This window comes from Sus scrofa, chromosome 1, assembly GCF_000003025.6.
Source record: "Sus scrofa isolate TJ Tabasco breed Duroc chromosome 1, Sscrofa11.1, whole genome shotgun sequence".
Classification (NCBI taxonomy): domain Eukaryota; kingdom Metazoa; phylum Chordata; class Mammalia; order Artiodactyla; family Suidae; genus Sus; species Sus scrofa.
Window position 1 is genome coordinate 147,554,383 of NC_010443.5, and position 288,358 is coordinate 147,842,740.

Here is a 288,358-nt window from a genome sequence, read left to right on the forward strand (position 1 = left end):
GAATCGGAGCTGTAGCTGCCTGCCTACGCCAGAGCCACAGCCACGCGGGATCTGAGCCGCGTCTGCAACCTACACCACAGCTCACAGCAACACCGGATCGTTAACCCACTGAGCAAGGGCAGGGATCGAACCCGCAACCTCATGGTTCCTAGTCAGATTCGTTAACCACTGTGCCACAACGGGAACTCCAGTGTCATAGCTTTTTGAATATTACATAATCTCCCTGGGTGACTTCAAAGGTGACAGCTATCATTTTTACCTTTTAAAATTGCTCATGTTACTTTAATCTCCACACCATATCAATACATAAGTCACTGACATGGAGAAAGTCGACTTTTCCATTGTTTGTTTGTCTTTTAATCATCAGTAGAAGCAATGACTACGGTACTATCTTTCCATTTAGTTCCCATTGTAATAGAATGGACCTCAAAATGATTAGAAATTATAACCACTAAACATGACGTCATGCTTTTTAAGTTATACTCAAAAATTCAGAGATCTTTTATTTGATGCACCTTTTTTTTTGAGATTCCAACTTTTTATGATTTTTCTGTCTCTATTCCAAATTCAGTACTGTAGGCAATACATTCTTACAAATCCTTTTCCAAATATAAAATTACTAAAGTTTTACTCAAATGTTTTATTATTTTAGTCAACGAACATTTATGGAGTGTTTGCAAAATGTTACACAAAATGAACATTCTCATAGCTACTCTCAAAAATAACAATGAAGAAAGAGAAATGTAAATAAGACTAACAAAAAATTCTAAATAATAACGCAAACTTTTTATGGTCTTGGTTATGTAAACACTCTCCCATTCTTTTTTTTTAGGGCTTCTCCCACAGCATAGGGAGGTTCCCAGGCTAGGAGTCAAATCGGACCTACAGCTGCCAGCCTGCACCACAGCCAGAGCAAAAGGAGGATCCAGGCCAAGTCTGTTACCTATACCATAGCTCATGGCAACGTCGGATCCTTAGCCCATCAAGCAAGGCCAGGGGTTGAATCCGTGTCCTCACAGACACTAGTCAGGTTGGTTAACCACTGAGCCACAACGGGAACTCCTCTGTTTTTTTGTTTTTTTTTTTTTTCTTTTTTTTAAATTTCCCTATTTCGCATGCAATGGGTCTCCAAGCAATTTCTGACTACTTAAGGTTCCTGGGTGCAAGGAATCAGAAAGCCACACAAATCTGTTCAAATAAAACTGAACTTTTTGGCATTCCCATCGTGGCTCAGCAGAAGCAAATCTGACTAGCATCCATGAGGACACAGTTTTGATCCCTGACTTGGCTCAGTGGGTTAAGGATCTGGCATTGCCATGAGCTGTGGTATAGGTTGAAGATGTGGCCCGGAACCTGTGCTGCTGTGGCTGTAGTAGAGGCCAGTGGCTACAGCTCAGATTCAACCCCTAGCCTGGGAACCTCCATGTGCCTCGGGAGTGGCCCTAAAAAACAAACAAAAAAACCCCCTGAATTCTCTGAGCAGGCAGGAAGGAATTACCCAGAAACAAAGTCTAATACAGCTGGACCCCTGGCAAATGGATATTTCTTGAAAATGGGTCTCCCTTCTCTTTCACTCTGCATCAGGATATCCAGAAGGGTTACTCCAGAAATTGATGTGTATCTGTCATTAATGTAAATATTTAAAAGGTAGTCCATATTTCCCTTGGAGTATGACCTCATACTGCCTCACTTGCAGCTTCTCAGTAGCTAGCTAGCTGCTATCTTCAGTATAAATCTGACTCCTAAACTTTTTTTTTTTTTCTTTTGGTCTTCTTAAGGACGTACCTGCAGCATATGGAGGTTCCCAGGCTAGGGGTCTAACTGGAGCTACAGCTGCTGGTCTACACCACAGCCACAGCAACACCAAGTCCAAGCTGCATCTGTGACCTATACCACAGCTCACGGCAATGCCGGATACTTAACCCACTGAGCAAGGCCAGGGATCGAACTTGCATCCTCATGGATCCTAGTCAGATTCGTTTCTGCTGGGCCACGACAGGAACTCCACTAAACTTAAACTTTAATAATCTTCCCTCTCCTCATCTATCATCCTTATTTCATAACACTCCCCCAGCCCCCTCCTTACCCGCCCTCAATTTCCAGACCTTTCTACCTCTTGTCATTAAACTGCTAGCACTTTAATGTCCTATACATTATATTGAACTGCTTACTTTTGGTTCCATAAGTGTAGTCAGGTCTATTCTGGATATAACTGGGAAGAAGGAAAAAGATGGCAAGTAGTGCAATTCTCTCGCTGAACGCCTGCCTGCAGGCCTAGCCGCTCACTGAGAGCTGGTTCACCCCTGAGCTTTCCTCCATCCCCATGAAATCAGATCAGGGAAGATCTGAAACCCATTCATCCCAAATGAAAATACTCCATAGCTTCCATTTCATCTACCTCTCCTAAAGACATTTGCATTTTTTCATGAATCAAAGTTGTAATAATTTTTAAATAAAGTAATGATGCTAGAATTTCCATCATCGGCCAGTAGAAAACTGCTATTATTGGGAAGGCAGGTGAAGACCTTTCAAATGCCTCCTACTGCAAACCATATTCAGCCCTCGTAAAAGGCTGACCTTGGCTGCACTCTGGTTGTCATGAAAGTGTATATTGCACTGATGAATAAACTGAATTTTTCATAAAGCTGGCTCTTATTGCAGCTGCCAAGGCAGGGCTGCAAAGCTACCCACCAACACACATCTCAGAATGAATTTCCACAAGAGGCCGGAGATGATTAAATAATTTTTGTCGAACAGCATTTGAAATTGTGCTTTTATCTATCTTCTTTATCATAGTCGACAGAGAACTGATTCCACCCTCTGAGAAAAGAATCATGTGGCATTTGAAGGAAGTTGAGAGGCATACATTAGCACAAAAAACCCATCCTGCCCCATGTGTCAGGCACACTCATCTTAGAAGCCTCAGCAAGTGCTTTGTCTTTCAGCTCTTCCAAGTGCTATTTTTTTAAAAGCATCCAGATGTCTATCCTAAAGGCAGTTATTTCCTTAAAGTTCATAAAGAATTGGAGATGAAGGAAAAATACATTTTAACATTTGGATGTTTGTCCCCTGGCAATAGAAGTTAAAAGTTAAATTGCACTAAACTCTAAAATCTATCTGGGGACGGCACTGTGTATAGCTTTAGTCAGTGACATTAGGAAACCCATGTTAGTCCAAAAAATCTGCACAAATCCTTACGTTTTCTTCTGAGACTTAGTCAATGCCTCCGTAATGGGTGAATATATGTCTCCTTGGCTAGACTAGAGTGTCCAGTTCTATCAAACATGAGCCTAGATGTTTCTACAAAGATATTGATTCATATCTTCAATCAACTGACTTTGAGATCACCCTGGATGATGTGAGTGGGAGTCATCCAACCGGCTAGAAGCCAACAAAGCAAAAACTGAGGTTTACTAGAGAAAAACGGAATTCTGCCTCCTGATGGCAGCATCACGCTGCCTGGGTCTCCAGTCTGCCAGCCTGCCGTGCAAATTTCAGACTCTCCAGCTCCCACAATCTTGTGACCAGTCCTTGAAGGAAACCTTTTTACAGGTGACAGCTAGATGGGCAGACCATCTCCTACTGGTTCCGTTTCTCTGGAAAAGCCTGAGCAATCCACCATCCTGTGCCAGAATAGTGATGAATGTACGTCCCACATCAGATAGTTTTTGCAAGGGTCAGTGCTCTGGGAATATATTTAGGTATGCTATTTTAGTGAAGAGATTATATACTGCCTTAAATCAGCGTTTTCAAGCCATCATCCCAGAGTCCTAAACAAACTGCCTAAGAGACTCAAGTGGCCAGAAGAAGCAGGAAGCTGCTTCCACAGGTTCCTTTGTCATTTTCAGATGATCTTGAAAGATCTGGTTCATCACTGCTGATGCTGCATGCTTTGATCAGAGAAATTAGAATCAGGCAGATGGAGTTTATGTACCACAAACCTGACACAAAGGCGCCGGTTAATTTTTACATGCTTTCTGCAGTGTTTATAAGAGGAGTGTGCGCCTCCACTCCACTGGCTTTAGCTTTGCTTTTCTGCCATCATGATTATAACAGACTTGTCTCCTTCGCCCCATTTAGATCATCGCAGTCAGACATACCAGTGAAAGAGCCTCGTTTACCCTTCCAAAGAGCATACTTAAGTGGTTACATTCCACGCAGTAGTTTCTCTCTAGCTGATAACGCCTGTGAACATTCTACATGAAAACTGGGAGTTGTAGATGCCTCCGAGGAGAGCAACCCCCATTTCCTAGAAGACAGAGCCACCACCTATCCTCATGTAAAGATAAACTGACACATCCAACAAGTGTTTTCTCTGTCAGCCCCTCACACCTCACTGAGTTCTCACCTTGCTACCTTGTACGATGTGCCATGTTTCGGGGTACCATGATTTCTGGGCCTAAATCCACATCTATGGTTTTATAAAGCCAGGCTGGGACTCTAGATAATTCACTTGAAGTGAATGAAGGGACTTTTCGCTTCAAAAGAATCTGATGTTTTATATTCTCTTTGTAAATGTAGACTTTTGCTGGCTTTGCTCAAAGCTGGGGACAGGTGTGTTTTAATAAACTATGACCTCAGCTTACACTGTGAGCCCCCTGATACCTAATTGATCATTCTAGCAATATTCATTCCATAACCAGCACCACAATCACCACAAGTGCACTGATGTCTTTTCGGAGTGAGCGTTTCACCCAGGACTCCTGGGAAGATTAAGCAGCACAGCCCCTGCCATGCTGTTATTATTATGTCACAAGCAGGAGGCCATGAGGCCAGCACTTCTTCCAATTTTTTCTTGTGCTTTCACACACATTTTTTTTTCTCTTTCTTTCTTTCTTGCTTGCTTTCCAGGGCCACACCCGCAGTACACGGAGGCTCAGCTAGGGTTCCAATCCAAGCTACAGCCACTGGCCTGCACTATAGCCACAGCAACATCAGCTCCAAGTCAAGTCTGCAACCCACACCACAGCTCATGGCAACACCAGATCCTCAACCCACTGAGTGAGGCCAAGGATCAAACCCGCAACCTCACAGTTCCCAGTTGGATTCGTTTCCACTGCTCAACTGTGGGAACTCCCATTATCTTATTTAATACTCACCACATCCTATCCTTTTAGCTTACAGCTGAGGATCTGGTCCCCTAAAGAGAATCTGTGACTCGTCTGCCAGGACCTAATTGACCAGAGGAGTCAGGGCATCACATGACTCCTGGGCAGGGTCTTCCTGGTGTGACCATCCCTCACTCCACAGCCCTGATGCTTATCCAGGCTCTGCCCGGGTGCCTCACCTATTCACGCCCCACTCGAGGGCTCTCTGGAAAGGGGTCTCCTGCCCCGAGGCCTCTTTCCTCCCTGTGGGCAGTGGAGGGGGTTCTGCACAGCCATGTCTTTATTCTATCAGCTCTAAGGTGTTATTCTAAGAACCAGCTCTATGCCAGCAACACCTGGGAGACAAGCCAGAATAAAGACGGACTGACTAAAGGCAAACAACAGGGACTTTTCAGTCACAGACTCACATAGAAGAAACTAACCCCACAGCAAGGCCACCAGCAGGTTCCCAAAGAGCACAGAGAACAATATAGAGACTGAGACCTACTGGTGTGGAGAGATCCGCTTAGGACACTCTGCTAAGTGGAAAGAGCAAAATACAAAGTGGCAGTTACAGCACAATTGGTTTTATAAATAGAGTAAAAATGTCTGAAAGAGAGAATGGGAGTTCCCATTGTGGCACAGCAGAAACAAATGTGACTAGGAACCATGAGATTGAAGGTTCAATGTCTGGCCTAGCTCAGTGAGTTAAGGATACGGCGTCACCGTGAGCTGTGGCATATGTCACAGATGGGGCTCAGATCTGGCGTTGCTGTGGCTGTGGTGTAGGCCAGCAGCTGTAGCTCCCATTAGACCCCTAGCCTGGGAACCTCCATATGCTGCGGGTGCAGCCCTCAAAAGCAAAAAAATTTTTTTAAATTTAAAAAAAGAGAGAATGCATGAGCATGCACTCTTTGTCCAAGCAATTATTTCTCAGTAGTATAATCTGGAACTTTTTTTAAAAATGTATTTAAAAAATGTATTTCTCTACTATATAATAAAATATGTATAATCATATACATGTATATAAGATAACCAACAGGGACCTACTTATATAGCACAGGGAACGCTACTCAATAATCTGTAATAACCCATATGGGAAAGGATTTTGAAAAAGTATGTATATAAGTATGTGCTGTGCTATACACTTGAAACTAACACATTGCAAATCAATTATACCCCAATATAATTTTTAAAAAGTGTATTTCTGCATTTTCTAACTTTCGACAGTAAATAAGTAGTGCTGAGTGACGCAGTATTGAAAGGCAGTCCATAGTTAATCAGTTCTAATCAGTTGTGGGCAGGTTACTGTTTTATCAACCAATTTCAGGCCAAGGCCCCAGGGGGTCAGGGTGTGAGCCTGCAGGGTCCACACTGGGCGCCTGGGGATAAGTGAACCGATTCTCGTTTGCTATCAAGCTTCTCTTCTCCAGTTGTAAAGCTGCTCCTAGTTTGCAAGGTAATTGTTTTCTGACCTCCTCAGGATGGGCGTCCACCTTCTCCTAAGCTGAGAGCCTACAGAGGCATTGCCACCACCAAGAACTGCCACCAACTCCCAGGCGTGGCACCAGCACTCAGGCCCATTCGTAAGGTAGCATTCGTGGCTATGCAGGTATGGAGAGAAGCAGTCATGGCTATGCAGAGAGAGAGGTACATGAAGAGAGAGAGGGGGGAAGGGCCAGAAAAGATTTGGAAAGGTAGGCTGGAGCCAGCTAAATTCCCTCACAGAGTGTAAAAAAACATGGCTTCTTTTTAACCAGTGACTGGTCTTGTACTGACCTTCCAGGTTTGTGTGACCTTGGAGAAAGTCTGCATAGCAAAAGGGAGGAAGTGCTGTGAGGCTTTCTGCTATTTGGTCCGCAGGTATCAGCAGCATCCTGCCCAGGTGCACCTGGCCAGCCTGAGGGTGCTGTCAGCCCAGCAGAGGCGCCCTCAGCTTACAGAGCAAGGTTTACGAGGCTCGTGCTATTTCACTGGAAAACCACACAATTTCAAAATCCTCAGCTCTGAATTCACCTGCAAAAAGTATGCAAAATTTCAATGAGAATGCTCTACCTGCTTTAGGGCATAAACCCTTTAAATACTCTCCAGTGTTCATTCACATGGACCCTAGGTATTAAGACTAAGCTACTCTCTTTATCACTCATCTGTATTCATGTTTAACAAGGCCCTTCCCTCAGGGCCTCTCGCAGGCTATGATCTTAATCTGGTGGTGATTAGTCCAGGCCTATAAAATAATAGTATTTACTTCCTTTTACATATGAAAAATAACAGAGACACACAGCAAACACTTAGTCTTTTCTATGCACCAGGCCCTGTTGAGCCATCTCACCATAGCATCTCATTTAATCCTCAGGTCAGCCATAGGGGCAAGGACAGAACCAGTTCACAGATGGAGAAACAAGGCCCGTGGAAACTAAACAACTCACCAGGGTCACAGACGTGCCCACAGAGCAGAGCAACGGCTAAACCGAGGCTGCCTGGTCCCTATGACCATGCTTTTACTATGAAAAGCCTCCATTCCTTGGGTCATGGTGACAAAAATCAGCTTCACGTGAGTGTCTGTAAACATGAGCCCCATCTTCCCAAGAAGCCTCTCCCTGATCCTGGAGAAGCCTGACCAGAGTGATTCCAATTCCCTTACAAATATTGCCATTGTCTGAGATGATCACACAACCTCAGTCCCCACCATACTAAAGGCCCAGGCTTTGGTTTGAGGACTGAATTTAAATGAGAGAGCATGAGCTGCCCACGGCCCTTGGAGAAATGAGCCAGTCCTGCCAGGTATGAAATTGCTCTGAAGAAGCAGAGCTGCAAAAGTGGAGAGACCCTCCTCATGTCACTTGAGCTGCCAAATCAAGCCACACCTGAAGGTGGCTTCCTTCTAAACTGTCTAGAAATGCTGTGGAATCCTCTAATTATTTAAGTCAATGTTTATCCTGGTTTTTTTCTTCTTGTGTCCCTAAGCAATTTGGTCCAAGGCTAGGATGTTTACTACAAACAACCTTTTAAAGATGGAGTTGGCTGAGTTGAAGACAAAGGAGTGATGGGCTGTTCTTGGCATTTTAAATGTCAGCATATGGCTGAGTTACCCCAGCTGGAGGATGCCCGGCTGTAGGATTAAAGGATGGTAGGAAAACTCCAGATGTGGGAGAGTGTGAAAAGAGATAAGCTTGCATTGGAACTGGCCACCTTGTGAAAGCGGGGAAGAAACAAACCATGGCTTGTTGGACAGAGAACTTTCTTCCTATGGCATAGAATCCAATTTGTAGGATAGTCTGGCCACCAGGTGGCTTGCAGGTGTCTCAACCCCCACCCCAGGCAGGGGCAGGGAAGTAGGGATTTCAATAAGGGAAGATGGAGGCGGAGAAGTCTGGTGGCTGAGCCATTCCCAGGCAGCTCTTTCTCAGCATTCAGCTTTGTTGTTTTAAAAACCCCTCTTTTGAGGCTATAGGGTCTCAGGAAAATTTAACTTTTTCTCACATCTGAAGTAGAACAGATTGCTTTTTTGTCATGCAAAGCCGATCACATATTATGCCACCAGAGAGATAAAAATCCCTGATAATACCATATAATCCACTCTCAGTTAGATTTATTTTAACAGCCTGGGGCACTGATCTTTCTGCAAATGCAGAAGCAAATTCTATTTTCCCAACCAAATGAACCCTTGACGTCTCTGCTCTTGGTTGCCATAAGAACAGTTATATTTAAACATTCAGTCCCAGGAGCAGATCCCTGGACCAGCCTGTCTTCTCCCACTTCCACCAATCAGCAGCAAGTCCTTGAGGCAGCACAGTCAAGAGCTGGAAACAACCTTCATTCAATGAAAACTCCTGGCGTCCACTTGCCTTGCACAGCTTAGCCAGAAGCTTCAAACACAAAATCCTTCTCTCCTAACTGGTGGTGGTGAGTGTTTTATAAAACATACTTGCAAGTGGCGGCATCACCTGGAGGCTGATGGGGTTTGTAAAGTGTCACATAACCCCTAGTCTCACTTCACCTGGACTGTGAGGAGTGAAGTCACAGGAACACTAGATGTGGGGTCTCAGGAGAGACGTACTCGTGCTGCTGAGGAGGGGCCACCTGGAGGGTTTGGGGCCCTAGATTTTCATCAGTGCTTTACCTGCCACAGAGTTGTCAGAAGTGGCTGGTGGGAGCCAATGGAGCCGAAACATTGAGGTCTCTCCGGTACCTGCACCTCACTGCATGTTCATAGTGTTGGGGACATGGTTCAGATCATCAGTGTCAAAAAATGAGACACATGAACACGGGGAGATCTCAACAAGGCTCTTTACTTCTGCAGAAAGGCGCAGGTGCTCAAAAAGCACGAGCAAAGAAGAAAAGACCCTCCCTATTTATCCCTAATGCAGGTGATGTACTTGTCCCCTTCCCATTGGTCAGGTCAGGGTGCACATTCTTCCCAGGTGGCTAATTTGAAACGAATTGTTACTGGGAGAAAAGGGAAGGGGGGGTGGGGCGGTCACAGGAAGACATTTCAGCCGAAACTGGAGCAAAGATTTCCTTTGATATAAAAGACATTATGTTACTTTCCACAATAGTCCCACGTTCTGCTTCTTTAAAATGGCTCCCAGGATCTCCCATCGTGGCTCAGTGGTTAACGAACATAACTAGCATCCATGAGGACTCAAGTTTGATCCCTGGCCTCGATCAGTGCGTTAAGGATCCAGCATTGCCAGTGAGCTGTGGTGTAGGCTGCAGACGCTGCTTGGATCTGGCGTTGCTATAGCTGTGGTGTAGGCTGGTGGCTACAGCTTCACTTAGACCCCTAGCCTGGGATCCTCCATATGCTGCAGGTGTGGCCCTAAAAACACAAACACACACACACACACACACACACACACACACACACAAAATAGCTCCCAAATGGTATAGGTTTTGGGACCCACCAAACTAGGATGCACCCATGTACCCACAAGCACAAAAGAAGGTTCCAAGGAGTCTCTTATGGCCCCGGAGCTGGAGTCTGAAATCCAGCAGAGCAGGGCCTTCCTGCTGCTTCCTGGTTCCAGTGGCCGGGGCTCCCTGATGGTAGCCACAACATTCTGATCCCTGCCTCTGTGCCCTCCCCCCAGCTTCCCCTGTCTCCTTGCTGTGGGGACTCCTGGGGCTTTGGATCAGCCCCTCCACCCCCACAGCATCATCTTGACATGATCTCACCTGCAAAGACCTAATTTCTGAAAATGGTCCCCTTCACAGGCAGCTGGTGGGGGGGTAGGATATAGTTTTCTGGAAACATAGTCCAAGGCCCAGCAGTGAGTTGTTCTCAGTAGACAGGATGTTTCTTTACCCCCGCAGAAAAGTGGGCAGGTGGAGGCAGGCAGGCCCGAGGCTTGGGCATTGGGAGAGGAGACACCAGGGATTAGTGGCTGCCCTGCCTCACTTCCCAGCACAGCCCTGTTCGACCAGCATTGGCTCCGGGTGCAGCGTGTGTGGTCACCATGGTCTGCCTGCCTCCCACCACACAAGCACCTCCTTGGCACATGCTGCCCACTGCCAGCTACCCCTTCCTAACCCCTGCACATGGCCATGTCCTGTAGTCCCCAATCCCCTCCCTTGAGAAAGCCTCCTTGCCCATCACCCTCAGGGGCTGCCCCCTCACCACCACCAAGCTGCCCTCTAGGTGCTGGGTGCAGGCTCCTTGCTTATCTGGATTTTAAGGACACAGCTTATTTAAGTGCATCATGAATGGTTAAAAGAGTGACAAAGGAATGAAATGTTTGGTAAATAAAACTGTTGGTTAGTAAAATGCTGTCCCTCCTGGGGCCTAACACGTGGTCATTTACTAGGAGTGTGACAAGTTATGTATGCAGTGGTGCCCACCTCTTACCCCCCAACACCCCGAGGACCCCACCTTTCATTTGTCACTCTGACCAACCTTTCAGCCTCCAGTGAGGCACTGCGAACATCCCAGACCTGGTGGACTGCAGCAACCATGTACCTGTAAACAGAAATTTGGGCAGCTGCCTCCTGCTCCATTTGGCCTGAGGGCTCAGCTGGGGGACCCGCAGGCAAGGATCTCTTCTGAAGGCTGCTGGTGTCTCCTCCAGCTGTCAGAGGCCACTCCTCAGAGGATGGTGGCCAGGAGCCGAAGGTGATGGCCCAGGAGAGAAAAGCACACATTCTCAGCTTCCTTACAACCAGGCCCCAGAGGTGCAGGCCTGACACTGCAGCTGGGCAGCCACAGCAGTGCAGGTTCAAGTTCAGGGACACAGAAACCCCCCGCCAGACACTCAAAGTCACAAAGCAAGAAGGACATGGGTACTTGTGGGATGGGAGTGCGCTGGGGCCCCGGTGGGAAATGCAACTACCACACAGACTCATAGAGTCTTAGAGAATCTGCTTGTTAGTGCAGAAGACCCCTAAGAGTCAACAGGGATGTTTTCACAAGACATTCATGGTTGAGATCTCACTGGAAAACAGAAACCCAAAAGCAGTTAGAAGGTGGTTATCTATTGAGTACATTTCCATGTCAGATACACTGAACTGAGAATATATTTCTGTAATTCAGGAGTGACTGTGAGCTTATGGAAAGCTGTTTGCTTTTATTTTTATTAACAAAGTCAGGGAGCTGTCATTAAAGAAAAATATTTTATATATGTGGTACACTTTGTAGAACAGTTTGTATATAAACAATAACAACCAATTTATGGTAGAAAAATGTGTAAAAGATTCTGATTTTTCCCACACAATCAAGTCCTACAGATCTGTTTTCCTTTCTCTTTTTTCCCAAATAAAAAGAAGTGAAGTGACAAGTGGCTTGTGTGTGTGTGTGTGTGTGTGTGTGTGTGTGTGTGTGAATCTGTGTGGGGGGGAGGTTGTGGTCTAGAGTCCTCCCTCAAATATTTTCCTTGTTTACATAATTTTTATGTTGTACATTGTGGAGTTCATGAACCTAATTTCCTTGTAATCATGACCAGTGGAGTCTGTCTAGTTATTAAATGGAATTTTTGGTGAAACAATTAACCCTTAAGAGTGTACAAGTGGGTTGCCTACTTTGCAGCTACCACCAGGGAAAAATTAATGGCAAGGCAAAGATGAAAATGAAGTTCAGATCTTCTCTGAGCAAAACTATAATAACAAAGGTAAATCTCTTGATGAAGAAAAGTTTTAAAAAACTCAAAATGTGTGCAGTCTGGTCTCCTGAAAAGTATTTAAATTAATTTTCTTACTTCCTTTTAGTTTGGGTAATTTGGAGCATAACGAACTGAACCAAAATTTACTGAGTCTGTACCATGCATGAAACTTTGTGATCCTTGCTAGAATATGAAACGCTAAAGGCTGCTGCTTCAGTATTGGAAAGGCAGTGAGAGAGAAGGGAAAGGCCATGTGACTTTCTGAGAAATATCAGAGACAATGAGGCTTGGGTCATTTATTGTTTATTTGTCAAAAGACACCGTTCAATTTTATTCAACAAAATGAGTCTGTCATTTTGCCCATCTTCATGTGAAGTATGACACCACCACCCCCTGCCATGAGAAGCGCCCAGTACTGCTTCCTCTACCCTGGGTCCTGTCCCTGGCCTGGGAGAACTTTCAAAAGCCCACCCATCACTTTATTACATTGTGTTCCTTACTATCGCACATACATTTTCCTTGAAATTCTTATGAATTGAAGGCCATTATATCCCCAAAATATATGCATGGGGGAATTTTATACATACATTAAAAAGAGTCTTAGCTGGAGCTTGGCAAGCCTGACTTTGCAGAGATGGCTCTTGGCAACCGTGAAGCCTCTGCACAGCACAAAGCAGGACAGTCTCTGTAGTTGCTTGGAGCCTGGACTCTCCAGCCTTCCCTAACATCTGCAAGGTAGGAGCCCCAGTTACCCCTGGACAAAGCAAAGTGGCATTTGTGGGGAGGAGAAGCAGTTTGTGATGCTAAAACCAGAATCTACATGGGACCAGTTGTTGGCCTGAGCTTTAAGAAATATGGGGGAGGGGGGCAGGTAAGAGTGACTTGGGTCAGGAGCCTTGGAACTTCCCTGTCAGAGTCACTACCCTACTCATCCTGGGGTTCTTCTGAGTCCCTCACTTCCACCTGTCCAGCCTTGGCTGCAAGTGAGCTGAAGGCTCCCAGCAAAAAAGTGGAAACACAAACTTCATCTTCAGCAGCCATCCTCCCTCCTGACCCCCCACCTCCAACTCCAGAACCCCCCAGGCCAATCTTCTTAGAGGAAAGGATCAAATAGTGATGTGACAGTGAAGTGAGGTGGACACACTTCTCTTGAATCTCCAGCACCTGAACTTGAACGATAAACCCCCTGGGGTCTGTGAGGGTGTCAGCCCTGAAACCACACTGGGAGGTGGCTCTACTGGCCCCTAAAGCCGGCCCAGGGGACAAGGCTGGGTCTCAAGGGCACCAGACTCCCCCTCCCCCAATGAACAGTGTGGATTCCCAGGGGCTCCTTGGAAAGCTCAGATTCAATCCCCTGACCCCGAATCTAAATTGGTGGTCGCGTCTCTCCCTCCACCTCCTACTTTTCCACCATCAGGATGAGGCCGAAAGTCCAGGGGGAAACGACTCTGTGTAGGTGACTAATGTCCAACACCAGGATCCCTTGGACCAAGAGGATGACACCGACCCCAAGCCGAGGGAGAGATCATTCAGGCCGCAGGACCCAGGTTCGCCCGCTCCTTCTGTGCGTTTTCTGGTCTACTTTGAGCCCTCCTCGCCAGCCTCCTTCGGGAAGCATGCGCTCTCCAGAGGAACCCTACCTGTGAGCGGTGCTGCACCAACGCCACCCTGGTGTTCCCAAGGGGCCAGGTTTTGCGGAGTGCCCTGCACCCCGAGGCGGGGAAGTAGATTCTGGCCAGCGGCCACGGCGGCCGTGGTATGGGGCGTGGAGCCTAAACTACCGCAGTCCCTCCCAGCACGGTCGGGCGGGGTGGTTCGTAGGCTCCGCCACGCGCGGAGGCGCAAAGAGCCCGAGTTCAGTCCCGGGCAAACTCCGAGCCCGCCTCCCGCGTGTGCCCGGAGCCCTCGTGGCGGAGGCGTCGGGACGTGGACCTGGCCAGCGGGCGGCAGGTGGGCGGCTGGGCCCGGGGCGGCGTGTTTACCTGGCTCGCAGGCAGCCCGGGAGGCGGGGGAGGGAGGCGGGGCGCTCGGCCCCCGAGCAGCCGCCGTCAGTCGCCTCTGCAGCGCGCCAGCGAGGACGAGCCTTTGGCCCCGGCGGCCCGCGTCCCTGACCCGGAAGGCGGAGCCCTGGGACCCCGCGCTCCTGGCGCCTGGGGCCGGGGCGGCGGGAAGGCGGCCTGGATCCCGCGGCGCCCTCGGCCTAGGAGCACCAAGCTTAGCGCGGTGGGTGACTCTTGGGTGGGCAAGCGCCTTTATCAGCGCCCTCGGAGCGGGGACCCGGGCCCGGAGTTCCCCTGGGCGGCGGCGCAGGTGGCGGCAGGTGGCAGCCCAGGGGCCGCCGGGGCGGGGGGTGGGTGCGGGTGTAGACGCGCTCCAGAGCAGCGGGGCTGTCCCGGATGAGTGTCCAGATGTGGGCTCCCGTGGCTGGGGTCTCAAGAGTGTGGGAGGGGGTGGGGGTGGAGTTTCGGAGGGAGGTGACGAAGGTCAAAGAGGCCGCCCTGGGCGTTGCGGGGATGGGTGCTGGTGGCGAGCTTTCGAGCAGGCGGGGGATCCCCACAGGCTTAAAGTGCTTCTTAAAGACACACCTGGAGCCGGGCAGACGACCTCACCCTCCCGCCGTTTCCAGACGAAAACCAGTTTCCCTTTGAGCGTGGAGGGCGGTGACAGGCAACTCGCCTTGCTTCCGCCTTCGGGAGGCCTGGCCTGGCTGAGCTGCCTGAGCCCACCTGCGCCGGCCGGTACCCCACCTGCGCGCACCTGCGCGCACCTGCGCGCGGCGCGGTCCCCCTGTCCCGCGTGAAGCCCCTCTGGGCCCGTCGCTGGGTGAGCTGGCTCTGAGGGTGCTGTGTGTGCTGCAAGGTTCTACTGACGCCTAGGTGATTCTAGGTCCTGCGGGATACCGGTGACACCAGCTGCTTTCTCTTAGGGGCTACTCTCTCTCTCCCGTTTGGAAGGCGGAGTGAGATTTGGGAAACCCTTTCAGTTTCTTTGGGACTCAGTGGGACTCCGGCAGGAAATAGGCGTGTTTCGGTTCCCCATCCTCTGTTTTCCAATTGCGGCAATGTGAGAATCAACAGCATGTGTGCAGTTTTTCTCTGCCTCCGTGGAGGGCACGTGCAGCAGCTGGGATGTGTTGGGAGGGGTATAAACATGGTGGCGGGGGGGCGCTGGCTGTTCTGACATGGACATGAACACCTGGCCTAGAAAGAGAGTTTTTCCTAGGAAGGGGATTTTAGGATGCATCCTATTTAAGACCTATGGCTTTTGGAGAAGATTTTTAGCCCACCGAGGTCAGGGGGATGTTTTACAGAGTGGCCTGCAAGTTAGGGACCTCCCTATATTGGGCTCAGGCCTGTACCTCTGCTCCCTGGTAGGCCACATGAGAGTGCTGAGGGCCTCCTGGGACATGGGGACCCAGGTGTGGAGCCAGCAGGAGTCAAAGCAGATCTTCAGGAAAGGATGGGCCAAATGACCTGCAAGGGGCAGAAGCCTTATGAACCCGCGGCGTTCCTCCCAGGCCACGGGTGCTCGTCGGTAGCTGAATTTTTTTTTAAGTGGGATAGATCAAAACCTGAAGGGAGGAAATCCAGTTAAAAATTGCCATAAAATGTCGGTTAACAGTAACTCCCTAGGATTTAACTGAGTACCTTTATTAACCAGGGTTGAACAAAAACTGTTTGGTTCAAATGCACCTTAAAAATCTTTCTAAAGTATCGTATTTCTGTCCAAAGAGAAGAGCATTTAGAAAAGTTATTTGATCTGTGATTGACATGGAATCACTTCAGCCTAGCTTTGGTGGGGGATGGCCTCGACCATGTGCCCTGATGAAAGGCACTTGCTGAAGGTGGAAAAGAGTAGAGACCAGTCTTTTTGGTGATTTTTTTCTATTTCCTTCTGAATTTCTAAATGCTAATTGGAGGTATGTTGAACTTTTAGTTTTCTAGGTTCTTTAAAAAATTGACAACCATTTCTGTACCCAGGTAGCATTTTTGACCACTTACAAATTGCCAGCTGTCTTCTGAAAATGCTATTTCACCTGATGAATCGTCCTGATGCCAGGGGATACCCTCCTTTGATATAACTACCCTATTATTATCTTCATTTGGGGGGGCAATGCCCATGGCATGTGGAAGTTCTTGGGCCAGGGATTGAACCCATGCCGCATCAGTGACAATGCCAAGTCCTAAGCAGCTAAGTCACCAGGGAACTCCTACTCTCATTTTCACTGACTAGGAAACCAAGGCACAGAGACTCACAGGTGCCTACAGGATTAAGTTCCAGGATCCTGCCACCAGCCCCTCTTTGCTGCCCTGCAGACTGACAGGACACCTTGCAAACCTCACAGAGCTGCCTTTGGTTTCTGTCTCTTTAAAATTCCACTGCTCCTGAGTGGCCACACCCAACAAAATATGCTTCCTCTACAGGATGATTGGACTGTCACATCTCTTTTAGTCACCCTGTCCTAACTTCCTCAGTGAAGTTGTCAGTAAGGAGAGTCAGTTTCCTAATTCCTTGGTACGATTTTTAGTAAGTAGTCATTAAGCACTACATAAAGGAGGACACTTCTATTGGTCCCTTGGAGCCACGGAAGGAAGCTTAAATCAGCCTGAGTTGGGGGCCCTAGGAGCTGGATTTAATGCACAGTAATTGTCAGCAGAGACCCTGATGGTCCTGCTGAGCAGAGAGGCTGGATGAGCAGGTTTCCAGTCTCTACCTTAACATGCAGCCACCAGGCTTTAGCCAGAGAGACAGAGCCAGTGGGAGATACACATGAGAGATGGATCGTGAGGAATTAGGGCTGGAGAGGCTGCCCAGGTAGGAGGCTGGAGCTCTCAGGTGTGAGCTGAGGCCTTGTCCAAAGGCAGAACCACCCTCATGTCAATAATTTAAAAATTCATAACTATACATCTGGACTCTGTGAATACCAGAGTAAATGTGAAGCTCTGTTATTTAAAAAAAAAAAATAGATGGATGCCTAGAGAATGAAGGTAAACAGACTTAGGTGAGGTATCTGGGATGTATAAAACATTCTCAAATTCAGCAAAACACAACAAACCACCTAGAAGAAAAAGATGTGAGTGACTAGGCTGGTCTAGTAAGACATGAAAAGATGCTTAACCCACTAGTTCTCAGGAAATTGAAAATCACAACATCGATGAGATAATTGTTCATATCCCTCGTGCTGGTGAAAAAAATTAAGTTCTGACTATATTGAGGGTTGGGGAAGATTTAGAGAAGTGAGAACTCACTTGATCATGAGTAGAATGCAAACAGGACCAGACACCTTAGAGAATAAGCCATAAAAGCTGAAGATGGATATTCCCTATGACCTCATTGTTTCACTCCTAAGTGTAGCCTCCAAAGAGAGCCTGGTCTGAGTGCCTAAGGCATATGCAAAGGTTGCTCACAGAAGCAATTAACATTTTTTTAAAATTTTGAGATAAATGTAGATTCACATGCAATTGTGAAAAATAATACTGAATGATCCATATAGTAACGTCTTGCAAAACTCTAGTCCGAATCACAACCGGGAAATTAACACTGAGAGCCCATCAACCATGTTGGGATTTCAGATTTCACCAGCTTACGTGCTCCCACGTGTCTGTGTGTAGTTTTATGTAATTTTCTCACGTGTGTAGAATTGTGTGACTACCCACAGGTAGGACAGTTCCATTACAGGCTGCCCTTTATGGCCACAGACAACTTCCCCCTTCCCCCTCCCTACGCCCTTGGCAACCACTGATCTGTTCCTCATTTTCTATAATTTCATCACTTTTTGAATGCTATATAAAGGGACCCATGCAATATGCACCCTTTTTTGATTAGCTTTTTTCTCTAAATGAAATTCTCCAAGTTCTTGAGTGTACTAGCAGCTCATTCTTTTGTGTTGCTGAGTAATATTCCTTGGAGTCGATGCTCTGCCCTCCATAGTTTTTTGGTTTTAACCATTCACCCTTTGAGTGAATGTTTGGGGCTATTTGAGTAAAGCTGTTGTGATCATCCTTATACATGGTTTCTTGTGAACATAGTTTTCATTTCTCTGGGATAAATGCCCAGGAGTTCCACTGCTGAGTCATATCCTGAAAGCATGTTCCATTTTATAAGAAAGTGCCCCACTCTTTTCCGGAATGGCTGGACCATTTTACATCCCCCCAGCAGGTGCGAGTGATCTGGGATCTCCAGGATAGCATCTGGCATTGTCATTGCTTCATTTGAGCTGTTCTAGCAGGTGTGCAAAGATGCTTCAGTGTGATTTTCATCTGCTTTTCCCTCGCGGGCAAAGATGCCAGTCTTTTCACATGTGCGTTTGCCATCTGTATATCCACAGGTGAGCGGCTTGATCTTGTCTTTGCCCGTTTCCTAATTGGATTATTTGGTCTTGTTAATTCCTTGTATGTTCAAGATAACAGTCCCAGTGGTTTGCCGTTAATCTGTCAGTTTAGCTTGTCTTCAGCTTCTCCACAGGGTCTTTTGCAGAGAGAATATTTTTTATTTCAATGAGATCCAGTTTACTAATTTTTTTCCTTTTATGGTCTGTGAGTGGGTGTAAAAATACAAGAACCCTTCACCTAGCCTGAGTCTGGAAGATTTTCTCCTGTTTTTTTTTTCCCCCGTACAAGTTTTATATTTTTATGCTTTACGCTGAAGTCTGTTCTCCATTTTGTGTTAATTTTTGTACAAGGGGAGAGGTTTGGGTAGAGGATTTTGGTTTTGTTTGGGTTTTGTTCCTACTTAGGAGTGTGACATTGTTCCATGGCTGTTTGGTGTAGGCCAGCAGCTGTACCTCCAACTCAACACCTCTGTATGCTGTGCATGAGGCCCTAAAAAGACAAAAAAGGAAAAAATAATTAAAAAATTAAAAGGATAGAGATTGGAAAGGAAGAAACAATACTTTCCCATTTACAGATGCACGAGTGTCTGCAAGAGGTTAGACTTCCTGTCACAAGAAGTCTAACCCCAACATCTCCTGGACTTGTGAGGAAGTTCACCAAGGCCTCAGGACACACATCAACACACAAAAGTCTTCTACATTGGTATCTGCCAACAACAAACATGTAGAAACTGAAGCTAAAATATGACGCCATTTAAAATGACTCCAAAGCAAAGGACATACTTAGGTATACCCTAAAAACACCCCGCTGAGTCAGAATCTGTGTGCTTAAAAAGACAAAACACCGATGAAAGAAACAAAAGATTAACCTGTGATCATGGCATGGAAGATCCCACACAGTAAAACTGTTCATTCTCCCCAAGTATGTCTATAGATCTGATGAAATTCCTATCAAAATTCCACCAAGGGTTTTGTAGACATAGACAAGCTTATTCTCAAATGTATGGATTGACGTGGGAGCTCGAACAGCTAACAGGACTTTGACAGGGAAGAAAGAAGTGGGGGGAATTGCTGTCCCTGGTGGTAAGGTTTACCCTCTGGCCACAGTAACGAGGACAGGGTGTCCTGGTGGAGAGACAGACACCTCCGTCAAGGGGACGGACCAGGGAACCCAGAGATAGACGCACATACATATATGGACACAATCTTTGACAAAGAATCTAAAGCAATTCTAGAGAGGAAGGATTATCTTTTCTGTTGTTCTCCTGCTTTTGGTTTCACTGGTTTCTGTTCTTTACTAGTTCCTTCCTTCTACTTTCTTCAGATATATTTAGCCTTTTTTATAAAAGTTTAATAGGTTAAACCTCAGATTATTGAGTTGAGACCTTTCTTCCTTTCCATGTCAGCATTTTAGCCCTATAAATTTCCCTCTTGGCACTACCCTGGCTTTGCCCATGTATTTTTTTTTTCCCCAAACTGTTTTAATGTTTATTAAATCGAGATTGAATGTGTCTAAGATCAGGTGAAAAAATGAACAAAATATGGTTAAGGTTCGATGGTTGATGGCTCCTAGTGAGTGAGAGAGCTGAGATTCAAGCCTGAGCTCTGCTCAGGCTCTGCATGGTGTTGGTCAGGTGGCAGCACAGGTCAAAATCAAAGCAATAGCATTGAGTGGAAAACAGCCAAGCTGCACATGAATAAATATAGCATCATTCTGTTTATTGAAAACTTTTAAATACACAAAAGAACACTACATGCTGTGATTACATGCAGATGTAATAAATACAGAAATCATGCAAATCGGGCTGTCTGCCAGCCCCGGGAAGCTGCTTACCTGTGTCAAGGGAGGGAGGGGTTTGTACGAAAGGGAGTTTGCTTTAATTTGAAACATATTTTAGGATTTTAGACAAAGAAGAGAATGTGTCACTTTTTTCAAAGGAAACTAAACCAGCCATGAATCATTTTCTGTACCATTTGTCATAATCAATCATTTATATTACAAATAAGTAAGCTGATGCTTATTTGGGGGCGGGGGAATGACACTAAAGATAATGAAATGATGGGAAAGCTGGGCAGGTGAATAGCCTCAAAGAAGAACCTGGAAATAGGTTGGGGTGAAGTTACTAAAATTAGGTAAAGGCAAGAGAAAGGAAGAAGACAGTCATGTGTAAAAGGAGTACAAGTAGGAAAACTGGAAGTGAAGATAAGCAGACTGACCTCAGCAGAGGCAGTGCTAAGGCTAAGACTGGGGGCGGGGAACAACACTCAGCCTGGGAATTCAGCATGGAGTCTGCTCCCTTTCTTCCAAGAACCCTTTACATCTGCATAAACTTGGAGGATGGGAGGGAAATCATGCTTTGGGATCCAGCTGTTTTTCCTTCTTTGCTGCCTGGATTTTTCCCGAGTCCCCCAAGTGGATAAGCATGGCCATCAGGCCTGGGTTTTTGTGGGGGTTCTTTGTTTTGTTTTGTTTTGCTTTGCTTTTTAGGGCCACACCCGCAACATATGGAGGTTCCCAGGTAGGGGTCCAGGGTTTCTGATTAGTCCTCAGTACTTGGTTCAGCCAGCATGGGGACGAGGCCTGGGGCTGTCTGGGGGCCTGGAGGGTGGCCTGCCGTCTACCAGGAGACAGTGACTCAAAAAAGTGAGGTCTGAGACAGATGTGGGGACGACTAGGCTTGGAAATGTGTTCTGGGACCTCGGGGTACAGGGCGAGCACTACTGGCCATCGTACGTGTCGCAGAGGGAATGGAGGACGAACTGGGCTTCCACGACCCCAGAGGTCTGCCGAGCCCTGGAACTCACATTACCCTGCCGGTAACAGGATGAGGACGTTGCACGATTTGGAGGGTGACTGGGGAGCTGGGGGGACGGACATCACCAGGATCCCCATGGAGCGGGAGGGCCTCCACCTCTTGGGGAAGTGTCTTACCAGGGGCTTTTGGTTTTTTTGGGTTTTTTTTAAAGCCCATTTTAAAAGGGAAGAATAGACATGAGACAATGCGAGGACATAAGCATTTCTCTTAATGGTGATGCGACACATCACATCAGATGCTGGTTTTGAAAAGTGTCAGTCGGTAGCTGGTGAGGGGGTGACACCCTCCAGGGTGTGAGGGAGTTTCTTGGAGGCCCGAAGCTGCGGCTTGTTACAGGAAATGAGTTTCTGTTCAGAGTCCCTTGGCAGCTTTTCTTAAGGATGTGAGGCTTCTCCTTAGTATGTGTTCTAAATTTTAAAACCCAAAAATAGTTGCAAGAGCCATTCAGTATGTGTTACTGAAAGCACAGGTTTTTAATATCAGTTACGTAAATGGAGCTTTTCTTTGGTTTATATCTCCCCCATTGTTAAGACCATCTAGAAAATAGTGACTGGTGTCGATGATGCTTCTTTTGAAAGAGAGTTGACTTTATTGCATTGTACATCAGGTTTCGTTTTGATCGTTGGCCAGCGTTGGTCAACCCTGACAGGCCCTCAAGCGACACGGAGGAGTGCCAGGCCCAGCCCCGCTCCTGCAGGCTCTGCAGGCAATACCCAAGCATGGGGGTTCCCAGCTAGTGAGGACTGAGGCTCAGGGGACCCTGAGGTCTTCCAGCCCCACCACCAGCAGCTCTGGCTGGAGTGAGACGTCCCTAAGGTTGTGGCTAGAAAGGCAGGCAGAGCCCCTGGTAGGACATGCCTCCCTGCCATTTGGTTTTCTGAAGTGTGTATTTCAGAGAAGGACCTCGGCAGCAAACTTCCTCTTGTCTCTTGGGAGACGGGACAGGGGTTGGGGAGGGTTTGACTTCCGTCAGAGAGGGTGGGGGGCCCAGTGGCCCCATCCTTGCCCTTGATGTTTTAAGTAACAGAGGGCTCCTGCTGGTCTTGTGCTGATTGCAGAGCTTGCAAGTGTTGGCCCCGCCTTTTGGGGTGTCAGGCAACAGAGGATCTCCCTCAGGCCACATCCTGCCCACCCCTGCTGTCATGGCAGCCCTGTGGTCAGAAGCAAAAAGCCAGGTGCAAGGGCAGCCCCTCCGGCAAAGACTGGGTGGAGTCCCAGTCCCCCCATATCAGCCACCAGCCCAACCGAGATGAAGTGGGGGGCGGGATACCCAACGCCGGGTCCGGGAAGAAGATGATGACTGATGATCCCCCTGGGGTTCTGTCAGCCACCAACATGCATGTCGTCCAGGATTCTCATGAAATGCAGAGCCCTAGGCCCCGGTCTCTGGACCCCACACTGAAGTCTTGGGGTCCCTGCCCAGGAATGTATATTGTAACAAGCCCCAAGTGATAAGGCCCAATGCTCAGTAAGCGAAGAAAATGGGCTTGAGTCCCCAGGGTGTGTGGTGACCTATTTTTACCTAATTGTACCTGCGCACTTACAGCACAGCTCTCACCCCGTCAAGAAATTCTTCGTATTTCATGATAAACTGACTTTACATTAGAAAGAATGACTCATGGGAAATAACGTTCTATACTGACAATATGTTCTTATTTCTGTGGTTTATTTTTGACACTCTCTCCATTTAGAGGATTACGTTCCCTCTCTTGCTTTTCCTGGGTGCTGGCATATCTGACAAGGAATATTTCTGGATATTCATCTTCATCCAGTTTCTTGTATAGTCGGAGCCTAACATTTTTGCTAAACTTACTATGAAAGGAGAAAATCTAGAGCTGTGCTGCCAGCTTCCCAGATAGAGCCAATGTGCAATTGATTTTTTTAAAATTCCCCGATTCTCCAGGATGTGCAGAAGACATGCCTTTCCAGGCACCACATAAAACAGATGCAGCTCTTGCCCCAAAGTACTGCTTCATGTCACTAGGGAACTGGGGGGGGGGGGGGCACAGATAGGTTTCCCAAGACACAGCGTTTGCTAAACACCCTATAGTATGTGCAAGCAAAATGCAGGATCCTGGCGAGGGCGGTGCCTGGCAGAGGGGAGGGGACGCAAAAGCTATTAATTTCTTTTTTTTAAATTTGATTTTATTGAAGTGTAGTTGATTTATAATGTTGTACTTGTTTCAGGTGTACAGCAAAATGAATCAGTCATAAATACATCCATTCTTTTTTCCATATAGCTTATTACAAACTATAGGTTTGCCTGTGCTGTATAGTAAGTTCTCCTTAATCATCTCTCCTCGCAGTGCTGGATCGTTCTCTCTGCCCTCCACCAGTTCACTGTCCAGGTCTCCCAGCAGCCCCACACCTCCCTCCCGCAGTGGCCTGTCTGGGAATTCTCTTGGCTCTTGCTGGAATTTCTGGCTCCATATCACCACCAGTAGTTCCTGGAATTCCTGTTCCCTCACCTTGATTCCAGGATGTCACCTCCCCCACCTGCAGGCCCCCCCCCCCGCCCCGTCCAACACACAGCTTTTCACAGTAGTGGCTCTGGTCTCGGGTTCTGATCCCGTGTAGTTGCAAGGGGTTAAGTGTTCTGTTCCACACTCAGATTCTGGGAAACCTAAAATAGGTTTTCCCTGTCTCACGTCTCAGTGCAGAGGGGTGGTATTTGCTGCATCCACAGAGGGCAGGTTCCACTAACCCTAATCATCACCATCTAACTGACTTGCACAGCAGAGCCTGAATTTTGCAGAAGTCACTTGCCCCAGTCTGTGCTTCACAATCAGAAGAACATGGGCCTGACTAATTCCACTCACTGTATTGCCTTAAAAGACCAGCTAAAACAGGAACTTAATGAAATAACGAAAAATGATTCTCATATTTCAGGAGCTAGATTTCTCTTACTTGGGGTTTGGGGGGGGCGGCACAGGATGTACTTTGGTTGTTTTTATTTTGTTTTTTTCAGACGTCTGAAAATGTTAATAGCCTTGGAATAGCTGAGACAAGGGATTTATGAAGTGGAATCACAAGTTGCAATCATCTGCCTAGAAACATGAACAAGATAAATTATATTTCAGAGCCAGGCTTAATGCATCTCTAGCTTCCACGCATCAATTTATGCTGCTGTATGGAAGATGCTGTGGTTTTAAAAGGGAGACAGTGATTCTCTTATTCTGTTATTATTGCTGGATGTCAAGACATTTGTGAAGAGAGAAGGAGTTAAACTAGATATGGAAAATTTGTCTTGTTCATTTCAGACAGTGTATGGAGATTGTTATGTGAAGGGGAAGTAGGACATAAAGGTGCCAGCCTGACAGACAGCCATTCTGAAAATGTGGTAAGATGTCGTGTTTACAGCCACATTATATAATAGTCCCAACACCAATGTGTGTGTGTGTGTGTGTGTGTGTGTGTGTGTAATATATACATATAAAATATATTTAACTAGACCTTTTTTACATAGCATGAGCAACACCAAAATAAAGCGTGTGATGGGAACTTTAAGTACATTTTAGGAGTTCCCGTCGTGGCTCAGTGGTTAACGAATCCGACTAGGAACCATGAGGTGGCGGGTTCCATCCCTGGCCTTGCTCGGTGGGTTAAGGATCCAGCGTTGCGATGAGCTGTGGTGTGGGTCGCAGACATGGCTCGGATCCCGAGTTGCTGTGGCTCTGGCGTAGGCTGGTGGCTACAGCTCCGATTCGACCCCTAGCCTGGGAACCTCCATATGCCACGGGAGCGGCCCTAGAAAAGGCAAAAAGACAAAAATAATAATAATTTTTTAAAAATGCATTTAATGTAAAGGTAGATAAAAATCTGGACAAAGTTTCACACCATTTTTTTAAGAAACCACATATGTTGGTGAAGGTAGAAAAGTCCCAGGTGTCATTCTGTTGGGTTGACGTGATACAGTCATCAGAGAGCCCTAAATCTCTGAGCCTTAAATTCCTTTGCTTTCATGACCCGTGATGAAGAAGCACTTGGAAAACGTACTGAATCCAGAGCTGTGAGCCTGAGCTCTGCCAGTGGAACTGGTTACTTACCACCAGGCCCGTGACCTGAAGCGATTCTGAAGAGTGATAAGTCCAAACTTGGCCACTTCCCCATCCTTCTCTTAGATGAATCTCCATCTGATGCAGGCTTCGTGACTCACCGCAGACGTCCTGGTGACGGAGGCCTCAGGAAGTGGCTGTAAACATGCAGGGAGGAAGGAGAGTGTACGTGTTCATTCACCCCTCAAAGCAGGTGCAGCCCAGATCCAAATCGCGCTGTGGGCTTCACGAGAGGAAGAAAAACATCAAGCTGAGGCCTCTGTACAGCGCTCAGCCTGGCGGTCTATTGAGACCCTGGTACATGCAGCACATCTGCACTAATAACCAGGTCGGTAACCAGGTAACCAGGCTGCTGCTCTCCAAGAAGCCAGGCGCTGCATTAGATGCTGCGTGGACTGCCCTGGGTCCAGAGGTTTCTAGTCTGACATTTGGACACAGTAAATCAGTGCTTTGCAAAGGTACTTAATTCATGAAGAGCCCTACCTCCGCCTCCCCGGTTCTATCTATCTGTCGGTGCCGTGTTTCTCAGGCTTGTTGTAACTAGTCATCTGTGTGCTGAGTGCAGACGCCAGCTTATCTGATCACAAGTCTTCCTACATCCAGGATGTGTGCCCTGGCTGCCCTGGAGGGCTGCGTTTGTCCCGAACACTGGGGGCCCACAGGCAAGGCCAAGTGCAGGCCAGACTGCTGGGCCAGCCTCTGTGGACAGGCGATGTCCTGGTGTCTGGTGCCCTATGTCGGGTGCTCAGGCCTCCCCTCTGCATGCTGATCCTTGGGCTCTGCACCTTTGATGCCTCAGTCCCAAGTGAGGGACTGCCCACTACCTCTGTTCTTGGCACCCACCGTCGGCACCCACTTCCTCAGGGGCAGCAGCAGGGGTGCAACCACACTTCCCCTCTGTGGGGTCCTTGGTTCTTTCTGAGAACAGGGGCTTTTGTTTCCAGGAACCCTGCCCCTAGAGGAGCCCTCCACCCTCCTGGCTCCTAAGCTCTGCTCTTGGGAGCCTGGGCCACTCCACCGGTCCCTTATAATCCTCAGGGCCATGCTGGCCATACCATCCTTCCCAGGTTCACACTCACTCTGGGCAGAGGTGATGTCGAGATCCAGGGACAGAGCTGGTGGTCTCAAAGCCCACCTGTGCTCTGTTTGTGCCTGTATGCACATCTGTGCATGGGTGTGAGTGTGCACCTGTGTGTGCATGTGTCCACACATGCATACGTATGAGTATATGCCTGTATGTCCATGCATTCTGGATCCAGCTTCTCTGTCCTGCTCCCCTGCTCACTCCGACACCCAGCAGACACCCAGGTAGTGAGATTTGTCCTGTCTCCTTTGGACCAGGCCCCCAGCTTCAGGCCCCCAGCCATCTGCATGTCTAACACAGTACAGCAGCTTCTCTAAACCTTGTCAGGAAAGGCTTGATTTTTAAAGATCTGGGGTGCTATGGGGCAGACGTAGGGGGTCCACACCATCCCTGTGGGAATCAGTGCAGCCCCCCAGGTCCAACCCCTCATTCACCCTGAAGGGCAGCACATGGGCCTTGGGGAGACCAGGTGACCTGTCCGAGGCCACCAGCTGCTTATGGCAGATGAGAGGAGGAAGTCAGTCTTCCTGACCCAGGCTGCCCCTCTCCATCCCTCTCTTTGGTCCTTTAAGTCCATCCTGTGCCGTCTTTGTATGTTCCACACCTCATTTGAATCCTATGATAGGTGTCAAATTAGAAATTATTTCACCACAGATGCTATGCTTTGGAGAATGTGGATGACTCAGACACATCATTACAGTTTCAGCGTGGTCCTGGTATATCAGATAAGCAAGATATTGTGAATAGTCTCTGCCAGGATGTTTTCATTTTTCATTTATTTCCCATAAAAGGTACTTTGGATCATCTTGATTTTGATGGAGAAATAAAATTATAAGGCTTCCACCTCGTGGTAATAAATCACTGCCTTCTGAAAGACACTGACCTTCTTTAGGCCTTAAACATACCATTTAGAAACTAAAGGCCTGCAGACACCATGTGAAAAATTCAGGTTCAAACTGCAAGTGTGTTAGCAGTCTCAGTTCATCAGCCTCAGGCTGTCCTATTTCTTAGGCATCTTCGTGGGGGGTGTGGTCCTGTTTGCCTCTCACACCCCCTTGTTGGGCGCAGGGCTCGGGGGCAGGGGGGTTGTTCCCACTTCACAAGGAGAGGCCAGGGGCTGAGTTGAGGCAAATGCTCAAGGTTGATCGTCCTGTGAGTTGGCCCCTGCACTGCAGCTTCTAGACTGCAGAAAGCCCCCCACTCCCCATGCTGGGCCTGTGGGGTCACTCAGAGCCCCACCCTCAGAAGCAGCCCAGGCCCCCATTGCTTTCCTAGAACAGTGATCAGGTCTGTGAGGTCCAGGGGGTGGGGCAGTAAAGCAGACTCGCTCTTCCGGTTCAGTGTAGCATTTGTTGTTTAGACCTTCAAGGGACCGGCGATGTGACAGGGTGGTCCATGTGGGGCACATGTGAGAGTGGGCAGGGGCCTGCTGTCACCTGTATTCCTTAAATGAAGTGTGATTTCTAAATGTGCCTCCCCCATTCCAGTCATAAAATGGTCCTGCTTTTCACCTGTGACATGTGCGTGTGTGTATATCTGGGCGGTTGTCGTTTTGGTGGTGCTGGTAGCTGTTTACTGTGTTCTGAACACAGGCTGTTAACAAGAATGTTTTTGGCCTGAGAAATAAAAATGAATTTCTACAGAATCCAGGCATAAACGCTCTGGTCCTGGTGGAGAGAGGAGGCAGATGGGGGATGTGGCTGGGGGCGGGGGTGGGGAGCAGAACAACATACTGAGGGGGTGCCCTTCCTTCTGTCCTGTTCCCTCTTTCGGGCTCTTCTGTCTAATTTCGTGGGTGTGTTCGTTGCTGTCTCGTGTCCGCACTCGGGGTTTTCTTTTAAAGGTCAAAGGAGCAGAGTTACACTGCTTGTCATTCCAAGTCTGTGCCACCACTGCCCAGCTTTTGGGGAGGTGGGGTGGGTCTGATGTCTGCAGGGAGGAGGGGCAGGGTCCAACCCCCCAGGGGGGAACAGGGCTGAGGGTGGCTCTGAGGAAGCCATCCCATCAACAGCTGGGGTTGCAGGGTGCTGCAGGGTAACTGGCAGGTCGCTCCTTTTCTGGGGGGAAGTGGGGCGCTCCTGGGGATCAGCCTGCAGCTCTGATTTCATGTCACATTTAGTGTCCTCAAAGAGGAAATGAGGGTCCTCCTCCGCGTGCTCACATCTCCTCTTCTCTTACCTCGTTCAGTTCTTCCATTCCTGGGACCCCGCCTCGCTCCCTCCATCCACCTACATTCTCCTTCCCCTCTGTTCAGGGCACAGAGCAGCCCCTTCTGGCTGGTGCAGATCCACAAGCATCTCTCCCTGACCGTTCATTCTTCTAGAAGGTAGCGTTACGCCACCTGCAAACGCAAACTGTGCTCTTAAGGGCCTGCTGGCTCCTCAGCCAGCACTGGTGGTTGGCACATTCCATTCCAACAGCCCACGAGGCCTCTTTGGCATGTAGCTCACCAGGAACTAGAGGCTGAGGGCCATTTGATCCAGCTAAAGATTAAGTCCAAATTTCGACAGTAATAATAATAGTCAAGTGAAATGACCTTTAAAGCCTGGGAAAAAAGTGATGACTCCATTAATGGTTAATGACAAAGTACATGGACTTTTGAACATATTGCTTTAGTGATTTTTAAAAAGCAGAGAAAGCAAAAGTTACTATCCTGGTGGGATTTTTAAATTCTGCTGCCTTAAGTACATATTAATACTTCTCTTGGCTGGGTTGACTGTGCATGGATTCCAGTGGGTAGGATTTATTTATTTATTTGCTTTTTAGGGCTGTACTTGCGACATATGGAAGTTCCCAGGCTAGGGGTCGAATCGGAGCTGTAGCTGCCAGCCTATGCCACAGCCACAGCAATAGGGGTCCAAGTCACATCTGTGACCTACACCACAGGTCACATCAACACCGGATCCTTAACCCACTGAGCAAGGCCAGGGATTGAACTCAGCATCCTCATGGATACTAGTCGGGCTGGTAACCCGCTGAGCCATGATGAGAACTCCCAGTGGGTAGATTTTTAAATGTTAACTGTGGCTCAGAGCTTCTGAGGTTTGTCACTTGACCTTCCTCTGTGACCCAGGGGGGGCTCGGCCCCTCCACAGAGATGACAGCCCACTGGTGTGTTTACTGTCCATATTCACACCTACACAGCTGCAAACTGGACAGAGAAAAAATGACTCTGAACCACTGCACATGAATAATTGTGCCCAAGACAGATGAGAAAGACAGATCACCTCTGGCTCTCTGCTGAGTATGAAGCAATATATTAATTGAACAGCTTTATTACAAGAGTGTTGAACTTTGACAGTTAAGATGTATGTGGATGATTAGCCTTTCAGGGTCATAATTCACCCCTTATTTGTCTCATTCTGCAGCTGGCACCATATGCAACATTTCATACCATTCTCTAAGGAAGGGAAGAGGAGGTTAGGCTGACCTGTGTTGTTAGGGGCCAGGGCATTTTAGGTCTAATACCTTACTGAACCTGCTACAGCCACACTGCAGGTACTATGACCTCTGATTTTACAGACGAGAAATCAGAAGCCTGGAAAATACATTTGCTAAGCTCTGTAGTGAGCAATTATTGGCAGGTATGGATTTAAAATTCAAATAATTCATTGCCTACACTTTTCACCAGACATTGTTGCAAGATATTGGTTAGGAAATTCAGAAAGTCACTGCCATTTTCCCTGTTAAACTGGTATATCCATGTGAGGTGTTTATAAAGAATGAGAGTGTAATTCAGCTGTTTTCTCAAGGCTGCTTCTTAAAGTCCTCTCTTTATTGTGTTGGTTAATGATCTAGAAACAGATGATATCTCAGACCTAACCAGAACACTTTTTTTCCACATAAGACATATTCAGAATGCATATACTATCCAGCTGATCTTTATTTTTACCTAAGATGTATTCTTTTTTTTTTTTTCGGTCTTTTCTAGGGCCTCACCTGCGGCATATGGAGGTTCCCAGGCTAGGGGTCTAATTGTAGCTGTTGCCACTGGCCTACACCACAGCTACAGCAATGCCAGATCCGAGCTGCATCTGCGACCTACACCACAGTTCATGACAACGCCAGACCCGTAACCCCCTGAGTGAGGCCAGGGATTGAACCCGCAACCCCATGGTTCCTAATCAGATTTGTTAACCACTGAGCCACGATGGGAACTCTCAAAAATATATTCTTAAATGTGGTATTACACTCATAGCTACATGAGTCTTCTAAACTTGAGTTTCTCAACTGTAAAATGGGAGTAGTGTGCAGGGTTGTTCCTATAATGCCATAACTTAGGAGATAAATCACTGTAAAATTAATCTTGTATCTCCACAGAAACGTTAATTTTAGGGTTGCTTTCAGGGAACATGGGCCCCAGGGGAGAAAAAAGCCCTACTGTACAGTCAACAAGATCTCATGATACCAAAGCCAAAAAGAACTCTAAATCTGTGAGATTAATACACCCATAACCTTTTCCTAGAGCTCGGGTGGAAATACAACCAGACAGGTTGATTCCTAATGAGCCTAGTGTACCGTGAGTTCCCGTGATGAACTCTGCACATCATGCGTGTGACCTTGCGTTAGCGCCCTGACTTTCCTGCAGGCCGCTGCTCAACACTGCCCACAGTGATGGCCTCGTGCTTCAGATGGTTTTGGGGGGCACATAGGATGCTCTGAGTGATCACAGCTACAGAGCAGCCACCCTGGAGTCTAGAATGCAGGCTTTCTCTCTCTGTTGCAACAGAGGATTTCACAGTAATCCCATTGCTGTGAAAAGTGCACATTCAGACCTAGCCAAGGTAGCCTGTTAGTGTCTGCAGCCTCCCCTGTGCCTTGAATCTTCCTGTGTTTTCTCTTCTCGTGCCCACACGGTCTAGTCTGGAGCAGCAGGAGTCTCTGCTTCCTGTGAGGGCGGCTGTGATGGGGCGGGAGGGAGTGTTGCTTCTGGGCTGTGGGTGTCACTGCTGGGCCCCTCAGGCACTGATGTTCTTTCCCCTTCCTCCTTGGCCTTGGCAGTTTAAGATGGAGTCCACATTGGGAACTCACGTAAAAGTCTCTGTGATATGCCTGCGATAGGTGAGAGCTAGCTGGCCAGAAGATGTTCTCAACTGATCACCACCAACCCTGGGACCTGGTGTGAGGCACAGGCAAGACAAAAGCCACCAGCCCTAGAGCCCACCCTGACCCCATCCCTGATGCCAACCCTGACCCCGACCTTGACCAGCCCCTATTTCATTCTCACCACAGCACAGTGAGGGGGTTTTATTGCTTCCATTTGGTGGGAAACTGAGGTTCAGAAAGGTGGAGTAACTTGCCCTGGGTCACCCAGCAGGAGTCTGGAAGGGGCCCCAAGTCTCCCCTCCAGATTACACTCTAAGAGGTAGGGCTTGCAGTAGAAAGGGGTTGGTTGAGTGCCTTCCCCATTCACACACACTCCTGTCCACCCAAGGGGGGTTTTATCTGTGATTCCTTCCCAGTCTCCACACTGAGCTATCTCAGCTGCAGTGCTAGCCTGTTGAAAACAGGGCCAAACCATTGAGTTGCTCTTCAGCAACTCCGGTTCACTACCTTTCACTCATGGGCTTTACTTTCCCCCCTTTGATAACACGAAGTATGGATGATCGTGAAGACTGTGTGGAAATTTTCAGTAATCCCAATGGCTGTTTAGAAATCTCATCTGGGGTTGAATTTGGACCTAAGAGGTAAGCAGCAGCCCCATATAACCTACAGTCTTGGGAATTCCCGTCGTGGTGCAGTGGTTAACGAATCTGACTAGGAACTATGAGGTTGCGGGTTCAGTCCCTGGCCTTGCTCAGTGCGTTAAGGATCCTGCGTTGCCATGAGCTGTGGTGTAGATTACAGGCGCGGCTCGGATCCCACATAGCTGTGGCTGTGGTGTAGTCCGGCAGCTACAGCTTTGATTAGACCCCCTAGCCTGGGAACCTCCATGTGCTGCGGGAAGCAGCCCTAGAAAAGGCAAAAAGACAAAAAAACAAAACAAAAAACAAACCTAAAGTCTTTCCTGCTCCCGCCCCGCCCTCCACTTCCTCTCCCATCCCATTCCTTTTCTATTATTCCACAAGAAGCTTCTTAATTTCCCGGAGGTGCTTCCGGGTCAGCCTGGCTCCCAGGCGCCTTCCACATGTTTGCTGGCTGTTCTTCGTCCCTCTCAATTTGATTAATTTCAAAAGTGAAATGAAATCAGGATGACTTCCAAAGTCCAGCTCCTCTGTCTGCAGATGGTTCTTTTCAGCTGATTACGCAGACCAGCTGTCAGGGCAGCCTTCTGTCACCAACCCCTCTCTCTTCCTGGAGCGGGGACAGAGTCAAGACCACTGTCTGTCGTTCACTGCTGGGCTACACCATGCACCTCAAATACTGGCAGTCCCACTCGTGAGGCGTCCTAACCTGAGAACTGTCACTTTGTTTTTCTGGCCTGTCTTTTCCTGCCAGTACATAATTGTGCATTTAAGGCTAGAATCTGCCTTCTGGAAATGATGCATATAAAATAGATTCTCTTTCTGTTTATTTGAAACAAGAAGGAAAAGTTTGAATCCCCTCAAAAGTTGGACTTGGACTTTTGTTGTTTCTATCTATTCTGTGTCCAGTAGATGGACACAGAGTATTTAATTTTTTATGTGATAACATTTTTTATCTGATACTGATTGAAATATTTCACAGACAGTCCTTCTAAGTATAACCTAAGCTTATGCTTTGAGGCATAACAAAGTTCTGGTCAGGGCACACTGGGTTGGAAAAACATCTCCTCTTCCAGGAGCAGTGCAAACATCGTGTGTTAGGTCAGCTATGCTTCAAAGTCCTGGGTCCAAAAATAGGTCTCCTTTTATCTACAGGCAACCCCTGCCCCCGCCAATATTTACACTTCCCATGCTATTCTGATTTAGGTAACTCCTGAGAGATTTGTTTTCTGGATGGAGGGAACATTGTATTGGGATTTTCCTAATATCTGCAACAGTGATGACTGAGAGGGTGAGGGGGAGATGGAGAAGGGGTTGGAGGATGCTGAGCTTGAGGGACTGCCCAGGTGAGATCAGCGATGGTAGAACATAGATGGTTCTTCATGTCAGGACTGGAAAAACCCCAAAAGTCCAAACCGTCAACTTGAAAAGAAGTTAACCACTTTGCCTGTGTTTAGCTTTGAATATGCCAATTCTTTTTGTGTGTGTGTAGGTAACTATTTAATTACAGATATATTATATATATATAAATTATGTATACTGTATATAAATATTGAAATATAGATAATTTATAAAGTTTGTTAGTTTCAGGTATACAACCCAGTGATTCAGTTATATATATTTATCTTTTTTTAATTTTGCTTTTTAGGGCCCCACCCGCAGCATATGGAAGTTCCCATGCTAGGGGTCTAATCAGAGCTACAGCTGCCAGCCACAGCCACAGCAACTTCAGATCCAATATATGTATATACAATAGCATGTATCTGTTAATCCCAACCTCCTACTTTACCCCCCACCATCGACTACACCAATTCTTTTTTTTTTTTTTTTTTTTGTCTTTTGTCTTTATAGGGCCACACTTGGAGGTTCCCAGGCTAGGGGTCTAATTGGAGCTATAGCCATAAGAACACCAGATCCAAGCCACGTCTGCAACCTACACCACAGCTCCCAGCAATACTGGATCCTTAACCCACTCGGCGAGGCCAGGGATCACACCCACAACCTCATGGTTCCCAGTCAGATCCATTAAACACTAAGCCATGACGGGAACTCCTCATTTCTTATTTCTTAAACAGGGAGGTGGATCCAGGAATGTTTGATGTGCCGTTACTCTGTGTTACATTTGTAGTGCCATTTACCAATACTTCTTAGAACCCAGAATAGGATCACAGAGAGGTGGAACTTCAGAATGACCCCCACTCCACTCCCACTGTTCAGACCAACGTCCTGTCTTTGTCTTTTTTTGTGCATTCTTACAAACAAACTACCAATATGCCCCAAGCCTGCATTTTCCCTGAGAGGTTAACCCCCCAGAGGTGTTTTCAGGATAGTTCAGGCAAATAAGTCAGAAAGGTGGATGATAGAATTGCATCAAAGGCTAATGTTAGCTGCAAAGATCATCTTGGATTTTTATTCTTTTTTTTCTTTTTTATTAAAGTATAGTTGATTTACAATGTTGTTGCCAATTTCTGCTGTACAGCAGAGTGACCCATTCATACATATATGTACATTCCCTTTCTTGTGTAAGTTTCCATCATGGTCTATCCCAAGAGATTGGATATTGTTCCCTGTGCTGTACAGCAGGACCTCGCTGCTTATCCATTCTAAATGTCAGTGCGCATCTACCAACCCCGAACTCCCCATCCCTCACCTTGCATTTTTTTTTTTTTTTTTGTCTTTTTGCTATTTCTTGGGCCGCTCCCGCAGCATATGGAGGTTCCCAGGCTAGGGGTCCAATTGGAGCTGTAGCCACCGGCCTATGCCAGAGCCACAACAACGCGGGATCCGAGCCGCGTCTGCAACCTACACCACAGCTCACGGCAACGCTGGATCGTTAACCCACTGAGCAAGGCCAGGGACCGAACCTGCAACCTCATGGTTCCTAGTCGGATTCGTTAACCACTGCGCCACGACGGGAACTCCTCACCTTGCATTTTTAAATGCGTACATCTTAAAATACCGGTTTCTTCCTTCTGATGTCGTGACACAGGAGGTGTGCACATGGTTCTTCTCAGTCAGCAATGTTTTTGGCGCCGCTAGAACCATGTCTTGGATCTGCCAGAGCACATCACCCCACCTTGACCTAAGTCCTTTGAAGCACAACACTTTTTGAGGTCTCTCTCCCCTTGGGGTTCTTGCAGCCCCATTACCACCTGCCCTGGCTCCTACTTAAGAAAACACGGAGGCAGGAAGGGTTTGCACTCCTCAGGTGCTTGGGAGTGTGCTCTCCACCCAGTGACAACTCGCCATACCCCACATCCTGGGAGGTGATGCTATAAGACGCCACTTCCTTTCTCGCCGTGCTGCCTGGGGGAGGGCTGTCGCATCCTTCATAGTCACTAAGGAGATACCCGGTGATACTGGAGACTTTGGGAAGATTCAGATACCAGGCAGCTCCCTCTTTGCCAGAGAGTGTCTATGTGGGAACAAAGCTTGCCTTTCACTCAGGCATATGTGATATTTTAGAAATCCTTCCCATTTTTTGAAGGCAATTCATTTTCTTACCACTCGTTCAAGCAAAGCTGTTCCCTGTTCAACAGGGAACTGGTCCTAACACATTCTTTTGAAAAGAATAGATCATGGATGATTACATTTTGCAACTGTCCTTAAAGATTAGTCACCTGCGGCCAGGCAGCTGGTCTAAGTGATGGTGGAGGTGGCCCTGGTGGATCATGCAGGTCCAGGGATGCAAGTGGGAATGGGGGTCTGGGTGGAGTGGGTTTGGCTAAATTCTTGTTTTATGTCTTTCTGGGGAAAACAAGTAATGAATTTGCTGCTAAAGTTTGGGTTAGAAAATACAGATAAGGAACGTGTCTTTTTTATCCAACTTTATCTTCCCACAAATTCTGCAGATTCTTGGGATGCCTGTCTGATAAGCAGCTGGTGGTTGGGTCTTGCTGTTTCTGTGCTCACACAATTCTGGAAGCAGTGAGCCTGTTATCTTTATTTTTAGGCATGTCCACACTTTTCCACATCTCTCTTCCTCTCATGATGTTACCTGGACGTGAGGTGTAACCCCTTATTCATCCAGACTTGTGTAGAGTCTGTGAGGTCTCAGGAGATGCGCTGACCTTCATTATAGATGAGGAAACACGGACAGGACTCGAGGTTGGGCCGCCGTCCTGCTTTCTGGCCTTTTGCCGGGGATCAGAAGACACCGGCGCTCACTGGTGAGGCCGTGGGCGCCTCCTGAGATCGGGGTCCTTCGTTTTCTTTTCTCAGAAATGTGTAGAGTATGTATGTGGAACAGGATTGCTGCTCTGATGGAAAACCCATGTAGAAAACTCTGAAAGCCCCCGTTTTAAGACTAATGCTCTGTCTTTCTCTTTCAGTGTCTGAAGACCCTGTCGGCTCAGGATGGGGAACCATGCAGCGAAGCGAGAGTTAAGTGCAGAGAAGGGAAATAAGGTAAGAAAATCTTCAAAAGCACAAGCCCTCCTCATGTATCCTGTGGCTGCCGGGTTCTGGCTGCAGCTATTGGCTTGTTATCCTCCCATCTTAGAAACTTCTAGGGCTTAGAACATGCGTCCTCAGCACACAGACCAAGACCCGAATTCCTCAGCCAGGACCCCAGACCTCCTGTAGTCTCACTGTGAGTGGCCTGTCCAGAAGCATCTGCCCCCACATCCTTTCTACACCTTTACCATAGGGTGTTTGGAAAATACAGGTGAGCAAACAGGAAAAGTGCAAATGATCCGAGTCCCTCCAGCTATTCAGATGCATCTTCTGCGTGTTTCTGGCTTCAAATTTGCCATTTTCCACAGACATCGTCTCCCCGTGTGCTCATGGCTCTGCATCACCTCTCACTGCCCCCAGGGGACAAGGCTCTCAGCTGTGTCCCCCAGGCCACTCAAACAGATGGCGCATCCCAAGGGCCACCTGCTGGCCCCCCCCTCTGTCCACCAAGAAGTCATTTCAGATCATGAGGAAATAAGCCTGATCTGTGTGCAAATACACCCCAGTTTGTAGGAGGAAAGTTTGATTATTCCATTTCTTTGGTTAACTCATGATAAATGACAGTTCACTGGAATGTCTTGATGCTGAAGCTAGAAGCCCCCACCACCCCATCCTCACACAGAAGTGCTGGAGTGAATTACAATAAATCGGAGCCCCAGGACCTCTTTGCCAAGGTTCTGTAGTACAGGTTTTATTTATAATCATGAACTTTGCAGTTCATGATCCTTCTCTGATCTCTACTTAGACTCAATTTCTGTATCAGCCAAGTGGGCAATTTTCCATAATTTGTTTTCAAGCCATCCGTGTAAAGTAAATAAGTGATTGCTTGCTGTTTTTGTTCACATTTTATCTTAAAAGTGTTTTAAACACTTGAGAGAAAACATTGTTTTATCTAAAATAGTGTCATGTTGTTTCTGTGCTAATGATTCCAGACTCAAGGTCAACCAGAAGGGATTTACATGTTTGTAATGTTGTTATTGATTTGGAATTCTCCCCTCCCTTTGAAAGGGGGGTGAATTTTATAAATGTGTAAATGATTCTGGTGAACACTGAATGGGAAATCGCATGTCATTTTGCATAGCTCACACATGAGCTGTAGTTCTGATCATCTCCTTGTTAAGATAAATGTAATTCTGAATGTGTTTGGTGACATAAAGACCGTGGGTCTGGGCAGTGTCTGCACCAGGAGGAAATCGTCTCAGCTGAAAATGAAAGTGGAAAAGAGCGCCATCCTGTTAGGACGGGGTGTTTTAAGGCACAGGGTGACTGATTTGCAACTCCACTTCGCTTCTAAAAACCTCTCTGTGGCTTTCAGGCTCTTTCCTGTCGATGAACATCGTAAAACACCTAAACCTATTTCTCGTTTGTTTATTTTTACCCAAGTTAGGTTGTTGAGCAACAGTAAAGCCCATACTTAGGCTTTTGTGTTCTGAAATCCAATTCTAACTTCCTGATGATTTAAAACAAATAAATGGAGCGTTTAAGACCAGTTGTTCCTATAGGCAGATGTACACGTAAGGGCTCTTTCCTTCCTTCCTTCCTTTCTTTTTCTTTCTTTCTTTCTTTCTTTCTTTCTTTCTTTCTTCCTTTCTCTCTGTCTCTCTCTCTCTCTCTCTCTCTCTCTTTCTTTCTTTCAATTTATTGAAGTATAGTTGACTGGCAATGTTGTGTTAGTTTCTGGTGTCTGGCTCTTTAAATTTTTTGTAACTTGATAGAAACTGTCTGAAGCCTTCTAGAGGGAGAGCTCTGTGGTGTTACAAAGAGTTTAAACTTAAACCAAAAAAAGAGTCACATGGTCTTCCCCTGCTGTTTACCAATCTGGGTGTTTCTATTGTCATTCTAGGAGTTTTTGGTTTTTGTTTTTTGTTTCACTTAGGAGAGAGTTGACAGAAAGTGTTTGTCTCTTCCTGGGAGCTGGTTGTTGACCTGTTAGCAGGGAGGGAAGGTGCAGGAGCAGTCATCCACATAGCCCCCCAGCTCTGGTCTCTTTCCTGCCCCCTCTGCTCCCCACTCACATCTCCTCCACCATCAGCCCTTCCTTTGCTGCCTTCCTGGGACCTGGAGCCCCGCGGCGGGTGTGGAAGGCAGTGGTCCTAAGTCCCGACTTCTTGCTCGGCCAGTGCCCCCTTCTCAGCCAGGCTGGGGGAGGAGCTGCGGTCACTCCCCACCAGGAATACAGGGCCCCAGCTCAGGTCTTTCCCCATGACACCCACTGTTTGCCCCCTGGCTCTCTGTCCTCTTGAAGAAGAGGCTTTAGGAGGGAAGAGGGATCACATGGCAGAAGAGGTGGCCCTGCAGTTTCCCTGAGGGGTGAAAAAACCGAGTTCCTGCTCCAGCCTCTCATGTTGATACATAACAGGCCCAGGGGGCAGGGTGGTCCAGGCGGCTATGTGGTTGCAAGCCCATCCTGGTGGCCCTGTCAGAGAGCAGAGTGTGTACAGCGAATCTGGTCCACGAGGGAGACAGAAAGCATCCGGGGAGGTTCTTTTGCTCAGAGATGAAGAGACCTCTCAGCCTTTGATCCGTGTCCTGGCGGATTTGGTTCCAGAAAGCCCCAGGTCACTGATTCTCCAGCCCTTGGTCAGGTGATACATTTCCACGAGGTCCTTTGGAAGAACTGGGGAAGGACATGTCCCTGCTGCCGTGTCCAGAGGAACACATGGTTCTCAGTAGCCCCGCCTGCAGAGGCTCCAGCAGGAGAACCGGTTCCACGAGCTAGAAATAGAGCCCCCGCCCCAGGTGAGCTGTGCCCGCGCAGTCCTTGGAACAGGTGGCCACAGTGCAGGTGGACCAGACAGACGCCTGGCTCCACTGGCCCCTGGGGGGCAGTGGTCATTCCCTCTTGTCTGCTCAGGAAAGGAGCTGGACCAGCCAAACCTAGGACGGGGACCACCAGTGACGGAGGCTGCTCTGGCCCTTTATTTCTAGCCTCGCTCTGACTGCTAGCAGCCTCCGTCCTGTGGGTTTGCTCTTTGTGGTTTTCTGATGATTCCATGTCAGATAAACCAGCTGCTCTGTGGATACTGACGTTCTCACTGCCGTGCCCCAGGTGTCCCCGCCGAGGCTGTGTGGCTGCTGTGACCATGTACCACAGCCCAAGTGGCTTGACGATAGACACTTTTTCTCTCTCCATCCTGGAGCCTGGATGTCTGAGGTCAAGGTGTCAGCAGGGTGGGTCCCTCCGGAGGCGTCTCTCCTGGGTGTACAGATGGCCGTCTCCTCCCGTGTCCTCACAGGGTCGCCCCTCTGTGTGTGTCTGTGTCCTGCTCTCAGTCCTTATTACAATGTTTGAAAATCTAACAATCATAATTTGGACAGCCTGCTTCTCACCTGTGGGTGGTGCAGAAAAAGCTCACCTCTGTACCCATCTCGGAACATCTGGCTCACGGATATTCTCCAAAGGTGCCCAATTTCTAGAGTTTTCTATTTAATTAGCATAAGAAAAGATACCACGCTGAAAAACCAAGTCTGAGAGCTTTTGCAGAACTTAGATTCATGTCTGAATTTCACAATAATTTGTTAGTCTGTTTGGCATCTCCAGTTAAACACATGAGCTACTTAAGCTGCTCTTCAAAGCCCAATGCCTGCTGGCTGCCTCTGCCTCTCCTGGGGCAATCACACCCCTGGGGAAGCCATTCTCGAATTTAATCATCAAACCCACTGTCTGATGAGACTGGAGACGCCATGCGAATGTCACTGGGAGAAGTGAGAGTTTGCTTTGCAGATACACACAGAGGCACGGAGCAGCTCAGCCCTTCCCACCATGGAGATGAGACATGTAGATTTGATGGGAAAATACATTTCCTTCTGAACAAATGCCATCCAGCCATGGAGCGGGCTTCTCCCCCCACCAGGGTTAATCTTCATTTTTGTTCCCCATCATCCCATCCCTGGTGTGGAGTGTTCAGGAAGCCCTGTTCCTGCCACACCAGCCTCAGGAATAAGAAATCCTTCTACCTAAAGCATCAGTAGCTGCCAGTTCTTTTCCACGTGGAAATTAAATGCCTGGAGGGCTCTGCTCACAGACACATGTGTCCTCCACCCCCACCAGGGCCCAGGGCTGCTGCTGGGGTCCTGAGTGCACAGCCCATGGGGGTGTCCAGTGCGCCCCATACACAGCCAGCTCCAGACCAGGTGCTTGGGTTCCCCTGAGGGCCCCAGCCCAGGGCAGGTGTGGTCCATTCCCGAGCTCAGGAGAACTGCACAGGTGGGCCCTGCTCCCTCCTGTGGTTCCTTATTAGAACCCACTGCTGTCAGCATGGCTACTTCACAGGACGGGAAGAGGGTTTGCTAAGAAACCACTTCCATCCGGTCACCCAGACCCATGAGATGGAGCTGCGGTGCCTCTGAGGTGGGAATTCAACTGAAACAATACTGATGTGATATGGGGTGTTGGCGGTTGCTAGACCCACACACACATAATTCTACTGTCTTGGGCACATCACATAAACAGTTTTTTTCTGGAGAATTCAAGGAGTTCTTAAGTTAATCAAATAGTATATGTTTAACAGTTTAGGGGGCTGAAAAGTAGAAGGAATTTCCCTTCAGACACTTACCAAGTTAGTCTGACCCTCAGATACACAGAAAAACTTAAGGCATCATCTAGTAAAGTCTTAGATTTCAAGGTGCAGGCACACTTTCTCTTGTACCTGTCTCCAGCAATCTCAGAGGCCTTTCCCACTCTTCTCTCTCTCCCCATCTCTCTCTCTCTCTCTCTCCCATCTCCCTCTCCCTCCCTCCGTCTCTGTTTCCATCTCTCACACACCCCCACAGAGAATTCCTCTACACCTCAATTGCAGAACTTTAAGCTGTCTTCAGGTGGTAGGTGGTAGCTGTACCAATAGCTGCCACCTTGTTTCCTCGCTCTGCAGACCCCCTGCCACCACAGCTCCTCTGGCAGGACCACCTGCCCTGTGTCCCTGCCATCCAATGGGACAGTCACAGACACAGATGGCTGAGAAGCATGTGAAATGTGGTTGGTACGACTGAAGGATCAAACCTGTAACATAGCTTATTTGTAAATAATTTAAAGAGCTCTGTGTTTCGGGGGTGTCAGTGAATTCCTGCTGGATGCTTGAGGTGTCTCCAGACCCTGCCAAGTAGGCACCAGCTCCTTTTTGTCAATGGCAAAAATTGGGGTCTTCACCTCAAAGTCACACGAGTTCCTACAAAAGCGAACATCAATGTCAGAGGGTAAAGTCCTGTGAAAATACCAGAGGCAGGTGGACAGCACGGTGGGCTGTGGGCTCAGCAGACTGAGGGGCTGCTCACAGGCCCTCCTCAGCCCGGGGGATCTCACAGCACCTGTTGACTAACCTCTCCCTCCGACGTGGGCCACCTGCTCACAGCACCTGCCACAGAAGGTCAGAAACACGCAGTGAAAGCAGCAGCCACTTCTGTAACCACTTCTGCATTTCATGCGGGCATCCTGACTTGCCTCCAGAATGTCAGTGAGCTCCTGAAAAGACAAATAAAAGAGTGTAGAAAATGCCTGCTTTTCAAGATGCTTTCGGAGATCTGTGAGGTGTCAACCACCTCTGGTCACAGGTGTGGGATCTCAAGATGGGATCTTCATCTGAATTCAGGATGAGCCGCAAGAACATAAAGTTATACACCCCCTTCCGGGTTGGTTTGTAAAACCGAGGGGTTTGAGAACCCAGGGCTGCCTCTGAAGCGGGGGTGTGTGGGGGGGGTGCAGGCTCCGTCCTGCCAGCCGGCATCTGTGCCCCACAGGAGCGCTGCAGTCCCGGGGGGGGGATGGTGACGAATTCCAGTTCGAGATGTAGCCCTTCTCAGGGACACAAGAGCACAGCCCTGCTAAGCTTTTCCTTGACAGCAGGTCCTTGAATGTGTTGAATCAGCCAGGACTTTGCTCTTGACATTCAGGGACTAAAGAGAAAAACTCTCATTACAATTTTCTGCAGAAAACATGACCCTAGAGGTTGATTCTGATTTTTAAGGAGTGTGAGTGGGCATCTTTTTCCCTCTGATAAACTGAGAACATTCACACCTTTGTCAGCAAGGCGGCAGTAGGCCTCCCAAGCCCAGATGTGACTGTTAGACCTAAGGTGTAATTAGCAAGCAAACCACCCCCTCACCAACCCTTAATAAAAATAATGGGGCAATTATGCAGTGATGCCCCAGGCAACATAAAAGTAGCTGGCAGGCAGCACACCAGCCCATGACTTATGAACTTGGCCACTCCCTCCTCCCCGGCTTTACTGCACCCCGTCCCTGGCCCCAGGTCCAGCCCCCAGTCAGTGCCCGGGGCCCCTTCCTGGCTCACACCTGTTTCCTTAACATTCAGGGACAGCCAGGCCAAGGCCTAGAGACCTTGGGGCTGAGGCTGAGGTTGGGAGGAACCCCCAGCCATCTCCGGGGACCCGGAGGCCTCCGGCTTAGAGGTTAGGACTTCTGTGAGATGTACATCTTCTGGGTTTTTCACCCAATTATAGAGCTTATTCGGGTTGGGACTTAGTTTGCAAACTTTGTTTTTATCAGAAACTGACCAAATCTGCAAGCAGCTGACTCTGGACCATAGAAGTCATTAAATATAAGTGAACTGTTTAGCACTGGTCGTTACGTATAAATGACACGACAGTAAAGTCATTCCCTGGGTAACACTACAGCAACAGCAGAATATGTCCCCGAGCGGATGCCTTTTGGATGTTCAGCTGCCCACAAACAAACCTCCATCCTCTCCATCATGTTCTTGCGCCTCAGGCAGCTGATCACGTGAAATCAGAAGCTGCTGTCCTGGGGACGGACCTGTTCATCATCATGTTTTCAGCTGGACTCATAAATCCTTCCTTCCTTGTTCCTCCTCCATCCCTGTAATAGCCCCTAATACCTCTGTCCCGGCATCTGTAATGCTAAACCATCTTATGAGAGTTGACAGGCCGGGGCGGGGGGGGGGGGGGTCAGAGAGGTTGGCCGTCCATCCAAAACCTGCACAGAACTAGCAGAGGCAGCGCTGATGTCATTGAATAGGGTGTGTGGGTGTGTGGTGTGGTTTTTTGGTTTGTTTGTTTGTTTGTTTGTTTTAAAAGTTGTGACAATATTTGAGCTTGCGATGGATATACTCGGGGAAATGGTTTTCAGGCTCAGTTTGGGATTTACCCTGGGCTGAGAATATAATTCCACCAGCGGCATGCATCACAGATGTGCTTTTGTAAATTCTTAGTGACTGGGATGAAGTGTTAGATGGCACCTCTCCTTTCGAGAGGGTGGCTGAGTTCGACCTCCTCGCAGCACCGTCGGAGGTCCGGGTTGAGGGCTAGGGGAAAGTTTGGATGGAAGATAGTTTTCATCTCCAAACAGTGGTTTTTAGGGCTCCTGCTCACTGTGCTCTCAGGAGGCTCCCTGAGCTGACATTTCTTATCCGTGCCAGGTAATTTCAGAAAGGCCACTGTGTAATTTTATCTTTGAAGACAGGTTTATTTCAGACTCTGGCAGTGAAAAGCATGTCCTTTCATGTGAAAACTCTGTTTGCTTTGTTGTTAAGGAAGAACTAGTTTCATATTTAATAAAACCCTTAAATGACATGAAACCTAAAAATTCAGGCTTCAAAATGATACTTCCTTTCTTTTCTCATTACTTTGGCCGTGTGGCAATAAAACTGTTTCAATTTGGAAGTGAGACATTTTGTGAGCTGGAATACACTCGTGAACGTTTTCTTTCTGTGTTGGTGAGTGTGTGTTTGTGTGTGCGTGGCATTTCCCTCGCCTGCCAGCCCCCCATACTGCAAAGTGCCCAGGACAGCTGTGTGAACACCTCAGCCTCAGCCCAGGCTCCAAGTTTTAGTAGTTCTACCAGCCCACCCTCCTAACTGAGATCTGGTGCCTTCGTTAGTTTCATTATACAGGTAAACAAAAGTCTACACCAAATAGGTAATTGTTTCTGTGGCTTTTGGTCCTTGCAAAACAGACTGTTATTTAATGTCCTAAGTTGTGCTTTAGCAAAGTCATATATGACCAAACACAAGTTCCTGTCGTGGCTCAGCTATAACAAACCGGTCATAGTATCCTTGAGGATGTGGGTTCGATCCCTGGCCTTGCTCAGTGGGTTAAGGATCCGCCATTGCTGGGAACTGTGGTGTAGGTCACAGATGCGGCTCGGATCCCACATTGCTATGGCTGTGGCTGTGATGTAGGCCGGCAGCTGTAGCTCTGATTCGACCCCTGGCCTGGGAACTTCCACATGCCACAGGTGAGGCCCTAGAAGCCAAAACAAACAACAAACAAACACAAGCCATACAGCCATGAATAAGGCAACTTGGTAATTACATTAATTACCCCATGATGACTGAGGGTGACTGCAAGACAGGCTGTCACATGGGCTGTTCACACTGTCCTTCTCAGACTTGTGTTTAAGTCACGTAACAAAATACCAACATCTTGAAATTTAAAAGTCAAGGGCAAGTTTAAACATTGTTTTCAAGTGTGTCGGTAGGAATGTACCTCTTTGGGAACTCAGTCTGAGGCCTAACCTTGCTGGGACAGTCCGACACTGCCCCACCCACCCTGCACGGCCCAGCCTAGCCACTGTCCTCCTGCCCACTTCCTCTGCCTGCGCCGCCTGGCCCATCTTCCAGCTGCACTGTGTTACTCTCCTGGAGCTGCACTCCTGCCCCAGCTGTCAGGCTCATTTTATGTCTCTGGCTGGCTTTGCCTCCCCAACCTAGAAGGCAATCCCTGTGGGATCCAGGACCACCCACCGATGCCTACACCACAGGGGGCTGCAGGGTCCAACGCAGCCATAGGGTCAGCAGATACCACCAGGTGTTTGCTCAGTGCATGGCGTCCAAGTTGGTCTGGGTAGCAAACTTCAGTCCACACTGGGGCCGTTACCTCTGCTGGAAATACCTGTAGGGGAGGAGGCTGCTTCTTCACATGCATCCCCCGCAAATCGCCTCCTTTAAGTAAAAACCAAAGCTACCCAGAGCCAACTTGTTAATGTACAGTCACATCCCATTGCACCTCCTTCTCCAGGATGCAGGTGTCTCCCAGGAACCAGAAGCCCAGGAAAACGGCTTAGTAAGGAAGTCAAAGCCAGTTCCACAGGTCATGTCTGCTCACCAGGGCCCTTTGGCAGTGACTCTGCCCACGCCAAGCTCATGTTTGAAGTGGAGAGACAGATAATAGACGAATCAGCATGCACGTAGGTGATTCAGATGGTGGTTGGGCTTAGAAGACATTCGCAGGGTTGGGGGCAGGGGTGAGGGCAGGGCAGGGGTAAGGGCCATCATATTGAAGCGACATCGAGCAAAGGCCAGGAAAGTGAAGACAGGCTCTCTGGGGGCAGAACATCCCGGGAAGGCATCCTTGGTGCGTTGGGAGATGGTAGGAGGCCACATGCGGTGCCAGAGGGGCAGGGAAAGGCCTAGAGCCGTTATGAAGTCAGGAACTATCCTTCTGAGAAATGACCGTACCTGGCCCAGGTACATGGTAGGTGCCTTGAGGAAGGTCACATAACAGTTACCTGTGAAGCGAGAGCCAATAGGATTTACTCTTGAACCAGATGTCAGAGAGAGAAAGGGAGTGAAGGGCAAGTGGGGGGTTGGGGCCTGGCCACCAGGGTGCACCTGTGTACAGGTGAATGCACCTGTGTACAGGTGAGGACGCAAGGTGAGGGACGCCTGGGCAGAGGAATGGGTGAAAATCACTGTGAGTTTGAGATGCCCCTTGGGTGTGCACCTCACAAAGAAACGCCAACACGTTCCTTTCAGATCAGTTAAGGAAACAGGTTTAGAGAAGTGTCCAAGGCTGAGCCCCGGACCCAAACATTTGGGACCTGGAAGGTGACGGGCACTTGCCAGCGAGACCAAGATGCTGCAGCTGTGAGGTGGGAGGATGGACGTGAGTTATCAGGTCTGGGAGGGAGTGTTAGAAGCATTTCATGGGTCCAATGGCATGGAGTCCCAGTCAGGAAAGGACAGAGGCTGGTCCACTGGATGGATCAGCCTGGGGGTCATTGCTGCCCTGAGCTAGAGATGCTCTGGCGGCCTGGTGGCAGCGAAACCCGACTGGTACAAGTTCCAGAGAGAATGGGACGAGGGCACGAACCTCCTTGAAAAACTGTGTGGTAACGAGGAGCTGGGGAGGGAGCATGGCTGGCAGGGGCGTGGAATCCAATCGCAGCTGTTCTGCTTTTTTAGGGGAGGATGTTTATTTTTATTTTAAATTTTATTGGGGTATGGTTTGTTTACAATGTTGTATTAGGTCAGGTTCTGCTTTTGACCTTGGAGCACATTGGTCAACTGACGCCAATGGTACCATGACAGGGACCAGTCACCAAGGGTAGGGGGAGCTGCCTGCTCTGCTAAATGTGGTTTTGCTTGGAAAAGGCGGAAAGTGGCTCATCTCAGCCTCAAGCTTTAAGATCTGATGCCCAGGTTTGCACCCTCGCTTCCAGCAGCAAAGGCCCCCTGGCCAGTGGAGACAGACAGTAGGACAGCCAGACTCCCGCCTAGGAAGCCCTGCTTTGGGTTCAACTACTGCAGGAAAGTCGCAGCTCATGTTTCAGGTCACTTGCTGAGGCCTGGAAGTGCGGGCCGTGCTGTTGTGTCTAGAAGGAAACTCCTGGCTGTAAAGTGGACGCCAGAGACCCAGCCAAGGCAGCCGCCCCAGCAATGTGAGACTGACCCTGAGCTGCAGGCGGATGTGTCCAGGGTTGGGTATAAGGGCTGGGGGCCTGGACTGATCTTACCATTATCAGCTGCTGGTGTGTTTCAGGCAGGTGCTGCAGCCAAACTCTAGAAGCTGCATCCATGCTCTCAGGCCATGAGGAAATTATTCCTGGGAGGCACAGTGAGGTGGTAATGTCCACCCTAAAAATAGTGCAGCTTCCAAGAGCATCACACATGGGGTGGCCTAAAGCAACACGAACTCATTTTCTCACAGTTCTGAGGGCTGGAAGTCCAAAATCAGGTGTTGGCTGGGCCGGGCTCCCTCCGAAAACTCCAGAGAAGGGTTCTTCTTGCCTCTTCCAGCTGGTGGTGGGGACCTTCCCATAGAACTTCTTCTTTTGGCCATTCTGTTCTACTCTGAGACAAATTAATCTTTTTTTTTTTTTTTTTTTAAGGGCCACACCTGTGGCATATGGAAGTTCCCCTGGCTAGGGGTCAAGTCAAAGCTGCAGCTGCCGGCCTACACCACAGATCACGGCAATGCTAGACCCTTTAACCCACTGATCAAGGCCAGGGATCCAGCCCGCATTCTCGTGGATACTAGTCAGGTTCGTTACCACTGAGCCACAATGGGAACTCCCAAGTTTAATCTTTTTAAAAGAGGTTTATTGCATTGTTTTGCAAAGTGAAATATGACATGGTATTTGTAGTATATTCCAGGAGTTTGTAACACTGTTTTTTGATGAGCCGTTTTTTTTTTTTTTTTTTTTTTTGGTTGCCCCTGTGGCATATGGAAGTTCTCAGGCCCAGGATCGAATCCAAGCCAAAGCTGCGACCTACGCTGCAGCTGTGGCAACGCCAGATCCTTAACCCACTGCCCTGGGTTGGGGATCGAACCCATGCCTCAGCAGTGACCAAGAGGCTGCAGGATCCTTAACCTGCTGCACCATAGCGGGATCTCCTGATGAGCCATTCTTAATACAGAGACTCTTCTCATTCCGTTGTTGGAATACAGAATATTTAGTTACTCTCTTTAGGAACAATATGTCTTTTGCCTTTCCTGCCAACTCTTCAGTGTTTAAAAGAAAATCAATCTTTGGTTTTGTTTTCGTTCTTGAGCATGTGATCATGCCCTAAAAACTAGGAAACCGAGTGTGATTGTTTCATGTCGTGGTTCCTATGGTGCTTAAAGTAAAAGCATTGTTGCCTGAATAACACAGAGAAATCGTTTGATCTGCATCTTTCCCGGACAACTTAGTTACCACGTAACCCGTAAGAATGAGTTACTTACTCAATAAGGAGAATTTTCAAAAATACTTTTTCTTTTTCTTTCTTTCTTTGCTTTTTAGGGCCACACCTGCACCATAGGGAGGTTCCCAGGCTAGGGGTCGAATTGGAGCCACAGCTGCCAGCCTACACCACAGCTGCAACAACACAGGATCTGAGCCACGTCTGCAACCTACACCACATCTCACTGCAATGCCGGATCCTTAACCCACTGAGTGAGGCTAGGGATGGAACCTGAAACCTCATGGCTCCTAGTTGGATTTGTTTCAGCTGCACCATGATGGGAACTCCTCAGAATGCTTTTGTTATCCTCCTGTATAGCACAGGGAACTATATCTAGTCACTTGTGATGGAACATGATGGAGGATAATGTGAGAAAAAGAATATGTATATATATGACTGCGTCAAAAAAAACCAATTCAAATGTCGTCTATAAATAAGGGTTAAAAAATTTTCCCTGGCCTAACCTCAAAGATCAAGACTAAACAAAAGTCAACATAGCTTTCCCGTGATGTGAGTCTGTTTCTACAATAAAATTCCTAGATTAATTGAAATAAACTACTTCTGTCTTCTCCTAACTATACTCTGACTTGATTTTATTTTAAATTATGAAACAAGAGAAAGTCTGCAGGAGTTCCTATTGCAGCTCAGTGGGTTAAGAACCCAAAATAGTCTCAGTAAGAATGCAGGTTCCATAAGGATCCAGGGTTGCTGCGAGCTGTGGTGTAGGTCACAGATGTGACTCGGATCCCGAGCTGCTGTGACTGTGGCCTAGGTCAGCAGCTGCAGCTTTATTTCGACCCCTAGTCCAGGAGCTTCCACATGTGGCAGGTGCAGCTGTATAAAGAAAAAAAAAGACAGTCTGTGGCCTGAAAAACAACATTTCCCCTATTGGGCCTTTGCAGAGAATGTCACGTCCACACTCTTGACAGAGTGAGGAATTGTTCGTGTTGATCTTGATGATTGGCATCTGTCAGCACTGTATGTATGAAATTCTTGAGAATCACTTCATTTCTCAGTCAAGTTCAGGTGACTCATCCTGGTGTTGAATGGGTGGAAACCAGCTTTGGCCTGATTGTTTCTCCAGGTCTTGGAGCGAATTTGAGCAGGTTTTCTGTTCTGGTGGTTCACCCCAGTGGTCATAGGGATACAGAACTCAGCTTTGAAGAAGGGCACCTGCAGAGGCAAGAAGTTATTCTCTTTTGTGTTATGAGTTTGTTCCTTTAGAACAAGGGAACCAGAATGCAGGTACATAAACCTGCGTGGTGTCCATCAGTGACCAGGGCAGCTGAGACCCAGATGCTGGGACAGTCATTACAGTCATTATGAACTGATTCTGTTTTCAGAATAAGCCCATGAGACAGACGGAATCCTTATGCCCACCTTACAGTGAAGGAGGAAACAAAGAACGTGAAAGAGATTGGCAGAGCCAAGGTATATGTTCAGAACAACGGTCACAGTCTGATCTATCAATGTGTTTGTCCTTTGAGCTAAGATATATTTTCAAATATTAGACTTTCGCCCTTGACCCTGTCCACACCACAGGAAGCAATTAAATACCCATGTGTAGGCATACGGTGATAACGCTCAGAGAAATTAAGTAGGAGACGTTTTTATTATATAATATTATAGAAAATGTATTCACCTTCAAATAGGAAAAGCAGAGTTTTCCATTGCCTTATTCTGTTTTCAGCAATGTAGAATATCCTTTCGAACTGAGTCGATGCCCTTCTGTGAATTAGCTTGAAGTGCATTTTAATTAAACTTTCAATTTGCTCAACCATCAGACGCTTTCAGTAAAAGGGCTACACTGAATAAAGCCTTTCTTGCTCTCTCCCCCATCCCTGCAGCCATCCTTCTGCCCTGACCTGCTTATTCCACGTAACCAGCTGACAGAGCAATAGCTTCGAGGAATGAATAGCAGGATATCTGTGTCCCTAAAATAGCAGTTAGAATATCCACTTACATAACAGGCCTCCATAAACAGTTTCACTGTGACACTAGTTAATACTTACTTTGCTGTGACTTCTACAAGCCGGTGTTTAAATAAAGTTGTGAGCGTGTTTCTTTGCATTCATTATTTAAAGAACACTGCAATCTGTTTTTTATATTTTTATTTTATTTTATTTTATTTTATTTTATTGTCTTTTTGCCATTTCTTGGGCCGCTCCATGGCATATGGAGGTTCCCAGGCTAGGGGTCGAATCGGAGCTGTAGCCACCGGCCTACACCACAGCCACACCAATGCGGGATCCAAGCTGCGTCTTCGACCTACACCACAGCTCATGGCAACAACGGATCCTTAACCCACTGAGCAAGGCCAGAGATGGAACCCACAACCTCGTGGTTCCTAGTCGGATTCGTTAAGCACTGCGCCACGACGGGAACTCCCAAAAGAACACTGCAATCTTAATTACACTACAAAATGGTCTTCCAGGGAGTGTGGCTTTGAAACTTAAGTAGTCAGAGGACCATCTCCTAATCCAAGATAATGACTTCATAGGTACCACAAACATCTAGTTCCAGATACCTTTTAGTAAAGCTATGTCACTTCCTCTTGGCTATCTGCAAAGTAAGCATTTATGATTGTTTAGATATCTTTATTCAGATGTGATTCATATACCATATTATTCACCCACATAACAGATACAATTCGGGGCTTTTTAAAGTGTAGTCATAGCTATGTGGCAACAACACGACATTTGACTTTCTGCATTTCATTCAGAACATTTCATCCCCTCAGAAAGGAACTTAAACTTTTGACCTGTCCCCTCCCTTCCCAGGTTCCCAGCCCCCACCCCCAAGCAACCTTCAATTTGCTTTCTGTCTCTGGATCTCCCAATTCTGGACATTCCCTATATGAATGTAATCATATCATATGTGGCCTTTTCTTTTCTTTTTTTTTTAATTTTTATTTTTTTGTCTTATTGTCTTTTTAGGGCTGCACCCACTACATAGTGAGGCTCCCAGGCTAGGGGTCTAATTGGAGCTATAGCCGCCAGCCCACACCACAGTCACAGCAACGGCAGATGCGAACTTCGTCTGCCACCTACACCACAGCTCACGGCAGCACCGGATCCTTAACCCACTGAGCGAGGCCCGGGATCAAACCCGCAACCTCACGGTTCCTAGTTGGATTCATTTCCGCTGCACTACGATGGGAACTCCTTCTTTTCTTTATTTTTGTCTTTTTAGGGCCGCACCCGCTGCATATGGAAGTTCCCAGGCTAGGGATGGAATCGAAGCTGCAGCTGTTGGCCTACACCACAGCTGCAACAATGCCAGATCCTAGCCGAATTTTTGACCTATGCTAGAGCTCACAGCAATGCCGAATCTTTAACCCATTGAGCGAGGCTAGGGTTCGAACCCCATCCTCATGCGTACTAGTTGGGTTATAGCTGAGCCACAATGGGAACTCCGTATGTGGCCTTTTCTGTCCAGTTTCTTTCACGTACTATGTTTTCAATGTTTGTCCATGTTGAGCCTGTGTCAGTGCACCATTCCTTTTCAAGACCAAATAACCCTTTGCATGATGTACCACATTTTGTGTATCCATTTATTCACTGATGGGTAGTTGGGTTATTTCCATCATTGGGCTATTATAAATAATACTGCTGTAAAGAAAAACTCATGGAGTTCCCATCATGGTGCAGCGGAAACGAATCTGATTAGGAACCATGAGGTTGCGGGTTCGATCCTTGTCCTCGATCAGTGGGTTGAGGATCTGGTGTTGCCGTGAGCTGTGGTGTAGGCTGCAGATTCAGCTCAGATCTGATGTGGCTGTGACTGTGGCTGATGGCTACAGCTCCGATTAGACCCCTAGCCTGGGAACCTCCATATGCTGGGTGTGGCCCTAAAATAAAAGACAAAAAGAAAAAAACCTCACGGACAAGTTTTTATGTGAGCATATGTTATCATTCCTCTTAGCAGATGAGGATCATCTGCTAAGTCAAATGGTGACTTAGTGTTTGAGGGACCATCAAACTCTTTTCCACAGTGGTTGTAACATTTTATTAACATGTAGGAGGGTTTTGATATCTCCACATCCTCACCTGCAATTACCGTTGTCAGTCTTTTTGATTGTATTCATTCTAGTGGGTGTGAAGCCATATCATGTGGTTTTGATTTGCACTTCCTTAGTGGATAGTGATGTTGAGCATCTTTTTATGTGCTTCTCGGCCATTTGTATGCCTTCTTTCTAGAAATGTCTATTCAGATCCTTTACCCATTTTTTAAAATTGGGTGGTTTCTCTTTTTGTTGTTGAGTTCTAGGAACTCTTTGTATATTCCAGACACTAGACTCTTTTTTTTTTTTTTTTTTGTCTTTTTGCCATTTCTTGGGCTGCTCCCACGGCATATGGAGGTTCCTAGGCTAGGGGTCTAATCAGAGCTGTAGCTGCCAGCCTATGCCAGAGCCACAGCAACTCGGGATCAGAACCACGTCTGCAACCTACACCACAGCTTACGGCAATGCCAGATCATTAACCCACTGAGCAAGGGCAGGGATCAAATCCGCAACCTCATGGTTCCTAGTCCGATTCATTAACCACTGTGCCACGATAAATGATTTCCAAAAATTTACTCTTCAGATAAATGATTTCCAAAAATTTGCTCCCATTCTTTGGATTGTTGTTTCACTCTCTTGATGGTACTGTTTGCAGCACAGAAGTTTTAAACTTTGACAAAGTCTGGTTTATCCATTATTTCTTTCATTGCTTGTGCTTTTAATGTCACATCTAAGAAACCATCACTTAGGCAACATTTGCTTTGATGACTAAACTGAATCTACTTCTCACCTTTGGTCTCTAATCCTTGTCATGTGGTCTCTGCTCTCAGATTTCCCTTTAAAAGTAGGATTTTGATGATTCAAAATGTAGCTTTATGAAAAACTTATCACCATGATTTTAGGAAATAGATTCATGGTTTCTACTCCCTCTGTTTTTTCTCTTCATCTAGACCAGAGGTTCTCAACCATGGGCCCCCTCTCCCTCAGGACACTGGGCAATGTCTGGAAACACTTCTTGTTGTCACAGCTGCAGAGGCTCCTTGCATCTCATGGGTAGAAGCCAAAGAGGCAGCTAAACACCCCCCCCCCCCAAGGAGGCTTATCCAGCTCCCAATACCAGGAATGCCTCCCCAGAAACCCTGGTCTAGACGGTCTAAAGTCACCCTTTGCATGAATACCCCCATCCAGCTTTGATTCTGCATAAAAAGAGTCATGCCTTTGAGATGAGCCAGTTTATATGACACTGGTTTTTATTTTTCTTCATATTCTTTACTTTGATCCCATCAGCTTTCAGTGTTTTGCTAGTATCTTGTATTACTTGTCCAAATCCAGCCTTGAGCAAGAATAAGACTGTGAGTCTTGTTTATTTTAAGAAACAAACCCCAATTGTGGGATGGAAATCCTATAAAATTGGATTGTGATGATCATTGTACAACTATAAATGTAATAAATTCATTGAGTAATGAAAAAAATTAAGAAACGAACCCCAAACACTGAGTAATAAGTGCCAAGTAATAAGAAGTATTTTATTACACAATACACACTTACCCACACATACACAGGCACATACACACAAGCACACACGGGTACACGTACACACGCTTGATTTTTCTGGTGCTGATACTTTTAATACTATAATGGTTTCAAACAAAGTTTATCAACAGATTTAAATAACAAGAACACATAGGAGGATTTTTTTTTTCCTGTTTTATTTATGTATTTGTTTTTCGGGTGCACCCATAGCATGTGGAAGTTCCTGGGCCAGAGATGGAATCTGTGCCACAGGAGTGACCACACCCGGTCTTTAACCACTGGGCCACCAGGGAACACCAGGGAGGATTTCCCCCCACATAAAACACCAGTAGGATGCATGCTCACTCCACACAAAGTGGCTGCACTCTAGGCTGAGCTGTCTGGCTGGCCAGGGTTCTCTCATCGCTTCTCCTCTTCTATTTCGGTGGCGGCTGAGATTTACTTGGGGAACGATGCCGTAGGAATGTAAGCTAAATGTGTACACGGCGGGCCTGTACACACCCAAATTGATTCTGGTGTGAAAGGAATGTTTTGCTTCTCTTCTTCTTTTTTTTTAATGGCCACACCCACCACATATAGGGCCAGGAATGGAATCCAAGCCGCAACTGTGGCAACACCAGATCTGCCAGATCCTTTAACCCACTGTGCAGGGCCAGGGATCCAACCTGCACCTCTGCAACCATCCAAGCCTCTGTAGTAGGGTTCTTAACCCACTGCTCCACAGCAGGAGCTCCAGGAAGGTTTTGCTTCTTAAAAGAAAGAGAGAGAGTTCCCCGTAGAGAGATTCCACAGTTCTTGAGAACGCAGTGTTGCTGGAAGGTCCGATCTCCCAGTGGCTCATCTCTCTGCTGGCAGAGCCACGTTCCCTAAAGGCCGATAAACAAGGGCCCTGACAACCCCAGCGGCTGAGTACATGCTGCTGCAGGAAGTCCCGGGTGGGGCCAGGAGCTCAGGGGCGACCGAGGGCGGCCCTCCTGGAACCCAGCCACCCAGGATGCCATGCAGCGGGTTCCCGTCAGGGCGCCCTGCCTCCGCAAGACAACCCACCTTCTGATGCTGGCACTGGGTTGACATCTCCAGGGAGAAATGAGTGGGAAGGAGGCCCGTGTCACAAAGTGTGTGTCACCTCAGCGGCTCCAGCAGAAGCTGCATGAAGATGCTTGCTTGTTGCCATCACTTTCTGTCACTTGCTCAGAATCATCACCCCAGCATTACACGAAATCTCTTTACCTTTCCTCTGATGAAACCAGAATATTAAAAATATCCTCAATTCACAGGAATTGCCTGATCAGGCAGTGAGAAAACTCTGAGTTCTGACATTCATTTCATTCTCAAGCAGACAAAGCAGAGGGAATTTCAGTTGTTTTCCCAAAGTTACCTGTCTTGCAAGTGGGAGAGCTGGATTGCAGTCTGGGAAATGGGCCTCAGAGACCCAATCTTCAGCTTTTGTGCAAATAGCGACTTGGGGAATTCCCATCATGGCTCAATGTTAGGGAACCCAACTAGTGTCCCCAAGGACTTGGGTTCGATCCCTGGTCTCACTCAGTGGGTTAAGGATCTGGCGTTGTTGTGGCTGTGGTGTAGGCAGGCAGCTGCAGATCCAATTTTACTCCTAGCCTGGGAACTTCCATATGCCTCAGGTGCAGCCCTAAAAGTAAAAAAAAAAAGAAAGAAAAAAGGAGTTCTCGCGGCGCAATAGAAACGAATCCGACTAGGAACTATGAGGTTGCAGGTTCGATCCCTGGCCTCGTTCAGTGGGTTAAGAAACCAATGTTGCCGCGAGCTGTGCTGTAGGTCGCAGATGTGGCTTGAATCCTGTGTTGCTATGGCTGTGGTGTAGGCCAGCAGCTGTAGCTCCGATTCAACCCCTCGCCTGGGAACCTCCATATGCTGCGGGGTGCGGCCCTAAAAAGCAAAAAAAAAAAAAAAGTCAAATAGCAACTTGGTACAACAGCCTATGTACGTCACTAATTCTATGCCCTCAAACTGTTTTCAGCAAATGTCTGTGTGGATTAAATCTATCGGCTAAAGTGAATATGGCAAAAGGTAAAGGAAAACCAATGTCTGTCCTTTAGTAACGTCTCCTCCATGGTGACCTAAGGTCAAAGATACGAGTGTTCCCTGAGAAGCACAGGCCAGACTCACATAGGACCTAGATGAGGGTTATAGGGCTGGGCGGGGACTGGTACCCACATCACTGTGCATCCAGTCAGCCTGTGTTCTGTAAGGCGAGGCCATGAGGCTGAAATGTGTGTGCAAAGTGTGATGAAGGAGCGTGGTCCTGGAGAAACTGTGATGAAATCCCCGCTGCATCTCTCTTTTTCTCCTTTCAAGATAACACCGGTCAAGCATAAGATGCAGAAGGAACATGTGCCAACCCTTGCCATTTAGCTTGCTAAATAGCCTAGGAATTAAACAATGTGACTTGCTCTGTACTGTTCCTCTTCTCATCCTCAGCTCCTGCTCCAAGGTTCACATGGGACTCGGTGAGGGAGTGGAAACAGACCTGAGGACATAGACCCAGACCCTCCCTGTGTCTACATCTGTGATGCTCTGCTTGTTTTATGGCATCTCATGAAATTTCTTTTTTGGGCTGCACCTGTGGCATATGAGGGTTCCCAGGCTAGGGGTTCTCTAATCAGAGCTATAGACACTGGCGTACACCACAGCCACAGCATGCAAGATCCAAGCCATGGATGTGACTTACACCACAGCTCAAGGCTATACTGGATCCTTAACCCACTGAGCGAGGCCCGGGATCGAACCCGTGTCCTCACAGATGCTAGTCAGATTTGTTTCCGCTGAGCCACGAAGGGAACTCCTCTTTCTTTTTTTTTTTTTTTTTTTTTTTTTAAGTGTTGCAAATTTCTCAGAATCAATTCTCACTTCTTTTTTTAGGCAGACAGTGCTGAACTGTGTCTCAAAGTCTAGCATGTAACTGGGTTTTCAGTTTAAAAACTTGTGCTACTTTGTAAATGTTTCAACACCTTTCCTCTCCTGAGATGTATTTTTCAATTTGAATCAGAACTTTTGTAACCTTTTTAGATTTTTTTTAAAAAATGTGACTGTGGTGGTTTTTTGTTTGTTTTTTTAACTCTCCCAGAGCTTTCTTGTTATTTTTCAGAAATTTCTACAGTGAGTAGAAACTTCTCCTCTGGGTCATTCCTCCTAAAATTGCTACCTCAAGTCTTTTAAAAAAGCAAAGCTGATTAAAAGCATTTTCAGGAGTTTCCGCTGTGGCTCAGCTCAGCGGGTTAAGAACCCAACACAGTGTCTGTGAGGATGCGGGTTCAATCCCTGGCCTCACTCAGTGGGTCGGGTATCCAGCGTTGCTGTGAGCTGTGGTGTAGGTCACAGATGTGGCTCAGATCTGAGTTTCTATGACTGTGACATAGGCTGGCAGCTGCAGCTCCAATTCAACCCCTAGCCTGGGAACCTCCATATGCCACAGATACAGGTGTAAAAAGAAAAAACAATTCACCTGTAATCGTGTGTGACTATATATGCGTGTAAATAGCTATACTAAGTAGAAGAAAATCTCTAAAAATGGCAGCACTGCACCTGAATGGCGGGTCTGATGCCAGATGATTGACAAGATGGTTAGAAAACACCTCCTAGCTGCTCAGGTGAGACCTTGAAGATAAACGCCGATGCTACAGCTGTGTCCTGGCAGGTGGACAAAGGCTTGGCTGGTTTCACCTCGCTTTCATCCTTTGCTTCTCCAGCTTGGTCTGGCGGTGGCCTCACTGAATTGCTCTTCCTGGTGGTTGAGAAGGTCGCTCACGTGTTCCCAGGGTCCCTTCTCCCCTCCCCCGCCTGGCACACGGTCTGGCACAGCCCCGCACTGACCCCCAGGAAAGCTTCGCTGTGTAAAGTTTAGAAGCCAAGGCCAGTTGAGGTGTTTTTCCCCAGGTTTTATTCACAGAACAAGTGAAACCTTTGTGGTTTCTAATAGATCAGGAGACTGGAAAGTCCTTGGTACCAAAATACACATTTTTTTTCTTTCTCCATTTTTCACTGGATGTGTTATACCCACAGCTGTTTGTACCACACACCCACACACAATGGGGCATGTCATTATTTCCTGTAGCCTCTGCTACAAAGTTCCCCAAACTGGTACTAAAAACCGCAGGAGTCTACTGTCATGCTGTCTGCCGGCTAGGAGTCCAGAATGAGGGCGTCGGCAGGGGTGGATCCTTCTGAGGGTGGGGGGTGGGGAGAATCTGTGCAACCTCCCCCGCCACCACCCCACCCCCCCGAACCTGGAGCTTCCTGCAGTCTTGGGCCTTCCTGGCTTGTCACCCCAGCCTCCGTTCCCGTTGTCACCTGGCCTCTCGTGTGTATCTGAGTCCCTATGTCTCACTTTCCTCTTCTTCCAAGAGGGTCATACACCCACTGTCAAAGGAAGTGGACCCCTGCTGGTCTTAACTAGTTACATCTGCACTGACCCTCATTTCCAAATAAGATCAGCATTCCCAGGTACCAGGGGTAGGGCGTGGTCCAAGCTTTGAAGGAACTCAATTTCACCCATGTCAGGGAGTGGAGTTTGGTGTGAACTGCAGAGTTTGAGGCCACTGAGGAATAAGAAGTTTCCTTCCACGGGCTGCTCAGCCACTATGGTGAAGTCATCCAATCAGGAGACAGAGGCCCTAGAAACAAATGAGTTTTGTTTAAAAAACCAAAAACTCGGAGTTTCCACTGTGGTGCTGTGGGTTAAGAATCCTGCTGAAGAGGTGTGGGTTCAATCCCTGGCCCAGCACAGTGGGTTAAAGGATTTGGCTTTGCAGCTTGGACTCAATCCTTGGCCCAGGAACTTCCTTATGCCATGGGCACATCCATTAAAAACAACAACAACAATAAAAGAAAAAATAAACCTCTCCCCAAGGCTATTTTAAGTCTAGTTTGGGAATCTTGGTTTTGGCCTAATTAGACCTCTTTCAAATCTAACAGAAGCATCTCCTCACTCAGAACGAGAACTTTTCTGATGCAGCAGGCGCTCCCTCTGGCTTTGACGGATCTAAACCTGAGCAGTGACTGGATATGCTGCCCGCTGTTGGGGGCGCTCTGAGCACCTGTGCTTGCATGACAGGTGTGACCCCTAACCCTGTCAGGAGGAGAAGTTTGAAAGCCCATGTTCCCTTAGGAACTGCAAGAAACATCCAGTCCTTCATTTAAAGACTTTTATAAGCCATCCCAACAGTGGAGACCAGGAAATCCCATCCCCTGCTTTCCCATTGAAGTCAGCGCCTTGGTCGGCTCAGCTGCCTGGAGACCAAGCAGGAGACAAGACTCCTTCTCACTGCAAAGGAGTGGACGGGGCCAGGGCTTCCCTCCACTTCCAGAAAATGACAGGGAACACCAGACTCTAGGGGCTTCGCCCATTTCACAGACAATGCATTGTCCAAAAGATGTTTTAATGACACAGAAATGGACTTTTCTTACCCAAAAAATTAAGTGTTAGAAGTGTGACAAATGCCTTAAATTATGAGTGCTGTGCTGATGTTGTTGACAGAGGAATCTCACTTCTACTTAGAAATATTTTAAAATTGACATGGAGTTTGGCTTGTATTTTCTCCTAAAACTCACTGGGAAAAGTAAGTGGATTCTTACATATTCAGGCTGGGGGGAGGGAAAACTGGCCCAAACATTATGAAGAAATCACAGTGGCTTGAAAGGTATGGAGACACTTGCAGTGCAGCACAATTTGCCAGGACGCACAGGGACAAGGCCACCCTGGGAGGTTCCAGGTTATGGGCCTGACCCCCTTGTGTGTCTGAGCATTCTAGGACCTTTTATCATTTACAGGAAGCTCTTATTTCTTTCTCATGAAAATTCCATTATCTCTGACACACATCACCTCGATTGTGTTTGTGTTGCTTGCGGACATTTTGCTTATCGAAATCGTGTTACTCATAAGGATAATTTTTATATTCGTGGATTAGTGACAGTGTCAGATCTCAGAAACAAGCTTTTCATTTGGGCAGAAATTAGTCAGTAAACTTCCCAGGGCAACATGTACTTTCCACACACCCATGTGTGCACCACAGTATGGAAGAGAGATGTTTACTCCTGCAGAGGTTGGTACTGAGAGGAGAAGATGGGAGGAGGTGGGGTGTGCGGTTCTGCCTGTATCTCTGCTCGGGGCTGCAGCTGTGACCGCTTTCATGACAGGCTGTTCTGTTGCTAGAGCACAGAAGGCTGCATAAGGCATGGGTGTGAGAGCAGCGTCTCCTCACCACGCGGCCACCCAGCCTCAGCAACGGAAAGGGGAAAGCTGTGGGACCACGTTAGCCACCTCCACTCACTGGGAGCCAAGCGATTTGCTTTAAAAATCAAACTTTTAGTCTGAACCTGAAACACTATCATCTCTGACATTCAACATTATTTCACTGCCAGTTCTAATAGGAAGGGGCTGTGGATCTATAAGAGATGTTAAAACATGAAAAACATCCACAGTGCCTTACCAGGGTAGCTAACTTGTATTTAATTAATTACTTCAGTAATACTTATTATTCTATAAAGGATATGATGTTGATGTCAGCATAGAAGGGAGATGGGAAATGTATAGTTGATGAAAGGCTCTATCAAGAGATCTTTTCAGTTCCAAGCTCTAGTCTCCTCTAAAATTAGAGAGACATGGAAAAATATATGTTAAGCCACCTTTGGCTCCCTCTGCTGAAACAGAAATTAGCCATTTTAAACTGGGTTTTTGTTTGGTTGGTTGGTTTTGGTTTTTTGCTTTTTTTGCTTTCGTGGCAATGCCAGATTCTTAACCCACTGATTGAGGCCAGGGATAGAACCCGAATTCTCGTGGATACTAGTCGGGTTTGCTTCCGCTGAGCCACAACGAGAACTCCCTAAACTATTCTTAAACAACATAAAATTGAAGTTGTCTTTCCAGCCCTTGCTGGGTGCCAAGCACTGTGCTAGGTTTGGGGATAGAAAGATTTATCAGGCAAGGACCCCTTTCTTGAAAAGTTTGCAGTATAGTGGGGAAACAAAGGGAGAAACAGACAGGGCTTTGTGACCGAATCTGCAGCAGAGGCCAGCTGAGGTCTACAGGAAGGGTGCACACAGGAAGGGGGCTGGGATCAGGGAAGCCACGGGGATGGAGTGACATCAGGGTTTCCAGAGGCTCTGCCCTCTGCCTGTACCCCCAGGTCAGGAGAAGGTGTGCCATCCAGGCTGAGAGATGGGTCTGAAAAGAAGTGATGCAAAGTAAGTTTGGAGGCCAGCGTGTGAGGTGGGGCAAGTGTGTCAAAGAGGCAGCCCCTCCTGTGCCATTCGGCCCAAGGCCATGTTGGGCACCGGCTTTAAAAGATTAAGGCTTGGGAGTTCCTGTCGTGGCGCAGTGGTTAACGAATCCGACTAGGAACCATGAGGTTGCGGGTTCGGTCCCTGCCCTTGCTCAGTGGGTTAATGATCCGGCGTTGCCGTGAGCTGTGGTGTAGGTTGCAGACGCGGCTCGGATCCCACGTTGCTGTGGCTCTGGTGTAGGCTGGTGGCTACAGCTCCAATTAGACCCCTAGCCTGGGAACCTCCATATGCCGCGGGAGCGGCCCAAGAAATAGCAACAACAACAACAAAAAGATAAAAGACAAAAAAAAAAAAAAAAAGATTAAGGCTTGATTCATTCACCTTCCGAGATGCATCTTGTCTGACCTGAGTAAGCAAACAAGAATGAAAAGCAGCGCGTCAGTCATGCTGAAAACGAGTCAGCAGGTCCCAGGCCCTTGGCCGAGCCCAGTCCCCTCGGACAATGGCCAAGGCCTAGGTCTCTGCAGGCTAGTGGTGGCGAGGGCAGTGCGGTGTGTATGGGTGGACGTAATCCCCAGGACCCCTGGGGAAGGGACAAACAGAACAGAGTCCAGAGTATGATGGCATTTCTCTAAAGACCAAAAGGAGGAAGAAGGCTATGAACTGGGGCAGGTGCCCAAATGCACCCGTGTCCTGAAAGGACACAGATCCTGGAAGCACTTTCACAGGGAGGTGGTCAGGCAGGGGGTGCCTGGGGAGCCCCGTTATTTGCACCATGACCCATTCGGCACCTTTGAATTTGGGGTCAAGTGCAAGCAATCCATGTGAAAATAATGAAAGAAAATTGGTTTAAAAATAGGAAGAAACTGGAGTTCTCATCATGGCACAGCAGAAACGAATCCGACTAAGAACCTTGAGGTTGCAGGTTTGATTCCTGGCCTCACTCAGTGGGATGAGGATCCGGCGTTGCCATGAGCTGTGGTGTAGGTCGCCGATGCAGCTCGGATCTGGCATTGCTGTGGCTGTGGCTAAGACTGGCAGCTGTAGCTCTGATTAGACCCCAGGCTGGGAACCTCCATATGCCATGGGTGTGGCCCTAAAAAGACAAAAAAAAAAAAAAGAAACGAATGACATATACACTCTGCACTTAAAATTTTAAACTCAGAATGCACACCCTGGGCCTCTGTAAAAGAGCAAAAAGGAGTTAGGATGGAGTGAAAGAACTCGGCATCTAAGGGCACAGATTCCTCAAGAGCCGACGGAGGTGGGTGCCTGGTCCAGGGCTGTGGCCAAGGGCGATAGCACCCTCCCTGCCCCTGAAGACCAGCTCTCCCTCTGCTGTCCTGCCCAGCCGGGCTGTTGGCAGCAGAGTTGGAATTCGGGGTGAGGGGCAGGTTCAGTGTCAGCTCCATCGAAGGTTTTCACTCAAAGCCCCAAATGATCACCAAGTGGGCACACTTCTGAAATTCGGGGCTGATATTTACCCTGTTTGTTTTAATGGTTTCAATGTCTTTTGTATGAAAATACATCCAGGGAGCAGGAGAATGCTTGTGGGTTCAGGCAGAGAAACCAAGCCAGCATTCAGAAGCCTCCGAAGAAAACCTGCCTGCATCGAGATCCATCTCGTACCTTGAGGACAATATGAGGATGTGATTATCAGCTTTGAATTTTGTCAGGAGAGAACTACATTAAAGTACTTTGTGGGTAAAACACTAGGTTAAAAAAGGGCTTTGTGTTGTTTTTTCCAGGATAGTGAAGGCTACAGAGGAGAATCTGAAAAAAAGAAAAGCCTGCGTGACCTTTCCCAGGAGGCCTCAGAGGACAGTGACGTGTTTGGTATGTAACATAACAAATCAGAAGCGTGATTTCCCTTGAGAATCATGTGCAGACACACTCCCATTCGAAGAAAGCCTTGACTGTTTAACTGCACGAGTGATCTAGGAACCTGTTCTCAGTATAAAACGCAGATGGTCTAGGAACATGAACGTGGGGCCAGGCCCCCTCCGTCAGCCTCTTGAGAACATCTGTCCATTCTCCCACCACTGACCACCGCGGCCACCCCTGGTATCTTTCCCCATTTAGTTTTCGTTTTTGTTTTCCATGCCTTTTTGTACACAGAGACAGGAGATTTTGCAGATTTTTCCTGGCTTTCTGCTATTTCTGTAATCATCTATTTGATCATTTAAATGCGGGCATTGGAAGACCCTGTGGTGCCTGTAAAAAATCACCAATAAGGAAGGAAACGGTCCCAGAGCCTAGATACTGTGATTGTTTCATTACAAGAGGTGACTCAGGAGGTGTTGGGAAATAAGTGCTTTTTGTAAAAGTTTACTTTTCGTTGTCCTGGGGACAGAAGTTGCTTCCCACTCTGGAGTGAATGGGCCACTCCCACTGATTCTGCGTCAGTGCCATTGGGTCCCACCTCTGCCACCTAACAGGGACCCTGGATGACTAGCCCACAGCCCAGGCCAGACAGGGACTCGGGGTCTGCCCATGCGCTCTGTGCACCACGTATTTCTGGGGTGCAAGGCCTGGAGGCCAGCCCTGAGCACTAGTAAGTTTATCAGAGGAGAGGGACCAGTTCTCTGGCTGCTAAGATAAGCCCAGCCTGCCAGTCTGTCCCTCCAGGAAACAGGCCTCTGCACCACCTGCCCAGCCTGGTCTCTACTTGGTTCTGGAAAGGGTTTCTTTTTTTTTTTTTTTTTTTTTTTTTTTTTTTTTGTCTTTTGTCTTTTGTTGTTGTTGTTGTTGTTGTTGCTATTTCTTGGGCCGCTCCCGAGGCATATGGAGGTTCCCAGGCTAGGGGATGAATCGGAGCTGCAGCCACCGGCCTACGCCAGAGCCACAGCAACGCAGGATCCGAGCCGCGTCTGCAACCTACACCACAGCTCACGGCAACGCCGGATCGTTAACCCACTGAGCAAGGGCAGGGACCGAACCCGCAACCTCATGGTTCCTAGTCGGATTCGTTAACCACTGCGCCACAACAGGAACTCCTGGAAAGGGTTTCTTTACACTTCATGTTTCAGGTGGGAAAACCCACCCCAGTGTTTTGTTCCTGATTTACCTGCTCTTTCTGAAAACACCTTGCCTTCTCTATTCATCCATCCCACTTAGGCAGGTATGCTCGGTTACAGGAGTTCCGCTGCTCACTTTTTCAGTATCTTAAGCTTCCATGAAAATCAGTGTAAGCCAAAGGCCCACAGAGGAGACGTAGAAGCTCAGCGGATGAAAATCAGATGGGCGAGCACGAAAGGAACTCACGACTCTTTCCCTCTTTCTACCTGCTTCCCGTGGATTTCCATAGGGATTTTCTTGGGGCCGGAACACAGTCCAGTGCCTCTGGGTAGTGGGCCTTCCACGCCTTAGGAAGAGAGGAAGAAGGAGAGGGCAGCGCCCTGGCTCAGAGAACACATGTGGTCTTCAGAATAGAGAGGGAGGCCCAGTCTGTGAATTTGAATGGAAGGCCTGAGTGTCTATGACTTTAAGATTAAATCTGCCCCAGAGTTCCCATTGTGGCTCAGCAGATTAAGAATGCAATTTGGAGTTCCCGCAATGGCTCAGTGGTTAACAAATCTGACTAGGAACCATGAGGTTTCGGGTTCGATCCCTGGCCTTGCTCAGTGGGTTAAGGATCCAGCATTGCCGTGAGCTGTGGCGTAGGTTGCAGACGCGGCTCGGATCCCATGTTGCTGTGGCTCTGGCGTAGGCCAGCAGCTACAGCTCCGATTAGACCCCTAGCCTGAGAACCTCCATATGCCACAGAAGTAGCCCTAGAAATGACAAAAAGACGAAAAAAAAAAAAAAAAAAGAATGCAACTAATATCTATGAGGACGAGGGGTCGATCCCTGCGCTCGCTCAGTGGGTTCGAATATCCAGCATTTGCCATGAGCTGACACTGCTGAGTCACAGCACAGGGGAAGTGTGACCATGAGTGGGGGTGGCCAGGATGCCTTCTGGATGCCATTGATCTGTGCTCTGCAATGAGCTTTAGTGTAGGATTTGGTGTTGCTGTGGCTGTGGTGTTGGCTGGCCGCTGCAGCTGTGATTCAGCTCCTAACCTGGGAACTTCTGTATGTTGCAGGTGCAACCATAAAAATTTTTTTAAAAAAAGAAAGATTAAATCTGCCTCTAAACTTCTAAAAGAAAGGTGTCTTTAGTCCCATGTTCCAAGTACACTTGTATATAAACATGTAAAAGAAAATGACAAAATAGAAATGTCCACTTTTAGGTTCTATATATGAATAGAAGTAAGTTTTAGATTTTTTTTTACTAAACTTACTTGTTTTTAAAGCAAGCATCATCTTTATGATTATTCTCCAGGTTAACTGCCTTTAGGATTATTCATAACAATGTCAGCCATTCTTTCACCATCAGATACACACACACACTATATATGTGTGTGTGTGTGTGTGTATGTGTATATATATGCGTGTATATAACACTTCTATGATATAACATGAAAAAGATCTATTGTAAGCTTTTTCCTTAAATTATCAACATTGTATAATTCCTGAAGTACTTTCAAAGGCAGCCCTCTTTAACCTTCTCAATCAGATATTCAATTTGGAGAATTTTTTTTATTAGCTAGAGTTGAATTCAAAAACCAATGGAAATGCAAAATTTCAATCATGTCACAGAGTTAGATTTGTCTTTTATGCCACGAGCCAACTTCTGCCTGTCGAGTCTTTGTGTCTTCACAGGGCCTTGATCATTAAGAGAGGCTCAGATACCTGCTGAGCGAAGGTACCTCTCACGTGCCAAGCTCTCAGCCCATCAGCGTGAACAGGGGGCAGTTCCCTAGTCGGCACCTTCAGGGCGTGTCCAGCTGACACTGCTGAGTCACAGCACAGGGGAAGTGTGACCATGAGTGAGGGTGGCCAGGACGCCTCCTGGATGTCACTGATCTGTGCTCTGTAATCCTGACTCATACAGACACAGGGCCATGAGCCGTCAGGCATCTGCCTTTGAACTTCATAACCTCGCACTCCTCGTGCTTTCCTGGGGCCCAGAGCCACCCGGTCTAGAGGTGCGGAGTGATGAGGAGAAATGAAGGGAACATAATCTTGGCTATCAAACTAGACTGTGTAATCTTGGAGGAAATATATGAGAATTCTTTTAAAATTCTCAAGTGTTACAGGAATGTCACTCTAGTAAAATCAGCAGCCCCCTCCCTCTTTACAAAAAAGTCTTTTCCTGGCTGGACAGAAATTTCCCAAGTATAAGAAGAAACCACGCTTTCGTGATTAAGTCATCAGCGGCCATTTGATGATGCTCCTCGTGTCATTTTGTCCCTGTGTTGGGAGAATCGGGGTATGTGAGGGATGTGGGCCATCAGTCCTTCCCTGACCCATGTCTGTAGGACACATGGACCCAGGGTCTTGGTGGTAGTCAGAGAGCTGCTTTGTGAGAGTTCTGCTGGGGGTCCCGAGTGGGGACTGAACTGGAACATTCGGGGAGCTCAAGATCACCCTGACCGCAGCACAGGTGCCCGGGTCTCTGACTCACTCACTGCCTGCCTGAAACCCTGAGTTGCACAACTCAAACCAGGGAAGTCTCCCCATGTCTGGTGGAGGCCAGAGGCAGTTGCTTAGCAACACACTCAGATGTTTTATTTACTTTTTCATTTCATGGGAAGTTTTCACAGAAGGAGGATTCATTAGAGCACACTTGTAAATCTCTTTCTATCTTTTCTTTTCTGGCTGCAGGCAATCATACTCCAGACTGGCTACCCAGTTAGCCAAAGAGGAAAAAAATATTTTAGGCCTCGGGCTTTGGGAAACCAGGGTGTTTGGCAACTGGATAGTTACTGAGCTTCTTTTGAGCTTCACACCCACACCCACACCCTCGGCACAAGGTATCCTTGTCACTGGAAATCCAGTCAGGATAGAGGGCGAAGTTCACCCACCACCCTGCAGAGCTGGTCACAGGGCTGAAACAAGGGCAGGTAATTCAGCTGAGGTGAGCGGAAGCCTTAGGTCTTCCTAATTATACCCACAAAGGAGGGAGTCTCCAAAAGAGGGCACCCCACTCTTTCCAGAGCAGCTGTGCTTCCTTCCAGGTGTGACCCACATCTCAAAAGTCAGGACAGAGGTACAAGGACCTGTCACCTTGGATGAACACTGGTACAACTCCACGGGGTCATAGGGTCATGGGAACGTGACCTTGATGCTTCATGTCACAACACTTTACATGCCTAAGCCATTGAAGGGAAGGGCAAAATCTTATGGAAAATTACTAGTTCATTGCTCAAACAGTGGAGCTAGAATTGGCCATGGTTCATGTTAAAGGGGAAAGTATTCATAGTAGGAACATTTAAGTATACGTATAACACTTAAAGTGTAATATATGTTAGATACACAATGCATATTATATAATATATATTTGAGTAGATAGAAATATATATATGTATATATGTATGCCTTGCTCATAAGGCTTGAGTTAGCTTACAATAAGACACACAGGAAACAAAATATAAAACAACATCAAGTGTAGATGAGGTAAAGTAAGGCTGCACGTACATCTGTCAACATTTCAACAATGGCTGTAGGTGAACTTGACCTTTAACTGGAGCCTCCCAGCAGCCTGGTGGAAAATGAACTCTCTTCAGCTTCTCTTTTACATGGGCTGGGGGAGCACAGCCACTCCCTCCATGTCAGCTGTGTGGTTTAGGGATGTACTTGCTTATCTTTCTGTGATGTGGTTTGCTCTCAAGCATGAAGGGCTGATGGCAGACCTGCCCGTGAGTAACATACGAGCTGACACACGTGGGTTCACAGGACCCTGCCATCGGCCACAGTGAGTGTTGGCTGTTGCCGTCAGACACCTGTCTGCGTGCTCCTCCAGGGAAGCAAAGCCACAGTTAACAAACTGCAAGAACTTTTCCCTGTTCCGATTTTTATCACAGATGATCACATGGTGGCCAGTGACCTCGAGATATTTTTTTAGCAAATTAGTGATTTATTCCACATGCAAATGGTAATAAACTGGATAATAAGCTTCCTTACAGCTCAGCCCATTCAAGGCCCACATCCCCACCTATGACCTTGTGTGCCTTTCCCGCCACAGCCAAGGCAGCATGGTGTCCTGTGGCTCCAGCTTCAGGGCAGGCACCCCTTCGTGGTGGGAGGGCCTCTGAGAACGCATGCAGCCTCAGATAACGCGGCCAAGTCAGAAGGAGACTCTCTGCCAGGACAGATATTTCCCCTGAGAATTCTCACATTAGCCTTTAAAAAAAAAAAAAAAAAAAAAAAGTTGGATTTTTTTGTTTCCAAGACACTTCCTGGAGGGAGTCTCTTTGAGATCTATTTCAGGTAATATTTAAAATATTCCAGGAGTTCCCGTTGTGGCGCAGTGGTTAACAAATCTGACTAGGAACCATGAGGTTGCGGGTTCGGTCCCTGCCCTTGCTCAGTGGGTTAAGGATCGAGCGTTGCTGTGAGCTGTGGTGTAGGTTGCAGACGCGGCTCGGATCCTGCGTTGCTGTGGCTCTGGCGTAGGCCGGCCGCTACAGCTCCGGTTAGACCCCTAGCCTGGGAACCTCCATATGCCGCGGGAGCGGCCCAAAGAAATGGCAAAAAGACAAAAAGATTAAAAAAATGAAAAAATAAAATAAAATAAAATAAAATATTCCGATACCTGGATTGAGTTACAAAATGCAAAATGCTGTTTCCACTCAGTAAGGACCACAGGCAACTTCGTCTTTCCTTGCAGACCCCTCTTTAACTGTCCCTCCCAAATATAATCAGCTTCCTTCAAAAAGGATTGTTGCACAACTTTTCCTGAGAATATTTGACGGCTGCCTTAATTTATTGCTAATTATTACTCAATTGCTGCCTGAGGCCTGTTATTCACATCTAGACATGTGAAAGGATCAACACTGTGTGAGTGGGGTGGAGAAAAAAGCCACAGAGTCAAAACCACAAGTCGAGGAGTTCCTGTTGTGGCTCAGTGATAACGAACCCAACTAGGATCTGTGAGGACGCAAGGTTCAATCCCTGGCCTCATTCAGTGGGTTAAGGACCCGATGTTGCCAGGAGCTGTGGTGTAGGTCACAGACACAGCTTGGTCCCACGTTGCTGTGGCTGTGGTGTAGGCTGGCAGCTACAGCTCCGATTGGACCCCTAGCCTGGGAACCTCCATATGCTGCAGGTGGGGTTCCCCCCCAAAAAAAAAACACAGGTCGAAAGCTTTAAGGAATATTAGAAATCATCTTGTCCTCCCCCTCATTATGTAGGAGAGGGTTTGACTGCCAGGACAGTTAAGACGAGTCCCCAGACACAAAGGCAAGATTGCAGCCTGGGGCCCCTGGCCCTCCTCTGAGCCCCCTCCCCATCCCAGGAGAACAGTGGCTTGTCCTGGATGGTCCTTGGAGAACAGAAGAAGCTCTCATTTGCTAAATATGTCAAAACAGTAAAGCCTCATAACATATCATTACTTCTCTGTGTATTTGAGTGAATATTAGCAAGATTTTGTGTCTTTAAAGTGTGTATCTGCCTGTTTGCACGGCCTGGTTGTAGTTCCCAAGCAGTCCTCCGGGGGCGCACTCTTCCCACTTGCAGAATGTATGGGTTTCTCAGAGGTGCTCCCACGGTGAGGGAGCCGTGTTTAGTGTCAGTGGGATTCCCGTTCTGCTCCGCAGCCTCTACCAGCATCTGCTGGACAGGTGTCTTGGCATCTAGATTATTTTGTTTCTTGAATTAGGCCATATCATCTAGTAGCTGGTGTGTGGACCCAGACCTCTGGGCCAGGTACTCAGCCTTTCCCTGCTTCCTGGCCCCCCATGTGGATGGATTTTGGGGATCCTGAACTGCTGAGCCCTGCACCCTCCTCAGAAATAAACTGAGTTAGATGAGGGCAGAGGCCAGAGGCAGTGCTGCTGAGCAGAGGCAGGAGTCACTCTCTGCCCCCTAGGCAGGGAGGCAGGGGAGGCTGCCCAGGATGCTGCCTCCCCGACCCCCCACAGGTCAGCCCCTCAAATGAAGCCCATTGTGACCTCTAATTGTGTGCATATATAAATGACATTTGATTACATGTGCAGTATTTAAATTGTATGTGTGTGTGCATGCGTGTGTTTGCGCACATGTGTGTTGGTTTCCTCGTTTTCTAGATTTTCTGCTCTGAGGCTCATTTTCCTAAAGATGAAATCCATCATCACAGGAAAATAGTGGAAGAGCAGGGAGCACCTGGTGGTAACTTGCCAATGTCTCCAGGGATCTGAGTACTAAGTGTCTCCCTTGAGGACATGGTGGAGCATGTGGCCAGGGTGTTTCTCTGCCAGGAGGGCTGGTTACCACCGCCCAGCACCTGAACATGTCATGTCATGTGGTCCCAGCCACCATCAAGGTTCACCCAGATTCCTTCAGGAGCCCCTGCTTCCATCCCTACCCCTCTGTTCTCAATGCCCCACTCAGAGCCCTCCCAGCCTCCCCACACCCCTACAGTCTGTGGGGCCTGCAGGCCAGCGCCTCTCTGATGCATACCCCCTCAGCCCTCCCTACCTGCTTGCTGTCCCTGGAGCACAGGTCCTGGGCATGCTGTGCACTCCCAGGACACTCCTCCCCAGACACTTGCACCCTGGTGACCTTAGAAGAGAGCTGCCTTAGGACAGGTGGGCTGCTCCATCCTCTCAGACAAACTCCCAGCTCTCAGAGCTCCTTGTCATAACTTTACCCATGTCACAGCCCAGCTGGGGCGGGCAGGAGTCTCCTTGTCAGCAGTGACTCAGAGGCCTGGGCTGCTGCCATTTGGGGGCAGAGAGCCAGTAGCACATCCCCCAGGGGGACAGCGTTCATCACTTCCACTGAGGTTCCACCAGCCAGAAGTAGCCCTGGGATCCTGTCACATGACCGGGTCTGGCTATGAGGGGCCCAGAGGAGGGGAGCAGAGGTGGGGTAAGCACCACCACCTGCTGTGGCTCTCGGCTCACTTGCATCTTGGGTTCTATCTGCCACCCCCACCCCCCCTCACCATGGAGGGCGAGCTCCAGGAGGTGAGCAGGGATCCCTGCCTGCTGCTCACTGGGGGCCTGGGCCTTCCTCATGGGCTCGGTCCACATCTGCCGATGACAGAGTGGTCAGTGGGATCCCACCCTGCTGCAGCCCTCCCCCTCCTCTCACTAAGACACCTTTGCAGACTGCTAATTGCCACCAAAAATGCCCCCCAGATGGAGTGTCCTGAATCCTGAGGCTCTTTACTCCAGCCTCTGCTCTGGGCTGCTGAGCAAGTCATGAACCTATATGGGCCTGGATATGCCGAAGAGCCTGGGGCCTGAGGGGCTGCCCCGTGTTTCTTGGGGTAACTGAGCACATCCCAGGGGACTGGGAATTTCCAAGACCGGAATGAGGGCTGTGGTCCAGCGAGGCTCAGCCCAGGAGGAAGTGATGCTCCCAGCGTTCAGTGGGCTGGTGGGGGCGTCCAGCAGGGTCGGCACTGGGAGTCGGGGCTCCAGAGGCCTGCAGGGGCCACCTGGGTGCTTCCCCCAATGGGTCCTGGCCTTCAAAATAGAATGTGCTGCTAAGAGTCACTTGAGGCCAACAGAGTCACAATAGGACAACGGAACAATTTCCAGAACAAAAGGGGAACACAGGCCATACAAGGGCACAAAGAACCGCTGTGATAGGCTTGGCGGGTGGACGGCCCCATGTCCTAGCTGAAACCGGGCACTCAGACCTCCCTTTGCACCCCTTGTGGACCTTCCCCTTACCCACTGCTGTGTTGTTGATAACCCAGCCTGGGGGTCTCAGCCCCCAGCCACAAAGCACCCATATTTGGTTTCCATCAGGAAAGTTACCAGCTCCAGTGTCCACTTCATGCCATCCTGAACTTGTAATGTGACCTTGGGAGCTATGGTGTATGGCCAGATCACTGCCTTCTCCAATGCCCGGGCCAGTGGTCTCTGCGCCACCCCCCCCGCCCCTGGAAACCTGAGGACGCTCCCCATGGAGGAGACAGGGCCAGTAGGCCTCTCCTAGCCCCTGCCTCTCGGCACTGAAAGGATTAAGTGAAAATCCGGCCCTTGGTTCAGCCAGGCTCCATATCCTGTGTCACCAACCCAGGGGTCTGACACAGCCCCACAGCTGATCCTGCAGGTGACCTCATGGTCCCTGAGCTGTGGTGATGGTAGCAGGTGGGCTTTTAAAATGGGCCCTGGGTGTGACACAGTGCTGGCAGGTACAGTGTTGTCACTAGAGGTGTTCACTTCATCTGCCTGCATGTGAACACTAAGTAAACTGGTATAATTTAGGTGCATGAAAATTGGAATGTTTTCTTACTAGACTTTTTGCATCGAGGCCATTTTTATTTCAGAGCTACGATATGATCATTTTCCAAATGATATAAATTTACACAGGAAGGCTCTCCTCTACCTTCATTCCTATCTGTCTGACAGCAGGGACCCCATCTAGATAGTTGAATTTTATATGCCATCTTAATTAATTTGAAAATTACATCTAGCTGACATATTGTATTTAAGTTCCTTTTAAAAAAAAAAAAAAAAACAAAAACATGTCAATGTTTTTTTCTCTTTTTCTGGAGTCTTTTTAAGAACCAAGAAGCTATAGGCCAGTGTTAAAACCAGAGGTCCCATGACTGTATGAAGTTATGGGACCTGTATGAACATATGATTTGTCACAGTGGGGGGCAGGGTGCCAAGTGCCTCCCTACAGGGGATAACTCAATGTGGCCACTGCCCTGATGCTTTATGGTCTCTAGCAGGATCCTGGCAAGTGGCATCTGTCCTTCTGAACACAAATGCAGCTCCGTCACAGAGAATTGGAATCAGACTCACACACTTACCCTCATTCACATAAACACACTCAGTGTCTCCCACAGTCAGTCATGCACACGAAGGATAGGACAGAAGGAGGGGGGGGGTAGTACCACCTCCGAGTCAGGTGGGGGTGGGGGTCCCTGCCTGGCTGCAGACTCAGGGTGGGAACCTGGGACCACTCATCTATGAAGAAGCTCAACGGCAGCTGTGCCCAGGGAGTGTCCTTGGCAGCATCTTCCTGATAGTTTCCTTGCCGGAAGCTGTTTGCAGAAGGAGGAGAGGGCTGTGCCCTTTCAGGAAATGAGGAGGAGAGCTGTCTTCCAAGACTGGGCTTTGGGGAGCCTGTAAAAGGGACCGGGAGCCCCTTCTCTGGAATGGAGGGTTTGGGGACCCCACCAGGACTCCTTTCTTGGCCTCATTTCCCATCCTTGCTCTTCTAGTCCCTGGGGGTCTGCCTTGTGGTTTGGGGGAATGCTGTTGAGTCCTCAGCATCATTCTCACTCACCTTCACTGACACTGAATTGAAGACATAAACACCTGAAATTATGAAGGGTGGGAAGCTGGGCTCGGGCAGCAGGAGAATAAAATGAGACCTTTCCCTCCCAGGAGGGAGTGGGGCATAGGTCTGATTCTGACCTTGATGTCAGAGACAGGGGTGCTCAGGCCCTCTGCAGTAAAGGGTGTGACCTGGCCCCAGAGGCCCTTTTGCCAAATCCCATAGTCTTCCACACTTGCTCTTTAAAGGTTTAGACACCTGGCACTTTGACTCAGAGCTGGCCCTTGAAATGCTGTATAAAACTCGTGTAAATTCTTCACAGGTGGGAATTTCTAAGCCATTCAAATAGGAGCTTTAAGTTCTAGAGGAGCTGGGGTCCAGGACCAAGAAGGCTGCTTGTGAACAGACACTAAAACAACAGCAGCTGCTGGGCTCCAGCAAAGCTCAGAGAGGGGACCATCTGGAGGTTGACATTTAATGTAAAAGAGAATGTAATTTTTGTGTTTCAGACCCTACCTAGTATCTTCAGAATCATTTTAAAAATAGCTACACTTTTCAAGTCTCTCTAATTTTTGTAAATGCTCCTCTGTGCAGCGCAGTCCTTGAGGTGGGAGAGTGTTCTCTGCCAGATCCGTCTCCATGAGTCAGGAACTCAAGGTCTGGAAATGTCTCCTTGGAACGATGGTGACTTTAGACGTGTTGCTTCTTTATTTTTTAATTCTTATTTTTGTCTTTTTAGGGCTGCACCCACAGCATATGGAAGTTCCCAGGCTAGGGGTCAGATCAGAGCTACAGCTGCCGGCCTACGCCACAGCCACAGCAACATGGGATCTGAGCCACAACTGCATCCTACACCACAGCTCATGGCAACGCTGGATCCTTAACCCACTGAGCAAGGCCAGGGATCCAACCCGCATCCTATGGATACTATTGGATTCATTTCTGCTGAGCCACAACAGGAACTCCTAGGACGTGTAACTTCTGGAGCTCAGGGAGGAGCAGGAAGATAGGGAGATGGTTGCTCAGTGAAAACCTGTTGTTGTTGCTGTTACTCCACTAAGAACATCAACAATGACAAACCCGGTAGTTAGCAAAAGAGTAAAAGAGCCCTTGTTTCCATGGCTACACGAACGGCTCCTTTGGTCGCTAGGTAACCAGCAACCGTACCTTTCTTACATCCCAGGCCCCGTTAGAGCCACCTCAGATGGCTTTTCCTGTAAACTTGTAGGATCTTCAGGAGACAGAAATCGAAGCCATTGCTTAGGGTTTGAACAGAGGCCAGACTACTGCACTCTCACCACAGTCTTCAGCTTCGTAACACATAGTACAGGGGCTGCTTTATTATTTTGAAATAAGAATTGCTCGTTCTGCATCTTTCAGCCTCACCCACAGTATATGGAAGTTCCCAGGCCAGGGATCAAATCCAAGCCACAGCTTCGACTTGCAGCACAGCTGCAGCAATGCCAGATCCTTAGCGTACTGTGCCACAGTGGGAACTCTGTGCAGATGTTTATTGAGCCATGTCTGTGCACCAGGCATGGTCTCAGCGCACAACGGCAGCAGTGAACAAAACAGAAAACTCACCTTCGTGGACATGACTTTGAGCCAGCTTCAAATCCTGACTCTACTGCTTAACGTGTGTGTGGGTTTTGCTTTGCTCCCTTGAGGCTCGGTATTTACAGCTGTAAAATGGGGATCATGATGCCTATGGTCCAGTGATGGGGAGATGGAGTCAGATATGAGTGAGAGACCTCACGCAGGCACACATAAGGATGAAGGTCCCTTTTCCCCCTTTCCTTCTTCTCCCCGCTATTGCGCCCTCACTTCCTTAAACGTGAACCAGACAGTTTCCCAGGATACTGTTCCTGTCTTTTCTTTGCCACTGTATCTTCCCAGACTCTGTGGAGGCGGGAAGAACAAAGGACTCTTCCAGGTGAACGAAGCTGTGAAGCAGTTGGAGGAGCCTAGGGTGTGGCTTCCATCAGCATCTTATCCAGGGACCAAGTCCCCTGGGGAATTTATATGAATAGAAGGAGCACTTGTGCAAGTGCAGAGTTAGAGGCTCTCAAAGGAGAAGAGAAGGTCTTTAATTCTGAACTTAACGGCTGGCATATTTCTTACCGACATTTCTTCATGGTCACATTTTAGGAAATGAATGTTTAGACTTCTAGCTTTTCAGCTAATTGTTTTCATTAGCACTATAATTTCAATTTTTGCATGGAATTTTCCTCTAAGGAGTGATAGATCTAATTCTTCTAGAACGTTAAAACATGCAGTGTTAATGGTGATGCTCTGATAGGTACATGATCACCGATTAATTCTATGGCATACGTCTTTGCTTCTCCCAACTGCCTTAAAAATAGGGTCCTATATATCCCCACCTTTTGACTTCTGCTTGGTTGAAAACTTCCAGTGAAGCAACAAAACAACAAAATGAAGCCTTCCTTGATCACAGCTTTATTGAAATATGATTTACACCCTATAAAGTTCACTGGTCCTAAGGGTACAAATTCATGGCTTTTAGTATTTTCAGAGTTGTGTGGCCCTCACTATAATCTAATTTTAGAGCATTTTTTTCACCCCAACAGGAAAACTTATCCCACCGTTAGTGCTGCTCCATCCACCCCAAGTCCACCCACCTCCAGCCCCCACCAGCCACCAATGTATGTGCTGGTTCCACAGTCACACGTGGCCCTCAGTGGCTAGCGTCTCTGACTGACTACAGTGCTTTCGGTCCACCTGTGTTGTAGTCTGTCAGCACTTCATTCCTTCATACGGAAGGGCCACGTCGTCTTTGTCTAGCCATCGGCTGCTGGATGTGTGCATTGCTTTCACACCCTGGCCACTGCAAGTGGCACTGCCAGGACCCTGGGGGTCAGGGCTTCTTTGGGCAGATGCCGGCCAGGGTGACAGTATTTTGCCTGTTTTGTTGAGCTCCGGGGAGCAAAGCTATTTGTTTAGACTTACATTTTCTGTCTGTTCTTTGCATTGGGGTGATAAACACCATCCCCCGGAGTTGGAATCCACTCTAGTGCTTGATTCACTAGATCCATGGCGTGGTCAGGCATGCAGGCAGCTAGGTTATGGGAGAGCCTTGGTATTTCATTGCATTGGAGATTTCTTTTCCTGCCTCCCAAACCGTTACAGTCACTGGGTTATCATCACTCAAACCCTTGCCCACTTTCCAATTTAATTTCCTCAAGCCCACACTCACCTACGCTAAAACAACCCTCCCTCCACCTTCCAGAAGCTGCCTCTCCCGAAACAGACGGGAGGGCAGGAGTGCTAAAAAGAGGCCCCCCATCTGGAAGGGGCCCTGGAATAAGACCAATGTCACTGAAAGTCTTGGGGGACAGTGGTCTGTGGCCCCCAGCCTTCCCGGGCATGTGTGGAGGGTCTGCCCCAGCCTCATAACCACTCTGCTCAGATTCCTTACACTGAGGACGGCTGGGTGTTAGGGAGGACGCAAAGGCAAGGGTTTGATGGGGTGACCTGCTCTCCAGGCCCAGCTCATGCTCCTCTGACCTTCATCCTGAGTCGTCTGTGCACCAGGATGCACTTAAATTCGTGGCAGAAGGGGGCCAGTGAGCTAAAGTGCTCTAACAGAATTGCCTCTTTGCCTGTGCGGAAGTAAGTTTCCATTTCTGTGAATGTCCCCAAAAAGCTGTAATGCCAGCCTCCCTGGCAAACATCTCCCACGTTCCTAAGACATGAAGGGACCTGGGTTTTCATGTTACCACTACAGAGCGTGATGGTTAACAGACTCGCGCCCGCACGCGTGCACGCGCGTGCACACACACACACACACACACATTATCATGTATAGTTAACTTGCAGTGAGGTCTAGCAGTTTGAATGTGTAAATCATTAAGTATCTTGTATCCTCAGTTATTACTTTACATCCATGAAGCCCTCTCCCCCCTGCATCCCCTAACACAAATGTCAGACCACTTACGGGCTGGCCACCGACCCACACTACAAGTTCACGGCTGAATTTTTCAAACAGTGCTTACTGCCCCATATGCCCTTAGTGATTTAGAGAGGTCGCTTTTATTTCTTGCCCTTGGGGGCTGGGAGTGGTTCTCCTTTTTCCTTTGTGTTGCCTACTTGCTGTTATTCAAGCAATTTCACTGTTAACTAGCACTTTTTCTAATAGAAAGAAAAAGAGATTAAACTCATAATAGTAATTTTTAAACTTTGAAATTGGCTTTGCTACAGAAGGTGAAATGTACTGAATAGTGTGGGATTTGGGGATGGTTTATCCCAACGATCCCAGCCCCTGCCGGTAACATCCTAATCTGGTTTCCAGAATTGACTCTGGAGGTCGACTGCGGTGACAAAGGTGCTTTCCTTAGGAAACCTGTCATTTAAATGTCTCTGCCGGTGGCTGTTCTCAAGCAAAGCTGCTGATTTGCTTTATTCAGATATTGTTGAAACTGATCAATGAATTCAGTAATCAGAGTTGCATTGTCAGTGTCTGTAATATTTACGTGGAGATTAGAGGGGCCAGGGCAGTGCCTTCTACCTATTTGATGCTCTCAAAGGCTGCTTTGTTACCCATTGTCATCATTGTTGTCCAGCCAATGCAGTGTTTCTAACGGGAGTATTAAGGGGAAAGAATCAGATTAACTCCAGACACAGGACCTGATTACTTAGAAAGTAAATCTCGATCATGGTAGATCAAGATCATATTCATCCATTTCTCAGCATATCTGGAGGTATCCTGTTAAAAAGGGCAATCTTTAACCATGGATGCCTATGGGCCCATTACACACACACACACACACACACACACACACACACACACACACACACTAACAGTAACCAAGAACACTACCACCATCCTTAACCATTGTTGTTAAGGAAATAGATATTTCCACTTCCTAGAAGTAAATTTATTTAAAAAGAAAATTACAACTTTTTTTTTTTTTAAACTAATGTTTCTCTTCTAAGTTAGGTTGAACTTGATTTTCGGGTTTCAGATCTGATTTTGTCTATTCACACAGCAGATAGTCCCCGGGTGCCCTCAGGTATAAATAACAAGGACCTGGGGTGCTGCAGGCTGATGGGGAGGTGGGCGCAACCTGGGACTGTCCTGAGCAAGGGGACACAGCCTCCGAGCTGACCCTGGAATGCAGACCAGCCTGACTGTTGCCAGGTGTCTCCCCAGGGCAGCTGGGGCCGGTAGGCAGGGGCCAGTGGGTTGGGGGCTGCACTGCTGGGTTGCACAGGTGCAAGGTGGACCTGCCAGTTGGGGTTCCATAGAGAGGGGAATTTGAATGCAATTTTAGTTTGGTCTCTGGCCCGTTAGCAGTGGGCAAACGCCAAGGGTCCTGGGCACGGCTCACTGTGCCTCCCCTGGAGGAGCTAAGAAGCCTGGAGGAGCAGTACATCCCAGGCATGGGGGTGCCGTGATGGCCCTCAGCCTCAGCTCCCAAACCTACCTTTCCTAAGGCCCTCTGGCCGCGGCCCAGCCCATGCGATGTCAGGTGACTCAGGACCACCACCCAAGACCTTCCTTCCTCCCTGCATCCTCCAGCCACCCGTGTGCCTGGACATCAGCCCAGCTCAGGAAGGCAGTGGTCCCGCAGCTTCTGCAGGGCCCTGGGTAGGCAGCAGGTCCTGAGGCCATCATGGGCAGGTAGACAAGGTGCGCACCCTAAAACCCTTCAGTCACCTCGACTTGAGACTGGTTGGCATAGCCAGCAAAGTCAGCATTTAAAGGTCAGCCTGGGGAGGTCCCATCATGGCGCAGTGGGAAATGAATCCAACCATAAGGTGCAGGTTCGATCCCTCGCCTCGTTGAGTGGGTTGAGGATCCAGCATTGCCATGAGCTGTGGTGTAGGTTGCAGATGTGGCTTGAATCTGGTGTTGTGGCTATAGCTCCGAATAGACCCCCAGCCTGGGAACCTCCACATCCCGCAGGTGTGGCCCTAAAAAAGTAAATAAATAAATAAATAAATATCAGCCTGGGCTGCCAGCATCCAGGGAGTGGACTCACCTCCTGAAGAATGTGGGATTTGCAGGGGCGGAGGTCAAAAGCAAGTCAGATTCAGAGGTAGGGACACACTTGTTGTGAGCAGGCTGCCAAGTCCAGAGCAGGTGTTAGGGTTTAGAAAGGTCACGTGTGGTTGCTGGGACAGGATGGAGCTGGGAGACCTTGGGAGCTGGGCTGGTTAACACATGAGATTCTCGCCCCCAATGCTTGGGTGTAAGGGCGGTCCCCGTGAATCAGGGGCTGAGACAAACGTGGACACGTCAGCCTCCATGGCATCTCCATCCCTTCACTCCACTCCGAATCCTCTAGGGAAGTGTTCAGATAAATAATAGCCCTCACATCTCAACACAAGCCGTGCCCATGAGTTACAGAGTAGCCATAGGGATTAAAAGCTTTGTTCCCAGAGTTCCTATTGTGGCTCAGTGGAAACGAATCCATGAGGACACAGGTTCGATCCCTGGCCTCGATCAGTGGGTTAAGGATTCGGCGTTGCTGTGAGCTGTGGTGTAGACCGGCAGCTGCAGCTCTGATTTGACCCCTAGCCTGGAAACCTTCATATGCTGCAGGTGCAGCCCTAAAAAAAAAAAAAAGCTTTGTCCCCAATCACTGCTTTCTAAGGATGCACATCATGTGCTGCATTTGGACATTTGTAGAGATTCAGGCCAGAAGGGCCTTTGGAACCCACTCCAGATGCTGCCTGGGATCCCAGGTCTGGGCCAGGCCAAGACCACCTCCAGCAGGGGTGAGAGGCCAGCTCCAGCCCTTGGCAGGTTCCATCATGCCCCTCAGGTTCCTCAGGACCCACAACCCCTCGGAATAGCCCAGGACTAACTGTGCCAAATTATCTCTCTGATAAAAATTCAAATTGTTACAGTGAGATTTAAGATCAGGTTTTTAACTTTGCAGAACTCTGTAATACTCACACATCCATACATGTGTGTGTGCATTTATTTTCATGATATTGAAATGTTGACTTTCTACATACGATCATTTCCTTGTGAAATTATCAGTTTAATTGATGTTCATGCAATAAACACAAAAGTGGATTATTATAAGCACCCATTGTGATTCGGTTAGAAATTTTACAAATCAGTCTTTTAACATATCTACCTCCGCTGCATGAGTAAATAAGGAATATTTTTCATTTCTTCAGTTAGAAACCTTATAAAGTGGAAATGGTGTCTGATTATATGATCATGATAAATTGTCCCAAAACAATCTCTGAAATAGAAAATAAACCGAAAAACCATTAAAATATTAGCATGCCTTTACTAAAACAATATATATCTTGGAACAGTAAAAGCAGCAGATAGAATTTACCTGACACCATTTTTATAACTGATATCTTGGAATGTTTCCTGTATTGCCATCTATCTAATTGTTATGTTGCCTTTTCTTAATCTGAAAAAAGTCATGTTTTATGGCCCGAGGGTTTTTTAAGTATTTCACTGAATATTTCTTCACTTGCAGAGACGTCAAGTTATTTTTATCCTTAAAAAAGAGCAGTGGCTAACACTGGCTGGTACGGGACTGGCACTGTGTGGGCACTTTCTCAGTGCTGGGAGGCCGCTTGTGTGAAAAGCAGACATTGTGTGAAGAGTCCTGTCCTGCCGCTAGACATTTGACACCATTGTTCCTGCGGCTTCCAGGGACAGAAAGTGCTGCGGGACAGATCTATCTGCCACTGTGCCCAAGAAAGGTCTAAAAATAACACCCTCGTTTAGGAAAATGCCCCACAGCAAACGGATCGATCATTTGTTACCTTGTGAGCTATGGACTATGCGGGTCCCACAAAAAGAGTCAATATCAAAGGTGACTGTTGCAAGTTTTCCCAGGTAAATGGTGAAAGCGTTCTCATTCTCTGAATACTCATAAAATGGTGTAAATGTTTTTAGCAGTGTGTGGGTTAAACATGGGGTTCTCTCTCAGCTTAGAGGAGACGCCAGTCAAAGCTGGATGGTCGTGGATCCTTTTCATTAATGACAGCAAATACCCAAGCAAAGCAACCCATGTCAAATGTCAGAACTTATCCGAGGACTGAGGTTTCTAGAACATGTGCCTTTGGCTGAAAGAATAAGAAAACACATCACTTTCTGCACATGTACCTCTCTTCCTCTCTTTAATTCCTGACAATTGCAGGTAAATATTGGCTATTCATATTCAAAAGAAATTCCAGAAATGTCACAGAAAATGACAATCCTGTCTGTTTGATTGTGAACTCGCAGCATTTTTTGTCTTTGCATCTGCAGGCTGACTTGTTTGTTGTAGTGCCATGGTTAGTAGAAATTTCGCATTATTTACTGATTACAAATAGATAACCAGTAAATAATGTGGGATCTGTTGCACTAATGTCCGGCTTTCTGCAAGTCTTTCATTGGTCATTCTTCCAAAAGAAACAATCTTAGATCATCTGATTATTTAGCAAGCAAACCTCCGAATTGAAAGAGAAGAAGAAAGAAAGATAATCTGAGAAAATTCTAAAGTTTAATCCCGAATAATGTTCAGGACAATTGTGAAGGGTGGGATGGATGTATATCCATAAGGCAACTGGTTTTATCCTTTATAAGTAATTTTGCATAAACAAATAAACTCAGTGATCAGCGCTCTTCCCTGTTCTGAGAGTGAAAGTCAAGTGCAAGAGCAGTTTGTACACGTGCAAACAAAAGATTGTGAGTGACAGGTGTTCTCAGACATCAGAAATTCTGGGTAAGGAAGTGTCATGTGAGGCCTTTATTTGGTGGCTATGAAGGTGCTGCCAGTTCACCTGCAAGTTTCCTTCTGGCCTTTTTTTGGCTCTGGCTCCTTAATGATGAAGAATAGCTCTTCCCATTACATGTTCATGCTCCTGCCTGCTTTGAGAGTTTCTTTGTCTAAGAAACAGCTCTCATCTCCCACCCGGTCCATTCAGATTACACCAAGCTCTTCGCTCTATTCACAGTTACCTTCTGAGTTGGGATTCTTGCTTCTCAGCCCCTGGGTCCTTGCAGAGGTTCTTGAATGAACTGGGGTGTCAACTAAATGTAAATTATCCCAGAGGGCTGCCTCCCTTTAGGCCAGCAGATAGACCCATCTTCTCATTTGAAAACAATTCTCATTAATCTCATTCATGAAATGAAAACTAAATGTGTTTTTGAAAACTACCTTACATGTCAAGCCACAGAGCTTCAAAGCCACAAAGCACTGTAGGTACAAAAATGAGTTATGTAATCCCTGTCAGCCCTCAAAACTCTTCTTCTCCTGCGGTTGTGTTGCACTGACCATCAGGTCTGCATCCTGTTAAGCCTGCACTGACTAGTTACTCTTGTTCTTGGAGCTTAAACCTGCTTCATAGCTCACAGAGGTCAACACACGTTTCTTGTAAAGGGGCAAATGGTTAGTGTTTCAAGTCTTGCAGGCCCTATAGTCTCTGTCAGGCTTACTCAGCTCTGCCTTTGGAGCCCTAAAGGAGCCCGGGAGCACCCAGGATGGGGCTCGGGACAGCAAAGGGCACCCACAGGTGCTGCTTCCTCCTCGCTGCCCACTGTCTCTGGGCGTGATTGTCTTTCCTGAAATCTTCCAGTGAGGAAACTCCAGGCTGATCATGGGCCCCTTCTCCAAGGCTCCCTCCACAAGCACACTGCCGCTCTCTCTCCTGCTGACTATGGCCCTGGGCTTCTGTCCCACCCCCAGCCTGCCCCAGATTTCCGAGCAGTTGATCTGGGGGGTGGAGGCTGTGAAAGTACCCCAATTATTAATGTGCAGCCAAGACGGGAGGCCACTGTCCCAGCCCTCATGGGCTCCCTTTACCCAGCAGACATTTCTGGGCACCTGTCACGTGCTGGTGCAGCTTCTAGAACTCGAGGTGCCCTGTGACCCAAGTTCCCAAGACAGCTGTTAACACACCGGCCGCTGCCTGGCCGCGAGGTCCCTGTCAGTGGGTCTGACACACAGGCCACTGTCCAGCCCCCAGGGGATGTGCACTTCTGGCAGGTTCCCAGGTGATGCTGCTGCTGTTCTTCGAAGCCTCACGGGACCTCCAGCCCTGTCACGCTGACCCCAGCCCAAGCCTTTCTGCTGGCACCCCTTCTTCTCAGCAGAACTTTCTGTAAATGTAAATTGGAGTATTCTGCTTCTGGATTTAAAAAGCCCCTCTGTGGCATCTCGTGCTTTTAGGATAAAGTATGCGAAGGGCCACTCATTTGGAGGCCTATCCAAATGGTGGGTGGAGACTCACTCTTGTCCCCCAGCCCTGCCTACCCAGACCCTCACATTCCCTTTCACTATGTGGTGCTGCTGGACCCCATGGAGCTCAATAAAAGCAAATGCACACTTCACGTGACCTTCAGCCCCCAGTGAGCCCGCACCCGCCCTGCTCACACCAGCATCCAGCCCTGGATCGGCTCTCTCCCTGGAGCCCCAGCCCCTCCCAGTGGGCAAACCCCTTCCCGCCCCAGGGACGGGAAGCTTCCCAGCTGAGGCCCCTAGGGACATCCTTCCTTCCTGCAGAACTACATGTGAGGATTGTGGGCTCTTCTTTTCATTTCCATCCTCCTGTCTGCAGGCCAGGGGTGGCGGGGGGCGGGGGGGAGGCGGATGCGGCAGGACTGTGTCTGTGTGTCCACCATCTACCCCACGTCCTCCCCAGACACACAGTGGGTATGTGCTCACTTCCGTGACTGTGGAACCAATTACCACACATTTAGCAGCTTGAAACCAAGCCTACCCACGAGCCCTAGTCAGTGGTAAGAAGTCTGGGCAGGCCTCCCAGTTTTCTGCACCCACATCAAGGTGTCAGCCAGGCCGGGCCCTTACCTGGAGGCTCCAGGAAGATCCACCTCTAGGCTCACACAGGTTGTTGGCAGAATTCAATTCTGAGCCATTCTGGGGCTCAGCCAGGGTCACCTCAGGTCCTAGAGATGACCCTCCAGGCCCTGCATGGAGTCCTGTTTTTGAAACAACGGTGCCCTCATCCTTCCCCCGCATGGATGACAGTCTCCCTGACCTTGGCTTCTGCTGCCAGTTGGAGAAAACTCTGCCTTCTAGAGGCCCCTGTGGTTGGTTAAACCTCCCCAGTTGACTTCCCTTTTGCCATGAGACAGAACATAACTACCAATGATACCTCATCATATTCACAGGTTCCTCACACTCAGAGAGGTGGGCATTGTACAGGGCTGAGTTCTGGGGGCCCATTCTTAGAATTCTTCCCACGTAGGTATGAAGTGAGTGTCGGCCGGGTAAATGGATAGAGGTATGGATGGGTGGGCTGATGTGTTGGTGGGTAGGTGGATGGGTGGGTGGATGGATAGATGGATGGGTGGCTAGGTGGATGGGTGGGCAAAAGGATGAATGGGTGAGTGGATGGCTGGGTGGATAGATGAATGGGTGGGTAGGTGGGTAGATGGGTGAATGAGTGGGTAGATGAACTTATGGGTGGATAGGTGGGTTGATGGGTGGATGGGAAATGTGTGGGATCTTACGCAAGGTATTCCCAGACTAGTTTTATAAACGTCAGAATAACAGCAACCATAGCAAAAGCCCGCACTTAGCATTCACTGTGTGCCCCACTTAAGAGCGTCTTATTACATGCACCTCCAGTGCTCAGCAGAACAATGACATAAAGGAACTCCTCAAATTTGCTCAGTGTTGCAGATGAGGCACCCAAGGCATTAAGAGATTGAATCACATGTTCAAGGGCACATGGTTGGCGTAGAACCAAGAACCGAAGTCTGTGGGTTCTGACTCACAGGCTCTGGTCCTGCAGCCCAAATTCAGCTTTCCTCCTCCAGCGTGTTGAGCACCACTGTGTAAAACTGGCTTAGAGGTAGGCGCACATTTTTCAGCCTATTTACTCCCCACTGAAAAGCAATTTGCAGTGGCACCTGAGATGTAGTACCTGGGATGTGGTACCTGAGATGTGGTACCTGGGATGCCACTTTTTCTGGGAGCCCTGTGGCCTCTCTGGGTCTGCAGCAAGTTTCTCTGAGAATCAGAGGCTGCAGGAGCAGCAAAGCCATGAGAATGTTGGGCTGGCTTTAAAATCTCACTATCCTGACACCAATGTGTAGGGGAGGCCAGGCGTGTGGCCTGTCACCACGGTGGTGCCGGGGAGAAATGCAGCCCCGCGAGGCAGATGCACAGCCTGTCCTGCACCTGCTCTGGCTCTGCACAGGGCTGCCTTGCCCAGGACCCCATCCCACTGTGGGAGGGTTTGAGGGGTGAGCTATTTAGAGCAAATACAAACTCTATGTTCTGGGGACACAAAGGAGGCATTCGTGTGTGATGGGCGGGTGGGTAGGACCTATTTGTGGAGAGGTTTTAAAGAAAGCTCTGCGCAGAGCCTGCGGGCGGCCGCATGCCTCTCATAGATGCTGAATTTCTGCCCCAGCAAACCCGCAGGCCACAACCATGGGCCTTTTTGTTTCTTTGCCCTCCATGGTGACCCCAGGCCAGCGTGCCAGGGGTAGAAGCATTCCACTGACAAGGAGGGGGCTCTTAGCACAGGCCCACACTGGCAAATTCCAGGCTCCCCGGGTCAGTTCCTCTGCAGAGAGCAGCCAGGACACAGCAGAGACTTTCAGGTGCCACCCTGCTCAGGGGGGTGGCCCAGGGAGCCATGTGCTCGTAAGAAGCGCTTCCTTTTGCCCTTCACCCCTCTGCACCACATGCCTGTCCTCGTCATTTTAACTTGAGGTTCTGTCCAAGGCCCCAGGCTCACATCCTGGTTGAAGGCAGCCCCTTGAGGACAGGAGCTGAGCACTTGGGCACAAGCCCTGGTCCCCAGCCCGACTGTGAATAGACAGAGCCCTCAGGCCACTCTCTGCAGCCAACTCCTGGCTTCCTCCGAAGGCCATTTCAGGGAGAAAGGATGCCAGACTGGGGTTTAATCCCAGCCCAGCAGACCACATACCTGGCAGCCAGTGGGGTGCCATGGAAGGAGCTGACAGTCCACAGTCAAGCAGGTGCCTCCTTGTGTCACATGAGACGGGACAAGACCTTCTTTTGTGGGATAACATAGCAGCATGCCCAGCATTAAGAACCTCACTTCGAGGAAAGTAACCTGGAAATGTGACCCTTTTCATACCATCAACCCAAAATGAGAATCTGGCCAGGACTCAGGTCTATCAGAAGAAACAACATCTGCCTTCTTTTTCCATGGCTTCCCTGGAATCGCAGAAGGAGGCTGAGGTCCTGGGTAGTCACTGATGGGTTGGGAGGGGACGAGCGGATGGGCAGGCGAGGGTGGACAGGAGGCTATGCGCAGTTACTGCTGGTCCGCAAAGCCACCTCTGGTGAAAATCCTGTGACAGCGGGTCCAAAGCATCTTCCCACCAGCAGAAGCCAGTGGAGAATCTATTCTCTTCAGTGTTGTCTATTTCAGTTTCGAGATCTGAACTTCTGCCTGTTTTTTTCCGGCTTTAGGAAACTGAATCACCTTCTCTTGTTTTTTGGTGTTTTTTGTTTTTGTCTTGGAAATGGGATCTCTTCTACAGTGGGCTGGAGCTTTGGACAACTTTTCTGCAGTTCTTCCAAGCATGTCTGTATATCCGTTAAGGTGCCCTTGACCCTAAAGAACAGCATGTGACTTCAGATTTCTTCTCTCCTCACCTGCCCCAAAGGACTTGACCTTGTCCCATCCACTTGTCTCAGTGAGAGAGGGCCTGAAACGGCATCAATTGTGTGAATCTACATTGTACCATGGCTTTGATGGTCTCAATAATCTGTAAGATAGTATTTGATGGAGAAAATATGGAAGTATGAAGAAAGCATTAGTCGAAAAACAGCAAATTGAAGATCAAATAACTAACAATTTGCTCTGTTTTGCAGATTCCACAGTGATAGTTCCTTTCCTCTATTCCATGCAGCTGCTTTAAGTCAGAAATGAAGGCTTCATCCAAACGGTTGTGAAAGCAGTGCATTTTGGTGCCTTTGGGTCTATGAGTATATTTTTGGATGATACATCCTAAAGGGACAGTAGGCTGGGAAACCAGATTGCAAATCACTTTAGGCGAAAATCGTCAACGGGCCTGACCATAGAGCTCTCAGCTGCTCTGAACTCTGCCTTTTCTGTGTTCAGACCAAAGTACGCAAGGTCCGCAGAGCCTGGCTCTGGACGGAGACCGCCCCAGGCAGAGCCCTTCCTGCAGGGTCACTGTGGGCTCTATCTCTGGGTGACTGCTGCCTTGGGCACCACAGGACTTTACAACAGGGAACGTGGAAGATAAAGGCTGAGACAGCGGGTCCCCATGACCTTGGTGGGGCTCCTGACCATGGCCTGAGCTTCTAGGAGTCCTGGTGCCAGCAGCTTGGACGTTGACTGTATGACCCCAACACTTCTTGGACAATCGTCTACACTGTAAAGGAGAACCAGGGGAAGATTCGGGGCTCCCACGGGGTGTCACAGGAGATTGCGTCCGGGTGCACTGTGTGTGTCAGACCCACCAGGAGGAGGGGGTGGGGACAGTAACGTGGCAATCCGTGACTTTGAGCCAGGAGAAAATCCGTGATGGGGGCAGACATCGCACATCAGCTCAATTGTGACTTTGGTTTGGGGGTGGCTTTTTTTTTTTTTTTTCTGTAATTTCATGGGAACTTAAAACACTCAACTGAAATTGTAGTCTGGTCTGTAGACCGAATTAGATATGCCACCAAAAACAGCTATTTTTAACACCCAGGTTAAAATGTAGGTAAAAACAATGAGTCTGATCCCATAAAATGAGTAAACGTGTTATTTTCTATCAAAATACCTGATGGATGTCATGTGAGGGGGAAAAGCATGTATATTATAAATACTAAAGCCCTTCAGTGGGAGATTTTTAGAAGTCACTGGCAACATGAGAGCTGTGGGTTCAGAGTCTAGGCAGCATCGTGTTCAGGGTTTGGGACCTCGGCACAGGGCGGGAGAGTCTGTTGGAACCATGGGGCTTCCTCCTGTGTGACAGCCCTGCCCTCCCCAGGAGGCCACTGGCGGGGAACCCACAGCCTCCAGCAGGTGGGCCTGGAAGGCTGTGGATAGAGGTGGCCTCTTGGCAGGAGGGTCTAAAGTGACCTAAGTGCTCTCTACAGCCCTTCATTCTGGGACAGTGCCCCTGTTCTCTGGGCAAAAGTCCCCCTGCCCTCAGTGAACATGGGCTGGTACACAATCATTCCTTGTCCCCCCTTAGTGTCTCAGCAGCCCAAACAAAAACTTCCAGAGATGCCTAGATAAATGAAATCCCACCCCTCATTTTTGCTCTTTCTGGTCCCAAGTCTGGGAATGATGTGTATAAATAAAATAAACCGACCGAGGTGATTGGTGGTGAGCTGAGCCACCACTGCACATTTTTAAAGTTTAATTCTTGGCAAACCCTCTAATTAGCTGAGTGATGAACATTTTTATGGTTTCCAGTCTCCTTAAAGATCTGATCGCCATGAATATGAAATTTGATTAAACTTCCCTGATGAAATTACACTTGGGTGATCCCTCAGGTCTTATGTTTCAGGTTCTCCTCATAGGAAAAAACATTAAGTGAATTGTGGTGAAAAGAAGCCACTATGGCTTCCATGGTGCTCATGGAAGGTTTTCATTTTGTATTTAAATGTAATTAATAGAGTGACTCGCGCTCACAGGGGTGATTTCTGTATTATGTGTTATCCGGTTTGAGGGCTGCTCTGAGGAACCGCATAAATACTTTCTATTCGCGTTGACCTGAGATCCTGTGGCCATTGGATTAAGGTGCCAACTCAGAGGATGAAGCCCATGCCCTCACTGACTGCTGACCGCCCCACTGGACCCAGGATGTCATGAGCCCGGCTCCCACGTGGTGGGAACAGAGCCACCCACCCAGGTCAGCCCAAGGCTGGGAATGGCCCTGGGCTCAAGCTAGACAAGCACTGTCCCAGGAGAGGAGACCAGTGCCACCTCGGACAAGAGCTGGGGCTCCAGTAACACCGAGGGTGGGAAACGCCCGAGCACCACAGGGTCAAGGCCTTTGGCACCTTTGAGGCTGAGCTTCCCTCGTAGTTACTGCGCACTTGAGCTTGGCCAGGAGTGTCACGGAGCATGTACCCTGCTGTGTTAAAGGGCAGACCTAGTCATTTGGAGAATGAATAACTCGCTGCCCACTCCACCCTGCCTGTTTTTTTGTTTTTGTTTTGTTTTGTTTTTTTAAGCAGAATCGGGGGCCATCCTATGCATTCTAACTTTTTGGTTCCGGGCTGTGCCTGGGCATGTGTATTTTTTCTCATGAGTGTGCGCGTGCATGCACACATACACACACGTGGTTTTGATGAAAATTAGGGATGGAAGATGATTTCCATGGAGGTGACGGAAAAGAGCATATGATATACGATCTAGGTAAAAATGTCATATTTCAGTAGAGAACAGCATTCAATTTGTCATCATCATTTATCCTAGATGATCTTGTATGAATGTGTGTCATTTTCTGGTTATAGCACAATGCTAGGTACGTGGCAGTTTTCTCTACAAGCATGAAGTCACTGTACTCAGAGCTTTTACATCATTACATAAAAGGTTGACATTATGGTTGATTCTTTGTCGGAATTTCAAAGGCTTTTCAGGATTCCTGGCTCAGCCTTTTGGGGTGTTTAACAGTCATTAACACATTCTGCCAAGGACAGCGGATGTAGTGAATTGGGACGAGCTAGTTCTGTGGGCAGGAGTACGGGGGCCGGGGTGGTGGTGGTGGTGGTGGGGTCGCGGTGGGGGCAAGGTAGCCCCTCCCACCCTTTGGCATGAGGGTGCAGCCAGGGCTCTGCTGCAGGTGGGGGACTGGCTTTCCAGAAAGTCGCTCCATCTCCCCTGTTCAGTCCCTGTCTGTTAAACCGAAGTGTTTCAGCCATCAATTATCTGCAGTTACATGTGACCACGAGAGGCAAAACCTAGTGAGAGTCAAAGCCAGGTGGGGCTGGCGCAGGCCCACGTGAGGCGCCCGGAGCTGAGGATGACCTGAGGGTTGCAGAAGGTGGACCAGCAGCTTGGGACCTGGAATGAACATCGCTTCCTCCACTCTTGTATCACTTTTCTATGTCTGAGTTTCCTCAGAGTAAAAGGACGCATGAAATCACCAGCTTCATGAGGTTGCTGGTAATGCACACAGAACATGCAGTCAGCACTCAGCAGGGGCTCTTCCCTCCTGGACTGTCCCTGAAAGCTGCCTTTATGGGAGGGGTGGCCCCCGGGGAGATACCTGGCATGCCAGGTCCCAGCATGTGCTGCGGAAGGGACCCCAAGGTACCGAGGACAAGCGTGTGACTGCACCCTCCCACTCATAACCACAGACACCACGGGCAGCTGGGCCGTGGGCCAGGGCAGTGGCGGGTGGAGGTCAAGGTCAGCCTCCAGGGCCCTGCTAGGTGATGCCCTACCAGCCACTGGCCCTTGCGAGCCTGGACCCTGGGCACGTTGCAACCACAGTACTTTCTCTGCCATCCTCCTGGTCTGATTTACTCCAAGCACCAAGAGAGCTCAGGTGGACCTAACAGCCTGTGAAGTCAGCCTCGCTCACGGCTGTGTGCAGCGTGAGCCCGTTGCCCCAGTATCTAGTGTCCGAGCTCGGTTTTGGACTTGGTGAAAGGCAGGGCAGGAATGATGAGTTCTTTAATCTGGAACCTCAGAGCCATGCTGACTGGTTATATTTAGAATATTACTGAACCTCTGCATTGCTGGAAAGAATTCCATTATGCAAACAAACCTGTTTCTGAGCCGGGGCTCTTTAGACACTGGGTCCAGAGCCTTTCAGGATTGAAGGGGACTCTCTCTTAAGGATGAGAACATGACAAACAGCAGCTACACTGCCAGCAGTAAGTTCCAGCAGAGATGAGTGTGGGATTCGGTTTCTGCTGTTTCCTCATTGAGTCAACAGTCCAGGAAACATCAGTGCATCTGGAGTGAAACTGAGCTCCCAGTGTTGGCCAGCGCCCTGGGGAAGGCAGGGGACAAATCCGTCACGGTCCCTGCCTTTGGGAACAACATGCCAGCTAGGGAGAGAAATTTAGGGAGACCTGAGGTGGTCACTCAGGTTCCCTAGAAGCAGCTGACCACACAGAAGCTACATCCAGAGAATCATGGTCCAGGCGCCCCAGTGCATATCCCACCTAAGTTCTCTGGGATCATCTCTCCATCATGGATGGAGGTGGGGATTTTTAAAGAAGGTTTCTTGCAATTTCCTGAAGGATGGGAACAATCATAGAGTATTGCAAGTGCTTCAACTGGTGGAACCAGCTCAAGGCCTCTCAAACTGTGTACTAATTGCCCTGCTCCAGAATTAGAGTCTAAATAAAAACTGCACTGGGCTTTAATTTGAGTAAAGCTGGTATTAATTGACACATTAAAACTGCACTTGTCCTTACCCCAAATGCTGCAGAGCCACAGATTTTCCCTTCTCCCTCGGCTCCTTGTGTCTTGGGAGAAGCTACTTTCAAGACACAAACGGCCTTCTCTGTGCATCACAAATAACCATATTCAGGGACACAAAGGCCAACTGTTGTAAAAATATTAGTATTCAGATGCGCCTGCATTTTGTTAATGCATTTAATCATGTACAATACAGCGATTGTTTCCCCTTCATATTTGCATGAATTCATACTAGCCACAGCATCTAAGGCACAGCTAGAAAATCAGACTCTTTCTGCTGCAACCTGTAAATTAACGTTACATCCCTGCAAACATCTACAGCTCTGCACCGGTCGCAGCATTGCCCATGCTGCTTCTGCACCTTGCCACGATGCACTGAGAGATCTGACATGTGATAAATATTGGAGTTCTCATGTGGTTGACTTGATCAGTGGTCGTCAAATTGTGCTGGACTCTAAAGGCCTGTGGCGTGGCTGGTGTTAGGTACCCCCACTTAGGAGCAGGATTGAGACCCCAGGATCCTAGGGTCTGGCTCTTTGCCTGGTGCTTGGTCTCCAGCAAACATTTATGCTAGCCACTGGGAGTAAGTTATTCTTCTATGGAAACATAGGCCAGTGTATTGACTGCATGATGCGTGTCATTCCTGGACAGTCTCTGGACTCCTGCGATTTTGCTGAAAGAGTGAAAAACCATTTGGCTTTTGTTATCTATGTATTTGTGAAAGTAGGTGCACTATGAAAACGTCCACAGAGACATACAAACAAGGAAACAAAGCTCCTTGCAGTCATCCCCCATGCTGGCTGTCCCTTCCTGCCACCTCAGGACGGACCTTGGCTCTGCACCCTCTCTCTCCTTTGGACCACAGCCCCTCCCATCAAGGTCTCCTGCACCTTGCCCATCTGCAAGCTGAGCCTTATTCTAACTCTAGTCCCACCCACACCTCCTTCCTTGGCTGGCTGAGGCCACTTTCTGAAAAAAGGCCATCTCTCCCCCTGGAAGCTCTTGCAGTCTGGCTGGCCTGTCTCTTTTACCATCCCCCCCACGTACCCTTCCCCATCACCCCCTCCCTTCCCCCATCACTCCCCTCACCTCTACCCCAACCTACCCCCTCACCCTTACCCCCTCCTCCCCATCTGCTCCCCTCCCCCATCATCCCCACCCCTACTTCCCATCATTCTTCCTCCCCCTCCCCATCCCCTCCTCCCTGCTCCTGCCCCTCACCATCCCCCACTAGCCATCTCCCTCTCACCCTAGGCCTTGCACCAGCTCCCTCAGGCTCCAGGCCTTTCTGCCTCTCCCTGGGGAACCAGCCAGGGTTCTTCGGGAGGATCCTTGTCCTGGGTGTCCCACTCCTCAGAGCACGCCCACCACCCCTCCCCAGTCCACACATGGCCCACACTCTCCTGTCACCCAGATGTCCCCTCAAAGGACTTTCCTGATGCCCCTCATTCTGCTTTCCTTTCTTAACATTACCTGACATGAAATTACACATTGTGTCTATTTCCTATGGCTGCCACAATGAATGACCACAAACTGGGGGACTTAAAACAACAAGATATCTTTTCTCACAGTTCTAGGGGCCAGAGTCCACACTCAGGAGTGGGCAGGGCCGTGTCCTCCCAAAGGCTCTGGGGCAGGGTCTGCCCAGGTCTCCCCACCCCTGCCTCGAGGTCCCAGCAACCCCTGTCTTGTAGACACATCAGGCCACCGTTAGCTTCCATCAACACATGGCCTTTTTTCTGTGTGTCTCTGTCTGCGTCCAGAACCCCTCTTCTTACAAGGACACTGGTCATTGGGTTAGGGACCACCCTACCAGTGTGACCCCTTCTTAACTTGATTACATCTGCAAAAGACCTAATCTCCAAATAAGTCCACATTCATAGGGACTGGGGCTTAGGATGTGGACACATCATTTGGGGGGACACTATTCATAAGTGAATATTCATTATGACCCATAATGTTTGTTTTTACCTGTGTTCATGCGACAAAGACTACATCTTATTCACCCAGCACAGCACATTACACTTGCTAGGTGTCGGTAAGGATGCGTGGCTGGAGGGCAGGGGTGGATGGAGGGTGGGTAGATAAGTGGCTGGAGGAGTGGATGGATGGATGGATGGATAAGTGGATGGATAAGTGGATGGCTGGGAGGATGGATGGATGGATGGATGAATGGATGGATGTTGGTAAATGTCAGTGAACAGACTGTTGGGTGGTTAGATGGATGGATGATATTATAGGACAGTGTGAGGAAACCCACATTTTCCATAGACAGGTAATAAACTTTGGAGAGGAAACTATGACATTCATTTATACCTACCTTGTAACTGAGAGCAAGATGGATGCATTGCCATTCTTGAGAGCAATGCTGCATATTGTTGTAAAAAGCTAAGGGATGGAGGTATGTAACATGAAATACCCCATTCCCACTTAAACTTTCTGATTGCCGCTGCTTACAGAGGAGAGGCCAAATCAAAATGTCCTGAATAAGCAGTTCTTTCATGCAAGAGGCCTCTTGTGAAATCTGGAAACCAAAGAATTCGAAACGCCCCACTTCTTTAAGGCATGAATTGCAAAAGTCGTGGGAAGTCGCATTTTTACCAAGAATGCTAAAAATACCTGTTGTCAAATAAATGCTCCCAACACACTTAGCTTTTGCACCATTAGCCATTTAGATGATAAATGTCCCACAAAGGTGCCTGCGAGGCTCCCAGGGCAGCAAAGGGAGATTGTGTGCACAGCTGTGCTGGCTCAGGAAGGCTGGTGCCAAATCTGAGCACCTGAGGCAATTCCCAGGGCCTCTGAGAGCAGAGCCGCCCCAGGATGCTCAGGCCAGGGTGGGGTCCACCCAAGGCAGTGGGGAGCTGCATGGAGCACCATGGCGCCTGCTCATTCTGTGGATTTTGTAGGAGACGGCCGGTCCACCGGCCTGGGAAGAAAGCGGCATTGTCCGCGCCCCGCTTTGCACAGCCGTATTCATATCTCACTGTTGTTTGCAGGAGAGGCAGATGTGGAGCAGAACAATGGGACCCCCTTGCAGGACACAGCGGTGACAGACTCCAAGTGCACAGCGAACCCAAAGAATGCCTGGCCGGACGCCAACCCAGCTGACCCCGGGGGCCGCCCCCACTTGATCCGCCTCTTTTCCCGAGATGCCCCGGGGAGGGAGGACAACACCTTCAAAGACAGGCCCTCAGAGTCAGACGAGCTGCAGACCATCCAAGAAGACAGTGCAGCTGCTCCCGAGGGCCTGGATGTGATGGCGTCACAGAAGAGACCCTCCCAGAGGCACGGATCAAAGTACCTGGCCTCCGCGAGCACCATGGACCACGCCAGGCACGGCTTCCTCCCAGGCACAGAGACACTGGCATCCTCGACTCCCTCGGCCGCTTCTTTGGCGCTGACAGGGGTGCGCCCAAGCGGGGCTCGGGCAAGGTGAGCTCTGAGGAATAGAGAGCGTACAGGTGGTGCGTCCCCTGCGGTGTAAATGGAAAATGAAGGGAGTCCGCAGGTGAACCAGCCATTACAGGAGGTGCTGGCGCAGCATCTCTGCTGTCTGGGGAAATGTGCTGTCCTTACTGGGGATGCTTATGGCCTCTGGGAGGGGCCCAGGGCTCTGCCTGTGATGCTTCCACGTAGCTCACCCCCTTTCCCCTGCTTGCAAGGGAGGTGGTTGGAATGTGGCTCGGGAAGTGATGTGGGCGCTGCAGAAAGAGCACCGTGGGCTGGGGTCTTCTGTGTCTTCTGCTTGGGGGCTCTATGGCTGATTTCGCTTCTTTGGGGTTCAGTGTTGGGATATGCCCATTTTCTCTTGGACCCAGTGCTGCTGGCTTCATGTTCCATTACAACAATAATGTGATTGAGGACTTTGGAACAAACCCGAAATTTTAATGCGCCTGAAGCAGGCGTTCTCTTGTCTGAGTTGTTTAGGGGAAGCGGATGGGGGGATGAATGGGTGTGTCTATGAATCAAAACTGTATTATTTTGTTCTGTCATTAATTTGAATATAGAATTTGTGAAGTCCCATTATTTAAATGTTCTGTAGATAAAAACATACTGGTAGAGAAAAATGCTCCTATTGTGGTCTGGTTTGCAGCAGTGGCTTCTGGACTTGACTGTGAATAGACCATCTGTGGCTGATGTTTCACTGGAAGGCTAATCCCCAAGTGGCTATCCCGTAGCAAGTACATAGTATGCATGGCATCTGCTTTGTCGTGCATTGGATAGCTGGGTAATCTGGGAAGGGCTGAGGTTTTTCCAAAAAGCCCCTGGCTTTTTGTGTGTGCTTACAAAAGCCCTGAGATGAAGCTTTGCTTCTGGCTGCCCCAGTGCTTCTTCTGAAGAGGCTTCGGAACGAAAAAGCCTTTTGAGTGAAGGATGGGGCAGAGCACGTTGTGGTGGGAGTTGGGGAGTTTCTGGAATTTGCTTTGGTCTCTAACTACTATTCCTGAAATGATTGATGATCCTGAAGTTGTTGAAGATAAACCAAGACTTAAGCTCCACCTTTGGGACCGTGTTAAGGCGAGTTGAGGTTTTGGCAGGGCAAGTCGCTGATACCTGCTGGGGTCACATGATGCTTGGAGGCCTTCTTGGGAATAACACTCAGTGTTCCTTCTATGCTTATACAACCCATGTTCCGACTGGTTCCTTTGGCATCCTGTACTTTGGAGCAGTCTTGCCTCACCTTGAAATGTGGATCATCTGACCTGCTTCTAATGCTACTTTCAATCCAGATGCTTTTTAAAGCACAGCTATCAAAGCACATGATATTCTGGCTGCTGAATCACGTCTTGCCATGATGCAAAGCACCCCGTGTGCATGCACTGTTGCTAGTTTTGAAACCTGAAACTATTCTGCATATCTCAAAGAGCAGGAAAATATATATTTAAACTCTACAGGAGAGACTAAATAGCTGGATAGCACATGTTATAAAACAGGGTTCATTTCAGTGGTAATGGTGTAAGTTCAAATAAAATTGTGAAAGCATTTATGTCAGTCATTGTGAACTTATCTCAGGATGAATATATATTCTACCTACATGTTTTTCTTCCTTTAGGTGAAATTACAGCCTTTATTGCATTAAGTCTTATGTTTTTCAACATTTTCAAGGAAAAGAGTCCAGCCTCAGAGATAGGCATCCACTTTGTGAAAATGTTGCTAGATAATTAAGGATCCAGGGAAATCAAAATACTGTCATGGGATTTTAAAAAATAAAAACCAGGTTTAAATAATTGTTTTAGGGCTTTCAAAGGATCAGTTCTGTTCAGTACTGATTGCTGAATAAAGACGACTTAATAATGAACAGCCTTGCCCTTTGATGCCGAAGAAATTCATTGGTGTTTGAATGTAAAATCATAGGCAGAGCTGCTTATTGCAAACACAGAGGACGGATACATTTCTGTGGAAATTCTTTGCTGGAAATATACAGTGCAGACTTCTGGCAACATTTGTTCAGCTCATCTGTATTTCACTGTGGACTCTTTGCTTTCAAACACTGGAGGTGTGAGAGTAATACACTCTACACCCAGTGATACACCCACATGGCCTAGAAGTCTGGGGTATCTGTTGGTATGGGTTTGTTTTTCGGTTTCGATTTTATCTTCGCTTTGCTCTGTTTATAAAGGAGGAGAGCCCTCGGTTTATTAGATGCTAGGAAGATCCTTTGCATATAAGCTGGAGAAAATAAGTGAACTGAAAGGCCTGCTTATTGTCCAGAAAAGCTCATTTCCAGGTTTTCCACTTCTACGATTATTTCTAAGATGCCCAGGATGCTAAAGGCCACCCAGGCCTGAGTGGTGGCCCCCTCAGGCCAGCTGGCCTGTGTTCTGGGGCAGCAGTTACTCTGCTCAGCTGTCCAGACAAGGTTTCTCAGGGTCTAATCATGTGAGAACGAACGAAGCCCTTGTCTCCTGGAAAGGGGGCTGTTTGTAGCCTGTTCCTCCCACCCCCACCACAGGGCCTATGGGCCCAGCCCAGGGCTCAGCAGCGCCCCCACCCCACCCCACTCCACTCCGCCCTCTGAATGTACCACCACTCCTACCCTTGGTGTGGCCAAGCATTGACATTCAAGGAAAGCACATATAAATTCCTTGAGGAGGCATATTCTTTCGAGAGCCATGAATGAAAAGTGCATTCACAGAGACCACGCGCCTTTGTTGCCAGAGGAAAGAAAGACAGTGTTGTTGCCTTTAAGGAACAGGTTTCTAAGCCCTTGGACAGTGCAGCCCTGTGAGGGCTAAGACCCCGCTGCCCTGGTCAGTGGTAAAAGGGGGGAGGTGTCTTCAGCTCCCCTCCTCCTCCTCCCACCGTCAGACCTGCCCTGCCAGCTGCCTTCCTGGGCAACTGTATCCTCAGGCTTGACCCCAAACCATGACAGATTAGCTTGGAAAACAACTCCAGTGGACTCAGGGGCATGACCAACACCCAGATAGAGCCCAGGTAGGGATGTGAGGAGAAGGGCCTGCATCACCTTCCTCCACATCAGCCCCCTTTTCTAGAGGTGTTTTAAAGCAAGTTCCTGTACTGATGATTATGCCTGTTTTTCTCTATTGACTTCACAGTCAAAGCCGCATTTATAACCTGCTCGTCTCGGCACCCGCCGTCAGCATTCAGTATTGCTTCTGTGTCTCTAATTTTGATTGTGTGGGATAAGAACCATTTATGTTATTTAGTGCTATGGGGTAGAAGCCGTCTTGGAAATTAATCACAAGGTTCTGTGTCCTGACGTTTTTCCATTGCGTTTTAATTTCGCGTAACACATTTCAGTTCTACAGTAACTTAACTCATTGTTAACGTGATAGCCTAATTTTACAGATATATTCTGTAAGCCCCTGGGGAGGGTGACATTTGGAGGTGACAAGGAGGACACAGTAGGAATCGTCTAAGTGGGGCGCCCCGCTCCGCATGAGTCTATCCTCGAAGTCGGGGGACTGCAGAGCCACACTCGCTTGTTTCAGCTAAGAGTGTACCCGCTCGCAACAGTGCAGCGATGCACACAGAACCAAGGTGGATCTACGAAGCAATGGCCCCGCCACTCGGTACATCACTTTGCCTGGAGAAAATCCCAGTGTGCTGGGCATGTTTGCTTCTGCACCCAAACAAACATTCATTGAAATTTCCTCCAGGAATTCCTTCTGAAGTATCATTACCGTGATCAGTTATTGATCAGTGATCCCCCTGGCTCAGCTCCCGGCGCTTGGCTGTGTCCTCCTGTGGTCTCCACGCCTTCAGTGTCCGCTGTTTTCAAGTCAGGCAGGATTCAATGAGAACGTTATGCCCTGTGCTGGTGGCGATTTTGCTGCGCCTCTGTATAAGTGAAACATTTGTAAATTATGTCGATGTATTTAATGGTGTTTGCCTTCTGGTGATTGTATTCCAATTTGATTTTGTGATGAACTTTTGCTTTTTATATATTTCTTCCTTTGGATTACTTTATTAAACATTTTAACAGACTGAGGGTGGCGTACTAATTGCACGTGAGTTTTGTAAGTTGTCTTCTTTGGTGTCCCTCCCTTACTAAGCACAGTGTGTAATGGGTATTTTCGTGGCCTCCCGAAAGAGCAATCAACAGGTGAGTCTGTGGGCCAGAGCGCCCCACTTCTGCACAGCTTCTCATGCACCCGCCTTTATCCACAGACATTTTAGTCTTTTCTCTCCACTGGCTGTTGGGGATCCTGGTCTTTCTGTTGGGACTGTTCTCGTTCTGCCTGATGTTTTTAGTGTTTCTCACAAAGTACTGTCCTGCACCTGTTGGTGGAAATAATGCTGTTCTCCTCTGTGTCTGGGACACAGGACTCCCAGGAGCATTTATTGAGTGACTGAGCACAGAAAAGATGCCCCCCCCCCCAGGGATCCCTGGGATGGTAGATACCGGGGGGTCATAGAAACACTGGAGAATCTGAAAGTAGAGGCAGATTAGACTGGCTCTCCTAAGGGTGACAGTGAGTATGTAAGGTTGAGGGTAAGCTCGGGGTCCTTGGAAACTAGAAATTAGTGCAAAGACATGGAATGAGTTTTGAGTTGTCTTCCATTCGTCTGCCACCAGGCCCTGGTCCTAACTCATCGCCTTTCAACCTCACTTCCATTTTATGATGTTTCTTTCCTTCATCATTGATTTTCCTTTTGGTAAAAGGAATAAGCAATGCTTACTGGTAGATGGAGCTCAGCTTGTCAGCCAAGGGGCTATCACATCATCAGGGGAAAAGCACTGGCTAGATCTCTGGTGGAACCACTAAGGCATGGATTTAGCATTCCAGAACTGGAGACTTTCTTCTTGCACTCTGGTTTAACACAGTATCTTAGGGCTTTTCCATTACATGCACCACCACACTCTTAATGCTCGAAAGTCATCCTACTTCATTAGAGATAGTGAAAGGCGGGAGGAGGGGGACATGATTTCCACAAGAGGCCTTCCTGCCTTTTCTCCTCCAGCTGTGCTGATGCTCCCCTTTCTTCTCCTGGAGCAGGTCTCCTACCTGAACAGAGTGGAGAACCTCCCTCTGCTCGCACACAGTCAGAGAGAGCTGTCCTCCCTCCTCCTGGCCCCGGGGGAGGGGCCGGCTGCCAGGCAGGTGTCTGGTAAGCCAGTCACGGCCCAGGGGGCTCCCCATCCCCGTGCAAGCTGCGTGGCCAGCACCCAGAAAGCTGGTGTGGGGGTAAAGGGAGCTTGATGCCAGCCCCCAGAGCTGCCTGAACATATTGCAAAGAGATGACCTCTTCATTAAGAAGGGATGCTGGCTTAAGTAGGGGGCAAATAACTAGAAAAGTCTTCTTGGCCTTTTGACCAAGTGTACGTGTGGACTTGCCCACTCGCCACTTTTGAGGGGATTCCCCCTCCACAGGGTCAGCAGGGTTCAGGCAGAGAATCCACAGGCTTATCTACTGAGACACACTTCTGAGTAAATACCCGGGTGTCTTAGTGATTTAAGGGCCCAGTATCATGTGTCAAAGTCACCAGTTCTCCTTGCTAGTGTAAGTACCGAGGCACACGGTCACCACAGATTTGCCTCTGGAAACCCTAGTGTGTTCCCTTTACAGTATTTTTAGAATCATTACTGTTTTCTATATCACAACTCCTACTTATTCCCATGCCTAACTGGCTGTTAACCTGTTTTTTCAAAATCCATTTCCTTTGTAGCCAATGTAAGACATCTCTTAAAACCTATTAAAACCTATTACACTGATTTCATCTCTTGACTACAATGAAGGGCTCTCTCTCTCTCTCTTTTTCTCCCTCTCATTTTGCTGTGGACAGTCAGAAGAAGGGGACTCCCTGCAGGCCCATTACCTTGGGCCTATAATAATATTCCCTCCAGCACATTACTCAAATTTGGTTGATTCGGCAGGTACTGTCTCAGAGCTAACAGCATAGCAAACACACTCAATTAGGAGCAAATACTAGAATGTTAAGCTCCTAAATGTCACCAAAAGCAAACAGGAGTGTCCATGAGAAATTGTAACTCCATACAACTATAAATGTAATAAATTCATTGAGTAATAAAAATAAATAAATAGGGAGTTCCCGTCGTGGCTCAGTGGTTAACGAATCCGACTAGGAACCATGAGGTTGTGGGTTCGGTCCCTGCCCTTGCTCAGTGGGTTAAGGATCCGGCGTTGCTGTGTGAGCTGTGGTGTAGGTCACAGAAGCAGCTCGGATCCTGCATTGCTGTGGCTGTGGCGTAGGCCAGCGGCTGCAGCTCCAATTAGACCCCTAGCCTGGGAACCTCCATATGCCACAGGTGTGGCCCTAAAAAGCAAAAAAATAAATAAATAAAATGTTCAGCGCTAACAGCAAAAAAAAAAAAAAAGAAAGAAAGAAAGAAATTGTAACTCCAAGTGGCTGGCTGGCGTGACTTTGAACACTGTTGCTCTCAAATGATGCCTTTTACTCTGGAGCAAACCACGGGGGCCCAGCTGTGACCACGCAGTCAGCCCCTCAGAGCAGGAATGGTTTCTACTTGGAAACCCAGTGCAGATGCCAACACACTTGCTCTACAAGAAAAAAGCAAAATAAAAATCCACAGATAAAACATTTTCTGCTGTGGACTTGAGACTTCTGTCCTTTTCCGTGGGCTAGGAAGATGCTGTTTTTCCCTGCTGTCTTGGGAATCCTACATTTTTAAGAAAATTCGGTTACATCATTAGCCACATTTCCCCAGAATAGACCCTAAAGGGAAGCCATGTTCTCTAGACTTTTCTTCTTGTTCCTTCATCCTGACATCCTTCCTTTCATCCTCAGGGTTGTCCTTGGGGGGCCATCCCTGCTGTCTTCTCTCTCCTTGCTCTCTCTCTCTCTCCCCTCTCTCTCTCAACCCCACGGCCTCTGGCTGGTCCACCTCCCTGGGAGGCACTGCCCTCATCCTCTAATCTTCATCCCTGCTCACCCTCCTCACTGCCCAGCCTGGCTGGAGGACGTGGGGGTCCTGCCCACACTGCCCGCATGGACTCATGGCCACTCTGTCCCTCTGGCAGGTCCCGTGGCTCAAGCAGAGCAGGAGCCCTCTGCCCCCTCATGCCCGCAGCCGGCCAGGGCTGTGCAACATGTATCAGGTAAGACCAGCACCGGCCCTGCCCAGCTCCTCCTCAAGGCCCCGGCTACAGCTCAGCCCACCTGCCACCCCGGTCAGTGCAGGTGCCACCAGGGTCTTCACTCTCAAGCCAGGAGGCTTTAAAAGTCATGTTTGTCAAACAGCCAGGGCAGCTCCTGAGCAGAAGCAAGAAAAGGAACCATGCAAAGATAGAGAGCAGGATCCTCACCAGGGATGAGGGGGCCTCAATTCTCCAGGTGGGGGTCCTGTATGGATGGGGCAGGGGCCCAGGCAGGGGCAAGGCCACAGGAGCAAACCTGGCTCTGGAGAGGTGGCCTGCGACCCAGGCCTTGACCTGCCTGGCGTCCTGTCTCCTTTGCAAACCAGTACCTAACAGACAGGAGCACTCACCAAATACTAGTTGAAATAAGTCTTCTGGATATGAGTCCAACTGAGCTTCCTGGGGTGGAGGTTGTGTCCCAGGATCTGCCCTCTGACCCTACTGCTAGGAGCTTGTAGGGACTGTTGGCGACCAGGTGCACAACAGGAAGTGGGGGATGACCCTAGGGGTTTGAGGGTGTGATCCAGCCGGAGACAGATTCTGCTCTCGGGAGTGGGGGCCGCCCTGTATGGACTCCCATCTGTGACTCCCGCTATAGGCGCTGGGCTCGGGCCTCACCCTCCTAACCCAGGGACCCCTGTGCTGAACATGAAGTAGGAGGGCCGTCCTGATGCCTGACTGAGCCCCGAGGGTCAGTGGAAGGGGCCCGGGAATCCTGACTGGGGGAGGGGTTGGGGAGCAGGGGACAAGGCAGGCAGGAGGGGTACCCCCCACTGAGACCTGGGAACCCGGGCAGGACTAGCTGTCACCCCCATGTGATGGTGACTGCAGGACCCCAGGACTTTGGCTTTTCCCAGAGGAGGAGCTGGTCTGTAAGAAATAAAGGGTGTGCTGTCAGCTCCCGGATGCCAGTCCAGGGGACGCCGGCCAGCCGATACAGGGCACTGTCATGGGGCCCGGACTTGTGGGCGGGGCCTGGGCTGCTGTCTGTATGGGAAGGACTTGTTCGCCAAGCCGCCTGGGAGTCGGGGGCGGGGGTGGCACATCCCCCCATGGAGGACAGAAGAGGTTGGAGGAATGCTGTCCCAGAGTCCATGTTTGTCTGTGACCGTGTCTCAGCTTGGTCTTTGTGCTCACCCTGTGTCCTTCTTATAGCAGCAAACGCTCCTGACCCCAGAAACTGGGGAGGACACTGTCCCCCTGGGGCCCAGCCTGGCCTCGGCTGGTGGGAAGAAGCCAGGGCTGGCCAAATGCCTTCCCAGGAGTGCAAGGAGGGCAGGGTGCAGACTGGCTGACATCCCACGGGGGGAACAAGGGTGGGGGCAGAGGCCCCAAAGGGACCCACATGCTCCCTCCACCCGAAGCACTCTTGGACCCACATTCCCTCCACCACGGGGACATGTTGCTGTCAGAAAGCAGACCCGATTCACTGAGACGCAGAGAATTTGCCAAAAGTCCCTTTGTGGCACAGAGGGAGCAGGCAGGGGGAGAGGCCAGGGTTTGGTGTTCAGGGATATTAAGAAACTTGCAACGGAAAGTCTTTTGGTGGGAAAAAAGCAGGAGCCCTGTCCTCCACATCTCCATCCCAGACAGACACGGCCTACTTTTACAGACCAGCCAAAAAGGCACAAGTGTTCCGTACGCAGCCGCCACGTGGGGCAAGTCCCAAGAGGGGGACACCTGTGTCCTCCAGGAACAGGCCTTTGCCTCTGTTGTTTGTTCACTTACAGACACCCTGGTCTGGTGTTTGGGTGGGCTTGCCAGAACACACACTGCAGGAGACCAAATATGTAATGGTTCTAGGTGCGTGTGTGTGTGGACAGTATTTACATGTCTCTCCAGTGCAGAGAAGACAAAGGTGGACGGAGTTGACATCAAAGGGTCCCCTCGTACCCAGCTTCTCACAGCCCCTGCACAGGTGCACAGTGCTTCCAGGAGGCAGGGCGGGGGAGGGGGGTTGGGACACACTGAGGGGGCACAGAGGAGGCAGCCAGTCTGAGAGCTGGGCTTCCCTCCTGCCGATGGAGCACCACCAGCTGCAGCCTAGGCTCCCACGCGGAGTAGAGAATAAGCTGCTCTTCCCTCTCTGAGAAGAGCCCTCTCCATTATTTTCGGTGTCTTCCTCCAGCATGTCGGCTGTTTATTATTTCAAGAAAGAGGCTGTGTTTACTAGGCAATGGAGGTAATGGCACCAGCCACAGGGAAAGGACTCAGGGGTCAGGCTGCCCTGAATGGTTTTAAAATACACCCATCCTACAGAGGTCCTGCAGCAAAGGCCCCTTGAAATAGGCATGTGGAGGAGACAGAGCCACTGGGTGAGGCCACGGCTAAACAACTGACTCAGGGCTGGGGATGGTGGGGTTGGGCCGAGTAACTCAGGACCTAAAACCTCCACCTTCCTTCCCTGGGTGTGGAAACTCAAAGTCGAGGAGCAGTGCCAGGCCAGCATGCTGCTCCTGGACCTTCTTGGACCCTCCTCCTCCTTCTGTCTGTGTCTTTGCATAAACACACCATGAAAGGAGGAGAAAGCCCCCCGCCATGAGTCCAGGTAACAGGCCACAGAACAAACAGGCTCAGCACTGGGGTGGCTCTTCAGAACCTGGCTCCCTGCAAGGAATCCTGATTCCAGGCCCTTCTTAGTTCTGATGCAGGATTGACTTCGAGGGCTGTTACAAGACTGTGGGATCAGGCAGAGGGGAGCCCAAGTACACAAATGAAATTGTATCTGAGGACTCAAAGCAAGTTGGAGCAGCTTGAGTTCCAAGGGAGAAACCAAGAGCAAAATAAACAGAGATGGCAGCTCCGTGGGAAGACAGACAGAGCTGTCTCCATTGGCTCTGCACGGCTGGGCCTCTGGAAACGGCCATCACCCAGAGCACGTGGTGCCTGCGAATGGAAGGGGCTGGAAAGGCATCCAGAGCCAGGGAGCAAATGCTTTGCCCAGGTACCCAAGACCCCGCACCTGCACGCCGGGGCCTGGAGATTCAGGGAGAATGGCAGGGGAAAAGCCCCTGATGCCGTTCCCATCAGTTCCCGTACCGGATTCCTTTAAAGCCCCTCTGCCGGCACCTTGCAGCCCCTGCCCAGGAGTGGTCCTGGCAGCCTGGAGAGGACCCTGTCCAGCCACCTGGCTGCACGGTGCACCCAGAGGCTTGCCCGGAGCTGTCCTCCCTGCTCTGAACCCGCCACCAACCAGCATTCCCAGGGCACTGGAAGGTTACCAAGTCAGAGCCTCAGCTCCTAGAAAAGCACCGAGTAAGAATGGAAACAAATGTGGATCTGATTCTGCCGCTCAGCGCCCTGTATCTGCTCTGAGCCTCCTTCCTTCCTGCAAAGCCACAGCAACAGCTAAAGGAACCCTTTGTCTGGCTGAGGCCCCAGGGCCCATGGTGCTGAAGAGAACCAGGAGGCAGAGCCCCAGCCCTGGCCAGCAGGGCGCCTCAAGCCCACCTCCCACAGAGCCCAGGAGCCGCAGAGCACAGGCCCTGGGAGGCCACATCCTGCCCGTAGCTGCGGCCTTGGGACTGAGGGTTTCTGCTCTCTGGCCTGTTTCTTGGCCAGAAAGTACAAGTGTCAGAGTCTGACTGCATGTGTCTCCACTGGCCTTTTCTTCAAATCTCAGGAACTTTCGTAACCGTGCAGATGGCCGACGTGCTGGGGTGACCCTCATGCCTCAGGCTGTAGGATCTTGTTCTGCTCATGAGAAGCACAGCCCCAGCCCCCAGGAATCCCTCACACAAGGGTCGGGGGGCAGCTTCCAGAGGCTTTCTTCCTGCTTCATCGTCAGGTTTTCTGCATCCATGTCCTTCTGATTTCCAAGTATATGGCTGTGGCCAGAACTGGGTGATCCTGATGGGCCCTGGAGGTCTAGCTGTGGGGACACAGAACAGATCAAGTTCTGGCCTCCCCTGGGGCCAGGCCGGTGTTCTATTCTGCCGGCAGAAGGGCTGCTTCCCATGGCAGCAGCACGAGGCCCTCAGCCTTCACTTGCTGGAAAGCCTGTGGCTGCTTGGCTTTTCCTTCCAAAACAGATATTCCTGACTGTGCATCCCTTAACTATGCACCGTCATCCTGCACAAGGAGACATGGAACTCCAAGACAGCAAAGTCGTCCTGGGTGTTGTTTGCTTTGCACCTCTGTTGAGGTCTTAGCTTGATTTTCTTGCTGGGAAGTCTTTCACATACTTTGGACACATTGAGGTCTTTAAAAATGGGTGCCTGGGAGCCAGGAAAGAAGTGGAGAGGTTAAGGCCAACATCCAACCCTGCCTCCCGCCATTGCAGAAGGTGATAGACAGAAACTTCCAGACCCACATTCAAGAGCCTCGCTCTCGGCACCAGCCCTGAGCTTGGGAAACAGAGGTAAGCCCTTTCTGCAGTAAAGATGTGCCTGTGTGTCTTTGTGAGCTCTCCCAGGCTTCCCAGGCCAAGGAAGGAGGGGTTGCCTCAGACAAGTGAGGGCTGCCTGGCCATGGAAATTGTGGATGGATCTTCACAGAGGCCACTGGGCAGGTTGGCCTGGGCGGGTGCATCAGCCGGAGGGCGGGCTGCCAAGAGGAAAAGGCATCCTCACCACCCTGACAGAAGCTTCCAGCTCCGGCCTCACTACCAGGCCTCAGAGGCCCCCCCATCGGGAGTTCAAGCCCCTTCGAAAAACACACAGCCTTCCTTCAGTGTTCACTGAAGGAGCAGACCCAAGGGCTGTGACATGTGACACTGACTTCCTGTCTTCCTGTGCCCGGGGTGATCTCATGCCTGCATCCCAGGAGATTGCAGTTGGTCCTTGCCAGGAGGCCTCTGACACCAAGCCGAGGGCATCAAACCCATTTGTCTGAGAAGGCCGGGATCCTGGGTCTCCTCGTTTCAGATGAAACATGGCAAAGGAAAGCAGAAGCCAACCTGCCCCTGGCCGCCCACAGCCTTCAGCTGGACAATTTGCTCAGGGAGGAAACTCTCCAACTTGAAAACCTGTCCAGGCTGAAACGAGCACCAGAAACAGCCCTGACACACAGGCTGCCCCGCCAGCCACCACTATGCCCACCAGCCTTCTCCATTTCCGGTAGCTGAGAAGAAATGCATTGCGAGAACAGTCACCAGGTCACCTAAAATCTCCACCCAAGTCAAAGGTCTGCCTGCGAATCGCTCCCGTGATTGAGAAAATCCTGCTGCTGACATTGCACAGCTTTCTCTAAAGAAGGGAAAGGCCTCGGGCTTTAATTAAAATCATTCGAGTCAATGATTCAGAAGCAAACATAGTCTTCGACTTGCCAAGGGCAAAAACACAGAGCAGATTGCATATACCATTCAGACACAAGGCAGTTCTCTCCAGATTGTGAAATCCAAATGCCGGGACCTTGCCAGAAAAACTCTAGCATTAACTCCCAAGGCACATTAGAAGCTGTTTGACCAGAAACAGAGCAACTACTTCCTCTGAAAAACAAATAAGCAAACCTAGGAGCGTGGCCAAAAGACCCAAGAGAATCTCCTCGTCCAGCGATTTCTGGGAATGGCCAGAGGTTGGGGGTCGCACGCCGTGTTATCAGCACCAGCTCTGCAAGGGAGAAGCAGCATAGCTCCGACAGTTTCCAGCCAGGCGTACCACTTCTGCTGCAAGCTGGTGACATCTGGGACACCTGTTGTAGTCCGTAACATTAATTTTATTGGCATCTAGTTCAGTACCTGGGCCAGAGTTGCCACCAAGGTGGGGAGGAAAGCTCCCAACCTTTCTTTCCAAAGCCTGGCTCTTCAGCACAAGCTCTGCTACTGCCTCTGTCAGGAAGCCCATCAGGAGGCCAAATCACTTCCACAAGATTTCTAAGGATGGAAAGGATCTTTATAAGCCATGAAAGAAGCGTGAAGCAAGGGGAAAAGGGCAGAAAACGTCTATCCGTTTCCTAGTGAACTGCGTTTCATCATTCTTAAATACCAAGAAAACAATATAGAAGCCCATTTAGTTTTATAACCACTTTCACAAGAAAAAAACCATTTTCCTGATCCAGGTCTTACTCTGTTGAGGGTACCTTATCACCGGCAATTCAGTAAAAGGGAGACCGTTTTACAGTCTTTAACCAAATAGGTTAAAGGGATGAACCGCTTAGCTGCCTGGATCCAACTTTCCTGAGAATCCCACAAAATCAAAGATTTCTCAGGGGGCGGGGCAGGGCACGTGGGGGAGGAAAAATGCAAATTGCTTTACTCCACCTCTCTCTAGACCGCTGGGAAAACCATCTAATGAAGGCGCTTTGTGGATGTGTGCACAGTTCTGTGGTGTCAAACCTGCAAACTGGAGAATTAAGTATTGGAGATGCATGTGCTTGTGGGAAGGCTGGTGGGCTGGTGGTTGGGGGCTTTTAATCACATGAACAAAAGGGAACATTTTAGCGGGTACAATGTGCCTGGGTTGAGGAAAACCTCTTCCACTAAAAGGGGGAGCAGACTGGCTTCCCCCATTCCTCTGTCTTAATTACATGGAACCACATCCTTCAAAGGAACAGAGAAACTGAAAAATCTCCTCTCTAACTAGCCTTGCTTTTGTCCTTTCCAACTATTGTTGTTTTCAAGAGAAATCGAAGCTCATTTTCTAGTGAAGAGCAGCTCTGCAGCTTTCCCTGTTCTCCAGGTATTGACATCTCTACCTGACGCCACCTACAGACGTTTTAATACTATCTTCTTTCATCTGAGCACATTGTGACTTCTAGGACATCACACCTTCACAACTCAACGGGAAGTAAGTCTGCAATCTCCAAAAGAGAGAAACAGCTTCTTAAGTCCATGCCTCTCCTTCCCTTCTATCACGTGGGTGGCCCATGGTCTCTCCAGCGGCTGCGAGTTTCAGGTTCAGAGCCTCCCTACTCATCCATGTCAAATCCACCAGTGGACACACTGAGCAACATTTCTGGTCTAGGATCAGGGTGAGAATAACAATGTGTCCGCCCTGTGTTTTCAAAGCAAGTTGAATCACTTTCTTTGCTCCTTTGTCCATTGGATCCTGCTGGGCCCAGGGAGAAAGGTGCTTTCCAGCTGTGGGCCAGGCCCAGAGCACCGCAGCGTGGGGTTGCCTGAAGCTCCAGGCCCAGGGTGGACAGAGGGTTAAGATGAAAAGAATCTTGCGTGAGGACACCTGCATTGGTGACCTCCATGAAAACATGATGTTCAAAAGGACAGAGGTTTCCAAATAGCAGCTCCACCCAGAGTTCATGTCTGTTCACATCACGTGGAAAAGATGGCACAGATGTTACCAACACTAGTTGTCAGATACACCCTGTATGGGAAGGACAAGTTTCCTAGCACACAGTCAGACAGAGCAAAAGTGGAGAACAGGACAGGCTTCTTGTCGAAGAGAGTTGGTCCTATAACAGGCCTGGGGTCTGCTGTGTAATCACTATAAGCCATGAGTCTACCCCTGGGTGGGCCTATTGCATTTACTCACACGTGTGTACCTAATGGTTTAGTATTATTTTCTTGGCTCCTCCTTTGCACCCACCCAACATCATTCATCCAGAGGAGAGAGGCAAGCTAACTAACGCCTGAACAGAGAAAGGGGAGGAGCCCAGCCTTGTTGGGTCCAAGAGGGAGCACACAGGTGCGTCTCAGGTGCAGCCCCAGGAGTGGTGGATAGAGTGGGGATGCACCCCAGAGCCATGGATTCACTCTGATTTCTGTCATTGCCATTCTGACAGTGGATTCAGGAAAGAGTTTAAATTCCTCTCTCTCATACGAGAAATAATAAAGCAAGGGCTAGAAATCTTTTTTCCCTCGATAACCACAAACCCCCAGGCACGGTGAATATTAATTATTTCAAGATGCAGCATTTTCTCCTGCGAGGGAATGACTCCATCAATTTGTCTCTAATCAAATACAAATGCAAATAATGGTGCAGACAAATGCTTCATCCCTATTTTCATAAAGCAGCCGCCGCAGTCAAGGGAATGAATCTTTACCCAATCTGATGACCATTGATCTTCAGAGGTGCCGGGCGGAAATTCATCTCCTGTTATTACTTGCAAGTGCAAGAACTCCCAGCTCTCCAACAAATTGGAAAACCATTAAAAATCCTCCCTGGTATCCGGAGCAAGGCTGTGAAAGCCAAGTGCGTGAGCTCCCCATGCTGGTGAAGGACATTATCGCAAGTGGAGGGAAAATAAACTAATAATTTTTCAAAAAAAGTACAATGAAGCAGGCTAAAGGAAAAGCAGTTCACGTTAGAAATTACTGGAGTGGATGTCCTTTCTCACGTGGCCTTCCTCCCATGGTGTTTAATTTTTTAGCATAATGTTTTGTCATCAAGAAGTTTGTTATTGTTTCGTTAACCGTGACGCAAAAAAAAAAAAAAAGAAAAGAAAACGAGCAGCGTGTCGGTTCCAGGTTACTGAGCCTTCTGTGATTGCATTCCCAGGCTGCGTGCAGAAAGCCGGGCCTCCAGGTGGTGCATCAGGTAGGAGCAAAAGTCATCCTTAAGGGGTGGGATTTCTTCTGGAATCCCTAAATAATAAGTACTATTTTTCTAAACAACTGAAAAGTTTTCCTTTTTAAAAAACTGGACCATTTTTTCTAATTTGTCCCAAGTATTCAGCTCCCTGTATTTTAGAGACACTGTGATAAAATTCCTGACCTCGTTGTGTGATGGGTGGGGGTCCCCGTCTCCGGACCCTTTGTCTCATCTGACTCCTCCTGGTCAGAGGGGTGACCACCACCTGCCCCTCTTGTTTCTTAGCTCTTATTTCACAGTTTGAGGAACCTTGGGCCTCCTCCTGTGCCTTTTATTTACCTACAAAGTAAATGAGCTACTTTGAACAGGACTGACATGGACAAAGACACCAGTCTCGGCGAATAATGGAAAGGTTGAGAGTTCTGGCTTTTCCATCCCTGGTAAGCACATCAGGGTGCTTCCTTGGAGAATTACTGACTCTTTCTGTTTAGGGATCTGGGGCTGGGGCTGGGCTGGGAGGGGGATCGTTCAAGGGAAGCTTATGTGTCACAGACTCTGGGGACAGAGGCTAGGGATGCAGAGAGGCTGAGGAGGGCGACAGAGGCAGGGGACTGGCTGAGGCTCCAAGGGTTCCAGTAGCTCCCTTCCCCACTGGACTGTGAGGCCCACAGGTCACTTTACTGCCTGAGGGCCTCGGCCTCCATGTCTTCCCACTTCCCCTGCCTCCTGCTCCCTCCCCAGCCCCGGAAGATTTCCTCCAGGAAATTTGTGGCCCACTCCCCACAAATTGTGACATAGAACAAATAAACAGAACCTCACCAGGCCTGCCAGGGGCTGCCCCGCTGCCTGGGTGACAAAGGTTGGCCCTGCTCTGACTGTGAACGAGCATCCAGGGCAGAGACTGAGGTATGGCCAGAGCAGGGCCTCTTTCCCAGAGCAGGGCCAGGCCCTCTACCCGGCTCCCCACAAGCAGGGTGTGGACCCCTTTCCTCCATGCAGACTGGCCTTCAAATTGGCCTTAGAGTCATGGCTGCCCCTGTTCGTTCAAAGAAAAAGGGATGCTCCTCACGCTGTGGGAGGAGGAAGCTGGGAGCCTGGTGCTTCCCATGCTGCCTGCCCAAGGCCAGACCAGTCAGCATGGCAGGGCCTCGTCAGACCAGGTGATGCGGCACAAGAGCTAAGGGTCGAAACGGCCCATATCCATCAATGGATGAACAAGACGTGCTTTAAGCAGGCTCTGCCCTTTTAAAAAAGAAGGAAACTCTGACACCAGCCACAGCCTGGGTGTGTGAAGAGTGTCCATTTGGCGCCCAATGTCAGTTTGGGAAGATGGAGAAGTTCAGGAGACAGATGCTGCCATGCACAGCAGTGTGTGTGCTTAGGGCCACTGGGCTATGCCCTTAAAAGCGGTTGAAATGGGGACTTCCTGTCGTGGCTCAGTGGTAACAAGCCCAGCTTGTATCCATGAGGGTGCAGGTTCGATTCCTGGTCTCACTCAGTGGGTTAAGTATCCAGTGTTGCCGTGAGCGGTGGTGTTGGTGGCAGATGTGGCTCAGATCTGGTGTTGCTGTGGCCGTGGCGTAGGCCGGCAGCTACAGCTCCAATTGGACCCCTAGTTTGGGAACTTCCATACGGCACCTACGGCCCTAAAAAGATTTAAAAAAAAAAAAAAAAGTGGATGAAATGGTAAATTTCACCTAGGTATGTTTTACTACAAAAAAAGAAAAGAAAATTAAGGGTGACTCTGATACAGCGCTCCCATCCCTCGCCATTGTGTAAGGCAGTTGTCGCCATTACAACCACCACAGAACTTTCTGGTGATACATAGATAAACAGACTAAATACCTGCCCCGAAGTCTTAGGATATGACTTACACCCTGATATGGAAACCTCACTAGAGAACTATCTTTCTTTCCTTGAGGCCACTCAGACATGGCCTCTCAGTAAAAGTTTAAAGCTAAGGATTTTCTCTGTGGATCTGTTTCAACACTGTGGTTTTACACGTGAGGATCAGAAGCCCCAGAGCTTGGCTGGCTCAGCCCACAGGGGTTTTGGAGTCTGGACCGGAGCTCCCACGATCTTCCTAGGAAACCACAGCAGAAAGAGGGTTTCTTCGTTTTTTTGTCCACTTATATTTGCTGAGCCAAACTGCCAGAAACTTTAGGGATCATGTCGAAGTTTTTCTATTTTCCTCCAAAAGATGAAGACATGGAGACCTAAGATGCTCACAGAAAACAGGGAAGGACCATCTGATGCCAAATGAGGTATTACAGCCAAAGCACCATATTGTGCAGAACCCTTAGCCAGGGTAACTCCGAAAGCAAAAGTCAGAGGTGGAAATGAGATACATGCCCTTAGGGAGATGGCCGGACTCAGTACACACCGTCTCCAACTGGGAAATTTGTTGAATGACCTAATGTTTCCATTACCAACTTTTAGCCAAATAATGATAGAACACATTAAATGGCCTTATTTTATTTTATAAATTGACACACAGTAAAATTGGCTTGTTTGTGGTGTGCAGTTCTGTGAATTTTCACACGTATAGTTTCATGTGGCTGCTACACCTTAAGGCTACATCACCCCCAAATCTCCCTCTCTCTTCACCCCACATTCTCCCCCCCCCCATTTCTGCCCCTGACACCCACTGCTCTGGTCACCCTCCCAACAATTTAGTCTTTTGAAGAAAGTCATGTGTATGAGATATAGGATGAAATCTTTTTGGAAGAGCTTCTTTCACTCAGTACAATGCCTTGGAGATGCTTTTCATTTGTTTAGGGTATCAAAATTCTGTTCCCTTTCACTGTTGTGTAGTATTCCACCATATGGATGTACCACAGACCATCTATCCCTTCACTTAGTGACAAATATTTGTGTTGTTTGCAGAGTTAGTGATTATGAGTTGAGCTGCTATAAACATTGATGTACAGGCTTTTGTGTGATCATAAGTTTTCAATGAAAATTTGATGACTTCCATCAAAAGACTGGAGACAAATATACTTATTATAAAAATCACTTCCAAAAGTATGTAATTTTTCTTTTATCATTCAAAGCAGGGGGTGGGATTGCTGGGTCATATGTGAAGCACATGGTTAACTTTATGAGAAACCGTCAAATTGCTTTACACAGTGAGTGTACCATTTTGTCTTCTTAGCTGCAATGCATGAGATTTCCAGGTGCTCCACAGCCTAGTCAGCACTTAGTATTGTCAGTATTCTTTATTTTAGCCATTCCAATAGTTGTGAAGTGGTGTCTCCTGATGGTTTTGATTTGCATCATACTAGTGGATAATGATGTTGGGCATCTTTTCATGTGCTTATTTGCCTTCTGCTCATCTTCTGCAATGAAGTTTTTAGTCAAGTGTTTTGTACAGTTTTTAACTGGGTTTTTTTAACCATTGATTTTTGAGAGTTTTTTGCATATTATGGCTTCAAGTCCTTTGTCATATATGTGATTGCTACTATTTTCTCAGTCTATAACTTGTTTTTTCATTCCCTTAAAAGTGTCTTTTGAGAGTCCCTGTTGTGGCTCAGCAGATTAAGAACCCAACTAGTATCCATGAGGATGCAGGTTCAATCCCTGGCCTCAGCCATCGGCTATGGTTCCACTTTGACCCCTAGCCTGGGAACTTCCATATGCCACCAGAGCAGCACTAAAAAGACCAAAAAAAAAAAAAGAAAGAAAGAAAGAAAATAGTGTTTTTTGAAAAAAAAAAAAAAAGTTTAAATATTGATTAAGTCCAACTTATCAATTTTTCTGGATTATGCTTTTGGTGTCAGGTCTATAAATGTATTGGCTACCCCAAGTCATGAAGATTGTCTCCTATATTATCTTCTAAAATGTTTTGGTTTTGTATGGTAAACAGAGATCTATGAGCCACTTGGGGTTAATTTTTGTGTGGGGTGTGACTTTGGATTGAGGTTCATGTTTTTTGATATGGATTCCAATTGTTCCAATACTATCTGTTGAAAAGACCCTTCCTTCACTGAATTGTCAAAAACCACTTGGTTCTATTTATGCATGTCTAGTTTTGGACTCTATCATGTTCCACTGAACCATGTAGCTACCCCTCCTCCATTAGCACACTGCCTTGATTCCTGCAGCTACCTAGGAAATCCTAAATTCCACTGATATAATTCCTCTGGCTTTATTTGTCTTTTTTTACTGTTGTCTGTTTTAGTTCCATATAGTTTTAGGGTTAGTTTTTTTATAGTTAAACAAAATCCTGCTGGGATTTTGTTTGGAGGTACATTAAATCTGTGGGTTAGTCTGGGCACAGTTGCCATCTTTACCATGTTGAGTCTGCTGACCATGAATATAGTATGTCTGTCTCTCCACTTATTTAAGTCTTTGATTTTCTTCCATCAGTGTCTTCTGGTATTTAGCATAAATATCCTCTTCATGCTTTGCTTCATCTATAATTAATGTTTTATTTATCTCATGCTATTATATGTGGCAATGCTTTTTAAATTTGGAGTTTTTAAACTGTTCTTTGCTCATATATAGAAATATGATTGACTAAATGTCCTTTCAGCAGCAGATGGTTACAACTCCAACAATATATTTATAACTATGCAACCACATCAAACCCTCTGTGACAATTTATGGCCAAAATTCTAAGTCAAACCCCTAATTCAGTCACCCTTCAATGCACATATTACAAAATAATTGTATGATTCCATGATGATTGTTCTGTTTACTTAAGATCTATTCCATGTCTGGGGCCCTGTATTAGAAATTATCCAAACAGTCTATATGTTAATTCAACAGTTAATGCTTATTGCACGCCCAGGTCTGTGCTGAGGGCCATAAATACACCAATAGCCTTTTTCATGAACAGTTCTGACCCCAGATTTCGAAGAGGTACCAAGTTCATGTGTTCCTTTAAAAATTTAAATGACCTCTCCCTCGAAAGATTGGTGAGCAATGTAGTCATTAATAAAAAGCACCGAAATATATACTTTTCCTTTAGCATTCAAAGCTGGTACCCGTGATTCACGTATGAAACATTATCATCTACACAATACTTCATTAACTATGTCACAGCATAAATAAGTTTACTACTATGAGGTTCACATGATATGACTGGACACTCATTTATTTAAAAACCTCTTCTAAAGTTTAAGAAACTTTTCTAGTTTAATCACAGAATGGGTCAATTAAAGTAATGATGTTTCTGTGATTCAAAATCCAACACAGCATGCAGAAAAAGGGTAAACACCAAAGTAAGAGTAAGTTGTACTAAATTCTGAGCTGTTTTAATTATTTTTGTCCATCGGATGGTATATGATAACTTCACATAGCAGATACGTTGGACACGTAAAGATATTTTTCTTAAAGTACATAACTTAAACAGCTTCCCAGCTCATCTGTTTGCTTTTTTAATGCTTAATTTACACTCTCCTTCATTGGAGAAGAATGTGTACATTCGGCCAGTGGAGACTGAATCTGACTGGTCAGTGAATTCAGAAAGGTGCTGGGTGAGAGACAAGGGACACAAGGAGAACCAGAGTATTAACGTTCTTGCAACCTCATCAGAGAGAACAGGTTTGAGTGAGAAGGATGGTTGCTTCAATACTCACTGAAATGCTCTGGCTCTTGCACCTGTGGCTGACATCTTCAAGTTCAAATGCCCATGGAGTCTGCTTCTGCCCATGCCATTTGCCCGCAGCATAACTTAATTCCCCGTGCTTCACTGCCTATTATTTATCAGATGGTATCTGATAAATAACTTCACTTCTCCCAGCCCAGTGGAGAAGGATGTGCAGCATGAGGCTGTGATGGCGGCGGGTGGGGGTGGGGGACAGGGGGGTGCACAGCAGGGAGAAGGCTGGGAGGGGCAGGGAGCAAAAGAGAGGAGGATCAGGTAGCCTTGGCTCCAGTGGTGACCCCCAGAAGGAAGGACTTTGAACTGGAAGGGTGAGCAGGGTACTGAAAGTCACAGGGAAGTAGGAGGCCACGAGGGCAGGTGGACACCTCACATGGACACCTCATTCAAAGGACTTCGAGGGGCCAAGACAAGGTCTCAGAAAGTGGGGAAAACCTGGACAGGCCATGCATGGTGTCAGACCTGGGGGGCCTCCCAGCCAGAGGAAAGAGGTTCTGTTTCGTGAAGTGGAGGTGGGAGTGGCTGTGACAGGAAGGAGAGAACAAAAGCACAATTTGCCTATGAACCAGGGCTGGAAGGGAGGAACCAGAACTTCACTGTCAGAGTGTGGGGCAGGGGACAAATGCAAGGACTAAAGAAAAACCCACAAGGTTTGTGAACTGAGTCAATATGGAAATAGAGCAGATGAAAAGTCCAGGGTGACTACAGGGTTTCAGACCTTGTGGTTGGATAGCATGTCCATCAGCTAGGGACAGTCATAGGCATTAGCAGTAACTAGTATGGGGACAAGGCGCCTGTAATTAGTGCAAGGACAGTGCACCTATAACTAGAACCAAGGACACTGTACCTGTAACTAGTACCAGGAACTATGCACCTCTAACTAGTACCAGGGACACTGTACCTATAAATAACTCCAACGAAAACCCAGTTGGGGGGGGGGGTGCAAGTACCACCCGTGAAACTAAGCCCATTAAATACATTCAATTCCTGAGCAGCAACAGTGTCTTCTGAATGAGTGGGGTCCTTTGGAACCAAAGACACCAAGCTGGTGACAGAGGCTGTGTTCACTGGACTTCTTGCTTTTAACTGATGGGGTTTCACAGAATTCACATAGACAGGGCCTTCCAGACGTATCCTGCTCCCCTCACTGCGCATGCTTGCTCTGCCCACACTCTAGGCGGTAGGTGGGGATGCAGGGAGCATGCGGCGTTGCTCTGCAAGGGCTCAGGTGCTTGCCTCTCCTTCTGAGCCACTTGCTGCTCACAGGCTCTGTTGGTGCCTCTGCAGGTAGAACCTGCATCCGGGGCAGTGGGATGCTCCCTCCCAGGCTTGGCCTTGCTGATGGGCAGGCTCCTTCAGGGGCACTTGAGTTGGCTGGTCAGCCGAGGACACAATGGGACTGTGGGGACGGCACTCCCTGGTCCCCCACCCACCTCAGTGCATCTCAGGAAAGCAGCCTCTTGTACCAGGTTTGTCCTGGTTCCAAACGAGTCCAGATCCAGGCTGAGGGCGGGGGGAGGTGGCCTGGCCTGAGAACACCATGCCCTTTCTTTCAGGATGGACACCACGCGGCCAGGACCACCCACTACGGCTCCCTGCCCCAGAAGGCACAGCACGGCCGGCCCCAGGATGAAAACCCTGTAGTGCATTTCTTCAAGAACATCGTGAGTGTGCCTTTCCCGCGGTGCCTGGCAGGCCGGGGGGTCAAGGTGGTGGGGTGAGAGGGCCCCCGGCCCTGCCCCCAGGTCACAGCTCTGAGTCTGTCTCTAAGTGACACTGAGTTCTGATCCATGGGGCTCTGAGTCTGTCCCCAGGTGATGCCTCCCTCCTTCCCAGGGCAAGGCTGGCTTCAAAGCTCAGACCAGCCCTTGGTCCCAAGGTGGGAAGTGACCTTTGTGTGTTACCGGAGAAGTCACTCCTCTGAGACTGAACTACTGTGAGATGCATGGTTTAAGAGTACAAGTTTACACTCTGGAGACAGGACGCAGGTCGGGGGCGTGGGGCACTTGAACTTGGAGGCAGTGAAGCTCTCTGGAGGACACTGCGATGGCTGATACACTCGTACATTTGTCAGAATCCATAGATGTATAGCACAGGGTGAAGCCCTATGTTAACCGTGGGCTTTAGTGGATAATGGCGCATCAGCCACAAACAGACCACAAGAAAGCCAGGGTGGTAACAGGGGAACCGAGCTCAAGCAGAGGGGTCATGAGGATTATCTGCAGTTTCTGCACAATTTTTTCTAGAGACCTGAAATGCCTCTAAAAAACAAAGTCTTTTTTTTTTTTTCTTTTTGTCTTTTTGCCTTTTCTAGGGCTGCTCCCACAGCATGTAGAGGTTCCCAGGCTAGGGGTGGAATCGGAGCTGTAGCCACCGGCCTACACCGGAGCCACAGCAACGCGGGATCCGAGCCAAGTCTGCGACCTACAACACAGCTCACGGCAACGCTGGATCCTTAACCCACTGAGCAAGGGCCAGGGATCGAACCGCAACCTCATGGTTCCTAGTCGGATTCGTTAACCACTGCGCCACGACGGGAACTCCTAAAAAACAAAGTCTTAAAGACAAAAGCAAAACCAAAGGCTCTAATTATAAACTTTCTGTGCAGCCAGCATTAAATTTGATATGGTCACGGTGATGAGGGAGTTTTAGGAGTCACACCCTGAGAGCATTCCTTTCGAGGCTCCGAGTCTCAGACACTTTACTGCCAACTCCAGAAAGGACCGAGGTAACCGTCACAGTCTCCATCCATGTGGGATGGGCGTGTCACAGGCGGCCTCCCTGGCTGTAGAGTGTGTTTGCCATCCTCTCACACACTTTCTGCATGTTCCCGAAGACCTGAGTGGCTCTGGAGACTTTCAACTTCTCAAATCCTCTATTTCTCACTCACCTAGGACAGGATGGGGAGCCAGGCAGGGACTGAGTGGGTGACTTCTTACAGCGATAGATCCTAGACGCTCTCGGCAAACAGGAGCTAGCTGGGACCTAGCAACAAGGGGGGGGTCTCACCAGGAGGGTCAGGGCTGCTCTCAAGGAGGGGACCCCCCCCACCAGTTCACCAGGCTCACCACTCTCCTGTGTCTTTGCAGGTGACGCCTCGCACACCTCCCCCATCTCAAGGGAAGGTAAGACCTCTGAATGCTTCGAGTCAGTGTCACTTTATTTATAGACCTTCCCAGAAACCCCTAAATGTACCAAAAAGGGCTGGACTCATCCCAAATGACGAAATGACTTCCTCCCCCAGTGTTTTCCACGTGGATCTCACAAGAACAGGCTGACATGTGCATGGCATCCCTTCCCACCGGCAGGTGCAGAGACAGCATGCATCATTCCTGCTCTTTCCCCTCAAACCTGATCAGCAATCTCTGGGCAGCTCCAGGTGGCCACGGCCACCCACAGGGACATGGTACACGTGACAAAAGCTCTTTGCATCTCAGCACTGTGTTGTTTTGATTGTGTCTCCTGTTTTATTGAAAGAAGATGTTTCCCTGCACTGGCCTCCATGTCACTCTTTCTTTCTTTTCCTCACACAGGGGCGAGGACTGTCCCTCAGCAGATTTAGCTGGGTAGGTGACAAACGCATGTCCATCCCGCTGCCTCTGCTTCCCTCCTCACAGGCACTCGACTTTTCTGTTCTGCTCTGTTTCAGTTGCTCATGGGCCCACTTTCTTCCCCATCTCACCAGCTGGCCCGCGGCTGGTGCTCCCTCCTGCACTGTCCCCTCTCTGCTTCCCAGCCCCCACCCCCCGCCCCCGCCCCAGGCAACACCAAAAGCTCCTCCCAGGAGATGGGGTGACTCCACGTTTGAGGAAATGCCTGGTTTCCTGTCAAAGCAACAGATGAGAAAAGCTAGTCATGTGGTCCCCAACAGCCAGCCCTCCCCTCAGAGGCTGACATTTCCTTGAGGAAAAATGAGGCCACAGACAAGGGCAAAAGACACTAAATGAAGTTATTTGGTTTACAATAACCCACGTTACCTGAAAGAGTTCTGTGTCGATTTAGTAAAACTGAAAGCTTAGCTACCAAGCCAGCTAGGAAAACTTTTCTAGGAATTTCTGAGAACAACGTGTCCATGAAGACTTTAAACAGCCGATTTGTTGAATTTCCAGTAAAATTTGGTGTCTGAGCCACCTTAAACTGCCTACCTGTACTTTAACCAATTCTATTGCCCATAGTTACTAGTAAGTATCAGATATGGTTCTTACTTTATAAAATTTCCAGAATAAAAATAGAACCACTAACGTGTAGGCCAGGAACTGTGTCTGTCATAGAGACACAGCATCTTTATAGAGATGCACCCTCCAGTATCCTTGGAATCACAAGGTCCTTACTCTCTGGAACAGAGCCTATGTGTACTTGATGGTCAATTAATAATCATTAAAAATAGGAGTACCCATCTTGGCTTAGTGGTTAATGAACCCAACTAGTATCCATCAGGTTGTGGGTTCAATCCCTGGGCTCGCTCAGTGGGTTAAGGATCCAGCATTGCTGTGAGCGATGGTGTGGGTCACAGACATGGCTTGGATCCCCCGTTGCTGTGGCTGTGGTGTAGGCCAGCAGTTACAGCTCCGACTCAACCCCTAGCCTGGGAACCTCTATATGCCACAGGTGCGGCCCTAAAAAGAAAAAAAAAAATCATTAAAAATATATTTTAAAAAAATTTTAATATAAAAAAGATTCATAGAATGAATGAATTTAGAAAAAAAGAAAAAGAAAGAAGGAAGGAAGGGAAGGAGGCGGTGGGCGGGGGGAGAAGGGGGAGGACAGGGTAGGGGAAAGGGAAGGGGGAGGGAGAGGGAGGAGAGAGGAAGGGAGAGGAAGAGAGCTGCCCCCAGAGAAAAGGCAGAAGAAAGATTCCATGAACTGCTCCAACACATCATTACACTGGATTACGTACTGAGATATTTGCTGGAACATTTTGTCCAAATATTCCTGAGCCTTTTTCTGATCTAATGGGTTTGCTAAAAGGTGACAAACCTGTGGGACATTGACACAGTCCAGCACTCACAGCCAATTAATTACTGACTTTCTTTGCCAGCAGGTAACAAAGATGATATTGAAGAATGAAATCCATTTTTGACCCAGAAATCTTATTTTCATAATCGCCTGACCAAGCCTTCTAGGCATGGACCCAGGGCACAGTCATCACAGACTGGGCAGCGAGGGGAGGGTTGAGAGACGCTTTTCCTCCTGTCCTTAAAGGCCACCTCAGCCTCAGCAGCTAACAGCCCGGCCTTTGCCTGCTTCTCCTTCGTTTCTCCACTTGGGGTCCCACTAATCCGTCTGAAATTTCTCTTTTTCCCAAAGCAAAATCCTTCTCTGTGTCCCGAGAGCTAGTTAGTGTCTGTTTCCTAGAACTGCAGGACCGTCTGCCCGTTTGGAGTTTCTGAAACTGCCACCAGTTTTCTAAACTATGGTGTATGTTTTCTGGTAAATTCTAGGTTGCTCAAAGATAGAAGTGACCGAGAATTTGAAAGGAGAACAGTTAAACAGATTACTAATCTGAAAGCCAATCTTTGAATTTAATTCTCAGAAGCTCTTTACTTTTGGAGAAAAACAACGGAGTTAGAGAATGGCTTAGCACTTGCTCGGGAAAGCATGGATTTCCACCATCTCACGTCTGTCCTTTGGCACAGCCCTCTTTACCTGTCACCTGTCCCTCCATGTACCACCACGGAGGGACCATGTCCGTGGGAGCCCCTAGGGTTCAAGGGCAGCTCTGGGTTCATCTCATATGCAGTCCTGCATCTTCCCTGCTCTGTCCCTTATGCACGTGATAACCCCTGAAACAAAACCTTCACATGACAGTAGCTGCCTCTGAGTGGCCAGTGTCTGGGGGTTGGGGTGATGGAGGGGCAGTGTCTTGACAGATGGCCCTGGTCCAGCCTCAGTCCAAACCTGAGATAGGTGAACTAGTGAACCAGAAGAATTTTGAAACTTCTTCGCTTTCTTTTTAGGGCCACACCCACAGCATAAGGAAGTTCCCAGGCTAGAGGTTGAATCAGAGCTGTAACTGCTGGCCTACGCAGGATCTGAGCCACATCTACGACCTACACCACAGCTCACGGCAATGCTGGATCCTTAACTCACTGAGTGAGCCCAGGGATTGAACTTGCATCCTCATGGTTGCTACTCAGGTTCGTAACCCACTTGAGCCACGGTGGGAACTCTGAATCCTGAACCTTCTAGAACCCATTTCCAACACCTCTAAACTAGAGCGATGGGTTCGATGGTTTCTTGAACCCTAAAACACACTCGGGAAACTTAAAAGGACTGTGGGCTGAGGCAAAGGGGTCTGGGGTTTGGATCAGGAGATGGTTTTACTTTGTTTCTAAAATTCTCAGGAGCGGCACATGTAAAGAGCCTCCCACCTCTTGCTGGCAAAATGTAAAATGAGTCTCGGAGCATAGAGATCCATGAGGTCCTGTGCTGATGCCTTGAGCTGCCTGTTTGGCCCCTGACGGACATGGCACCCACAGCTGGACACGTTTTACCCCCAATGCTGACATCCGTCATGACTGAACACCTGGACTTTCCCCTGTTCCTCTCTCTTGTTCACAGTACAAGCTCCCCTCTGAAGCTAAAGGATATTAGAACGCAAGCTGGTCCTAGAGACACATAGGTTTTTACATTTCGGTGATCACTGCCATTGCCATGTGCCGTAAAGGCAGCTCTCTTCATCTTCCCTGAAGTGAGCGGGGGCTTCTGGCGTAGCTGGAGGCAGGGGTGGGGGCTGCCGGTCTGTCTGGGAGGCCATCTTCCTTAATCCTGGCAAGCTCGGAAGTTCAGAGCTACAAGCTCCATCCTCAGAGCAGAGCATCCATTATCCCCATTTTATGCAAGAGGAGGCTGAAACTCAGAGAGGTTCTGACACTTGTCTGAGGTCACACAGCCTGGGAGTGGTGGAGACCTGCCAAGTTGCTGGCTCTGGGGCTACGCTTTGGTGCGCAGCCTGGGAGACATGGCTTCTCAGCTGGGACCTGCCCCCTTCCCTCTATCACGACTGGCTCCCAGCCCAGGCTCCAGGAAGAACCCTGGCCCCAGGCTACCATCCACATTCAGGACTCCCACACCAAGGCCAGGGGAGCTGGTCCTGTCTGTCCTCAGGAGAGGCTCCAGGCCAAGGAACTGGGAGGTTGGTCTTTGCATGTTGGAAGGTATGAGCCTCACATTTCACCAAGTGCAAAGGCTGCTGGTGTCTCCAGGCAGCAGGTGAGAGCCAACGGTTCGAAGGGCCAAAGGAGACCCAGGGCGGGGCACTTGGCTTCCCTTGGGGACCAGGCTTTGCACACACTCTCCCAGCATGTCTAGGGCTCCCCTTCCTCTGGGCATGTTTTGGGCCAAAGTTCTTGACCTTGTTTTGAGAGATGTTGGCTAATCTGCTGTTGAAACCCACACAGCATGGAGAGGGGAAGTGGCTGCTGCAGGGGAGGTTTGATCTTCCAGAGGCAGCTGCCCAGGTTGGGCCAGCATGATGGGCATGGGGCATCACTTGGGCACTGACTGAGAGGTGCCCTCTTTTCTTGCAGGGCGCCGAGGGCCAGAAGCCGGGATTCGGCTACGGAGGCAGAGCTCCTGACTACAAACCGGCTCACAAGGGACTCAAGGGGGCCCAGGACGCCCAGGGCACACTTTCCAAAATCTTCAAGCTGGTAATGTACCTTCCCGATGGGGGAGGGTCCAGGGCAGCCTCTAGTTTGTCCACCAGCTGCTTCTTAGCCGGTCCTCCTCCAAGTTGTTCAGAGCAAGCATTTCTCCAGGCACTGCCAGAGCAGTCACTGTGCCAGGTCACAGGCCCAGGCCCCCTCAGGGAGCTTGAGGACAAGGGGGCTACAGCTGGGCCCTGGCAGGGGCAAGATCAGGAGGCTTCATTGTCCAGGGAACCAGCAGGGGCTAAGGTGACATGAGGGTGGTTGTCAGGTGAGAGACCCCCGGAACCACAGTCAGTTAACACAGATGTTGGAGCCACACAGAACCAGGTCTGCCACCTTTCAGCCAAGTGACCTTGGCCACTGACCTCCCGGAAGCTCGGTAGCTTATGGACAGACATCACTGTGATGGTGGAGGGCCTACAGGGCAATTTGCAAGGCGCCCCATGCAGTTACCCACGGCACAGGCCATCACTGCTACTAATAAGACAGCCTCTTTCAGAAAACCCTGAAACTCAGAAGGTGGCTCTGATCCACGACAGGGCCCACATCACCCCCAGCCTGAGCTGGAATGGAAGAGAGAAGGGAAGGTTCTGGACTCAGAGTGGGGCAGATGGCTGCTTACTCCCAGCCCCCCACGCAGAGCTCAGAGGGGTCAGCAGTGACCACACCAGGTCTCCCAGGCCCCTCCCTCCCAGGAGCCTCGGGGATGGGTCTTTCCAGGGAGAAGCGGGTGAGGGGGGGTGGATCTCCATGATCCAGAGGTTTCTTCTAACAGAGGCCAAGCTTCCCTGTAGGAAAGGGAACATCTGCAGATGGATGGGCCTGGAGCCAGGGTGGCTGAGGGCTGGCCAGGTCCTTGCCTCCTGGCTGCACGATAGCAGGGCCCAGGCACCGGGACGGGACTTGAGAAGACATGGCAGGGATCCCGAGGGTCTGCGGTGGCTCCATGTCTGCCTCAGGCTGACATTCAGGGCCAACCCACTTCTGCCCCTTCTGGGCCATAACTAATTCCAGATCGGCCCTCATGTCTGAGGGGCCTGTTTGACCTCCATTCATTCTAGAGCTTTCCCTGAACTGCAGGGGTCCCAGATAGGTCCTGGGCTGGTGGCAGCTCCTTGTAGGAAGGAAAGACCCCGGTCCTGGAGGCCAGATGCACCCAGGGCTCAGGGAAAGGGCTTTGGGGCTGTGCAAAGGCCTCCAACGAACACAGGGACCCATGTGCTCCCGGCCATCCTTGAGCAGCTCCCCTCAACCCCCGCACTGGGGCTGCATGTTCAGGTGTCCCCAGCACAGCCTGCCTGGGGCCCTGCCATCAGCGGTTCTGCAGTACTGCTCACAGGGCTTGCTGGGTACCTGCCCACTGAAAGAGCTGCTGTTGTTGTTGCCGTGAGGGTGACAAAAAGCGTGAATGCAGTGGGGCAGGCGGGGGACAGGCTGCACGTGAACATGCCCCTCTGTGTCCCAGGGGCAAGTACAACCCCAGGGAGGTAGCCAGACAAGACCTGGCTGAGCCGGTGGCAGGTGGCAAAGATGCAAAGAGGTGAGGGGCTGGCCTGGCCCAGTCTCCCGCCTGACAGAAGACGGGGCGGCCTGGCTGGGTTCCAGGAGGAGGGAGACACTGTGGGGAGCAGGGCCAGGAGGGGCTGGAAAGGGTCCCCGTGCCCTTCCTGAGGGCTCTGACCTGGCCCTAAATGGGACGTCACCAAAGCCTAGAACATGTGTGATGTATAGTTTAATGCTGGAAGACCATCTGGCAGAAATGACTGGATTTTGCATTCCCTGGACCAGATAGTAAGAAAGAGGTGCCTGGATTTCTGGAGGGTCCCCCCACCTCCTGGGGACTAGATGGCTGAGCTGAATATCCAGACACAGAGCTGGAAGAGCTTGGGAGCTGGGAGGACCTCGAGGAGCCACAGTGAGCTTCTGCATGGCTGGGGCCCTCCCCAGGAAGATTCACGGCTCCGGGAAGTCACGTCCATCCCTGCGTCCATCCCCACACAGCCCCACGGGACAAACGTCACTAAATCCATGTCCTCAGTTACCTTCTCCTTAGAGTAACAGCCCAGCTGCCACCTTCACCGACTCCTCATCCAAACAAGGCCATCGCTTCCTGCTGATGTCTGGCTATGGCCACAGTCATAAGTAGGTACAAGGGCTCCGGTCAGGTCCTTTTCAGCCAGAAGAAATGTCCTAGAGAAGACAGATGCTAACGAGGAAAGACAGAGTTCCGGAGCAGCATTTGGGAGAACAAACCATGGGAGATTTCATTTTTATCTTTCCTGCGTGAAAGACGAGCATTCCTGCAGGATGCTGCCACAGATAAAAGAAAGCCCTGGGCAGCAGGACAGGAGTTATCTGCTCAGCTCCCCACCATTGGACGTCCTGCATCCACAAATACCGCTGGGATTGGCATCACAGGCCAACATCCAGGTTCTGCCCCATGTCCTCAGGCAAGGCCTCACTGGTAGAGGAGTGAGTGTCCACGGCCTCCTGCTCTAGGTGTCTCTAGACAGGTGTGTCCCCTGGGAACACGGCCAATGGCACAGCGGGAGGCTTGACTTAACGTGAGATGGCCCTGCTGTACCAGGCAAGGCTGAGTCCCCTGGAGACTGGACACCCTGTGTGCCCTGTGGGCAGGGCTCAGTCTCCACCAGCAAAAGGTTATGACCCCTCCGCCCTGGTCACCTCTGACCTCTGACCTGAGGGAAGGTGCTTCCTACTGGGCTCACTAATACACTGAGATTTTACAACTGATGATGGAACCATTTGGTTGGTAACCCAAATACTCATGGATTCGGTCACCTAGTCTTTCACTCCATGTTGAATCCCATGTGTGGTGTGAGCAGCTAGGACAGACCTGGAAGGTGCTGGACGCTCACGGGAGACTCAGCTTTGAGGAACTCAGTCTCTTCAGGAAAAACTTAAACATGTGAAAGGAGTGGTGAGCAACCCATTGCAAAGTTGGTTTATGTCAAGTAAATGGGAGCAGGACCCACTCTTCAAAATGTCCCTTCTGAGGCAACCTGGGGAAGGAAATAAACTCTACCCCAAATGACACCCATGTGGCAGAGAGCACCAGGACACATCGCCTCGAGACACGAGGCCACAGATTCTGGAGGGGCCCAAACCCTGAATGGTATCCAAACAGCAGTGTCTTCACCGGGGACCCCAGATCTGGCCAGGAGGTTGCTTGTGATGCCCAGATCATTTCTGGGCCCCCAAGACTTCCAGATCAGACTGTCCAGGGTGGAACCCAGATGTCTGCCGTCATGACGACTTCCCACCTCATCAGAGGGGCCAGATCCTATCCCGGCTCCCATCCCAGCTCCCCTTCAGCTGACTGACTTCAGGGAAATCACTCAACCTCTCTGAGCTTCGGCTCCTTTGACTTGGAATTGGGGAAGCAAAGAGTACCTCCCTCCAGGTTGCCTTCCTCTTTCATCAGAGGAAAAGGATGTCAGGGATTCAGCTCACAGATTGAGATTCGAAATACACTGTAGGTGCAATAATGGAAATCCACCCCACAAGTCAAAGGAGCCCCAGGAAGTTAAATGGCATCTCACGTGAGCTGTCAGCCAAGGACATGGGGAAACTAATCCATTGCAGCACAGATGCACTTTATTCAGTGAAGCAGTAGTTCTGTTCCTGTCAGGAAAAAAATCACGCTGTCAGAGGAGCCCTAAAAGGCCTCACGGGAGCCCTAAATTTCCTGAATTAACTTGGAAATTCCAGGAAAAGGTGAGGCCAGTGCAGATTTGCTCGGGGCTTCTCCCGACTGCTGCTCTGAGGGCTGAGTGAGCCAGGACCAGCCAGAAGTTCCTGCTGTGTCGAATCGGGTCAAGATCCTGAATTGTCTCTGTGACAGCTCGGGTCCCATCCCCAGCCCAGCATAGTGCGTTGAGGATCTGGCATTGCCACAGCTGAGGCGTAGGTTGCAGCTATGACTCGGATTCTATCCCTGGCCTGGGAACTTCCAAACAGAAAAAGAAATCAAGACAGCCCGAGTCCCCACGGAAGGGCTTAGCCCCGAGCCAGGGTGCGGAAGTCCCTTTCCTGGGAGGTAGTGGCTCTGGGTGATTCCTGGTACCTTCCAAGGCTAGAATTCCATAAACGTTCTCATTTGTGAAATGAAGTTCCTGGAGTCAGTTGTTTAGCAACATAGAGATTTTTTTTGGCAAAAGCAAAACGCCAAGAAATCACACCGTCATCTCTCTGTGTGGACTGTGTTAGCTGTAAGGCCCTGGGGTCTTATTCCTGGGTAGTGGGGGCCGGAGGGTAGCAGAGGGCAGTCAGGGCCCATCCGTTACCTGGTAAAGAGCCTGATTCATATCCGTCTTGCTTTCTGGGGCTCAAGGTCTCCAGGGAATCTTTCAGAGGTGAATTTTTCATTCATAACCTAAGGAAAAAGGGAAATCCGAAAAGAAATACACTAAAATTTGAATGAGAATTTGAATGCAATTTTTTTTTAAGTGTCCTTCTCTTGAGTTAATACAAATGACATCTGGAGTGACAAATGCACTCTTCTCGGCACCAACACCCAGCCACACCCCTTGATGTGTCCACCTCCACCACTGCCAACTCTTTTTTAAATTTCAAATTGTGTTTGTCCCGAAGACGTCACTTGATGTTTTTTGTTTGTTTTGTTTTGCTTTGCTTTTTAGGGTTGCACCTGTGGCATATGGAGTTTCCCAGGCTAGGGAGCTGAATCGGAGCTACAGCTGCTGGCCTATACCAGAGCCACAGCAAAGCCGGATCTGAGCCGTGTCTGTGATCTACACCACAGCTCATGGCAACGCCGGCTCCTTAACCCACTGAGAGAGGCCAGGGATCAAACCTGCATCCTCGTGGATACTAGTCAGATTCGTTTCCACTGAGCTACGAGGGGAACTCCCCACTTGATATTTTTTGAAGATTCTGCAGTCAGGGTTTGTGGACAGCCCCCCTCCCCCCCAGGATGCTGGTTTTCTTGGTGACACAGAAGAGGGCTCACTGACTGGCTAAGCAGTGGCTTCTTTGTGGTGGCCAAAGCAAGGGTGTGCTCACCAACACAAAACTCTCCCCAAGGGAGAGGTTTCCCACCATTGGTGTTCATGGGCAGCTGCCCTCAGAGCGAAGGAAACAAGGACTCATTCAAAGCCTCACGGTGCATCCATGGAGCTCTTTGTTCCAGAAGTGCATGTTCTCACACAAGGCACCTGCTCTGTGGCCTCTCCGTCCTACAGCCCCTGGGTGCTCAGTGAGCAGTGGAATCAAAAGATCAGCCCTGGGTGGAATCATTTCCAGCAGCAGCCTCGGTGGGAGGAGGCCCCACGACCTGGGACCCTGGACATAGGCAGGTGGGGTGACAGTCAGTTCCTCCCCCTAACTCTCTGCTTCTTCTTCCAGGGAGGACGGGACAGCCGCTCCGGGTCCCCCATGGCCAGACGTTGACGCTCCTTCCTCTCAGGATCCTTCCCGGCTTCTAACACGTTAACCGCGTAGATTCCCTAGTATAGCACGTGCCCCTAACGCCTGGTGACGACGCCCAGCGGGCTCCACTCGGAGGAAACGCTCCACCGTCGCCCTACCTCGGAGACAGTGACATCCCCTCCCCGCTCGCCCTCATCCTGAGATGGCTTCGGTGGGGACACTGCTGTGGGAACATTGCCGGGGGACACTGCTGTGGGTTGGCCCGTGCAGGGCATAGAGATGGTGTGGCTCCAAGCTTCCTTTGGTTTCTTTCGTGCCTCCTCCCTCTCACCCGCTAAAGTATTTAATCTTCCTAACAGGGTCGGGCCGTCGGAGAGGCTTGGCGGCGGGAGCTTTGGTATGTGACATGTGGGCGGGCAGCGGGAGAGGCCGCGGTGGCCGTGGCTCACCACCCCCAGCTCAGCCGAGAGGGGATGCGGGGGCAGACTCGGGCCCAGTGGGGCTGCGGACAGGAAACAGGGTCTTCTTGGAAATCGGGCTGGCAGAGCGGGCCCCAGGGCAGCCTCCTCGACGCCCTGTGTCCTGAGGGCCCGGCCGGGAGTGTGGGGAGATGGCTCAACTCAGAACGGATGGCAGGGGTTTGGCTCAGCCTCGCGGTGGCATGGTGGTCACCGCGAGCGCAAAGGTAACAGGTGGCGTGCTCAGCGGCGGTGCTCACGGCAAATACTAACCTTCGGTGGAAAGATAACTGTCCTTTCCGCTTGCCTCCTAGAAATCCCCTGACCAATACACTCACCTTACTGGGCCGCTGCCGGCTCGGTGGGCGGCCCGGCCACGTGAGGACAGGAGAGTCCCTCTGAAATCACACTCTTTCCTAGCGTGGGCTGACACTTTGCAGCTCCCCCTCCTTAACCTACTGATCCCCGCCTTTTGATTTTAGCGTCTCTTTCTTTTCTAAACCTCCAAAGAGCCCTACACTGGCGTCACCCGCCCCCAGAACAAAGATGAGAAATAGCCAACATAATACCCGAGCGTATCTCTTTAATCCCGGTCTAATTCTGAAGGTTTCACGTGGGTTTAATATAATGTCTATTAATGTAGAGCCTCAATGATGAGAGGGTAAGAAATAAGAGAAATACATTTTCAGAAACAAACCCTCTGAATTGCTTGACACACACTTTGCATCGTGGAGCAGATCGCTGATGGAGTGATCTCTCACGGCTGCCCCCAAACAGCCAGAGCTGTGCGGATGGGCCTGGCGGAAATACGCCCTGTTCTTGAAGTTGAAATAAAATAAACACTGTTAATGGTATTGGCCTGCCGTCTTATGTCACTTTGTCTGTAGACCATGAGCCCATGTAAAATAGTGCTGAGGGGAGGCGTCCTATGGTCACAGCACAGAGCTGCCTGTCGGCCCCTGTGCCAGGAGGTGAATTATCAGACGGTTTGCGTATCAATGAGAAAGTGGGATAGAGGTCGTTGTTAGGGCACCAAGTCTCTGACTTACAAGGAAAATAACTTTGGAGTTCCCGTTATAGCTCAGTGGTTAACGACCCTGACTAGCATCCATGAGGACGCAGGTTCGATCCCTGGCCTCCCTCAGTGGGTTAAGGATCCAGCGTTGCTGTAAGCTGTGGTATAGGTTGCAGACGCTGCTTGGATCCCGAGTGGCTGTGGCTGTGGCTGTGGCTGGCAGTTATTGCTCCAATTTGACCCCTAGCTTGGGAACCTCCATATGTTGTGGGAGGCCCTAAAAAGAAAAAGAGGCAAAAAAAAAAAAGCCCACAAGGAAAATAACTTTTAAGTTCTGTTTAAACAATCTTTTAAAGTATATTTTATTGTGTTATCAGTGTAAGCACCTTGTTAAGGTGAACTAAAGCATCTTTGACAAATCACTTTTTGTCACTCAGAGACATTGATAACAATGAGTGACTTTGGACATTTTATGTATCGTTGCTTCTGCTTACAAGAATTCTCTTTCAAAAAGATAAAGTGAAATCTTCTTTTGCTTTGCTTTTAACAAACCACTGGCTCCTGTCTCGGTAGCCACCCTGAGTCACTCAGGAATCCCAGCATGGGAAGGACCCCCCACCCCCCTTCCCGTGGATGGTGGAATGACACCAGTTCAGGGATCATCCAGGCTCAGGTGGGCTACTTCCCACCCGACAGTAAAAGCTCAGTAGCCTGAGCTCCCTGCCCCAGTGGCATAGATCGATGCCAAGCCCATGCTAGCTCCTGAGCTGAGCCCCTTCAAACTTAGGATTTAGAAAATCATGCAAAGACATCGCATTTTTACCAAGCAAGTCTACTTTAATGTGACATGCCCAGAAATTGCATCAAATGCTAAACCAAGGGTGTGTCCTAAGGTCCTCAGCAGTCACCGTGACAATGCGATATTGAAAGAAAACCATGCAGACCAGGAAGTGGCCCGTGGGAGGGGTGTTCTCACTGAACATGCACCCAGAGGACTGCATCACTGCCCGAAGCTGAAGCACGGTAATTTGCCAGGCAGAGCCCCAAGGGAAGGGCTGCTGGAGCCCCAGCCTCTCAGCCAGAAGCCCTCAGCATGCCTGCCTTGAGGACCATCACCAGCAGGCCCAGGGGGGTGTGAGGGTCTGTGGAACTAGGCTTGTTCCATCAGAAGAGGAAACCACATCTTCCAAAGTGTGCACAGCCACCTCCAGGCCACTCAGACCAGCTGAGAGGGGTCTGCAGCCTCCCATCGTCCAGTCGGGCGGAGGAGGGTCTGGGGAGCTCAGGGGAGGGTGGAGACCAGGAGCAAAGAGGGGCCAGCGGCGAGGGCGAGAGTGCAGCACGTGGGGCTGGGTTTATAAGTTGGGTGTGGGAGTTCCCATCGTGGCCCAGTGGTTAATGAACTCGACTAGGATCCACAAGGATGGATAAATAAATCGGCTGTGGACTTTAAATAGGAGTTGGGATTTGTGAGGAGAGAACTGGGGCCTGAGGAAAACTGTGAAAGTCTTCTTGAAGCAATTAGGAACAAGAGGGCGAGGTCTTTAATTAAACCTTGGTGCTGTATTAAGTCAGCTAGGGTTGCCCTAACACTACATCACAGAAATGTGAATGTGGGGTTCCCACTGTAGCACAGCAGGTTAAAGGATCTGGCCCTGTCTCTGCAGTGGCTCAGGATGCTCCTGAAGCTTGGGATTAGATCCCTAGCCCAGAAACTTCCATATGCTGCAGATGCAATAAAAAAAAAAAAAGGAAAGCAGGAGGAGTTCCCACCGTGGATCAGCAGAAATGAATCCGACTAGAAACCATCAGGTTGCAGGTTTGAGTCCTAGCCTCGCTCAGTGGGTTAAGGATCCGGCACTGCCACGAGCTGTGGTGTAGGCGGCAGATGTGGCTCAGATCTGATGTTGCTGTGGCTGTGGTGTAGGCCGGCAGCTGTAGCTCCAATTCCACCCCTAGCCTGGAAACCTCCACATGCCACAGGTGCATCCGTAAAACAATAAAAAAGCTAAAAAGAAAGAGAGAGAGAGAGAAAAAGAAAGAAAGAAAGAGAGAAAGGAAGGAAGGAAGGAAGCAAGGAAGGAAGGAAGGAAGGAAGGAAGAAGGAAAGATAGATTATCGTCTGAGGGTTCTGGAGCCTGGAAGGCCAAGGCCAAAGTGCAGGCAGGGCTGGGATCCCAGAAGGCCGCTCTCCTTGACCTGCGATGCCGCCTTCCTGCATGTCCCGGTGGCCTCTCCACTGGGCACAAAACACACTGCTGGTGTCTCTTCTTCTTACAAGGGCACCAGTCCCACTGGATTCAGACCTCACCCTTAAGATATCACTTAAATTGTAACTACCTCCTCAAAGTTCTGTCTCCAAATACAGTCTCACTGGGGATTTGGTGAGGGGACAGGTATGGTTCAGACCATGGTGCGTGTAGATTTCTCTCCTTCAGCAACAAGGGTTTCCTAAACCCCCATTAGGAATGTGTTTCAGACTGTGGGACTTTGCAGCAGAATACACTTCCTTTCTTTCCCCAAGGGTAACACGACGTGAAGCATCTCAGCACATTTTCTATTATGATTCTCTACCGTAAACAGCAAACCATCAGGAATTCTTAAGCAGTGTGACACTAAGAGCTGAGGGGACATAGCTCCCTGAGGCTGTGTGACTGGCTCACCACCGTGCTGTCCTCTGACGGACAACACTGGGACACCTGCTTCTGAGAGCATCTGACCAGAAGCAGAATCGATTCTCTGACTTTTGAGAAACATGCTGATTTCTACTGCGGCTTTCATTTGCCTCCCAGACAGTGTTGACTTGTCTCCAGTGGGAAGTGAAGGCACCTCCACTCACAGCCTCCCCTCAGCTCAGCCTCCCACTACTGTGAAACGCCACGTGTTTACCTGCTCCCCAATCCTACAAACTCCTGGAATTCATTACTCAGTCAAGACTCCTGAGCACACATAAAATAACCGGTCCACCAACAGTATGCAGACTTGCCAGGGCCTTTCAGCTATTCAAACCCCATGGGGCTGAATTTATTGCAAATTCAGCATGGTATTTTGTTACCCCATGCTAAAAATGTTAACACACAAAAATGTCTGCCTATGGCTATAACTCACCCCAAACCCAAATAAGTAAATATATAGGAGTTTTAAAATAACATAAAAACTATATTTATTAATCTCAAAGCCAACACAGTGGCTTTGGCATAACTATCCATTTCTAATACAAAACTGGATTAGATAAATATCATCCAATGTATAAACAGACCATGAGACAACTTTGAAGATTAAAAAAGGGATTTTTCTGTAAATTAAAAAAAAAAAGAGTAACCTTGAAATGTTCTTTAATGGTGAATCAAGAATGAATCACTATGTCATCTTAGAATTTGTCAGATTACGAATCTTGATTTAATACAAAAGTCTTCATGCTATGGAGCGTTACACTTAAAAACAATTAAATAGGAAAATCTTTTATGATGACCGCCTATTGCTCCTGCCACTTAATCCTTATTTTTTAGTGCTTTAAATACTTTATTAGTCATCATGGAAAAAACTACCACGGCGCTTCGGTGTATGGGGTGGGGGGAGGTGGGGAGTGTGGCTTATCTGGGATTTGGGGGGGTGAGGGGCTCCAAGCAGCCAAACGTGACAGAAATGTCACCAAGTCAGAGGATGCAGCCTTAAAAGGGCTATGCGGGGCTTCTAACCTTACAGAAATATTTGCCCCCACATTTTAAACAATGAAGAAGACGCAACTAGGTTTTCAAAAGCTAGTCTTCATTTACAATTAGGTAAAGACTCAGAGGCCCCCAACAATATGTAGGCACTTTTACAATTCTTTTCTAAAAACTCCAAAATGCCTACATTACATGAATAGAGAGTTAAGTGGGAAAACGAAAAGTCAAAAAGTATCCATTGCATCATTGCATCTCTGCCTCTCTTTATACAACAGACTTTAGAATGATCAATCCTTGGATTAACTTTATGGGGGGAGTGGGCTGGGTGGGCACAGTATTGACTTTGAAATAAATAGCAGAAAAAAATCGTGCGAAAAGCAGGCATGAGGTATCTCTAAAAATAATAACCAGAAAGAAGTTCTATATATCCATACATTTGAAAAAATCATGTTACTTACATAAATTTGAGTGGCTATCTTTTAATGTTAAAAATGAGTATCTTCATGCGTTATGAATATTCTTCTGCAGAGGATGGAAAGAGAAATGTGCCTCCTTTTTAAACTCCTGTCCCTGTACTGATGCATGCATCTCTTGCACGTAAACACTGGAATTCCCGGACACCTCAAGTTCACATCTCCTTAAAGATGGTAATGGGCAGTGACCACAGAAAAACCGTTCTGAAGAAACACTCGCTAGTTAGATACTGAAAGTGGATGAGCTGGACACTCAGTGGAGCAGTGGGAGCAGCTCCTGGGTCAGGTTTTCCTTGTTCCATTGGTTACTTGCAGTCAGAGGATCAAGATCTGGTGGTGGGGCCGCTTCTACTGAGCTGCCAGGCCGAGGACTGGGCTCCACTCACCTGGCCAGGCACCAGGTGGCACAGGGGCAGAAGAGGGCAGGACAGGGCGTGGGAGCACATGCTTCAGGAAAGCAGTCTCCGTGTTCCTCTACCAATGTCATGACAACACGAGCACATCTGCCACCTGCAGTGGGTGGGACTCCACATACAGGCCCTCCCGCTCCCTCGGCTTCACGTGAACCACCTGGGGGGAGGTCCAGGGTCTGTGGACAGGTAACCCTTGCAGCTTTTTGAAGAGCTTCACGGTTACTTTAGAGAACAGTTAAAGACAGTTGGGCACTTTCTAAATGACCAGGATATTGTTGAATGCGGCCCACAGTGAAGATAACGGAGGACATGTCAAGCTAATACAGGTAGTGGGCCTACTGTCAAACCACATCGGGATGTTTAAAGTTGGAAGCTCTTCAAATAGACCCTGCAAGAGTTAAGCATTCATTGTCTGCATGTCACAGAGGTAAAGGAAAATATTAAGTTCTTTTCTGTGAAAACGTATCTGAAACTTGAGATGAAGTCATGATTCATGTGCCGAACTATTTCATATCACATGTTAAAAGAAAAAAAAATTAATCACATTGCCTAACTTCATTTTTTATTTATTGTTATTCCAAAGCAGATACGCTATGATGAGATATTTTAAAAAATACAATTATCTATCCTCAAAACCCTGGTTATGCAGGAGACTAGAAATCTCTTGTCAGAAGACTTTTTATCAACCAGTAAAGTATAAAGATCAGCATGTACTCCACTCCACCAAAAGTTCAAGTGAAATTATGTCTTTACAAAACTTTAGTTTTCAAGGAATGTTTTGCAAAGAAGCAGCGTTTATAATTAGGAAGTAAATCAAAATAATACATTAATGTCCTGTGTTTGCCTGATAATAAATTGAGAAAACTCACAAACTGGATTATTGGAAGGTTGTTGTTTTTTTTTTTTTTCTTTAACCAAAATAAAAGTAGGCTTTAGATTCACTTGGTAAGGCCTTACTTAAATAGGCAGTGCACCAATACAGTTCACTGAAGTACGCTTTCTATACAATCAGGAATTAAACACACCCCTTTTAGAGACCGTCCTGAGATGACATTTAATGCTAAAACCAAAATAAATAACCTAGCAGGAACAAAATTTTTTAAATTTCAATAATTTCAACTTTGGAGATATTTGTTCACCAAAATTAATCAACATTTCTAAAATATTTTAATACAAAATTATAAAAGAAAAGTGCATTAAAAGCAGAACCTTTAAAACTCTGGCACAATTACAATTATTCTGAATATACTGACTACAGCCAGGTATACACACTGACATTCAAGGAAAACCTCAGGATATATAATAAGTCCAGTATCACAAGAATAAGTCAAATAAGGCTTTTTTTTTCCTTAAAAAAATATACAATACACAAAGCAGTTTGGGGAAAAAAAAAGTAATATTATTTAACAGTTTTCTGACTTAAATATTTTCACATAACAAAAGTTTTTATATCACCATCAATATTACTTATATACATACGCTGAAAGTGTGAACGATAACAAAAAAAATCAAAAGATGCCCCCTTCAAAAATAACAGTGAAATGTCTCTTTCTTCAGGAATCTGAAATGAGCCCCTCTTTTAATATACAAAGTCCATACAATGTTTATAATAAAACTGCTCTCTTCTGAAACCAGCGAGGCAATGAGAGAAAATAAAGGCAATTATTTTTCAGGAAAACAAAAACCAAAAAACAATCCCAGCGTCATGTCACAATGACACGGATATTCGTTTATTAATAAAATGAACACAATACTGATCTGAAGTGCTTGTCAGGAGGTAAAATCTCTGTCGCGCTCTCTGTAATTGGACTAGTGCTTATTTACAAAATATACTGTTCAGCCACACAGAGGCCCATATATCTGCTTATGTACATACGTATTTATATATAGAACATATAAATAACTTCAAGGAGAGATTCACGGGAAGTAAAGAAGTTTCCATCTTTGGAATGCTGTGGGAATGACACGCCCCGCCCCAGCACGGGGTGGGATTTGGTTTGGGACATGTTCAACGTGGCACCATTGATGAGACTAGAGAATTCCCTGAAATGAAAAGCACACCCGCTTACACACAAGAGAAAAACACGGGGCTTGTACAGGTTCTCATCCTTAAGATACGAACACGTGTCTGAATTGGTCCCTAGGGGACAACTCTGTGATCTCCTGTTTGCAACATATGGCTGTGCTTTCTGCAACGACCCAACCAAGGACCTGCGTTAGCGACTCAGGAAGCAAGTGTAACGTCACCCTGTGCGGGCGGCGGAGCCCCACCTGGGTGTCAGGCTGCCTCTCGTCCCTGTTCACACCCCAGGTACTGCGTTCTTGTAGCTAATGATTAGGTATCTGTAACAGAGAGAGAATTGGTCCAGCCACCTCTCAAGGTATTAGTCATATTAACTTATGGTAGACTAAAAAGGGTCAAGTTCTACTAATTTCAAAATTCACAGAGAAAAAAATGGAAAAAGCTTCCCTGTGTTCTAACACTTTTTTCTGAAGTTCATGCACCTATCTTATGTTTGTCTTATGAGCTATGCTTCTTATAACAGAAAGCATGAAGGAAAACCTATCTATTTTTTTTCCATGTTAACATCTGTCTTTGCTAATACAAAGAAATCACACTACAATGATAGTAAGATCCAGTTAACTTCTTTTTAACTAGATGCACTGGCCACGGAGTAGGTGAAACTGCTGTTGAAGTACCTGAGTTCAGTGATTTGCAGACAAATGACAACGTGCTTCTGTCCTTCCCAGTTTTTTCCTGTAAGTCTCTGAAAGTCAGTGATTCTTTAGATAATTTTATAGCTTAAAAAAAAAAAAAACTCTGTGGTAACATTTTTTAACACTTGACGCTTCAAAACAGAAATCCCTAGGGCTCTGCTCTTCTCCACGCTTCACTCTGATAACGCTCTCAGGCTCAGGCGGTGTCAAAACACATTGGCCAGGGCCTGCCACTCACTTGCGGGTTCCTGCACCACCTCGTCCAGGCTTAGCGCCTCGCCTCTGTGCTCCTGGGGGCCTGCGGGTTCCTGCAAACTTCCTGCAGTGTTGACAAGGAAAGAGTCTCAGACATCTGGTGGCACAAAATTACTCACATTTAAGTAAAGACAACCTGTTGAACAGAGACAGGAAATTTCTAAATTGATTTGCACTCCATCCCAATGAAAAAAGAATAGTTTGAGCTGCAGGTTTCACAACTGTCGGTGGCACAAATGACCGCTATTTGAATAGGAACCTGTATGGCCCTGGTCATGCATGCTCCCTCCCAGAAAGGTCGTGTTAATGTGACACCACTGAAGCACTAGAGTGTGGATTGGAAGAAACTGCTCTCCCTCACAAACTGCTCAACATGAAGTGTCCTGCCCCTCATGGCTTCTGAAACCCCCCTGGGTGCTGCCACCCGCCTCGCTCATGGCCACAGCACCTGGACCAGCAGGCTAGAGTCAATGTGGGGACATGGAGGCCCATCTCCGAGGGGACAGATAACTTCCCTCGCCCACCTCGGGGTAGCAGGGCGCACAGTGCTCTTGGAGCAGACCCAGCCCAACACCAACCCCGTACCGGCACCACCCACTCTCGACAGAAAGCCCCAGACCCCAGATCCAGGGCTGCTCACCCACGTGGCTGTGGGCCCGCTTCACATGCAGCTTCATGTTGCTCTTCTGTGTGAAGCCCATGATGCAGTAGGCGCACCTGTAGGGCCGCTCCCCCGTGTGCTTCTTCATGTGCACCTGCAGGGCACTCTTCTGGTTGAAGGCCTTCTCACACAGGCTGCAATGGAACGGCCGCTCCCCTGGGGACAGAGGCTCGTGGTCAGCGGCCTGCAGTCACAAGAGTGCAAGTGCTCCCAAGATGTGGTGACGCCCTCCCACTGCCCGCTGACCACGGGGAGACCAAGCACAATGTAATCAAAAACTACTGAAAGTCCGAAAAGCATCTGGAAGCAAAGGCTGAGCACATACAGCTCAAACAAAAGGTTTCTAGCACATTTGGGGAAGAAAAACAACCAAAAAAAGCCCATTAAGGACATGGAAATATCAATTCGACTTGATGAAAAAAATGATTTATACAATATTTTTCTTCTTACTGTTACTTAATTGCTTCCAAGTTGCTATGGAAACTGAAAAATGGAAGGTCTATGAAGTGTGACTTCTGCTGGGAGCCTGCCCGGGTGAACGCCTGCTGCACAGCCCCACTCTGAGGACCACCCTGTCCCTAAGCAGCATCTCTCTCTCTGCTTTCACCTGGCAGTCCTGCCACCCCTCACTGTCACGCACCCAATTCCAAGCCCCCAGGGACCAGGTCCTTTCCTGTCCCAGGGCTCAGGAGGCTGCTGGGGCCCTGCTGACAACACAGGGGGCCGGATGGACAGGACCTCTCAGAGAGGCATCTGAAGGTGAATCAGGGATGGTGGCGAGGCCAAGGGAGGGAAGGGCTGGGAAGATGGTGACCAGCCAGAAAAAAGCATCTGCAAAGAGGCCAGGTGCCAGGAGGCAGGCTGGCTGGAAGACCCAAATGTCCATGGGGAGGGGGTGGGACTGGGCTGTCCCAGGGAGGGGCCGAGAAAGAGAGATGGGCCATCCTTCCTTCGTTTGGCTATTTTTTCTCTAAGGTGAACCCGAGCAGTCCTAGGTGACAGGAAAAGTCAGCAGAGTCTGAAGATAGAGCAGGAGGGATGGAACCTGGAGGTTGGGGTGGGAACGTGCTGCTGTGGTCCAGGTTCTGGGCTCCAGGCCATGAGGGGCCACTGGCCCGACAGCCTCAACTTCCGGGGATCACTCTGAAGAAAGCCTCTGCCAACAGGATAAACTGATAAAAAACAAGGAACAAACGGAACACGGAGACCTAGCTTTATGAATAATGTGTTGTATCAAAATGAATATTTACATGTTTCATCTTATTTTCTTGCGGTTTGTGACAAAGATTTATTTCTTTTTCTTTTTAGGGCCGCAATGGCAGCATATGGAAGTTCCCAGGCTAGGGGTCCAATCAGAGCTACAGCGCCCAGCCTACACCACAGCCACAGCAATGCCAGATCCAAGCCGCCTCTGCGACCTACACCACAGCCTGCAGAAACATCGAGTGAAGCCTTAACCCTCTGAGGCCAGGAATTGGACCTGCATCCTCATGGACACGAGTCAGGTTCTTAACCCACTGAGCCACAACAGGAACTCCTGCAACGAAGATCTCTAACCTGAGGTCACTCTCATCATTACCTGTGTGGATGCGGCTGTGGCGCTCCAGCTGGCTTGGTTTGGCAAATGCCTTTTCACAAGTGTCACACTTGAACACCCTGGGCTTCTGAGAGCTTAGGGAGGGACCAGCCTGATGTGTCTGCATATGCTCCTGGTAAAGAAACACAGACGTGGAGAGCACTGAGGACCATAGCGGAACCTTCTAGACTTGATGCCAGAGAGGAAAAAACATGGAGGCCCTGTGGCCACTGGCAGGGTTGCCACAGCTCGTCTCGGATCAGGACTCTTCCTGCCGTTCCAGAGCCGTTGGAGGTGATGTGCGTGGGGAGACCCAGGCACCCCCCAAATACCGGGGGGCTCAGCAGTTAGAGCCAGTGCTGCAAGAACAACCAATTCCCTGGGTGGGTGCAGACGCGCTTGCTCAGGCATCGCCTGCTCCCCTGCAGCCTCGCTGGCCATCATGAAGGCCCCGCAGCCTGTTGACAGGTGCTGAAAGAGCTTTTACTACCTGCCACTGTGTCAGGAGAAAGGGCACCTCAAGGTCATCTGCAGACACATTCATCTCCATTGACCTCTTCCTTGTAGGACAGGAGTCCGTGACTCACTAGCAAGATTCCCAGCTTCCCTGAGTGCCAGACCCACCCGGGCCCTTTACACCGAAGTGACAAGCAACAGCGCTTGCCGGGGACAGCGGGTGCAAGAGCCTACCTTGAGGTGCGTGGCACGCTTGAAGGCCTTCCTACACACTGGACAGCCGTGGATGCGCTCCCGGCCGTGCACCTCCTTGCTGTGGTGCAGCAGCAGAGCGGCCGATGCAAAGGTGCGACCGCACTCCAGGCACTGGTGCAGCCGGCCCTCCTTCTCTGGCTGGCCACCCTGGGCCAGGCTGGCAGAGACATCTGTCACCTAAAGCAAGTCAGAAATCCCGATTTTGCTTGGCCGGTGCAAGGATGGCAGAGCCCCTGCTACGGGGACACCAGCCCCCACGCCTGGCATCCCTCCAGAGCCACGTGCACCAAAGGTACCTGGAATGCCTGGTGCACAATGACTGACCGGGCAGGGTCTGGACAGCACTACAGTGCACGAGTCATGACCACCCAGCTGCAGATCCAGCTCTGACCTGACTCCTGTGGCCACTGCAGGCTGGGTGCTTAACCCCTAGTCTGAGAAGACAGACAAGTCACAATCCTACCTCCAGTGCTGGGAGATGGTTACATGGGGGCGGCAGGGGGGATAGGTACACAGCAGGCTGAGAGCCGAGAGCAGGGCATTCACACAAGCATGGTAAATGCTGCCAGTGGGGGTAGCGTGACTGAGTCACATACAGACATATGCTAAACCATGCTGCTGCTCTGGCCGAAGAGCTCTCTCAGCAAATGGACTGTAAATAATACTTAGTAGCTGAAGGTATTTTTATAGTTTTTGACTGGATTAGAGCATTTCACCCAAACTTGGAGCCTAAACTAATTAGCTAGTTTTCAAATCATTCCGATCCTATCAGAATGATCAACACCCTAAAAATGAATAAATAGGACGAGTTTATTACTCGGCTTTTGTAAATAACTGTTCAGTTTTGCAGATGAAAATGTGTATGTGATGACTTAGTGAAAGAAAATTACAAACAATAAGGAAAACTGATGGGGTTTGTCAACATCTTTAGAGTTTTCAGTTATCAAATACTTTTTCATAATGTTAAAAAACACAAAAAAGAAGATTTAACAAAAAATACCTAAACAACTACAAAAGATTCCTACCAATTGCTCTCATTCATCTGTGCCACAGTAGGGGGAAAAAAAAAAAAAAGGAATGAAAAAAAAAGCAATAAAACAGAAAAGATCAGAAGAGCAAAGATAATGAAGTTATGTCACGTGCCACAGGACAGCTATGAGTCTGTGACACCTGTGACAGGTGTGCAGGTCTACATGAGAGCATCTGCGTGATCAGAGAAAGAAACCACAGAACCACACATTGGCTTTGCTCACTGTATAAAACAGATGTCCTGTGAGTCAAAAAAAGTTTGAAAACCACTGGAATGATACTCTTGAAGGCTGTACTGTAACTGCAGGGTTTTAAGTGATGAAACAAATGCTACACGGGGTGCACACACAGCACCCTGGAGTTAGTGATGTTGGTGCTCTCCGCTTCACGGCTGCTGTGACTGAAGTTTCTGAATCAGCACCCCATAGCGAGCACTGAATGTGTATCCTTTCACTGTGACCATGAGCGCCGCAGACCTTTCCCTGTCCTGACTCCATCCAGGGACCCCAGAACTTGAGGGTGGTCTTGGAAACCCCGATTCAAATGTGTGACTGTTATACAACTGAGATTCAGCCAGATGGGCTCTGGTTACTCAGGCCAGGCTGGTTATGCTTAATTCCTTCACAAACAAAGTCCTTGTCCCACTGAAAGCCCAATGAGTCATTATCTTGAAATTCATTTGCTGAAATTGTTGAAGCATAAATTTTAATGCTCCTTTAAAAATTCAGAGATTATTTATTTATTTATTTATTTTGTCTTTTTATGGCTGTGCCTGTGGCACATGGAGGTTCCCAGATTAGGGGTCCAATTGGGGCTGTAACCGTTGGCCTACACCAAAGCCATAGCAACACAGGATCCGAGCCGCATCTTTGACCTACACCGCAGCTCATGGCAATGCCAGATCCTTAACCCACTGAGTGAGGCCAGGGATCAAACCTGGGTCCTCATGGATGCTAGTCAGATTCCTTTCCGCTGAGCCATGACAGGAACTCCCAGAGATTACTTATTAATTGAATGTTACTTCTCCAAAAAGTTTTAAGAGTTTTTAGACTCATCCATATTCAGAACTATCATTTACTAAGTGTTTTGTCTCCCCACCAAAAAAAAAAGAATTTAAGAACAAAGACTAGTCAAGTGACAAATAGGTCATGTACACACATATGAATGTGTATGGAAATGTGTAACAAGACTTGAAAGAATCAGCAAAGGTATTACAGGAAAACTTACAAAAAGAACCAAGTGCAAGTAAATGGCCACATGCTATCTGATCAGCTGGCATAAATGAAGAAGAGTTTCATATTATCCATTACTATATCTCATTTGACCCCAAATCACGGAATGAATAAGACCTAGCATCGGCACCCCCAGTTCTTCCCACCCCAGCTCAGCACCTGCTTCACCCAGGAGATGCCTCCTGAGGCAGCCCCACCTCCCCCCAGGGCCCTCTATCCCCAGCCATCCCGAATCTGTTTTTTGAAAAACCATGAGAATCAATAAAACGTGTACTGTACCTGGTAGGTGATCTCCTCACCAGTGGCTGATGACGACTGCGGGGTATGGCTCACCAAGATGACCTGGGGTGAGCCTGCTCCCCCCTGGCCCGAGAGAGAGGGATCTGTGAGTAAGGCTGGGAACTGCTGACCCTGGCAAAGACGATCACTGCTTTAGAAGGTGTAACATCATCACATCCAGCCGTCATTTAAAAGATCTCTTACGGTGCAGTCACGTTGCAAAACAAGTTGGCAGGTCCCCACCATCTGACTCTGCAATTCCACCCAGAGAAATGAAAACCTACATCCACTCAAAACCTTGAACATGAAGGTTCCCAGTAGCCAAAAGGGGAAAGAACCCCAATATCCATTAACTGAAGGCAGGATAAACAAAACGTGGCCCATGTGTATAACTGAATGGCATTTGTACAAAACGTGACATGCTATATACAGTGGGCACGTGAGTGAAAGAGGCCAGCCACAAAGCCCACATGTCACTGATTCCACTTATGGGAAACGTCCAGAACAGGCAAATCTACAGAGACAGAGAGCAGACGAGTGGTTGCCAGAGGCCGGGGGAGACAGCCCGGGCCGGGGTTGAGGGGAATGACTGGTCACCGCTAATGGCACAAGGATTCCTCGCAGGTGACAAACTGTTCTAAAAGTGGCTACAGTAATAGTGGTACAACTCTGTGCATATACCAAAGGCCACTTTAAATCGGTGAACTTTATAGCATATAAATTATATCTCAATAAACTTATAAAAATATATATAAAGAATATGTTTAAAATATATATAAAGAATATGTGTTATAAATATGTATTTATATATATTATGCACATATATTTATATATATGTTTACATGTATATAAAAAATAAAGAATATTTGTTTTAAAATATATATAACTAATATATAAATATACATACAATTTTGCTACCCTCTACAAAGCCACTTTGGTCTTATCTCTACTCCTGCAGACCTGTGTGTATTGACCAGGAATCTGAGACACAGAGAGAGTGGGTGGGCTGGGGTGGTGGGAGGGACGAGTGCACAGAGCAAGCTGGATCTAAATGAACCACCTTTGTGATGCAAATGCTGAATCTATATCAATAATTTAATATGCAATTTAAATGCTAAAATCAAAGCTGATTCTGAGCGTATTTCACACAGAATCAAAACACTCACTTGAAACCCGTGACCTGGAAGCATCAGCATCAATGCAGAATGCTAATGGGGTCAGGGGCCAGCAAGAATGCTCAGCTGAAGGAAAGGAAAGAACACAGCCCACGTCACCGGAGCCCTGAGACTGAAGGTGAGGGCTGCTTCTCACTGTCCCCAGCCTGAGCTCCAACGGGGAAAGCCAAGGGCAGAGGGGTGGCCGGGGAAGGCATTGCATACATTTCCTCACTGCCTTCGGCAAAGACTCCACCCCCGCAGAGAGGGAACCTGGCAGAGGGAAGCGTATGGGGCAGAAAGTGCATTTACATAGTCAGAAACAGGGAGCTTCTTAAGTTGATTAGGAGTCTTCACTGTCCGTAGGCACTTGTTCAAAAAGTGAAATCATATTTTATGTATCTCCACCTATCAATCGAATTTTCTCTCACAAATGTGGGATGGACAGAAAAGTTCCTATGTACCCCAATAAAGCACATGTTTACTCCCCCGTTACATAAGGAGTAGCTGACTATTGTTAATTTCAAAGAGCAGCTCCTTCCACACTTTTCATTATGTGTCCACTGTTGGCTTTGGTTACCACTCTTATTAGACTACACAATTTTGAAAAATAGTGTCAATCAAAATTAACAAAGTCACATTTCCTTATTTTATTAATCAAGGACAAATATAACTGCTGGCCAGAAGTTCTGATATACTTAAGAACTAGTGTTGGCTCAATAAATTCATACTCCCAACCAAAGCTAAAACATTTGAGTCTCCGAGCTTATGCAGTCTGATCAAGGAGAAATTACAATTCCTTTTGTTTTGAGATGAGAAAATCATAGAACAGATTAGCAGCTGTTGAGGGCAAAGTGGATGTGGCTAAAACGGCAGCGTCATGAGGGGTGGACACATTGTGTATTCTGATGGTGCTGCCAACAATCCCTGGTGGGTGCTTCGCCGTAGCCTGGGAGACACTGCCACCGGGGAAGCTGGGTGAAGGGGCCTGGGATCCATGTCCTTTCTTACAATTGCCTGTGAACCCACCAATACCTCAAAATAAAAAGAGTCATTTAAAAAAGTCCTGAAAAAATGTAGTTTACTAGCTTATTATTGGTGTTTAAATGGCTAACATTTAGTATTCTTAACACAAATGCTCTGATGCAAGTATTAAGTGTCTAATAAAATAAATGCTCAACAACCAGCTACACACATGGAAGTGGTGACCTGAGTCTGCTAAATGCTGCCATCTGAAAGGCACAGGTTTTTGGTTGGTTTTACACTTACAGTCTATTTATTTATTTGCCACATTTTATTTATATTGAGGTGGAAATTACAATAATTCTCATTCCCCAAGTGCGCATGCGTTCTGGAAGCGCCTGAGCACTGGCTGAGAGGAGTAGGGCCTGGAAGCAGAGTCAGGATCACCTGCAGGGAGGGTGGTCAGTAACTCAGACCCCAGTCCCACTCGCAGCTATTGAACCAGCCTTGGACTGAGACCCAAATTCTGATGCACAACCCAGTTTGGGAAATACCAACAAAAAATGGATAAGGTGGAATGCCACGCTGATGGATGAGACTTGGGATCGCAACAACTTGGACTCGGCTTCAAGTACTTATAAATCAACCCAATTTACTATTCATGTGTGTTATAATTTCACCAGAAGGATTTTTCTCAGCACTTCGTAATTTTACTGTCCTGCTCTTCCTAAACCAAAATAAACACCATGTCTCGCTGAGTGTCAGGAGATTTGCTGGAGTTCCTGTCGTGGCTCAGCGGAAACGAATCTGACTAGTACCCATGAGGATGCAGGTCTGATCCTGGCCTCGCTCAGTGGGTTAAGGATCTGGTGTCGCCGTGACCTGCAGTGTAGGTCACAGATGTGGCTCAGATCTGGCGTTGCTGTGGCTGTGGTGTAGGCCAGCAGCTACAGCTCCGATTAGACCCCTAGCCTGGGAACCTCCATAGGCCGTGGGTGTGGCCCTGAAGAGACAACAACAACAAAAAGTCAGGATATTTAGAACCAAAAAAAGCCAACATAAGCCCAGCTCTCACTGGGTTGGCCCTGCTATGCTCAGAATTTCATGAGAAAGCCGTCTTTGGAGAACCTTCTGAGGCAGCACCAGCTGCCCTGGCCAGAACCCAGCATCCTGCTTGCCAGGCTCCCATGACACCATGTGCAGGCAGGGCTGGGGGGCCCAGCAGCCACATGGTCATAGAAAAGCACTGGAGTCGCAACAAATATTTAAAGGGCTTTAAAAATGTGACCTGGTAAATACTCAGTGAACTTGCACTTTAATTATAAAGAATAATTGTCAAAGTGATATACTTTAACAAACAGAAAATAAACTCCTAATCATAAAAACAGATGGCTTTCCGGCTTTCCCTGATCAAACCCTACCATACTTCCCATGAGTTACTCCAAAGGATTAAATTTCATTAAAATTTCTATTTTACATCACTTTTACCTCATGACTACTTCGCTGCAGTTAAAACTGTACAGTGAGAAAACCCCGGGGATCCTAATGGCTGACGCACATGTAACAGACTGCTGTCCCACTCCCAAAGGCCACTGAGCTTGGCCACTGCTGCTCAGTGGCGAGGGGACTCTGAGGGTTAAACAGGGCATGAGATGAGTCATTGGCATAGGAGTATAACTCGGCAGAGAATAAAAAGGAGGAAGAGCTGAATGAACTAAGTGCCCAGAATCACATCCCTGGACTGGAAATACGCTCTCCGTATGGCTGGTAAGTGGCAGCTCTCTGTCATCAGGCCTCCCTTTGCCCTACCTGCCCAGTCCAGCGAGCCTGATCACGGGTGACCCGAGCCCGGCCCTGAAGGAGAGCCTAGAATCATGGGTAGGGAGTAACAAAAGGGTAAACCACCATCAATAATCAAGTTTCCTACAAGCTGAATCTAGGAAAAAAAAAAAAAAAAACTATTCTTATATCTTCAAATGGCCACTTCTGTTCCAATTGTAATTTTGAAATATAATACCAACTTTTAGCATTTAGGTTGATGACACTGTCGTGACAAACAGGCGTGGAGTAATATCTAAGGACAAGTGATATTAAAGCATGTACATAGTTCTTCACTATATGAAACTCTAAAAGACACCTCTTTCCCTCGTGGCAGAAAAGATGCTCAGCTGCAGGGAAGGGATGCAGCTGAATAAAACACCATGGGCTTTAGCGTCCTAGCAGCAGACACAGTCTGTTGAGGGCCGGCCTGCAGGGTCCCTGGAGGGAACAGAAGGAGGGCAACTGGAACAGACCCTGGTCAGCCAGAGTGGAAGCCCCTCGGTCAGCAAAGGCCGAGCCTGCTGGCAGGGGGCCTCTGTGAGGGCTCATGGTGCCTGAGACATTCAGGACCACAACCCGGAGCACTGACTGAGACTGGCTGGACCTAACTCTGGGCCGGGTGGGGACATGTCACCATTTTACAAATGGAAAGAGCTAGAACTGAGAAGAGGCAAGTCAACCTCCAACACAGCTCCATGACAAAGATTCTTCACTGTGATTAGATTTCTCATAATGAATTTTCTAATCAAACTCTGAAAGGTTTTCAGCATCCTAAACTCAGTGTATGAGATATCAAATGCACACCCTTCAACCCACATCTACTGCAGGGATTTGTCTAAGAACATAGGGATAAAGAGGATGAGAATCTCCAGACTACTAACAAGACCTGAATGCACCATAATGCCCCTCAATAAACTCATCTCTAAAATGAAATGCTGCACAGCCATCAAAAATGTTTGCATTGCTAAAATCACTGATGGGACGGTAGTCACAATATAATTCATAAGAAGGGGAAAAATTTATACTACATGATAAATACATGAACATGTTTCTATAAAAGTTGTAAAACAGGCAAAGAAATGATTAGAAGGATGTATGCACAGAAAGAATTAGAAGGATATAAACACTCAAAGGTTAACTGTAGTTCCATTTGGGTAGTGGATTTCTTAAATGCTTTTCTGTGCTGTCCATTCCCCATTTTGCATTTAACAAATTATTATTATTTTTTTAATCAGAAAAAAAAAAACCCCTCAGTTTTGAAAGACAGTGTTTAGAATATACACTCAGGGAAGAATAAGAAAAGGAGGGCTGGGAGTGCACCCACCTGAGAAGCGATGTTGAGCGTGACCGTGTCCAGTCCCCCGGAGAGCAGGCCCTGAGTGTCGGCCAGGGTCAGCGTGACGCTGGCCTCTCCCCCCACACCTGACGAGGACATGACCAGGTTCTGAGCAGACATGGCAGATGGGGACATTGGTGTGGTCGAAGGAAGGCTTCCAGTTGTAGTATTAAGTTCTACCAAAAAAAGGCAAAATAAAGACATCAATGGAAAAGTAGGTAAGTCCAATTTTAACGGCACAGGAAGAGAGTTTTCCTAAGGGAACGAGCCTGTCACCATCAGCATTTACATGGCCTAGTCTTCTGAAAAGGCATCAAGCAAATCACAGTGTCTTTGATTCCTGTATTAAGGCAAGGCTTTTGTAAATATCTAAATCTTTATACATAAGTAAACTCTGCTTCTTCAGTACAATACAGAGAAAAGCAGTAAAGGAAGAGTGAAAACCCGGCCCTAGAGTCCCCGTCAGTGCTGCCGATGCAGAAGGAAACTCACACCAGAATTCCCAGGACACTGTCCCCATCCGGGACCAGAGACCAGCCCAAGAGAGGAATGAGATGTGACCCCTGAGCGGCGACCAGTTCCAGAGTGAAATGTCTGACGACCTCTGCTAACAGCCACAACCCGCTACCCTTTACGGTGACCAACTGAAATGCAGGCGGTCAGAACAAGCCTCATGCAATTCTCTAAACGTTCATGTACCCTGCATGGCATCTTAATTTGCTTTAGAAAACAAAACAAAACTCTGTAAGAGCTTCCCCTTGCATCCGTGATGAAGGAGAAAGGAGGGCATCTGGGGCAGATGGGGAAGGGAGGCCTCCTCCTCCACATACAGACTCATGCACCTGCGGGAAATGCAATGGGCTCGGTGTGGGCTGACCGCTGGGCACCAACACTACACAGTTCAAGTTTTTACTTGGAAGCATAACACACATGCACATGCACGTGTACACACACACTCACACACACAACTCCCACGAGCCGCGCTCCATCCATCTGACAACCTCGCCCCCCCACCCCCGCCCCTCACCCCTGTGCGGGGCGCCGGCCGAGATGAGTGACAGCAGCCGTGGAAGTGCTACCTCCTAACCGGGTCTGAACCACAAGGCGACAGTGGGGGCTGCGCGGAGCCGTGGGCGCAGGTCACTTACTTGTGAGCGGCGTCCTCCACAGATCCACACTCCCGGAGTCCCACACTGAGCGGCACAGACCTGGAACCTTCAAAAGCAGTACAACCATTAGGAGGCTGGGCTGGCCGCCCTCCGCAGCCTCTCGGCTCCCAGGAACCTGCCAGACCCCCTCGCCCGGCCTCTGCACGGGGCACGGGCCACCAGGCGCAGGGAGTGTGGATCTGCCGAGGGCCCGCGGCCCCACCTCGCCAGCTTGCGTCCCCTCCGCCCCCGAGGGACCAGACGAAGAAGGGCTGAGAAGGGCCGCAACAGCTTGGCACCCTAACTGCTGCTCAAATACAACCCCTAAGGAGGGGCCACCGGGCAGCAGGGCCTCGTGAGGGCAGCTGGTACAAGGCCGGGGCCAGAGGAGTTAGAGCAAAAGCCCAAGTGAGAAGGGCTCCCCGCAGCTCAGACGGCCAGGACTCCGAGCCTCACTCAGCCCTGAAATCACGGCGCCCAAGAGCCCCTCCAACCAGGACAGTGTGTCAGACTTTCCGATGCCTGTGAATGCAGCAACCGGACTGTGCAGCCCAAGAAAGGCAAAAAGGAAACACGTCTGCAAGTTCATTAACCAAAGTGGACCCGGACACAAAGTCCAGGGAAAAGACTGAACAACGTCAGGCAAGGCCAGGGTTCATATTTCAACTCAACCGTGGGCTGAATGAACCTTTCCGTGTGCTTATTAATTCAAAAGATTTCCCACAAAAAGAATCATGGCAACACCTGTTCAAGTCGAACTAGCCTCAACGTGTTGAAAAGAACCTCTGCTTAAAAACTGAAAATTTATTAAGCATGCAATTGAGTAATTAAAAGCTGTAATTACATTTAATATATAATTCTTACTATATAAAAACACTTGTTTAAAGGTCTGGAAGCCACAATTTTAAATTCAAATTAAATACTCTTAATGGGAAAAATAGGATTCGATACTGAAGCAAAGACTGTAGGCTCTTACTTTTAGTTCCCATTTATTTTTTTCTGAAAGCACTATTCATCTAGGACATACTACAGCCACCCTACTGCACTTTATGATTCTAACTCAAAAAGAGTAATCCTGAAAGGATTAATAAATTCTGTATGCTCATCAAACCTAGCACTGTCTTCAGTCTTTGCTGGGATTAAGTTTTCATAGCCCCTAAGAAAACTGAATTATAATTTTGGGAGGTTTCACGAGAAGTTTCCAAGATGTGGGATCAGCCCTTCTCTGGAGATTGTCAAAACTATGGCGAGCAGAGGAAGGGAAGCAGGACAGGACAGATGTACTGACTGGCTATTTACTCCTGGGGACAGAGTGGGAAGAACGTGCTAATTTTAAAGTGCACCCACAAATGTGGGCTATTACAATTTCTGAGCTATGGGGAAAGAAGTAATTGTACTTAAATCTAGGAGAAATGGAGGCAAAAATAACCTCACAATGAACTATAGACAACACTGATCTTTTCTCCCATTGAAAGAACTTGATTATTCATCAAAATTATCATAAAAATGGACTAAGGTGAGAAAAAATAATACCAATTTAAGAAAAATTACTTAAAAAGCTGTGCTAAATTTCAAGCCTCTATTAATAACAATTTTCTGCCTCTGAGAGGGTACTTAAAACATATTTGACCATTTTCTAGGAAAACCACTTGTCCTGGGTATTATGCGGACCTGTCTTGGAAATGGCCTTCAACCGTCTTGTCACAATCTGAACAAAAGCGCCTGCTTTCATTCTGGGTATGAAATTCTGACTCACTGCTGCACTTTGATTTATTTGTAAATCCCTAAACAGTAACAGCCTTCTTTCAACTAAGATGCAAAGCTTCCCCAGAAGCCAACAAGTTAACATATCCTGTTCACATAGAAAATGAAAAACAACCACCGCCACGTGCATATTCCTCATGCTGTGATAAAGGACCTGCAGCTTACATTTCACAGGGTGACAGTGAGAGCTTGTACTTTAGTGTTTATCTTAGAAGAGGTACCTTCAATCTCAAAGTCATTTTAATTCCAGTTCTTACTGGTGTGGCCTGACTGATTCTAGGATAAATGTTGCCCATTAAGATGCAATCTCCTGACAATGTGACAGAGATGGGATCAGCTAATTATAACCAGCACTCGTAGAATACAAAAACCTCTCTAAAAACACCTGCTTGATATCAGGGGCTGAGAGGTTCAACGTATGAAGAATCTTTTCCTGTATTCAAGATTATTCAAAGAAACCAAAGGTACTAGAGATCACAATACAACTGACTTGCTCACATAAAATTACCACTATGTTTAATACTAGCTGATACTACATTATTAAACAAATGTTCTTTAATTATAAGCTCTCTTTTATTTTTATTTATTTATTTATTTATTTAGCCATTTCTAGGGCCGCTCCCATGGCATGTGGAGGTTCCCAGGCTAGGGGTCGAATCGGAGCTGTAGCTGCAGAGCCTCAGCAATGCAGGACCCAAGCCGCGTCTGTGACCTAGACCACAGCAATGCCGGATCCTTAACCCACTGAGCAATGCCAGGGATCGAACCCACAACCTCATGGCTCCTAGTCGGATTCGTTAAGCACTGAGCCACGATGGGAACTCCAAGCTCATCTTTTATAATGCCATCAAACTCATAGGGAAAAAAATTTTTAGTAAGGCAACAAATTCATCCAAAGTGGCATCAGAAAGAAAGAGAGAAACGCTCTCAGCTGGCTCTCCAATAAGTCTAAAGGAAAGAAAAGAATTAAATCAGGAGAAAGGGGAAGGCTTGCTGTTTTTAAAGGAACCCCAGAGCATGACACAGGGAAACCCTGGATACTACCAGTGCTATGGGCGCTGCGGCAACGAAGCTCCTCCCCTGCCCATGAGACCCTCCCTCTGTGTCTGTGGAGGCAGGTGTCCCAGGTGAGACACCCACAGTCTGACTGAGAGAGGACAGCAGGTTAAAGGAATTGTGATGGTCAGAGCCCTCAGCATTGGTGGGTTCCCCCTCCATCCCCCTCCCCATTCGGATCAGAACATCAATTTTAATGTCAGGAACCCACTGAACCAACAAATACCCCAGCAGTGCAAACCACTACGTTTAAGTTGAAACATCTAAGACCCCACTTGTCTCTTCACGGATTTGCCCAGGACTCAACACGGATGTCAGGCAGGGCTCCCAGGAGAGGTAAGATCCCACCACTGGCTCCTATTGGACCTCTGGCCTGGGAACCTATTATAACCTGAAAGTACTAGCTTTCAGAGCCCATCAGAATATAAAGCGAAATCTCCTTAACAGCACAAAACAAGTAAAAGTGTTGATCTCTCTGATATAATTTTTTTAGAGACCCAAATTAAGAAGTGAACTGATGAAGGAGGAGCAGAGCAGAGATTAAAGAAGAAGCAGTAAAACACAGAGAGCAGAAGTCCAGTGGAATCATCCTCAGCCAGGAGCCCAGACCTGCCAACTCATGATTTAGATCAGGTTCTTACCTGCCTATGTGTCAGTCTGCCCCTCAGCAAAGGACGATGGGTGGAGAGAAGGCCCTCAGGGTCCCAGGTGGAAGCTCACTACACACCTCTAGCCTCGCCTACCATCTTCCTCTGTTGAGCAAGTACCTGACTGGCCTACTTGGCACCGGGCAGCCCCACCCACCCCCAGAGCTCCTGTGTCAGCTCTGTCTCCAGAGGCCAGCCCCTGGGGCAGGTCACCCCTTCCGTCTGAGCACCCTTCTCTCTCCCTCAGGTATCGTCACTGCTGTAATTCTACCTTGATTTATGAAGGCGTCAATACATGTCTGTGCTCTATTAGTTTCCAGGGTCCAAAATGCAAGGGGACCATATGGGCCTTGCTCAACCCAGACTTAGTACAATTCTCACCATACAATGTGCACTACAATCTTATACCGAACCCAAGAATTACTGGATAAGAAAGCATTTCAATTAAGCATAAAAAAAATCTAGGCTTGAGTATAAATATATCTAAAAATTAAATTCTTTTCAAAAAATGATACAGAGGGTCGAAAACTAAGAAAGCTAAGAAATGAATGAAATCTCTTCCAGGGAAAGGAAACAGGCCGTCATCCTGAACTGTTAACTGTTACTCAGGAAGCTGTAACTCCTTTCACTGGAGTCCGTTTGCTTTTATTTTTTATTCAAGTCTATACGGCAAGGCCTGGGAAAGATGCCATCTTTTGATTGTGTTATCCTACAGCCAGCTGGTGTACGAACATTCACAGCGTGGGGCACAGAGTGATGACCAGAGAAACTTCCAGCTCAGGGGAGGCGGGAACAGCTGTGCAACGGATCCTCGGCGCTACCCACAGACACACACAACACCTTGGACATCTGAGTAAGATCATCCACCTTCATTCATTAAAAGGTAGAAAATAACCTCAAAAGGTCAGTAACTCTTGAGAGACTTCCAGGTCCTAGAATTGCTCAGAGACCACTAATCATCTGGAATTACATCAAACGTATTCAAACATGCAGTCAACACACTCGTCACACTAAAGCCGGGTGGCTTCTGTCCACCAACAGGGCACACAGCCACGAACCATGAGATGTCACAAAGCCTCTATGGCTAAGTCACAAGCTGCATACCTGAGGAGGTCAATGCTGCACTCTGGGAGAGAAGCTGATCATTGCTTATGGTCAAGGTGGCACCTGTGGACTGACTACTGATTGCAGGTGCAGACAATCTTATGCTTCCGTTTACTTCACTACTTCCGTTAGAACTGTGTTGAATAAGATCTTGACCTAAATGGAAATTAATATTGTGAAACCTGACAGTAACATGTTAATTTATACACCGGTGAGTATGTTAAACATCTAATAACATGCTATTAAAAATAAAAGCTATCTTGTTTTCATTACTAGTTATAGAAATAAAATGAAAATAAGACCATGAAATACATTTTCTTAGGAGTTCCCCGGTGGCCTAGCGGTTTAAGGATCCAGCATTGTCACTGCTGTGGTGTGGGTCTGATCACTGGACTGGGAATTTCCTCACATTGTGGCATGGCCAAAAAAATAAAAAGAAATACATTTGCCTAAATGAAAGCATTTGCTCACTCTTGTAAGCTACAAAAATATTTTTAAGTGCTTTTTTTTTTTTTTTTTTTGCTTTTTAGGGCCATACCTGTAGCACATGGAAGTTCCCAGGCTAGTGGTCAAATTGGAGTTGCAGCTGCCGGCCTACCCCACAACCACAGCAACGTAGGATCTGAACCGCATCTGCGACCTACACCACAGCTCACAGCAAGGCTGGATCCTTAACGCACTGAGCTGGGCCAGGGATCGAACCCTCATCCTCTTGGATACTAGATGGGTTTGTAATCTGCTGAGCCACAATAGGAACTCCCTTAAAGTGCTTAAGAGTTCTACTTTAACTCAGTACTTAAGACACTTAAAGCTACAACACTTTGCTGAAAAAACCTAAGCTGAATTGAAAACATTCCCAAACGTGGTAGACTCCCAGTTGTAGCATCAGGGACGTGGCAGAGTGACAGTGGGGCCTCCTTTGCGGAAGAGTGGCTGCTGAGACTCTCCTGTGGGTGGGCTGCTGCCCCCAGCACCCTGGGCACCCACAGCGGGCTCAGGAGCCATGATGCACTCAGCTCCCATCAGCTACCAGTTACTGTAATTTACAATGTAAGCCAATAACATGGAAGCAGATGAACACAAAAATGAAAAGCCTGTTGCCATTTCAACAAAACTAAACTGACTGCTCTGCTAAGACTAGACAGAGGCAAACTGCTTAAAAAAAAAAAAAATTCTGCTGTCAAGTTAGGTGTAAGGAAGACAACTAAACAAAATCAGAGGGAAAAGGCATCAAAAGACAAAGCGATGCTGCCCTCCACTGTGTAATGCTGGACACACACACCACATTTAAGAAACAGAAAAGGGGAGGGGAGCTACGCATATGGACCTAGATATGGGCAAACTGAAAAGGCAGAAGGCTTAGCAGCAGAGCAGAGCCATTTTCAAAGGTCTGTGTGTGTGCTCAAAATCCAGCAGGCATCACTGCCTGACTCTGCTTGATGTGGACTAAAGACATCAGCTAAGAGGACTTCTACTGCAGATGTAGGAGAGAAATGGGCAGACTGAGGACGATCCCAGGGTTTCATGTTTTCCCAAACAACTTACAAATTGCTAAAGTCTGTAAAACTTAACTGAAATAATATTTGCATTCAAGTATTGCAAGCATCTATAATTCTATGTGTTAATGGAGAAAACAACATTCTATAAAATAACTGAAAAATTCTACAGAAGAGCTAGATGCTTCCCATGAGTGACCACAAATTAATTTATTAAAATTAATTAAAAATTTTGGTTTTTCTCAACTTCTCAGAGTGGGATAAGGAAATGTTGACTTATGAGTCACTATAGCCAATTCTCATTATGCACAATAATGAGAAATAAGGAAATAAGAAATCTTAAGCCCAAAGTTTGGGCAAAGCTTATTTCATCAACTGACAAAGACATCCCCTAGGATAAATCCTTCAGCCAGTTTTTTTTTTTTTTTTTTTTTTTTTTAATTACAGTTGTATTCATCTACTCTTTTGGATACAAAGTAATAAAATAATTAAATGATCAGTAATTGGAAAACACAGGAGAAAAAACACAATCCACAAACAAGATAACAGTTTCTGCACTATAAGCAAGAATCTCATACTAAGCGTTTTTGTATTGGATGAGCACAATATGTCACATATTGACAGTACTCACAAAAAAGTTAATTTGATCAACACAACATCTTTCTGAAAATAACTCTTATATGTTTCCAATGTTAAAATTCAGTTGTATATAATAAAGAAGAAGGTTACTGAATTAGACCAAATTAATTTTTGCTGCTGGTTAGCATCTAAAAATTATGGGAGTCATTCAAAAGCAACACTGCATGAGGAACAGCTCCTCAGATTTCTCACCTAAATCAAAAAAAATAAAGACACCCCTCTGAAAAGAAAGCTTTTGGTTTCCTCCTCAATACCTGTTCTTTCCATTCCAATAATGACTGGTCAGAAATCTCCCTGAAATGAAAGTGATGCCATGCTGACCGCTCACATGGCTATCAGCCTGGTGTTTTAAGGGAAAATGCGGATGCTTCCTGCCATCACACTGCCTCCAGGGAGGGTATTTTGGCTCCCAGTTGTTTTTTTAAATAGCAACCTCATAAGGTTGTTATGAGACTTAAATGAATTAATATTAAATGAGTTAATATTTGTGAAAGTTACTAGAATAGAACCTGGTGCATAGTTAGGGTGAGAACCACTGTTGCTAAAGTTACGACTCACTCTGTTAACAGGAGGAGCTGGTGGGCAGACCACACCTGTGAAATGTGCTCCAAGCCAAAGCAGAGCAGGACCCATCGTGAGCATTAAGGAACTGTAAGAAGGGGAATCTGACTGAGCATCCCAGGCCTGGAGCTGCTCATGGACATGCAGGACAGATGGCCAACCCTAGGGACCTGAACGGCCAAAGGTTTCTACTTTGTCTACTTTCCAGTGTTCTACCATAACCTACAGAGTCCCAGCCAAATTCTGGAAAGATAAAAAGAGGGGTATCTATGATGTCTTGAGGTACCATTTACACCAATTAAACTCCTTCAGTTTAAAGGAGCAGGAGGAAGAATTGTGAAGCTATGGTTTTCTTCTCTTTGCTAAACAAAACACATGACAAAACCAACTGGCTCCACCTATAAGTGCCACAAGAAACCATCACATTTAATTTCTGAGGTTATGTGTGAACTGCAGTATCATTTTCACTACACTGGAGTTTCTCACATAAATTACAAACACCCCAAAGCACAGGATTTAGGCAAAGCTCAGTCTTGCAGGACAAAAACACAGGTAAGATTTACTTAAACTGCAGGTGAAAAGATGTAAAGAATCTGAAGACTAACCAGAGATGGTCAGGGTAATTTCCTGCGGGGACCCTGAGGACGACGCAGCCGTGGGCCCAGCAGCCTGGGCCAGCACCTGGCTCAGACTTGAGTTGTTAATGGTCAGGGTGATCTCGTGGGGGCCAGTGGAGGTGGACACCAGGCCCTGCGACGTCACCACCTGAGAGAGGTCCTGCGTCCCTGTCATCATCATAAAAGAGACAAAGCCGGGCTTAAAAACAACAACATTCTCCTTTTTTATATTCAAAATACATTTTAGTGGAACTGTTACTTTAAAAAGAGACGGAGTCAAAATAAAATAACAGTCATCTCTAATTCCTTCCTCTAAAATGATATGGATCCAGTTCTATGAAGGCGATGATCTATGCCAATATACTGATTAAACATCGCTTATCCCAAGAAAAGCTTATTTTATTCTTAGGACCTTTGATTTATTTGTTGAGCTTTACAGAGAGAAGATAACAGCATCCTACTGTCCTAAAATCACACATGTGACTGTAAGCTAGAAGCTCAAATTCCAGCTGTCAGCATCAACTGGCATGCTGGCTCTCACCACTGCTGCTGGTGGTCAGCACGGAATCCTGCTCCGAGAGGGGGCCGATGGTCAGATTGGCAGATGTCACGGTGGGCTGTAAGGACAGGCCGGAGATGGGCTGGATGACGACACTGGCTGGGACCGCACTGTCTGGTGTCTGAAGAGAGCTGTTCTGTGAGGCCAGGCCAGGCTCTGTGGTCAGCTGCTGAGCAAGCAAGTTGCCCTGCTGTAACGTCTGCTGCAGAAGACTTGGGTCAATCTGAAAGCAATGGGAGACCCTTGTAAGGATACCATCATGCTTACTGCAACTTCAGCTGTATTAACTCACAGAAAACCATAGCAGGTGTCATACCTGGAGCGTGATATTATTAATGCTGGAGGCATCGATTCCAGAAATTTGAACATTTGACCCGACCACATTAGCAGCGAGTTGTAACTGTATGCCTTCTAGGGCAGCTAGACTCCCGTCCGTCAAAGACACTGTCCAGTCACCACCAGCTGCGGGGAAAGGCCAGGAATGACAGGAATCAGAAAATCTTCTTAAATAGAAAAAACTTCATTTTTATACAGGGACTTTTAAAATACTTAAGTGAATACATATATCAATAGGAAGTCAGGGCAATATGATCTAGTTAATGAATACTAATACTTAGTTTATAACATACACATAAGTCTAGTTTAATCATCACAAAACAAACCCTGTGAAATAAATAATATTATCCATTTTAAACATATCAGAAAACTAGGCTCAAAGAAATTACACGGTTAGCCCAAGATTTAAAACAATACTAAAAATATTGTTTTATTAGGCTCTCATCATGCCATGGGTCACAAAACAAAGAAAGCCACCTAAGATGCCTAGTAGCTATTAACCCTTGTTCTATTATGTGTAAGTACACAAAAAACCCAACTGGCTAAAGTTTAATGCTTTTCAGACATCAGATTGACCCAACAGCAATTAGTAACTCTAGTGTATTAAAAACAAGGTTCATGGGTAGCTGTAAATTACACATCTGTTAATTTTGTGAGAATGCTAACCAAGAAAGAAACAGGCTTAAACCCAGTAAAAAAAAACAAACTAAGCAAAGTGCTGAAAAAACTCAGACGTGATATAGAAAGAATGGGAGGTGGAGACGCAGCTGCTTCTGAAAAAATGAAATTTCAACTCTCCAACTGCCTCATGGGAAAATCTCAGAAGGGAAGTGTCTGAGGCAGGAAGTCACATTCGTCCCCTCCCGGTGCAGAAGAGCGACCATCGGCCCCCACAGCATCACCCCTGGCCTGCCCTCATTGCGCACCTGACACGGAGGCAGGGAGGACCGCCTGGCCCACAAGGCCCTGCTGCAGCAGGCTCTGGTCCAGCTGCCCCGTCAGCACAGAGCTGTTCATGATGAACACACTGGGGTCTGAGGGCGACGGCTGGACGACGTTCACGGGCGCCAGGCCCTCAGACGAAGTCCGGGGCGCAGGCTTCCGCGCTTTCTTGGGGTCAGGCTTGTAATGGAACTGCATGTGGGTCTTCCTCCGGCCAGACGTGCGGAAACGTAACTCACAGTGGGGGCACTTGAAGGGCTTTGCCCCCGTGTGTAGGCGCATGTGGACCTTCAGGCTGCCCTTCGTAGAGAAGGCATTGCTGCAGACATGACAGCTGAAGAGCTTCTGACCTGTGACAAGGAGCCGAGAATCAATGAGCAACCAGCTGAGCACATCCCACGCCCCCTGCCGGATGGCCGGATGCCCGCGCCTTTCAAGGAGCCCCTTCTCCCACAGGGCATGTGGGAGAGAGCTACTGCAGAACATACAGGTAACTCAAGTTCCTGTAAATGATGGGACTCAGTCTCTGCACGGCACCTGGGCATTGGCAGCATATCAGCCAGTCAGGCCAACCCTGGACGGACGCCAAAGCCCTGCTCTGCATCCTGTCTCTGGTGCCACAAACGGTGAGGGAGGGTCTCTTCCATCTCTTGTCTGACAAGGGGGTGCCTGAGAAGCCGCCTTTGAGAATGTGCTCTGGCTCACATGTCCAGCCCCGGGGGGCAGCAGTGCTTTGAATGAGTGCAGCATGTAACTGAGGCCAGGAAGGCAGGGCAAGTGCAGTGGCAGAATCTAAAGTGGCAGAGGCCCAGCGCCTGCCTTCTTACCCACTGGGACACCCTGTGCAGAATCAAGAAGCAAAAGCTTAATATAACATAGTCCAGTTAGGACCGTCAGCCTTCAGCTCCTCAAATCAGATGAAGAAAAGGGCTGTGAAAACGGAACATTCATTTTTTCCTTTACAAGATCCCCTCACCCCCATAAGAGAATTTCTACCCAGTAACTGTACTCAGATTTGCAAAATCCCCAGTTTTCACAAGACCTCAACAAACTGACTCTCTGGAGTAAAGGAGACTAAGACGTAATTGTTCTGACACAGGTATTTAAGTCTGAGTCAGATGACTTAGAGCGCCACACTTGAGACCTAGTTCCTTTTCTCCATGTTGGGAATCACAAATTTTTTATATTCATTTCTTTCTTTCTTTTTTGTCTTTTTAGGGCTGCACCTGTGGCATATAGAAGGTCCCAGGGTAGGAGTCTATACCACAGCCACAGCAATGCCAGATCTAAGCCAAGTCTGCAACCTAAACCACAGCTCATGGCAATGCTAGATCCTTAACCCACTGAGTGAGGCCAGGGATTGAACCTAAATGCTCATGGATACTAGTCAGGTTCATAACCCACCGAGCCACAACAAGAATTCTTATACCCATTTCTTCAACGTTCTTGAGCTACAATCCTGACAGGATGTGTGCAAAACACACGGGAACAAACAAATAGAACACGTTGTCCTCAGGCGCTGTCCTTAGGGGCCCACCCACATCGCAGTTTTTGCTCTTACCTGTGTGCGTTTTCACGTGGCAGTCTAGGGTAGATTTAACCGTAAAACTCTTCCCGCATTCCTCACATTTATATGGCTTTTCTCCAGTGTGGATTCGAACATGCCTAGCCAGAAAGCATTGCAATTAAGTGTCTTCCTTTCTAATTTTACAAACAAATTCAGATTTCAAATTTATAGCTATCCCTAGAAATAAAAATTATGTGACTATGTACTGAATATATTTGACCAAATAAAACTTCTGAGCTTTACTGTATACAAAATGTACCATAAATAAACAAAAGACAAAAAAGTAATCTGCAAGACCAATGAAAACAGAGCTAACTTTCCAAAGATCCAAAGAGCTCTTTCAAATCAGCAGCAAGAACTGTCCCAGTAGAAAAGAGGCAATGCAGGCAGCTCAGAGAAGAAATACACGCAGCCAAAGCCATGAAAAGTACCCCCCATACCCAGAATTTAAAAGGAGCAGGTTAAAATGATAGGAGACCCCATTACCCATGGGTCATGGGATGACCCACCGAGGCTGGGTGGTCTGGGAGCAGGTGCTCAGAGGCAAAACCACCGGAGGCCAGTGGGTGGTGTCCATTAGCACTGATCCTGACACCCACACAGGCACACAGAGCCCAGGACAGTGGGATCCTTGTAGTGATCACACTCTGAAAACTAAAGGCTCATCAACAGGGTCTGTGAAAAACACACTGGGACACCTGCGCAACAGAATACGAGGCCGCTGAGGGTGAAAAGGGTTTGCAGGCACAAAGTTGTCTGGGACTCAAGGACAGGAAAAAGTAAAACCAGACCAGAAGTGCAAACCCAGTGTTGACGTGTACGTGGGCATTTCTGAAAAAATAAATAAATAAAGCAGGTAAGCTGTTGACAGTGTCTGTTTCTGGGGAGGGGACATTTCCTCTCCTTGGCCTCCCAGGCTGCTTCTCTGTTGTGTGTCGCTTCACTATGCCCTCTGTCCAGTGTCTAATGGGGCTGAGCTGGGATGACTATTAACTGAAGGACAGGACAGGGAGTAAGTTGGAGCCTGGTTATGCCACATGTGTTGTAGGTGCAGTCCTGCCCTCGGTCATCCTGCTCCCTCGCCACACCCCCTGGGCCTCTGGCTACTCCGCCAGCATGTCCATAGGCCTCGGCCTAGGGTGTTAAGAGGAGGTGCCCACAGGGGTGCCCTCAGCACCCCATGCCCCCAGCTCTCTTCACAGCTGACTTGCTGGTTCCTCTGGGCCACATGTGCCACTCACCAGGCTGGACTCCTGTGCAGAGAGCAGCTGAGCGCCCGTCATAACTGCACGGTCCTCTCCATCATTTACCGTCTGAGGCATCACTCCCCACCCCAACTGCAGATCGTCACAATCGACTTCCTAGACCATTCCTTCCCTTACTGCTGGGACAGGATGCTGCCTGGCCCCATGAGGTGCGCCTGGCTGTGCTCACTGCCCTCCCTGCCCATACCACCCGCCCACTGCACATGCCCCTTCTTGCGGTAGGAACAGCAGGGCCGGTCACCTCCAACCCAGCAGCTATGCAGCCACCAGCCTCCCTGCCAGCAGCTCTGTGGGGTAAGGAGGTTTCAGAAGCAGCCTGCTCTGTTATTACTCATCTTGAAATCTTGCCACGTCTTCCTCTGTATCCCCTACACCTTTCCCTCATTAGTTCCAGCTCCTGCAGCATAAAATGTCCTCCTCACGGGACATAACGGGCTTTCAAAGGTTCTGGGAGAGTATAGCCCCGTGGCCTTCATGCCTGCAGGCCCTACATGCCCTGAGCCCTTTCCATCACCTGCCCTGGGTCCAGATTCTAATTCCAGGCAGTTCCATCGACCTCCTTCAATCGCCACCTCGCAGCTGGTCTGGCCTCAGCCCCACCATGCTTGGTGCCTCCTCGCCGGGCCCTTGCCCTGGCCCCATACAAAACAGCCATCCCGGGGGGCAGCCATGGACCCACAAAGCTCAGCACCATGTGTTTCTCCGTAAATAATTGTGAATTTTCTTTCCTGCTCCCTCAGTCATATAGAAATAAGCACAAGCAATCTATGAGCAGGCACATTTCTCACTAACATCCTGTAGGAGCTCCGAAGGAGGCCTCAATGCATACACAGGGCTAAAACCATGGCTCAACAAAACAGTGAGCCACTTGAGAGGCTCTAGGTGAGATGCTGCAAGGAAGGTGGGGAGGACCATGTGGATACGGCTTCCATCGTGGCAAGGCTGCACGTACCTGACCAGGTCACTGGGCTTCTTGAAGCTCTTGGGGCAGTAGGAACAGCAGTTGGCGTGCTTGGGCTCAGCCTCCAGCTCCGCCTGCCTGTCCTTCATCTCACTGATGCGGTCCTTCTCGGCGGCCGACTGTACCAGCACCTGTTCAGAGACCGTGGCACTCTCTTGAGGCCGAATTTTGGCCAACTGTGCTGTCTCCTCCTCTGTGAAGGTGATGACCTCAGGACGAGCCTTCCTAGACGTGTTCCTTTCAGAATTTTCTTCCTCTTCCTCCAGACCCATCTCTTAAGCAAGACATAGGAAAAAGGATCAGATCCTAATAAACTAAGTTTTCGCCATGCAACTAAACTAAAACTAAATGTTTAAGTATGTATGGTTAAAATCAACCACTCAATGAAGCTCTATTTGGGACTGGACAGAGATTTCCCCACCGCTGTTCTACTGAGAAGCTACGCAGAGTAGCAGGGTCACAGCATGGGGAGGGACACTGTGCCTGGGGCGGTGGGGGGGAAGAACACAGAGAGGCAGGGACTGACACCTTACTCCCACCCCTGCCACCAAGCCAGCAGGGGCTCTGAAATCTTCAGTGTCCACATGAGGCAGCTGCAGTCATAAAAATATAGACGTCTGTTTACATAGGGGCAACAAGTGAATTGTCCTAAGATAATAAACAGCCCCAAAGAAGAGGTCAAGCTGATATATTAGCAAATAGCCCCCAATTAAAAAGACTTATTAAAAAGGGGGAAAAAAGGAGTTTCCATTGTGGCTCAGTGGTTAACGAACTAACTAGCATTCATGAGGACGCAAGTTCGATCCCTGGCCTTGCTCAGTGGGTTAAGGATCTGGTGTTGCCGTAAGCTGTGGTGTACACTGCAGATGTGGCTCAGATCCTGTGTTGCTGTGGCTGTGGTGTAGGCCAGCAGCTATGGCTCCGATTCGACCCCTAGCGTGGGAACCTCCATACGCCTCTGCTGCGGCCCTAAAAAGCAAAAAATAAAGATAAAAACATAAAAAGAAGAAAAAAAACTTATAAATATGTATGTTTTAAGTATTCTCTCAGTGAAATATAAGAATATATTTACAGTGATTAAAAACAAGAATAAGCTTTTGCTGTATACCTGAAACTAACACATAGTAAATCAAATATACCCCAATATAAAATAAAAATTAAAAAAGAAAAAAAAAAAAAAAAAACAAGAACAAGCTGCTATTAAAATGTAACCAAAAAGGAAGACAAGGTTTGGCTGGGAGGGGGATGTCATTACTGTACAGATGGCCAAAACATTTTTAAAAAAACAACAGAAACTAAATAAATAGTAAGATTAAAAAGTGGCCAAAAACAAAACAATGAGCTAAAAAACCAACTGAAGGACCCTCTTAGAATAAAGGGAAAAAAGTTGGGAGAGACGGAGGAGGGAGGGGGCAAGAGGGAGAGTGGTCCAAAAAAAAAGAAAATATAATGAAGATACAGCATTCCACATTACAATCATAAAATGTGGGAATATGAGGCAGCTGGTTATAGATGGTGGCCCCACCAACACTGATAAAGAAATGTGGAAGTAATTGCATTAAAAACTTTAAGTAATCAAGAACACAATAAATATAGCAAAGTCATTAAAGAAGGGCAGTAATTGGACCAGAGTAAACAGAAGATGTAAATCAAGATGGTGTAATGACAAATAGGCCTCCCATCACAATAAACGTGAAAAGAAGTACATCTCTATTACAGGACTCTAGGGATGGGTAAAAAAGTCAATTTAACAGGTGACTTTTCTTCCACAGACAAGAGCAATCATATGAAATTTTTTTCCCTCAATGATCCAAAAGAGGAAAATACCAACATATATAAAGATGCATCTAAACATTTGTGCAGCAGTGAGGTGAAGCTGTAACAGAAGCCTCCAAAATCAACCCTGACAGATCCACTTCACGGCATTAGATGCCTTCTTAACTGATGGGAAAGATACACAATTAGACTTAGAGATTATCTGTGCAGGCTGACTAGTTAACACTCTCCCAACTACAAAGTTCTAGAAATAATATGTGGCTATCCCATATATATACATATTTTTTTTAAATGGCTGCACCTGCTGCATATGGAAGTTTCTGGGGCTAGGGGTCAAATCCAAGCTGTAGCTGCAGGCCTACACCACAGTCACATCAATACCAGATCCTTAACCCACTGAGCAAGGTCAAGGATTGAACCCACATCCTCACAGAGACAGTGTCAGGTTCTTAACATGATGAGCCACAATGGGAACTACTCCCATATTTTTAATTCACTGTAAGAAAAGAATTGTTATTTTCTTTTTATGCTTCATTAAACCACATGACAGTTTAAAAAATGGAAATAAAGGCTTTACTATCAGATTGAAGTCAAAGTTTTTGTCTCAAGGCAGATCAGGCACATTTTTAGACTTTCTTCCCCAAGTCTAGGAGATGCCACACTGCTGTCGTTTCAGCACAGCACACCAGGGACAACCATGACCTTGGTGTCAGGTGAATACAAAGCAGATGAGGGACAACCACCAGCACCTCCGATGCTGTGAGGACACCAACCAAACAGCCGTGCCTCCCCAGCCATGCCTCCTCTAAGCATGTCTCCACAACACTGAGAACCAATGCTGTGAGATGCATGGAGCTGGCCATGGTACAGATGCACCCAGGCCCTGAGACACATGTGTAACTAGCATAACTCACATTGCAGACAGAGCGACATCAGCTAAAAAAATTGTATACAGAATAGATGGTCCATGGCGACCCACCGTACATGGTACAGGGACTCTACCCAATGCCCTGTGATGGTCAATATGGGAAAAGAATCTGAAAAACAACGGGGGGGTGTGTATAACTGAATCACTTTGCTGTACAATGGAAATTATCAGTGCTGTAACTCAACTATGCTTCAATAAAACTTTAAAACTGAACAAAAAGGAATATAAGCTCATGGAGATAATTAGCTCAGACTTTACAACAACAAACTTATCAAGAGGGTAAAACATAACAAAAATGGAAAAAAAAAAAGCTGTGTACTGTGTGTCATGTGTAAAAATATGCAAGGTGCACATTCTTATCAGTGTAATTTAACTTGTGGAATTTGATAAAAAGAAATCATCTGATATGTACAAAAAGTGTAAGCACAAAATTATACTCTTGGTGGTTTAGCAGGTTAAGGATCCAGCATCATCACTGCAGGGATTCAGGTCATTGCTGTGGCATGGGTTCAATTCCCAGTCCGGGAACATCCACATGCTGCAAATGCGGCCAAAAATTATATATGATAATACTCTTGAGTTTAGTATACTTGGTGCGGGAATTGGGCAAATCAGCTTATCTAATGTGCAGTTAGCTGCATGGTTATTTCACATCAATTAGATGAGAGAGTGTAAGTGGTCCACACAGGGTGTGGAGGGTTAAAGTTCTCCCTCATGCCAGCTCTCATGATGCTGGAGCAACACTGGGCAGTAGCAGCTGGGCGTCCATCAGCAGGAAATCACGTAATGGACTACAATGGAATTCCATGCAGTCATCTAAACTGATATGCGTCTGCGTTTAATACCATCAAATACGCCTCTAATAAACATCAGTGGAGGGAAGATTAAGAAACTGCAACACCAGTGTACCTGCTAAGATTTTCTACTTACTAAGAAATGTAAGTACACGTATGTACACGTGTGGAAGGAAGACTGCACTGTTACGGGGATGTTATCTTTTTTTTTTTTTTTTTTTTTTTTTTTTGCTATTTCTTGGACCGCTCCTGCGGCATATGGAGGTTCCCAGGCTAGGGGTTGAATCGGAGCTGTAGCCACCGGCCTATGCCAGAGCCACAGCAACGCAGGATCCGAGCCGTGTCTGCAACCTACACCACAGCTCACGGCAACGCCGGATCATTAACCCACTGAGCAAGGGCAGGGACCGAACCCGCAACCTTATGGTTCCTAGTCGGATTCGTTAACCACTGACCACGACGGGAACTCCGGGATGTTGATATTGGGTGTGCCATGACTAGTGAGATAAAAGGTTTTCCTCTTTGTGCCTCTCTGAATCTTTCTTTCAGAGAATGTATTGCTTTCAAAATCAGAAGATGAAATAAGTTAATATACTAACACCACTGAAATGAATTCATCACTAAGTGAACATCTGCTTAACAAATGGACCATACCCCCTCCTTCTGCCTCTCCCGGTGCCGACGCTGCAGAGGCAACTGTCTGGTGCCTCTTCATGTGCTTTTTACAATGAACTGTGGTTCGGAAGCCCTGCTCGCAGAACGGACACTTGTAAGGCTTCATGCTCATGTGCGTTGCCATGTGCCTGGTGAGGCTGCCGTTGGTGGTGAAGGAAGCATTGCAGACACTGCAACTGAAGGCCTTGACTCCTGTGACAACAGAAAGGAGGGGAAAAAAGCATTTCATGACCTTAAAACCATATATAATCAAGCAAACAATGATATGCTCAATAAGCTACAAAATTAAAGAACATTTATTTGCTATGGTCTCTTATTTTTAGGAACTGAGGATCTTTTAAGAAGACGTTATTTTAAGGAGATGGAAGCTGACACAGCATGTGACAAGGATGGTCATAATGAAGAAGATAGACGATAATAAGTGTCGACAAGAATGTGAAATCATTGCTGGTGGACAAGAAAAATGGCATAGCCGTTTGGAAAAGAATTCGTAGACCCAAACAGTTATCACATGACCCCTAAACAGAGAAGCGAAAACACACGTCCACATAAGAACATACATACAAACTTCACAGCAAGGTTATTTCTAACAGCCAAAAAGAGGATGCAACTGAGATGACGAACAACAGTGAATGCATAAATAGACTGTGATCTGTCCAGAGAGAGGACTATTACTCAGCTGTAAAAACGAGGGAAGGGTGACATGGGCTTCAAGTAGGTGAACCGTGAACACATGCTGAGTGAGAGAAGCCAGTGGCCAAAGGCCACATGCTATACAGTTCCATTTACAGGAAATATCCAGGACAGCAAGTCCTCAGAGACAAAAAAGAGATCAGTGGCTTCCTGGGGCTGGGGGCACTGAGGGGAAAGAGCGAGTGTCTTTTGGGTGTGACGACAATGTTCTGAAATTAAATGGCAGTGATGGCCACACAACGCCATGAACACACAGAAAGCCACGCAAAGCCCAGTGCAAGCAGACAACCACCTGTATGCGTCTTCTCATGGGACTTGAGGACCCCAGAGGACACGAAGCCACGTCCACAGAGCTTGCACTTGTAGGGCTTCTCCCCAGTGTGTGATCGCACGTGCTGCTTCAAGTGGCTGGACTTCTTAAAGCCCTTGTTGCAATAGTCACATCTACAAATTCAACACAGCATGGTCACAAATGTAACATCTGAGAGTGGGAGACCAACAAATGCTCTTTACCAACAAGCAGTGAATAATCAGGCATAACTGTTACAGAAACTTGGTGTGTCTGCCAACACTTAAAAAATTATAAAATATTAGCAATGATAATTTATTAGATCAAATTCTACTCAAAGTATTTGTAGCTTTCAAGATATTTTATTATTTTAAAGTTAGTAAAACCTATAGCAAACCCCCAGCAGAAATAACATTTGATTAATTAGAAAATATTCCTTTAAACATAACAGAAAGTTACTATGTGCTATCTTCCTTTCTAAGTCCTAACACATGGTGAAGACTTCCACTGCTTCAGGGTCAGAATCACCTGTCTAAACACTTGGAAATGTCAACCATATACTCTTTGGTTGATAAAATATAAAACAGAGGCAACTTAGAGCTATTTTGAATAATATATATATGTACATATATACACACACACATATGAGTATTATTTTCCTCTCAGTTGTTATAAAATATACTAAAATTATATTAAGGATGAAAATCACTATAAACTTCAAAATTCCTATTCACATTTTATTAAACAGAAAGCTTATTCCATTTTATTTCCCTATTTTTTCCACCTCCAAGTTTTAGTCTGTAATAGTAAGTTACACGTAGCACAGAGCTCGGCACCTAGCAACTTCCTAATAAATGTTGAATGGATGAATGAATGGCCAGAGGTCCAGAAATGCCCAAACATGAGGAATCATGAGAAAACATTACATTAATCTCACTTAAAAATACCAATGCAAAATCCAAAAGTAAACATTAACAAATGCTTGTTAAACAAAAGTGCTGAATATATAAAATGAGTCAGAGAAATTCTCAAACTGTCTATGAACATCCCTTCAGAATTCATGGATCTCCAAATAAGAACCAGTGGTCCAAATATTTATGAATTTGGTAGTTTCCTGTTGTGGCTCAGCGGTTAACGAACCAGACTAGTATCCATGAAGACACCGGTTCAAACCCTGGCCTCGCTCAGTAGGTTAAGGATCTGGCATTGCCATAAGCTGTAGTGTAGGTTGCAGATATGGCTGGGATCCCATGTTGCTATGGCTGTGGTGTAGACCAGCACCTACAGCTCTGATTCAACCCCAAGCCTGAGAACTGTTATATGCAGCACATATGGCCTTAAAAAGCAAAAAAAAAAAAAAAAAAAAAGAATTTGCAAATTCATGAAGATGAAGATTTCAGGATAATACACTTCTGAGGGTAAAAAATCTAACACATGAGAATACTGGTTCAAGGTACTTGAGATCTCATATGAAAATGAAGCATGGGCTCTCAAAGGTTACATGCTTAATAACATTAGCAAAACTTAGCCATTCCCAAAAATTATAATTATGACCACTCATTTGAGGTAAGATCAAATTTTGGTAAATCTTTCGAAAATAGTAGATCACCATTTTTAAGAGTAGCTATAAAGTAATGAGGCTTTTCTGTGGTTGAATGGCTCTGGAAAAAATTAAGAGTTTACAAAATATGTGAAGCAAATGATAAAATTATTAAACTATTACAAAGCCAGGACTATCTCTGTAAAGACAATTCTCTTTCTTTTTTTTGTTATATATATACTTGTATTTAATTTTATGAAAATACATTTCTTCCATTCACTGTAAACATCTATGTGCTCGTGTGAGTGGGGCAGGGGTCTCTGTTGGTCCCCCACCAGGCACCCAGCACCCAGAAGCACCCATGGCTCCTGAAGGCACTCAGCACCTATGGCTGAGGGAGTGGCCGATGAAGAACCAAGGAATGAATTCATTTAAAGACTGCCTTTGCCATCTTGCTGGGCCCTGGCACACAGGTGGCTGTGTATAAAGCACACAGCCTTGGACGAAAAGGCAAGATATACATTTAAGTTATTTCTGAAACATGGTAACCGTGGCTCACAGTGTTGACAGGAGTTACAGCAGAGTAGGTTAAAGGTATGGCCATGCATCCAGACCTTGGCCATGTCACTTTTTAGCTGCAGAAAGGTTTGCAAGCTAGTCTCTTTTGTCTCAGATACTTTCTCTGTGAAGCAGGGATGGTAATGGGCCCCTTTTCATAGAGCTCTGGGGAGTGATGCTGAGAAGCCCCAGGTACCAGGCTGCAGCAGGAGTGGTGCCCTGGACGCCGGGCGTACCTGTAGGAGCGCCGGCTCTGTTCCTCACTGTCCTCCAGGAATGGGGGGCGTGGAGTCTGCAGGTCCAGCTCCTCCGCAGGGGACTCTTGAATCTACAGTTTAGCAGAAGCACAGAGCAGGCTACGTGAATATCTATGAACAAACCCAAAACAACTAACAATCAAGGATGAGAGCACTCACAAGATGCGGGTGTAAAAGGGTTAGAGAAACCCCAAGCAGTTCACTGCAATCACAGGGGCCAGATTCATAATCAGAATCACGTTCACCTATTTTATTAAAGAAATACTTATTTATTTATTTATTTATTTTAGTCTTTTGTCTTTTCAGAGCCACACCCGCGGAATACGGAGGTTCCCAGGCTAGGGGTCTAATCAGAGCTGTAGCTGTTGGCCTACACCACAGCCACAGCAATGCCAGATCCAAGCCGCGTCTGTGATCTACACCACAGCTCATGGCAACACCGGATCCTTAACCCACTAAGCAAGGCCAGGAATCGAACCTGCAACCTTATGGTTCCTAGTTGGACTTACTTCTGTGGCGCCACAACAGGAACTCCTTATTTTATTTTCTATTAACCTGCTTTAATGCTAAGTTTAATCGAGCATGAAACTGATCTTTCCATATTTTTTATGTATCTTGAGATTACTCTTTCATCTGCTTTACCCTTACTGAGAGTGAATTACAAAGCCCTGCTTTCTTAAAATATTAAGTCTCCTTGTCACAAAATCACAAGGGAGAAAGAAAGCAGGTTCCCAGCCTAAAAGTGGCCTGGAGTGAGTGGCCCTTAGTCCCAACCCTTCCTGCCACAGTGTTGCTGGCCAGGCCACCACAGCCAGGGGCTGAGCAACCATCTGGTCAGTGACTTCTGACCACTGCAGCAAACACCCAGGCTCAGTGGACAGAGGGCAGGCGCAGGACACACAACAGTGAGAACCGGCCTGTGTGCACTCAAGCCCAACTTCCGTACCCACTGAGATGACCCTACTGCACTAAGGTGAGATGGGTGTGCAGTCCTGCTCAGGGAGCCACCATCAGATTCAGTGTCTACTATCGATTACAAGTTCTGAGCTAGGAAAAAAATGCTCCGAAAATTTCACAAGAGGGTCTAGGCCCATCACCTGGCAAAGCTACCAAAAGTGGCTTTTTTTTTTTTTTTTTTTTTTTTGTCTTTTGTCTTTTTTTTTGTCTTTTTGCTGTTGTTGTTGCTATTTCTTGGGCCGCTCCCGCGGCATATGGAGGTTCCCAGGCTAGGGGTCGAATCGGAGCTGTAGCCACCGGCCTACGCCAGAGCCACAGCAACGCGGGATCCGAGCCGCGTCTGCAACCTACACCACAGCTCACGGCAACGCCAGATCGTTAACCCACTGAGCAAGGGCAGGGACCGAACCCGCAACCTCATGGTTCCTAGTCGGATTCGTTAACCACTGCGCCACGACGGGAACTCCCAAAAGTGGCTTTTGAAGAGAGAAAACAACTGGAGCTCCCTGGTGGCTCAGTGGGTTAAGGATCCAGTATTGTTAATGCAATGGTCCTGGTCACTGCTGTGGCTCAGGTTCAATCCCTGGCCTAGGAATTTCTGCATGCTGCAGGTGCATCCAAAAAAAAAAAGAGAGAAAGAATTGATTGGCCAATCATTTTCATGACTATTGAAAGATTTCCAGAAGTGGCAAAACAAAAACAAAAACCTAAATGCCTCCAATTTGACTGAGATAAAAATTTTAAATAATGCATTTAAATACTTATTTTTGGAAGTTCCCTTCATGGCTCAGCAGTTAATGAACCTGATTAGGATCCAGGAGGATGCGGGTTTGATCCCTGGCCTTGTTCAGTGGGTTAGGGACCCAGTGTTGCCATGAGCTATGGGGTAGGTCACCGATGTGGCTCGGATCTGGCATGGTTGTGGCTGTGGAGCAGGCCAGCTGCTGTAGCTGTGATTTGACCCCTAGCCTGGGAGCTTTCATATGCAGCACGTGCAGCCCTAAAAAGCAAAAAAAAAAAAAAAGAAAGAAAGAAAAAATTATTTTCAGTATATCAGCATCCATTATATTTCTATTCTCACATGTTTAAGAATCCGCAAGTATTTTAATTTATTGACGTTTTGTCACTAAAGCACCATAATACTCTTCCGCTGTTACTGAAGTCAGTTACACTCTACAGATGCTTCTTTTAACCAAAAAGGCAAAGCCACATGATGGGATTGGAACCTTAAAGTTAAATGAAAATGTTTTAGAGGAACAAAGCCCTATATGCTAAACACCTAAGTCATCACAGGCAACAAAATACTCTTACAGTTGCAAGAAGTTAGCATGCCCTCTTAAGCAAATTTCAAATAATTATGGTGAAGAAGAAAAGAGGATCTGCTAGATGATGGCAATGCTTTAACACTCACTACATTAATCGTATCCGAGCTGGGAACTGGAAGTAAGTTCTGCTGGTGGAAACTCGTGGAGAGAGCCTGAGATTCCAGTGTGCTCGAATCCTGTAACTGCTGGACAGGTGGGAACTGAGTCTGTTGATTGTATGTATCAGTCACTGTAAAACCTGAAGTAAATTAGACTAGATGAATTCTACAAAAAATATTAAAGTTACCCAAAAAAGCCCCCAAAAGTAGGTTTTACAAATAAAGATATTTAAAGGAACATTTCTACTTTTTGAATTAGAATCAAGGTTAGTTTTCATCAACAAGGCTCAAAAATGACTTGCTCACAGGCAAGAGACTGTGCTCGGCTTACAGGTTTACAGTGCAGACCTAGAGACCAGTCGTAAATACGGTTACCCCTAAGCCCCAATTTCCACTCGATTGCCTTTTCTTAGCCAGAAACCACATGTAGAATGGTTGTCATAAAGTCGTTTTCCAGAAACTCTGAACAGACTACAAAATAGTGTTTGCCTGCATGCATACAAGCACACATGCACACATACACAGTATCTATCCACGAAGTCATTTGGTTTGAAATCATAAATCAGAAGGTGTAAAACAAAACCCAACCAGGCACAGCTCACAGACAAGCCCCATGTAAGGGCACCACTGACCCTGCGATAAGCCTGCTGGTTCGAAGCACTGCTGCGGCGGAGCCTGCTCTTCAAACTGGTCCACCGGCCCTTGCAGAGCGTGCTGTGGGGCCACAAACCTATCTGAAGACAAAATGCAAAAAGGGTAAAATACTTCATAAATTTGAAAGTGACTTCAGATCCACTAATCTGTCCAAAAGGATACTTTAGTGAGTTTTCAAAAATTAGCCTTATTTTGAAAACACAGTAGGAAGACAATTTATATACATTGCATACATTTATATGTATTGGATAAAAAGTACAAAATCCCGCTCATGGACCAAGTACATTTTGGGACAGCCAAAAAACAAAGCAGTCAGCTGGCCAGCCCATTGTTCATTAGGCCCATTGGAGACAAGCAACCTGAGCCAGGCTCAGCCGTGTCACTAAGCTCACTGTCCAGAGGGGAGCTGACATCTTTTTGTGACGAGACTTTCCTAAAGGAGGCTGTGAGTTGGATGAGGAGCCTCAGCTCATGGCAGACCAGTAACAAATACCTCGTGGCCTCGCCCACCTGTGAGTCAGCCTAGGAGACCCCCGTGAGAGAAGACGAGTGAGCACATAGATATACACTTAGTGAAAACCCCAGTGCTCTCAGCATGCTAAGGGAAACACAGGTTACAAAAAGTACACACTGGAAGGTTCCACTTCTGCAACTCTAAATGTGCACAAAACTCTCCCTCACACACACATAGAGCATAACCTGTGATTTAAAGTTGGAGATGAGAGGCCCAGTAAGGACCGGAGCACGAAGGGTGGCAAAATCTTTACCCATTAAAACTCAGAAAGTCTCACCTTCCTCTGTTTCCAAAGGCTGATCTGTCATCTGCTGGCCAAGCCCGGTCCCCTCGGTACCCACAACCGGGGCTGGCTCCAGACCCAGCATGGCTTCAGGGGTGGCCGCCACAGCCTCGGCGGTCCGCTGCAGTGCGTCACCCTCCATCTCCACCTGCATCTGGGTGGAGGCCTGTATGCTCTGCTGGTCTACGGCGCCCTCATCTATCGATGGGTCTTGCTGATGCTGCTGGAGCTGCTGGGCAAGTTCGTATCTTCAAAAAACCAGCAGTGGTGCATAACGTTAGGTGCTATCAAAAATCACTCGCATGGAATACTACCGTGCAAGCTGTAATTTATTCAATAACGTTTTTATTGTAAACTATTTCTCTCTCAAGACATGATGGTAATCCAGTTGAAAATTAAATGCCATCAGTAATTCTGAAAGAAAATCATACTCTCTTAAGTGCTTTCACAGGTTACAGGAACCTGAAGGCATCAAGGAATTTTTAAGTTTAAAAAAATGGAGTTCCCTGGTGGCTCAGCAGGTTAAGGATCCAGCATTGTCACTGCTGTGGCTCAGGTTCAATTGTGGCCTGGAGACTTCCCCATGCCCTACAGTGTGACCAGTAAATAAATAAATACAACAGATGTCACATGTTTTCCAAGTAAAACACTCCCAACTCAAATTCTGCAATGAGCTAATGTGTTCAGAAGAACTGTGAAAAAGGAGGCCTTGCCTTTAGGTCACGGTGGTACAACTAAATGTGGGAGAGATGACACAGACTTATAACGTGCACAAGCCTGTAACCTGCAGGGCGTACTCATCTCACCTGACCAATGATCCATCGCACTACACAACACAGACCGATAGGAACGGGACCCAGGGGATTTTCTGCAAGACCACCATTCATGCCAATATTACTTTCACATATACAAAATACACCCAGCCTATTTTCATCAAGGTCAACAACTCTTTCAAAGAGAAAAATGAACAATGATGTCAGTGAATGAATCAAAAAACTGAAGAAAAAAAAAAGCCAGGTACCAACAATGATGTGATTAACAGACTGTCCATGATCTAAGCTGCTCCACATCCAAGGCATATGGATCAGACTCATACAAGCTCTACCGCATGTGGGATCTCAGAACTGTACAAGTCTGCCAACTCAGAAGTCTACTCTCAGCCAAATACAATCTCTCCTCTCCATTTTCAGATATCAAGAACAGTCACTTCCTGACTACTTTTACTGAGGAAAAGAGAACAAACCTGCACTAAGTAGAAAAGAACCTGTGCTGTCACACCTTTTCCATGAGGGTGACTGTGCAGTGGTGCCACGGTGCTCATACAGTCTCCTCCACCTCCCACCCCCCACCCCCCAAGGGGACTTGTGCCCTTGGCTGTGACCACAAGAGACTTGCTTTTCATTTATTTGCTTGGGTGTTTCTGTGACTCTTACTGCAGTATCTGTTATACCTGTTTTCATGTAAGTGTATATGGTATTTGAGGAATTCCCAAGGCTTCAAACAAAGGGATCAAACAGTGGAGGCAGGTCCAGAGTTCACAGCACCTAGAAGATCAATGCCCAGCTCTGCAGTGATGAACCCATCTTTAGATATCACTTCAGAGTCACACACTCGGCCCCTGGAGTAACTGAGGCACGTGTTCCTCAGTGCAACCCTTACTTGACAAAGCAGGCCAAAGTAACCCTCCGCTAACAGAGATGACCCAGCTAAAAATGGCCTAGCCTCCTTATGGCCATAAACAGGTCTCAAGTGTACTCCCAACACTACCACCAAAGTACACCAGAAATCAGGCTTCTTAACAGAGGGAAACACTGTTCACCAGGTACTGGGCAAGCTGTGCCCATGCCCGTTTCTTGTGCCTGGCACTGCTCTCAGACAGGGAACAAGAACAGCACCCTGAGCATCTGTGTGCCCTCGAACCTTCCAGGCCCTGGCTGCATGTGAAGCACAGAGTGCTCTCCATGAAGAGCAGTAATGAGTAAGTGGGTACATAATTGGCAGGGGCCCCCTAACCCAAACCACCCGTATCACACCCCCACTCGGTCTCAAGAAGCGATTAAACTCCTTGGCTATGTAATCAACTAAGTTCACTCCATCAACTGTGCCCAGGCATCCAGGGAGGTAAAACCAAAACACCGCTGCTCACAGTTACAGGTGATTCCAAGACAAGAGATGTCTGGGTTAAAATACTGCCCAGGAGTTCCCATCATGGCGCAGTGGTTAACAAATCCGACTGGGAACCATGAGGTTGTGGGTTCGGTCCCTGCCCTTGATCAGTGGGTTAAGGATCCGGAGTTGCCTTGAGCTGTGGTGTAGGCTGCAGATGCAGCTTGGATCCCATGTTGCTGTGGCTCTGGCGTAGGCCAGTGGCTACAGCTCTGATTCGACCCCTAGCCTGGGAACCTCCATATGCCACAGCAGCAGCCCTAGAAAAGGCAAAAAAAGACAAAAAATAAGTAAATAAAAAATAAAATAAAATGCTGCCCAAAGTTGGGAGTTCCCTTCATGGCTCAGCACTTAACAGTTTCACTCAGCACTTAATGAGGATCCATGAGGATTCAGGTTTGATCCCTGGCCTTGCTCAGTGGGTTAAGGATCTGGCATTGCCATGAACTGTGGTGTAGGTCACAGACGTGGCTTGAATCCCGAGTTGCTGTGGCTGTGGCGTAGGCCAGCAGCTGTAGCTCAGATTCAGCTTTTAGCCTGGGAACTTCCATATGCTTCTAGTGCGGCCCTGAAAAGCAATAAATAAATAAATAAAAACAAAATACTGCCCAAAGTCAACATTCTAGGGCAGAGGCTAATACTCCTTTATGGTGTGCCTGTTAACTCTTATTTTCAAAGGCACCCAGGACACAGTCACCTTGTCCAGGCTACGGACTGCAATCCAGAATCCTGTGCTTCACAGAAACACCACTGAGTAAGCCCCAGATACAGTCAGAACCACATCTCTGTCAGAGCCCTCTGATCCCTCCATGTAGAGGGGAAAGCCTCTAACCCAGCAAGAAGTTAAGTTTACTTCAATGAGGGATTTAGGGGACAGCAAAACATGTGCTCTTTTTAAGTCAGCAACATTGAATAACTACCATTCAGGTAACACCAATCATGTGCCTAGAAGTCAGAAGGTTGACCAAGATTTCTTTTTTTGAAACTGTCATTATAATTATCGTAGACACTGCCTATCTATCATTTTATCTATTACTGATTATCAGTTTTAAGAGCTTATAAAGTGTTTAGCCCAATACACACTACATCAACATTATATTAAAAACAAAAATGTAGTCTGTAGTTCTTGATAGATCCTTAAACACGGATATAGAAGTGTCTTTAGCCCATATGCCTCAAGCTAGAAGTAATAATACAGGAAACAAAGACAACTATTTCCTCAAAACACTCTCTACCACCATCTGGGAATTACAAAGATTATGAAAAAGTGCTCAACAGAATTATACCTACCTATGGGTTTTCATGTGCTTCTTGCAATTTAGTGAGGTCTTAAAAGTTTTCTGGCAATAAGGACACATATAGGGACGAAGGTCATTATGGATGCCCATATGTCGCCGTAAGCTGCCACCGGTGGTGAAAGCTCCGTTACAGATCAGACACTTGAAAGATTTTAGCCCAGTGTGCGTTCGGACATGTGCTTTGAGCACTCCTGCAGAAACAAAGCCTCTTCCACACTGAGAACATTTAAAAGGCTTTTCACCGGTATGCGACCTGAAAAGAAGAAAAAACTGTAATGCAGGAGCATCTTACACTGTGAAAAGGCTTTATAATCAGACTGTGCTCTGGAACATTATCTCACTTGACCTTCACTTGTCTGAGCTCAGCAGTGAAGACGCAGCTCTCACGTTCCACCAAACGGGATGCACCGGAGACCCAGGGCTCAGGCAACTCAGCTAACCAGGAACTCGAGGGGACTGGCACGACCCAGACCTGCGCCGTCCTCACCTCCTGCACTGGCCTCACGACACCTCACTGCCCTCAAGACCAGGCTTCTACTTCTTGTCACTGTTGCTAGGACCAAGAATTAACCCAAACTCTGATGAACACACTCAGAAAACTAATAAAGAGTGTAATTCTAATGAAACAATCCAAGTACTTCTTGGACAGGTCCTAGAAAGTGCAAATACTGAAATACAATAGGGGTGTAAATAAAATTCAGTGACAATTTCTTGGTAAAACATTTTAGTCAAGACACTAAGGATGAAAATATTGATTATCAATAAATATTCTGGGGTCAAAAGTGACATATTAAGTTTAAAAAAAAGCTAACACTACTATTCTTAGTATTTCTACAAGTCACCAAATCACTAAATCACTGTAATTATACTAAATTTCCACCTCTGAATCCATGTTACCTTACCTGATGTGTTGTTTAAGATGGCAAGATTTTTTATATGCACGATGACAGTAAAAACACTTGTATGGTCTATCTGCTTCATTTACAAAATTATTATTAAAATAACTTTGAAAAAACTGGTTTCTTGGAATGGGCTGGATAAGACCTACAAACCAAAAGAAAATCAGGAACAATTCACTGTCAGTGCTACTAAAAAAAGTCAATGTCAAAAGGTATCTGCTTTACCCAGAGATAAATTCCTGAGGAGTCACAGATTCTTTTGTTTTTTGTTGTCTTTTTGCTTTTTAGGGCCACACCCACAGCATATGGAAGTTCCCAGGCTAAGGGTTGAATGGGAGCTGTAGCCACTGGCCTACACCACAGCTACAGCAACAGGGGATCTGAGCCGCATCTGCAGCCTACACCACAGATCACAGCAGCACCAGATCTTTTACCCACTGAGTGAGACCAGGGATCGAACCCACATCCTCCTGGATACTAGTCGGGTTCATTTCCACTGAACCCCGACAAGAACTCCCACAGATTCTAATATTGCAACTAAATGTTCCTTTAATTGTGTTAGGAACTGGCTCTATAAAGAAAGCCTATCAGGAAATACTTTTAAAGTTAATATAAGATAGATTACCCTCCTTTCCTTGGTTCTAGAGCCGATTTTTAACATTTCTACATTTACTTTCCACTTGAGCATTTGCTGGCCTGGCATTCACATAACATATCAACAAATAGGTTAATCAGGGTTTTAAGCCTCTTGTTTGTTCAGAATGAAGACTGTACTCCACGTACCATACATAACAAACCCAAAACAGAAATGATTCTAATATGATTATTTTGTTCTAAAAAAAGAGTCAGTGTTTTTCGTAGAAATTTTGCTAAAGGGATATCTACAAATAGAAAAATTACAACCTTAAATATTTCAGGTTTTACATACTTTCAATAAAGAAAGAATTCCCTTGGATTGACCACGTAATAAGTATGTCTTGACCAAGCAATAGAGTTATTTATGCAATTCAGGACAAACAAGCAAGGGTTTGAACCTTCCTGAATTTTTACAGGAAACATTAAGAGGAAGACACCATGGCTGTTCTTGCCTCGGCCAAGCCTCTGCCCTGCCCACACTCTCTGCTCCCTTGCCATTAACTTTGAGGCAGTGATTATCAACAGGTACCTCTTAACACACTGAGTGCTAGACTGTCCCTAACAGTCCAGGTCATAACTCAATCTCTCCCCTAAAACCTCCTCCTTCCTCCCACCCTCTCAGCTGTCGTCAGGAGTGCCACCCTCCAGTCATACAGGGCAGCTACTTCCGGATCCTGGAGGGGCTCTTTCCAGTCCCACCAGGGGTGCCACCTGCCAGTCCTGGATCACACTCCTCCAGTGTTCTTAAACTGGTTTCCTAACTTCTAGTTCTACTCACTTGGATCTCAATCGATGGAGGAGAAACAGCAAAGCTGGAGAGAATTCCCTGCCCCGGCTGAACACCTAGCTCCCAGTAGGCTCAAGTGAACTCACCTCACCCCCAGTGCAGCCTCAGAAGCTCACTGGCTTTTCCAAGAGAATCCAGAACCTCCCCGGTGATGTGCATCTAACCCACACAGCTGTCAGGACTTCCCCACTGGACTAGGAGGCCCTACAAAGACCTTCTCCATGCCTGGTGCTCAAAGGCCAGCCGGCCAGACAGGGGCCAATCCTTTAAACCCAAATGGGCGTTCTCTCTTCCATGTGGCCCTAGTCAGATTTTGGTTGTTTCTAACTGCACGCTATCACAGTGCTGCAAAGAACAATCTAGTGCAATGACTGGTACCCTCATGCTCCCCCCGCCAAGACATGGGAGTACAATCTCTGGGGTAGCATCCAGGCGTGTAGACTTTTAACAGAACCCCAGATGATTCTGAGCCCTTTCAGGGGTGAGGGTACAGGTCTCACTCTGAGTTATTAGGAATGTGAAATAACAGTCTTCATTTTTCAGATGCTTTATTTTTCACCCTCTAATAATTTTACAAACAGGAAATTCTACTAAAAAGTTAGGCTAATTATAAGGTCTCAATTTTGGAAGGAAAAAAAAGTGAATTAAACACATCTAAAAGTTTTAAGATCTTGACTATAAGTCATTTCTACTATATTGTCAGTCTTTTTATATATATACCTTTTTTAAAAAAAGGAAAATAAAACTACTAATCTCAAAGGAATGCATGAATAAATTTCAGTTAATATGCCTCAAAAACAAACTAGAAATGTTTTGGTTTGTTTTTTGAAAGTTTAATAAAACTTTCAAAAATTCTTTCTATACTAACAAAAGAAAAAGCTTTATCTTGTTAAGGTGCTTGGGGAAAATAAACTTAGGCATCCAAGAACTTCCATATACCACAAAGCAACAAAACGATGACAAACATATATATCATACATGACACGTAAAATAAATTGGTATACTAGGCTAGACAAGTATGTTAAAGAAAAAGCAAGATAATACACTATTATTAACATGATTAAAACATGAATATAAACTTGGAAAATCAATCATTACAGCCCTGAGGTTTAAAATAATAAGATAAGCAAAACCTGGCTCACTTCAAAGAAAATAAACTTCAAACATCTATGCTCTGCAAAAATGGAAAAATGATGATATTTACACACACACACAAGTAGTCATACATAGAGAAAAATAGTGATTTGAAATATAGAAAAAGAGACACATGCACCCGCATGTTCGTTGCAGCCCTATTCACAATAGCCAGGACATGGAAACAATCCAAATGTCCATCGACAGATGATTGGATTCGGAAGAGGTGGTATATATACACAATGGAATACTCCTCAGCAATAAAAAAGGATGACATAATGCCATTTGCAGCAACATGGATGGAACTAGAGAATCTCATCCTGAGTGAAATGAGCCAGAAAGACAAAGACAAATACCATATGATATCACTTATAACTGGAATCTAATATCCAGCACAAATGAACATCTCCTCAGAAGAGAAAATCATGGACTTGGAGAAGAGACTTGTGGTTGCCTGATGGGAGAGGGAGGGAGTGGGAGGGATCGGGAGCTTGGGCTTATCAGACACAACTTAGAATAGATTTACAAGGAGATCCTGCTGAATAGCATTGAGAACTATGTCTAGATACTCATGTTGCAACAGAAGAAAGGGTGGGGGAAAAACTGTAATTGTAATATATACATGTAAGGATAACCTGACCCCCTTGCTGTACAGTGGGAAAATAAAAAAATAAATAAATAAAATATAGATATGTCATATATACGTATGATTTGAAACTCCAGAGCAGCTACTGATCAAAATATGATTAGCTTGACTCCAGTATTTCCTAGTCTGTACATTATTATATTTAAAATTTAGTTATCAGATTAGTATTTAGAGTATAATATACAGCATGGATAGTGAAATATTACCCCTAAAGTGTAATCAACTACACAATATTTGTGTTCAGTAAAGACTGCTGGTTCTTGATGTCTCACTCATGGCTATTGGTCCACACGTCTGTGCCAGGGGTCTGCGAAGAAGTGAGCCTTGCTGACCACACCCTGACCCAGAAGTCACAAGATCAGGTTCTACCATGTGCTCTAGTTGTAGAACCTAAAAGCAATGTGAGAACGCTCTCCAGGGCCCAGTTTTTTTAGCTATAAAAATGAAGAGTGAGGAATGTAGACAAGTTTTGGAAGGACTATTTTTAGGTTTCCATGCATATCTGAAAGTTTTTTAAATTATATGACTATATGGGACTATTCCATCCAACAAATGCTCCCTTAATATGCAGAGATTAAACTACTTGGTATAGTATTTTAATGCATTGTAATTCTTTCCTAAATGACAGTATTATGTAAAAGATACTGTGTTTAAAGTTACTAGACTGAATTGGAACACCTCATCTCTCAGTTAAGTTAAATAATTGAAATAATATATGCTAAACCCTCTCTGTCGTGTTTTTATTAAGATCTGCCCCCAAAGGTAATTACAATCACATTTTTTTCTATGCAGCCCCCAAGGAGCTCAGATTCTGAGAGAAGAGACAGACACAAATTATAAATAACAATGAAGAGTGAAAACAAATATCTAAATATTTTACAATTTACAATATGAAGGCAGCTCTATGAATCATTTCCCCCAGGTGTCTCATTCAGCCTAGAACAAAGAAGAATTCTGCTTGCACTGATTTGGGCTAAGACACAGGCATTTGTGAAGCTAAAAGCAAATGTTCCCCATTTTAATCTTCAGAAAAAAGTCTAGAGAATCAGGACTCTAGTTCAACTCAACTGAAGATTTGTAAACTTAATGGCAAGAAATCGATGGTATGTAACCTGATTCAGGGCAACCTGAAAAAACTGGTCATTTGAGGGTGACCCTCAAGCACGAAGGATAAGTCTAGGGCCGCTAAATAAATTTTTAATATGTCCTGATTTCGGGAGGTTTTTTTTGCATTTTAGGAATCACTGAGAACCTGGCAACTCTGTTGAAGAAGAAATACGTATTAAGTGAGACAGTCTGTTGTTTTGTTTTGTGAGCTACCAAAATTGCATAAGGACAGCAAAGAATTCTAACCTATCAGGGGAGTTTCCATCTGTGTCTATACCCTAAACAATTAAATACCTTAAGAATTACAGTTCTTAGGAAGCTTAGGATAGAACTCAGATGCAAAATCACTGGAGACCAGTATTTGCTGTCTTTGGTTTCCATTTCTTCTAGAGTCAATTCTGATAAGTACATTATTCTAGGAAAAATTCATTTCATCTAAAATTTCAAATGCATGAGCAAAAAGTTGTAGGGTACTTTCAAACAATTTTTATCCCATTTGTATCTGTGCTTATAGCTTATTTAATACTAAACTAATATTCCTAATATTATATATGTTTTCTAAGTCTTTATTAGAGGTATGTCGTTACCTATTTTTAAAAAAAATATAAAATTACGTTCACTAGAATTTTGTTCTAATATTATATATGTTCTCTCAGTCTTTATTAGAGATATGTCAAGTTATCTATTTTTTAAAAAATATATACAAAATTATGTTCACTAGAATTTTGTCTTTAATCTTAAATTTTTATACTTATTAATTACTTCTTGATACTTCCTTTTCAAGTTTATATCTTTGTGAATTACATATTTTATTTCCATCCTTTTTTTTTTTTTCTTTTTAGGGCTGCACCTGTGGCATATGGAGGTTCTAACTGAAGCTACAGCTGCTGGACTGTGCCAGAGCCACAGCAACGCAGGATCCAAGCTGCGTCTGTGACCTACACCACAGCTCACAGCAACGCCAGATCCTTAACCCGCTGAGCGAGGGCAGGGATCGAACCCAAAACCTCATGGTTCCTAGTCAGATTCGTTTCCGCTGAGCCACGACGGCAACTCCCAATCCTTATTTTTCAATAAGAAACATTCTTAAAAGTCTTAATTTCTCTGATTATAACCTGTTTATAAAATGCCCCCATGTGTATATCTAATTGAGGCTTGAGTCTTTCTTTTCCATACAATGAAATTTTAGATAGCTATTTTTTATTAATTTGTGTTTCCATTGAACTGTGATCAAAGATCGTGTCCTGAATGATATCTATTTTTGAAAATTTGGACTTTCTCTATACCCTCGGATGTGATCAACTTCTACTTCATTAATATTTAAAAGAGTGTGTCCTCTGGAGTAAAAGATTTTACAAAGTTATTAAATAACCCTTTTTATACGTGTGCTTCAAATCCTCTTCAGTCTCAGTGTGTTTAAATTGATCTGATCAAGGATCTCTAATTATGGTCAGAATTTGAGTATTTCTCCTTTTTTCTGGTTTTGGTTTATATATTTTGATGCTATGCTCCCAGATATCTAAAAACTCATGACTATTGATCATCTTATTAGTGGACTATAACAGATATTAATCTAAAATATCTTTATATGATTTAAGCTTTCTTTACATTAAATTATATTTTGTTTGATATTAATTTTGTTTACAGACTAGATCATCTTGCTTAAGACAATAAGGAAATAACATAAACTGTAAAAAAAATGTAAATTCTTGAACGGAATTTAATGAGTTTAATTTTGTTCTAGGACCTACAAAAATCATTTTTTCATAAGCAGTGTTTTCTTTTCGGTTAGTTAACAAAATAATAATTTACCTTGATTATAACAAGACTGAGCCTCAAAAGAACTTTTTAGAATCTGAGCTCAAAGATTTTCTTTTTCTTTGTTCTCTTCTTTTTCTGGCCATACTTGTGGCCTATGGAAGTTCCTGGGCCAGAGGTCAAATCATAACTGCGGCTGAGGCCAACACCTCAGTCACAGCAACACCGGATCCCAGCCACATGAGCAACCTACACCACAGCTTGTGGCAACACCAGATCCTTAACCCACTGAGTAAAGCCAGGGATGGAAGCTGCATCCTCGCAGACACTATGTTGGGTTCTCAAGCCACTAAGCCGCAATGAGAACTCCCAGATTTTCTTTTTAATCCAAAGGTTAAAGCAGCCCAGATAAGGACCTGCCACACAGGACACAGGGATACTTGGATGCAAAGGAGCCAGTGCTCTGTGTGCTCATCTCAGAACACCTGTCCCCCAAGAGGCCCACGAGGCACCAAAGTCCCCCTCAGTGGGGACTCACACAAACAGCGTCACCCGTAAACCACTTCCCTTTTACCAAGAACATAGTCTGCACAGCAGTGGGGACAGAACTAGGACTTTCGTTTGACTGTGGAACATACTGGCCCATAAAGCACGACAATGATGATAACAACTCTGACATCTCATGTACACCTATTTCACTTTGTGGACCACATAGTCATATGCCCTTTGCAAGGTACCCAAGGAAGAGAATCTTACCTACGTCTGTTATGAGAATTGGCTCCTGCAAAGGAATATCGGGGACTGGAACGTTCGCCTTGCCAACACGAACCTTTGCAGGTTTACGCTGGTGTCGCATCTTCCTTAACTCCGTGTGTTTAAAGTGGGAAGCGATGTGGGTCTTCCTGTGGCCTGAGGTTCGAAACTTCTTGTCACAGTGAGGACAAGCAAAAGGTCTGACTCCTAATAAAGAGAAAAGTACACTGTAGAATTATTTCAAGGAAACACACCTCAGTCAATGACAATGTAAAATTTTGGTATTTTAATATTGATTTGAATATTCAGTTTGTCATTTCACACTATATATATAATTTCATGGCTATTACAGAGTGATTTTCTCTTATTTGCATATAGTGCAGATTACAGATGTTAAGGCATGTGAAAAGAACATTTTAAGTAAAAAAAGAGCATTTACGATTTTTAGGAGAAAGCCCACAAGGGTAAAATGGATGTTCAACTAACTAGCAGTCCTCAAGACACTCACATGTGTAAGACTACCCTGTCTCAGATCAGCTACCATCTGTAACTAAAAGAGTACATGGTCCCCAGGTTTGTTACTGGGATTCCAGACATGTGTTTAAACAGCACCTAGTGGTTCCCAGCATTTAGTAAACTGGCAGTAAATGGTGGTTGTCATGGATTGTAAATAATAACAACGCTGCTGCTGCTGCTGCTGCTACAGACAGTATTAACCTCCTCTTAACAATCCTCTACTACAACTTCCCTTTACTGAAGGAAATTTCCTTCAGATTAAAAAAGTAAAAATTTAAAGAGGGCAAAGGAAATTTTATTGGCAAATGAAAATGCAGATTCCAGGAGTTCCCATTGTGGCTCAGTGGTTAACGAATCTGACTAGAAACCATGAGGTTGTGAGTTCGATCCCTGGCCTTGCTCAGTGGGTTAAGGATCTGGCGTTGCCGTGAGCTGTGGTGTAGGTTGCAGACACGGCTCTGATCCCGTGTTGCTGTGGCTCTGGTGTAGGCTGGCAGCTACAGCTCCGATTAGACCCATAGCCTGGGAACATCCATATGCTGTGAGAGCGGCCCTAGAAAAGGCAAAAAGACCAAAAAAAAAAAAAAAGGAAATGCAGATTCCAAAGAAAGACATATCAAAATGGGCTTATATCAGCTTTTTCAAATATTCATCGACATGGTCAGCTCAGCCCAGGAGACCCAAGGGACTGGCTGGGGGGCAGTCGTTACTGTGAATGGATGGGTACAAGGTGTCCTTTCCATTTTCACTTGGAAAAATGTCTCAACGTCAGATAGTGCATGGGTTGCACAATTCTGAATTGTATGCTCTAAAAGAGTGAATTTTTAAATTAACGTTGTGTTAGTTTCTGCTGTACAGCAAACTGAATATATATATATTCTTTTTTATAGTCTTTTCCACTATGGTTTATCAGAGGACACTGAACATAGTTCCTGTGCTACCCAGTAGGACCTTACTGTTTAACCCCTCCGGTGTAATAGCTCACATCTGCCAACCCCAACCTCCCAGTTCCACCCTTCCCCACCCCCTCCCCCTTGGCTGCTACAAATCTGTTCTGCTTGTCTGCAAGTCTGTTCCGTAGACAGGTTCATTTGTATCATAGTTTAGATTCCATATAAGTGACATCAGATGGTATTTTTTCTTCTTAAAGAGTACATTTTATGGTCTGTGAATTATATCTTAGTAAAGCTTTTATAAATAAAATTGGAGCCCGAATATGAAAGTTTTGGGGCCTTAGTACTGATTAGAAAGTACCTCAAAGGCAGAGTAGGTATAATGGTTCCCCTCACGTCCTAAGGCCTCAGCACTGATGGCCCCAGCCTAAAGCGCACCAGGCAAATCTCGAGGAATGCCACGTGGCGGTGACTGCCTCCTCCTCCTCCAGCAGGGCCGCCTGGTCTACATCTGCATCTGGCCGCCCACAGAGGCCTCTCTCTCCACCCTCTGCGCTTTTCCGGCCACTCCTGAGGGGTACAGTTTAATGCCTCCTCATCAGACCACGGGCTCTCTCTCACGTGGACTCTGCTCAGCAGCGCCTCCCGTGGCCCTGCCCGTACAAGGCCATCATCACACTTGCTAAAATAAAGGGCAAGGAGCGCTCAGCGGGGAGCCGGCCACGCAAGGCGCTGGGCTGTGGACCCCAGGCAGTCGGAGGAGTGAGGTGGGCAGCCCCGCGCACCTGTGTGCAGGCGGATGTGCACCTTGAGGCTCCCCGACGTTGAGAAGCTCTTCATGCAGTACTGGCACTTGAAGGCCTTGATCCCCGTGTGCGTCTTGATGTGGGCGGTCAGGGTGCTCTTCACCGCAAAGGCCCGGAAGCACTGAGGGCACTTGAAGGGCTTCTCGTGGGTGTGGATGCGGATGTGGCGCACCAGGTCGCTGGGCTTCCGGAACTCCTTAGTGCAGTAGGGGCACACGTGCCAGCGGACGCCATTCTCCTCGCGGATCGACCCTGCACGAGAAGGAAGCACAACAGTCCAGCTTGGCCTAGGACCTGTACTGTGCCAAACATCAAGGCACTTTAATGTCCTTCAGGGTTGGACTTAGCACACCGTACCTATGAAGGCCACAGCAGGAGATACATGATCAATTATGGAAAAAGGTGAAATTTCCACAATAATAGAAGTTATGTAGGACTAGGAATGAATCTTGCAGAAAATGCTAACAGTCTCATGAGAACACAAATCATAGCCTAGGAGATGAGAGCACTAACTGGACAGGTTATGACATAAATCAAGACGTAGCACAGGCTCACTCTGCTGTAAATGCAAATTAAAGAACATGCGATTAGATGACTCCAAAATCAACTCGAAGAACATGAAGAGAGGGAATGAAGTTGTAGTAAGTATTGTCAGAGCCTATTTGTTCTCGCTCATAAAAAATAAGGCAAATAAAAATAATTTGGAAATGATAAGTTCTTATGTTGTAAAAAAGGAATTGATACATAGTTAAAACAAAGAAACAGTATAAATGACATGAACAAGTTCATGATCAAATATGAAATATTCTTCTGTAACTCTAAATAGTATTATTCAGCCTTGAACCAGGTTTAAAACTATTCCTATCAGAAGAAACATCACAAGTAGAATTTGTGGAAATATAACATGTTAAATAATTTCTAAATTGGCAAATTTCTAATTTGGCAGAATCACCTTTTAAAATTTCAGTTAGATTTATACACCAAAAATTAAATAGATACCTACAATAAAGAATTCACTTGAAATCAAAAAGATTTTGGCCCTATGAATGAAATTCATCAGAAAATTGTAAATCTTTATTTCACTTTGTACAAACATAGTTAAAAGGTAAAAAAGAAAAGCTCTTATTTCCTTATCTTTATTATCAATAAATGCAAGACATGTTCCCTATGTGCAAGTGAATCTGTAAGGAGAGAAATTGTATTTCCCTAAATATAATGTCCTTTGCAAGACTAGTACCATAAGGAAGGAGTTAGGTTAAAAAAAAAAAAAAAAAGAAAGAAAAAGAATATTTTTTTAAAAACAAGAACAAAGTGAGGAACATACACAACCCATGAGGAGAAAAGAGTAGGAAACGAGGAAAACAGTTTTAAAAGTGAGAGAAATGTATTTATTTTATGGTAATATTGATTATATTAAGGAAATCTGAAACTTAAGACTGCTTAAAAATAGATAAAAGTTGGAATTCCTGTCATGGCTCAGCAGAAACAAATCTGACTAGGAACCATGAGGTTGCAGGTTCGATCCATGGCCTCGCTCAGTGGGTTAAGGATCTGGCGTGGCTGTGGCATAGGCCGGCAGCTATAGCTCTGATTAGACCCCTAGCCTGGGAACCTCCATATGCTATGGGTGTGGCCCTAAAAAGACAAAAGACAAAAAAAAAAAAAAAAGATTAAAAATTAATTTTAAAAAGTACAATAATTACCTAAAGGTCTCATCATGACAAATCAAGAAAGCAAGGTACAAAAAGATGGGAAAGAACTGTAATACCTATTAGCTAAAATTAGGAAACCACCTCCCTAAATCAGATTTTTTTCCAAACAAAAATGAAAATACAACTTTAATTACCTAAGATGACAAAACTGTCACCAGGTTCTAATTATTTCTAGGAATGAACTAGAACAGAGATATAAACTGGAAGCCCTGAAGGTCTCTAAATCTGGCCTGCATATATTTATTTTGCTTGGCCCAGGCAGATTTCTGACCCTTTGATAAAGTGAAAGATCTGGAAAACTCAGTTCTGCATTCCCATGTGGCAACCTTTCCTGGTGCTGGGCAATAGCTTTCCCCTTCAAATATATTAATAAATTAAAAAAGAAAAAAACACATATAATCATCTTCAAGATGAAAAAGCTTTCACTAAAACTCGACATGTAGTTTTGAGTTTTAAAAAACTGCCTAAAAACAGGAGGAGGTGAATAAAACATCAACACAATGTTTGACCTAATAGGAAAATACTAAAAGCAATCCGTTAAAGTCAGGAAAAAGTCCACTATCACACTGCCATTAATTCATCATGTTCAAGAAATACTAGCAAATGTAATTAGATAAGATAAAGAAATACACAGTATAAACTATAAAGGAAAAGGTAATCACTGTTTACAAGTGGTATGACTGTATACCTAAAGAACAAAAACTCAGAAAGAGGCCCATGTTTTAATACATGAAAATCAACATCCTTCATATCTACAAACAAAATCCAGAAGAAATTTTTAAAATATTACTAAAATATGGAGATTAAAAAAAATGATCTCTAGAAATCAAATGTACACCCTATTTTTTTCACCCTAGTTTACTTTTTCATTGAATGAAAGACTCTTTAAATTCTATACTGCTTTACAATTTTCACAAGTTCACATACATGATTTCATGTAACCCCAAAATAACCCTATTCTTTCATATAAAGACCTAAAGTTATCAAGATGTCATTTCTCTGGTTAAATCACTTACATATGAATACACCAATAGGACTTTTTTACGACTCGTTTTGGAAGTTTAGCAGATGTTTCTAAAGTACATATGAAAAAATAAATCTGTGAAAAAAGTACAAAAGATGCACTTCAATGGGAACCTACTGTACAGCACGGAGAACTCTACCCAATATTCTGTGATAATCTATGTGGGAAAAAAAATCTGAAAGAGAATGGATGCATGCATATGTATAACTGAATCACTTTGTTGTACAGCAGAAATTATCACAACCTTGTAAATCAACTATACTTCAATAAAACTTTAAAAAAAGAAAAAACAAAGTATAATGTAAGAGGATTAAGCATCCTAGTTATAAAAGCACATGATAAAGCTAAAACCATTTGGTACCACAACACATGGATAAAAAAAATAAATTATTGAAATAAAGTCCAGAAAAGACCATAAAGGTCTGAGAGTATAATATATGATTAAAGTGGCATTGCATTTCAGCGGGGAAAGTATGACTTATTCAATAAGGTGTCTGGGATCCCTTTTACTCATCTGATAGGTTAAAAAGTATTTTTTCATATGCACTTTAGAAACATTTGCTAAACTTCCAAAACCAGTTCTAAAAAAGCCCTATTGGTATTTGTATATAAATATTACTCACCCATAAAAGGACATACTATTCAGGCATCTTGTGAAATAAAATCAGGTGGGGGAAAAAAAAGTAAACTGCAAAATACATACAACATGCTACACATCCTGCTAAAAAACAAGAATGTATCATATACAATAATACGCTTATGCTTGTTTAAAGACACAGAAGGCCATGATGGCAGCTGCTTGAGGGAGGAGTACATGAGGACAAGGGTGAGCAGGGGACCTCCCACTTTTCACTGTATTCCATCTTGTGTCTTTGGAATCATGCAGCATGAGGAAGTTTCACCTACTTTAAAAGTAACTTAAAAACACATGCATTCATTAGGTACTTATGATGTGTCAGGCACTATTCAGTTCTTTCCCATTTATCCTATCATTGCTCTCTTTTCAGATGAGAGGGCTGACATTTTAGTCAACTGACTTGTCCATGGTCAGATTCCAGTTAATGAAAACAGCACATACTGAGGGTCCGTGTAATTCTAGAGCCTGAGTACAATTTTCTCAGAAAGATCTGGCCTTCCTTCCAGGAGATCACCGGCTATGTGCCAAGCACCGTCCCAAGCAGGCTCCTGCCCTTGCAGGGAACAAGGTGTGGTGACACAACCCAGAGGTAACTACTGTTCCACAACTAACGAGAGAGACACTCGCATCTTGGACTTCAAGCTCAGATGCTGAAGAGAGCTTTATATGAGAAAACCTATAGTAACTATAATTAAATAGTGAAACCATGCTCTTGAAAATGAGATGGGATCTTCCTGGTAGCTCAGCAGGTTAAGGATCTGGCATTGTCACTGCTGTAGTTCAGGCCATGGCTGTGGCACAGCTTCGATCCCCGGCCTGGGAACATCTGCACGAGGCAGATGTGGACAAAAAATAAAAATTTAAACAACAACAAAAAAAATGAGATGGAAGCAGACCACTACCAACATTTCTACACAACCCTGTATTAAGCCCAGGCCAATATAACAGAAAGGAAAAAGCTGTCATTCTTCACACACAGTGATTCTCTACATGGAAAGCCCAAAATAATCTACACATAAATTGCTACAATTAGCAACAGAGGTTAATTGGTTGCTGGATGCACGATCAATATACAAAAGTCCTTTATCAGAGCTCCAAACACTTAGCAGACTACAAGCAGCAAAATAAGAAAGTGAAGGAAGGGTTACTACTCAGAATTGAAAACAGCAGGCAAGGGATAAAAAATATGTTTTTGAAAACCAGATGAATCCAAAACCCACAGCCTCTTAGAGCCCATGTACTTCAAGTGGTGAAAGTATGTCACCATCTACAGCTTGTACAAGCCCAAGGTAATAAGAAGGCCTCGTTCCAGAGCACCTGGCCTTCAGATTGATTACCACACAAAACAGTTATACCATTGTCATACTTAAAGGAATAAGTCACCGGTTTTCTAAAACAACTTTCCCTGTGATTTCTAGATAGCCAACATTTTCCTACAATAATACATTTCAAACTTCTTTAAAACTTGGAGTTCCAATCAGGCTCAGTGGGTTAAGAACCCAACTAGTGTCCATGAGAATGTGGGTTTTATCCCTGGCCTCACTCAGTGGGTTAAGGATCTGGCACTGCCATAGGTCACAGGTGCAGCTCCAATCCTGTGTTGCTGTGGCTATGGTGTAGGCCAGTAGCTGCCACTCCAATTCAACCCCTAGCCTGGGAACTTCCATGTGCCAGGGATGTGGCCCTAAAAAAGAAAACCAAGAAAAAAAAAAGCTTTATTAAAACTTCACAATGATTTATTATGTCACAGGTTTTATGATAAAACATAAAAGCATTTGTTAAATTTTTAATTCATACATAAAATACCTCTTAAATAAAGCAAATTCTACTAAAAATAGTCACCCTAATAAAGCTGAATAAATCAAATAGTGATGGCTTTAGATGGTAGAGTATGTTCAATTTAGAAAGATAATTAAGGTTAATTATAAACTGTTAAGGAAATGTTGAGATTTATGGGACAAGAACAGTTTGCTCATGGTCTTCTTAGGGTATCAAATGGTATTCAACTATCTTTGGAGGGGTATTTTCAGAAACAGTCATTACCTTAAAGGTATACTGGTCCCTATAAAGTATTAATCAAAAGGAATATCTTTATATAGAAACATGTCTCCAGAAATTTTCTCACCACAATATCAGAGAGATGAAAAAAAAAATATATATATATATAGGAGAGATGATCAAAAAACAAAAAGTTGGCTCCAACTTGTAGTAAGGATCACATTTAATCTAAAACTTACTAGGACTACATAAACTTGCTCAGTACTCTAAGTATTTCATTTATTCAAATATTTCAAAAATCAATTTACATAATCTTTACAAATTCTACAACTCTGCACATTAAAATAAGTACAATAAGATTAATAACTGCAAGTCCATTCTAAAGTCTCCATCTAACGCTCAGCGCAAAAGAGACAGCTGATACCCAGAGATACGGGATGACCTGGGATGAGGTTCCCTTCCTCAGTTTAAGAAGCATCTTTAGAAGCCAGGCCTGGCCTTTGCTCTAGAAAAGCATGTGCTGCCTGCAGCCACGTCAGAGCACCTGCAGTTTCAGCATGATGACCACAGCCAGCAGTGACTGGTCCCTAAGGTTTCACGTGGACAATGGGTTTCCTTCAGTTTATCCAGTGCACATAAAGGAGATACTCAAGGATGCACAGCTAGCCTGTGACCTATATGGCTGTCACATGGCTAATAAAAATATGTGGAAATGGCCCTTCCATTCCTTCTTGCCTCTCAGGATCCCAGGAAAACCCAGATGATAAACTACTTAGATTCCACTGCTCCGTTTTTCACTTGGAGAGTTGGGGGGGCGGGGGCCAGATCAGAAGAAAAGGAGAGTAGGGCCACAATGTTTTGTGGGTTAAGAAATAAGGATTTCACAACCCCATGTTCACCATGAGAAAACACCCTCTCAGAAAGAAGCTTTAACCAAGATGACAGTTATTCCCCACTTTCCAGCAAGAAAGCACTTGTTCCCAAAACACCTGGGAGGGCAGGATAGTTATATTCACTACAAAAATATTTTTATAGGAACACTTCTGCTTAAAAAGCAGGAAGCTATTTAATTCAAGGAAGATTTAGTAATGCCCGCCTGGTGCAAGAGTCTACTGAGCAGGGTACTCAGCAATGAAGGGGGAGTATTCCAGCCGCAACAATTAACACAAACGACTATAGGAGTCACAAAAATTCTAATCTGTGGCGCTGAGGGGAGGAAGATCCCTTTCAGAGCGATTCTACAAGGAGGCTGCAGGAGCTGGCCGTAGCCAACCTCCAGAGTTTGGGCAGTCAACAGGAGAGGAGGGTGAGGAAGAAGACATTCGTGATGCAGAAAAGCCTGTGGAAACATAAGGTGTTCAGGAAACGGCAGGAAGCCAACTCTGCCTGAATGTAAGCCTGCACGTCGGGCAGGTCTTGGGTGCTCAGGGGCAAGAGATAAAGCTGGGAGTGATGGGGAGTGTCTTTAGGGACATCAGATGGCAGTGCTGGGGGATGAAGGGGCCGAGACTGGCAGAAAGGAGTGGATAAGAGGGGCTGGACAGTAGCGGGAGAGAATGCACAAAGCCAGGTGGGGTGGCCAGAAGGGCCCCTAATCAGGGACATGGGCACCCAGGGAAGAAGTGAGTTTTAACACAATGGACGACAAACAAATGCTTTAAGTAGATACTATCAGAACCTTCCACAAACAAATCAAGCCTCTTAAAAAGCAGCAACGGACCAACCAAAATGTCTAAACCTACAAGTATATTAAAGTTACCAGGTAGAAACGGGGATTTCTTCTTTATAATCTTTTTTTCTTTTTTATCCAACCTCTCTGGGCTCTCCTGCTCTTTTTCTGGCTCGGCATCCACAGGTTCGGTCGGCTCACTGGAGACGCTGGGTGTGTCCGGATTCTGCCCCTGCACCACGGGGGCCTTGGCGTGGCTGGGGTCGCTCGGAGGCGCTGCAGCTGGAATTGAAGACAGCCCACTGTTTTCTAAGGCTTGCTGAGACAGAACAAAACTAGGAGGTTAGGAGATTCGCGGCCCGAACCTGCCGGCCACAATCAATTACAAAGACGCAATAAAGCCTGACCTACCCCGCCAGGAGCACAACAGTCCAAGTGGTCATTTATAAGCATTTTGATGCTGAAACAGCCCTTCTACATCTGTATCTGACATCTCACAGCCACCAGACTTTGATGTGGCAAGCATTTACATTTCTCAATGAAAGGGAATTAGTTGACTAGAGGGAGAGGAGAAGGAAGGCTATCTGTCTGGGAATGAAGATGGTGAGGAGAAAGCTGGACTTGGGGAGGGGAGTCGGGAGAGAGCCCTCCCCCTCTGGTCCCTCAGGAGCAGAGATGCTGCACACCCACGAGGGAGGTGCCACTGCCTCTCAAGAGCCACACCAGGACCTTGGGAAAGAATGAAACAGGGGAGAAATACAAGCTCTGAAAAGCCTATTCTTTCCAAGAAAATTCACTTACAGAAAAAAATTAGGGTTTTAAACTTTCTATAGTTTCTACATTCAAATTCTCCACTGTCCATAAGCAATCAAATAAGCAGATTTTGTCTCAATATGATTTTTTTCAATCAGGATCCCTTTACTCTGACAAGCCCTGAATATTTATTCCTCCACAATGACACCCAGTGGACAAACACAGACAAGAGTGGGCAGCGGGTCTCACCTGCAAGATGTCCTGGTTGATGCCCACAGTGATGCCCAGCTGCTGGCCAGCTTGGGGCGGGCTGGGCTCCACCGTTCCCGGGTCCGAGAGCCCCAGGAGCTGCTGGATGACATCGGCTGCGGCCTGTGAGCTCTGCCGACTGGCGGATGTCAGCTGGGCCTCCGTCTGCTGAGCAGGTAAGGTCTGAAATAGTGTGGCCTGAAACAGCAACATCTCACTCAATATATAAGCAAGGATACTGATGTGTACATTAAAAAAAAAAAAAAAAAAAAAAGGAAAGAAAACCTCCTTTCTCCGTATCTTCCTTATGAGCACAAAAATCTAATAATATCTCAAACATAAATTTTAATTTTAATTAAAATGCCTCACTGAGTTTTAAGTTAGATACAAAACTGCTCTTAAAAAACATATTCAATGAGTTTCTCTACTACAATTCTTCTTAGGCCTTTTATGGGGAGAGGAGACTTTCACTTCAAGACGGGGGGGTGGGGGGGGCACTGAACACACAGACCTCACCTCCCTGTTAGCCCATTAAAAGGAAGGAACAAAAAGTTACAAAATATAGAAAATAAGAAAGACATCACTGGGAGTTCCCGTCGTGGCACAGCAGAAACGAATCTGGCTAGTATCCATGAGGATGCAGGTTCGATCCCTGGCCTCACTCGGTGGGTTAAGGACCTGGCGTTGCTGTGAGCTGTGGTGTAGGTCACCAGCTGTAGCTCTGATTCGATTCCTAGCCTGGAAACTTCCATATGCCACAGGTGCGGCCCTAAAAAGCAAAAAGGAAGGAGGGAAGGAAGAAAGAGAGAAAGAGAGAGAGAGAAAGAAAGAGAGAAAGAAAGAAAGAGAGAAAGAAACAAAGAAAGAAAGAAACAAAGAAACAAAGAAAGAAAGAAAGGAAAGAAAAGAGAAATTACTGAGGTCTAAAAAATTCAAAAAGTTCCTGAAAATCAGAGGCATTGGAAGAATAAATGCTCTGAAAAGCTGCAACCAAGACGGTCTGAGGAGAGAGTCTATCTGATTCTTCAGAAACCCAGGAACCTGAAACATGTATGCAGACGACAGTGGGGCAGGGACATGTTCCAAGTGACACTGCACACCTGTCAAAACCTACAGAGTGTGGGCTTTACTTAATAACAAGACAGCAGTTGTAATAAGCACATAGCACCCACGCAAGGTGTTAGTAATGGGGTAACCACGGGCACTGATGGAGGGGAGTCTATGGGTGTTCTCTGTACTTTCTGCTCACTGACTATAAACCTAAAACTGCTCTAAAAATAAAGTCTATTACTTAAAGGGGGAAAAAAGACGTAGGAAAAAAATCCTTAGGACTGACCATGAGTCCATTCTTCCTCCATAGAACAGATGGCAGCTAGGCACTTACCTTCAGGCAAAAAAATGGGGGAATGGCCTCCAAAGATGAAAATGAAAAAACTACACACGGAGAAGCAGGGCACCTTTTGTGGCCCTTAGTTCCTTAGACTAAACGAAAAATCTTTTACATTCCTCCACCAGGGGCCCCATTTAAGAGCAGGTTCCCTGGCCGATCATACACAAGTAACCTGGGAGCCTGGCCCTCTGTCCATGTGTAAGAAGATCAGAGGTAGCCTTCCTGCTGTCTCGTTCTTAAATACAGGTGACAGAGGATCGCCAGTTATCTGAGATGGGGAGGCACAGGGAGACCACCCAAGACAGAAAATTCAGTAAGCAGAAGAGAACTTTAAAAGGAAAATGCTAGTTAGATTGCAAAGGAAAGTACATCAAACTAAAATAGAATATTCTGAAAAAGAAACAGTCAAGGAGAAATTTCAGAAATTAAAAACCTCACTAGCTCAAAAAAAAAAAAAATCCAATGAATGAGTCATTAAGATAAAGTTGGAAAAACCCTCAAAAGTAAAGCAAAAAGTTCAAGTTAGAAAAACGGGAGATGCAAAATCAGAGACATTGTTCAGAAGGCAGAACACTGAATCCTATACAGGCCTGAGGAGCACTGTGTGTGACCTGACAATGGATGCTTACACACGCAGATGGTGGTAAAAGGTGAGGTAGATGCACCTGACACAGGATGCTTACACAGAAGGGGGTAGAAGGTGTGAGAGATGCCAGGTTTCCAAACCCCTTTAAGACACTATCAGGTTTTTATTGAGAATATACATTTTTAAATGATTCGGATTATCACCACAGGTAACTCACTACGTCTACCTATGTGATCTGCACAATGCAAAAGGAAATGGTGAAACTCTAATATCTCCTTAATTGATATACCGAAAAGTTTTATTTTAAAAAACATTCAGTCCAAAGTAGAATTTAAGACTTAAAATTAGACTCTAACTATTCTCCAGTTTTAGAACTTCTTTGTAACATTCTCCCTGATCAAGAGTAAGCTGAGGAATGATCCCAAGCTGTAAATACTATGAGAAAAGAAAAGAGAAAGCAAACACTAAATGGGTACCTCATGCTTGGGAACTAAATACAAACTAGGCCTGTTTTCTATTTGGGTTGGAGGCAGCTGCTAACTTAACATAAACTACCAACCAACCACATTCATGAGCTACATCAACACTGCCAAGATGTGTGTGTCCAAAGCCTACTGCTGTTGGCTAGGTACCACAGGCTACACTTAGATGTTTCTTACCATCAACTGATCAAGGCTGAGCTACAGAAGCCTACAGAAAAAGAGTAAGGATTTCTCGCTGTGGCTCAGCTAGTTAAGAACCCAACATAGTGTCCCTGAGGATTCAAGTTCGATCTCTGGCCTCACTCTCAGTGAGTTAAGGAGCTAGCACTGCTGCAAGCTACTGCGTAGATCACAGATATGGCTCAGATCTGGTGTTGCTGTGGCCATGGTGTAGGCTGGCAGCTGCAGCTTCAATTTGACTCCTACCAGGAACTTCCATATGCCATGGTACAGCCATAAGAAAGAAAGAAAGAGAGAGAGAGAGAAAAAAAGAGAGAGAGAGAGAAAGGAAGGAAGGAAGGAAGGGAGAGAATGAACAAAAGTGATGTGTTCTGAGTCATACAATTTTCTTTCCCAAAAGTCCAAGGTCTCAGGAAAAATCATCACTGCCACATTAGACATGGAAAAATATAACTTTAAAAAGAGAAGTGATTCTTAAACTATAAGGATAAGTATTCAATAATCACCAATGACACTGACTGCAGGAACCACAATTTCATAAGTTAATGATCACATTTTGTCTTATTTTTAACTGGTTCAGATTATAGCCCATAAATCAGAATCACGTAATACTATTCTAAAGTTTTAAAAATTTGATTTTTTTTACTAAGTAAACAAATAAACAGAAAGTAGCATTCTATCTCCATATATGAAATGGTCAAAGCACCTGTGTAGTCCTAAATAATATTCTAAGTAATATTCAATTTTTAAGGTCATAATTAAGATGACATATTTTGGTAAAAGAACATCCTTCTATCAACCAGCTCACTAAACTTACCGTTAAAACGTGAGCAGTCTCTGCAGCGCCTGTGGAATTCTGCGGCCCACCCATGTGCATCTTGCTGATGTGAGTGTTTAAGCTACCTAAACTTTTAAATACACAACTGCATTCCGTACAATTATAGGTAGGGCCATTCTTGACCTTAAAGAGCAAAAAGGAAAAATGACTTTTTACAAATCATTAGATTAAAATATTTAAATTATAGCAAATTATAATTGACCATTCAATTAAAAATGACAAATAATCTAGCCCTTTATCATATTTTTTTCTTTTAAGGTGGACAGCTCTAGAATCAATGACCCAATTCTTTAATCAATATTGCCAATATGAGATTAGATGAAATTTCAGTCTTTCTATACATTAGAACTGGTTCAGGAGTGAAAATCAGTCTTCAGTTATTGCGATCTAGGAAAAACATCTGACATGTGTTCTCAATTTCTCAAAAGGTTTAGCACAATGTTCAGCAGTGAAGGCTAGACAGATATAAATATTTCTCTGATTAAGCCTTAAATATACAAATTAGGAAGGATGGCCACACAATGTATACTTTTTTCATCACCAATGTTCCAGGTCGGTGACTACCTTTTAAATGATAGGGGACCACAAATCGGGCCGGCCAGGCACACAGAAAACGTCTATACCATCCTGAACCCACTGCTCAAGCCTAGCGCTAGTTGCTGGCTGGACAAGTGATCACCCTCTGAACCTGGGGAAGACCTCTGTTCTACCTAGTGCCCTGGTTAAGAACTGAATTTACAATTTACAGCTTGAGACTCATCACAGGATTAGACAATATTTACAATCTAACCTTCAGAGGTTGTTTCTGCAACATTTGAGTCAGTCCCGCCACAAGTCCCAGGGTGTCTCCAGACTGGGAGACAGCGAGTCCCCAGCCCCCCTGAAAGTTTCCTAAACCCGGGAGCATCAGTAAGCACATCCCAGGGCTGTTACAGGACCCCTCAGATTTTCCTGGATGCTACACAATACACTACATTCCTCAGCAACCTTCTTTGCAGAGGCGGCTCCACAAGAGTAACCGATAAGCCCTAATTATTCTTCTCAGATCTAAAGGTAACCTCACTAAGATGTATATGCTCTCCCTAGTGCCTCTGGGTCTTAGATAATAAAACTTAGTTTTTAAAAGTAACTCATTGGTATTGCTGTTGGTGGTGGTGTTTCTGAACAGGGTCTGCTCTCTACACAAGCTCTTCATCTACATTAAAAAGTAGAATTTCCAGCATTCCCGGGTGACCTAGTGGTTAAGGATCCAGCGTTGTCACTGCTGTGGTGCAGGTTCGATCCCTGGCCAGGGAACCTCTGCATCTTCCCCAGTTCCCTCATTAACTCAAGAGCCAGCCGTGCCACCTGTGACTGCGCACCTGTGAGCCCCAAGCGTGACGCTTACCTCCGAGTGGACTCTCTGAACGTGTGACTGCAGGTTCCCTTTCTGAGAAAAGGCGGCGGGACAAAAGGCACAGGCGTGGGGCTTTTCACCTGTGTGCTTAATCATGTGTGTCTGCAATGCCCCCTTCTGGTTAAAAGCTTTGCCACATTCACTACATTTAAATGGCCTTTCACCTGGAGAGGGAGAAAAATGATCAAAATGCTGCTCCATGTTCTGTGAGCATCTGATGGATTACAAGAGAAATACTTAAGTTACCCAGTCTCAGGACCCCAAGTGCAGCCCTCCAGGCAGACATCTCCCTGCGACTCAAACACAGCCCCCGGCCACTCAGAACCAAGAACTCACACCAGGACCACAGGCCACGTTCAGGGAGCCACAGTTAAGCCCTGGTCTGGCTGCCGCCTGGGGCACACATTCTCCCCTTGGCCCCAGCAAGTCACCCAGAAGCAAGGTGTCGCCTACCTGTGTGTATCCGCACATGCCTCGTTAACTGACTTGGCTTTTGAAATGTCTTCCCACAGTGCGGGCAGGAGTACGTGAACCCACTCCTGTCGATGTTCCGATTGTAGGACCGGGTACTGGACACCCTAGCGCAGGCAGGAGGAGAGCACCCCGTAAGTCAGCACCCCTGTGCCACCACTTCGAGTTAAAACCCCGTGGGAAGCTAGATGGTCATCAGAACACAGGTTAATGAGAATCAGTCACTCACACTCACACACACATAAACATAGACACTCACATATATACACACTCTCACACTCACACACATCCCTATACATATACACTCATTCACACATACACACTCATATATATACACACCCACTCACACGTACACACTTACAGGCACTAGCCCTTTCGGGGGAAGGAGGGTCAGAAGGGCTACTCTAGACAAAGCTCTGCCTGTGATGATCAAATACACATATCAAATACACAGTGTGGCTCCCACTTCCACACGGACAGGGGCATGTGCCACCTCCCCCAGGTGCCATACTGGATGCTGATGACCCCCAAGCCCTACCTCCCAGCAGCCACCCCTCCTCCAAGCACCAAGACTCTAATGAGCTGTGGCCCTATATACCGACCTTCCAACACAGCAGAACTTTCCAGCCCAAGAAAAGGCCCCCACCTGGCTCTACAATGAGTCTTCATGTGCTCCTTCAGCTGTGCTGGTGTCTCGAACTCCTTCCTGCAGGCCTTGCAGGTGTGGGTCCGGTTCCCAGCCAGCTCCTGGCGGTGCTCCTCCATGTGTATGGCCAGCTGGCTCTGCAGGGTGAACTCATCCCCACACTCAGAGCAGATGAGGTTCTGCAAGAGGAGGCCGCCCGTGAGCACTGCAAACACTTCAGAACCACCTCCGTTCTTAAAAGAACTCGCACGTACGTGACTGAGGCACAAATGACACTTTCCTTGGGGAAAAAACACTATCTTCACCGCTTAAGAAATATATCATTACGTCCAAATATGAATATAGAGAAATCATTTCTTTGTCGAGAAAAACATAGGGAAAGGATGAGAGAACAATACAATCTTTGAGCAAAGTGAATTGTTTCAAACTGGATCTTGGGTAAAGAGCATTTTGTCCATTTGCTGTGACAACTCTAAAGAGAAACAGAATGACTTCAACCACCACAAAAGGGTGAGGGAAATTAAGATTATAGTTTAACAGACTACCTTAAAACAAAATGACAGCTGGCAAACTTTGAAATGGAAACACCTGTCATTCTTTCAATTTGGGTTCTAGGCAGTCGATTACAGAAAAGCCTGGGACTCTATGCAGACATGGCATTCTGGGCACCTGAAACAGGTGTAGCCTGAACAGAGCTGTGGAATAAATATAAAACACACACACAGGATTTCAAAGACTTACTGAAAAAAGAAAGAATGTAAAACAGCTCAATAACTTTTCATATTTGGATTATGATACTTTGGATATATTTTCATAAATAAAATATATTAAAATAAAATGTATTTCTTCTGTTTTAACTTTTGAAGACACAGCCACCATAAACTTTAAATCCCTCATATTTCAATTAGGGTAACACTGTGCAGGTGTTCCTGAGTTGGGTCTTGGTTCACATCAAGGCTGCCAAGTGCTGGCTGTGTGCATCTGGGGTGCTGACCACTCGAAGCTGTGAAGCCGTGATGAGGGCAACACTCACGCTCATAGGGTTGTTATAAAGGTAAGTAGAATGATGAGTGTAAGATGTTGAATAGTGCATTGAACAGAGGAATAGTGCGTTGAACAGAGGAAGGACTCACTAATGACTCATGGGCTCGGCACAAGGTTCAATTAGTTTACTCATTTGAAGTTGCAAAATACAATTATTTACTTAAATAATCCTCAAAATGGAATTGTCCAAACATGTTAAAGAATGAGTGTAACCTGTCAATGAGCATAGACTGGTATTTCCAAACAACAAAGTGGCTCTTTCTTCCCATCCTGCACTGCACAGTCTCGTAAACACACAGAAAATGCCAGTACCGGCAACCCCCAGCAAGGCTTGGTGGGTGCAAGACAGCAGACAGACAGCTGACACTGACAGACTTGCCCCATGGGCTCCCCACAGTGACCAGTGCCTCCCCCAAACCCCTAGCTCCAGGGTGGTTTCAGTGACTGCTAAGCACTAGCAGATCACCCAGGGAGATGTACAGCATTCCCATCAGCACTCACCTGGCTGGATTATTAAAGTCAGAGCATTAACACAATAAACACTAACCGCCTTTAGGCTACTCCTCTACTTGCACTTGCCCTTCCCACCTCCCCTGCCCCAGGGCCACCTATGACTTTTCTCGGCCACCCCCATCCCTCCCCTCAGAGCCCTGAGCCTGATGCCCAAGCGCTGTGCTTTCTGCCCCACGGTTTCTCAGGAGCTGTCTTCTTTTGCTACAGGACTTTGCAGAGATACACCTAGAGCCCACCCCACAGGACGCCACCCTCCAAGCACTCAAGAGCCGGTCCCCATCATAGTCCACTCAGCTCATTTTAGTAGGCAGTCTTCCCATTTGGATGCAGCACTGGACAAGTGTGGAGTGGAGGGCCCCTCACAGGGCCCCGCTGACACCAGGGGCTGGAAAGCACATGCAGACCAGTCCATCCCACATCTCCAGGCTGAGTTAGGAGCACAGCAGAAACGGAAGGTCAGCTTCCAGCCTGGCTCCCCTAACACCACTGGGGGGCTCCGGGGGCCACCTCGTGCCAGGAGAGGGATGCAAAACAAGCTCCCTCCATAACCCCTGGTGGTCAGGACAGAATGCCATCTGCTTCCAAGGGACAAGGATGGGACAGGGTGGGTGACCTTTCTCCACTCAGCCTCGCTGAGTTCTGTTGGAATTTGGCTGGAATGGGGTTGGCATTGTCAAAAACATGTTCCATGTGAGACCACCCTTTTCCCAGTTCTGGCTGAGGGAACCAGTTTTGCTTACAGCATTTTTATCTACCTACAAAATAGCTAAAATGTAAGATTTAACTACATGGAAAAGACTGATAATTGTGCTCCAATATCCATTCTTCTTCTCTTATATGATAATAGAAGACATGCTTAACTGAGCACATCACTATCCAGCTAAACACTCTGCTCCCAACTTGCCTAACCACTAATCACACTGTATGATGACCAACAACACTCAGTGGGGCAGCAGCAGGAGTGATCCTGACTTTGGGGTCACGCCTTTAAAAAGCAGAAGTCAAAAAATAAAAATAAAAATAAAAAATAAAATAAATAGCAGAAGTCCCTCCCCACCTTTCACTGTAACCATGAGAACAAGGATCAGTCAAAGAGGGCAGAGCAAGTGGGGGTCATGGACTCCGCAGCTGCCCCACCAGCTCTGTACCACAGAACAAACACCAGACTTTGGGTGAGAGGGGAGCTCTGAACCTGTACCTGAATACAACGATTTTTTAAAGAGAGTACCCTGTTTTTTACATATTGCCAACATGTTTTCACATCTGAAATAAGCACAGCAAAGCCCTTTGTTATTGTTCTGCTCACATGAAATCCCTAGCCCTGACCTCTTATGCAGCATGTGGTTACTGAGGCGAGGTCACTTCCCAGATTCCTGAACCCCTCTCCCCACAGCACAAGCGAGAAGACAGAGCATTCATAGCTTCTATCCCAGCTCCAAGCCCCAGTTATGCAAAAGCCTCTCTTCTGACTACCGCACCCTTTTCTTCACCTATGGGTATGTAATGATCGAAGGGGGAATCTGCTATATTCAAAGAAAGGGAATAGAAGACAAGTTAGTAGTAACAGAAATGCAAAGTCAACTTGTTTCAGAAAATACACATTTCCCAAAGGCCTTTCAAGAGAAAAAAAGTAGGGAGTCAGAAACAGTTTGCATTCTCACCACGATAACAGTGAAAGGCAAAGGCAGCTGGAGTTTAGTCAAGGATACAAGGGTTCCAGTGAGACCAGGCTGCACGAGCTCCCATCACAGCTGCCACACTGCACAACAACAATTAAAAACTGACAGAAGTGAAATAAAGTGGAGACATTCACCACTGGTGAAAAAAACTCTGAGCTCCGCTTTGGGGAACAACCCAGAAAAGAATTTGGACAAAGTGTGCAGAAGAGAAAATACAATGAAGGAAGATTTTGAAAACAATGTATGAAGACCTAAGCACATCTGGAAATGATAAATTACTGTTACTTCTCTTTTCAGTTATGGGAGTTAGAGAAAATGTTGACAGGTGTAACTAAGAAAACGCTAGGAGGGAGCACAGTAAGCCTTGCTGTCCTGGTGGCCTGGGACTAGAGGCTGTGCAGTGCTTCTGCCCAGTGTCACACCTGCCTTGACCCTCACCTGAGGGCAGGCTCAACCAGGATGCCAGCACCGCCCCTCCTGTGACCCCACCATTCTGGGACCTCCATTCCCGTGACACACACCCCCCAGGACTCCAGAGGCCCCACACACAAACCCCGGCTTCTCTTTACTTATCCAGCCTGGTCCACACGTTTCATCATTTCTACCTCCTGCCAACACTGACTCCTCTGCTGCTCCATCACGTGCTCCATAAATCCTACCCTGGAGGCAAACAACCATCTGACTCCCAACAGGCTGATGGGCACCAATGTCAGGAAGCCACAAACAGATGAGCTCGCAGCAATGAGCTCAGTATTAGGCGGAATGCAGTCCATGTCTCTGTCCCTGGTCAGGCTCTGCTTCTGTTTCTCACACCTATCTCCAAACACCTCACTCTTCTGGGAAGACAAAGCAGTGTCTCCATCTCACAGAGAAATTCGAAGCTTGCAGCCCTGATCCCAGCCTGCGGGGAGGCAGCAGTGACTATGACAGACTCCTGGGGGCCTAGCGACAGCTGAGACTCTCAGGGAAACGGGACCCTCAGCAACTGTCTGCACCACAGACGACTGGTCAATACAGTCCAGTTTAAATAATATTAGAACCCTGTGAAGCTGGGCTTTGGTGAGGGAATGAGGGAAAACCAGCGCAAAAAGCCATGCACACCCAATGTACACGTGGGGGTTTTTCAAATGATAAATACTCATTAGACTGCTTAGATTTAACTACTCCACGAAAAGGACTCTCAGTGAAAAACTCATGGAGACACAGAGACCACGGAAGCCATGAATGGAGGAAGGGATCTGCCCCAGCGCAAAGGAACGGCGTTGAGCCCGTCCTTACCTGCCTTCGGGGTCAGGGGAGGGGTAGTTCCTGTTCTCGACTCAGCTCTGCACCATCCTCCCCAGGTCACTCCGGACCTGTTAACCAGGGTTCTAAAGACGGATACTTAGAGCAATGTTAACTCTGGAGTGTGGTCACCATTTTGTGATAACGAGGAAAATGTCTTTGTTTTTAGGGGATATGACTGAAGTATTTAAAGGTGAAGTAGTAACACGATGTCTGCAACTTTTTAAAAACTGTTTGAAAATTCAAGGGGTGAGATCTGGTTTATTTAAACCCCCCGTGTGTTGCGTGAAAACAAAACAAAAAATCTCATTACCTAATGACTATTTGTAGATGAAGCTGTACATCTGAAAACCCAAAGAGAATCTGCTAGAATAATAGGCTACAAAACTAACATACAAAAATAAGCTAGGAATTCCCACTGTGGTGCAATGGGTTAAGGATCCAGCATTGTCTCTGGTGACAAGGGTTCAATCCCCCACCCAGCACAGTGGGTTAAGGAGCTGACGTTGCTGCAGCTGCAGCTGCAGCTCAGGTTAGATCCCTGGTCTAGGAAATTCCATATGCCGCAGGTGCAGCTGAAAAAGGAAAAAAAAAAAAAAAAAAAAAAAAAAAAAAGGCACACTGTTTTCCTATAGACAAATACCAATAATCCATATCTGAAAGACCCCCAAATGATGTTAATAAAAAATGCTACCAGTTAAGAACAAATTTAAATGCGTTACATCCATATGAACATTACTGAATATTCTGACAACAGATTCAATATGTTAAAGATTTAATGCTCCCCTTAATCTAAAAATTTAATGCAATTAAAATAACAACTTAATTTTTCTTTCTTTTTAGGGCTGCATCTGCAGCATATGGAAGTTCCCAGGCTAGGGGTTGAATCGAACCTGGAGCTGTTGGTCTATGCCACAGCCACAGCAACGTGGGATCCGAGCCACATCTGGGACTACAACACAGCTTGTGGCAATGCCGGATCCTTAACCCACTGAAGGGATCCAGGGATCGAACTTGCATTCTTATGGACACTATGTGGGGTTCTTTACCTGCTGAGCCATAACAGGGACTCCCCAACTAATTTTTCATCATCATCAGGCAAAAGTCTAAAGTCCACATTAATAATAAATCAGAAGAGTAAAATAAACATACGAACATTTGCTATCATTACAAAGAGAAAACACAATAAAGACAAACTGAGAAGCAAGACTGGGGTCCAGGAACGGGTGGGATACAGAGGCGTCCGTCTTCTGAAGGCCCATTTGTGCCATTCTGACTTATCATCCCACTATTCCAGAACTGAAGTCTCAGCCCTCAACCCCAACTCTGCACTGGGCTGTCTTGGTGGTCACACTAGCCCAGCCCTAAGTGAGAGGAGTAAACCAAGGGCCACATATCTAAGAACAGAAAGGGGTGGGCCCAACACAGAAAGCATGAGAATCGAAAGCCTGAACTGACTGCAAATCTTAAATGTACCTCAGAAGGGTTCCTTGTAGTGGTGTGAACCAAGCACTGGGAAACCACTTCAGGCATAACACAGGACTGAGCAAATGAGGGAAGGGACGTGAGCCACTGCCGGGAGCCATGGCCTCTCGTGGAGGAAGGGACATGGAACACGCAAATATGAACTATGGGGCGGGGGGGGGGGAAGCACCCTGTGAGAAGGGACCGGAGCTGATGGAATCAGTGTGAACTCACTGTTTCTATAATTTGAGTGTGCCCTGCACTGTGCAGATCTGCACCAGAAGACAGTGGGGTTTTTAAAAATGGTAAGTTTACAGTTGGGTAGTACTTCTAAGCAAATCACAAGAACTCTCCATGAAAAGATTACCCACTGCACAGAGTTCCCATCGTGGCTCAGTGGTTAAAGAGGACATCCATGAGGACAGGGGTTCAATCCCCCGCCTTGCTCAGAGGGTTAAGGATCCGGCGTTGCCGTGAGCTGTGGTGTAGGCCGGCAGCTTCAGCTCTGATTTGACCCCTAGCCTGGGAACCTCCATATGCCACGAGTGAAGTTCTAAAAAGACAAATATATATATAATACATGTATTACTCACTGAAGCTGTTTATTCACACAAATGGCGGGAAGAGCCTATACAGAAGCCTGTTGCTTATGACACAGGTGTATGTGACACACACAACCTAACACCTGGTGGCTGTGATTAACAACACTGAAGGTACAGTCAACTGAAGAAAAAAGCAGACTAATTCGGGCTATATTAGTGGGAAGCATTAAGGGCCCTGGAAGGGAACAGGGAAACTGCTATGGCATCTTCTGGGAGGAGAACGGGGAGCCAGGGTGGGCGCCGGCGACACTCTTCTCACTAATCCCCTCCCTGCTGCTTGATTCTTAGGACATGCGTATAGGACTTATTTTGAAATGTTTCATATACCATATTAAATACTTTCTGCTTTTTCAAAAGAAAACAATGGCCATTTCTGGACAGCACTATAGCTGAATGAGAGAGGCAGGCCTACAGTATAAAGAAATCGGCAGAAGGTATAAAGCATCACGCTTTCTAAAACATAATGCCACATTCTATAAAGAACTCGAAAAGGTCTGGTTAATTCAGTAAACCCAACTGTAGGAACCTATCCTACTCAATTAGAGACATACAAAGATATTACTTATAATACTGAAAATATATAAACAACTTAAATGTTAAATAATAAAGGAAATGATTAAATATCACGATGCTACATTCAGATGCTGAATACTTTAATAAGGTAATTCACAATAGTGACATGAGAAAAGCACTCATGGCTCAGTAAGTGAAAGAGGAAGAGGTGTATTTACAATATACCAAAGGGAAAGAATAGGTCACAAAATAGTACATAGCTACATTTACAATAAAAAACTACTCCTAAATATATAAACTATTATGGAAAGCATGTATAGCCAAAAAAAAAAAAAAAAAACTCTGCAAGATTACACAGCTGACCCTTGACCAACACAAGGGTCGGGGCACCAACCCCCACATAGGTGTCCCCCCACGACGACAGTTCTGTTTCCTCTGACGCAGCTTCCTGCGAACCAGGCAGAGCTGCAGGACACACCACCTGAAAAACTCCATGGACAAGTGGACCCACACAGGGCAAACCCGAGCTGTTCAAGGGTCGACTGCACATGCATTCTCGACAACTGGTGTGATTATTGGTTCTTTTACGTTACTCTGTTAATGTTTAGTAACATAACTTTCCCCCCAAAAAATACGTATTACTTTTGCATTTAAAAGATAAAAATAAATTACTTTATATTAAAAATTAAAGACATGTAAAAAGAGGATACAAACCTATATACAAAGTATAATCTCAATTTTTAGGATGCAAATGTTATATATACAATTTAAACGCCATATGCACTTCTGTCTCAGGAGGCAAATATATCGAATAGTTCTCGTAATCACCCCTGCACGGTTTAACTGGAGGGACTGTAATTTTCTCCTTTTTACATTTGCATTTTCCTAATTCTCTACAGTGACCAAGAGGCACTATTCCAGAGCTACCACAGCAGGTCGCCCACCAGGCAGGGCAGGGCTCCCTCCTGCGCTCAGCCCTGCAGCCAGCATCCTCCACCTGTCCCAGAGCCATGCCTGTGGCCCTTTCAGGACTATTCACTCTGGTGCATAAACTACTCTGGGTCACCAGGAATTTCTTCCCTTCTCCCCATTTCCCACATGTCATGGGATCCAGGAGCCAAGCAAGGGAATTCTACCATCTTTAGAGACAGAAGATTTACTTTTGGCCATTCAGGATTCTACCAAAGTTAAATTTCTGTTGCTGTTGTTGTTTAAAGGCAGAGGTAGGCAAGCAATGTGGACACAGTTTGATAGTCCAAATACACCACACGTGAAAATGGCTCTACCTAAGGTGTTGTGACTTGAAAATAAAACGCTTTACCAGAGACCTGGAGACCAGCCGAGGCAAATACAGTGATGAATGATGCTTGAAACCTATACAAAAGGCTGCCTAAAACTCATTCATACCTAAAATCCTCCTGACTAAGGATGAGATGCATTTGAAAAGTCAGTTAACAAAAGTACAGGCCAAAATAATTACCTCTTCCTTTTCATGCAGCATAACATGCGCTTTGAGACTAGCCACTCTGGAGAATTTCCTGTTACACACGGGACAGGTGGGGTCCGCCCCATTGTGGGTGCATTTGTGAAGTGTCAGGTTGAACTCAACATTAAAGGTTTGGGGGCACTGGTCACAGCGATGTGGCTATGTGGAGAGAAAAGTCGAGAAGCCACTGAGATACAATCTTTCCACAACAACAGTCATTCAAATATTAACAAGCACCATAATCACAGACACACTTTCTAGCAACTTCTGAAGGCCACCTGGACCCAAAGTCAGTAAATGCAAATGGACTCAGTAAAGCTCTTCACAGTCTCTCACGGAGCACAAGGACGATGCCACGTCTGTGCAGAAAGTAAGTCTAATAAGAAAGGCTGCAGAGAAGTGTATCCGAATGGAGCGTCTGAGGTCAAAGTGAGAAACTTCAACTCACTGGGTAGAATTTTTCCCTTCTTTTAAGACAACTCCACTGATGTAAACAAAATCACTTCAAGTAAACCAGTAACAAAAACTGTTACTGGATTGGAACAGTTGCTTGTCCCCATCTAAATGTCCCCCGGTGGAGGGCATCCCGCCACTTACTGTGGAGAGCAAGCAATCTCAGTGTTTCCCTGGGGAACACCCAGCCCTAAGGGGTCAGTATTTTCACATGTCCACCCTGGAGAAGGCCGGTGGGCACCAGTGTTGGTACTGTGCAACTAAAGGGACAGCATTATCACTCCAGCGGAAAGCACAGCCGAGCTGGTCACATCTGTCCTCCAGAAAAGAGACCCTAGTGTCCAGGGGCTCGCAGCTCACACCCCCCGAACCCAGAGAAAAGGCGCACGTGCTCTTCTCTGCACAGCCCATGGCCACGCTCCACCCTCAGGCAGGTCCCTGCACCGGGACACAAATGCCCTGGATCTCGGAGGCCCTGCAAAAAGCCTTCAAATCCCTGTGGAAGATAGTGTTGCTCCCTGTGGAAATATGATCTCAAATACCTCAAATACCTTCTCAAAATGCAGCACCACTCAAGGGTAACACTCCCTGCCTGAGAAAAACACATCAAGATATGGGTAACTGAAACTACTGAAGAAAGTTATATTTTCAGAGTATTTCTCTGTCTACCATAAATAACTTCATTAGATTCACTAGGCAAGCTCTCACTTTCTCTCTTCTCTACCAGTGGCTAGAAATACTACCACTAGAAACAAAGTGCCAAAATAGGTAGTTATATAATATGGAATGTTCCACAATTCAGGAGTAAGAAAATGTTGAATTTACATGTGACTTTTACAATTCCTCCAGTTTCAACGCTCACATCGCTGACATCCCTTTTTAAAATACATACCTTGTCGTTTCGCTCGTGATCCCGCATGTGGCGTTGAAACTGGGACTCTTTTGGAAAAGATAGCAGACAGATTTCACATTTATGGAAGTTTGGAACTTGATAGGCATAATTAGTGTTCTCCGCATTCAATGTTAAAACTCCATCTATAAAATTGCATAAGTATAAACAATAAATACCAGTGGTTATTCTCATCACATAAATAAAACTAAATTATTTGGTTATTGTTTAAAAACCAAATGTCAGAGATTTATGAGAGATCTCAGATGAAACTGATGACATCTTAAATTCTGTAACGGACATGTTTTAAGTTAGAAATGAGACATGTCGAGGTGACTGAGACACAGGATGACAGAAATCTAAACACCCGTGAAGAGGATTTTTAGGAACCTGAAACCGCACTCCTGAGGCTTGACTGATACCCACTCAAGGACGCAGAAGCCATAATGCTTCTAAAACTTGCCAGCCTGCTCAGTACTGTTGCTAAGTCACAACACACCACAGAGGCATTTCACCTCTACGTCACACTGAGGGTTCATCAATAATCCAGTTCTTAAATCACTCAGTAAACAAAACTCCAGTAGAAACATAAAAGCTATTTGCTAATTCAATCTACCTCTGAATACTCCTGCAAAGCAAGATTAAGTCAAAGAGGTAGAACCTTTGTTCTCTTTCATGCTTATGGTTTAGGAACATAATGGATTTCAATGCTTTGGACAAACCTCAGGTTCCTCAATGCACTTTCTACAAACCCATCTAGGAAAATGGATATACACTTAAAAGTATTTTCAAAGAAGAATAAATATGCAGGAGTTCCTGCTGTGGCCCAATGGGATTTGTGGCATCTCTGGAGCACTGGGGCACAGGTTCAATCCCTGCCCGGCACAGTGGGTTAAGGATCTGGCATTGCCACAGCTGCAGCATAGGCTGCAACTGTGGCTCAGATCTGATTCCTGGCTTGGGAACTCCACATGCTCATGCCCCAGGGCAGCCAAAAAAAGAAAAAAGAAAAGAATATTCAATAATCACAAAAATATGTCAAGAACGTCACAAAATAAAAATATCCTAAACCTCTTCAATTCTTGAAAATAAGTAAATACACCCTAAGTCTTAAAATTTGGGCACAAATGCCTAATACATGTTAACTATTCAAAGACAGAAATGTCACATACAACTATTTGTATCCAGTCTGACCCCAAAATATTACAATTTAGAAATTTGGAAGCAGGGTAGGGGGTTAATTTAAGACTCAACCAGCTCAAATGTCCACGTGGCAAACACAGCACTCCACATTTTCTCTAGACCTTTACATCCCTTTTCTGAGGAAAAAGCCTGCAGCTCCCACCTGGCCTGTGGAGGGTATGCCTTAAAGCAAGAGGTGTGAGACCCCAAAGGATGGGAGTGCAGGGGGAAACATGCTGGATGTAGAGCAGAAAGCGTGGAGAAAGCTGGCAAGAGCTTCAAAACTTCTTCTGGCAGATGCTTGAGTAAAGCGAATTCCATTTTCAAGGAATACTAATGTAATTCAAAAGACTGCAACTTAACTAACAAGATGGGTCTACTAAAGGAAAAGACAGAATTTTATTCCACTTATTCTTAACTCTACCCACATTCTACCCAAAGACCATGCATTCAAAATCTCTACAACAACAACAAAATGTTTAATGACTCCCCAGGCCCAAATAAAATGACTGCTGGGACCACATTAATTAACGTATTAATCCCTTTGGAAAAGTCAGTACTATGGGAAGAAATACTTTAGAGGTTAGGAAGGCACAAGTGAAATATCTGATGAAAACTGGGTTTTAAGAACTCAGTACAAATGTTTTAACCTAAAGTCTGAATGCAGTAACAGAACTATGTGTGTGTGTGTGTGTGTGTGTGTCCTTGGTATATGGATGTTTCCAGGCCAGGGATTAAACCCAGACCACAGCAGTGCCACAAGCTGCTGCAGTGACATCACTGGATCCTTAACCCGCTGCACCACAAGGGAATTCCTGAATACAGTAATAAAAGAGCCCCTCAACTTAATTTCTAAAATGCAAAAATAAAAGGCTATTTAATGATTTTCACAGCCTCTATGTTGAAACTACTTCATATGATACCTAAAAATGAGAAGGGATTTAATGAACTGCAATTGATAGATGAAACCCTAAGAGACAAGAAATTACACACTTAAAACTGAAATGATGTCATTTTGCTTATGAATTAAGACTTTTCTAGAAAACAGTTTTATCTTAAGCAGCAAGACTTCACTCTTTAACAAAACTCAAATTGTAATAAAATTCCTTTTTCAGTTAAGTCCCTCATCCCTGTGATAACATAATATTAATTTGGTTCCGACAAACTTAAAACAACAATAATTCAAATTAAAAAAAAAAATTAAAGTATAACTAGAAAGAAAAAAAATGCTTTAGTTTTCACATTGAGTATAATTTCAAAATCCACATATCTCTAAACTCTGACTTTGGACTTTGACTTTGGAGTTCCCATCCTGGCTCAGCAGAAACGAAAATATCTAAATAGTATCCATAAGAACACTGGTTCGATCCCTGGCCTCGCTCAGTGGGTTAAGAATCCGGCATCACTGTGAGCTGTGGTGTAGGTTGCAGACGCTGCTCAGATCTGGCTTTGCTGTGGTTGTGGTGTAGGCTGGCAGCTACAGCTCCAATTAGACTCCTAGCTTGGGAACCTCAATATGCCATGGGTGTGGCCCTAGAAAAAAAAAAAGACCAAAAAATAAAAAAATAAAAATAAATAAACTCTGACTTTCCTTCAGAAGAAACACTTTTTTTTTTCTCTCTCTCTCCTTTTTTTTCTTTTTAGGGCCACACATGAAGCATATGGAAGTTCCCAGGCTAGGGGTCAATCGGAGCTGCAGCGGCTGGCCTACACCACAGCCACAGCCACACCAGATCCTTAACCCACTGAGTGAACCCAGAGATCAAACCCACATCCTCATGGATACTAGTCAGGTTCATTACTGCTGAGCCACAATAGGAACTCCCAGAAGAAATGCTTTGTAAACATGGCCATTTCTCTTCACGGAGAAAGATCAAAGCCTTTCTCCCAGGATGAGGCGGGCCACTTTGCTTCCTCTCTGCTCAGAACTGGCCCTTTCTGGGCAAAGGCCTCAAAATGACCCCTTTTGTCTATTCCCTCCTCAAGTTCATTCATACTTCTGGTCCCCAGAGTCCTTGTGCAGAAAGAGGTCTATAAAATCAGCGTAATCTTCGGACAGGCTTCAGGAGATCACCACCCCTGAGCAAACTGCATGCAGACGCACATGTGTGCACAAGTCTATGTTGAGGAGGGGGTCTCTGCAGCCACAGGGGCCACGAGATTTAAGAGGCCAGGGATCTAAGTAGGGTACCATCAAATGGTACCATTTTGGCTAAGTTCTACCCATTTTCCTTCCCTTTTTTTCCTTTTTTTGGTCTGTCTTTCTTTCCTTTCTTTTTTTTTCCTCCCTCATATTCCTACAGCCAGTGTTTCCCCACACCAAGTTCCCTTGACTTCAATGTGCCCTCAAGGCCCACCTTGGCAGGGTTTGTACCTATGGGGCATTGTCTTTTCAGGCCTCAGGTTACTACATCTTCTCTCATTATTTTTAAAAGGAATATCAACCTTCTTTCAGATATTTGCTTTTATTACCTGTAAATTTTTATTTTTAAAGAAAGACTTTAAACACAGGTAGATGTACATTGACTTACAGAGACATTATGCACTTAAAAAATTAAGTATTTTAAAATTAAAACAAAACCCCAATTATCTACAGCCTCGCCATCAAGCTAGAACCAGAAATTCTAGGTTCAAGGTCTGATCGTAACAGAGCTTTGAGAATGACCCAGCAGTGTGTTGCTGAGTATAATGGTTCCTTTGATAGTGTAAAAAACTAATTTTCTGCACATATATACTAGAAGATTTCTTGTTGACCTGTTTGCTATCATTATTCTGTCTTTCTTCTCCATAAGCATACAATTAACAGCAGCACTAGAATGACAACCAGCAGAGCTGGAGAGCACAGTGGAGGCCTGCGTACGGTCCACCCCAAGACTCAGCACTGCTCGCCAAGAAAACATGCAAGTGCAGTTCACGTGAATTCTTAAAACAGGGATTGCTATGGGCTAAAATATGGGTCACAGGTCACAGCACAAAGGTGAGGGTGACTTCCATCCCGCCTCCTCACAATGTTGTTGCAAAGATCCAAGCAATACAAACATGAAACAAAACATATTTTTTTAAAAGGTAAAATGCACACCAAAGAGCATGTTAAAAGTTAAATGACAGACAAAACCAAGGGCTGAGGAGCCTGTATGGCAGCAACTGCAAGTTTCACCTATGGCCAGAATGAGCACAAACTGAAAGCTGACCAAAAGAAGTCAGACAGGAGGAAGCGTTCCCCATGATATCTTATAAAGTTCAATAAACAGGCAAAACTAATCCAGGTTGTAGAACATTGGGACAGGAAAGGCTCCATGGGGGTACTGACTGATGGAGCACGATGGGGTTTCTAGGGTGCTGTTAATAATCTAAGAAGTTCTATGTATAATTATATGAATTGTTACCATAACTCATATAATCTGGATGCTGATTATATGAAAAAGATCTCATAGTGAAAATTCACTGAACTGAATTTCTGTTCTTCTCTGTATGTTATATATCAATATAAAGTTTACTTAAAAGTGAAGTGCTACTCAAGTTCCCTGGTGGCCTAGCAGTTAAGGATCTGGCATTGTCACTGCTGTAGTATGGGGTTCGATCCCTGGTCAGGAAACTTCTGCATGTCACAATGTCACAGGCACAGCCAAAAAAATAAAAACTAAAGTGCTATAATATACAACTTCCCTTTGTATTCCTGTGTTTTCTTCCAGATTGGGGTCAACTAACTAGGATCTAACCTTTCTAGTAAAGAGAGTTTCACTGAACACCACCATGCTCACTGGTTTACCTATTGCCATGGTGGCTTTCAGGCTGCAACAGCAATTGCGAGTTGCAACAGAGACCTTCACTCCACAAAGCCTAAAACATTTACCACCTGGCCCTACAGAAAAAGTCTGCCAACTCCTGCCCTCAGTGGTAAGCCATGACTCCATACCAGCTAGCCTTCGCTCCTGTAATCCCGAAGCTCCCACCACTCCCAAGCTCCTGGGCACCACAGTGAGGTTCCCAGAGTGATGACAGCCTAAGGGTTTAGAGATGCAGGCTTTATTTTCTACAACAAACAGCCATGATAGTTACTTAAGCATAATCTTTTAAAAACAAAGTCTTCTGTCTTAGTCACAAGATAGAAAGACTAGAGGTTCTCCTAAATAATTATTTTCAGAAAATTAATACAATAAAGGCAGTCACCTCTGTATCTTGCCACTCTCCCCCAACACCACTGTACTCACGCCATATCCTCTTACCCCGTCTGCTAAGCATTCTCTGCCAGGTACTTTCAGTAAAGCAACAATGAGCATTAGAGCCTTGGTTTGCCATACAATGGTTAGCAATTACATATTTCCTAAAAATGTGCAGAAATGGTGTCTTCTAAGTATGACAAGTGTACCAGCAGCAGTTTGTGAGGTGATTTTAGGCAGCACAAGAATAACTCACAATTTTAAAATGTTTTAATTTCAAAATGTCTTGGCTTGGTATAAAGTATACTTGAAACTTAATGTAAAGTATAACATCAAAACAGTGAGATGCTGGCACTTGGATAGACATATAGGCCAATGGAAACAAACCCACACACCAATCATCAATGGATTTTCAACAAAGGTGCCAAGACCATTCAGTAAAAGAACAGTCTCCTCAATAAATGCTTCTGGGACCAATGGATGTGGACCTTCACGTCACACCATACACAAAAAAGACCTCAAAATGAATCAAAGACCCCAGTTTAAGAATTAAAGCTATAAAACTCCGAAGAGACATAGGGAACAAGCTTAATAACTAGGGGTGTGGTGATGGCTTATTAAATATGACACCAAAGACACAAAAAAACAAAGAAAATGTAGATAAATTGGACTTCATCAAAACTGAAAACTTCTGTGCATCAAATGATGTTATCAAGAAAGTGAAAAGCCAGAGTTCCTGTTGTGACACAGTGGAAACGAATCTGACTAGTATCCATGAGGATGCAGGTTCGATCCCTGGCCTCACTCAGTGGGTTAAGGATCCAGCGTTGCCATGAGCTCTGGTGTAGGTCACAGACATGGCTCAGATCCCACACTGCTATAGCTATAGCTCCAATTCAACCCCTAGCCTGAGAACTTCCATATGCTGCAGGTGCAGCCCCAAAAGCCAAAAAAAAAAAAAAAAAAAAAAAAAAAGTGAGAAGTAAGCTACAGAATGGAATAAAATATTTGCAAAGCATTTATTTGACAAGGGTCTAGTACCCAAAATATACAAAGAATTCTTCTATCAGCCACAAAAAACAAACAGCTCAATTTAAAAATGAACAAAGGATTTGAATAGGCATTTCTCCAAAGATACACAAATGACCAACAAGTACATGAAAAGATGCTAAATGTCATTAATCATTAAGGAGCAGACAAGCTGATTCTAAATTCTGTATGAAACTGAAAAGTACCAAAAATTATTAGGAAAACCGTGAAAATGAAAACCAAAGCTGGAGTTGACATTGTGGCCCAGCGGTTAATGACTAGCATCCATGAGGATACGGGTTCGACCCCGACCCCTGACCTCGTTCTGGGTTATGGATCCAGCATTGCCGTGACCCACAGTGAAGATCAAAGACTCAGCTTGGATTCCAAGTTGCTGTGGCGTAGGCCAGCAGCTACAGCTCCAATTAGACCCCTAGCATGAGAACATCCATATGGTGCAGGTGCAGCCCTAAAGACAAAAAAAAAAAAAATTTAAGACAAAAAAAAATAAAAACCGAAGCAGAGGATTTATTTACAGTACCAGATATCAAAATCCAGAATTAAAGTAGAGTAACTAAGACAGTAAGAAATTAAGGGAGTTCCTGTCATGGCGCAGTGGTTAACGAATCTGACTAGGAACCATGAGGTTGTGGGTTCGATCCCTGGCCTTGCTTAGTGGGTTAAGGATCCGGTGTTGCCATGAGCTGTGGCACAGGTCGCAGACATGGCTTGGATCCCCAATTGCTGTGGCTCTGGTGTAGGCTGGTGTCTACAGCTCCAATTCGACCCCTAGCCTGGGAACCTCCATATGCTGCAAGAGCGGCCCAAGAAAAGGCAAAAAGACCAAAAAAAAAAAAAAAAAAAAAAAAAAGAAATTAAATAGGCAGAAACAAAAAACCAATGAAAGAGAATTGAGTGCAAATACAATTCTTCCACCTCTACAGTCACCTGATTCACAACAAAGGCGAGACTGTAGTATAACAAAGGATGATCTTTTCAACAAAAAGTGCAGATTAATTAGATATCCACATGTAAACAAAATCTTGACCTTTTCATCATAAACAAAAATCAATTTCAGATGGAGTGTTGTCGATCTAAAAGAAGGAAAACAAAAAAGCTTCTGGATGAAAACATAGGAAAATGTTTTTGTGACCTTGCAATTGTCAAAAAAAGCAATAAGCATACAGGAAAAAAGTAATAAGCATAAAGGAGAGGATTGATAAATGGGACAGCATTAAGATTAAAAAATTTCTTTCATCAAGAGTATCCTTAAAAGAGTGAACAGGAAAGTACAAAGAACTCACATAGAGTATATATATAAAGAACTCCTATGGATCAATGATAAAAAGACACACAACTCTTCACCAAAAATACACAGATGGCAAATAAGTATATGAAAACATGCTCAATGTCACATGTCATAAGGGAATTGCAAATTAAAACAAGGAGATCCCAATAATACACACCTATCAGAATGGCCAAAACTGGAGTACCCATCGTGGCTCAGTGGTTAACAAACCCTCATAACCATGAGGATGTGGGTTCAATCCTTAGCCTTGCTCAGTGGATTAAGGATCCAGTGTTGCCATGAGCTGTGGTATAGGTTGCAGACGCGATCAGATCTGGCATTGTTGTGGCTGTGGTATAGGCCAGCGGCTATAGCTTCAATTCGATGCCTAGTCTGGGAACCTCCATATGCTGCAGGTGTGGCCCTAAGAAGACAAAAGACAAAAAAAAAAAAAAAAAAAAAAAAAAGAATGGCCAAAATCCAAAATAATCAATAATACCAAATGCTGACAAGGATGTAGAGTAACAAGAATTCTCAGTCACTACTGATAAGAACAAACAATGGTACAGCCACTGTAATGAAGTTTACAGTCTTAACTGTATGATCCAACAGTCATGCTCCCTGGTATTTACCTTAATGAGCTAAAATCTTATACCCACACAAAAACCTGCACATGAATGTTTAGAGCAACTGCATTCATAATCACCAAAAAACTGGAAGCAACCAAGATGTCCTTTAAAATGTAAGCAAATATTCTGTGGTACACCCATATAATGGAATACTATTCAGCAATTAAAAGAAACATCTGAGAAGGCTATATGGTCCTATACAATTCGGATTCTATGACATTCTGGACTAGGCAAAACTACGAAAACAGGGAACCCTAATGTAATCTATGGACTTTATTTAACAATAATGTATCAAAATTGGCTCATTAGCTGGTACAAATGTACCACACTAAAACAGGATGCCAATAACAGGGGAGACTGTGAGGAAAAAAATAAAAAGTACACAGGAACTCCATACCATCGCTCCATTCTGAGCAAGCCTAAAAGCTGCTCTAAAAAGAGTCTTTTAACTAAAAACATTCGACTCAGCATAAAAATTGGAAAAGACTTAAGGGCTTCACAAAAGAGAACAAATGGCTAATAAACATAAAAACCTTATTAGCACAGAACTGCAAAATAAAATCAAAATGAGATAACACTACACATACCAGGAGAGCTAAAATATCAAAAGGACAGACAATATAAGTGCAAAGAGAGCAATAAGACAAAGACTGCAGAGAAGTGGGACAGTCATACCCTGCTGGTGGGAGAGTAAACTGGCACAGCCGCTCAGACCCAGAAGTGCATAGACATTCTATGAAGCACTTAATTGTAATAACCTAAAACTGTAAACACTCCAATATCTACAGCATGAAGGATAAATTGAATGACAGTATGTTCCTATAATGGAATACTCTACGACTATGAAAAATGAACGAATTCTGCTATACAGTAACAAGAATAATCTTGTAAAAACAAATATTGGGGTGTTCCCATTGTGGCTCAGCAGGTTACAAACCTGACTAGTATCCATGAGGATGTGAGTTCAATCCCTGGCCCCAATCAGTGGGTTAAAGGATCCAGGTTGCAGATGAGGTTTGGATCTAGCATTGCTGTGGCTGTGACATAGGCCGGCAGCTGCAGCTGCAATTCAACCCCTAGCCTGGGAACTTCCATATCCTGCAGGTGTGGCCCTAACAAGAAAAAAAAAAAAAAAAAAAATTCAATTAATGAAGCCAGAAACCACAGGGCACATACTATGAAGTCAATTTACTTTAAAAGCAGATAAACCTAATCTATGGTATCAAAAGGGGATAGTGATGGTCAATAGTAATAGCAGGAACAATAGGAACTTTAAAGGTACTGCTAATGTTCTGGTTAATATGAAAACACATGAAGCTTTTCACCTAAAATCTGTGCACTTTTCTATATAGATGTGCTATTCAATTAAAATAATCATTCAAGGAGTTCCCGTCGTGGTGCAGTGGTTAACGAATCTGACTAGGAACCATGAGGTTGCAGGTTCGATCCCTGGCCTTGCTCAGTGGGTTAAGGATCCAGCGTTGCCGTGAGCTGTGGTGTGGGTCACAGACACGGCTCGGATCCCACGTTGCTGTGGCTCTGGTGTAGGCTGGTAGCTACAGCTCCGATTAGACCCCTAGCCTGGGAACCTCCATATGCCGCGGGAACGGCTCAAGAAAAGGCAAAAAGACGAAATCATAATAATGATAATAATTCAAATACAACAAAGAGGTTTCAAAAACACACATTTCTGGCTTCCCTGAAAAAAATCATATGTTATGGCAATAATTTAATGGGCCAAAGTAGGAGCCACCCCTGTGGAAAAAAATAGGAACTCTGCAATTCTCCAAAGTCCTCAAAGCTAGCTATGAACTGCTATTACCTCTTCCCTTGAAATGCTCCTCAGTTTACATTACCTATGTGACCCAGCGACAGCTGAGTTTCTGACTTCAGCACAAAAAGAGCACAGTCTGTTCACACAGTTTATTAGATTACACAAATCTCTCATACTTTTTTAGGAAAGCACCAGTTTTCAAGCACTCGGAGAGACATTCGGCGGATAACACCTCAGAATTATAAGGTCATCTCTAAACCCCGCACCGCTACCCTCCCCTCAACCAGTGGTTCTCAGCCTTGACCACATGCAGCTTTAAAGCCATGATGCCTGGGTTCCACCTCATGGGCTCTGACAAAGCCTGGTCATCGAAAGCTTAAAAAGCTCCCAGGTGATTCCATAATGTGCTAGGTCCTGCTGCCACATTTCACATAGCAGAGTTCTACCACTAAAAAGGAGTTTGAAAATCACTGCTCCTTCCTTGAGTGCAAAGATGCTTAGTACTCCAACGCAGAAACCCTGATACACAAAAAGTGTTATTTTTAAAGCTGAACTGAATCTAATGAAGAATTAGGTGTAGCATGGTTTTTCCAGACCAGGTTTGTGTCAAAGACCAAAATTTTGAACCCCAGTTAACTCCCTACTTGATTCCAGGATCACAAAATCTTTAGATTTTTTTATGTTACCACACTTTCCTCAAAATATCACACTCCAAAATTCTGTCTCCCTAAAAAGTTCAATTGTGGAGGACAGGTTGCTCCTTTATGAAGAAATCTTTGCATCCTTGGACACCTGATCTAGAGAGAAAGTTACTGTTTTAAGCAGAACCTATCTCCCCCTAAGTGTCACCCACCAACAATGTCTGGTTTTACCAGGGAAGCAGAGCCTCCTGCTGCCCTATAAGGAGTTCAATCTCCCTTCTGCTGCCTGTGCTGGCAGTGTCCTGGCCTCAGAGGGAAGAGTATAGAGTTCCTAAATTCATCTAAAGAGAATCTAAAATGGCCTGAACTGGTATCTGAGCAAGAATGGACTTGTTTATTTGTCTGGCCGTCTCAGCTCTCTGGAAATGAAGTATTACAAATATCCCTTCAACACAAAACAGAAACTTAGCAGGAGGCCAACTAAAGGTTCAAGCCAAGGAGAAAAGGTCTGCATTATTCTATTGGAAAAACAGAGAGAAGCCATACTAGATCCCAAAATGTAGTTTCCACCATGTTTACACTGCTGCTTATTAAGAGTAAACTAAAACAACAATGATAAAAAGCCCTCTCTTGAATATCTCTTGTGGTGTGGCAGATTAAGGATATGTAGCGCTCAGGTCGCTGCTATGGTTCAGATTCGATACCTGGCCCAGGTACATGGGCGCAGCCAAAAAATAATAATTAAAAAGTCTTCTCTCACTCATCTTTCTATTCCCAGGACAGTAGGCTCAACAAATGCTGCCAATTTATAGATGAGGCTTTTTTGTTTGTTTGTTTGCTTTTTAGGGCTGTATGTGTAGCATATGGAAGCTCTCAGGAGTCTAATCTGAGTTGCAGCTGCCAGCCCACACCAGGGCTACAGCAATGCAGGATCCTTGAGGCTTACTTCTTTACTTAGGGCCTGAAGCTAATTATCACTTTAAAGAATATTTTTGAGTAGGCCTCTGCCTAATCACTTCTTGAGGTTTCAGTTTTGACATCATTTTCTCTGGGAAGCCTAGACTTCAAGTGCTTATTATCTGCTGCCATAAACAGTATCCTGAAGACCCAAGGCAGGGATCTCAGTCTCTGTTGCTAAACTTTGCACCCACCTCCAGCCCCAAGCCCCCCTGAGACAGGAAGTGCTTTCAAATACTTGCAGAACAGAGGGATTAAGCCACATGTAGGGATTGATACCTATCAAGGCAGGACGATGCAGTGTACACTTTGGACTTAAATGCAGATTCTAATCAGACTCTGCTACTTACTATAGCTGGGTGGACCTTTCAGATCAGTTAACCTGAGCCTCATCCCCACGTCTGTAAAAATCCCTATCTTCCAGGATTTTCTTAGGAATAAAATTCATAACAGTGACTCAGAAAAACAGGCAAAATAATTTCAGAGTGAGAAGCATTAAGATCATGAACTGATAGCATAGCAGTCCCCAAACATTTGGTCTTGGGACCCCTTTACATTCTTAAATATTATTGAGGACCTCAGACCATAACATTATATAGGCTGTACCTATTGACAATTGCCCTATTAGAAACTGAAGCTGAGCAATTTTTTTTTTTTTTTTTTTTTTTATGGCTGAACCCACAGCATATGGAAGTTCCCGGGCCAGGGACTGAATCTGAGCTGAAGCTGTGACCCACCCCAGAGCTGCAGCAACACCAGATCCTTTAACCTACTATGCCAGGCTGGGGATAGAACCCACACCTCTGCAGTAACTTGACCCAGGCAAAAATGTGTGTGTGTAAATATGCATATATTATATACATAATACATATATAAATGTATATATATTATGTACATATACATTGTGTGGTGTGTGTATTTTTTTTTTTTGGCCATGCCTGTGGCATGTAGAAGTGCCTGGGCCAGGGATCAGACTCATGCCACAGCAGTGACAACACCGGATCCTTAATCACTAGGCTACCAGGGACTTCCTTGAAACTGAGTAATTTTTAAAACACTTATTCACTGAAAAATAAATCTATTACATGTTAACATAAACACATATTATTATGAAATACACACTCTCCAAAAAGCAGTAAGAAGAGTTTCCACGTTCATAAATCTTTTTAATGTCTGGTTTAACACAAGACAGGTGGTTCCTCATCTCTGCTTCTGCATTCTCGTCATATGCTGTTTTTAAGTGGAATACAGAGAGACTTATAGTGGTGATCATTTTACCATGTATACAAATGTGGAATCATTATGTTGCACACCTGAAACAATGTTATGTCAATTATCTCTCTAAAATAAAACTAAAATAATGCAGCCTCACACAGTATGGTGTTTCCACACCTTGACTACTGCTAAGGCATGAACAGTTTTACGCCTAATTACCTGTGTGTGACTAGTGCAAATGTTAACCAAATGAAAAAGTCAAATGGTCTTAGTATTACTACAAAAATATTTACCTTGCAGACCCCTGAAATTGTCTCCATGAACTCCCACACTTTTGAAAACCATTGTGGTAAAGAATGACTGGTGGAAAGCGGGGGGAAAGTAGCAAAAAGGTCTGAAAGGTCTGAAGAGGCCTCTCTTAGGATGCTGAAGCACAGAGACCTACAGAAGAGGAGGTGGAGTCTCAAAATAGGGAACTGCAAAGGCCCTGAGACAGAAGTAAATGTGGTGTCATCTGGAATGCCAAGGACTGAGTGGTAGGGCAGGGCAAGAGCAAAAAGAGATGGACAAATGCCAGATCAGTTAGGATCCTGCAGGAGTGGGATTTTAAGTTAAAGGGATAAGGGATCCACAGCTTAATTTTAATCAGGGTGTGACCATGTATTTACATCTTAAAGAGAGCCTCAGGCCTACAGATGATGGGTTTATAGGACTGGCAGAGAGACCAGAGGCTCCTACAGAGCCTGAAAAATGGTAAGGTGGTAACCCAGGAGAGGGAAAGAGCAGGGCCAACTGAAAATACATTTGGGGGGTAGAAGCTACAAAACTTAAGAAATGTCTTAGGGAGTAAGAGAATTATTTTTCTAAGTTTGAGGCTTGAAAAACTAGGTGAAATGGGAGAGTGGAGGACGAATAATTTCCTGGCCTTATTCCAATGCAAATTTTACATTCTTTTTTTTCTCCTAAGCCTTTTCCCAAGTAACAGAGAGACACTGCACTTTGCTATTCTTAGCAGAAGTCATATCAACAAAAAACTTAATAAACACTGAATAAAATAAGGCCAAAGCAGGAAGAGAGCCCTTTGAGACCTGCTTCCAGACACCATCAGACACTAATCAAAATTCTGAGCGGTTATTACCCGACTACCCATCTGCACACCTGTATTTCCCCAAGTTCCACAAGGGCTACACGAAGTGTGAGCATCCTCGATGAAATTCACATTTACTGCGTGGCAGTGACGTCGGAACACCTTCCTAGTTTACTCGTCTGTCAATTTCAGCAACTGCAGTAACTAGAACGGTCCCATCTGGTTTGGTTCGTCCCCTAAGCTTACACCGACCCCTAGCCCGCCCCTCCTGCTCCCCGATGCCTGCGAGGGCACAGTGAGAAGCGCACGCCGGCCTGCCGGGTCCAGACACGGCCCCGCGCGCCCGCGTCCTGCGGGCACCAGCCCTCCGGGAGCCGCGGGAGAGGCCGGGGGGCCGGCTACCGGGCCCCCTCCTGCCCGCCTCGGGGCTCCGCACCCTCCCAGCCGCCTGCCCCCGGGCCCGCCATTCCCCGCACGGACGCAGCTTCCCAAAAAGAAGGCCTCCCGCGCCCCGCGCCAGCCTGGCTGCGTGGACGAAGAAGGAGGGTGCGGGAGGAGCGGGGCGCGGGGAGCTGGAGCGGGAGCGGGAGGGGGAAGGCGGCGCGCCTCGCCCCCGGCCCCGCCGCCGCAGCTGCCGCCCGCCCGCGCGGCCCAGGAAAGTAGGCCCAGCCCGGCGGAGGGGCCGGCCGCGCCGCGCCGATATCATTCCGCCCGCGCCCTGCGGCCGGCAGTCGGGAGGCGGCGGCGTCAGCGGCGGCGGGCGTGGCGGGGCCGCTCCCCGGCCTGGACCCCGGACCCCGGCCCCGGCCCCGGCCCCAGGCCGGGCCCAGCCCAGCCGCCCCGCCACCCCCGGCCCGGCCCGCTCCCAGCGCCCCCCGCGCCGCATCCGGGGACTATATTCGCGCGGAGCGGCACAGCGCGGCCGGCCGGGCCGGGGCCGCTTACCGGTGTCGCCGCGCGCCTTGCTCTCCTTGGGCTTCGGGGGGCGGCCCCGCGGCATCGTCGGCGGCAGCGGCGGACCACCCCTCGGCCGCACACACACTCACACACATACACTCGGCAGAGCGCGCACGCGCGGGGATCGGCCGCGGGAGCGCGGCGCGCGCCCGCCGAGCGGCGGAGGCGGGCGGAGCGGCCCAGGCAGCCGCCGAGCCCCGGCCGAGCGCCCACGGGCCTCACGGGGGGAAGGCGCCCGAGCGAGCGAACAGGAGAGCTCGAACCGCGCCAACTTCGGCGGGTTCCATGGCCCGGCGGGCCGCGTTGGGGGCGTTGGGCGCGGGCGCGAGGTGGGGGCGGGGGAGCGGCGTGGTGCGCATGCGCGTTCCGCCGTTCGGGCTTGGGCGACGGAGGGTGAGCGGGCCGCAGTCACTTGGAGGTGCTGGCCTCCCAGGCGGCTTGGAACACTAGCAGGCCGCGGAACCTCGCGCTCCTGGCGTCTGGGGCTGGGGGCCGGGCGACCCACAATGACCTGGCGGTCCTGGCCTCGAGGAGGTGGGGCGGGCGGGCCGCGGTCACCTGGCGGTCCTGGCTTACGTCTTGGGCAGCCAAAGTCACCCAACAGGTCGGGTCATGGGAAGTAAGTAGGAAAGGTAACCTTGAGCAGGCAGAGGTGGTGAGGAGGAGCTTCCCAGGTGGAGGCAGGTAAAAGAAAACCCCGACCTAGGGTCCATTATGTGCCACATGCGTAGTATGTGACACGTGTTTATATGCTCATGAATTCCAGGAAAACCAAGAGCACTTCGTCTTGATGTGTTGTTTCAGGAAGGCCCTGAACAGACTATAGTGGCAAAAAGCCCCGGAGCCAAAACTATCCAAAACATCAGTCTTGGACTAATGTTCCTATCTAATGTAATGCCTTAAGATTTATAGTTTCAAATGTATTGATTTTTTGTTGTTGTTGTTGTTAGCCACACCAACTTCCACAAAATTCAAACAGGAACATGACAGCAAAGTGTTAGGTAAGGTCAAGTAAAACAAAAGAAAACGTCTAACATAATATCCTCAGAAAAAAAAAAAACTATTTCAAAGGCACAAATAATAATCACTGACCATATTATGAGAGAATTCAAAGGTTAACAAAACAATCTCCCTCCAAAAAACTTGGACTCATCGGGCAAGAAAGACACAAAATTAGTCAAATGTCAGAGGCTTTATTTAAAAATCCACAGAGAACTTTGAGAAGGATAAGATTAATTACAGAGGGAAAAACCCTCTCTTAACTGAAACATTTTTAGTAAGTGGTTGTATTCTAACAGGATGTTCAGGTAGAGGCAACAGGGTAAAGAAACACTAGTGAGTCTTATCTGTCAGGTACTTTATATACATGAAGTTTATTAAAAAGTAGACCATCATAAAAGGAAACAAGTTCAGGTTATTTAACCAACATCAGCCAGCCAATGAATAGCAAATGGGATTTAGCAATCGACATCTGCTGGGGGGTTGAGTTTTTGCTTTTTTGTTTTTTTAGGGCCACAGGTGCAGTATATGGAAGCTCCCAGGCTAGGGTTCTAATCCAAGCTGTAGCTCCCTGTCTATGCCACAGCAACTCAGGATCTTTAGCCCACTAAGCAGGGCCAGAGGTTGAACTCAAATCCTCGTGGATACTAGTCACACTGAGGAGCAATGGGAACTCCTGCTCTTTTTTTAAACTTCTTGCCATGTTTTAGTGCTTTATATAGAATACTTCTAATCCTTACAACATTCTTGCAAGGTACTATTTTACAGATGAGGTTCAGAGAAGTATAGCCTGTAAGCAAATCCAAGCCCCAAACCAAATCTGTTTACCTGTTAAACCCATGCTCATAGTTGCATCAAAGTGAAAATCTACATAATTTTAGACAAAATACAGCTATTTCCATATGCATATTAGTGCTGGGTTACCATATAAGCCTGAGAAAACAGATTGGAAGGAGATCATAAGAATCCTTAGCCATTTGTAGGATCCGGCATTGCCGAGAGCTGTGGTGTACATTGAAGACATGGCTCGGATCTGGTGTTGCTGTGGCTCTGGCATAGGCTGGTGGCTACAGCTCTGGTTGGACCCCTAGCCTGGGAACCTCCATGTGCCACGGGTGCAGCCCTAAAAAGATAAAAAATAAATAAATAAAATAAAAAATAAGAATCCTTAGCCATCTGTAAATCAATATGGATGATGATGTGTTTATGAATGTATACTCTATTTTGTTCTGAAAAGTATTTGAAGCAATTTGTATTGGCGTAAAATAAATAGATGAGGAAATCAGGACAATGGAAAAAAATAGAAAATCAAACTGAGTAAGCACCTAAATAAAATCTCACGTTGTTATAAAAGGCAAAAGTCAAACTCCAGGTTAGTTATGAGATTCTCACATTCATAAGACAGCTATATCCCTTTCACTGTGCCCCTCTATAGTTTTATAGGATTCTTTTTCACCATACAGACATACCTATACATCACGTATATAAGACCTTAACATCTGCAAAGAGAATTATTCTCCTTTTCTTTTTCTTGTCTAATTGCTCTGGCTAGGACTTCCCAGTGCAATGCTGAATAGGAGTGGTGAAACTGAGCACCCTCCTCTTGTTCCTGGACGTAGTAGGAAAGCTTTGAACATTTTGCCATGAATATGATGTCAGCTGTGTTTTTGTCATATGGCCTTTATTATAGTACATTCCTTCTATACTAAATTTGTTGAGAGTTTTTTTCATGAAAGGATTTTGAATTTTGTCAAATGCCTTTTCTGCATCCATTGAAATGAACGTGATTTCTATCTTTCATTCTATTAATATCGTGTATCACGTTTATTGTTTTTATTGCTTTCCAAGGATAAATTCCACTTGATCATGGTGTATGATCCTTTTCATGCGATACTGAATTCAGTTTTTAGAATTTTGTTGAAAATGTCTGCATCTACGTTCATCGGGGACACCAACCTAGAGTTGTCTTGTAGTGTCCTTATCTGCTTTGGTATCAGGGTAATTCTGGCCTTGAAAATGAGTTTGGAAGTGTTCCCTCTCTTCAATGTTTTGAAAGAGTTTGAGGAGAATTGGTATTAATTCTTCTTTAAATGTTTGGTAGAATTCAGCGGCGAAACCATCGAGTCCTGGGCTTTTCTTTGGTGGGAGACTGTTGTTTACTGTTTCAATCTCTTTACTCATTGGTTTATCCAAATTTTCCATTTCTTCAGCATTCAACCTTGTAGACTGTATGTAGGTTGGGTCTCTAGACTCATCCTCTTTACTGTCTCAGAGGGTTCCTTGGAGGACTGTTCTTTTCTTCCTTTTTTAAGTTGATAACTATATCAGACATAAGACAGGGGCATAAAAATGTATGCTCCCCAGAACCAACACAGAGGGAACATCTAGAAAATAGGACCAAGATTGTGGAAGGCCCAAATGTGATTCCCCCCATGACCAGCCCCCATTCTCACCCCCATCCCGAGAACTCCTCCCCTCGAGATGCCTGCTCCTCTGATTCTATACTAGCATTCCCTGCCTTTATGGCTGTGCAGTCTAGTTATTTAGATGTCTTTAACTAAAGGAAGTATTTGTCAATTGGTCCAACTTTGGAACTTTTTCTTAAAGTTCTTCAGAATTCTTCTGCTTCTTGCTTCTTTGCTCAGTATTGTGTTTGTGGAATCAATGATGCTGACACATATCTCTGGAGTTCGTTTGTTTTCACTGTTGTGTAGTATTTCACTCTAAGATATGCCATAGAGTATTCATTTAGTTCATTGTTGTTGGGCTTTGTCAACTTCTGTTTTGTTAAAAAAACATACTGCTATGAGTATTCTTGCATTTGCCTTCTGGTATTGATTTTTTAAATACAGTAAGAAAAATATTTGTGCCTATTATTTTTTGCTTTCAGTTTCTCCCCAAGTCGTCTAAGTTTACTTTTCTCCTCTTTCTTGCCTTCTTTTGGATTGACATTTTTTTTCTTATCCTACTTTTTGCCTTTTACTAATTTGAAAGTTACATACTCTATTCTTTTTTTTTATATTGCTCAATGAATTTATGACATTTATAGTTGTGCAATGATCATTACAACCCAATTTTATATTCCATGCCAAACCCCCAGCATCCCCCCACCCCCTCTCTCTCCTTTGGAAACTGTAAGTTTTTCAAAGTCTGTGAGTCAGTATCTGTTCTGCAAAAAAGTTCATTATGTCCTTTTTTCAGATTCCACATGTCAGTGACAGCATTTGATGCTGGTGTCTCATTGTCTGACGGACTTCACTTAGCATAATAATTTCTAGGTCCATCCATTTTGCTAAAAATGCTGGTATTTTGTTCCTTTTAATGGCTGAGTAATATTCCATTGTGTATATGTACCCCATCTTGTTGATCCACTCCTCTGTCGATGGACATTTAGGTTGTTTCCATGTCTTGGCTATTGCAAATAGTGCTGCAATAAACATTGGAGTACATGTGTCTTTTCGAGTCATGGTTTCCTCTGGATAGATACCCAGGAGTGGGATTGCTGGATCAAATGGGAGTTCTATTTTTAGTTTTCTGAGGAATCTCCATACTGTTTTCCACAGTGGAAATGCACCAATTTACATTCCCACCAACAGTGTAATAGGGTTCCTTTTTCTCCACACCCTCTCCAGCACTTAATTGTTTGCAGACTTTTCGATGATGGCCATTCTGACTGGTGTAAGTTGTTACCTCATAGTGGTTTTGATGTATACACTCTATTCTGTTAAGGGAACCCTAGAAACTTCAAATGACACTAATGAAAGTAAAATGCTAATCAGTATATTTACCCTTCTCCTAATTTATATGCTATTGTTGGTCTGTGTTTTAATTCTACATGTAAGCTTCAGAAGATATTATTACATTATCTCACTTAGTCTAATTTGTCTAGATATACCTAGATATGTTCCCATTTTTTTGATCTCGTGTTCCTTCTTATATCTCTGACCTTCATCTGCTATCTCTTTCTCTGTGTCATACACACACTTTACAATTTCACTCAGTAAGCATGACTAGTGCCAAATACTCTCATTTTTTTGTTCACCTGAAAATGTCTTTATTTTTCCCTCATTCTTGCAAGATACTTTTTCTGGTTAAATAACTCTATACTGACAATCATTTTTCTTCAATCCATTGAAAATGTTCTCTTTCTAGCTTGGTTTCTGTTGTGGGTAATGAAGAGTCAGTTATCCATCTTTTTTCTTGTGGAGGTTATCATCTAAAGTTTGTAAGACCTCTCTCAGCCATTAGTGTCTTGCAGATTCCTCATGCTGTGCTCAAGTCTGGATCCTCATCATGCATACTTTCAAGAGTTCATTAGGAATCCTAAGAATACTGGCATTTTCTCACATCCACAATACCATGGTTATACCTATGAAAACTACCAATAATCTAATATAGTTAATACCTAATCCATATTCAAACACTCTCAATTGTCCCTGAAATTTGTTTTCCCAATCAGGATCCAAAAAGGATTCATGTCTTAAGATTTATCATGCCTCATTTTATCTTTAACAGCTTTATTTAGACATAATTGACATAGAATAAACAGCACATACTGAAGAGTGAAGTTTAATGATGTATAACATGTATACAGATGTGAAACCATCAGTACAGTCAAGGTGTGAACATATGCTATCACTCCCCAAACTTCCTATTTTCCCCTTGGTATTCCCCCCCCCCCACTTCTTGCTCATTTCCCTGGCAACCACTGATCTTCTTTCTGTCACTATAGATTAAGTACATTTTCTAAAGTTTTATATAAATGGAATTCATAACTCATGTATTCTTTTTGTCTATAACTTCTTTCACTCAGAATAATCGTTTTGAAATTTATCCATGTTACTGCATGAATCAATAATTTGTCTCTTTTCATTGCTGAATAGAATTTGTCTTTTTGTATTGATATGACCACCCTATAACATTACATTAGTTTCAGTTTGTACAGCTTAATGATTTGATAATTGTAAATACTGTGAAATGATCACAGTAAATCTAGTTAACATCCATCACCCCACACATTTACAACTTTTTTCCTTTTGCTGAGAACTTTTAAGATCTATTCTCTTAGCAACTTTCAAATATACATATAATATTATTAACCATATTACTATGCTGTATATTACATTTTTAGGACTTATGTCTTAAAAAATATGAAGCGCTTCAGAAATTTGCATGTCATCCTTATGCAGGAATCTGTTTTTATGCTGTTGAAGCAAACACAGCATCATGCTTCATGGTATGGATGTAGCAGATTCTCTAACCGCCCATCTGTAGATGGATGTTTAGATTGTTTTCAAGTGTTGACTATCATAAACAGAATCCAGACGAGGGCAAGAGAAAGGCACCTTGTGCATGAAACTTAAGAAGGAGCTCACTATCAGGTTTGTACAAATACCCCACTTGCTTTGCCCCCATACCAGTCCTGATGGCAAATTAAACTGCCATGAACATTTGTGTCTTGGCATAGACATATACTTTCATTTCTCATGGGTAAATACCTAGGAGTGGCATTGCAGGGTCATGTGGTAGTCACATCCTAATTTCTTTAGAAGCTGTTTTCCAAAGTGTGCCATCTTACATTTCTGCACCCAATGCATGACATTCCAGCTGATCTACTTTCTCTCCAACACTTGGTTTTGTCAGCCTTTTGAATTTTAGTAGTTCTAATGGGTGTGTACTGGTATCTCATTGTGGTTTTAATTTGCCTTTCTTTAATAATTAATGAGGTTGAGCATCTTTTCATTTGCTTATTTGCTATCCATGTATTATTGTCCCTGATGTATTATTGGTTGAAATCTTTTTCCCATTTTCAATTGAATTGTTTGTCATCTTGTTATTAAGTTGTAGTTATTTATATATTCCAAGTACAATTTCTTTGTCAGATATATATTTTGTTTCATTTTTTTCTTTTTAGGGCCACAATGATGGCATATGGAAGTTCCCAGTCTAGGGCTCAAATCAGAGCTGTAGTCCCAGCCACAGCCACAGCCACAGCAACACAGGACCCAAGCCACATCTGTAACCTACACTGCAGCTCATGGCAAAGTCAGATCCCTGACCCACTGAGCAAGGCCAGGGATTGAACCCACATCCTCATGGATACTGGCGGGATTCGTTTCTGCTGTGCCACAATGGGAACTCCTCTGTTAGATCTATTTTGCAATATTTTCTCCTGGTATGTGCCTCGCCTTTTATTTTCATAACAGCATTTTTTTTGAACAGTAGAAGTTTTTATTTTTTGAAGTCCAAACTGTCAGTTGTTCCATGCCTTTTGTTTTATTTTTAAGAAACTTTGCCAAATATAAAGTCACTAAGCTTTTCTAGATCTTATTCTGGAAGTTTTAGGTCTTATTTTTAGGTTTTTCTCCATCTTGGGTTAATTTTCGTATATATTATGAGGTAGGGGTTGAGTTTCATTTTTTTCAATATGTTATGCAGTTGTTTCAGCACTATTTAGTTAAATCATTAGCATTTCTCAATTGAACTACCTCACCAACATTGTTTAAAATAATTGATTATATATATATATCAGTCTATTTTGAACTCCATTCTCTGCTGTTACATTACTCCATTTGCTTATCTTTTTTCCAATGCTACACTGTCTTTAAGTCTGTAGCTTTATTTATTTATTTATTTATTTATTTATTTATTGCCACACCCACAGCACATGGAAGTTCCCAGGTCAGGGACTGAATCCGAGCCATAGCTGCAGCCTAAACCAGAGCTGCAGCAGTGCCTCTGGATCCTTAACCCATGGCACCAGAGCAGGAGCTCCCATATTCTAACTTTATAAGTCTTGAAACCAAGTAGTATTAAGTTCTCTAAATTTGTTCTTTTTCAAAGTTGTTTTGTCTATTCTAGGTCATTTTGACATTTCCTGAATTTTAAAGTCAGCTTGTCAATTTCTAAAAAAAAAAAAAAAAAAAAAAAGCCAGCTGAGATTTTGAATAGAATTACATTAATTCATAGATTAATTTGGGGGTAAGTTCACACTTTCACAATATGAAGTTATCCAATCTATGATCACAGTATCTCTCTTCATTTGTTCAAGTCTCCCTTAATTTCTCTCAGCTACATTTTGTAGTGTTCAGTGATCAAGTCTTGCCCATCTTTAGTCAAATATATCCCTCCCAAGTATTTCATGTTTTTGATGTTTTGTTAAATATATAGTTTATCTAGCTTCCACTTGATTTTTCAGTGATTTTTTCAGTATTGGCTCTTTATCCTGAAACTTTGTTATGCTTATTCATAAATCATAGTAGCTTTCCCTGTAGATTCCAAAAGATTTTTTAAAATAAATGATTATGATTTCTATAAAGTATTTTATTTATTTTCCAATATTGAGTCTTTTATTTCTTTTTCTTGCTTTAATGCACTGGATAGTACCTCTAATAATAGTTCTAGTACTAATGGATAGACAGGGAAACAGAAAATATCTTTGATATTAGCGAGAAAGAATTCAGTCTATTACCATTAATTATGATATTAGCTATAGGGTTTTAATACTTGAGGGCATTCTCTTCTCTCCCTAGACTGTGTGAGTTTGCTGTCAATAAGAAGACAAGACACCAAAAGAAAAAGCAGTTGTGAGTGGTGACAAGATATGGTGAGTGATCATACAAGGGACTGCTTGTTTTATATATGTATTATGTATATATGTGTGTATGTATATATTATGTGTGTATTTGTGTATCTATTATGTATTATGTATATATGTAATTATCTAACTCCTATCTATCAGTTTATTATCTATCAACTATCTATTGTTCAATAATCATCTATCTATTATCTATCAATAGATTTCCCTGTGGCTCAGCAGGTTAAGGATACGGCATTGTCACTGCTGCGGCAGGGATTTGATGCCTGGCCTAGGAATTTCCACATGCCACAGGTGTGGTCAAAAAAATTATCTAATTATATCATCTATTGTTTATCAATTGTCTATCTATATCTATCTTTTATATCTCTCCATCATTGATCTATTATCAATCTATCATCTATCTATCTACCTATCTTTTAATTCATTGAATGCTCACTATGCACCAGGCACCAGGTCACCCTCTTTAACAACAGTATAGCTTTCACTCCTGTACTATTAAAGTGAGTGGAGAAACTGAGGACCATGAAGATTATAGCTACTAGGAAGTTAAAATGGTGCAAGAAGGAAATGCAGATTTCAGGGTTTTTTATGCCTAACACTACTTATTACTTTACAGAAATATAGTGTTCACTCTCTTAAAACTATATAAAATAACAGATTCAGCCCTAAAAAATGCTAAAAAGGGAACAGTCAAAACTCTGAATAAAAGTTTCACATTATCCTAATAATAGGGACAAAGAGGCATTTAAATTCATTTTGGAGGCATTCTGAAGTTCTGATTCACAGTTCCTATTGTGACTCAGCAGGTTAAGAAACGGAGATAGTGTCTGTGGGGATGCGAGTTTGATCCCTGGCCTTGCTCAGTGGGTTAATGATCAGACATTGCCACAAGCTATGGTGTAGGTCACAGATGCGTCTTGGATCTGGTATTGTTGTGGCTGTGGCATAGACTCCAGCTGCAGCTACAATTCCATCCCTGACCCTGGAACTTCCATACACCACAGGTGCAGCTGTAAAAAGAAAAAAAAGTGAAGTTTTGATCCTTCATAATAATATCAATTTATCCCTCTGGAGTAAAATGCTTCATCTGTGTTATCCCTGATCCTAGCATTTGAGTAGAGGGGGGTTGTTAGCCCACTTCTACACATGAGGACAGAGGCCCAAAGGAGTAAAGTAACTTTCTTACTCAAAATTCCTGAGAAACAAGTAGCAGAGCTGTCCTCAAGAGACCTTCGGTTCTGCACCCTAGAACATTTTCTGCGTGACTTTTATCCTCACCAGCTCCATCTCTGTCGTCCAGGTTTATGCCTGGATCCCTCTCCAGCACCTCCCAGCTTTCTGGTGTCTTTATTTCTTTCTTTATTCACTTGCACCAAAGGTTGAAGCAGAAGCACCTGCCTATGTCACCAAGGCTCCTTCTCCTCCTCCAGATGCAGTAGAAGATTCAGCACGCTCACTCCTCACCTAAGGCACATCCGTCAAGAACCAGCGATTCACACTGTTCTTTCTTCCTTGTACTGCTTAGGGCTTCAGGCCAGTGGAAGCTGTTGGGTCATGAAAGGACTGCCCAGCACATGCATCCTGTGGCTACAGACTCACCAACAGCCGGTTCCTGGGAAAAGACAATAAACCATCTTGGCAACACAACTAAATACATACCCCTGACTCAGCTACATAGACTCCCAAACTCTGCAGCCATTCTCCCCACTCTGTGAAATAACACATAGATTTATCTTGTTTAATTGCACTCAATGAATCTTTTGAATTTCCATTTAGAGAAAATGTCCCAGGCAATGTTCAGTATGAACTTAAGTGACATAAACTACCATTCCCAAAGTATAATCTGCATGTGTGGAGTTCCCGTCGTGGCTCAGTGGTTCAGGAATCTGACTAGGAACCATGAGGTTGCAGGTTCGATCCCTGGCCTTGCTCAGTGGGTTAAGGATCTGGCGTTGCTGTGAGCTGTGGTGTAGGTCGCAGACGCAGCTCAGATCCTGCGTTGCTGTGGCTCTGGTGTAGGCTGGTAGCTACAGCTCCTATTCAACCCCTAGCCTGGGAACCTCCATATGCCGCGGCAGCGGCCCAAGAAAATGGCAAAGTATAATCTGCATGTGAACTTCCACTTAAAGCAACAAAAACACACCATGTGCTCTGGGATTCCACTGGAACGTTACCTCCTAGCAATTTTCCAGGCTCACTAGCCTTCAGCCTTGGTTAATAGCTTCAGTTCACTCTTCCAGAAAATGAGAGAAGCTGTTTTCCTTTCGTGGTGGGGAGAAAAGTCTAATCATTTTTTTCCTGAGTAGATAAAACACAGAAATGTTCTTAGTTATGGCTATTTGCAGGCAGAAAACCCTCATCTGTTCAATTTCCCCCCCTAACAAAGAAGAGGTTTTATCTCAACTGAGTCTTACCTGCCTAGGTATGTAAAATGGGAAAGCAGAACTAGGTCTCTCCAAGGCCTGGGCAGTTTCAATGATCTCACTGCTCCGTGCCTCAACCATAAAAGCTCAAACACTTTTTTTTGGGGGGGGGAGGGGGGGAGTCTGTCGGATAAGAGTTAAGAGTCGATGGCCCAGAAACAGAACACTTCTAGGGTTCAGGGTGTCCTGCTTGCCTACCAATCACAGGTTTGACGCTTACTCTTGGCCATAAGGAAAAAGAAAATGTACTAAAGACTCACAAGCAAACTCAGACCCCAGGTTCATTGCCCAGTGATACCTGCTGCTCCTGTCTAGGGAGGTGGGGCCTGAAGAGCCAGCCACGTTTAAAGGGAGGGCAGTATCACCCCCCACCCATTGGTCTGAACTCAGCCAGCCCCAGTGTCTGCAAATGGGCAAATGGGCCCCTAGGGCCAAGTGACAGAGAAGATTAAAGGGAGGGCAGTGTCATCCCCCGCCCATCGGTCTGAACTCAGCCAGCCCCAGTGTCTGCAACTGGGCCCCTAGGGCCAAGTGACAGAGAAGAGAGGGACCAGTCCATCCGTCCCCACCCCACTGGCCTGCTCCAGCAACTTCTCCCTCCATCTAAGACCAACAAGGCCTGTCTGCATCCACATCACCTTTATCTTCATCTGCTGGCCTTGCCGAGGAGGGACGTGTGGCCTTGTCCACACAGACATTGTCCATGCGTGGTTGTCATACCCTCAGCTCACCCCTGGCTGGCCCAGGTCCTGAGACTGCTCAAACCAGCCCAGGGCTTGGCCATCAGCCTCTGCACCCCACACTCTGCACCATCCTTCCTCTCGAGCAGCTCGGCCATGCCCCCTGCCCCTGCCCTGTAAGCAGAGCCCCTCTCAAAGCTTCTGTGTCCCCATCTCCACTCCCTCCCGCAGGAGGCTCACATTCCCCACGTCTTCAGGGAGCATGTGCCTGACTCTCCCGGTGTGTCCCACTCCTGAGCTCTGGGGCTTTGGACCCACACCACCAAACACTGCATCCTGGCATCAGGCCAAAGCCCTCTTAGTCAAGACTGAACCCACCCTCCTCCCCTCCAAACTCTCCTCTCCCCTCCCAACGATCCTGTTCCTAAGACATCCTTTCTTCCCGGCCTGCAGTTGTCTGCGCCCTCTCTGACAATGACCTCGCTAGCAGCCCCTGCAACCTGTCTCCAGATTCAGCTAATTTCAATTCCATGGCTTCCTTTCTCATTCTGCTGCCAGAGCCTAACCTCAACCTGAATCCTCTTAGTTACCCTCCCCGTTTCCACACACTTCCCCCTCCCTGTCTCCTCTTCAGTCTTGTCATCAGAGTTACCTTTCTAAACTGTAAGCCTGGGCATTCCTGTCGTGGCTCCGTGGTTAATGAACCCGACTAGTATCCATGAGGATGTAGGTTCAATCCCTGACCTCGCTCAGCTGGTTAAGGATCTGGCATTGCCGTGAGCTGTGGTGTAGGTCACAGATGCAGCTTGGATCCTGTGTTTCTATGGTTCTGGTATAGGCCAGTGGCTATAGCTCCAATTGGACCCCTAGCCTGGTAACCTCCATATGCCACGAGTGTGGCTCTAAAAAGACAGAAGATAATAAAATGAAATAAAATAAAATAAAGTAAAATAAATAAAATGTAAGCCTGACCCTTCACTCCTAAGCGAAAACACTTGGATAGCCTGTCAGTTCCTGCGCTATGGGTGGCAAAACACATTCTGTGAGCTACACTGTACAGAGGGATGTAGTATTGCTCCAGGCACAGCCTACTGCACTTGGAGACCTGTGTCCCTACAGTCTCTATTCTGTACAACTTCAGGGGGGCCTGCCCAGGACTGTGTCCAGCACCCTCACAGCTGCAAAAGCAGACCTGCCTGTGCCATTCCTGCCACTCCCTCAACCCCAAGCTCGCCCTCCAAGAAGCAGCCCACAGAGGCAGAGCTCAGGCTATGTCACTGTTAGCGTGATGATCTCCATGTGGTCACCGCCTCTGTCTCCAAGCTGCAGGCAGTATTGTTTGCCTACTTTATATAAGTGCAGCCTGATGTATATATTTTGGTGCATTTGTTTTCTTTTTCTATATTGGGATAGATACCTTGCTCATTGTCACTGCTGTAAACAGTTCTGCTTCATGACTATATTGCAATTTTCTTCTCTCTTCTCCTGTTGGTGATATTTAGGTTATTTCTAATTCTCTCTCTCTCTCTCTTTTTTCTGCTATCACAAATCATATGGCTCTAAACATTCTTATACATGTGGAAAGAGATGTGCTTGGCTGAAGGAGTGGAGTTACAAAGATTTAAGACAGTTTTCCAATGTGATTGCAATACTTCACATTCTTACCAGCAGTGTCCAAAGACTCCTGGTGCTCTATACCCCCATCACCTTCTGGTCAGCACCACCTTAGTTTTTGTCAGCCTGTGCGGTCTTAAGGAGTTGTCCTAATTTCTAGTGAGGTTGAATTCTTCTTCATTTATTTTTCCTCTTCACTGATTTGCCTCTTCTGATTTTTGCCTGTTTTAAACATTAGGCTTATTTTTTAACTGATCTACAGCAATTTTTTTTTTTTTTTTTTTTTGGCTGTGCCCACAGCACACAGCATGAGGAAGTTCCCCGGCCAGGGATGGAACCCAAGCCACGGCAGAGACAATTCAGGATCCTTAACCTGCTGCACTACCAGGGAACTCCACGATTTATGGTAATTCTTTATATATTCTTATTACTAATGTTTTATCAGATAAATGTGTTCCAAATGTCTTCTCCATTCTGTGGCCTATTATTTTGGTTTGTCACTTGAGAAATTCATGTTTTAATTTTAATGCAATTTTGTGGATCGGCTTTTTCCTCCTCCCAAGGAGAATACAAGTTGTTTATCATGATCCTTTTCATTGCCCTGGAGATCCCTCCGCAGCCTCCTGACTCTGTGTCCCCGGAATGGTGGTGACATGGATGGCTCTCTGGGCCTGCTGATCCCCCTCCCTCTGTTGGGTCCAGCTTGGCCTTCAGACCCAACCTGCATGAGGCGTCTCCTGTCTGTAGCCAAATCGCTCACACATTTTCATGTCGTCTGTTAGCTCAGTGTCTGTTTTCCCTACTAGACTGTATTTTTTTTTTTTTTTTTTTGTCTTTTTGCCATTTCTTGGGCTGCTCCCGCGGCATATGGAGGTTCCCAGGCTAGGGGTCAAATTGGAGCTGTAGCTGCTGGCCTACACCAGAGCCACAGCAACGGGGGATCTGAGCCGCGTCAGCGACCTACACCACAGCTCAGGGCAACGCCGGATCGTTAACCCACTGAGCAAGTGCAGGGACCGAACCCACTGAGCAAGTGCAGGGACCGAACCCGCAACCTCATGGTTCCTAGTTGGAATCATTAACCACTGCGCTACGACGGGAACTCCTAGACTGTATTTTTTAATCCTGCCCCCAGGTGGGGAGACTTGCAGGCAGCAAGGCCGGTGGGACTGAGGGTGGTCTGGGGGTGCCTGCTCCCGCCAGGGCGGGGGTGAGGGGCCACAAGCAAGATCCCGTCTCAGTGAGGTCGGTTTTCTGATGATTCATCACATGGCGGGGGGGGGGGAGGGGGGGTGCCAGGCCCAACTGCAGGGAGCAACGGGGCAAGGAACCGGGCGAGAAAGATGCGAGTGGGAGCCCCAGGACAGCAGCCTCCTTCCAGAGCAGCCTCACCGCTCACCCAGCGCTCTGGCCGGTCAGCATGACTTTTCCGCGGAGCCACGACTGCAAAGGCTACCACGTGTGGCCCTGGGTGCTCACTAGTCAACACGCCTGGGCCCTCCCCACCCCTGGCCAAGGTGGAACCCCACTCAAGGAGAGAGCAGGGCTGAGTTCTATCTCCTGTGATGGATCCAGGGGAGACAGTGAACACACAGAAAAGGGAGAAGGAAAAGACAGGAACAGAATGGAGGAAATGAAGAAAAAATGAAAGACAAAAACAGACACTTAGAGTCGGGGTGGGGGGAGCGCCACCTGGTGGCAGATCTCTCCATACACACTTTCTCAGGAGCAGCGCCAGACCCTGGCCGTTTCTGATACAGGCCTGACCCCCAGTGCTCAGGCGGTGACTGGCACGTACTGGCCGCTCATAATAAAAACAGGTGACATTTATTTATTGAGCGACAACTCTGAGGTTTTCTTTCTTTTTCTTTTTCTTTTTTTTTTGTCTTTCTGCCTTTTCTAGGGCCTTTTCCCCAGCATATGGAGGTTCTCAGGGTAGGGGTCTAATCTGAGCTGTAGCCACCAGCCTACACCACAGCCACAGCAACACCAGAGCCAAGCTGCATCTGCGACCTACATACACCACAGCTCATGGCAACGCCGGATCCTTAACCCACTGAGCAAGGCCAGGAATGGAACCCGCAACCTCACAGTTCCTAGTATTCGTTAGCCACTGCGCCACGACAGGAACTCCAAAGGGTTTTTTAATTAATAGAGGTTTTTCCCCTACAGTTTTACATTTTCAGAAGAATTGAGCAGCTGGTACAGGGACTTCCAGGTCGCCTTTCCCCACAATGTACAGTTTCTCCTACTAATTACACCTTCCCTTGGCAGGTTACATTTGTTACAATTAAGGAACCAACATTAATACATTAGTATTAATTAAATTTCATACTTTACATCAAGGTTAATTTTTGTACAGTTCTATGAATTTTGACAAATGCCTGTCATGTATCCGCCATTATAGCATCATAGAGAACAGTTTCACTGCCCCGAAAATTTCTGTGTCCTACCTATTTGCCCCTTTCCCTGCTCCCCCTCCCGCAAATCTTGAACCCCTGCCATCCACTTTTTACTGTCTCTATATTGCCTTTCCCAGAATGTCATGGTCAGAATCATACAGTATGCATCCTTTTCAGACTGGATTCTTTCAGTGAGCAATGTGCATTTAAGATTTCTCCATGTCTTTTTTTGCAGCTTGCTAACTCATTTCTGTCCTCTTTTTTTTTTCCTGGCTGCACCCACAGCATATGGAAGTTCCCAAGCTGCAGCTGCCACTTAAGCCAGACCAGATACCTTAACCCACTGTGCTGGGCTGGGGATCGAACCTGTGCCTCCACAGTGACCCAAGCCACTGCAATTGGATTCTTAACCCACTGTGCCACAGCAGGAACTCTGCTAATTCATTTCTTTTTATTGTTGAATAATATTCCATTATCTGGATGGGCCATAGTTTATCCATGCACCTACTGAAGGACATCTTGCTTGTTTCCAAGTTTTGGCAATTATGAATAAAGCTGCTATAAACATCAATGCAGATTCTTGTGTGGACCTCAGTTTTCAACTCCTTTGGGTAAATACCAAGGAGTGTGCTTGCTGGATCACATGATAAGACTGTGGTTAGTTTTATAAGAAGCAGCCAAGCTGTTTCCCAAGTGGCTGCACCATTTTGCATCCCTACCCAGCAATAAATGTGCATTCCTGTTGTTCCACATCCTCATCAGCATTTGGCGTTGTCAGTGTTCAGGATTCTGGCCATTCTAATGTGTAGTGCTGTCTCATTGCTGTTCTGATTGGCAATTCTCTAGTGACATACTATTTAGAGCATCTTTTCATATGCTTACTTTCTATCTGCATATCTTCTTTGGTGAGGTAGCTATTCAGATCTTTGCTTATTTTAAAAATGGTATGGTTTTCTTGTTGAGTTTTAACTCTGAGTATGTCAGGTACCAGTTGTTGGTTTTTTTTTTTTTAATCAATATGCGTTTTGCAGTACATTTTAATACATATGAAATAGAGATTTAAAAATTTTTTTTATTTTTATTTTTTTTTGCTACACCATGCAGATGCTTGATGTAGGATCTCAGTTCCCAGACCGGGGATTGAAGCTGGGCCGCAACAGTAAAAGTTCCAAGTCCTAAACACTAGACCACCAGGGAACTCTCTAAAGATATTTAAATAAAATGTATTTGTTGGGGTGTCTCCTAAAATAATTTCCTATACCATCTGTTGTATGCATACAACATTTAGGGTATATTACTTAAATCTCCCAATTAAAATGAAATAAGAGCAATTATAGAATCATTCCTGTGGACATGTGATTAAAGCTAAGCAACCTTAATAGCATCCACAGAAGCTCACTTTTCCTAGGCTGCAGCTTCAATTAGATGTGTCTCCTTTCAAATAGGTGGACTATCATGACCCACGTTGCAAGAGGCTTAATGTACACCAACATTCATTCAGCACCGTTTGCCTGGGAACTCACCTGCGTGCAAATTTAAATGTATTTCCTAGTTTTTTTTTTTTTTTTTTGTCTTTTTTTGTTGTTGTTGTTGTTGTTGTTGTTGTTGCTATTTCTTGGGCCGCTCCCGCGGCATATGGAGGTTCCCAGGCTAGGGGTCGAATCGGAGCTGTAGCCACCGGCCTACGCCAGAGCCACAGCAACACGGGATCCGAGCCGCGTCTGCAACCTACACCAGAGCTCACGGCAACGCCGGATCGTTAACCCACTGAGCAAGGGCAGGGACCGAACCCACAACTTCACGGTTCCTAGTTGGATTCGTTAACCACTGCGCCACGACGGGAACTCCCCTAGTTTTTTTTTTTAATACCTTAGTCCATTCAGGCTGATGTAACAAAGTGCCAGAGGCTGCATGTCTCATAAACAAAGGAAATGAATTTCTCACAGCTCTGGAGGCTGGGAGTCTAAGGTCAGGTGCCAGCAAGGCTGGGGTCCGGTGAAGTTCTCCTCTGAGCTGCAGATGGCCCCACATCTCGCTATGTCCGCACGTGGAAGAAGGGACAAGGGGCCCTCTGGGTCCTGTCTGCCAGGGCACTAATCCCGTCATGAGGGCCCCACTTTCCTGACCTCATCACCTCCAACAGGCCCCACCTCCTCACCCTATCCCACTGGGGCTTAGGTCCCAACACCAGAGTTTCAGAGGGACACACACATTCCTTCCATAGGATCTTAACCTGCATGACACACACAATGTCAGCAAAGAACAAAGAGCTCTGCGCATCACCAAGTTCTGTAAGGATTAACCCGCTACAGTCTCAGGCTGACAGTGTCCTGTGCTTCAGACAGAGGCATGAGGAAGGTATCAGGATGCCTGTGCTTTCGATGAGCAGACCCCTTAGGTAGGTAGCTGTGTATTTCGGGAAGAATTTTTTTCTTTTTTTTTTAGGGCCGCACCTGCAGCATATGGAAGTTCCCAGGCGAGGGGTCTCACCAGAGCTGTAGCTGAGACCTACACCACAGCCACAGCAATGAGGGATCTGAGCCACATCTGTGACCTATGCTTGTGACAACGCCGGACCCTTAGTCCAGTGAGTGAGGCCAGGGATCAAACCCACATCCACACCAACACTATGTCAAGTTCTTAACCCTGTGAACCACAATGGGGTATCCTTCAGGAAGAGTTTTGTTTTGTTTTTTGGGTTTCAGCGGGGTTTTTTTTGTCTTTTTTTGTCTTTCTAGGGCCGCACCCACAGCATATGGAGGTTCCCAGGCTAGGGGTCTAACCAGAGCTGTAGCCCCCGCCACAGCCATGCCATAGCCACAGCAACGCCGGATCCTTAACCCACTGAGTGAGGCCAGGGATTGAACCCGCAACCTCATGGTTCCTAGTCGGATTCATTAACCACTGAGCCACGACGGGAACTCCAGGAAGAGTTTTAATGAACCCAGATGCCTGCATCTTCCCATATAGAAAAAAGCACAAAAATCATTAACCTACGATGTCTCTCCCTTGTGACCAGCAGTAACCTCTTACCCAGGTATATAACTGATGGCACAGGTCCTCTCACCAAAAAGCACATGTAACCTGGCTTCTCCCCCAACTTCTGCTGAGCTGTTTCCCCAGAGCTCCTGAGAGGCTGTCTCCAGGCTACAGTCCTCAGAAAGACCCTGAATAAAACTTTACTCAAGCTCTTTAGGCTGTGCGTTTTTTCTTTCAGCTGACAATAACAATGCCTGTGGATCCCAGAGGAAGAGTTTGTTAATAACATAATTTTAGACACAGCCTGTACCAAAAGTGAATTTTAACTTTCAGGGATGTATATAGCAAAGACAATGTAACTTTCTATTGTACACCAGATCTTTCCATGAGATATTCTGTATGGTGAGACCACTGAATGGGAGACAGGAGGCCAGAGTTTTACAGTGATTTACAGTCACCTGCGGTGTAAGTCCTTTAACATCTCTGAGGCTCAGTTTGGTAACAAAAAGTACGTGATTGCTAACGTTTTCTCTAGTTCTAACACTTTCATGATTCAATGATTTCTGAAGCTTACCTTTAAGAGACAGGAAATTGCTACATTAAAAAGTCTGCAAAAGCCGAAGAAGATGGCTGACATTTCGTTACAAGAGGAAGGAAACTGAAGCTTTTGCATGACCCTCAGCTAAGATCTGAAATAAACCACAGAGTTGTAGGTAAACATCACAAGCCCATCAGGGTGATGGTGACAAGCGAGTGAGGGGCATGTGGGGTGTTAGTGTCAGGCTAAACACATTTAGCATCAGAAGTGAATAAGAATAAAACATGATGGACAGCTTTAGTCTAGAATGAGACAACAGCCATTACTTTAGACAAGTACCGTCACAGCCCATGGTTCATCAAAGCCCAGCCTCCAGAGTCAGACCCACCAGCACTGGGTGTTGGAAAAGCCAACGGGCTGAAGGATCACCCTTGGTTTGTTTCTCACCTGCCTCCCTCAGAGGTTGTGAATTTTAATAGTGTGTGAGATGTCCCCCAAAGCCTCGAGCACACAGACAGCTACAGTAAAGTTCGGCCCTTGTTACGCCTAACAGGCCGCTTCCTAAGCATCTGGGTTCGGTGGTGCCATATTGGTTTCCATGCAGAATGTCTACCTGGCCCCTGCTCACCCCTCCCCACTTTCTGGAGGCCTCTCACCTGCCTTTAAGTCTTCCTTCCTTCTCATTCCCATCCCTCCATCAGAAGTTTATGCTATGAACTCATCTCTCCTAAGGACCTCATCCTTTCAGAGACTGACGATTTCTTTGGAAGTAAAAGGAGAAGGTTAAAAAATTAGGTGAGGGGAGTTCCCGTCGTGGCGCAGTGGTTAACGAGTCTGACTAGGAACCATGAGGTTTCGGGTTCGGTCCCTGCCCTTGCTCAGTGGGTTAACGATCCGGCGTTGCCGTGAGCTGTGGTGTAGGTTGCAGACGCGGCTCGGATCCCGCGTTGCTGTGGCTCTGGCATAGGCTGGTGGCTCCAGCTCTGATTCGACCCCTAGCCTGGGAACCTCCATATGCCGCAGGAGCGGACCAAGAAATGGCAAAAAGACAAAAAAAAAAAAAAAAAAAAAAAAAAATTAGGTGAGGGACATAACCTTTTAAAGCCTTGAAATTCCAAATGAGACCTTGGAAGGCTAATGAGAGAATGGGTTTTCCTTGATCAATGATACACAAGAGGAGCCCTATCGGGACTTTGTTTCCTATATTACGAGCATTTGGGGAGTAGAGGGGTCTATGCCTGGTTCAACCAAAAGGAGAGCCTGCAATGAAGTCTGCAGGAGGTATATTTGGGACTGTAACCCCAGCGAGCAGAAACAGGGTAACGAGGCCAACACGAGGACATTTCTCCAGTTGTGGCTACATGGACACTCCTGGAGGCCTTTTGAGGAGCCTCATGAAACACTTCTCAGAACCACCTGCCTGGACAAGCGGCACTGGCTGCAGAAAGGCTGAGACGGGGAGAAAAGAGGTGGCTGCAGGAGCGGAGATTCAGGGTCAGTGGGGGCATCAACTTGGCTTGGGCGTTGCCAAGGGCCACTCAGCCTTCAGGAAACATCCCAGGACATGTCACTCACCATCACTCACCGTCTGCGTGGGGCTCAGCACTTACTAGCTCTGCGGGATGTGAGAGGGTTGGAGAGCCACTTGGGCTCCACTGTGCACACAGTTCACACTCGCGCAGGTAAGACAACTAAGGTGACAATCTGCAGAAAATGCTCCCTCGAGGTAAGCTCTCCTTCTCAGTCTGACTGAGCCTTGTCCTGGGCCTGAGCTGCCTGGGCCAGCATCAGGCCAGACTGTGGAACCCATCCTCCACCCCTCAAGGCCTCCTCACCTGGACCATCTCCCACCTTGGGCTCAGGACTTTCACAGCCCGTCAGGCTCTGCTCTGCGCACACTGAGAAGGCCTGCATGTTTCTGCACTGCATCATGCAAACACGACATTTAGGACGCAGTTGGGCAGGCCGAGCACCCCAGAGACTTCAGACCTGAACAACCAGAACCAGCACAGGCCTTGCACAGGCTCCTTCTGGCCTCAGATCAGGCTGGTGTAACATGTGCAAAGCAAAGAGGAAAGAATGAAGTCACAGTGGCTTATGAGCACCAAAAGGAAATCTTCTTGTCCACGTAACGAAGTTTACATCCATTTAGGACTGCTGAAAACATCAGCTTGTCCCCAGAATTGGTGGGTACAATGGCACCTACTTGAAATTGAGGGGTGCTGAGGAGGCCTCATTCAAGGGAGTGGCTGTCCCTGAGGGACAGTGCTAGGCATGCCACTGCTACTGGAAAGAGAAACACTGCACAGACCAAGATGGTGCAGGCAGAGGAACACAGGCAGTGCTTTTGAGTATGAGTCTCTAATTAAAAGTCACGGCAGGCACTCCACACGCCAAGCACCGATTTCTGTTCCAGATGCTGTTTAACGAGCAAGTCTGTGCAGAGGCCCCAGGTGGGAGGGGTGGCAGATTTACTTATATATTTCTTTGCTTACTTATTTAGTATTAATGGTGAACAGTTCTTCCAAAAAGAAAAACACACACGGGGGAAATAAATTCACTTTTTAATCCTGAATGCTAACATTTTGCCCAAGGATGGCACAACAGTCACAAGGAGGATATGCAATGCAGCAATGACTCCGACTCCCCCATCTTCCTAACACTGGTTTGTGTGTGTGCTGAGTTCCAGCTGATTTCATCCCTTTTAGAGCTCACGTGTTCACCACGGCCAGTCTAGATGATGTGGACACCACAAGTGTCCCTTTTGCAGCCCACCTGCCTTCCCCATCCTCGTCTCTAATCCCTGAAAGCCACGTCTAAAATGTTGTCATCTAGAAAATGTTCTTTATGTACATGGAATCCCAGATCATGGGGATCTACAGAAGCTGTGAGAGACACAGAAGGCTCCTTCCCGCAGAACACAGCCCTGCCCACCAACACCTGGATTCCAACCTCCCACCTCCGACTGGGAGGGATTGACCGGCTGGTGTTCTGTACTGTCCAGTTTGTTTTGATCACAAACAAAGTCCCAGGAAACAAATGCCATAGAGAGAAACTGCAAGTACATCAGCAGATGTAGATAGGATTGTTGTGTTTGCTCTCAGGAGCAAAAACTTGGGAACATTTCACATTCTCATTCATAGGAATGTGGATTAATAAATCATGATATAATAAAATAGAGGATTTCCTGCTATGGAGCAGTGGGTTAAGAATCCAACTGAAGCGGCTTGGGTTCCCGCAGAGGTGCAGGTTTGATCCCCATTCTTGCACAGTAGGTTAAAGGATCTGATGTGCCACAGCCATGGCAAAGTTCTTGGCAGCTGCAGCTCAGATTCAGTTCCTGGCCTGGGAACTTCCATATGCCATGGATGCAGCCATAAAAAAAAAAAAAAAAAAAAAAAAAACAGAAATAAAATTTCAAAAAAGAAAATAGAAGCAGTGAAGACGAAGACATTATAGCCACATACAAGAATACAGATGGGTTCCCATGGCAAATATTCAGGGAGTAAAACAAGCGTCAAAGATGTCATGAGCACGATGCTCTTTTCGCCAAGTTAGAGATCTTCCTGGAACACATATTTGTACATATATAGGATAATGTGATGTGATGTGATGTAAAGAGGAGCACAGGAAGAAGAAACAGGTCAGGCCAGCCAGGAGGCGGCAGGACCTTGGTCGGCAGGGAGGGACTCACACAGATACAGTCACTGCCAAGTTCAAGCATTCATTCATGTTCAGTGGTCGGCTTATAAGTGCTCACGATATTTTTACAAAGGCACAAGCTTATAAAAGCACCACACATGAATCCAGGATAATGATTCATTCAGTTTGGTGCACACAAATCCAGTAAGGAAAAAAATAACTATAAACACAACTGAGTCTCACTCCTGTGGGCAGAAGCGGGGAGAGACTAAGGTGCCTGCAACCTTTGGGAGTCCTGGCCTGGCCTCTGGGTTATTTCTCAGCTTTCACCTCCTGGAAAGCACAGTGATAGGTAAATGTGCTTCTCACCCTTGCTCATGTGTCGGCCAAGGGTGAGAGTGAGGTGGATGAGACTACGCGGAGCCAGGCTCTGCACAGATGAGTGTGAATCTCTCAGCAGAAAGCACAGCCCACATAATGTGCCCAGCAGTAGCACAGCCCTGTGCTGCCTCCAACATCTTCAGAAACGCAAAGCATGACCATTTAGGGGAGAAAAATTCTTGCCATCTTGCACAGCCCGCAAAGGTGAGCATTGCCATGTTTTTGTTTCACGTTTCTTTAGCAACCTGTGGGGCTGGGCTTTTTCCATTTGTTCACTGTCCTTTTCCATTTTTCTCCTGTGAATACTTGCTGAGATCTCTGTGCATTCTTCTGTTGGAGTAGACTCAGTGGGCTGCCTTCTTATTGATCTGGATGAGTATTTTAAATATTAATCAAGAGGACATCACTATAGTGATTCATCAGTAACTCGTTCAAAGCACTTCACCGTCTCTGATTGTGAACTTGGTGGAGCATCTCTCACTGCTGGAGGATGCTGGGCGGGGGCGTCCGTGCCCGGCAGGCTCTGGGTGCTGTGGGGCAAATGTGGGGGGAGGTCTTGACAAATGTCCCTTCTCACTGTCACTCTGCTCCAATCGCAACTTCTTCAGCACACAAAGAGCAATAAGACGTTGGCAGGGATTAACAAGCCACACATTATGCTTCAAGAATTATTTGACATTTCGACTGCCCTGCAGAGTGAAAGGCTCCCATTGTGTCCAGATCCACGTGCAGCACGAGCTCTCATGATGTTCTGGTTAGAAGCCCATTTCTCATTTCCATCTTTATATCAGAAGCATTTTCCTCTTGGAGTTTGAGGACAATGTTCCAGTTATACATCCAGAAAAGAACAATTTGTGCACTGGGTTCAAGTCAATGAATCATGAATCCTCCCAAGTCATAGTTAGTGCCTATAGAAAGATCCTGCAAAGGCGTCTTTGCCCACATGATGTTTAACTGGAGTCTCCACTTGTTAACAATCAAAGGAGGCCCAAGGTCAACAGGACAGGTGGGTCGACGGAGCACAGAGAAGAACAGGAGAGAAAGGCAAGGGCAGATGCTCGGGGTAGATGCTCGGCCTCCCTGGGGGTCAACACATGACCCCCTTTAAAGAGAAAGCCATGCATTTTCATTTCTACCCAAATCAGTCTATAACATCTTATTAAAGAGATATTTGGTTAAACCAAATAAAGAGATATTTGTTATTTTTCAAATAAACCCAAGGCGTGTTTATAGACAGGGAAGATATTGCACACTGTTGCTGCCATGGAGACAGGACCACATTTTTAAAAGGGGCACCCATTGGCTGCCAGGGACACCTGTTGGCTGCCAGGAATGGAATTAGTCACTATGGGCAGTTCCTTTTCCCCTCGGGTCAAAATAGCCTCTCCATCTCATGTCTCCTTCTTATATTGACTGTGTAATGGAACAAGACAGTAAAGAAAATGGTTTTCTCTGATTATTTGAATCCAGTCCCAAGAGACATGATCTCTCTGGAGAAGACCCCCAAGGGGTGGGTAGGGCTGAGGATGCCATGGAAGCAGGCAGTGGGGAGCCATTCTGCCAGTGCCGGGGTGCCAGCAGCGCAGAGGCACAGTAATCAGTATGCTGGGGGCGGACCTGGGAACGCAGCCGAACACGAACCTGAGAGTCTAAACAGCACCCAACCTGCCCTCAACAGGTCTATTGCTGCTGTTCAGACCCTCCAACTCCAGGAACGCCCAGCTCTCTGTGGCCACCACAAAATTGGGTTCCGCAGGTACCCATGTGTTCCAGCACCTTTCTGACTCTGGACCTATTTGTATACTTGTACATTTTATCTTATCTTCCAAGCAAGAGTAAACAAGAGCAGAGAGGATCTGAAACTGCCATCCACCCGAATCACTCTCGGGGGTTTGCAGGGCTCCCAAAGGGGTCTGGGGCACGTGCCTGTTTCTTCCTTCTTGTAAGACTCCTGCACTTTGGAGGCGGCTTCTGTTCTGGAGCTCAAAACAGGCACCTCACCTGCTCCTCTGCCTTTTGTGCCTCTGCTTTGTGCTCACACGTGAGCAGCTGAGATCCTCTGCTCTGTGTGGGAAGATCTGGTCCAGGTTCAAAGACCCCTGAAACATTGGTCTCAGTTGCACTCTGGCTCCATCACCAGGCCTTCTGTGGCCTGTGCTGTTGTTGCCCACGTCCTGTGTGACACAACACCTACCTGACTAGGGGGCGGTCTGGGATGCTCTGTCCCTGCCCCATGAGGCATCAGTGAGAGGAGGAACAGCATGGAGACAGGCATTTGGTACCAATGCCAATGGGTGGAAGACCAGGTGGACTCTGTGCAGGCAGCCGGGTGAGGCCATGCTGGAGGGCAAGGAGCTCTGGTTACAACCTCTTGATTCAAGCAGCTCATCTTCCCACAGGGACTCTAGAGTAAGGAAGAAACAGACCTTTCGCTTCATTCGGCTTTTAGTAGCATCAACAGATTGATGGCTAAAACACAATTTAGAACAAAATGGAAGGAAATGTAAATGCAAGAACGATCAGGTGCCTTTCAGGAATTCTTAACAACCACAGATCTCAGTTCTGCCTGCTTTCTTACAGCTAATGCTTGAAGGTGAACCCATTCAGCAAGCTCAGGGCTGTAGGAGAGAAAGTTTGTCTGCAGAGCATTTGCATGTCAGGAGCTCAAGGCCCCACTGCTGTCACTTCCACAGGAGAGAGTAACACTCCAGCTTCACTCCCTGGCAAACCTGCTCTGTTTGCCCAGCCAGTTTTCATTTGTTCACTCATTCATTCATCATTATGAATATTTCTTCCAGACCTTCCAGGTGCTGGCATGATTCCAGATGCCAAGATGAAGCAGCGAGCAAACAGGCACAGCCCAGCTATCAGGGAGCTTTCATTCTAATGGACAAGGACAGGGCAGAAGCAGCTGGAAATGCAAGTAAGGAAGGGAAGTACTGCATGGCAGTGAGGACTATGCAAAGAGTTAAAACAGAAGACAGGCAAGCACTGAAATCTGAGTAAAAAGGATTTACCAGTGTTGCAAAAAGCAGGGGGACTGAAAGCCTTACAACTGTCAAGATATGTTCTGATGTCAACACCACTAGAGTGACGGGATATTCAATGCGGTCCCTGTCAGAATCCCAACAGATTCTTAGCTATGAAACCAAAAGCATCAGCAACAAAAGAAAACAACATATAAACTGGACCCAGCCAAAATTAAAACATTTGTGCATCAAAGGACAATACCAAGGAAATGAGAAACCAACCTAGAGAATGGGAGAAGTATGTGCAAGTCACATATCTGATAAGGATCTAATATTTGACTATTTGGTATATTAACGAAGCCCAGGTAGAAAACTTTCTGTAACTTCTATAACCTGAGATCTGACTGCATTTTCTCTCTTTAAAAAAGCCTGTGTTCTTTTCTTTTTTTTTTTTTTTTTCTTCTTTTTTTTTCTTTTTTAGGGCTGTGCCTGTGGCATATGGAAGTTCTCAGGCTAGGGACTGAATTGGAGCTATAGCTGCCAGCCTACACCAAAGCTACAGCAACGCAGGATCTGAGCTGTGTCTGTGATCTACACCACAGCTCATGGCAACACCAGATCCTTAACCCACTGAGAGAGGCCAGGGATCAAACCCACAATCCCCGTGGAAACTAGTTGGGTTCCTTACTGCTGAGCCATGACAGGAACTCCCCAAAGTCTGTATCGTTTTTCATAGAAAATAATTTAAAAGAGCAATAGATCACAACAAAGTCCAAAGATGATAAGCATGTGAGTTACAGAAGCTTAAGCCAACAGGGATCTCAGAGGTGATCCAGCCCAGCCTCCCACCGTGCAGGTGGGGCCACAGATCCGCAATGTGTGTGTCAACAAAGATGCCGCTGCTTAGCTGCACAGACGGAGGGCCTGTGAGCAGGCTGCGTCCCTGGGGGCCTCCACGTTGCGGGGCCATCAGGTGCCCCACTTGGGATCCTCTGCAGTCCTGCATCCTCCTTCGTCTGCCCTAGAGGAAGTCAAGCATGGTGGTCCCCTGCCTTTCCGCCTGGGGCTGTCACTAGGGTCCTCTGGGGGCCAAAAGCCACCCTGCTGGGCTTGGGGCCTTGCTCCACTGCTTTCTAGGGTGACCTCAAGCAAGCTGCGGAGCTCGTTTTCAGTGATCACATCTGATAACAAGCGGGTGGGTTTGGGCTTGAAGCCTGAATGAGCTTGTCCCTGCCTTCACCCTCCCCCATCTCCCGCCCCGAAAACAGCCTGCTGACACCCCTGACAATGAGGGACCCTGATCAGGCATGGCACCAGGAGCCAGGAGGACACAGCAGGCAGCTCCCACCGGGCTGCCCACCTCCTCCACCCTCATCACCTCACCTCAGGAAGTTGGGTTTCCAGCTCCCGGCTGCAGTTTTCCTCCACAGCCAGTTTCAGACACACTGACACCTTAAGTTTGTTTGCCGACACGTCAGGTAGCAGAACTTTGTACAAGCCTGCGTGTGTGTATGTGTGTGTATGCACATGTGTGACGGGTGAAAGGAAGACGTGGGGGGTGATGTGATGCTGCGCTTTGGTTTCTAGAACGTGAGTATTTTTTCTTCTTTCTCTAAAGAGCAGAACTTTGAAACTCAATTATTGAACTCTGAAAGAGCCCCCATGGCATTTTAACTGTATAAAATTAGTCATCATGACATTAAATCCTGATTTGGGAACCTTTCAGAGGAAACCACTGTGTTCCCTCGGAACAGCCGGAATAATAAGGCCACCTTGCAGATGATTGCAGTGACCCACGCTTATGTCATTCGCAAGCCAGGCTTACTTTGCATCCCATCTCAGCGCGATTCCTGCTGGAGCATTTCACGGGGAAGAAGGGGAAAAAAAAAAAAAGGAGACTGCGATATTGTCAGAAACAGAACTACTGTCAGAAGCAATGGTCTCCGCAGGTCACATGTTGCGTGTGGTTCAAGTTTTTTGGCTTTCTCTGAGCGCAAACATGGAGAGAGTGAGTTAGAGAAACCTCTCTGTATATGTCAGCCCCCATCTGTAATGCAAAATATATTTCTCAATGCTGTTTATTATCTTATTTCTTACTTTTTTCAAAAAATGGAAGGAGAATGAAGGTTAACTTAAGAGAGGCTTCAATGTTTCATTTCTCTGTTTAGGGGGGGAAAACCAAAAGCAAATGTTTTCCTTCCTGGCCTCTGCCCTCTTTTCTTTCCCATTTTGTTTTCTTTTCTTTTGAAATGTCTCCTCCCCCAACCCCATTCTCCCCAGGGCCTCTGTCAACATGCAAAACACATGATGCTTTGGCAGCCTCCTCCTCAAGTCCTACCAAAATGACCATAAAGGGGAAAAAGTTATAAACTCATGAGAACAAAGCAAACAGAAACAATAAAGTGATGATACAGCTGGGAGATGGAAAGTAAGTGAATGAAGGTCCTTGTCTTGATAAGTGGAAAAAATTTCAACATCGGCTGCTGAATGGGAAGCTGACAGGAAGCCCTTGGCGTGTGAAATCCTTAGTGTCTACCTCGGCAAGGATGTCAAAGGCTAACCCTGAAAACAGGCTGGTTCACAGGAACCCCCAGTCCTGCTCGTTCAACTTGTGGACCAACAACTCCTCACCCAATTCTTCCCCATCCCACCCCTCACGGAAGACCTGTGGGCTCTTCTCTGCAGAACCCAACTCCGAGCTCAGTCTCTGGCACCACCAAGGGCACGGACAAGGCCCTCTGCCAGGAGCTGGCCTGCTGCCCGCTCTTGTGAATAAAGTTTTACTGGAACACAGCCACACTCTTTTATGTTCATGTCCGCTATGGAGGGGACAGGCACTGTAGCGGTGTAATGGGGGTGCAGTAGTTGCAGCACAGACTCACAGGGCTTAACATACATGTTACCCCAGCCTTCAAAGGACATGTTGCCCGCTCCTGCCCTAGAGGGGGCACCACACGTCAGCCACAGAACTTCCACCAGCTTTAACTCTCCCTCTTCTTCTTTTTCTTCCTTTCTTTCTTTTCTTTCTTTCTTTTCTTTCCCTTTCTTTCTTTCTTTCTTTCTTTCTTTCTTTCTTTCTTTCTTTCTTTCTTTCTTTCTTTCTTTTTCTTTCTTTCTTTCCTTCTTTCCTTCTTCCTTCCTTCCTTCCTTTCTTTCTTCCTTTCTTTTTCTTTTTGTCTCTTGTCTTTTTTTTTTTGCTATTTCTTTGGGCCGCTCCCGCGGCATATGGAGGTTCCCAGGCTAGGGGTCCATTCGGAGCTGTAGCCACTGGCCTACACCAGAGCCACAGCAAAGCGGGATCCGAGCCTCGTCTGCAACCTGCATCACAGCTCATGGCAGCGCTGGATCGTTAACCCACTGAGCCAGGGCAGGGACCGAACCCGCAACCTCATGGTTCCTAGTCGGATTCGTTAACCACTGCGCCACGACGGGAATTCCTCTCTTGTCTTTTTAAGGTAGCACCTGTGGCACATAAAAGTTCCTAGACTAGGGGTCAAATCAGAGCTGTAGCTGCCAGCCTACACCACAGCCACAGCAACGTGGGATCCAAGTCGCTTCTGCAACCTGCACCACAACTCACGGCAACACTGGATCCTTAACCCACTGAGCAAGGCCAGGGATCGAACCTGCATCCTCATGGATACCAGTTGAGTTTGTTAACCACTGAGCCATGAGGGTAGGAACTCCTAACCTACCCTCTTCTGATCATGTCCTCTTGTTAAACATGGACAACCAGAGACAGCCAGATGTTTTGGGAAATATTCCAGCATGAAAGGCAGAAACAAAACAGAGAGAAAAAAGAACCCTGAGGAGAGAAAAGACAGTGTAGGGAGCTGAAGAAAGTTTCAAGGCCTATTTCTTTAATCGGTGTCCTCGGTGGTGATAAAGACAGGGCCCAGGATTTCCCCAGAAGAAAGAGAAGGTGGAAAAAAACACCAGTGACTTTTAAAAAGTTCAGAGCTCAGAATGACATCGAACTTGTCAAAAGCAAAGTTAGATGCTAGAGAATGACTGACCAATGTCCTGACAATTCTCAAGAGAAACAATTTCAACTGATTGCCTTGGGCGTCTGGCTGGGGTGGAGGTGGGTGTGCTGCGGGCCCCAGGCTGAGCTTTGGGTGGGGGAGAGCACCTGCCATCTCCTGGTCCACAGGGAGTCCGGGGAGTCCATCAGCTGCGGGTGAGGAGGGGCCCGCAGAGGGGAACAGCTGGAAGCCCTAGGAAGGTCTCAGTTCTACACCCATGACCCTCCTTCTCCAGTCTCAGCTGGGGATCTCCTTTCTCTGATGGCACAGCTAAAGGCATTTGCTCTCCTGCCACCACTGAACTCACCCCAGAAGGACTGGTGTTGCTTGGTTTTACATTTGTATATTAACAATTAACATCTCTCTCTGAAGTAACATAACAACATCACCAAGTGGGGAGCTTGAGGATCGCTTTTCACAGGAATACAAAAATCTATTTCAAGTGCAAAAAAAAAAAAAAGTAAGAAAGAAAAAGGGAAGATCCTACCAGAACTCCAGAAGTACTTATGGCATAGCCACAGCAACGTGGGATCCAAGCAGCATCTGCAGTCTACACCACAGCTCACGGCAATGATCCTTAACCCACTGAGCAAGGCCAGGGATTGAACCCGCATTCCCATGGATCCTAGTTGGGTTCATTAACCACTGAGCCACGATGGCAACTCCTTTACTGATCTTTTTTTGAAATGAAGGAAGCTACAGGAATTTTATTTTTATTTCATTAAATTTACTTATTTTTAGCCACAATTAAGGCATGTGGAAGTCCCAGGACCAGGGGTCGAACCCCACACCATAGCAGAGACCCAACTGCTGCACCACAAGAGAACGCCCATAGTCAGGATTTTTAAATGACTACAGTAATGATAACTGCAGGATTGCCCTGAATTGCCCCCAACCTGCAGGGAAAAGGGACAGGAGGCCCCCTTTGCAGGATGGAGGAAAGGAGCAACCCGTCTGCCCTCTGTTCCTGAATGTGGAGAAACAACATAGGGCCAGCTTTGCACCCCCAGCTATGGGGGGTTGGGGACAGAAGTCAGACACAAGGCCACCAACGATCCCAGGACAGAGCTCCTGGCCCTCCAGCCTTCTCATTCCGCTGCTCTCAAGTGTCACCTGGGTATTGCTTGTCTGTTCTGTAACCATCTTTCACTTGACTTTGATTTTATTCTTGATGCTTCTCTGTATTTTCTAAATATTCTGAAATGAGAAGCATCTAATTTTCAGTTAGAAAAAAAATCAATGAATCAGCAGGCAAACAAGGCAACACAGAGGCAGTCAGCGAGCTGCCACCAACCTGTGCTGTCGCCCTCCTTCCCTGGGGCACGCCCATTTTCTAGCCCATAAAGTGACAAGAGGGCCCCCCAGTCCTGACCTCTGTGATCTGGGAGCAGCCCGTCTGTGCAGCCAGAGCAGAGGCATCTGCACCCAGGTCCCCAAAGGCCCCCCTCCCCCGCCGCAGTCTAAAGGCTCTGCCCCACCCTCTCCCTCGGGCCCAGGATTCTTGTGTGTTTCACACCTCATCTGCTGTCCCCAGAGAGCTCACAGATTCGAAAGCAACTGCTAACTAGTCATGCTAACTAGCCAGAGAGCAACTGTGTTGCTGATGGTGTGACCCCCTGCCGTTTTAAGGACAAGTTCATTCTGGAAAGAATGTCCAGGCCAAAGGATGTCACCATGAGGGTGGTGTCCTCATCCATGGGGTTGGCTGCCATTGGGTCACTTGGATGTCTCCAGGCAAGCAGTCCCTTGGATGCAGAACCTTCCACTAAGCAAGTCTTTTGTCCCTAAATATTTTCAATCCTACTTTTAAATCTGAAACGTGGAATGAAATTATTTTATCATTTCTGAGACTGTCGTTTGTGTTCATAAGGACCTGGAGAGAAACACCTAATTTATTCCATAGGTCATAACTGCTCACAATTCTCTGGGCATCTCCTCTCCTCTCCTCACTGACTGTGCCCAACCCTCCTACCTGGTCACATCACAGGCTCAGCGGGAAAAGCCTGTAGACTAAATTGAGCTACCTTAAGGTACCATAGTCCTTGATGTGGCTACATCAGTGGATCGTTAGTCACCGCTTTGCCTATAAATGGGCAGGACTGGAACTGCCCATTCCACTAGTAGGGCTTGAAGCAAACACTACAGGTGTGTGCTGGGAGGCTGGCTTTAAATATACTGAAGACAGTGGGACTAACTTCTGAAGGCTGTTGTCTGAGTAATCTCATCTGTAAATGAGATTTTCAGGCAGGTAGTTCAGTGAGATGGTGAGCTCCCTGTCGTGCACCGGCATCCCAGCCCTAGTAGGACTAGAACCAGCCTCTGGGGTAGGTCTCCCCCTGTGGGTTAAGCTAATTCAGCGGTACTCATCAGCAGGCAATGTTTTGTATTTATTTAGGGATTGGTTTTCACATGAAGTTAAACCTTTTTCCAAATACAAAAGATGAATACCTGTTTAAAGAATTGTTTAAACTTATAACAAAATACACAGCAATATCTGGAAATGAACTAGGTTAGCAAACATTTCTAGTGTTTGTATTGTCAATAGCATTTTTATATGGAGAAGAAATAGCATCTATGAAACGCTGTGTTGTGATGAACTGATCACGGAGCATGATACCGCAGGTGTGGTCCTTGGAGAATGTAACAGAGACATCACCCTGTGTTTGGACCCCAGCCGTGGCCACAGCTGACCCCATGGAGGGACCCAGGCCATCAGCACTCTCATCCCACGTTGCTGCCGAGTTACTTGTACCTGCATCAGTACTGGGATCTCAGTGGAGGAAACACGTTACAAGGACTATGATCCCTTTCAGGACAGTTTGTTCCTCTTAGGAGTTAAAAATCCCTCATGAAGGTTCGGATCTGACAAGCTGAGCTCCACAAACCCCGAGAGAGGGTTTTATTGACAACTTGGCTTGGCCAATGCTTCCCTGCACCCCTGAGAGGCAGGACGAGGTCGAATGGCTGGTGTGAGACCCACAGGCTGATGGCTGGGGACAGAAAGAGGGAGGTCTAAGCTGAGGGATCTGGGACTCTGATACCAATGGAAGCAGCATCCTTGGAGAACTTGCTAGAACCCCACACCATACACCTGTGCTAATGCAATTAATAAAGAGGCTGGAGCGCCTGTGTACCATGGGGCCAACAAGGGTATGAGATGTAGGGATGATAGGTACCGCAGAGGGGCTGTGCCTCTCCATTGCGACAGGCCAGAGGGAAGGGCTCGCAGATGCTTGAGGCTCAAGACTGGGCCTACCCAGAGGGCCGGGGGTCCACACTTCTAATTTTGCCATCAGATGTGAAACATCCCCCTCAAATTTCATGGTGAAAAAATAAGCACTGGTTAGGGTGACAGCAGAAGCCTTACCTTGAGTTGTAAAGGTGATTGTTGCTCTGATCCCAGCCCTGTGTCCCACAGAAACGCTAACAGGACCAGATCCATGGTGAACCTTTCCAGAACCAGGGTTCCTGCAGACGCGTGCTGCGACAGATCGCCTCTCCAGACCCAGAAGCGGTTGTTTAAATGTTTCCAAATGTGATTTCCCATTTTAGATAAATTCCTTTCTAATGCTGAGCTGGTTGAAACACAAATGCTTCAAGGTTCTGTAAACAATGTATGCTTTTTGATCTTTCCTTCTTATAAATTAATATATTTCATTGAAGAAAATTCACCTGAGCAAAAAGAATAAATAAATAAGCCCTGTGGTCTCACTGGCCAGGAAGGTGTGTGTGTTACACATGCCTGGTTGAGCGCACAGAGACAGTGTTTTAAAATTCTGGTCTCACTGTGTACAACTGTCATCCTCTACTTTTGTGTTTACGCTTGATTATGAATATTTTAGTAGGTTTTCCCACCCTTTTAGAAACTAACAGAAATTTAACAAAATAATAAATGAATCATCATTACCCTTAGCTACTTGGAAGACATTCCAAACAAGGGTGCCAAGAGTTCCAATCTTTCTCTGAGCCGTTAAAGTTGGTGCCCAGTTATCCCAGACCCAGCAGAAGGACACGGTCACCTGGTTAAGGTCGCCTCCAGGGCACAGGTCACCACGCTGAGGGGAAGCATGTTTTGAGGCCTTGGGAGCGGCTGCTCCCCCTTCCCATCCCTCAGCGCTTCCGGATGGCCATGTCCCGCAAGTGTGTTTTCTGCACGGTGCTTGTGTTTGCTGTTCCGTTCACACACCTTCTTAGGCAGGCCTGCTGCCTGCTGCACCTACAGGGCCAACCGTATCCTTGCTCCAACAGACACATCGGCCATTCCTCCTCATCCTGAGGTCTTTTCCTTGGAAACTCTCATGAATGCTGCATCCACTCTGTGATCTCTGGCCACCTCTTGTGAAAATCACAGGCCAAGGACAAGAGTGGGCGCACAGATGCTCTGCCAACCCCACCCTCCGTGGACAGGGCACAACTTGGGTTCCCAGGTGACACTGAATTCTTCACCTCATTCTCAACATGAGGGTATCACCAGCAGTCCCCGGGCTCTACCCAGGGTCCTGGGCATCTGCAGGGGGAGCATCTGTGAGCTGCAGGAAGGAAAGGATGGGATGAGTTGTCACTGGTTGATGCTAAGAGGGCCTAAAACACAACACATTTTTAAATACGTTTTATTTTATTTAGTTAGTTATTTTTGTCTTTTTAGGGCCACGCCCACGGCATATGGAGGTTCCCAGGCTAGGGGTCTAATCAGAGCTGTTTTTGCTGGCCTACCCCATAGCCATAGCAACGTTAGATCCGAGCCACATCTGTGACCTACACCACAGCTCACAGCAACGCTGGATCCTTAACCCACTGAATGAGGCCATGGATCAAACCTGCAACCTTGTGGTTCCTCATCAGATTTGTTTCTGCTACACCACGTTGGGAACTCCAATACATGTTTTATTTTAAAACAAAACAAAACATGTTACTTTTTAACATTTTTTCCTTTTAGTCCAATCACATAAATTTATGCCCTCATTTTGGGTTGAGGAAGCAGAACCACATTTAAAGCCAGTCAAGATGATGTGTTGGCCAGGGTAGAGAAACAGAACCTACAGGATGTGTGTATGGGGAGAGATTTAAGGAATTGGCTCACATGATTGTGGAGGCCTGGCAGGTCCAAAATCTGTAGGGTGGGACAGCAGGCTAGGGACCCAGGGGAGCCATCAGGTGGCCAAATTTCTTCTTCTCAGAAGGTCAGTCTTTTCCTGTTAAGGGCCTCAACTAATTGGTGAGGCCTCCACATAATGGAGGGTAATCCAATTTACTCAAAGTCTGTTAAACATTGATTTAAATGAAAATCCCATCCAAAGAACATCCTCACGAACATATAGGATAATGTCTGACCACATAGCTGGGCACCATGGCCCAGCAAGGCTGACACATAAAATGAACTATCACAATATGCTTGAGAGCTTCTTAAATCATAACTTCTGTGCTTTTCAAAAAGTGGCCTCTAACCCAGTTTCCAGGGACATGCAGCTAAGCCCGAACACTGCGGGCGCACCTCAGGCCCCACCAGCCCTTCCCAAGAACCCTTGGAAACCTAATCTCTGGACCACCCTCATTCCCCATCTTTAGTTCTGCCTCAGAGAGACCATGGCAAACACTTTTATCACTTACTTTAATTTCTTTATGTAGTCACCTGATGGTTGACCATGCTTTATCAATTCCCTTTTAAATCTCTTAAAATGTGTCTCCCTCTTTCTATTCCTCTGCTCTTGCACCCATGTGGACCCTCAGCACCTGGGGTCTCTCCTGCTATGTACACTAATGTCCACTCTGCCTGCTCCAACATAACCTGCCCAGGACAGAGCTATCATCTAAAATATCCATGCGAACATGTCACTATCCTGTTGAACACCTTCCATTAGTTCAGAGCCTTCCAGCTCTGAACTTCTCAGCATTGTCCATACTCCAGTCTTTTCTTGCACATTCCAAATGTGTCTTACACCCCATTGTAGGTTCAGTTGTATCCCCCTAAAAAGACATGTTGGCACCCTAACTACCAGGACCTGAGGATGTGACTTATTTGGAGGGAGGGTCTTTAATAGGTCATCAAGTTTAAATGAGATCATCAGGGGGAGCCCTACTCCAACAGACTGGTGTTCTTACAGAAATGGGAAGTGTGGACAGGGAGAAAGACATCCACAGAGGGAAGATAAGGAAGAAGGCAGAGATCAGGGTCACCCATCTCTAAGCCAAGAGTCATCGGAGATGATCAGGAAACCACCAGTGGCTAAGATGCAAGACACAGACTGTCTTTCACAGCCTCAGAAGAAAATGGCCCTGCCAACACCTTAATCTTGTAATTCCAGCCACCAGGACCGGGAGAGAACAGACTTGTTGGGTAAGCACCTAGTCTGTGTTCTTGGTTACTGCAGCCACAGCAAAAGAAAACTCCCCATTCTGGCAGACTTTCCATTTCTCAAATGCCCGCACAGTGTCATGGCTCCAGGACAGTGATCATGTCACTTTCTGGGCTTGGACATCCTTTTCTTCCTTGACCTTCCAGCAAATCCCTACTCTTTCAGCCTCAATTCCCAGCCTGCAATTCTCTTGCAGGGCTGAGAACTTTAAGCTCTTTGCCCACCCGCCAATGTCAGGCTGACCTCTGCCAAGGCACAGAGGAGGTGGGCTGCTGGGTCAGATGTCCAGGCTGCTGTATCACCAGCAACCCAGCTGTGCTCTGCTGCTCCTCCCTTTCTCCAAATGGACAGTAAGTGGACTTGGCCCCTGCCAGTTCTGTCCCTCCATGTGTGCCTAAAGCTGCTGCCCGTCTTAACCACAGGACTCTGGCAAGATGACAAGACTTGGATTTCGATGCTCGTGGAAGGTGGGATCCTCATCTCCTCAAAGGGGCTACTGTGAGTGGCTAAGAACACAGATCTCAGAAGACCAAAACTGAATGCTAGAAAATGACAGCGTATCTGAAATTATGACTGTGTCAGAAATTACGGGCTATCCAGCCACAGTGCCCATAAGAAAGTTCAGCCTGGGATGCTGGCCTGGGAGCACCCCGTCCTAAGCAGCAGGAGGTGTGAGCAGCTGACTGCTCACTTTCTGTCCTGCCTGGTTTCTTCTGCAGCAGTTAAGAATGGTCCAGACTTACTACCACCGGAACAGAAACAAGACAGCAACAGTAATAGTTATTATTGTTCACATTAATTTTACAACTATTTGCAAGTTGCGTCAACCATAAAATGGTAATCACTTGATTAATATGAAGAAAAAGTTCCAAAGTAAAGAAAAAGACACTGACATTGTATTGAAAGGAAAGGGATCTGTCTTCCAAAGAGATGATTTTAAGTTTTGATGTTTAAGTACTGCTCTCTCACTTCAACTTGAAATGTCACAGGCTGTAAACGCTGCCAGTGGTTTGGCTCTGATGCCTTGAGAAGTTTGAGGACAGAACTTAGGCAGCGGGAAGAAAATGAAGGTGGTGAGTCAGTGGTGAGTCACTCTGTGCAGCTCCTTACACACCCTCAGGGCCAGCAGTCAACTGGCTTTTTCCACCCTGCTTCTTTTTTCCTAAGTGACCTTAGCATGAATCACGGCGGGTGGTCTGCATTCAGACAAAGGAACTCTTGGTCACAATGAACAAAACATTTCTTTAACTTCTCAAAAGACCCTTTAAAATATGTGGCAGGCATTTAATTTGGATGTTTGTTGGTTCCCAGCGGTGCCACTTTCCTCCTAGGGAGGTCTGCAACCCAGAAGGGATCAGGGAAGGGCTTGTGCCTCAGCTGAGGACGGGCAGGCAGAGTGCTCCAGCAACGTACTTGTGTACTGGGGGGACCTAAGCAAGAGGGCTGCACCTGCAGCCTCATACTCTGCTTGGGAGCCTTGTGTCCTAGGCTGGGCAGTGCTCTCCCAAATGCACACCCCCAGGACCTCAGCACACGACCTTACTTGGAAATAGGATCTCAGATACATCAAGTGAAGATGAGGCCCCTCTGGGCTAGGATAAGCCCTAATGCAAAGGCTGGTGTCCTCATATGCAGGGAATGTAGACAGACACACAGGGTCCGAGGGAAGGGGGAGGCAGAGACAGCAGTGATGTATCCGAAAGACAAGGACACTGAGGATGGCCCACAGCGCCCAGAAGCTGGAAGCAGCAGAAAGGACCCTCCCCAGAGACTCTGCAGAACCATGGCCCTGCTGCTGCCTTGTTTTGGGGCTTCAGCCATCAGAACTGAGAGGTTAAATGTTTGTTGTTTCATGCCACCAAGTCTGTGCAATTTGTTGCAACAGCTCTAGAAAATGAGTCCACGCTGTGACCTTTGTTCCAGAGGCCTCGAGGCCACTGGGTCTTTCTAAGAGGCTGATGGGGCAGGCACCTCACTTTGAGGGCTGCCTCACAGCAGCCTGGGGAGCCGCTGCCGGCCCGGGAACAGGTGGTCACACTGCTTCTGGCTCACAGCAAAATGGTTAATAAAGCACTAACTCAGGAGGAGCTCAAGGGACATCCAAAAAGGTTGTTTGCATCCATTTTAAAGATCAATATGATTTTTTTTTCCCTGAAGATTTGAGGGGTGTCACGAAACATGTTTCTACAATATTTTCTCAGTCTCTTTGCTGAAAACTCCATCTTGTCCTGCTTTACTTTATCCCATCTTCCTGCTTGAAAAACCGTCCCAGTGCTGGTGAATGACTTAAGCTTAAGAACAAAGACCTAAAGGCATAAGTTATTCATAGGGTCAGCTGAATGAAGACATAATGCATTGGTCTAGGTACGCGGACCTGTGCAGATAGGCACGCCATTTGCACAAGCATGATATGTCCTCTAAAGAATAAGAGGAAGATGAGCCTCATGGCCCCAAGGTGTTTATGAGGGGTCGTTAGCAGGATATGCATTAGCAAGGAGAATCAAGGTGCAAACCTAGGCACTCCGGGTTGCTGCAGATAGGCACACCATCTGCAGAAGCACAATGGTGATTCTCTAGAATGCTATGCATAGATAGCTGATGCCAAGCTTCCTCAATGCTAATGATTATTAAATGCCTAAAGGTCAGAATAAAAGCTTAATCAGCAACCAGCTATGTGACTTAAAATAACTTTAAGGAGTTCCCATCGTGGCGCATTGGTTGACGAATCCGGCTAGGAACCATGAGGTTGCGGGTTCGATCCCTGCCCTTGCTCAGTGGGCCGACGATCCAGCGTTGCTGTGAGCCATGGTGTAGGTTGCAGACGCGGCGCAGATCCCACGTTGCTGTGGCTCTGGTGTAGGCCGGCAGCTACAGCTCTGATTAGACCCCTAGCCTGGGAACCTCCATATGCTGTGGGAGCAGCCCAAGTAATGGCAAAAAGTCCTCTACTTAAAAGAGACACGTGCACCCGCATGTTCATTGCAGCCTATTCACAATAGCCAGGACATGGAAACAACCCAAATGTCCATCGACAGATGATTGGATTCAGAAGATGTGGTATATATACACAATGGAATACTATTCAGCCATAAAAAAGGATGACATAATGCCATTTGCAGCAACATGGATGGAACTAGAGAATCTCATCCTGAGTGAAATGAGCCAGAAAGACAAAGACAAATACCATATGATATCACTTATAACTGGAATCTAATATCCAGCACAAATGAACATCTCCTCAGAAAAGAAAATCATGGACTTGGAGAAGAGACTTGTGGCTGCCTGATGGGAGCTTGGGCTTATCAGACACAACTTAGAATAGATTTACAAGGAGATCCTTCTGAATAGCATTGAGAACTTTGTCTAGATACTCATGTTGCAACAGAAGAAAGGGTGGGGGAAAAATGTAATTGTAATGTATACATGTAAGGATAACCTGACCCCCTTGCTGTACAGTGGGAAAATAAAAAATATATATATAAAAAAAGAAAAGAAATGGCAAAAAGACAAAAAAAATAAATTAAATGAAATGAAAATAACTTTAAAAAGCCTATATCCTGCACCTACAACCCCGTCCTCACTTGACATAATCCTCAAGAGCACAATAAAAACAAGTGTGGTTTCTTGAGGGGGTGCCCTTTGTCCCTGAGACCTTGAGTCCCCCAGTTCCCACCTTTACTTAAGATAAATGTCTCTGTGTCTTGTTTCATGTTAACTTTTTTCCTTAAGTTTCACAGCACCCGTTCTTCAGCCCCATCCTGCTGAGCTGGTCTCGGCAGAGGGGGAAAGTGGAAGTGAACTTTACCAGATCTTCTCAACTGCAGCAGGGTAACTGGTCTTAGGACATTAAAAGATACTGAAGTCCCAGGTGCTGCCATCCATCCTGAGTGAGGCCAGGCACCCAGGGCTGCGAATACATCAGTGATGGAGGCTTCTGGAAGAACGTAATCCAACACATCCTGGTTCCTGGTAGAGATGAAGTGATTCCCTCTCAAAGTGAAGAAACACACAGCAGGCTTAGCGGAGGGTTCGGCCTCTCCTGTCAGAGAAGTGTTTCCTTTCAGAAGTGTTCCCTTGGCAGAAGGGTGTGGCAGGACTCACAAATGAGAAACCTGCAGGTCGAGGTCTTGGTAAAAAGTCAGCTCTGGGCTGAGAGTGAGTGACAACTGCACAGGGATGACTTTCAAATCCAAATACATGTAATGCTTTAGAGTAAACCCTCCAAACTGACCTCAGACCTTTATTTGCCTCCCAGACAGTTTCAACAAGAGCCACGCTGGATCTCGGGGATTAGTGTAGATTTCAACAAAACCCCAATGGCATACATGTTTGGATTGTGTAGTAAATTACCACTGGATGCAGCTTCAAGAAGAGAACATCCCAGAAGCACACCAATAGCCCTTCATGTGTCTTTTCCATAAACCACCTTGGCCTTCCTGATGGGTCCTCCAGTGGCCTGGGAGAAGTCACGTCACTCCTGCTCACAGTGAGAACTGAGGCTCAGGGGGCTGGTGACAGTAACTGTGCTGTCTGTTTGGCTTTTCGGTCCTCCCTCTACAGGCACCATCACACTCTTCTTCTTAAGGCTGAAGCTGCACACGGTGCCAGGGGGACACCCCTCACCTCTCTTTCCCTGCCTGGGACACAGATGGGAGCCGCTGGTGTGACTGCTCTTCTGCTGTCAACGGTGCCCCCACAAATGGCACTTTCCTTCACCTGAAAAGTGAAGGGGGATAAGAGCCATTTGGGTTCTCTCTGCTGTTTGCTGCTGTCTCAAGACAACTCTGCAGAACTGACTGGGGATGGACTCTCTTGCTGCCGCTGATTCTGACTCAAGTATCACTCATCAGAGGCACGTCGTGCACCTTGGGTGCAGCTCATCACCCTCACGGACTGGGCCATGAGACCACTGACCCTTCACCATACCCTTAACTCCCCTCAAAGCACAACCACTGCAGGGTTGAAGCCGCTCCTGTTAGCATGTTTCCACGACCTGCTTCTTTCACAGCTGCCTTTCTCTTCCCAATTTCACTGCTGTTGTGTTTTCTCCTCATTTAAAAGCATTCCAAAGAGGTTCTTTCTCCTCCCCCTCCCTACAAAGGCTTCGGCCCCACTTTCAGCACTTTTTATAGCTTGACCTACTCTCTTCTCAGAGGGCATTCCTGAGACTCCCCTCCCTAGACCCCCCAAGAAAACTACAGAGGAAACGGAAACCTTCCCACCCCTTCCAAGTACCCTTTGGGTAAAGGCACCACAGGCTTGGCCCCCACACTGGGGGTCCCAGTCACCTCAGCCTCCAGGCTCCTCTCTCTCAACCCACATCCTGCACCCTCCCAACCTTCCTGCCTGGACACATTCCCTCACACTCCTTTACAGCATCCTTCTCTTAAACAAACCCACTCCCACTTTCTGACTCAGTGGGGTCCTGGGTGATCCAGCAAACTGGCCCCCTTGGCCCCTCAGGATTTCTGATAAGGACTTTGGTAATGACCCCAGGCACTGGCTGCTAAGCCCTTTCTAGGCTCCATTATATGAGCTTACATCAAACATAAAAGGCCCAAATACACTAGTTAAAAGGCAGAGACCAACAGAGTGAATTAAATACTCATGACCCAACCACATGCAAGGGCATTATGCTGCTTAAAAGCACAATGTCAAAAATTCACATAATATGATCCCATTTACTTAACATTCCTTCAGTAACAATCATACAGAGATGGTGAACAGATTCCTGGCTGCCCGGGTTTAGAAGTAGTGTGGAGCAGGGACACAGGTATGACTCTAGAGGAAGAGTGAGAGGCCTCTATAAAGAGACAGACTGTATCTTGATTGACTGTGCTGGTGGTTACATGAAAACATACATGTGTGATAAAGTGGGTTAGAACTACACACACTGTACATGTTAGTTTGCTGGTGTTGACACTGTCCCATAGTTACATATGAAGTAACAACCTGAGAAAACAGTGATGGCCACACCTCTCTGTACCATCTTTTCAACTTTCATAAATCACATGGCTTAAAAATAAAAATCTTAAAAATGGTACAGAATTTTAAAAATTTATTTTATGTCTGCATCCAAGGCACATGGAAGTTCCTGGGCCGGGACTGAATCTGAGCCAAGTTGCACCAAATCTTTTAACCTACTGCACTGGGCCAGGGAGCAAATCTGTACCTTTGCAGTGACCCAAGCCGCTGCAGTCAGATTCTTAACCCGTGGTGCCACAGCAGGAACTCATGACACTACAGAATTTTATATATGGTATGAGTTCAAACACAGAAACAATTGTATCTGGATAGAAGATAAGAAATAAATGCATTTTTTAAACATAAACGTTGATGACACAGCCTCCCATTATGGCATCAACATTAGGGTATTACAATTTTCTGTGGCATCATTATTCAGCATAAATGGAATGTTTCCTTCTCATAAGATAAAACCTGGGAGTTGCCATTGTGGTGCAGCAGAAATGAACCCAACTAGTATCCATGAGGATGCAGGTTCAATCCCTGGCCTTGCTCAGTGGGTCAGCGATCAGGTGTTACCATGAGCTGTGGTGTAGGCCACAGACAAGGCTCGGATCCCATGTTGCTGTGTCTGTGGCCAGCAGCTGTAGCTCCAATTCAACCCCTAGCCTGGGAACCTCCATGTGCCACAGGTGTGGCCCTAAAAAGCAAAAAAAAAAAAAAAAAAAAAAAAAAAAAGATGAAACCTGGCAAGAAAATGTGAGTTACTAGTAAGCAGTGATGTTTATGTTTTATTTTGGTGTAATGCTTTTGTATTCCACTTCATAAACCAAAAACTTATCCTTATGGTAAGGCATGCTGTGGGGGCACCACTGGACTCGTACAGAAATACATTTCTTGTCTGGTACAGATCAGGTTCTGAAGAAGTGGTGTTGTAGTCAGATACAAAGTAGGTCAAATTTACCCAGCAGGTTAGAACTCCACAGGGTCAAGAAATACTTCAACTGAATTTGTTTCTTACAGGAAAAAGTATTACTAGTACATCTTGGGGGATGCGAAGTTTCAGATTTTCCAGGAGAAGTAGTTTTTTCCTTGAGCCACATAGTTCTTTTCTGGATTATATGATTAAGGGATGTACTGTATTACAGTTGACAATGTGGGCTCAGCCTAATTCTCAGGCCAGTGTCTTAATGGCATTCATACTAAGTATTGCTCGAATGCACTATTTTTTCCATACTGTTTTTTTCATAATTGTTACTTTCTTCTACTTTAGAAGAAGAATTTTTCATAATTGTTACTTTCTTCTACTTTAGAAGATGAGGGGACTAATCTAAGGGTTCCGTGATCCAACATTTGCAGGACAACTCCTCCCCATGCCAGCAAAGATGCTTGTAAGTTTTAATTCCAATTTTGCATGGAGGTCTGATTCTGGCTGTTACATATTTTCAGCAGCATGAGCAAGTAACCTAATTATTTTATCTACAAATAAACTACCAATACATTGAGCATCTAATCATTGGTCAACACCTGTTCTTCTGGCAAAACTTGTCCAGTGCACTTAACTCTTGGTCCACAGGTGTCTCAGCTACAGCATAGCCACAGCATTGGTCAGACCCAATTCTGCTCTGCAAATAAAACCTCTGAAATGCTACATTTTGAATTTTATAAAACCTCACAATAATGTTAACACTTCTATGTGGGATCACCCTCTGGAAGGTGCCAGCCATTTACTTTAAAGAGCTTTCCACTTAAATAAAAAACCTGTGAGTCATGGTCTTTCACCCTGAATCCTGGGGAGGCTATCTCATTCCTGCCCTACCTCTTGTGGTGCCTGAAGGCTAGCTTCCACCTCAAGCAACACATAGGAATGCTGTGGCTCACACTCACAACACAGCTTCCAATGCTGCAGGCACTGCACTTAAGGGCAAATAATTACCTCACTTAAGGTTCACAAAGTTTCTATGGAATAAGAACCATTTTACCCCTGACTTCTGACCCTTTCATGAAGCAAGTTTTCGAAGGATTAACTAATTTTCTTAGAGGTATACAGCTATAATGGGAGTTCCTATTGTGGCTCAACAGTAACATAAACCCAGCCACTATCCATGAGGATGCAGGTTCGATCCCTGGCCCTGATCAGTAGGTTAAGGATCCAGAGTTTCTATGAGCTGTGGTGTAGGTTGCAGACGTGCCTCAGATCTGGTGTTGCTATGGCTGTGGTATAGGCTGGCAGCTATAGCTCCAATTCAATCCTTAGCCTGGGAACTTCCATATGCTTTGGTGCTGCCGAGAAGAAGAAGAAGGAGTAGGAGGAGGAGAAGGAGACGAAGAAGACGAAGACGAAGAAAAAGACGATGACGAAGAAGAAGGAGACGAAGAAGACAAAGACGAAGAAGAAGACGAAGACGACGAAGAAGACAAAGACGAAGAAGACGAAGAAGAAGACAACAAAGAAGATGACGAAGACGATGAAGAAGAAGACGAAGAAGAAGATGACGAAGAAGAAGACGAAGAAGACGAAGACGACGAAGAAGAAGATGAAGAAGACGACGAAGAAGACGACAAAGAAGATGAAGAAGACAAAGACGAAGACAACGAAGACAATGAAGAAGACGACGACGATGACGAAGAAGAAGAAGCATATAGCTATCAAGTGGATTTACATCTTAGATTAGATCTGCTGAGCACCTCAATGAGTAACGACTTCTGTAGAATTGGCCAGTTTTGGCCAGTGAACACCCTCTGAGGACCCATGTGTTGGTGAACTACTCTTCCCTCTCACCTCCATACACCCCCACCCCACTGCCCACCAGTGGGGTTAAATGTCATAGATCTTGACCTCATAGAATGGAAGGGCTTTCAGAAACACAGAGGAAATAGGAAGAACAGGCCCTAGATTCTATTTTCATTTTCCTTGACTCTACAACAAAGGACCCATTTCTTTGTCTACTATGTTGCATCTCTGTTGCATGGATGGCAAAGACCATGTGCTATTTTTTCTTTTTTTTTTTTTTCTTTTTGGCCACACTAGTGTGGAAGTTCATTTTGGCATATTTTAGATTCCACATATAAATGATATCATATAGTATTAGTCTTTCTCTTTCTGACTTACCTCCCTTAGTATGAGAATCTGTAGCTGTATTCGTGTTGCTGCAAATGGCATTATTTTGGCTGAAATAGTTGTTTTATTCTTTTTATGGCTGAGTAGTATACATGTACATCTTCTTAATCCATTCATCTGTCAACGGACATTTAGGTTGTTTACATGTCTTGGCTATTGTGACTAATGCCACAATAAACACAGGGATGCATGTATCTTTTTAAATTATAGTTTTATCTGGATATGTGACCAGGAGTGGGATTTCTGGATCACAGGGTAATTCTATTTTAGTTTTCTGAGGAGTATGGCAGTTCCCCTGGTAACTAACTTTCTACTTTCTGTCTCTATGATTTTGACTGTTTTAGGGACCTCATGTAAGTGCAACATAAAAAAGATTTGTCCTTTAGTGATCAGCTTATCTCTCACTCAGCATGTTTTCAGAGTTCATCCATGGTGTATCTAGTGACAGAATTTCATTTCTTTTTAAGGCTGAGTAATATTCCACTGAATGGACAGACCATATTTTGTATATCCATTCATCCACTGACAAACATTTGGGTTACTTCCTGTTATGAACATAAGTGTACCTGTTTCAGTACACAACAATACCTGTTTGAATCCTTTCTTTCAAAGATTTTGCACATACACTCAGAAGTGGAATTGCTAGATCATATGGTAATCCTATTTTTAACTTTTTGAGGATCTTTTACACTGTTTTCCACAGTGGCAGTACTATTTTACATTACAACCAGCAATACACATAGGTTCCAATTTCTGTACATTCCCACCAACACTTTTTATTTTTATTTTTATTATCATGGCATCCGAATGGGTATGAAGTGGTACCTCATTTTGGTTTTGAGTTTCATTTCCTTGACAATGAATGATTTCACACTGTTTATGTGCTTGTTGGCCATCTGCATATTTTCTTTGGAGAAATGTCTATTCACGTTCTTTGCCCATTTTTAAAATCAGGTTGTCTTGCCCTTGGGTTAAAGGAGTTTTATATATATACATTTTTTTATATTCTGGATATTAATCCCTTATAAGGTATATAATTTGCAAATATTTTCTCCCATTCTCCAGGTTTTCTTTCCAGTTTTTTTAGTAGTGTCCTTTTTTTGGACAAGTTTTTAATTTTGATCAAGTCTAATTTATCTTTTCTCTTTTATTGCTTATGCTTTTGGTGTCACATCTAAGAATCAACTGCCAAATCCAAAGTCATGAATATTTACTCCTATATTTTCTTCAAGAGATTTATGGTTTAGCCTTTATATTTAGATCATTGAGTCGCTTTGAGTTAATTTTGTATATGGTGGGAAGTAGGAGTCTAAATTCATTCTTTTGCATGTGGATATCCAGTTGTCCCTGGACCTTTTTTCTGAAGAGACCTTTTTTCTCCATTGAACAATCTTGGCACCCTTGATGAAAAGCACTTGGTCACAGATATGTGCTTATTTCTGGATTCCTAAGCCCATTAAGTTGATCAATATGTCCATCCTTATACCAATACCACACTGTTTTGATTACTGTTGCTTTGTAGTAGGTTTTGAAGTAATAAAATGTGAGTCCTCCAGCTTTGCTCCTCTTTTTCAAGGTTGCCTTAGCTCTTCAGGATCCTTTGCAATGCTGCTGGAATCCTATTAGGGACTGCATTTGAATTTGTATTTAGTTTGTCATCTTAATAATATGGGTCTTTCAATCCATGATATGCAATCTACTTCAATTTATTTAAGTCTTCCTCAATTTCTTTCTGCAATGTTTTGGAGTCTGCAGTGTACAAGTCTATTTTATCCTTGGTTAAATTTATTCTTAATTCTTATATTCTTTTTATGCTAATTTGTAAATGAAATTGTTTTCTCAAATTATTTTTTGAATTGTTTACTGGTAGTGTATAGAAATACAACTGGTTTCTGTGTGTGGTCTTATACCCTGCAACTGTGATGAATTTGCTTATTATCTGTTAGAGTTTTTCTGTGTTTGTGGATTCTTTAGGGTTTTAAATACAGGATCATGTAATCTGCAGTAGAAACAGTTTTACTTCTTCCTTTCCAATTTGGATATCTTTTAATTCTTTTTTTTCTTGTCTAGTTGCTCTGGCTAGAACTTCCAATATAACACTGAATAGCAGAGAGGAAAACAAGCATCCTTGACTTGTTCCATATCTTCAGGACAAAGCTCTGTCTTTTCAGCTATTAAAAAAAAAAAAAAACTTCATTTTTTCTTTTCTAATTATCTATAATATTCATTAGCACTTTAATCATCTTTGTACCAGCTTTTTACTTATCCAGTATACAGGTTTTGATTTAGAAAAAGTGTTGTCTTCCTCTTATTCTGGTTTATAAATATTTGTAAACAACGGTCCCATCTCTACTTCCTGAGCCTTGCAGTATGAGATGGCATGCCTCACACAGATCCTGCTCATCATGTGTTATGAACTTGCTGTGACAGAGGCCACAGCAGCAAGTTGGCCCCAGTTCATATTCTAAATAACTAAGTATTGATAAGTGTCATAGTTAAAGAGTTCCACCCATCTGAATACCACCTAATTATTTTCCACCCAAATTTTCATCTCTCAGATCAGTGACATCTTCCAAACACAGATATTTTAGTGAAAAGTTGAGCTATAAATTTAGTCAGTTCTGTTTCTCTTATTCATGCCTTCCAAATTTTCTTTGGCACAAATTGCCAAAATTGCAGTGTTTAGAACATGCTGGGATCTTTTATTGCCTGGCTCTTATCACAAATGTCTGCCCCCAAACATGCTTATGAAGGGCATTCCCAAGGAACAAATTAATGTTGCTCTAACCCTCCCCAGATCTGGTACATCTGTTTTGGATTCCATTGTAATTTTAAAATGTTAGGGTAGGCAATGTTCTGGTGCAGTGAAATTGCCAGGGGACTCCATGAAGCCCCAAACGATGCCAAACAGTTTGAAATAACATGTCAGTGAGCTTGGAAAGACCTACTTTTAGAATATAAATGGAGTGAAAGACACTTCACTCACTCAGAGTCAAGTCCAACAAATGAGGCAAAAAATAACCATCAAAGATTATGAGGGCAATAGAGCATTAGAGAGCTTACAGCCAAGCACCCCCAAGAACTATTGTATTACAATGAAAAGCTTTATAGGCATTGCATGCCCAGTCTGTGCTGTGTGGTTTGCTAGAAGCTTTGCATACATTATCACAACTTTAAGAGGTGGATATCCTTAACCTTTCTTACTAATGAGGAAACAGGCTCAGTTATAAATAATTTGTCTGAAGTCACGGACCTATTAGGTTTGGGGATTAGGTTTGGGGTCTTATGGCAACATCTTTCCTCCTTCTCCTATCCCAGGGGTCAGCAAACTAGGTGTGAAGGCAAATCTAGCCCACCACTGCTTTCTGTAGTTAAACTTTCCAGTTAAACTTTTACTGGAACACAGCCAAGCCTACTCATTCAGTCATGGTGTGTGAGACTTCTGTGCTGTGGGGAAGTTGAATAGTTGAAACAGGCAATGTTGTCCACAAAGCCTAAACTATTTACTATCTGGCCCTTTTCATAAAAACCCTTTGCAGGCCCTGCCCTGTGCAAGGAGACCTGTTTTTACTTCTGAGGTTCTCCTACATTTACCTCGTCCTCATCCAATAGGATTCGTGGAAAAGGCTAATATGTGCAAAGACAGAGGTTCTCTCACCCCAAAAGCAGACAGAAACAGGCTTGAGAGGGTCATTTCTTCATGCAGTTTAGTCACCATCACCGAGGAGCAATTTCTGGTTCACGTGGCACGTCTTCAATTCCCCCAAGGGTGCTGCCCAGTGACCCCAATCTCATCACAGCCACCCTCAGGTGACCTGTCGTCAGGGCCACATTCACAGTGGGAGCAACTAGACTGAAGGCAGGCTCATAGCACTAGGCAATTCTGTCCTGTCATACCTCCCTTTCCACCAATGTCTCCATGACCAGAAAGCATGGCCACCTGCCTTAGACACTCAGGGCCACTCCTGCATCTGGGTGGACAGTGGACTTGAACAGGCAGGGCCTAAACACATGCTTTATTTAAGGGTCACTTGCTCCCTGGCTTTGTTCTGGTAGCAACTCACTGCTGGTGTGTAGGACCATTTACACATGAGTTTGGAGACCAGCAGTCTGGAGATTTATGGCACTTAGTAGTTAGAAGAGGAAGCTGTAAAGTGCCTGACAGAGCAGCTCTAAAAATTAAGACTTCTGCTTCCTGAATCTACAGTCTGAAAATCCTTAAATCCTGCCTCCTGGCTTAGCTTTCCTCTTTCTGCACCAAGCTTATTCACGCAAAATACAGGGGAAAAAAGAACAGGATGAATTTAATGCAATCTTGTTTCAGAACCTTCCTTATTCTTCGTTCTTGAAATGCAGGAGACAACTCCAGTTTCCTGGGAAGTTTATCAAGAAGCCATCTGAGAGGGAAGAAGTCAGGTGTCTGGAGAGCAGTCCAGCACCTTCACAGGCTGTGGACTTGCTTTGTAAGTCTGTTATTTTCACCAGGAGAGATCAAGGGTCATGCTTTGTCTTTGCCATGGATTTGCTGTCTAACTTGGGCCATGTATAAATTCTTTCCATCTTGGTCTTGCACGTTGGAGCACTTAATGGAGGAACTTTTATAAATCAAGGAGCATTAAGTCAAACCTACGACAGACACAGTTCCCTTTCTTTCTTCACCTTTGCCCTTCTCCTCCCCTACACTAACCTTGCAAAGGGCAAAGAAGTAATAAAGTATAAACTGGGGGGTGTAAGGCTCTGACGAGCAAAGGGGCATTTATTGAGAGACATCATTGGCTAGTCAGCTTCATTAATCATTGTCTAACCTGATTTTCTGAAGCACAGAGGACACTGCTGTGGAAGATTGTTATTTTCCGGAGTGGGAGGAAATATTATAGTTTTTGCTGGCTTACTTCTGCTGAGTTGGGCTCCCTCTAGACTTTTTCAGTGTTCAAGGGTGGACATGTAGAAGCAGGTAATTGTCATCTGCCCTTCAGTTCAGACTGATAAATGGGCTCATTGAAAGCAACATGACATCTGAATGGAGAGAAAGTAAAACAGAAAAACCCAAACCACATGCAATACAAATTATTGATATACTGCCTTTGGTGTATCTTGTGGTTCTCTCATTTTGAGTGCATCTGATATTGTGGGAATTCAAAACATTTCAGAGAAGTGATGGCGCTCCATAAAGCCCAAAGTCATGAAGCTCTGGAAACTGTCCAACTTCCCCCTCCCGACCTGACATTCATCACTTCCTTTCCCTGCCCACGTGTTCTGATACTTCATAACCCAAGGCTTTCCTTCAAAAAAACAGAACCAGAAGAATAAACCTTGGAGTTATAACTCGGATGTGTCTCCACCAGGTGGCAGTGGTGCCTAATTCACACGATCCCGGCTCTGGGGCTAAATTCCATGGTGGGCAGGCCCCCGCCCCCGCCCTTGCCAGGAGTTCATACATCTCGGCACAGGCTTCACAACAGATTTAAGAGGATGAGGCTCCGGAGTGCAGCGACTTGTTTGAAGTCACGGGGCTCACCCGGGGAGATTCAGGATGCAGCCTAGCCTGTAGCTGTGGAGGTTCAGCCTCTGAAGTCCGGCCTGTCCCTCGCGCACACCTTCTGCCTGAACCCAAGTTCTCACCAGGAACTCTAGACGGGCTGTGAATCTCGGAACTTGCTCTCCCCTGCCTAAGGGACTCAGTTTCCCGTCCTTTCTGTTTGGTAACAGGACCTGTTGGCACACGACCGTGACCCCCGCTTTCGCAAACAATTAGGTACTAAGTCAGAGGTGAACTCCCCTGTTATTGAACCTAGTCTTACCCTGCACTACTTTCCCCCAGAACTCACCTTAAGCACAAACGCCCACACACCTCCTGTTCCACCTGCATATTTGTCCACACTGGGCTTATCCTAAGAAATGACTCATCCACTTCCTTCTGCGCCTTGGTGCACCGCTTCTCCACCTAGTCGCGGGGCAGGGAGGGCCCCAGGCCAGCTCTGCATCCACCCAATCTACTCGGGCGATCGGGTAGGTCTCTAGCACTCACTGGGTTGAAGTACTGGGCCTCAGCCTCTCGCCTCTGCTCCACGCTCCTCGCACAGCTTGCTGATTGGAGATCGTGGGATGTGACCAACGCCAACCAGTCATGCGGCCGGAGGTCACTTGCTGCTGGGCAGTCACGTGGCTGCAGGCCACTAGTCACGTGGCTTCAGGGAGCACAGTAGATAAGTGTGGCGCTTGCCTCCAACCCTTCCGAGCAGCAGTCACTTGTTTGCCTTTGTCTCAAAGATTTTTTTCACTCTAGTTTTTCCCAGGAAGCCCAGAGCAGAGACGGGGTGAACAGGGTGATACTGCCCAGCAGGTTCGAATGAGCCGAGGAGTGTGTTAGTGCTATATGTTATAAACAAAGCTTGTTAGTGGCTGGGATGACAGGTACATGAAGGAGGTGTAATGTGAAGGCTGGCAGTACTCTCTGATGTACAGGTGGAGGAGGGCCGTGGGGGAAGGAATGGATTTGTAACTTTAAAAAAGCTAAAGCCCCTCTTGGGGTGGTTCTCTCTTTGCACCACACTTAGTATACACTTTAACCCCTTATTAACCCTCGCTTCACATACAAAATTCAGGTCACATGATGAACCAGGGAGGCATGTCAGGAGGGATAGCTTTGTGGGGCGGGGCCACATCACGGGGCCATGTGATCTCAGAAGATGGCTCTGGAGGCCAGAACCGAGGGAGCCAACCCAACGATGCCCAGTTCACTCGCTGCTACTAAGTGCTTGGAATCCCATGTTATGTAATGTAGCAACAAGAATATGTTCTGTTTAGGAGTTCCCTTAAACTGCGTACAATAATTTTTTTTTATATATGTTGCCATATTGTAACTGAATACAATGTGAATTTGGTTTTTGTTCTTTTGGTTTTGTGGGTTTTTTTTTTTTTTTTTGTAATAAATGTGTTTCTATTCACATACCCTTAAAAAAAAGTTTTTGACGTTCCTGCATTTTGGTGTTCTCAGAGTCTTGGACATCGATTAGCCGCAGGCTTTTCTTAGATTTTCCTTTGCCATCTTACATTGAAAACAATGCCTTAAAAGGGAGCCAGCAGAGATTTGGTAAGACCAGTTTCATCTCAGATTTAACCCCCCTCAAGCAACAGGGGAAGTGGGCCCCCCTTAATGGGCAGAAGCCTGCAGTGTGACTTACTTTAGTAAGTCCAGACTGTCCTTTACCAAAAAGCAATCCATCCTCCTCCTCGAGTTCTGACCACAGCTGTCCTGAGACCACAGCGCATAGTTTGTGAAGTGAAGAGAAAAGAAGACAGCCAGGGTGAATGGCTGTGATCTTATCTAAACATTTCAACTCTGGGCCTTATCAGCTCCAGACCTCCAAGTTCACTGTGCTGCAGAGATGGCTCTTTAAATAGTTTCGCACAGAAGGCGAGATTTTCTAAAAGTGAAGTCCCGTTGAAGAGGACCCAAGCAGGGAAGGAAATTTAAATTCCAGTCCACTAAGCAACCTTTTGAAAAGAAGCCCTCTTTCCCCAGCCTGCTCCTTTTCGGGAGCAGCCTCCTCAAACCTGCTGAAGGCTCCTCTCCCACCTTCTTGCTGGAGGTACTGGATGCCTGGGGTCGGGGTGGAGTCCCATCTATAATCCTGAGAGGGCCCTAGCCATGTGTTCCTAAAATCACACAGTTTTTAAAAGTTGCAAAGTAAGGGCTTTTTTATTTTTAATTGTTTAACTTAGAGTTTCTTCCTCTGCACAAATTGTAACAGTCCCAAGTTCCACAAAACCTGGATCTGAGCCTGCTCTCCTTTAAAAAAAAAAAAAAAAAAAAAAGCGTACAGTTCAGTGAATACACCCCATGATAATTAACTAGGGTACAGGAAGAAACCATTATAATTTCTTTATCTTTCTCTTTTTTTAATCAAATATGTAGCTCAAACTTTACTAACGCTGTGCAGAGTGATCCCTCCTCCTCTCACCCCCCTCTGACAAGCACGGACACCCCTGAAGAGAGAGTGAATGCCCACAGTGTAAGGTGGGAGCAGGAGGTGCTCACTGGCTGTTTTCGTTCAGCATTTGGTATATGTGTATAGTTTACATGTTCTTTCTCACTATTTGCACTCAAAACACAAGTTGGAGTGAGAACAAAAAAAAAATATGTTTTTAGAGTTCCTTAGTTCCTTAACGCTACAGCAAATTAAGGATCTGGTGTTGCCTCTGGAGCAGCTCAGGTCCCTGCCAAGGCTCAGATTCAATCCTCAGCCCAGCACAATGGGTTAAGGATCCAGCATTGCTGCACTTGTGAAGTAGGTCACAGTTGTGGCTTGGATTGGATCCCTGGCCTGGGAACTTCCACATGCCATGGATGCAGCCAAAATATATATGTATTTTTAAAGTTAAGATGAATAGCTTTAAAATATTGCTTATCTCACCCTTTAACATTTGTGTGTTAATAGTAAATAAAGTGTATTACTACAGTAATTGTACACATCTATGTGGAATCAATAAGTTATTTGAGCTTGTGCTTATTTTTTTTAATCTGATAGAGGTGCACCATCGAAGTTTGGAAATTATAGCTTTAAAGTATTAACAGTACCATCTCCACGCAGAAGAAACAGAACTGGGGCAGGGAGAGTATAAAATTACTTTTTCATAGATGTGCCTGAATAGTGAATGCAGCTCTGACCCTTAGAGTCTGTTTGGATTCACCAGCCACTCTTAGAATGCAGAGCTGCCCAGGAGAGGGATCACAAGCTGGGTCAGCAGTGGGTCATTCATACCTTAGTATGAATGATTCCAACCACTTCCTTGTCTACAAGCAGTCAGACACCATTGAAGATGAAAGATGAGAAGAATGAAAGAAAAGGAATCAATTTGTTGATTTTGGATGGTGGGGATTTGATCTGAAAGTGCAAATTCCACTGGATACAACTCTGGGGGGCTGGAGGAGGGGGAAGAGAATTGCAGAAGAGGAAGAAGAGCAAGAGCTCTGAAGACCAAGTTTCTTCGCAGTCTTCCCTGGTGCCCACGCTATACTGACCCATCCAGCCTGCGCCCAGACCATCTGGGGGTCTCATTATGTAATATTCTGTTTCAATTACCTCCATAAACATTGATACTTGGGGTCTGCCTTCCAGATAAATGTGGGCTCCCAGAAGCAGCACAGAAGTCCTGCATCAGACTGCACACCTTGACTCTGAGTTTGGAAACATAGCTCCCCCACTCATGGGGATTTTGGGGGTTCTGATGAGGTACACATCTGAATTAGAAAGCTCTAGAACATGAGAGCCTTAAAAGCATTCAGAGACAGTGTGAAGCCATATTTCACAGTCACGGAATTTGGCTCAAGAAGACTGCCCAAGGTGGAGGAGGACCTGGTGCAAGACTTTGAGTCCCCGTGTCATCCTCTGCTGCTCTCCAGGGCCCTCAATAGGGCGCCTTAACTTCCCAAGATTTCTGTTTCTGGATTACATGTATCATTTGGGAAAACGCATGTGCAAACACTTGCCCCCTGAACATAATCATATTAGCACTGAATAAATGCTTCTTCTCCTAATCTTTGGCCCAAATTGTGAGCTGATTGGGTGCCATCCTGATCCTAAAAGTGGCATAGAGTGTACAAGCCTGTTTGTGCTTATTATAGAATCTCCTTGTAATAAAAGTGGTCTCCTATTCTTTCCTTAGAAGCAGAAATATATAACCTTTAGTTTCTCCTTTTTTATTTATTTATTTTTTTGTTTGTTTTATGGCTGTACCCACGGCATATGGAAATTCCTGGGCTAAGGGTCGAATCAGAGCTACAGCTACAGCCTATGCCACAGCCACAGCAACACCAGATCTTTAACCCACTGATAGTGTCCAGGGATCGAACCCGCATCCTCAAAGAGACAACGTCAGGTCCTTAACACACAGAGCCACAACGGGAACCCCCTAGTTTCTCCTTTTATAAACTGCTGATATTTAAAGACTTTGGAATAAGAGACAAATCTATCTAAAGTTGGCCCTTAAAGCCAGACCGCATTCTTATAAGTTGCTGGGTTTATAAGGAAACAGAGCTGTACTGTGCTTGCAGAGAATGCCAGCTGTACCGGGGGCATGGTGAAGCCTGCAGCAGTGGAATCACACCTCCACACCTGGCTGGTGCTCATAAGGGCCCTGCCTTCCAAGTGAGGCTGCTGGAGTCCACCCTCCAGAGCCAATGCAACTACTATTGGAACAGACACCCACAGCTTTAAATATGGCTCATGTTTTGGTCTTTTGTTGCAATAGTGCTACATTTCTTTAGGTGTGGCTTTTTTTGTTTTTGTTTGTTTGTTTGTTGTTTTTGTTTGGAGTTTAGTAAGCTTACTTAAAACAACTTTAGCAGTACAGGTAAATGTCATTCATGTTACATTTGGTTGTGTATTCTGCTGGATATATCACAATGGCAGTCACATAATCATTCATAGACTTTTTTTGCATTTTGATTAATGTTCTGTGAAGGATACAGTCCTGTCTTTGTTACTGTGACACTTTCTTTTCCTGTTGTGGGTTTCGTTTTGTTTTGGCACTTTCCACCCCTAATATGAGCAAAGAGTAGGTGCTCCTGAACATTCGCTCAACGAAATAGCTTGAAATACTGGAACCACCTAGATGCCTAACAATTGGAGCATTTCAAGGAAGCATTTGAATTGAATGCCTAACAATTCAAGCATTTCAATCATTCAATCATTTTCCAAAGTTTATTTTCAAAGATTTTTAAGGGCCAAGAAAATTGCTCCTTTTGATAGCTTTAGGTTTGTGCAAATCAAAAGTAATATAAAGGTACAGGCAAAATGCTAAAAAGAAATACACCAAAATGTTCACAGTAGTTATTGCTGGAGTGGAGAGTTATAGTTTGATGTTTACTTAAAATGAGCATGAATTCATTTTAGAATTAGAAAAAATAGTGTTTGTTTTCTTTTTAAGTTGTTTCAGAATACTTATGGTTAAGTTACTGGAAAAAGTACCTCTGAGAAACAAAACTGGGTTTAAAAACAAGGATTTCAATAAAATAACATTTTAAATGTTTGTTTAAAGAGAATTGTGATCAGGTGAATGGGTAGTAAATAGTGACATATCTATCCAAGAGAGAAACAGATGAAGGAAAGAAACGTATATTCATAGGGATAAAACCTGCAGGAAAATATTGAGGTGAAAATATACACCATTCATAAAATAAAGTCAATATATAATATGACTTCTATAAGATTTAAAACACATAAAATATATATGGGAAGAGAAGGGAAATAGGTGAGGGAAGTAGAGAGGTACAACTTCCAATGACAAAATGAGTCACGGGTATGAAATGGACAGAGTGAGAAATGCAGTCAATGATCGTGTAATATCTTTGTGTGGTGATGGATGGTAACCAGACTTACCATGATGGTCAGTTTGAAATGTACAGAAATATCAAATCACTATGCCATGCACCAGGAACTAACATAGTGCTGTAGGTCAACTCTACTTTAAAACCAAATGAGCAAGGGACGTGTGCAACTTTATCCCCATGCAGTACAGTGGAAAAATAAATAAATAAATAAATAAAAATTAAAACCAAAAAAAACCCCAAAAAGCAAACAAACAGACTCAGGGAAAAAGAGATCAGATATGTGATTACCAGAGGCAGGGAGTTGGGGAGAGGACTAAAGAAAAGAAATTAAAAAGAAAATAATATTTATTGCTTGAGTCACATGCGTATATAATAAAGATATGAAATCTCTTGGGATAGAACATGATGGAAAATAGTATGAGGAAAAGTATGTGTATATACATGTATGACTGGGTCACTATGCTGTACAGCAGAAATTGACAAAACACTGTAAATAAACTGTAATAAAAAAAAAATAGGAGTTCCCTTCGTGGCGCAGTGGTTAACGAATCCGACTAGGAACCATGAGGTTTCGGGTTCGGTCCCTGCCCTTGCTCAGTGGGTTAACGATCCGGCGTTGCCGTGAGCTGTGGTGTAGGTTGCAGACGCGGCTCGGATCCCGCGTTGCTGTGGCTCTGGCGTAGGCCAGTGGCTACAGCTCCGATTCAACCCCTAGCCTGGGAACCTCCATATATGGGAGCAGCCCTAGAAAAGGCAAAAGGACCAAAAAAAAAAAAAAAAAAAAAAAAAAATTTTAAAAATTAAACAAATAAAGACAGTTACATGAAAAAATATATTTATAAATATTATGGAGGCAAAGAGCTCTAAATTCACAAGAATGGTTGCTTTCGTTGGGGGAGGGGATGTGATTGAAGAAAGAAATGGGGGCTTTGTTTTTTAAAGCTGAGTGGTGGATATACAGTCTTATTATATAATTCTTTGTGCTTTTGGGTATGTCTATAATATTTTATAATAAAATTCCAAAATGTCACAACAAATTTTGAAAGAAAATGAAAGAAAATATGAAAGGAATCCTATTAATTTTTTCAAAAATAAGGATTCTTTTGTAAATAGGCATAATATATTTTCACCAGTTTATAAATTCTGATTCTCCAGTTCCTCCTGTGATACAGTGGGTTAAAAATCTGACTGCTCAGGTTGCTGCAGAGATGAGGGTTTGATCCCCACCTGGTGCAGTGGGTTAAGGGATCCAGCATTGCCTCAGATGTGGCCTAGGATGCAGCTGTGGCTTGGATTCAATCCCTGGCCTGGGAACTTCCATATGCTGAGGATGCAGCCAGGAAAAAAAAAAAAAGTTCAGGATTGAGTTTCTGTTGAGGCTCAGTGGGTTAAGAACTCCAGCTAGTATCCATGAGGATGCAAGTTAAATCCATGGCCTCACTCAGTGGGTTAAGGATCTGCAGTTGCCATGAGCTGTGGTGTAGGTCACAGACACAGCTCCAATTTGACCCCTAGCCTGGGAACTTCCATATGCCATGGGTGCAGCCCTAAAAGGAGGGGAAAAAAAAAGTTCAGATTCTCAGAGATAGAGAGCCTCCCTCCTTCTCTTCCTCCCTTCCTCTCTTCCTCCCTGTTTTCACTTCTTTTAAGGAATTCTTTTTAACAGAGATGCTTTTATTTACAAACCTAGAAATATCATACAAACCAACAAATAAGCTAATATTTTGTCCCTTGGTGTTTTAGTTGTACCTTACATGTTTATAAGAACTTTTAGGATTTGCGTAGTGCTTCAAGTTAGTAGTCATTTATATTTCATTCGTGTGGATTTCTAACTTGGCAGGCTCTGAGAAAGCAAACAAGTATAAGAAATATCCTTCTCTTGCTTCCTTGGGTTATGATTGATTTCATTTTTCAAGATCAGCAATTTGAGAAAACAAATGAACTGCACTAGCTTACATGTTTCAAATAACCTAAACTGTGTCTGCTCTGTCTCTCCGTGTAGAAGAGGCAGCAGGCCATCCTCAGAGAGTGGCCCTGCCTTGGGAACACTGTAGCGAGGGCGCAGTGCCTTCCCTCTGGAGCATCATGTAGGGGACAGGGGGGCAGGGCTCTTCGCAGGGACACAACCGGCTCCATTCTCTTTGCAGCGTGCTCACTGTCTCATAACTCCATTGTTGTCTCATGTTAGGAGAAAAGAATCATTGCTTATATAGAGACAGTATATTTATCTGACAGATATTGGTGCTAGAAGAACAAGAAAGATAGGAGCCTTGACCTAGTGCAGGAACGAAGCCAGTCACTAAGCTCCTTACTGATCCGCAAGTAATCTTCTCACCTAATTTTAGCCGAAAGGTTCAGCCTCCACAACCACCGCCCCTCCTTCTTACTCAAGAAATCATTTCTCCCTCCACATGCCTGTGAGGCGGTCCAATAGAAGGAAAATTGCTGAAAGCCCGGGAGAATGACCCGGATTGTCTTGCTGACAGGGAGGGGCTGGGGTCCAGACCCAGAAATCTGAGGGTAGGTGCTGGACCATCCCCAAGGTGTCCCTGTGCCCAGGAACCCCTCTTGGGGAAGGTCCACGTCCCCTGCTGTGTTCTCCCTGCTGGAGATCGTTCGAGCACACCCAATCGTGCACACTCAAACACACTCTTGAATCTACACACATCCCATCTCACATTCACATCCACGTGCACACACTCACACTCCTGCATTCACACACATCCAGTCTCACATTCATTCACACTCATGCACATTCACACACTCTCCCGCACACACGTAAGCACACTCACGCTTGCACGCATAGCCCCTCCATCCTCGGCCCCAAGAGTCTGGAACAAAGGATGAGACTTGATTTCCACATCTCATGGTTGAGAACGGACCCACTTAAGTTGTGTTTACAAAAGTTAAGAGCTGAGCCAAAGAAATGGTCCAGACAGAAAACCTACCACAGGGAACAGGATCCTTCCGACCCAGATTCCGCAGGAGAAGAGGAGCAGGGAGGGGGCCAAACAGCAGTTTCTTTCTCTGTCCCCCCTAACTGGGAAGTGTCTCCACAAGCACAGGCTGAACCTGGCCACCGAGGACACCTTAATTTTCTTGAAAATGGATATTGATCATGTCAGAAGGCATCACCAGGCAGTAATTCAACTCAATGGTCAAAAAGGCTGAAGCGATTGGACTCCTGTGTGCAAAGCGCATTCCTTGCTCTCAGATTGGAAGGTCAAATTAAAACTGGTCATCCAGGAGTCAGCTTCACGGCCCAGGTTTACAACCCAGACTCCTGTCACATGGTTGCAGAGGTCAACAACAGCAAATAAGTGCTCTGTAGTTTGGAGGAAAAGCAAGAACAAATATTACTTTAAGAACTAGAATTAGGAGTTCCCGTCGTGGCGCAGTGGTTAACGAATCCGACTAGGAACCATGAGGTTGCGGGTTCGATCCCTGCCCTTGCTCAGTGGGTTAACGATCCGGCGTTGCCGTGAGCTGTGGTGTAGGTCACAGACACGGCTCGGATCCCGCGTTGCTGTGGCTCTGGCGTAGGCCGGTGGCTACAGCTCCGATTAACCCCTAGCCTGGGAACCTCCATATGCCACGGGAGTGGCCCAAGAAATGGCAAAAAGACAAAAAAAAAAAAAAAAAAAGAACTAGAATTAAATTGCAAATACCAGGGACATGATTCCTATATCTAAAACCC

At 46.2% G+C, this 288,358-nt stretch overlaps 2 protein-coding genes and 2 long non-coding RNA genes across 12 annotated transcripts; 2 read left to right on the top strand and 2 right to left on the bottom strand.

The window, feature by feature from the left end:
* Positions 95,134-130,907, top strand: MBP (myelin basic protein). Its single transcript, NM_001001546.2, is given in 7 exon segments — positions 95,134-95,259; positions 95,262-95,348; positions 118,091-118,198; positions 119,624-119,659; positions 120,068-120,100; positions 124,064-124,186; positions 129,572-130,907. Coding segments are annotated over 7 exon segments (519 nt in total). The 5' UTR covers positions 95,134-95,172; the 3' UTR covers positions 129,617-130,907.
* ZNF236 (zinc finger protein 236) lies at positions 136,163-227,780 on the bottom strand. 6 transcript variants are annotated; one of them, XR_002345824.1, is made up of 33 exons: positions 227,625-227,779; positions 212,721-212,863; positions 211,370-211,534; positions 202,791-202,969; positions 202,127-202,251; positions 201,665-201,837; positions 200,257-200,400; positions 196,802-196,999; positions 195,890-196,118; positions 188,739-189,011; positions 186,548-186,751; positions 179,727-179,868; positions 178,817-179,077; positions 175,355-175,608; positions 174,542-174,643; positions 173,898-174,049; positions 171,509-171,600; positions 169,178-169,329; positions 168,172-168,384; positions 164,011-164,293; positions 161,788-161,891; positions 160,211-160,576; positions 159,265-159,410; positions 158,931-159,171; positions 158,378-158,557; positions 155,077-155,232; positions 150,506-150,572; positions 149,346-149,533; positions 144,084-144,167; positions 141,523-141,720; positions 140,836-140,965; positions 139,236-139,412; positions 136,163-138,659 (listed from the first exon to the last, which is right to left on the bottom strand). XR_002345824.1 is itself a non-coding variant. In XM_021099035.1 (32 exons), exons 1-32 carry the CDS (start codon positions 227,677-227,679, stop codon positions 138,547-138,549), a joined length of 5,622 nt encoding a protein of 1,873 aa, XP_020954694.1. In that variant the 5' UTR covers positions 227,680-227,779; the 3' UTR covers positions 136,163-138,546. The 6 variants fall into 6 exon arrangements, 4 of the variants coding, with proteins under 4 accessions (XP_020954694.1, XP_020954691.1, XP_020954704.1 ...); XR_002345821.1 differs by having other exon boundaries at positions 144,084-144,215; XM_021099035.1 differs by lacking the exon at positions 150,506-150,572.
* Positions 234,698-238,077, top strand: LOC102160197. The gene is made up of 2 exons (XR_002345826.1): positions 234,698-236,241; positions 237,761-238,077. It is a non-coding gene; the product is annotated as an uncharacterized LOC102160197 (long non-coding RNA).
* On the bottom strand, positions 250,265-279,448 carry LOC106509046. 4 transcript variants are annotated; one of them, XR_001306261.2, is made up of 4 exons: positions 279,155-279,448; positions 261,796-262,417; positions 261,256-261,560; positions 250,265-253,298 (listed from the first exon to the last, which is right to left on the bottom strand). It is a non-coding gene; the product is annotated as an uncharacterized LOC106509046 (long non-coding RNA). The 4 variants fall into 4 exon arrangements; XR_002345831.1 differs by lacking the exon at positions 250,265-253,298 and adding an exon at positions 258,721-259,085; XR_002345830.1 differs by lacking the exon at positions 250,265-253,298 and adding an exon at positions 259,387-260,878.

Excerpts from the sequence above, each read along its gene's own strand:
- ZNF236 (XM_021099032.1), bottom strand. The coding sequence starts at position 227,679 with ATGCCGCGGGGCCGCCCCCCGAAGCCCAAGGAGAGCAAGGCGCGCGGC. Across the intron at positions 171,601-173,897 it reads GCTCGGATACGATTAATGTA|ATTCAAGAGTCCCCTGCGGA; the intron begins GTGAGTGTTAAA and ends GCTAAACTGTAG. Across the intron at positions 164,294-168,171 it reads GGGAGAGGCAGAAGGAGGGG|AGATGGGTCTGGAGGAAGAG; the intron begins GTATGGTCCATT and ends GTCTTGCTTAAG.